Here is a 288358-nt window from a genome sequence, read left to right as displayed (position 1 = left end):
CTGGAAAAATAAATTACACAGGTTCTAAAATTACATTTAACAAGATAGTTCTGTGCATTGGATTAGTTGAGACTGCTCCCAATGCCAGGAATGGATATCATTCCTTGATTTCCTTCTTAATTGCAAGTAACATTTGCACCACACAAGTGTCAGGCAACTGCTGTCTCCAATGAGAAGGCGTCGAATCACCTGCCACTGGCATTTAACGTAGATCGGCCTGACCAGAAATGGAACTGGACGAGTCACACAAGAGCAGGTGTCCTTGATACACCCCCGTAAACAGTCCCTCCCTCTGTCACTGGCGCGCAGTGTGTACCGTGTACAAAACGCACCGCAGTTCCTCACCCAGGCTACTCCACTCCAAGATGGCCAAGGGCAGCAGACGCAGTGAAACCCCACCCTCCAAACCCGTGACCTCTGCCACCAATCAGGCCAAGAGCAGCAGGTGCAGGGGAACACCACCACCTGCAGGTTCCCCTCCCACTCACTCACCATCCTGACTTGGAAGTATCTCGCCGTTCTTTCATTATCAGTAGGTCTAAATCCCGGAACTCCCTCCCCAACAGCACCGTGGGAGCACCTTCACCAGAAGGATGGCAGCGATTTCAGAAGGCAGCTCACCCCCACCTTCTCAAAGGGCAGTTAGGGATGGGCAATAAATGCTGGCCTTGCCGGGACGCCCAGATCCTGAAACATAATTGAATAATAAATCTCTGCCTTCATTTGGAAAGGTGGGAATGAACTCAGGGCACTGTGGGCAAACTGAGATCTTTGATGCTGTTGCCTGGCTCTCCACCTGTCGGTGAGGCTGAATTTAGAGCATTGTGTGCAGTTCTGGTCACCTACCTACAGGAAAGATATCAATAAGCTTGAAAGAGCGCAGAGAAAATTTACACGGATGTTGCCGGGACTTGAGGACCTGAGTTATAGAGAGAGGTTGAATAGGTTGGGACTTATTCCCTGGAAGTGCAGGGAGAATGAGGGGAGATGTTATAGAGGTATACAAAATTATGAGGGGTATAGATAGGGTGAATGCATGCAGGCTTTTTCCCCTCAGGTTGGGTGAGACTAAAACTAGAGGTCATAGGTTTAGGGTGAAAGGTGAAATGTTTAAGGGGAATCTGAGGGGGAACTTCTTCACTCAGAGGGTGGTGCAAGTGTGGATAAGATAAGATAAGATTTCTTTATTAGTCACATGTGCATCGAAACACACAGTGAAATATATCTTTTGCATAGAGTGTGCTGGGAGCAGCCCACAAAAGTGTCGCCACGCTTCCGGCGCCGGCGCCAACATAGCATGCCCATAACTTCCTAACCCGTACGTCTTTAGAATGTGGGAGGAAACCAGAGCACCCGGAGGAAACCCACACAGACACGGGGAGAACGTACAAACTCCTTACAGACAGCGGCGGGAATTGAACCCAGGTCGCTGAGCGCCATCAAAGGCCCCAGTTGAAAGGACACTGACCTGAACTGTTAATTCTGTTTCTCTCTCCACAGATGCTGCCTGACCTGCTGGGTATCCCAGCATTCTCTGTTCTTATTACATATTTCAAACACTGACAGCAAAGAGTTCCCTTGACGTGCCATCCAACCTTTCTCCCTCAGCCAAGTCAAAGTCGAGTTTATTGTCGGTACGCACAAGTCCCACGTGTGCACAGGTGCAATGAAAAACTTCCTTGTAGCAGCATCACAGCACATAGTATCAGATAAGCAGCATTCACAAGTAAAACATAAACAGAAATCGTACACAATTTTTACAAGAAAGAATACAATTCGAACAAAATAAACAAGTCCATTTTAGTACAAAGTGGTCCCGGTGTTGCAGTACTGAGGTGGGGTTAGGGTTGTGCAGGTTGGTTCAAATACCGAATGATTGAAGGGAAGTAACTGTTCCTGAACCTGGTGGTGTGGGACTTCAGGCTTCTGTACCTCCTGCCCGATGGTAGCTGCGAGAAGAGGGCACGGCCCGGATGGTGGGGATCTTTGATGATGGATGCTGCCTTCTCGAGGCAGCGCCTCCTGTAGATACTCCCGATGGTGGGGAGGGGTGTGCCCGTGATGTATTGGGCTGAGTCCACTACTCTCTGCAGCTTCTTACATTCCTGTGCATTTGAATTGCCGTACCAGACTGTGATGCAACCAGTCAGGACTCTTCCAACAGCACATCTGTAGAAGTTTGTCAGAGTGCTCAGTGACAAGCCGAGCCTCCTTCACCTTCTAAGAAAGTAAAGACACCGGCGCGCCTTCCTTGTGATTGTATCTGTGTGCTGGGCCCGAGACGGGTCATCCAATATTGGTGGCATTGGTGCCGATGCTACCAGTTTGCTCTGTGTGATCTCTTGCTGTGCACAGTTAGCATTGGGCCATACAATAGGGAGGGCACTTCCAGTGTAAAGTTCCTGTGTGCAGGGGCACACTGGGACACCCTGACGGTGTGACAGGGCACTGCATAACATGGACATCCATCATTCTGACTTCTGTCGCCTCCCCCTTAGATCCAGAAACTGAAGTCACTCTTTCAGAAGAAGCAGAAGGAAACCAGCAAAGAGGAGATCCTCCCGCAACAGCCGAATGGCGAGATTGTGAACACAGGAGGAGGGGTGGTCTATTATTACTACGAGGATGAGGATGAGGAGGAGGAGGAAGAGGAGAAAGAAGAGCTCCCCCAAGCAGAACCCCCCAAGCCCATTAATGACAAGCCCCACAAGTTCAAAGACCACTACTTCAAGAAGCCAAAGTTCTGTGATGTGTGCGCACGGATGATTGTCCGTAAGTGGGGAATCTCTCTGTTACGCCTGGGGGAATTGGTAATTGGTTTATTATTGTCACGTGTCCCATGATACAGTGAAAAGCTTTTGCTTGCGTGCCATCCAGACAGATCATTCCGTACATAATTACATCAAGGTAGTGAAAAGGAAAACAGGATGCAGAATATAGTGTTACAGTCACAGAGAAAGTGCAGGGCAAGTTAACAAATACAGTGCAAGGGCCAAGACGAGGTAGATGGGGAGATCAACTCTTAATGGGGAGATCAAGAGTTCATCTGTATCGTACAAGAGGTCCATTCAAGAGTCTGACAACAGCAGCATAGAAGCTGTCCTTGAGCCAGGTGGTACGTGGTCTTAAGCTTTTGTATCTTCTGCCCGATGGGAGGGAGGAGAAGAGAGAATGTCCGGGGTGGGAGGGGTCCTTGATTATGTTGGCTGCTTTACCGAGGCAGCGGGAGGTGTAGACAGAGTCCATGGAGCGGAGGCTGGTTTCCGTGACGCGCTGAGCTGTGTCCACAACTCCCTGCAGTTTCTTGCGGTCACGGGCAGAGCAGTTGCCATTCCAAGTCGTGATGCATCCAGATGGGATGCTTTCCCATGGAGTAGAGGAGGGTCGTGTGGGCTGATGATGCAAACTGGGCTGAGTCTCGAGCCCTGTGCCTTGTTAGTGCATCCAAGGTTCAGCCAGAAGGCGCACGGTGAAGACTCACATCATCTCTCGCGTGTTCCTGACTTGTGCCTTCACCAACGTGTGCAAAATACGTTCCATCCTATCAATGAGTCGTAGAGTGGTACAGCAGGGAAACAGGCCCTTCAGCCCATCGAGTTGGTGCCAACCATCCCACACCCGTTTACACCAATCCTACACCAATCCAATTTCATTCTCCCCACATTTCCATCAACTCCCCCCAGACTCTACCCCTCACCCACACACTGGGGACAATCTACAGCGGCCAATTAACCCACCGACCCGCACATCTTTGGGATGTGGGAGGAAACCGGAGCACCCGGGGGAAACCCACGCAGTCACAGGGAGAACGTGCAAACTCCACACAGACAGCGCCGGAGGTTGGGATCGAACCCGGGTCTCTGGAGCTGTGAGGCAGCGGCTCTACCCGCTGTGCCACTGGGCCACCCATAAACAGACCACGATGTGATCTGCTTGTAACCTGAAATAATCTTCTTCAATATGCAGCTTTTCCTGATTTTTCAGATAAATTCCAGGATCTTAAAATGATTCCCAATCAGCCCTGACTGTTTCTCACCTGGACTGGCAGCACTCCAAGGCTTCCCCGTACGTGTGCTTGTTCTGCTTGGAGATCTCTTGTGGAGATTGTGGAGTGTGTCACTTCCTCTGCACTCTCCTGGGAAACACAAGCTTCTTGGTCAAACCCATTGCAGGGGCAGTAGGCTTCAAGCGGACTCCGTGTGCGAAGAAATGGAAATCAGTGCAAGTTACTAACTGGCTGGTGAATCCAGGTCTCCTGCTGATCTCCCAGCAAAGTTACGGAAAGCGATTTAGAAAATCCTCGAGGAAATTCCTGGCACTCATTTCCAAATAGAGGTTCCACTGTCTAAGTCCCAATCAATGGGGGAATGGAGGTCATAATCCCATGGCAGTTTTGAGCCAATCGTCACTCCCGCGTGGTCTCCCCACATCACTAGGAGAGACAGTTGGCTCACAAGTCTTCCTCTACCTCCACCCATTTTCCTCTGGTTTGTCTCCCATTTGTCCCACCTTCTACTTCCTGATCCCTTACTCCATCCCTATTAAAACATTGACCACCCAATGTCCTCTCCACATTGCTGGTTGGCATTGTGAGACATTCCTTTGCCTTAGGGACGGTCGCCACCCCTCCCTCCCTTTCATCTCTTGGATTTCCTGGTGACTTTCCCTTGACAGCTTGACCTTGAAAACAACTGCCCGTCATTTCTAACCTCCTGTTTGTCTGTATGTTCTCTCTTCTCAAATCCACCTTCCTTGCAAGTGAGGCTTGTGGTGACGGAGAATCATGGTGATAGAAAGCAACAGAGTTGAGAGACCCGCCCCTTTATCCCCACGAGGTGTTTAAGCATGTGTTGGATTTGCACGTTAACTAAATTGATTGCAGAAGGTTTGGCAACCATTCTGTTCCTGCTGCAATCATTGTGAATAACTGCCCAATCGATCGCTCTGTTTCAGAAAGGAATCAATTTAAACTTCTGCATGTAGTGTGCTATTCTTAAAGATGGAGGTGTTGTGGATAGTGTGGAGGGCTGTCAGAGGTTACAGCGGGACATAGATAGGATGCAAAGCTGGGCTGAGAAGTGGCAGATGGAGTTCAACCCAGACAGGTGTGAAGTGGTTCATTTTGGTAGGTCAAATATGATGGCAGAATATAGTATTAATGGTAGGACTCTTGGCAATGTGGAGGATCAGAGGGATCTTGGGGGCCGAGTCCATAGGACGCTCAAAGCGGCTGCACAGGTTGACTCTGTGGTTAAGAAGGCATATGGTGTATTGTCCTTCATCAATTGTGGAATTGAATTTAGGAGCCGGGAGGTATTGTTGCAGCTATATAGGTCCCTGGTCAGACCCCACGGAGTACTGTGCTCGGTTCTGGTCGCCTCACTACAGGAAGGATGTGGAAGCCATAGAGAGAGTGCAGAGGAGATTTACAAGGATGCTGCCAGGATTGGGGAGCATGCCTTATGAAAACAGGTTGAGTGAACTCGGCCTTTTCTCCTTGGAGCGACGGAGGATGAGGGGGGACCTGATAGAGGTGTATAAGATGATGAGAGGCATTGATCGTGTGGATAGTCAGAGACTTTTTCCCAGGGCTGAAATGGTTGCCACAAGAGGACACAGATTTAAGGTGCTGGGGAGTAGGTACAGAGGAGATGTCAGCGGTAAGTTTTTTACTCAGAGAGTGGTGAGTGCGTGGAATAGGCTGCTGGCAACGGTGGTGGAGGTGGATACGATAGGGTCTTTTAAGAGACTTTTGGATAGGTACATGGAGCTTAGAAAAGTAGAGGGCTATGAGTAAGTCTAGTAATGTCTAAGGTAGGGACATGTTCGGCACAGCTTTGTGGGCCGAAGGGCCTGTTCCTGTGCTGTAATGTTCTATGTTCTATGTTCTTTGGGGAAGTTGCTTCTGAATTCCTAACTGGACTTGTTGGTGACTCTCCTATACTGATGGCCTCTGCTTCTGCTCTTCCCCACAAGTGGAAGCGTCCCCTCTGTGTCCACGCTACCAAAACCCTTTACAATTCTCGACAAGGTGACTCCTCGACCTCCTTCCTTCCAGAGAAAGAGCCCCAGTCTGTTCATCCTTTCCTGATCTGTATCCCATCGCATTCCCAGTATCATCCTCGTCAAACATTTCAAATCCAATAGTTTTTCCAACTTTTGAATTTCTTTTCTTTTTCTCTCAATAATTTTTTTTTCTTTCCCTTCTATTGTTTTTCCTCCGCGCCTCGTTTGATTCTAATTTCTTTCCCAATCCTTAAATCTTGCTGGTGATGGAAGGACCCAGTTGTTACCTCACTCCCTTCACTGAGCCATTGTCACCTCACACTCCCAGCAAGTGTTCCAGCAAACTGTCTTAGTAGTGGAGATGCAGGGAAGCTCTAGCCATTGGCACACACTGTAGGAGGTTCCACTCAGTGTATCCCTGTTCATCGTTCTCCACTCCACTGCAGTCTTTGATGGTTGACCACCTCTCCTCCATCGCATGATCTTGCTGGGGTCCCCACCACCTCGCTGAGCATTCCTCCTGGTTTACAAGGCACCAGGTCTCTCACTTGCAGAGATCAGAGAGACCTGTCTCTGATGGACTCTACGCAGGCTGCCGTGACAACCACTCTGGTTGGGGATAGGGCCTCCGCATAACAGGCTCCATCCAAGATGTGTCCTAATTGTTCAGCTGCACAACTCAGGCTTGACATCAACAAAAATATCCAGCAAAAAAATTAGTTGATGGCATTTGTGTGAGATTGCCTACATTTCATGTGCAGGATGAAATGGTCTCAGGTTTGTCTGACAAACGTTTGATGTTTCTTTAAACTCTAAAGCCCAGTTTCAGGCCCCTGTGTTAATCGTTGATTCATTTGTATCTTGCAGTGAATAACAAGTTTGGCTTGAGATGCAAAAATTGCAAAACCAACATCCATCATCACTGTCAGTCTTACGTGGAGTTCCAGAGATGCTTCGGCAAGATCGTAAGTCTTCTCCTCTCCTTGGTATCTGACCTCTAAAGAGGGGATAGTCCTCTTAACAATTGGCAAGGGACAACAGTGTGCAAGCAGCACTAGTGTACAATGAGCGTTGGTGCACAATGGGAAATCGTGTGCAGGGGCAATAGTGTGCAAGACATAATGTTGTGCCAAGGAAAATTGTGTCCAGTGTGCAATTGTGTGCAATGGGAGCTGTGTGCAATTAGCTGCTGGTTATACTGATGGAAAAAGAAACACGGTTTGAAGGGTGTTTGACTTGAAACGTTAACTCTGCTCCTCTCTCCACAGATGCTGCCTGACCTCCTGAGTATTTCCAGCATTTTTTGTATTTATTCAAGGATACTTGATACTTTGGGCGGCCAGGCAGCATGGGAGAGAAGTTCTGATGTCAAAGGATGATGCTGAGACGTGATCTTGGCTCAGAAGATCAGGAAGTGAAAAGGTTTGGTATGGTAATAGTAATAATCATGAAATGGTGGAAATGAGGGATCAATAAATAGTCAATCTGCCTAGTTTCAGGAAGGGAAGGATAATGAATTTATCAGTGGGCTGTGTGAGTCCACTAACGCTTTGGTAACTGGCTTCATGACTTCAGATTCCTTTTACATCCAGCCCCCTGGTTTCCGCCGAGCATACAGCTCTCCCCTCTACAGCAACCAGCAGTTCGCCTGTATCAAGGAGCTTCTCCCCTTTTGTAAGTGAAAATCGGACTTGTGAGTGTGTTGTGTGTCTGCTTGAGGGACCTCCGAAACAGATGCATTTATTACAGTGGATGATATCTGGATTAAGCAGCCCAAACAGATTGTCATAGCAGTTTACAAGAGGAAATTATGTACCATCAAACCCACCAAGTCTATTCTGTAGTATTACTTAGGAGTGGCCTGGAAATGTAGACACACAGAGTTCATGAAAGGCTGTAAACAATTCAAGTGATTCTCTGGAAGGATTAGCAGATGACAGTCATGTGGGGAATGTGTATTCATCCACTTTGACAGGAAGAATAGAAAAGCAGATTATTTAAATTATTTAGGCCATTAAATATTGGTGCTCAGAGAGATCTGGGTAGCCCTATACAAAAGCACACACAGTTTGCATGTGGGTAGAGAAGTAATTAGATGGAGCAGGTGGAAGGTTGGCCCCAGAAACTTTGCGCCAACACAATAGAATTTTAGACCCTTGTATCTTCACGTTGTGAAAGGGAGACAGAGGCATTGAAGGTGGAGCAACAATGTACAAGGACGACCCCAGAACTGGGAAAATCCAGCTCGGAAGCTCCGACCAGGAAAGTCCAAGCTGATTGGGACATTCTCCTCGGGAACACAGGAGGTGGAGGGGTGATTCAAAAAAGGTCTGCGGGATTAGGAAAAGGTGCAACAAGCAGAATTGAGAGTAAAGGTTCCAGCGGTGGGGACTTCGACAGACAATGATCTGACGTGGAATTCAAATGAAGTGGGAAGAATATGGAAGTACCTCCTTCAAGGCTGAGGCCTAGGAACTTAACAAGATGGACTTGAGGACCATGGGGGGTGATGGATGTGCAGGGCTTTGTTGGTGAGGGTGGGCGGGGGCTTGCCAGGGGGATAAACATGGCCAGCTGCCCTGCTGTAAATTCAGCGGCTCAGTGTCAGGAGGGTGTGTTTAATTTCCTGTTCCTTCTGCCTCAGCTGTTGCAAACCGGTCGGACCCCGTTTACGAGACCCTCAGGACAGGAGTAGTGATGGCAAACCGCGAGAGGAAGAAGAACTCGGAGGACAAAAAGAACGTGAGTGTCAAACGCCGTGAAGGAGGCGGTGGGGTCAGGGCAGGGGGCGGTGGGGGGCTGAAATTGTGCTCCCCTGTACCGGCAGCACAGGTGTGTGCTGGGGGTTGAGGGAGCTGAAAACTGGAGCCCTGTGTTTTCGAAGGATGAACAGGCGGGAAGAGACGCAAGCGAGGCTTCTTCTGGTCTAAGATTCCGGCTCTTGCAAACTGCGCAATGTCAACTGGAGGCCCTCCCCCGAGCAGTGACGGGGAACAGCCTTCTCTTTGTATCCGAGCTGGAGCTTGTTGGCCGCTCTCTGTTTTGCCCTTTGACCATCTGTGTCCCTTGGTGTGAAGTATCCATTTGTTAACCCCTGTGTTCGAGCTGCCCACCATCCCCGCAGTACAGGCACCTCTTTGGGTGGTCCGTGCCTTCAAGCTGTAACCACGGAGGTGCCTTTGCCTCACTGGAAGGTGGCAGAATCCTTGGGCCTACCCTCACCAATTTTTACAGATGCACCACAGAGAGCATCCTATCCGGACGCATCACGGCTTGGTATGGCAACTGCTCTGCCCAGGACCACAAGAAACTGCAGAGAGTTGTGGACACAGCTCAACACATCGCAGAAACCAGCCTCCCCTCCATGGACTCTGTCCACACTTCCCAATCCCTTGGGAAAGCAGCCAACATAATCAAAGACCCCGCCCACCCCGGTCATTCTCTCTTCTCTGCCCTCCCATTGGGCAGAAGATACAAAAGCTTGAGAACACGTACCACCAGGCTCAAGGACAGCTTCTATCCTGCTGTTAGCAGACTCTTGAATGGACTTCTTGTACAATAAAGATGAACTCTTGATCTCCCAATCTACCTCGTTGTGGCCCTTGCACCTTATTGTCTGCCTGCACTGCACTTTCTCTGTAACTGTAGCACCTTATTCTGCATCAACACACACACAATGCTGGAGGAGCTCGGCAGGTCAGGCAGCATCTGTGGAGGGAAATAAACTTTCACTGCTCCCTCTCTGTGATCTCTACTGCTTCTGCTGACTTCCTCCAGCATTGTGTGTGTGTTGCTCCAGATTCCAGTGTCTGCAGAATCTCTTGTGTCTGACTATATTCTGCACTCTGTTTTCTTTTTGTACGACCTCCATGTACTCATGTACGGAATGATCTGTCTGGATGGCACGCAAACAAAAGCTTGTCACTGTACTTCGGCACATGTGACAATAATAAACCAGTTACCAATTACCCCAAGCTCTTGGGCAATGAGCACTGGGGGAGCACAAAGTCTGGGGCTCGCCAACACGCACGTTGTCTGCTCTGCCATGTCACCTGCAGACTGGCACTGCCCTGCCTGAAGTGGTGAAGTCTGCCGCCACCTTCAATTCCCATTCTGTGCCCCTGTAGACACCGCTTCCAACGGCAAGAGAGGGAAGAGCTGCTCCAGCAGCGGAGAACTCTCCCAGCTGCAAGGTGGCAGGCTCACTGGCTCCATCACTACCACCCGTGGGCTTCCTCGGGTCCACTCAGATGGCAATCCATCTTGTGGGTCGGTGCCAGCCAGAACTTGGCTTTGCTCAGGGAATGTCTTCCTGAGATCCCTGCACCATAGCCCTGTTCTCTAAATCCTTCACACAGGATCAAGCAGCAAACCATTCAGATGCACAGCTTCCAGACTTGCAGGTGAGGCCAAACTTGGAGTCACAGTGAGCTGCGAGGAAGACAGTGACGGAGACACAGACGGGCTGGTGGGATGGGCAGGGATGTGGCGGATGGAGTTTAATGCTGAGAAATGTGAAGGGTTACATTTTGGACAGGAGAGTAAGGAGACAAAATAAGTGGTAGGGTCCAATTCTGAAAGCGGACAAGAACAGAGAGGTCCGGGGTGTATGTGAATAGTTAAGTGTGCAGGACGTGCTGAGGAAGTGGTTAATCAAGCACAAGGGATCCAAGGGTTTACAAACAGAGAGACAGAGTACAAGAACCAGAAGTTATGGTCAACCTTTATAAAACATCTGGTTGGTCCACAGCTGGAGTACTGTGTCCAGGTCTGGGCACCACACTTTAGGACAGATGTAAAGGCTTGGGTGAGGGTGCAGAAGGGATTTACTGACGGGATTCCAGGGATGAAGGACTTTAGTTCTGTGAACAGACTGGGAAAGATGGTGTTCTCTTCCTTGGAACAGGGGAGGTTGTGAGGGGATCCGACAGAGGGATTTAAAACCATATAGACAGAATGGACAGAGAGAAGCTGTTCCCAGCAGCAGAAGGTGAGACAGGGTGATTGGCAAAAGAACCAAAAGTGCCGCCAGGATAAACTCTTTGGCTTAGCGAGTGGTCGAGGTGTGGAATTCACTGCCAGGGCAGTGGTGGGGGGAAGATTCAATCGTTCAGAGGGAGCTGGGTAAGTATCTGAAAGGGTAGAGTTCACAGGGCTGTGGGAGAGGGTGGGGGAGTGGGACTGGCTGGATTGGCTCTTATAGAGAGCCAGTACAAACTAGATGGGCTAAATGGCCTCCTTTCCTGCTGTAACCTTTCTGTGATCCTATGAAACAATCCCTGTTGACAATCCAGAGTCAAACGCATATTGATGGCTGCAGCAGCAAGACCATTCACTGGGTCCCCTCCACCATCAAGCACAGCTCGAGACTCGACCGCTGGACAATAGTGACCCAACATATGCTTGGAATCCTGTCGCTCTGGGTGAGATGGGTCTCAGGAACGTTCGGAAAAGGAGTCAGGACAAGTGGCACAGCACGCGGACACGGCATCCACTCCATCGTCGATCGTGAGGCATTTTAGTTGAAAGCCTCTTTCCGGGAGGACCTTCCACTAGATGTGACACCCTGGGGCAGACCCCTGCTGCACCTCATCCACCGTCATTGCCCAGCCAGGTACACATGGCAGTACTGGCCTGTGTAGGAAACACCAGCTCCTCCCTCCCAAACAGGCCCATTTCACGGTGCTCTGCCTTTGCTTTGCCTGAAGTTTCCTCTTGGTGACGTCGAACCTGATAACGTGTCCTGGACACATGGCCATTTGCTGGTTGGCTTTAGATTTTGGACGGCACAGTGGCGCAGCGGGTAAAGCTGCTTCCTCACAGCTCCAGAGACCCGGGTTCGATCCTGACCTCGGGCGCTGTCTGTATGGAGTTTGCACATTCCCCCTGTGATGGTGTGGGTTTCCCCCTGGGTGCTCCAGTTTCCTCCCACATCCCAACAACGTGTGGGTCGGTGGGTTAATTAGCCACTATAAGTTGCCCCCAGTGCGTGGGTGAGGGGTAGAATCTGGGGGGAATGTGGGGAGAATAAAATGGGATTGGTGTAAATGGGTGGTTGGTAGACAGCACGGACTCAGTGGGCCGAAGGGCCTGTTTGACTCTATGACTGTGCCAATGGGGCAGCTCCTGTGGCAGCAGGAATCAGACGTCCGCACGCCTGTGGGCACACGACTAGAACAAAAGTGATGAAAGTGGTCATAGTGTTGCTGTACTGAGGTAGTGATTAGGGTTGTGCTGGTTGGTTTAAGAACCGAATGGTTAAAGGGAAGTAGCTGTTCCTGAACCTGGTGGTGTGGGACTTCAGGCTTCTGTACATCCTGCCCGATGGGAGCTGAGAGAAGGTGGCACAGCCCAGATGGTGGGGATCTTTGATGATGGATTTTGCCTTCTTGAGGCAGCCACTTACCCACACACTAGGGGACAATTTACAGTGGCCGATTAACCCACCGACCCGCACGTCGTTGGGATGTGGGAGGAAACTGGAGCACCCGGGGGGAAACTCACACGGTCACAGGGAGAACATGCAAACTCCACACAGAGAAACAGCGCCGGAGGTCGGGATTGAACCTGGGTCTCTGGAGCTGTGAGGCAGTGGCTCTACCCGCTGCGCCACCCACACTCTGGAGCTGGACCGGAGACACAGTTGGGAAAAACCAGATAAAGTCAGCGGATGTCCTTCCCCAGTGAACATTAGTGGGCCAGTTTGTCTTTCAAACAATTCAACAGCTGCGTAATAACTTCCTCAGGTTGCCTCATGGGGCACACAGTGACTTGTGGGACTCTCTGTGGTGTGTGCCGTGGGATACTGACAGCAGCTTTTCAAGTGTTGAAAGCTGCGTTGGGCATTTGATCTCTCGATGATCTGAACTCTGGATAGCAAGTCCAGTGACATAACTACTACTACATTAACATCCCAGTGTGAGATCTTGGGAGACATGCGCACTGTGCTGTCCAGAGCAAACACCAGCATAGTGAACCCCCAGCAACAGATTTAGGGAGCTGGTCTTCCACGTTGGTCCCCAAAGGCTTCCTTCCCCCTAGTGTGTGCTCACACTTGCCCTTGCACTGGTCAGGGCATTGCGCACGGAGGTTCAGTGAGCCAAGAAGATTTGAAGGTCGGCATGGACACGCTGGGCCAAAGGGCCTGTTTCTGTATGACCCTATGACTCTTTGACACTCGTGGATCAGATTTACTAGGCAGCTCCTCGGGGGCCCTGCCTCTGCTATCTCGCACTTGCAGGTGGTCTAAGCGTTGACCTTTCGGTTGTACCTGCACCTCCTCACCAGCTGTGGATCTTTCGGAATATGGGAACAGGAGGAAACCACTCAGTCCCGCATCTCTCTCCACAAGGCTGGTAGGCCAATACGTTCTGGTGGTGTGTCCAGAGTGTCGGTACCTCTCCTCATCCTCTCCCTCCCACTGGGCCTGTAACTTAGGGAAGAACTGTGCTTCCCCCAGGCCCATCTGGAGAAGGGCATTGACCGCAGTCCTTGCCTTAACAGAAGTGCAAGAGCAGGATGGACACAGGGACCCCGGAGGACCCTTTGCTGGGCCCACGACAATTAGTGACAGGGTTTTGGGAAGGGGCAAGGAGAGGGGCTAGAGTGCTGTAAAGGTCAGAAAACGTCCCACAAAAGGCATCAATGCTGTTTAAGGTGGAGGCTTTTGAACATACAGAGTCATAGAACATAGAACAGAACAACACAGGAACAGGCCTTTCGGCCCACAATGTTGTGCTGAACTAATTAAGCTAATGACACCTAATCCCTTCTGCCTGCACATGGTCCATATCCCTCCATCCTCTGCGTATTCAGGTGCTTTTCTAAGAGCCTCTTAAACACCTCTATTGTATCTGCCTCCACCCCCACACCTGGCAGCACATTCCAGGCACCCACCACTCTCTGTGTAAAAAATCCCCCTCTCACCTTAAATGCATGTCCTCCAGTATTAGGCATTTCAACCCTGGGGAAAAGATACCGGCTGTCTACTCTATCTGTGCCTTGCATAACTTTATAAACTTCTATCAGGTCTCCCCTCAGCCTCCGCTGCTCCACAGTGTCATACAGCACAGAAACAGGCCCTTCAGCCCAATTCATCTCATCCATTCCCACCAAGATGCCTACCTGAGCTAGTCCCATCTGCCTGCATTTGGCCCACATCCCTCTAGACCTTTCCTACCCATCTACCTGTCCAAGTGTCCATTAACCGCTGTAATTGTACCTGCCTCTACCACTTCTTCTGGCAATTCATTCCGTATACACACCACCCTCTGTGTGGCAAACTTGCCCCTCATTGCATATACGCCATCGCAGGGAGATGAGCGTAGAGGGAGTAGGGAATCGTCGGAGTGTTGCTGGATTTTCTGGAGACTTTGCAACAACTCCCAGAGCCAGACAAAAAGGGAGCCCTTTCCCCAGAGCTGGGAGAAGGCAGACAGGTCTCTGTGTTTCTTGAACTCCGAGCTAGGACCCCCCCAACGCCCGCTGCACCGCGCAAGGTGACATGAAAGCCCCCTCCCCACCCCCCTCTCCCGAACTCGGGGAGGGCCCCCGCCATTTGCTATCAGCAGAGACTCCAAAGTGCAAAGTGCTGGCCATCGCTGCGGGAGCGCAATTTCAGCCCTGGGGTGTGCAAGTTAGTGCACTGAACGTCCTGGGTAACTCTGTAACTCTTTCCTGTGCTTTGCAGCCTGCGCAAATGGTTGATGAAGAACTTGATAGTTCCAAGCCCGGGGAGGAGCACGGGTCCGGAGGTAGGTGTTAGGGCAGCAGCCTCTTGCCATTCAGTGTGAAAAGTTTTCAATCAAACGAGTCTCTGCCTGGGCTCGAGGGTCACCTGCTTCAGCCGTTGCCGCAATATCTGCCCCCAGGACAGGGCCACTGACTAATCACCTGCGGCCTTCCCATCGGAGAGTACAGACTCCATCTCCCCATGCAAACAGCCGCAAAATTCAACTCAGCCGGCTGGGGTGGAGGGGTGCAGAGCAGGCAATATCTAATCATTCACCCCCACCCCTCCTCCCCTAGTGTGCCCCAGCTCTTAACAATGCAGCCCCAATATCCCTATCTGTTCTTCACCCCGTCGGTCCCCACCCGCCCAACAATTCCCAATTCTCAACTCCCAAATGTTTGTGAAATCCATGTGGGGAGAAGGAGGGGAGATTCCATTGGCCCGGACAAGAATCCTCCACGCAACTACCCCCTACACTGCCTGCCCTACAGTGTGGTCGCACCTCTTGCCCCGATGTGGCTGGATATTACAGGCAACTGCTGGATTCGGGGCTGTAACTAACCTTCAAATAATTACCACCAACAGGAAGTGGTGAAGGCATTCAAGAGAGAGGCAAAAGTGGAAGAAGTGAGCGAGACAGAGAGACGGCGCGTCAGCAAGGACACTGAGGGGTCTGGGTGCTGTGCGCTGGCCTCACCGAGCCAGGCACTGGTGGGAACATCAGGGGCTGCGTGAGGCCAATCTTATGCCCCCACAGTGTCATCCAGACATCCGATGCTTCCAAACCCCAACTGATGGAAAGGAAGGCACAATTCCCATCCAGTGGAATGTTTTATCCATTCAGTGGTGCTGGGACTGTTTCAGAGAGCAAGTTCAGTCTAGTAGTTTCGGGTCGTCTCATTCTTCCACCACCTGCAGATTGGAAACGATTGCTGTCATTGAACGGGTCAGGTCCCGTGGACCACAGTTCTGGTGTCGGTGGGAGGCTCCTTCTGGTGAGGTGGGCTTTTGCTGGTGATATGAACCACCTTGGCAGTAACAGGGGGTTTTTTTTGGTCTTCGCAGGTGGTGAGGCACCAGACAAAAAGGACAAGAATAATCCAGATGAAGCAAAGGTAAGTCCGGACTCGGACACGTCGGTGAGGTCAGTGTGGGCATCCTCACGGATTGAAAGAGGTTGACCAAGTCTTCCTGGATTACACAGGGGGAAGTAGTCAAAGGAGTGGCACTTCTCTCCTCCTCTCTCAACGTTGCTGAGTAGCCGAGCTAAACATTGGTCAATCTCCCAGTGCCAGAGACCAGAGTTTGACCCCGACCTCCGGCGCTGTCTGTGTGGAGTTTGCACGTTCTCCCTGAGACCACGTGGATTTCCCCCCGGGTGCTCCCGGTCCCCTCCCACATCCCAAAGACGTGCCGTTGATGCTTTCGATGTTTCCATGCTTCACTCAATCTCCCCCTTTGTCCAAGCATTTCAATCAGTCCATTACTATTTTACTTGAGTGCACTCACATATTTAAGTTTGTTGGTGGGTTAACTAGCCGCTGTAAATTGTCCCCAGTGTGTGGGTGAGGGGTAGAATGTGGTGGGGAGTTGATGAGAGTGTGGGGGGAATGAAATGGGATAAGTTAAGAGGCATTTAGACAGACACATGAACAGGCAGGGAATAGAGGGATATGGACCATCTGCGAGCAGATGTGCAGTTTAAATTGGTATGATGGTCGGCACAGACATCGTGGGCCGAAGGGCCTATTCCTGTGCTATGCTGTTCTATGTAGTATAAAAGGGGTTTGATGGTGAGCATGGATTCAGTGGGCTGAATTCCCTGTTGCCGTGTTGTGTGACTCCGACCCACAAATCTCTGGCTGGAGGTCTGGTATGGAGCAACACACACAAAGTGCTGGAGGAACTCAGCAGGTCAGGCAGCAACCATGGAGGGAAATAAACAGTCGACGTTTTGGGCCGAGACCCTTCCTCGGGACTGGAAGGGAAGAGGGCAGAATAAGAAGGTGGGGGGAGGGGGAGGAGCACACGCAGGCAGGGGAGAGGTGAGTCCAGGTGAGGGGGGAAGGTAGGTGGGTGGGGGAGGGGGGATGAAAGGGAGTGAACTTTCCCCCTCTCACCTTAAATGAATGACCTCTCGTATTAGACATTTCAACCCTGGGAAAATGATACCGGCTGTCTACTCTGTCTGTGCCTCTCATAATCTTATAAACTTCTGTCAGGTCTCCCCTCAGCCTCCGCCGCTCCAGAGAAAACAACCCAAGTTTGTCCAACCTCTCCTTATAGCACATGCCCTCTAATCCAGGCAGCATCCTGGTGAGCCTCTCCTGCACCCTCTCCAAAGCCCCCACATCCTTCCTGTAACGGGGGCGACCCGAATTGAATGCAATACTCCAGATGCGGCCTAACCAGAGTTTTATAAAGCTGCAACAGAACTTCCTAACTCTTGAACTCAGTGCCTCGACTAATGAAGTCAAGCGTGCCGTACGCCTTCTTTACCACCTTATCAACCTGTGTGGCCACATTCAGGGAACTATGGACTTGGACACTAAGATCCCTATAAATGCCATAAAATTAGCATTTTGCAGCAGCACAGTACATTACAAGAAAGGGATGGGTGACTGACGCAGGGTTTCGATCTGAAACGTCGACAATACCCTTCCCACCACAGACGCTGCTCGACCTGCTGAGTTCCTCCAGCAGATTGTTGTTACTGCTGGGGTTGACTCCTTTTTGACTGCGAGGTCTTTTGTGCGAACCCAAGTGAGCAGGCAGGTCACCAGTTTAACCTTCCGTCCAAGAGCCAGCTCCCTCAGTGACAACTGGAGAGGGAGCCTGGTTAATGGGCCTGCTGTTGGATCCGCAGCCTTCTGACTCAGAGAGGTGGGAACAAAACCACAGGCAACACCCAGAAGAAGATGATAACAGCATCTGTGGATAGAAAGAAAACAGGGTTATCATTTCAGGTCTGAGACACATTGCAAAATGACGAAAGGTCTTCAACCTGAAACATTAACTCTGTTTCTCTCCACAGATGCTGCCTGACCTGCTAAGTGTTCCCAGCATTTTCTCTTTTTATCTCAGATTTCCAGCATCTGCAGTGTTTTGATTTTCATTCCCCTGGAAAAAGGTGTCCTGATTCCAAGGTCCTGGAGTGGGAATCTAGACCCTGGAGCATAGTTGGAGGGTGAAGGGCTGCTCATTTCAGGCAGGGATGGGAAGGAATCTCTTCTTTCAGAGGGCAGCGAATCTTTGGAACTTCCCAGTGCAGAGAGTGTGGCGGCCAAGTCACTGAATATATTTAAGACCAAGATAAATATTTGCTCTGTGGGGAACAGGCAGGAAAGTGAGGCCGAGATGAGACTGGTAGAATGGGCTTGAGGGGCCAAATGGCCTGCTCCTGCTCCCATTTCTTATTACAGGCCGTCTCTGGGTAACAAACGGGTTCTGTTTTACAGACGTCCATGAGTCGATTTTGTCTATAAATTGGAAAAGACATAAAAATCACTCGGTACAGTAGCCACCCCTCCACAGTGTTATAATGAATGGCATCAAAAGCACATTATATTGATAAGAAACAACAATTACTAAAAGTGGAGAGAGAGAGAGAGAGAGAGAGGAAACTCATTCTGCCATTCGCAGGAACGAATGTATGTACGTACGTTGGACTTTTGAATTTAATAATGTTATGGGAGCGTGTTTGTATGTAGGGATACCCATAGGTTGGGTGTTTGTAACGTGGACACAGCCTGTAAAAGGCATTCTCGTGCAAATATTTGGTCCACTGATGGTGCTAATGTACTGAAGCAAACGTTTTGACCATCGCTTTCTCTTTGGACAGAACAAAAAGCCACAGCCCGGAATGCGAGGAGGTTTCTCTCAGACTCACTACTTTGTGGCATTGTACAGATACAAAGCCCAGGAGAAGGATGACCTCGATTTCCAGTAAGTCACACCCTGGCTCATCATCTATTTGAGAGGAGATAGAGAGGGAGATGGATGAGTGACCCACTGCGTTTACTTCCATTCATGCATGCAAAACACAGATTAGGTGGGAAAAAGAGATCTGGATTTTGGTATTGGTATTGGAATTGGTTTATTATTGTCACTTGTACTGAGGTACAGTGAAAAACTTGTCTTGCATACTGATTGTACAGATTGTACATTTTTTTAAAGAATGTAAACACGAAGTCCGAAATGAAAGCAGTTAATGCTGGAAACACTCAGAAGTTTGGGCAGCATCCACGGAGAAAGAAACAGTCAAAGTTTCAGGTCCTTTCGACAAAATGACCATGTGTCCCATGCTTACCAGAGGCTTTGCTCTGCTTCTCAAACCTAAGTGCTCTGTTTGTGTGTCATATCATGGCTTTCCATTGAAACTGCTGAGGTTTAAGTTCATGTTTTCGACCTGAAGTGTACACCCTATTTCTCTCTCCACGGATGCTGTCTGATCTGCTGAGTGTTTCCAGCGTTCTCTGTTTTTATTTCAGGTTGACGGCATCTGCAGTATTTTGTATTTCGATTCAGTATGGAGTGTGTTTGTGTTCTGTCTCTGGGCTCTCACCATCTGTGTGTTCATTGGCTGAAGACTGAATTAATCCACAGCTTCTTCCTGCTGACTGACAGTCCAGGTTCCACAGGAGTTTGCATGTTTCCAGGAATACCCTGTGAGTCCAGGAATCCAGGGTTGGTTTTCTACGAGCAAGTTTCAGGAGGATCCTACAGGGGTGTTTGGATTCTTCCATTCCCTTTCAGCACTGTTTCCCAGTCCCTGAAAAAATGGTGATACTTGTTATTTGTTTTTACACAGAAGGAGGCCATTCAATCCATCAGGTCAATACTAGCTCCCAGGGGATCAATCCCACTCGTCCCACCCCCTTTCCTTATTTCCCTGTAGCCCTGCAACTTATTTACTCCCCCATTAACCCTCTTTTTGTCTCTCACCTACACACTAGGGGCAATTTACAGCGGCCAGTTAACCTAGCCACATGTCGTTGGGATGTGGGGGGAAACCAGAGCACCCGGGGGAAACCCACGGGGTCACAGGGAGAACATGCAAATTCCACACAGACAGTGCCCAAGGTCAGGATCGAAGCTAGGTCTTCTGGAGCTGTGAGGCAGCGGCTCTACCCGCTGCGCCACCGTATCACCCATACAGAATAAAGGACTGTTTGACCAGGTGGCCTGGTTGAAGATGGGAGGTCTTGAAGTAAAACTTCTAAAAAAGCCCCATCTGGAGCCGGCACTCCTGGGCACACAGAGGTGGTCGAGCAGGCACTTAGAAACATAGAAACATAGAAAACCTACAGCACAATTCAGACCCTTCGGCCCACAAAGCTGTGCCGAACATGTCCCTACCTTAGAAATTACTAGGCTTACCCACAGCCCTCTAATTTTCCCAGTTCCATGTACCTATCCAGAAGTCCCTTAAAAGACCCTATCATATCCGCCTCCACCACCGTTTCCAGCAGCCCATTCCCCACACTCACCACTCTCTGAGTAAAAAACTTACCCCTGACATCTCCTCTGTACCTGCTCCCCAGCACCTTAAACCTGTGTCCTCTTGTGGCAACCATTTCAGCCCTGGGAAAAAGTCTCTGACTATCCACACGATCAATGCCTCTCATCATCTTATACACCTCTATCGGGTTCCCCCCTCATCTTCCATTGTTCCAAGGAGAAAAGGCCGAGTTCCCTCAACCTGTTTTCATAAGGCATGCTCCCCAATCCTGGCAGCATCCTTGTAAATCTCCTCTGCACCCTCTCTATGGCTTCCACATCCTTCCTGTAGTGAGGCAACCAGAACTGAGCACAGTACTCCAAGTGGGGTCTGACCAGGGTCCTATATAGCTGTAACATTACCTCTCGGCTCCTAAATTCAATTCCACGGTTGATGAAGGACAATACACCATATGCCTTCTTAACCACAGAGTCAACCTGGTAAACACTTGGTTTAATTGTATTGGTATTGGTATTGGTATTAGTTTATTATTGTCACTTGTACTGAGGTACAGTGAAAAGCTTGTCTTACAAACCGATCGTACAGGTCAATTAATTACACAGTGCAGTTACATTGAGTCAGTACAGAGTGCATTGATGTAGTAAACAGGTAAACAATAACAGTACAGAGTAAAGTGTCACAGCTACAGAGAAAGTGCAGGGCAATAAGGTGCAAGGTCACAACAAGGTAGATCGTGAGGTCATAGTCTATCTTATTGTATAAGGGAACTGTTCAATAGTCTTATCACAGTGGGGTAGAAGCTGTCCTTTAAAGGCACGTGTTAGAGAATGGTTCGTGTCAACCCTAATTCTCCGCTGATTAGGTCAGCATGGCTTTGTGCATGGAAAGTCATGCTTGACGAACCTTTTACAGTTTTTTGAAGAGGTAACCAAGAAGGTAGATGAGGGTAGGGCAGTGGATGTTGTCCATTTGGACTTTAGCAAGGCTTTCAACAAGGTCCCACATGGTAGGCTGGTCTGGAAGGTGAGGTCCCATGGAATCCAGGGAGAGCTTGTTAGGTGGATTCAAAATTGACTCGGAGTTAGGAAGCAGAGGGTGGTGGTTGGAGGTTGTTTCTCGGAATGGAGGCCGGTGACTAGTGTGTCGCAGGGGTCGGTGTTGGGACCCTTGTTATTCGTTATTTATATAAATGATTTGGATGTGAATGCACAAGACTTGATCAGTAAATTTGCAGATTATTGATAGTGAAGAAGGTTACCGTAGATTACAGGGGGATCTTGATCAGTTAGGGAAGTGGGCTGAGGAGTTGCAAATGGACTTCAATACAGATAAGTGTGAGGTGATGCATTTTGGAAAGTCAAACCAGCGCAGGACTTGTACTATGAATGGTAGGGCACTAGGGAGTGTAATGGAACAGAGGGACCTAGGAGTACAAGTGCACGGTTTGTTGAAAGCAGCGTCACAGGTAGACAGGGTGGTGAAAAAGGTGCTTAGCACACTGGCCTTCATCAATCAGGGCATCAAGTACAGGAGTTGGGACATCATGTTGCAGTTGTACAAGTCGTTGGTGAGGCCGCACTTGGAGCACTGTGTGCAGTTTTGGTCACCTTGTTATAAGAAAGACATGGTTAAACTGGAAAGGGTGCAGAGAGGATTTACGAGGACGTTGCCAGGACTAGAGGGCGTGAGTTATAGGGAGAGGTTGGCCAGGCTAGCTCTTTATTCCATGGAACGTAGGAGAATGAGGGGCGACCTTATAGAAGTGTTTAAAATTATGAGAGGCAGAGATAAGGTGGACGGTAACAGTCTTTTCCCCAGGGTAGGGGAGTCCAAAACTAGGGGGCATAGGTTTAGGGTAAGAGGGGAAAGATTTAAAAGGGACCTGAGGGGCAACTTCTTCACACAGAGGGTGGAGAGTGTACGGAACGAGCTGCCAGAGGACATGGGTGAGGCAGGTACAACAGGACCATTTAAGAAGCACTCGGATAGGTACATGGAGGGGAGGGGCTTGGAGGGATACGGGCCAAACGCAGGAAATTGGGACTAGCTGGGTGGGCACCATGGTCGGCATGGACTGGTTGGGCCGAAGGGCCTGTATCCGTGCTGTATTGCTCTCTGACTCTATGGTTCAGTAACACAGACTTCTGCCTTTTTGTTACAGTGCAGGTGACAGGGTGACTGTCTTTGATGACTCCAATGAGGAATGGTGGAAGGTGAGTGGTGTGGCGGGGTTGTAGAGCGAGTCGTGGTTACTTCTGCACCACCTACAACCCATCTGAATGTCCGTCACATCCCTGAACTGAACTAGTGTTGCACAGTTTTAGCAACGAATACATTGAGGCCTTTGTGCAAAATTCCAATGCCTGGGACTTAAAACTATCCACCCTGGAACTCTCCCCTTAATTCCACGGGCTATACTTTTGCGAATAATTCTCTGTGAAACTTTATCGAATGCCTTTTGAAAGTCATTGTACACGATCTCCATCATTTGTTAAATTTAATTTTCTTCAACAAATCTGTCACTTCCTAAGCATATGTTTCCAAGAGCCAATTAATTTGGTCTCAGACTTTAGCCCCTAAATATTCTCACAACCTTTCTATAGTGATCCCAAGCTCTCTTTATCTCTGTTTAACCTCTCTCCTGCCCCCCCTTTAACATTCCCTTTCACAATGAGGCAACCTCAGCCTTGCCCCCTTGCCTCCGCAAGAAAACCTTGTGGTCCCCAACCTGCCCAGTCTTTCCTGTGACTACCCTTTCACTATTATATTCAGAAATGACTCAGTTAGTACTGGTGTTGGTGTTGGTTTATTAATGTCACTTGTACCGAGGTATAGTGAAAAACTTGTCTTGCATACCGATCGTACAGATCAATTCATTACACAGTGCATTGAGGTAGTACAGGGTAAAAGCAATAACAGTACAGAGTAAAGTGTCACAGCTACAGGGAAGTGCAGTGCAGGTAGGCAATAAGGTGCAAGGTCACAACAAGGTCATAAGTCTCTTCTCGTGCACATTCTTTGTCCCTCTTATTCCCTTTTTCAATTCACCTCTGTACGTACAGAGACTTGGGGTCCTTGTACTTGGATCAGGTACATTAGGTCAGGTGTGGTAATGAAGTGCTGTCCTCTGTATCCAGACAACTGGCATACAAAGGGGTCGACGTTGTTCGGTCCTTTGCAAGCCTTGGTTAGACTGGACTTGGAGCACTGTAAGTAGCTCAGGGCACCATCCCTTAGCGAGGATGTACTGGTCTTGCAGGGAGAATATACTGTTCTTGCTGGGATTGTAGTGTGGATTAACTGATTGATACCTGCTCTCTTGTTCCTAACTCAGACACCCTTCCGTTTCAGGGTAAAATCGGAGAGAAGTCGGGCTACTTCCCGGCAAACTACATCATAAGAGTGCGTGCGGGAGAGCGCGTTCACAAGGTCATCCGGTCATTTGTTGGCAACAAGGAGATGGGTCAGATTACCCTGAAGAAGGATCAGGTGCGTTAAATGGGGAATGTGTCAGTTCTGATGCCCTTCATCGCCTGTGTCTGTGCCCAGTGCAAAGGGGACACTCTCTGGCTACACTCTACACTGAGCACAAACCCAAACATGGCCCCACGGCCAAAGTTACCTCGCAAGTTAACAGTGCTCTTGCTTAGCTCAACCAGTAAATAGGACCCTCATTCTCCCTGGGGCCCAGAAATTGTTGCCCGTCATTGTTTTGGCATTAACTCAGCATTGTGGGTCACTGCGACACTCTGTGTGTTGGGCTGCAAGAACGCGGATTGTGAACGTCTCCTCTCCTTGAGTGTTGGGCTTGGGTGACTGCAGTGAACTGTGAGATCAGCGGCAACAACTTGGAGTGGTCCTGAGGCCGGGAAGCTGGAAGTGACCCTGACCCTGAACTTCACGGGTAACACAGCCCCGGCAAGTGTGAGAGGTTACTGGAGGTCACCGCTCTCAGTGAGGGCAAAGGATGCAGTCTGTGTGTTACACGGCACGGTGTCTGGGGAAACAGTGAATGAGGCCGAGTGGTTCTGAGGGGAAATAAGGACTGTCATCTTTCAGACCAATGAGGCTGGAATCCTCATTGCAGACAAAATGTACATGTTGCACTGATGTTGATGTCATTTGGGGGAAAAAACTACAAGATGCTGGAGGAACTCAGCGGGCCAGGCAGCATCCGTGGAGAAAAGCAGGCGGTCAATGTTTTGGGTCAGGACTGAAGATAGGAAAAGGGGAAGCCCAATATATAGGAGGCAAAAGCAGAGCAGTGATAGGTGGACAAGAGAGGGGAGGCGGGGTGGGCACAGGGCGGTGATAGGTAGATGCAGGTGAGAGATGGTGATGGGCAGGTGTGGGGGAGCAGGGGAGAGCAGACCCACCAGGGGATGGGTCACAGGTAAGGAAGCAGGCAGCATGGGGGGAGGGGAGGAGAGGTAAAGGAGAGAGAGAAAAAAAACAGCAAGGAGGAGGAGAGAGATAGGCTGGAAAAGGGAACAAAAGAAGAGGAATGGTGGTGGGGGGGTGGTTTGGGTTACTTAAAATAACGACAAGATGCTGGAGGAAATTTGGGGGAGTATTGTGGCAGAAAAAAATGCCAGTGAGAAGGAAAATCTCATCAAAAATGAGGGATGACACAGTGGTGCCGCGGGTAGAGCCGCTGCCTCCCAGTTCCAGAGACCCGGGTTCGATCCTGACCTCCGGCGCTGTCTGTGTGGAGTTTGCACGTTCTCCCTGTGACCGCATGGGTTTCCCCCCGGGTGCTCCGGTTTCCTCCCACATCCAGTGTGGGGGGTGGGAGGGGCCGCTGTAAATTGCCCCCAGTGGGTGGGTGAGGGGTAGAATCTGGGGGGAGTTGATGGGAGTGTGGGGAGAATACAATGGGATCGTTGTGAATGGGTGGTTGATGGTCGGCACGGACTCGGTGGACCGAAGGGCCTGTTTCTGTGCTGTGTTTCTCTTTGAGACGAATTTCCCCACAGGTGTTACGGCACACTGAAGTGCATGAAATGTTGTTAAACTGCTTGTTAACCTGAATTTCAACAGCACACTTGTTTTAAGCTGTCTGAACCAATCTCTTCATTAGATGGCAAATAAACAGGCTGCTTTTCTAGTGCTTTAAGCTACACGTCAGATTTGGTATAAGATCAATTTAAATAGAAGCTCCATTAAACAGCAGGCTTTACCTCTTCAAGAAACAAGGAAATTATAGAACTTCCCAAGCAAGAAGTTGATAGGAGAAAAAATTCTCAGTGTGGTGGGGAAAAGGGGAGGGAATTAAAACGCTGGAAATGCCCAACAGGTCAGACAGCATCTGTGGAGAGAGAAACACAGTTAACATTTCAGGTCTGGGATCCTTCATCAGAACTGGGAAAGAGAGAAAATGAGTTGATGTGAGACCAAATGACTTAAAGTGACTGTTATGCAGCAGATTATGTGCAATGTGTTGCTAATGGTAATGTTCTGAGACATAATCTGATTCTAACTGCCACGTTATGCCATCCAGTCTCACCCTATCAGAGATATTTCCTTTGTTCTACTCATCACTCCCTGACCTCCTCTGTTACCTAAACTAATTTCCACTCACCATTAACAACACAATACACGGAGCAAGAAGCTTACTGTGCTGGTAACCGTCCCCATTGAGCCATTTCAACTCACCCTATCACAGACATTCCCTTTGTCCTACATGTCCCTCACCCACCTTCCCTCCCATCGAAAACTAACTTGCATCATTCTCTTTCCCAGTTCTGATGAGGTGTCACAGACCTGAAACATTTACTCTGTTTCTCTCTCCACAGACGCTGCCTGACCTGCTGAGTGTTTCCAGCATTTTCTGGTTTTGTGTCAGATTTCCAGCACCTGCATTTTTTGATTTTCATTTAAATTATGTTGATTAAAAAAAATGCAAGCTGCAGAGGTTGCTGCAAACCATAAATAAAAGCAGGAAATTGTCAGCAGGCTAGGCAGCATCTGTCAAGAGAGAAATGTTTCAACCTGATGGACCTTTCCCTGCTAATTAAGTCATTTGGAATAAAAGCTAGTATCAGTAAAGATAACTGGTGAAGCTATAACTGAAAAATCATCCAGTTCACTAACATGAGCAAATCTCCCATCCAGGTTTGGCCTGGGAATGGATTTTTAAAAATCCTTCATGATTTGGCACACCCCCATTGAGTCTCCCTTTAGCCTTGTCTGTTCTGGGAGGAAGAGTCCCTGCTTCCCCAGCATCTTTTATATATTTGTATATTTTATACTTTAATATATTTCCCCAGCATCTTTTATATATCAGCAATTTTTACAGATGCACCACAGAAAGCATCCTATCTGGATGCATCACGGCTTGGTACGGCAACTGCTCTGCCCGAGACCTGCCTCAGTAAAGCAGCCAACATAATCAAAGACCCCACCCACACTGAACATTCTCTCTTCTCCCCCACCCATCGGGCAGAAGTTACAAAAGCCTGAGAGCACGTACCACCAGGCTCAAGGACAGCTTCTATCCCACTGTTATAAGACCATTGGACGGTTCCCTAGTACAATAAGATGGACTCTTGACCTCACAATCTACCTTGTCGTGGCCCTTGCACTTTATTGTCTGCCTGCTCTGCACTTTCTCTGTAACTGTAACACTTTATTCTGCATTCTGTTATTGTTTTCCCTTGTACTGCCTCAATGTACTGATGTGATAAAATAATCTGTATGGATGGCATGCAGAACAAAGCTTTTCACTGTACCTCAGTACATGTCACAATAATAAACCAATTACCGATTTCCCAGTCTCCATGTAACTGAAGTCTTCCATTCCCTGAACCCAGTCCATCTCCTCAGCCCTCCTTCCAAAGCTGATTATCTCTGCTTTAAAGAGATCCTTGCTTACAGGAGCCCTCGTCAGATGAAACTGGCTTAGAGATTGAGTACTGTCTAACAGTGTTGACTGTTGTGATTACAAGTGCCATTGACTCACCCAGCTTGCCAGCCTCCTGGAGTGGGTGATCTGACTCCCAGATCCACCGGTGAGACTTGTTCTGAGGGGTTCAGGATGAACAAACGGGCAAACTGCGCACTGACGGTTCAAGGGATTGGGAATGAGGAAGTTAGGAGTGTGTGGGGAAATGACACGGAGCCTTTCCCATCCAAGGGGTGGTTAAAGCAGCAAATGCCATTGCAATGGATTCAAGGGGTCAATTAGTTCAGTTCTGGAAGGAGAAGGGATTGAGGGGAATTATGTATGGAGAGGGATAGGCTTAATGTACATAACAGCAGTTCCTATTTCCAAAGCTGCTTTATGCATAATAGAGCATCAACAAAATGGTGCACAGCACATATCCCTTTCCCCACCTTATATTGGCTTCCTCTGTCTAAACCCCGGGCGTTGGACAGGAGGTTGGGGCATGCAGCAAATGCCCAAGTGCCAAGCTCACACTCGCTGCCATGCCATGGGAGGTCAAGGGCACCTGACACGTGAGGGGGAGGGGGTGGGGCTGGGACTGCTCCCATTCACTGCACGGGTGACTGGGCCTGCCTAACCCATCTGTCCTTCAACCTGTGACAGATTGTCGTGCAGAAGGGAGAAGAGGTCAACGGCTACATCAAGGTATTCACAGGCCGGAAGGTGGGAATGTTCCCCGTTGACTTCCTGGAGGAAATCTGAGCACGTGCAAAAACCAGGAGAAAAAGCCTGGAGATGGCTGTACCAAGTCCACACAAGTGCCCAACCTCTCCGCGTGTGAAGAAACTGTCTCCACCTCGTCCGTGTGGAGGAAACGTATTTCATGGTTGTGTCTGAGCCAGTGGGAGTGAATCTTCTAGACAAAAATGGAGGACTGTTGCTACGGAGATCTAAGCATACCTCAGTGTGTTAAGGAAACTTTATTTTGAAGATAAAAGGATAGCTGATTTTATTTGTGTACTTAGGATAGCACAAATTTGCCATCTTGTGTGAGACTTCAGTGCTAATTTATGCTTCTATTTGCAGGAATTTTGATGAAAATATTTATGAGGCAAGTGGTGACTGTAAATTTGCATAATCCATGCCCGTAACTTGAAGGGTTTCTGGAATGCATTCATCATTGTTACGAAATGACAAGATGATGGATTTTTCAAATCGGGCTTATTGACGAGGCCAGCGAGGGTGATTAAACTAAGAAGTGCAATGACAGGGCCCCAAGCCAGAGTTAAGACTGGAATGAGGGTGAGAAGCTGAGTCTGTAGCCTTTACTGCCAATGTAAGCTCTTGAAACTCTGCTGGGGCTTTCTCTACCCAAAGAGTTTCATTTCCACTTAGACAATCCTAATGACTGATGTGTAATGGATTTTTCCCCTTACCCCACGAATATGTTTCCCAAAAGAAAATGAGGAGAGAGCTGCTGTAATTATTGCTTTGACAGCAATAGTACTCTATTATCTGGGTGGGGTACTTATCTGCAGCCACTGGTCAGTTGTGGGGACCTCAATGAGTCCATTTTGTAGCCTTTAGTACAAGCCATTGATCGAATGACACATTGAAGTAAATGGATACTAAGGTATGACTAGCCTAAGCATATTTCATTGTGAGCTATTTCTGTGAAGGAGTAGATAGGGAACTGGAGACAGGTCAGGAATATAGTGAGGGAGGAGTGTGACTATTCAGAACTCTCTGTTGATTTTTCGCGTGTGTGTGAGGGTGAGTGTGTGCGTGTGTGATCCTTGAACACATTTACTGTCATTAACTACCAACAATGACGCTTCATTATTTTACTGCTATTTTTTTGTCAGTTCTGTTGGCTGTGATACCTTTTGAAGCTAAAATGTTTCACTTTTGCTGTGATAGAAGATTTATTTTTAGCTGCATCCAATTTAAATCCACGTCCTCTATCCCTACAGGGTTCGACACAGCTCTTTCTGTTTACGTTCATTTTACAGGGTGTGGCTGTCACTGGCAATGCCAGCATTTGTCATCCATCCCTAACTGCCCCTGAACTGAGGGGGGGTTAACCACGCGAGGTGGGTCTGGAGTCACATATGGGCCAGACCGGGTAAGAGTGTCAAATTTCCTTGCCTGAAGATGGCTAGTGGGTTTTAACAACAATCTGGTGGTTTCATAGTTACTGTTACGAGATATTTTTTTAATTCCAGATATATTGAGTTACTTGAATTTAAATTCTCTAGGTGCTGTGTTGGGATTTGAACCTGTGCCTCAAGATCAACAAGCCAGAATTCTGGCTGTTAGACGGGTAATTTAACTGCTACACTACCACACCCCTTGAAGTAATATTGACTTTATCGATCCCATTTTATACCTCAGTGATGCCCATGTTCTTCCCAAAGGGACTTTCCTAACCTTCCTCATAGTCCAATCCCCTTACACACCAGGCTATTCTTTTTGCTTCTCCCTATGCCCCCGCCCATATCCCCCTGTGCGAATGGATCAACCAAACTGCACACAGTTCTATAGCTGGGCGAGCTCTGCCCAGTGTACAGAGAGCTACAAAGAAGGAGCAGAAGTGGTGGCAGTAGTTGGTTAGCTCTTTCAAGGAGATAGCATGTATTTGATGGGTCAAGTGGCCTCCTTGAGATCTTTTTGATTGAGTGGTTCAATATTGAAAGTGATGGCTCCATGGTCCAATGCTGTGTCTCTCTCTGTGTTAAGTCCATCATTCATTCTGTCTATTTGGGTTATATATTTCTTCCCAATGTGTAACACCATACATTTGTTCGTGTTATGTTTCAGAACCAGCAGTGACCCACATCTTGAAATGCTCCCACGTTACATACTGGGCTACATTTCAAAATTACTTATTGGATAAGTACATGGATAGGAAAGGTTTAAAGGGATATGAGCCAAACACAAGCAAATGAGACTAGCTTAGATGGGAATCTGGGTCGGCATGGACCAGTTGGGCTGAAGGGCCTGTTTCTGTGCTGTATGACTATTGGCTGCTCTCCTCTAAAGTCACAGTAATGCTGCCCTAATCTATCACTCCAGGAGCCGTGAGACCTTTGGCTCGTTTGAGCGAGAAAATCCCTGCAACAAGAAACAATGGCAAAACATCTGAAGTGGAGGGGTGTGAGGAGAGGATGGGGCAGGGGCATCAGTTCTGGATTGGTCCAAGGAGGAACTGGCATGAACATGATGGCATGAATGTCTCCTGCAGTGTAAGGCTCAGTGGTTTCTATCTGGAATTTTATGGGCGCCTCACAGCGCCAAGATTGATTAAGGATCATACCTTGTCCACTCAGCAATTTCTGTCCTGCTCACAGTCTACAAGTGCCTCTTGCTCTTACATCCAGCGTGTACTAGCTGCCAACAGTATTACCGCGAGCTGCCCAGGTTCAAACCCTGTCATTCTCCCTTCACACAATCCCAACTGTGCCCTCTGACGTCACCTCAGCCTCATTATCTGGAAATGTAGTTAACTAGTAACGAGATATGATTCCTCATCGTTTCTTTACACCAGGATCCCAACAGCTGGGGCTTTCTGTGTTGATGCCATTGTGTCAGTCTCACTGGTAAAACCAAGGGTTTCTGGAGAACTCATCGAAAGAAGGTTTCAACCTTAAAGCTGCTGGAAACACTCAGCAGGTCAGGCAGCATCTGTGGAGAGAGAAACAGGCCAATGACCCTTCATCAGAACACACTCTTCTTCTAGATGCCGGTTGATTTATTATCTAATTCCGGGATTTGACAGCTTCCCATTTTAGTTGGGTGCACAGAAGAAAATAGGATCAGACCCTTCAGTGTAGGTTGAGATTTTCACAGCAAGTTCCCCCGATCTCCTGCCATTTGTTTGGTTGGAGACTGATGGAAACCCAAGTGAAATGGTGCAAAGGGGAGAGCTGATAGAAGTTTATAAAACTGTGAGAGGCAGAATTAGAGTAGACAGCCGGTATCTAGGTGATGGGTTTATTATTGTCACATATACCGAGATACAGTGAGAAAACTTTGTTTTGCATGCCATCCATACAGATCATTTCATCACATTGAGGTAGTACAAGGGAAAACAATAACAGAATGCAGAATATAGTCTTACAGTTACAGAGAAAGTGCAGTGCAGGCAGACAATAAGGTGCAATATCTTTTTCCCAGGGTGGAAATGTCCAGTACTAGAGGGCGTGCATTTAAGGTGAGAGGGGGAAAGTTTAAAGGAGATGCATGGGACAAGTTTTTTTTACACAGAGGGTGGTGGGTGCCTGGTATGCCAGGGGTGGTGGTGGAGGCAGATATGATAGAAGGGTTTAAGAGGTTCTTAGATAGACATGTGAATGGGCAGAGAATGGAGGGAGATGGACCATGTGCAGGCAGAAGGGATTAGTTTCATTAGGTGCCATTTGCTTAATTAGTTTGGCACAGACATGGTGGGCCGAAGAGCCTGTTCCTGTGCTGGACTGTTCTGTGTTCTGTGTTCTAATCAAGAAACTGCAGATGCTGGAAATCTGAAATAAAATCCGAAAATGCTGAAAACACTCCGCCGGTCAGGCAGCGTCTGTGGAGAGAGAAATGGGTGATGTTTCACGTTGGGGATCCATTGGGTGTTTCCAGCATTTAGATGCCTGTTTCCCTGGGAAACCAGCAGAGGCCGTGGGAGTGGGGGTGGGGCTGGAAACCCCGAGGAGGGGCATGATTCTCATCAGCCAGAGACTTGGGGGGGGGGGGGGGTTGTAGGCTGTCGCTGCAGAGCTGGGCTGCAGCCCCTGGAGCTGCCTGAATAACTAGCCCACTCAGAGAGCGGCCACCAGACTCAGAGGTACGGGGGCTGTCGGAGTCACCAGTGGGAGCTGTTTGTTTGCGGAGATGGCGGGAGGTGGCTGGCGGTGAGGAAACGGGGAGGAAGAGACTGGCCTCACCGGCCTGGTTGGTACAGGGTAGCACTGCAGACATGTGAATAGGCAGGAAGGGATAGGTTTCCAGAGAGTCTTCCCCTTCTTTTGCCCCCCCCCTCCCACCCCTCCCTCTCCATTATGCTCTCTCTCTCTCTCTCTCTGCTTCCCCTTCCCCTCCTCCCTCTCCCGTCCCTCCCACTTTCCGCTCTTCTCTCCCCTTCCCCCTCTCTCTCCTTCCCCTCCCCCTTCTCCCTCTCCCTTCCCTCCCCATTTCCTCTTCTCCTTCCCCCCTCCTCTACGTCTCCCTTCCCTCCCCTCCCACCTTTTTCCTTTCCCCTCTCCCCCCCTTTCCTTCCCCTTCCATCCACCCCCCCCCCCCTATTGACCAGTAACCAATGAAATTACCACAACACAACATGACCCTTTCGTTCAGCAGCCCGTGTTGGACACAAGAGGCGTCGAGCAGGCAGGTTTCTGCAGTGTCCTCCCCATCTGTTGCCTCCACTTTCCCCACACCCCCTCTGCCATGTCTATCTCATCGTCCTGCCCTCTCCCTCTCGCGCCCCCCCCCCCCGTACCCCTCTCTCGTCCCCTCTTTTATTTTGTCCTGCTTTCTTCTCCGTACTCTCTTTCGAGCCCCCTTCTCTCGTCCCCCCTCATCCCTCTCCCATCCTTCCCGCCCCCCACCCCATCTCACCCCAACTCCTGCTACTCTCGTGTCCTCCCCCCTCTCGCCCCCCACCATTGCTAACACCTAGACAAGAGAGTACTGAGCCCAGTGGGCTGGATCTGCGGGGTGGGGGCTGACTCTGGACAGCTTGGAGACTCTGCCTCATGAAACCAGAGCCGTTGGCTTTGATCGGGCCCCCAACTGATGCGGCCCGCTAGGGGTGGAATAACAACCGCTACAGGTGTGCCTGTCACTCAGCCGTGTTTGTTTAAATCATTCTCTGCAGCCTTTGCTAAATCCTGGAACCACAAACACGCCAATGTTCCGAAGTTTCATCCTCTGAGCCGCTGTGTCCACAGAAAGGCTTTCTCGGCAACAGGGTCGAGGCTGGTTGTGGCAACCGCTCAGGAGACTCACAGATTGGTGAACCTGCAGCTGAGGTGGAGAGTGTAGTCTCTGGTACAGGAGTAACACAGGCAATGGGGACCAGAGGGGCAGTTAGAACATACAACATACAACACGGTACAGTACAGCACAGGAACAGACCCTTCAGCCCACTATGTCCGTACCGAACACGATGCTGAATTAAACTAAATCCCTTCTGCCTGCACGTGATCCACATCCCTCCACTCTCTGCATATTCATGTGTCTAACAGCCTCTTAAACCCCTCTATCGTATCTGCCTCCACCACCACCCCTGGCAGCACATTCCAGGCACCCACCACTCTCTGTGTAAAAACTTGCCCCGCACACCTCCCTTAAACTTTCCCCCTCTCGCCTTAAATGCATGTCCTCCAGTACTTGACATTTCTACCCTGGGAAAAACATTCTGCACGTCTCTATCTCTGCCTCTCTCTATCTGGTCTCCCCTCAGCTTCTGATGCTCCAGAGAAAACAACCCAAGTTTGTCCAACCTTCCCTTGTAGGTAATACAGTTGGCTCCACACTTAGGATGTAAGGAGTGGGGGTGGGTCATTCAGCCCTTTGAACCTGCTCTACCATTCAATTAGATCTTGATTCCCCTGTAGACCTGACGTGCAGCCTTGCATACATGCTATGGGAATGGTAGTTTGAGCAATGTGTGGCACAGACACTAAGAGGTTGAACGAGGATAAAGAGACAAAAGTCTGTCAGTGAGAGGAGCGGTTCTTGGAGTCATAGAGTCATACAGCACGGAAACAGGCCCTTCGGCCCAACTTGTCTTTGCTGACCAAGGTGCCCATTTAAGCTATGCCCCATTTGCCCATGTTTGGCCCATAACCTTCTAAACCTTTCCTATCCATGTACCTACTCAACTGTCTTTTAAATATTGTTAATGTGCCTGCCTCAACCACTTCCTCTGGCAGCTCGCTCCATATACGAACCACACTCTGTGTAAAAAAAGTTGCCCTCAGGTTCCTATTAAATCTCTCCCCTCTCACTTTAAACCTACACCCTCTAGTTCTTAATTCCCCAACCCTGGGAAAAAGATTGTGTGCATTCACCCTATCGATGCCCCTCACGATTTTATACACCTCTAGATAAGGTCACCCCTCAGTCTCCTACGCTTTAAGAAATAAAGTCCAAGCCTGCCCAACCTCTCCCTATAACTCAGGCCCTCAAGTCCTGGCAACATCCTTGTAAATCTTTTGAGCACTCTTCCCAGTTTAATAACATCGTTCCTACAGCAGGGCAACCAAAACTGAACACAGCACTGCAAGTGTGGCCTCACCAACGTCCTGTCCAACTGCAACATAACCTCCCAATTTCTATACTTCATGGTTGGCTGTCCTGGAAGAGATGTTGCTGGGAATGCAACGGTATTGAAACTCAAAATAACCAACAGGTGCTATGAAGCTGAAAGAAAAAAAAAGAATAAAAAACAAACAGCTGGAGGAACCCGAGGTCAGGCAGCATCTGTGGAGGCAGAGGGATGGTCAATGTTTCAGGTCGAGACCCTGCACCAGGACATGTTTGTCTTTTGCAGGTTGTGTGTTGCTCCAGGTTCCAGCATCTGCAGTCTCGTGTGTCTTGAAAGAAAGGAGGATGCTGGAAATCCTTGCAGCTTCGGCAGCATCTGTGGAGAAAAACAGAGGTAATATTTCAGGGGGCGTAACCTTTTATTGCTTCTCTGTCTATAGGTGCTGCCTGACCTGCTGAGGACTTGCAGCATTCTCTGTGGTTACACAGCATATTAGGGACAGTGAATTGAGCAGACCAGACACAGTTATATATAAGCCCCAGAGTCCACAGTGCACACTGTACCGAATGGGCAATAAACTCACACAGAGCACGCAGTGCACATTATCATTTGCAAGCTTCGTTCTGCTTATAATTCCCAGCACCCTATATCTGGGTGTCTGTTTACTGGATGCTGAGTTCATTGTCTGTCCTGGTGAAATAGATATTTCCCCAAGGGACCCATCCAGCACCTCCCGCATCATTTGCACCATGACGTCAAAGCCGACACGCTGACCAACTGGCTAAATACAGACGAAAGCAGCTGCGTGCTTTTCTCAAGCAGCACCTGTCGGTCCTTGGGCTATTCTAGCTGGATGAGATCAGATGTCCCATTGCCAGATTAAGTCTGTGACACGACTGAGGATTAATGGGCCATTTTACCACAGACTGACACACAGTTGCTGTCGGTACATCACGCCCAATTTCCAAAGGCAATTTCCAAAATAGTTCATATACTGCCCAGGGCCATGTTTCAGAAGGGCTGTTGGAACTTGTCAATATATTCAGAAACACGCTGCATTATGGATTAACGCACCACTGATGAGTGAGGCTAATGCGAAAGCAGTTTCCCAAAAAACATCTTGTTGTTTACAACAACAGCTTGCATTTATACGGTGCCTCTGAAGTAAGCAAGTGTCGCAAGGCGCCTTGGCAGGAGCTCGTGGAACAGGTAGCTGATACCTTGGTCCGTGCAGCAGGTATTAAAGGAGGAACGAGAGGGAGAGAGAGAGGGGGGTGGGGAGCAGAGAGGTTTAGGGAGAGAATTTTTCCCTTAGCACATAGTCTTTTTCCCAGGGAGGGGGGGCTAAAAACAAGAGGGCAGAGGTTCAAGACCGGAGGTGAGAGATTTAAAAGGGACATCAGGGGCAGCTTCTTCATGCAAAGAGTGGTGCGTATTTGGAATGAGCTGCCAGGAATAGTGGTTGAGGCGGGCACATTAGCAACATTTAAAAGCCATCTAGATAAGTCCATGGATAGGAGAGGTTTAGAGGGCTCTGGGCCAAATGCAGGCAGATGGGACTAGCTCGCTGGGCAACAAGGTCGGCATGGACGAGTTGGGCCGAAGGGCCTGTTTCCGTGCTGTATGACTCTGTGACTCTAATTCCAGAGCTCAGGTCTCGGGAAGCTGAAGGCATGGCCGGAAGCTGAAATCAGGAATGATCGAGGGTCCCAACTTTGTTTATTTGTTAAACTTGTTGATCATAGTTATCCTGGGGCATAACTTCACAGTTGTGGGGGGAGTGCCCCTGCCAGGGCTGTCCATTGACCTCAGCAGGGTCTGTGTGGGTTAGTAAGGTGGCACTACATCTGTGTGGGGTATTCCTAAGGGCACTTTGTGGGCCATAGGTCCCATTGCTTGCCAGCTCTCTGAGGTGTGGATGATTTGTCATGCTACAGAGTACTTAATGAGTACACTATAGCATAACAACTCATCCACACCATAAACTATAAACTGCTATAGTTTATCCCCTGCCCTCAGCCTCTCCGCTCTGTGTTATTAAAGGGCCATGAATAAGCAGAATCAGATTGTCGGTATCCCGGCCAAGCTGTGAGGGGACCCAGACCCTTCACGTCTGCTTTACTTTGTCGAGCATGAAATGGTACGAGGGCCCTTTGCATCAAGGTCACCTCCCAGTTACCCCAGCAACTCTCCACCGCTGGTCACTGCTCTATTCGACGTCAGGGAAGCATAACAATTGAGGTGTCCCTTGCTGTGGGTCTGCTGGTGGGTTTGGGACAGAGAGAACAATTCTGAAGTCTGCCGGTAATGCAAACCATGGCAAAGTAGTAAATGGTGAGCAGGGTGGTTGGAGGATACTGGCAGACAGACAGATGCAATCGAGCAGATTACAGTTATAGAGTCACACAGCAGGGAAGGAGGCCCTTCGGCCCACTGAGTCCATGCCGACCATCAAACACCCGTTTACCAGTCCTACCCTAACCCATTTTATTCTCCCCAGATTTCCATCAACCCCCAGCTTCTACCCCTCGCCCACACACCAGGGACAATTTACAGCAACCAATTAACCCACCGACCCGCACACGTCTTTGGGATGTTGGAGGAAACCAGAACTCCCGGGGGAATCCTACGCAGTCACAGGGAGAACTTCCCCCAATTTTGTACTTTGCCCCAAGGTCCAGACTTATCCTTATCCATAACTACATTGAAACTTAAGGAGCTGTGATCACTGTTCCCAAAATGTTCTCCCACTGAAACCCCAATCCCCCGACCAGGCTCATTTCCCAGTACAAGGCCCAGTGCGGCCTCTCCTGTAACTGGACTATCTACATCCTGCATGTCATTGCCCCATGAGCCAATGGCTGTGTCCACTTCCCTGGGAACTCGGCTCACAACCCCACAACTGATTGGCTGATAAAATTCTCCACAACCTCTCTTCTCGCTCCAAACAAACACTCATTTAAATTCTGATTGAAGAACATCTCCTCGTTCATCAGTGACTGCTACAGAGACTCAGCCCTCTCTATTCCTGGTCATAAATTCATGGATTCAAACAGGCCCTTCAGCCCACCGAGTCTGTGCCGACCAACAGCCACCCACTTACACCTATCCCGTTTCATTCTCCCCACATCCCCGTCAACTGCCCCCTAGGTTCGACCACTCACATAAACACTAGCGGCCAATTTAACCCACCGACCCCGCACATTGTTGGGATGTGGGAGAGAACTGGAGCACCTGGGGGAAACCCACATGGTCTCAGGGAGAACGTGCAAACTCCACACAGACAGCGCCAAGGTCAGGATCAAACCCGGGTCTCTGGAGCTGTGAGGCAGCAGCTCTACCCACTGCAACAAGGGAGATTGAGCCTGTGAATGCCCATGACCGAACATTCAATGCAGCAATGAGATATCACTTCTGAGTGACATGTTGTCGGACTGATAATCACCAAGAGCCCAGTTTGAAATCCCAGGCAGTTTGAGGATTTGAATTTAGATCTGTAAATTAAAAATATGGAATAAGTAAAAGTGACATGAAGCTGTCAGATTATTGTAAATATCCAGCTAATCCAGTAACAGCCTGAAATCTGCCATTCTCACTGACCTGGCATGTTCATCTCTTATAGACTGTGGGGGGACCCAGCAAACTGTTCAGTCAAACCCAGTCAGGTAACGTGCTGTGATAGTCACACCCTGACAACAGGGATTGCTGTCAAACTCCCCCCTTTGCCGTGTATTGTAGATGACCTACCACTGATGTAAGTTATCCAAATGAACAATGTCAAGTCTCAAAATCATTGTTCCAGGAGTCAGTCCTTCTCTGCCGCAATGATCAATTGATACTGGACCACTGTGGGGTTGAGTTTAGATAAAAGTGTAAGAAACACAGCACTTGTGTTTGATGCATGAAATCTGTGGGAGTCTTGAGGAACCTTTACTTCTCTTCTTGAAATATGATTGAGATTAAATTATTAAAATGTTAATTTCAAAGTTTCGATTGATGCACACGCAGCCCAGAGACATATGTCAACATTCTAGAAGTTATAAATCTGAATATGGAGAAACTTTTCCCAATGGCAACAGGGTCAGTAAGTAGAGGACATGGGCCTGTGGTGTCCAGAGGGGAACTGAGGGCAACCTTCAGCTTTCGGTGGTGAGTTAGCTCTGATCTGGGGAGTGCTGCTTGAACGGGTAGTGGAGGCGGAATTGTTAGTGAAGAATTGGATGAATTCTTGACAAGGAATATAATGTGTGTGGCTGTGGGGGAAGAGGGAGGGAGGGAGCCTAACTGCCTAACTACAGAGCTGACATGGATGCAATTAATCAAGTGGACTCTTACGCACTGCGATTCTATCAGAGCTGAGAACTGAATGGAGCCAGATGGTACCAGTGGTTCGATGGATTGCAGCCCTGTCTGCTGCACCCTCTGGGTGTTAGCTGGTGTCGGGCCCATTTCACAGACAGAACATCATTACTGGCCTAGGCTACTCTCACAGTACCTCCAAACCCGCGACCAAGGGTAGTTCCCCTCCAAGTCACACACCCTCCTGATGTGGAGATATATCACCGTCATCGGGTCTAAATCCTGGGACTCCCTCCCCAACAGCACCGTGGGAGCACCTTCACCAGAGGGACTGTGGTGGTTCAAGGAGGCAGCTCACCCCCACCTTCTCAAGGGGCAGTTAGGGATGGGCAATAAGTGTTGGGCTTGCCAATGGTGCCCAAGTAACTCTTTGCTACAGAAGATATTTTGAGAACAATTACTTACGAGGACGTTGCCAGGACTCGAGGGCCTGAGTTATAGGGAGAGGTTGGACAGGCTGGGACTTTATTCCTTGGAAGGTAGGGGAATGAGGGGTGACCTCATACCGGTGTATAACATATGTGCCCCTCATAACATGAGGGGCACAGATATGGTGAACGCACACGGTCTTTCTCCTGGGGAAGAGGAACTAAAATCTAGAGGGCATAGGTTTAAGGTGAGAAGTGAAATGTTTAAGAGGGACCTGAGGGGCAACTTCTTCGCCCAGAGGGTGGTCCGTATATGGAACGAGCTGCCAGAGGAAATGGTTGAGGCAGGTACATTAACAACATTTCAAAGATGTTTGGATAAGTACGTGGATAGGAAAGGTTTAGAGGGATATGGGCGAAATGGAGGCAAATGGGACGAGAGATGGGAATCTTGGTCGGCATGGATGAGTCGGGCTGAAGGGCCTGCTTCCGTGCTGTATTATTCTGTGACCCTATAACAATCCTTTAAGTCCAAGAGGTGCTTTACCAGCAGGTGAGAATTTATCTCTCAACACTGCAAGGTGACTCAACTGCAACCCAACTATGCAGAGCGACCAGTGGCACAGTGGGTAGAGCTGCTGCCTCACAGCTCCAGAGGACTGGGTTTGATCCTGGCTGCTGTAAGCTGCCCCTAATGTGTAAGTGGCTGGCAAAAGAGTCAAAGGGGAGTCGATGGGCAGGTGAGAGAGAATAAGTACAGGGCAATGGGACTAATGGGATTGAAGTGCTGGGAGCTGCCACGGACTTGATGGGCTAAATAGCCTCCATCTACTTTATGATGAGTAAGCATCTCTCCCACACCCAGTGCCTGAATGGTGTGTGGGGGAGATTCTGAAGTGAGGGTGTGGTGCAGACAATGGACTCTTGCTTGCCACTGTGAAGAAGCGTCTTCGAAATCTTCAGCAAGTGCATTCTGATGTGTCTCGACCCCACTAATCTGCATTGGTGCCACCTCACTTGTTGTGAGAACACAGAACACAGAACAGTACAGCACAGGAACAGGCCCTCCAGCCCAACTCATCCATGCCGACCCTTATGCCTGCACACGGTCCATATTCCTCCATTCCCTGCTTGTTCATGTGTCTGTCTAAATGCCTCTTAAATGTTGCTGCTGTATCTGCCTCCACCACCACCCCTGGCAGTCCGTTCCAGGCACCCACCACTCCCTGTGTGTAAAGAAAACTTGCCCCACACATCTCTCTTAAACTTTCCCCCTCTCACCTTAAACCTCTGCCCTCTAATATTCAACATTTCTACCCTGGGATAAAGATTCTGACCGTCTACTCTATCTGTCCCTCTCATAATATTATAAACTTCTATGAGGTCTCCCCTCAGCCTCTGATGTTCCAGTGAAAACATCCCAAGTTTATCTAACCTCTCTTTATACTCTCCTCGTACCCTCCAGTCCAGGCAGCTTCCTGGTAAACCTCTCCTGCAGCCTCCAAAACCTCCACACCCTTCCTGTAACGGGGAGACCAGAACTGCACGCAATACTCCGAGTGTGGCCTGGCTAAAGTATTATACAGCTGCAACATGCCTTCCTGACTCTTATATGCAATGGCCAGATCAATGAAGGCAAGCATGCCGTACGCCTTCTTTACCACCCTAACTATTTGTGTTCCCACTTTCAGGGAGTTATAGACTTGGACCCTGAAATCCCTCTGTACATTGATGCTCCTAAGGGTCCTGCTATTAACTGTGTACTTTCCCCCTTACATTTGACCTCTCAAGGTGCAACGCCTCACAGTTACCCAGAGTAAACGCCATCTGCCATTTTTCCGCCCACATCTGGAACTGGTCTATCTTCTGTTGAATCCTTTGACAACCTCCTCACTCTCTACAACTCTGCCAATTTGTGTGTCATCTGCAAACTTACTAATCAGCCCACCTACAGTTTCATCCAAATCATTTATATACATCACAAACAAGAGGACCCAGCACTGATCCCTGTGGAACACCACTGGTCACAGACCTCCAGTCAGAATAACAGACCTCCACCACTACCCTCTGTCTTCTATGGTAAAGCCATTTTGAGTCAGTCCACCAAGTCGCCATGGATCCATACATCCTAATCATCTGGACCAGTCTACCATCCGGGGCCTTGTCAAATACCTCACTAAAGTCCATGTAGGCAACATCCACTGCCCTACCCTCATCAATCATCTTCGTCACCTCCTCAAAAATCTCAATCAAGTTTGTAAAACAGGACCTCCCCTGCACAAACTCATGCTGATTGTCCGTAATAAGCCCATGCTTTTCCAAATGTGAGTAAATCCTATCCCTAAGAATCGTCTCCAACAGCTTCCCTATTGTGAGGTTCAGCGGCCTAAAGTTTCCTGGATTATCCCTACTGCCCTTCTTAAACAAAAGAACAACATTGGCTGCTCTCCAGTCCTCAGGGACCTCGCTCTGTGGCCAGAGAAGATACAGAGATCTCTGTCAAGGCCCCAGCAACCTCATCTCTTGCCTCTCTCAATAACCTAGGACATGCTGGGTAAGTGGGTACGTCCTTCTCTCCCCCACAGATGTCGAGGGGTTCATCTGACCCAACTGCCTGCTCCTCTTCTGAGGTTACACTTGTGCCCAGGTACCCTTGGAGAGGGAGCACATGGTGCTCCTTGAACCATTGGGCACCACAGGGGTAGAGTGCATTCTGCACACGGAGGGGACCATCGTAATGTCAGTGTGTTGTTGGTGTTGTAAATAAAGTTCCTTTATTTTCAGGCCCTGGGGACTTATCCACCTTATTTTGATATGAACATGCCCCAGATTATTACAGTCCACACTGATCCTGCTATCCCCCATGGCCTTCTCCTTGGTGAATACCGACATGAAGTACTCATTTAGTACCTCACCCACTTCTTCTGGCTCCAGGCATAAATTCCCTCCTTTATCCATGAGTGGACGTACTCTCTCCCTGGTTACCCTCTTGTTTTTAACATATGTACAATATGCCTTTGGAGTTCCCTTAATCCTACTCGCCAAGGACATTTCATGGCCCCTTTTGACCCTCCTTTCTTGGTTTTTTTGGTTTATTGCCTGTGCCGCTGTAATGTCATTATTTGGTCGCCTATATACAACTTCCACCAGTTATTTTTTCCCTTTACTATTCCTAAGGGCAGGTACAGTAGCGTAGTGGTTAGCGTAACACTATTACAGCGCCAGCGACTCGGGTTCAATTCCGGCCGCCGTCTGTAAGGAGTTTGTACGTTCTCCCCGTGTCTGCGTGGGTTTCCTCCGGGTGCTCCGGTTTCCTCCCACATTCCAAAGACGTACAGATTAGGAAGTTGTGGGCATGCTATGTTGGTGCCGGAAGCGTGACGACACTTGCGGGCTGCCCCCAGAACACTCTACGCAAAAGATGCATTTCCCTGTGTGTTGCGATGTACATGTGACTAATAAAGAGATCTTGTCCTAATCCCCTGCTTGAGTTTGCTCCTTCTTTCTTTATATTCCTCAGAGGCCCAGTCTGAGTTCAGCTTCCTAAACTTTACTTTTCTCCCTTTTCCTTTTTGACTAAATTTACAACATCTCTTGTCATCCATAGTTTCCGAACCCTGCCATCCTTGTCCTTTCTCCTTACTGGAACCTGCCAAACCTGAATTCTGATCAGCTGGTCTTTGAACAACTCCCACAGGTCAGATGTGGACTTGCCCAATAACAGCTGCTCCCAATCTGCTCTCCCCAGCTCCTGCCCAATAATGTTGTAATTTGCCTTCCCCCAGTGCAGTACTTTCCCCCCAAGGTCCAGACTTATCCTTGTCTATAACTATATTAAAACCCACACGGTCACAGGGAGAACATGCAGACTCCATGCAGGGTGCACCGGAGGTCGGGATTGAACCTGGGTCTTGAGAGGACTAGAATATAAAAGCAAGGATGTACTGCTGAGACTTTATAAGGTGTTGGTCAGACTGCATTTGGAATATTGTGAGCAGTTTTGGGCCCCATATCTGAGGAAAGATGTGCTGGCCCTGGAGAGGGTCCAGAGGAGGTTCACAAGAATGATCCTGGGAATAAAAGGGTTAACTTATGAGGAGCATTTGATGTCTCTGGGCCTGTACTCACCGGAGCTCAGAAAGATGAGGGGGGAATCTCATTGAAACCTCCCAAATACTGAAGGGCCTGGATAGAGTGGACGTGGAGAGGATGTTTCCATCAGTGGGAGAGTCCAGGATCCGAGGGCACAGCCTCAGAATAAAGGGACGTCCCTTTAGACCAGAGATGAGGAGGAATTTCTTCAGCCAGAGGGTGGTGAATCTGTGGAATTCATTGCCACAGACGGCTGTGGAGGCCAAGTCACTGGGTGTATTTAAGGCAGAGATTGATGGGTTCTTGATTGGTAAGGAGGGGTCAAGGGTTACAGGGAGAAGGCAGGAGAATGGGGTTGGAAAAAGATCAGCCATGACTGAATGGTGGAGCAGACTCAATTGGCTGAATGGCCTAATTCTTTTCCTATATCATGGTCTCTGGAGCTGTGAGGAAGCAATTCTACTCACTGTGCTGGCCTGACTGGGATACGAGAGATAATTCCCCTTCAACCTTAGAAAAATCAAACTTTAAGGCACCAGCTTGTTTAGAGTTTCCAGCTCTCCCACTTTTTTTTTGATTAAAGGAACTTTATCTACAACACCAACAACGCTAACATTACGATGGTCCCCTCCGTGTGCAGAATGCTCTCCATCCCTGCGGTGCCCAATGGTTCAAGAAGCACCATGTGTTCCCTCTCCAGGGTCACCTGGGCATGGACGTAACCGAGTAAGTTCGCAGACAATACAAAGATTGGTGGTGTTGTGGATAGTGTAGAAGATTGCCAAAGGATACAGCAGGATATAGATCAGCTGCAGATATGGGCAGAGAAATGGCTGATGGAGTTTAATCCGGGCAAGTGTGAGGTGTTGCACTTTGGGAGGTCAAATGTAAAGGGACAGTACACAGTTCATGGCAGGACCCTTAACAATGCTGATGTACAGAGGGATCTTGGGGTCCAAGTCCATAGCTCCCTGAAAGTGGCTGCACAGGTTGATAGGGTGGTAAAGAAGGCGTACGGCACGCTTGCCTTTATTAGTCGTGGCAATGAGTTCAAGAGTCATGAAGTTATGTTGCAGCTTCATAAAACTCTGGTTAGGCCGCATCTGGAGTATTGCATTCAATTCTGGTCACCCCATTACAGGAAGGATGTGGAGGCTTTGGAGAGGGTGCAGAGGAGGTTCACCAGGATGCTGCCTGAATTAGAGGGTATGTGCTACAAGGAGAGGTTGGATAAATTTGGGTTGTTTTCTCCAGAGCGGGAGAGGCTGAGGGGAGACCTGATGGAAGTTTATAAAATTATGAGAGGCGTAGATAGAGTAGACAGCCGGTATCTTTCTTCCCAGGGTTGAAATATCTAATACTGAAGGACATGCATTTAAGATGAGAGGGGGAAAGTTCAAAGGAGATGTGTGGGGCAAGTTTTTTACACAGAGAGCGGTGGGTGCCTGGAATGCGCTGCCAGGGGTGGGGGTGGAGGCAGATACGATACAGGCGTTTAAGAGGCTCTTAGATAGGCACATGGATGTGCAGAGAATGGAGGGAGATGGACCGTGCGTTAGGCAAGTTAAGCGTAGACCTGACGCAGATTGGGTGACCACTTCATCGAGCACCTTCACTCCATCCACTGCAACAGGCAGGACCTCCCGGTGGCCAGCCACTTAATTCCAGTTCCCATTCCCACACTGACATGTCTGTCCACGGCCTCCTCTACTGCCACGTTGAGGCCAGACGCAGGTTGGAGGAGCAACGCCTCGTATTCCGCTTTGGTAGTCTCCAACCTGACAGCCTCAACATAGATTTTGTTAACTTCGGGTAACCCCTCCCCTCTGTCTTCCTTCCCACCCCACCTCCCCTTGTTTTCCCTTTTCCTGTGGCCCCCCCTCCCTTTTTCTTTCCCCTCCCTGGTCCTCACCACCTGCCCATGGCCTCCCTCTGGTTCCCCACCTCCTTCCCTTTATTCCATGGTCTACTGTCCTCTCCTATCGAATTTCTTCTTCTTCAGCCCTTTGCCTCTTCCACCTATCACCTTCCAGCTTCTCACATCACTCCCTTTTACCCCCCACCTACCTATCTTCCCCCTCTCACCTGGACTCACCTATCACCGGCCAGCTCGTGCTCCTCCCCCTCGCTCTCCCCCCACCTTCTTATGCTGCCTTCTGCCATCTTCCTTTCCAGTCCTGATGAAGGGTCTCGGCCTGAAACATCGACTCTTCATTTCCCCCCATAGATGCTGCCTGAGCTGCTGAGTTCCTCCAGCATTTTAACTGTGTAGGCGTTTAATTACTAGTTTAATTAGTTTGGCACAATATGGTGTGCTGTACTGTTCCACATTCTGAGAGAGGCAGGCAGTCAGCTCAGGTGAAACCCTTGACTGCCCGCCGCCTGGACCCGTGAATGGCCACCTTGGCCAGGCACAGGACCGAACCCATCAGGAGACCCCCCCGACCCACGCCTCTCCGCACTGGGTGACCAAAGGTCAGGGGAGTGGGGCTGAAGCGGCCCCCCTGTATCACTCATGCTTGACTTGGATCACTGCTGCCCTCTGCTGGTTTCCATATGAAACATGTCGCAGGGATGGACACACAGACTACTACTGACTGCCCGATGGAGTCGTGTGGCACAGTAAGAGATCTGGGCAGACACTTGTCCCAGCAGGACCTCACCTGTAGGTGGCACTTTATGTCCAGGAGAAACCCTCAAATCAGACTTTACAATTAATTAATTCTTCAACTCCAGACATACTTCACAGGTACTTTAAGAACAAGGTGCATTCTTTGCTATATGATACTTTGAGAACAATTCTTTAACTCCAGAAGGTGCTTCACCAGCAGGTGAAAATTCACCCCTCAACACTGTGCATAGCAACACAGTGGTGCAGCTAATAGAGTCGTTGCCTCACAGCTCCAGTGACACAGGTTCGACCTCGGGCGCTGTGTGTGTGGAGTTTGCACGTTCTCCCTGTGACCGCGTGGGTTTTCCCCCGGGTGCTCCGGTTTCCTCCCACATCCCAAAGACTTGCAGTTTGGCTGCTGTATAATTACCCCTGGTAGATGGTAGAATCAAACTTTAAGGCACGAGCCAGAGGTGGTGGTACATGTCGGTGCCAATGATGTCAGTAGAAGGGATGAGGTCCTGCAATGTGAGTGTAGGGAGGTAGGTAGCAGTTTAAAGAGTGGGACCTGAAAGGTCGTAATCTCTGGATTGCTTCCTGTGCCACGAGCTTGTGAGTACAGGGATAGAAGGAGAGGTCAGAGGAATGTGTGGCTGAAGGAATGGTGCAGGGGGATGGGCTTTAGGTTCCTGGATCACTGGGACCATTTCTGGGGAAGGTGGGACCCATACAAATGGGACAGGTTGCACCTAAAGTGGAGCAGTGCCAACACCCTTGTGGGAGATTTGCTAGCGCTGGTGGGGAAAGTTTAAACTGAGTTGGCAGGGGATGGGAACTCGGAGTAGATGGAATCATACAGTCATGCAGCACGGAAACAGGATCTTTGGCCCAACTGGTCCATGCCGACCAAGGTTCCCATCTAAGCTCGTCCCATTTGCCCCTGTTTGGCTCATATCCCTCTAAACCCTTCCTATCCATATACCTGCCCCTATCCAAGTACCTTTGAAATGTTGTTAATGCACCTGCCTCAACCACTTCCTCTGGCAGCTCGTTCCACATACAGACCACCCTCTGGGTGAAAAAGTTGCCCCTCAGGTCCCTGTTAACTCTCTCCCCTCTCACCTTAAACTTGTGCCCTCTAGTTCTTGATCGCCCAACCCTGGGAAAAAGACTGTGTGCATTCCCCCTATCTATGCCCCTCATGATTTTATACATCTCTATAAGATCACCCCTCAGTCTCCTGCGCTCCAATGAAAAAAGCCCAACCTCTCTCTATAGCTCAGTCCCTCGAGTCCCGGCAACATCCTCGTAAATCTCCTCTGCACTCTTTCCAGCTTAATGGCATCTTTCCTATGGCAGGGTGACCAAAACTGAACACAATATTCCAAATGCGGCCTCACCAATATCTTGTACAAATGCAACATAACGTCCCAACATCTATACTCAATGCCCTGACCGATGAAGGCCAGCGTGCCAAAAGCCTTCTTCACCACCTTGTCTACCCACGATGGCACTTTAGGGAACCATGGGTCCCTAGGTCCCTCTGTTCTACAACACTCACCAGGGCCCTACCGTTCACTGTGAAAGTCCTACCCTCATTTGTCTTCCTAAAATGCAACACTTCGCATCAATCCAAATTAAACTGCATTTGCCCTCCCTCGGCCCACCGACCCAGCCGATCAGGATACCTCTGTAAATCCTGATAACCACCTTCACTGTCAACAACATCTTTTTTTGTGTCATCTGCAAACTTACTAACCAAGGTATTCAGATGGGGAGGTATCTGAGAAGAAAAAGTTACCAAGTCCAGTAGGCAGACCAGGTGGGTAAATGCACATCAAGGAAATACAAAGCTAAATTGTATCTATTTTAATGCAAGGAGTCTAAAATAGATGAACTCAAAGCTTTAATTAGCATGTGGGACTACGATATTGTTGCCATCACTGAGACATGGTTGAAAGATGGGCAGGACTCACAACACAGTATCCCGGGGTGCAGAAATTTCAGGTGAGACAGGAAGGGGAGTAAACAAGGAGATGATGGTGCACTATTTATCAAGGAATTATTTAGGGGCGTCACGGTAGTGTAGCGGTTAGCACAACGCTATTACAGCGACAGCGATTGGGGTTCAATTCCCGTCGCTGTCTGTAAGGAGTTTGTACGTTCTCCCCGTGTCTGCGTGGGTTTCCTCCGGGTGCTCCGGTTTCTTCCCACATTGCAAAGACGTACGGGTAGGTTACTTTGGGCTTAAAATGGGTGGCGAGGACTCGTTGGGCCAGAAGGGCCTGTAACCACACTGTAAATAAAAAAACATTTTTTTAAATTAAAAAGATTAAAAATTGAATGCATTACTATTTCAATTTCCAGAATATTAACTGGGATTGACTTTGTGTCAAAGAGGGAGGTGGACTTCTGGTGGTGTGTCGAGGAGGGCTTTTTGACACGGTCTGTAGATAGACCGAGGTAAGGAGCATTACTGGACATTCTCTCGGGGAATGCAGGCAGTCAGGTGCAGGGAGTGTCAGAGGGGAAGCGTTTTGAAGATAGTGACCATAACTCTGTATATTTCAAAGTTGTTATGGAGAAAGATATGGTCTGTTTCCATGCTGTATGACTCTATGAACCTGGGGGGTGTTGATGGGAATGTGGGGAAAATCAAATGGGATTAGTAGGGGATCAGTGTAAATGGGTGCTTGATGGCCAGCACGGACTCGGTGGGCCAAAGGGCCTTCTTCCATGCTGTACAGAGAGCTCTGATTCTCTCTGAAGTGAGAGAATTTGCTCTGTGCTACTAATGCCAACCCTTTCGCTTCTGTGGAATTAACATGCAGCCAATCCCTGTCGGGTTCCAACCTCCCCCCTTGCAATAATATTTATTTATTTTGTAATTTATAGTAATTTTATGTCTTGCACTGTACTGCTGCCGCAAAACAACACATTTCACGTCAAATAAGTCAGTGATAATAAACCTGATTCTGAGGTTGGTGAAACTAGATAATTGCCATACGTTCAGACAGAGCCTCTGACAGCGTACATGCCAGCGCACTGCTGTGGAGGGTTCATCAGACAAACGTTAATGCCAACCCACAAGTATTGGTCAAAGACGAAAGCAGAAATTGCTGGAAATACTCACCAGGCCAGGCAGCATCTGCAGAGGAAAAGATCAAATGACAAAGGAAGAGGGCTGGAGATGGAGATCTGAGGGAAGGAACCCCAGAGATCGACCAAGGGTGGGGCTGTGCAATGGGTGGACGACCTCCGTCAGGTGGGAGCAGACCCAAAGTATTAACTCTGGTTCTCTTCCCACAGGTGGTTGGGAGGGTCCTTAGCTTCTGTAAGTTACCCCTAGTGTAGGTGGGTGACAGGAGGATGGGGTGGAGGAGTGGGGGGAGGTACATTGGAACGTGAGAATTAGATACAGTCGGTGGGGAGGAGAGGGAAATGATGGGCTGACTGGCCTCCCATGAGGTAAAATATGAGGAGAGCTGGGGGGTGGTAAATGGGAGGGGGGTTTACGAGTGGGGGTGCTGGCATTTCCACACATTTGACATGCACGAGCACACGTGTCCATGCACGCCTGCCGTCATGGAACGGGCATTAAGAGTTGGGATGTCCCGTTACAGCCGTACATGACGTTGGTGAGACCGCACTTGGAGTACCGTGTGCAGTTCTGGTCACCAAGCTGCAGGAAGGATGTGATTAAGCTGGAGAGGGTGCAGAGAAGATTCACAAGGATGTTACCAGGACTGGAGGGCTTGAGTTATAAGGGGAGACTGGATAGGCTGGGACTGTTTTCCCTGGAGCGAATGAGGTTGAGGGGTAACCTTGTAGAGCTTTATAAAATCACAAGGGGTGTAGATCAGGTGAATGGTCAGTCTTTTCCCCAGGATAGGGGAGTCTAAAACCAGAGGGCATAGGTTTAAGGTGAGAGGGGAAAGATTTAAAGGGGACCTGAGGGGCAACTTTTTCACACAGAGGGTGGTGGGTGTGTGGAACGAGCTGCCAGAGGAAGTGGCAGAGACGGGTACAATTACAATGTTTGAAAGGCACCTGGACAGGTACGTGGACAGGAAAGGTTTAAGAAGGATATGAGCCAAACGCAGGCAAATGGGATGAGCTCAGGAAGGCACCTTGGTTGGCATGGACGAGTTGGGCCGAAGGGCCTGTTTCCGTGCTGTACAACTTTATGCACAAACACACGTGTCTGTGCACACACTGTGCACATCCTGCCGAAAACAACAGCTCTGCTCATTGGACAGCTTTGGTCGCGGGCACAAAAGTCGGAGTTGACTTAAAGCCTTGCTCCTCAGTGAGGAGGAGCACTACCTCCTGAGCTGTGAGATGGTGACTCACTTCATCCCGCAGGTTGTGGAGTAACCGTCGAGCCACCCGACTCCCACAGCGGGAGCTGTGGGTCTACCTGACCAGCCCCACTGTCCTCCCCCAAAGCCCCGGCATCGCCCCTTGATTTATCCCCTTCCTTGTTGCTCCTGTTGAACCTACTTCATCTGTGCCCTCTGGACCACCACTACTCACTGCGGAGGAACAAAATACCCCACCCTGCCTCTCTTGCTCTTTACTGTGAGCCAGTGAGGTCGAGGGCATCACTGCAGTGGGAACACCTTTGTCACATTTAAGTCCCAGTGCACCTTGATTTAAACTCCCCCTCACCCCCTCCGCAACCTGTCCTGGGCGGTCTTTGCTCTACCTGTTCAGGTGCAGTTGGTGCCGTGGCAACTTGTTGGGCAACCCCCCAGCTGGTGACGCAGTGGGGCAAGGATGGGGTTGGCAGAAGCTGGCATTGGTAAGAGAAGGATAAACAACAAATCAACTGGCAACCTGAAGCTTTTATTTCTCTTATATTTACAAAATATTTAAAGGTGTGCACATCTATACAACTCCATCATCCACATACCTCAATATACAGATACAAAAATACATTAAGCTTCTTACCTGTACCTCTACCATTTACCCGCAAGTGAGCTAGCCATTGTTGGGGAATCGGACTTGTACCAAGGTGGTCAGGAGTCGCCAGGTGCTGTCACTGGACCGAATCATCTGGAGGAATCCAGTTAATGTCTCCGGTGGAAGGGTCTTCGACCTGAAACATTAACTCTGCTCCTCTCTCCACAGATGCTGCCTGACCTGCTGAGTGTTCCCAGCATGGTCTGTTTTTATCTCAGATTTCTGGCATCTGCAGTTCTGGAGGAATACTCTGTTGTCCCTCCTGCCTTTTCATTGTGTCTTCACTTGCCCTTTCCTCTTGTATCTAAGATTTAAAACCTGTGCAACTTCTTCCCCTGCTTACAAAGAGAACCAGGCAGAAAGGAATGTTAAGAAATGCAGACCCTTGTTGTAATTAGAAGACCCTTAATGTTATTTTATTCTTGGGCCCCTGAGAGGTTCAGGGGCCCCAACTGATCCAGGCAAGGGTAAATTGGATCCCTTCAATGAACTAGGTTGGGTTTAATCCTATTAACTCTATCACCGAACAAAGCTGTAATTGAAGCACAGACTCGAAATGGTTCCATTTTATTCCCAGCACGTAGGATACCAGTGAACCAAACTCCTCCCTGTTCCCTCCTGTGCAATCCAGTGAACTCAATCACTGCTACTCTTGTGTGGATCTACAACATTTCTCAATGATCATACTGACAGGGCTAATCACCTTCATTGCCATTATGAAGTATTCAGTTGAGCAAATTGCATGGTGTTCACTGTCACGTGGAGTAATTCACAGAGCTTGCATGCTGCGAATACAGTATTTAACTGAAAGCATTAAATGCAGCCAATTACTTTCACTACCTGTATTTGATACCATCTGTCCAGAATACTTCAGGCTAACTCTCCACAGATACAGTATATATGATCACATTAATACATCACATTGTCAAATAGTAAAGGCTTTAATTTAGACCTGGTTGCAGAAGCTTGAGTGTGGTGTGATATAAACATTACAGGTGAGGCATCTGCAATGAACAGTGTCGAGAAATTCTCCAATGGTCATTGGAATTCTCAGTGGAGTTACATGTTCATTAGGTGACACTTCTGATAGATCTATCACTTCAATTATGATTAAATAGCTTTATGTTCAGTTGTCTGGCCAGTGTTTATCTTCTGTTGTGGAAAGGCTAAAGTAGGTTCTCCTAGGATGACATACTTGTAAAATACCACTGCCTCTCAGTTAAATAGAAACTTTCAACGACTGTACAATTAGTTAGCACCTGTAAATTGCATGCAAAATACTGTTCATTCCTAGAATATACTCCAGATATTTGTCAATGTCAGTCAAAGTATTACAGGGTAGTGTCAGAGCAAAGAAAAATGCGCCATAATATTTCAACAGAATCAGTGAGTGTGAGGCGCTACACTCACATGCTAAAGGACACATTGAACTGGAGTGTCTGATCAACAAAGGGAGTGAAAGGATGCAACAGATCGAGGGGCTTGTGCTAAACTAAAGAATCTAGGGCTAAAGGCTCTGACAAAGCGAAGGGTCTAATAGAATTTGGAATCGTGTAATATAGAGTCCAAAGGGTTAAAGATTCCAATCAATCTAAGAGCTCCGTAGTTTGAAAGGATCTGTTGATTGAAGCGTCTGCCTTGGCTGGTTTACTTCTTGGATCCAGATGACTTTGCGGAGGGACCCATCAACATTGGCGACTGGTTTTTATGAGTTATCTTAATCTGGAGGAGTCACACAAAAGAGGGCTGTTAGCAAGTTAAACTTGGTGAACGATTTGATGACTTCACCGCACCTGACCATTCATGACAACCTTATCGTTCATGAGGGCTTGGAACCATACAGCACAGCACAAAACAGGCCCTTCGGCCCACCATAACAGGCCCTTCGGCCCACCAAGGGCTTATGTCTCCTGGTTACTTTATAAGAAACAACCACTCTGCCACCATGGATCAATTCCAACCAGTGTGAGACCACCCAAAGCCATTCCATACGGGACCCCTGTGATCACCAGGCCAAGGGGGTCAATGGACAGCAGGGTGGGTTTTGGAGCGACTATCACCTCTGGTGGTGGTTGGATGAAGTGAGACTGTTGTCTAAAATGGGAACTGTTTCTGTCATTGTTGCAGGGTTGAGTTTCTGGGGTTTTTGCAGACCTTCCACAGAGCTTCACTGGTTTGGATGTTGATTGGGAGCAGATGGTTGTGAGTGGGGTTCGAGGGCCCAAGGGGAAAGTTAATGCTCCTTCGCTCCCCGTGAATGTTGATAACCAGCCTTGCCTTGTATTTGGATGGGCTGCAGCGATCCACTGCTTGGGACCACTTCACATCCAGACCATGGGAGGCAGAACCTGTACCCTCTCCATTGGTATCTGAGAGTTTTGTTTTCCCTTTTCCAAAGGAGGTTTATTCAGTGATTACAGCATCACATCATTACAATACTACAGTATTCCACGATTCACACTATTTACAGTTTCAAATTATAACACTGTCATCGCTATCCAGAATGCATTTGAGCCCCTGTGGCACCCACCAGTCCCGGAAATCCCCCCAGTGTACCCGTGGTGCTTCTTCTCCAGGGACACCCGGGCATGGACATAACCCCAGAGTTGGGGCAGGCAATCGGCTCGGGCAGAACCCTCGAATGCCCGCCGCCTGGACCTGTGAATGGTCACCTTGGCCAGGCCCAGGAGCAAACTGACCAGGAGGTCCCCCGAGCAACCCAAACCCCCCACCCCCCCACCCCTCCACACTGGGTGACTGAAGATCAGGAGCGTGGGGCTGAGGTGCAGCCCCTTCAGATACTCAAAAAGAGGATGCAGCCTCTCACACTCCGTCTATACACAATACACCAACTCCTCCCGGCCACAGAAATGGCAAGTGGCTGGGGGTAGCTGGGACAGAGAGTGGGAGGGGAGGAGGTGTCCCACAGACATGCTGCTTGGTAGGTTGATTGTCTGCAGTACATTGCCCCTGGTGTAGGTGGGTGACAGCAGAACCTCAGGGAGTTGTAAACTGGAGACACACGCCACTGTAGATGCTGGAATCTGGAGCAAAAAACAAACTGCTGGAGGAACTCGGTGAGACCGGACGCAGACCGGGCGACCGCTTCACCGAGCACCTGCGCTCCGTCCGCCGTGGCCGTCTGCAGCTCCCGGTGGCAGCCATTTTAGTTCCCCTCCCCATTCCCACCCCGACCTGCCTGTCCTCGGCCTCCTCCACTGCCAGGGTGAGGCCAAACACAGACTAGAGGAACAGCCCCTCATACTCCCCCTGGGGAGTCTACACCCCGACGGCATGGACACTGAATTCTCCAACTTCAGGTAACCTGCTCCCCCTCTGTCCCTTTCCTCTCTCCTCCTGATCTCCCCAGTTCCTCCCACACCCACCCCAGCCCCCACCACCCTGTCTCTTCCCCCTCCCCCACCCACTCCATCCGCCCACCACCCACACACCCCTCCCACTGGGTCCCCTCCCCCCCACTGTTCCCACCTGCCCTCCCCACCTCCCTTATTTGGTTCCAGGCCCCACCTTCCTCTCCTGTCAGATCCCACCATCTGCAGCCCTCTGTCACCTCCACCTCTCACCTCCCAGCCTCTGTCACTGTCTCCACTCCCCTCCTCCATCTGTCCATCCCCCTCCTCACCTGGATCCACCCATCACCTCCCAGCTCATGCCCCACCCCTTCCCCCCACCTCTTTATACCGGCTATCACCCCTCTATCTTCCAATACAGGTGAGGGGTCTTGATTTGAAACATCAACTGTCCATTTCCCTCCACAGATGCTGCCTGACCCGCTGAGTTCCTCCAGCGGTTTGTTTTTGCCCTTGGGGAGTTGATGGGCGTGTGAGAGAGAGTAGGCTGCAGGGAGGTAAGTGGGCCAATGGGAATGACGGGATTGCTTTGAGAGCTGGTATAGGCTGAATGGGCTGAATGGCCTCCTGCTGCGTCTTCAAGTAAAGTATGAGTGAGGGGGAAGGAAAACCCAATATCATTCAACACAATGTAGGTGCAAATCCCCTCACATAACTCAGGCTGGCACTTCCCATGCAGTCCCAGGGGAGTGAAACAGTGCCCGTCATCCTGCACCCGATCTGTGCCAACCATCTGCCAGTGTTGTTGGTACCACTGTGGTGCGGGCTGAGCTTTGGCTACCACAGGGTCTGTCACCTGCAAGGCGGGTCAGTCACTCAGTCAGACGGGGGGGGGGGGGGGGGGGGAATGCAATGTCAGATGGTGGGAGCTGTGACTTACGGTGCATGGAGGCTGTACCCAGGGCTCACCGTCGATCTGCATTGGCAGCAGACGCTTGGTCCTGAAGGGGAAGCAAAAGTAAGTCAAAACCAGGCAAGGTGCAGCACCAAAAGCTCGTGGAGAAAGTTGGCCCGGTGGAGTTCAGCCGGAGCCAGATCGTTCGCGTTCTGTTACCTGATGGTGACCTCAGTGCACTGAGCCAATCGCTTGCCTGCGCTCTTCAGGCCTGCGTAGATCTGCCCCATTTCAATCACCCCTTCCAGTCCCACCACTTCCAGCAGCTGGTCGCTCACCTCTGCAAAGGAGAAACATTGCGATGAGTCCCTTCTGCACCGTCAATTCTTGTGCATCAAACTGGAGCCTGTACAAGCCGCGGCGGGCAATATGGCGGTGCGCTGCAGGGGGGCTGCCATTTCTGGTGGGAGGCCTTCAGGGAGGATTGATCACATGACATGGTGAGCATGTGACATCTGGTCACAACGGGGCCACTGAACATCAGGTCGCTTGTGATGCCTGACTACATGATGTCTGGCAGTGTTTGTGCATTCACCTTACGGACAGTGGGCTCGGAACATCCATGGCTGTGGTCCTTGGGAGGGCACCCATTGGCAGAGGAAGTGGGGACTCTGAAGGTGAAAAAGGCAGCAGGGGAGGGAAATCCAAAGGAAGGAGGAGCTTGCATTACATGAGGATGCATCACAGCTTGGTACAGCAACTGCTTTGCCCAAGACCGCAAGAAACCATAGAGAGTTGTGGACACAGCTCAGCACATCACGGAAAACAGCCTCCCCTCCATAGACTCTGTCTACACTTCTCGCTACCTTGGTGAAGCAGCCAACATAATCAAAGACCCCACCCACCCCGGACATTTTCTCTTCTCCCTCCTTCCATCGGGCAGAAGATACAAAAGCCTGAAAGCACGTACCACCAGGCTCAAGGACAGCTTCTATCCCACTGTTATAAGACCATTGAATGGGCCTCTTGTATGATAAAGATGAACTCTTGACCTCACAATCTACCTCGTTGTGACCTTGCACCTTATTGTCTACCTGCACTGCACTTTCTCTGTAGCTGTAACACTTTATTTTGCATTCTGTTACTGTTTTTCTCCTGTACTCCCTCAATGTGATGAAATGATCTGTATGGATGGCATGCAAAACAAAGTTTTTCACTGTACCTCAGTACGTGTGACAATAATAAACCAATTACCAATTACTAATTACACTCAGATTCACACAGCTGTTGGTTCAATGCTCCCTCCAAGTCCATAGCCCCCTGAAAGTGGCAACACAGGTAGATAGGGTGGTAAAGAAGGTGTACGGCATGCTTGCCTTCATCGTTAGGGGCATTGAGTATAAGAGTTAGGAAGTCATGTTGCAGCTGTATAAAACTTTGGTTAGGCTGCACTTGGAGTGTTGTGTGCAGTTCTGGCCGCCCCATTACAGGAAGGATGTGGAGGCTTTGGAGAGGGTGCAGAAGAGGTTCACCAGGATGCTGCCTGGATTAGAGGGCATGAGCTATAAAGAGAGGTTGGACAGACTTGGGTTGTTTTCTCTGGAGCATCGGAGGCTGAGGGGAGACCTCATTGAAGTTTATCAAATTATGAGAGGCATAGATAGAAATGTTTTCCTAGCATAGAAATGTCTAATACCAGAGGGCATGCATTTAAGGTGAGAAGGGGAAAGTTCAAGGGAGATGTGTGGGACAAGTTTTTTCACACAGAGAGTGGTGGGTGCCTGGAATGCACTGCTAGGGGTGGGGGTGGAGGCAGATACGATAGAGGTGTTTAAGAGGCTCTTAGACAGATGCACAAACATGCAGGGAATGGAGGGATATGGATCATGTGCAGGGTAGATTAGGTTAATTTGGCATTGTGTTCGTCACAGACATGGTGGGCCAAAGGGCCTGTTCCTGTGCTGTACTGTTCTGTTTTCTACATGAGCTAAGATGGTGTGCATGCAGTCCTTGGGTGTGCAGTATTGTCAGAGGTGACGCTTATAGTAGAGGTGAGAAAATTGTGGATTGCATCCATCTCCCTCGGTGGCTCAGGTTAGAGTGCCAACGAGCTTGCTGAAGAGCAGCATGGAGGTCCCTCCTCTCTAGGTGTTGGCCGACTGCCCTAACACCAGATTTAGCATCCATTCAAATCAATGATCTTTGGACAATATTGCTCATTCGTAACACACCAGGCACTGTCCTTCAAAGTAACTTGGAGGACGGTAATAAGGAGATAAGAAACTGAATCAGGAGTAGGCCATTCGGCCCCTCATGCCTGCTCTGCCATTCAGTAAGAATGTGGCTTATCTTTTACCTCAGTGACATTTTCCTGCACTACCTCCATATTCCTCCATTCACTTAATATTCAATCCATGTATTCAATATATCGCTCTGTCTTGAATACACTCAGTGACTGAGCCTCTTGGGAAGAGAATTCCAAAGATTCACCAGCTCTGGATGAAGAACTCTCTCCTCATCTCAGCCCTGAATGGCTGACCCCTTATTCTGAGACTGCGAGCCCTGGTTCGAGACTGTCAATCCAGGGGAAACATCATCTCTGCATCCACCCTGCTTTGTTTCTGTGAGAGCAAAGTGGTGTGTGTAAACACAAGTCTTTCATTGTGAAACTGAAAGTATCACCTAGTAATTGTAAATCAGAAAAAGCAGAAAGTAAGGTTTGAGTTGACTTGACTTACACGGAGCTGTTTACTTCAGCGTTATGCATCTAAGTACTGGTTAATGGTGGAGCCATTAATGAGGTCCCATCAAAGGTTCTTTTCCTTCCACTCATAGTCTTTCTCTGGCTTTCCACAGCACCCCACTGTCACCCTCACCCCCCTCCTACAGTGCCAGACCGTAGCCAACACTGCCTCTCAGTGACCCCCTGATCTCCAGACCACCCCCACCTGCCAGCCAAGGTTTCAGTCTCTGCTCACCCCCTCCCGCACCACCTCACCCTCCCCTGACCCAACGACAACCTCTCCAGCACCTTCTCCACACTTCCCTTCAACCCCACAAATCACTGTTTTCTCTGGGAGACGGTCTCGGACTCCCAATCACTGTGTGCGGTGATTTTTCTCCAAAACATCCAAGCTCTTAAAAAACATTTGGATAGTCACATGGATAGGAAAGGTTTAGAGGGATACTGGCCAAATGCTGGCAGATGGGACTGGCTTGGATGGGGCATCTTGGTCAGCATGGACCAGCTGGGCCAGAGGGCCTGTTTCTGTGCTGTATGACTCTGTGACTCCCAATTTAGGATTAGGTCCCTGATCCCCAGGCCACAGACGACAGTACCAGGTTTATTGGATCCCTTGAACCTTTTAAACAAAGCCGGACACCTGCCTTCCTTTGTTTATTGCACCTTGGCGCCATGATTACTCACCTTGCACACACGACTTCAAAGCCTCAGGGTCTGTTATGGCTGCGTAGGTTTTGTTTGGCGCGGGCTTACTTTCTCCTTTCTTGTTCTCGCCCCACAGGTTTGAGCCCCCATGCATGCTGGGAATGTTGAGGATGGCGATCCCCTCCAACGAGAGGTTGCTCAAGTCTAAAAGGGTCCCACAGCACTGCGGAGGAAAGAGGGGACACTGTTCAGGATGTCTAAAGGAACACTGCAATCAAGCGGGGAGGAAGGTGACGTCCAAATACAAGGCTTTGGGAGGTCCCATCAATGGACCATGCCCAACGCAGGCGTGCAGACAGGGGAGAGGCCTCCTGTCCTAAACTGGTGGGAGGCTTCCTGACCATCCAACAAGTAAGGAACACTAGCTTGGGAGATTAACTGCCACCCAAATGCCATTCCTTGAAGGAATCACTAGGGATCAGGTCTAAAGCTACTTAGGAAGCTCTGAGCATTTTTATTTTGTGTGTAGGAGGGTTGTTCATGGATCCCACCCACCCTGACTACCAAACAATATACTCTGGCCCTGCGCATGCCCCTTGCCAGGATAGAGTAATGTGACAGACGCACTGTGACTTACATACGATCCTACAAACTAGGGGCAGGCGTAGACCACTCGGTCCCTCAAGCCTGCCCCGCCATCGTAAGATCGATGTTGATCTGATTGTCACCCCTGGCAACACGTTCACCCTCTTGCCTAGCGAGAATCTACCTGCCTCTGCCTTAAAACTATTCAAAAATATTCACCGCCTTTCGAGGAAAAGAGTTCCAAAGACTCACAACTGTCCGAGAGAAAACATTTTGCCTAATCTGCATCTTGAATGGTCACTCACTATTTTTAAACAGTGACCTTTAGTTCTGGGTTCTCCCACATGAGGAAGCATCCTAGCCTGACCAACCTCACTCCCCAGAAGACAAACTGTCCATTCCTGGTATCTTTTGTTTTATTCATTCAAGGGATGTGGGCTGAGCCAGCATCTATTGCCCATCCCTAGTTACCTTTGAGATGACCTTCTTGAACCACCGCAGTCCTTGAGGTGTGGGTGTACCCACAATGCTGTTAAGGAGGGATTTCCAGGATTTTGACCCAGTGACGGTGAAGGAACGGCGATATATTTCGTAGTCAGGATGGTGTGTGGCTCGGAGGGCAACTTCCAGGGGGTGGTGTTCCTTGTGCTTCTGCTGCCCTTGTCCGAGCTGGCAGAGGTGGTGGGTTTGGAAGGTGCTGTCTGAGGAATCTTGGTGAGTTGCTGCAGTGCATCCTGTAGATGGTACAACCTGTGTGTCGGTGGTGGAGTGGGTGAATGGTTGTGGATGGGGTGCCCATCATGTGGGCTGCTACATCCTGTACGGTGTCGAGCTTCCTGAGTGTTGTTGAAGCTGCCCTCATCCAGGCGAGTGGAGCGTGTTCCGTCACACTCCTGACTTGAGCTTTGTAGATGGTGGACAGGCTTTGGGGAGTCAGGAGGTGAGTTACTTGCCGCAGGATTCTAGCCTCTGACGTGGTCTTGTAGCCACACTGTGTATAAGGCTACTCCAGTTCCATCTCTGGTCAATGATAACCCCAGGATACTGATAGTGGGGGATTCAGTGATGGTGATGCCATTGAGTGTCGGGGGGTGAGAGCTGGATTTTCTCTTGTTGTATATCATCACCGCCTGGCACTTGTGTGATGTGAATGTTCTGCCCCCTATCAGCCCTGGCCTGGGTATTGCCCAGGTATTGTTACATTTGGATGTGGACTGTTTCACTATTAGTCCAGCAAACCTTCTCTGAACTTCCAATGCACGAATGATCCTGATGTGGTCTCACCAATGCATAACCTCCCTACTTTTGTCATCATTCCCTCAAATAACCACGAACATTCTGTTAGCTTTCCTAATTACTTGCTGTACTGTCATACTAGCCTTCTGTGAATCATACACTGAGACCACGATCCCTCTGTACCTCAGAACTTACATTCTCTCACCCCTTAGATATTCGCTTCTTTTTACTTTTTCCTGACAAAATGAACCATGTCACATTTCCCACATTATGATCCACTTTCCATATCTTTGCCCACTCACTTAACCTTTCTGTATCGCTTTGCGTCCTTTACGTCCTCTTCACAACTTACTTTCCTACCTCTCTCTGGGTCATCAGCAGATTTGGCAATGACACCTTCTGCCACAGCATCTTGCCAACCAGAAAAGACCATTTATACCCACTCTCTGTTTCCAGCCAATCTTCCCTCCACACGAATATGTTACCTCCTACACCACCAGCTTTTATTTTCTGCCTTCTGGAAATATAAGTATAGTACATCTACCAGTTCCCCTCTATCCACAGCATGTGTTACTTCTTCAGTAAATTGGACCAATGAACCTTATAAATATATGCAGTGACTCTTGCTAAGCCAACATTAAGCTGAGTTGGATACAAAGTAACTCACTTCTATCTCCAGAACCTCCTGCAGATTCTTGCATGTGGCGGAGACCGTTTCGGAGGTTGCAAACTCAAAATACCACAGCTTATTCTTCATCCTATCAATGAAGGAAATATCAGTTTGGAACTAATTGAGGTTTGCAGGGTAACTTTAATCAGTACACACAGTATATGCTGGAGTCTTTTTAACTGAGGTTGCCGACATTTACAAGAGCGACGTGCTCATTACTATGTGTCTCTCACCTTACAGATCCCGAGTTCACAATCAGAACATACTAAATGCTAACTGAGAAAGGGTCAGGGATCTACTAGTTCATCCCTGGTAGCCACATGGCCCAATGAGTCACTGAGGTCACATTTCAATTCTCCGTTCAACAACACAGGGGTGCATCTCGGCCCACAGAGCAATCCTATCCCCCACTCATTTTCCTTGTTACCCATTCTCCCCACATCCCCATCCACTCCCCCCAGATTCTACCCCTCACCCACAGACTAGGGACAACTTACAGCAGCCAATTAACCCACCGACCCGCACGTCTTTGGGATGAGGGAGGAAACCGGAGCACCCTGGGGAAACCCACACAGTCACGGGGAGGACGTGCAAACTCCACACAGACAGTGCCAGAGGTCAGGATCGAACCCGGGTCTCTGGAGCTGTGAGGCAGCGGCTTTACCCGCTGTGCCACTGCACCGCCCATTAGGAACAGTTATCGATTAGTCTTCAACAATCCAAGCACGAGGTGATGAACAGGCCCAGGGGTGGAGAACCTCTTGCCCAAGGTCACCTGTTCTCCGTGCATGCCGCACCCACTGTACGCCCAGGGAGCTTTGAGCGTGTTCTCCCTGACATCTGCCTAGTCACCGCACAGTCTGAGGAGGGGCGTTGACGTGTATCGCCGCAGTCGTTGATGCATCTGTAGCCCACGCTTATATTGCAGGCACAACAGGCCCACAGGCTGTATATGACTGCTCACTGACTCACCTGCTGTTGAATTTTTCTGGATATTTCTCCCTCATCACATGGAACCGATGAGCAATCGAAGCATCCTTTAAAGAAAGAAAAGACACCCGCAGTCAGATCACACCAGTGCCCCAGGTGCTTCTGTTTTAACCACAAGGATCATAACACTCAAAGGGGGTGGATTCCTCACAACCCCTTAAGTCTCATCTGTCCATCGTTTCACTCTCTCTATTGTCGTGTGTCGGTCTGGTTCAGTATTAACGTCCTCATCTCTGGGTCACAAGGTCATGAGTTCAAAGTCTATTCCCAAACTTACCTACAGTCTGGTCGAAGACTCCATTGCTTTAAATGACGGCTTTGGCCAAAATACACTCAGCCCTCACCCAAGAATTGCTTCGCCCAAGACTGATCTCACAGCTGTTCAAGGGATCATGCTGTTTTCTAATTGGCCGTTACATTTCCCTGGACAACATTGGTGACTACCCTTTGTCACTTGCAAAACACTTTGGGAGGCTCTGGGGTTGCCGTTAAATCAAAGTCGAGTTTATTGTCACAAGCACAAGTACATGTCTGCACAGGTGCAATGAAAAACTTACTTGCAGCAGTATCACAGGCACATAGCATCAGAGACACAACATTCACAAGAAAAACATAAATTATCCACGATTTTTACAAAAAACACACAATTAGAACAAAAAAAAGCAAAGTCCATTGCAATGCAAAGTGATCATAGTGTTGCTATACTGAGGTAGTGATTGGGGTTGTGCCGGTTGGTTCAAGAACCGAATGGTTGAAGGGAAGTAACTTTTCCTGAACCTGGTGGTGTGGGACCAGGCTTCTGTACCTCCTGCCCGATGGTAGCTGCGAGAAGATGGCATGGCCCGGATGGTGGGGGTCTTTGATGATAGATGCTGCCTTCTTGCAGAAGTCCTTCTTGGAAATACTTCCAAGATGCTGGTATATGAATGGAGGAGGGAACCTGCCCTTCTTGCCTGCTGTGGCCTATGTATGAAGGCAGTCCGATACCGATGTGTGGAATATTCAACTGAAGTTGGTTGACCCCCCCAGTCCGTTGGGTAAAGGGTAACCTACGAGGGCCAACAAAGGCCAGGCCTTGCTCCCCACACCCACGACCCATGAATGAATACAAAGAAATGAAGAATATAAAATAGATATTGATATATCTTTGAGGACTTACCACCCCAATTGAGAAGTAGTTGTTAATGATGTTGTAAGGGACAGGATCTCCTTTCCCTGGACCAGATTCGGTCACCTCAAAGCTCCATCGATCCAGCAACGTTGGAATACCCACCTCGATGTCTTTCAGGATCTTTGTTAACTTCTCACCCTCGTATCCTTTGAAATACAGACAGATGTTACCCTCCTTGTTCGATACCTAGCAACAACAGATTAAACCTCCCCCCGACCTCTCAATGACAGTGAGATGTGATGGTGATACGAGAGGTGGTAGAAGTTAGAGTCAAAGAGCCATAGTTAGAGTCGGTGCAATCTAAACTGGCTACTGCGCATGGAAGTCATGGCTTTAAAATGGTCTTACTGTAAGAATTGTTTGAGATGTTTAGCTCTTGGGAGATCCCGCCTCAGTAGGTCAGTTGCTAGGCAGCCATATTGGCAGCTTTGGGCTGTAGACTATCAGGGAACCACGAAATGCCACAAACATGTAAAAGTATCAGCTACATAACTTTGTTACACAATAGCCCCAGATCTAATTGTTGTCTGCTGGCTGCTGAAACTTCCAGGACACTCTCCAATACTCTGTAATATTCACTGGGTCTGGAGTCCCCAGAATGTGATACTAAATAGGCTTTCCCAGTAGCTGCCTAGAGACGGGTATGGAAGTTAATTCCAAGGAATTCATTGTATGAAAAGCCCGTTAATAGTTCAGTGGTGGACAATCAAACCATGACCTACAGATCCCATACTGTTACCTCTACACCATCCAAGTGGCAGTGTTGAAACCAGCACCTTAACAATAGCAATTTACATTTATATAGCATCTCCATTGTAAAACCATCCTAAGGCATTTCACATGAATAAAACCAAACAAAAATTGAGACTGGGCTGAATAAGATAATAGAAACAAAACATAAAAATGCTGGAGTCCTGATGAAGGGTCTCAACCCCAAACGTCGACTGTTCATTTCCCGCCATGGATGCTGCCTGACCTGCTGAGTTCCTCCAGCATTGTGTGTGTGTTGCTCCAGATTCCAGCATCTGCAGAATCTCTTGTGTCTACAAAATGCTGGAAACACTCAGTAGAGCAGGTTGCATCTGCACAGAGAGAGAGAAACAGTTAACGTTTCAGGTCGATGATAAACATGTCTCTCCCTCTGCAGATTCTGGATGGCTGTGCAGGTGCTTCTTGTTATTCTCTTGCCTTAATTTCAGATTTCCAGTATTTTGCTTTTGCGAGGGGAGGTAACAGAACTGGTCGAAACAGGAGGGCAGTGCAAAGGTCGGAGAGAGGCAGAGGTTTAAAGAGGAAATTCCAGAGCTCAAGTCTCTTGTGAAATTCATAGTTAAGTATAAAGTCAGCAAGCTCAGACAGTGAGTCACTGTCAGTAAAGAGCTGGGCACATTATCTCCTCCGCCACCTCCCCAGCTGATCATTGTTCTTGATTTGAAGTGAAAACAACAGTGAACACGTCGACCAGTTCAAATTCAGTTAGCTGTCAGTTTAACAACAGCACGAGCAGTTTAATATAAACAAGTAAACCCATTTGCGAAGAATCTTATAACAAGATATTAAGGACTGCGTCTGTGACATCATGCGGGAGCAGACGCTACACAAGTTTGTTGGGCATGTCTTCAGACTTCCTTGAGGTGCTGCCCTCTGCCTGTTAGCAGAGTCCAGAGGGCGGTACAGTGGCGCAGCGGGTAGAGCTGCTGCCTCACAGCTCCAGAGACCCGGGTTCGATCCCGACCTCCAGCGCTGTCTGTGTGGAGTTTGCATGTTCTCCCTGGAACCCTGTGGGTTTCCCCCAGGTGCTTCTCCCACACCCCAAATGGCATAGATACGGCAAATAGTTAAGAGTTGTTTTCCCAGGGTGGAAATGTCAAATACTAGAGGGCATAGGTTTAAGGTGAGAGGGGAAGGTTTAAAGGAGATTTATGAAGCAAGTTTTTACACACAGAGCGGTGGGTGCCTGGAATGTGCTGCCAGGGGTGGGGGTGGAAGCAGATACGATAGTAACATTTAAGAGGCATTTAGACAGACACATGAACATGCAGGGAATGGGAGGATATAGACCATGTGTAGGCAGATGCGGGTTGGTTGGATAATTGGACATTGCAACCTGCCCCTGGGGGGATTTGATGGGAATTTGGGGAGAATGAAATGGGATCAGTGTAAATGAGTAGTTGGTGGTCGGCATGGACTCAGTGGGCTGAAGGGCCTGCTTCTGCGCAGGGTGACTCTCTGACTGGAGCTAGTTCTTACCTCCTCCCCATCGCAGGCAGCGCGCCAAGTCATTTCCCGTTCCAAGCGGGAGAATGGCGACGGGGGGCTTCACGGGAAAGTGCATCTTGTCTGAAAGCAAAGGGAAAAGGTGACTGTAACACGAGCTCCGTGAACGGCCGGAGTTAAGCACAAGTACGTTACGGTACCACATACAGGCACAACGAACCTACAGGCAAGTCTAACCAACCACTTCAGGACAAACTAACCGACAACACTAAAAGGAAGCAGGACTAAGTTGGGGACAGGCAGAGGAACATCGCCGAGGTGCCTGCAGACCCCTCCCCTGTCAAGGGTAAATCCCTCTCACGCAGAGATGCAGAGTTGAGTTCAGTGAGTGCCAATTGCTGGCCCCTTCTCCCTCAAAGTCAGGCCCGCAAGTGCTGTTGTGCAACTGTGCAGCCAATCAGCTTGCAGTTCTTGGCACTGCTGCCTTGTCCGTCAACAAGTCAAACAGGCTTGTGCCCAGAGGAGTGAAATACAGCTCAGCCCCACAGATGAGGCCCCACTGGCCATTGGTGACTGCATGAGGGGGTGCTAGAACAGGTTGGAGGGGCCAAATGCCAAGTTAACAAGAGGATGCGACAGGCAGGACAGGCGGGTGCTGCGGAAGGTCGGCATGGAGCTCAGCGTCATGAGGCAAGGATGTGGGGAAGATCCAGCAATGTGCGGGAGTGCCACTTCTTGGCCATGGCCGTGGGGGGCAGGTACCTGCATCACCGTTGCCCTCTGGCCAAGTGTCCACTGACTTTGCTGCTGTCATACTTGCTTTTTTGTTGGACGTGCCAGTGTTCAGCGCAATGCACATTGATGCATCTTGGAGAGGGCAGCTGGAGGCGGGGGAACTGAGTTTTAGCTGGACGTGGTGATGTTTCTTGTTGGTGATTGGAAGGGCCAAGCACTGCTCAAATGGTGGTGAGTCTCCTTCCTACTGACAGTTCCAGTGGAGGTCTGCACAGACACACACACACGCACGCACGCACGCATGCACGCATACACAGACACACGCACACAGACACACACAGACAGACAGACACACACCACACACACAGACATACAGACACATGAAGGCATACACACACAGACACGCACATGCACACACAGATACACACACAGATACACACGCACACAGAGACACACACATGCGCACACACAAACACACAAAGACACATACACAGACACACAAAGACACACGCACACACACACACACGCGCACACAGAGATACACACGTGTACACACAGACACACACACACAGACACACACATACACACACACGTGTACACACACCTTGAAGTTACCCAGGTAGTTTCCTCCTCCTCAGTGTCCTTACATTTGCCAGTCTATGAACTCCCTCCGACTGCGCTCTCCTCCCTCCCTCCCTCCCTCCCTCCCTCCCTCCGTGCCTCTAGACAGCTGCTCCTGGCTCCATCCCGCTTCGAGCACGGACAATTAGCGCAACGTGCGGATGAGGCTGCAGCAAAGCCCCGCTTGCCTTGGTTTGGTGGGTAGGGAGGTCGGAAGCAGTGAAGGAAGCCCTCAGACCACAGTCTGGGGACCAGGTCCATCCTGGGTGTGAGCTGCAGAGTGCGGTGACACAGTGCCTGCTCTCCGGTGCAGATTCACTGCGCAAATTCACTGCGCAACAACAATGCCTGGTTAGCGGCGCTCTCTCCAAAGCTCAGAGGCAATTAAACCCCTGAAACACATCTGGAACAGAATGAGCAACACTAGACTAATGGAAAGAAGGAAGAGATCCACAGGCTCAAGTTAATGTCTTGAACCTGAGCCATTTGACCAAGCCTTGACTCCGGACACCTCATGAGCAGAAGCTTCACGTGGCCATTTGCCTCCCATGCAAAATGAGCAGCTCCAATCCAGTTCCTGGTAAGCAAGAGCTGACAACACAAAGTTTCCTCCATCTCAGTATCAGTTCTCAGTCTGAGTCAAAGCTACCGAGAGGGCTGATGATACATGGAAAAAAGTCATACACTAATGCAGGAAACAACAGCGGAACTGAGGAGTTGAATGTCAAGGGAGCTTCACTCTGCACATTGGTATTGGTCACTTGTATGAAGGTACTCGTGCCCTGGGAGTGTGTGACAGGACAGTGTAAAGGGAGCTTCACTCTGTGTTTAACTCGTGTCCTGGGAGTGTGTGATGGGACAGTGTGGAGGGAACTTGACTCTGTGTTTACCTCGTGCCCTGGGAGTGTGTGACAGGACAGTGTAAAGGGAGCTTCACTCTGTGTTTAACTCGTGCCCTGGGAGTGTGTGACAGGACAGTGTGGAGGGAACTTGACTCTGTGTTTAACTCGTGCCCTGGGAGTGTGTGACAGGACAGTGTAAAGGGAGCTTCACTCTGTGTTTAACTCGTGCCCTGGGACTGTGTGATGGGACAGTGTGGAAGGAACTTGACTCTGTGTTTAACTCGTGCCCTGGGAGTGTGTGACAGGACAGTGTAAAGGGAGCTTCACTCTGTGTTTAACTCGTGCCCTGGGACTGTGTGATGGGACAATGTGGAGGGAACTTCACTGTGTCTAACTAATGTTGTCTGTGCCCTGGGAGATTTATGCCAACACTGTTCCCCTCAAATCAAAAGCACTCCTTTTACCACTGAGCCTCCCCCATTTCAAATCAGCAGAAAAGCCTTGTGTGTGACTTTCAAAAATGTACCCTTCATAAATTTCCTCTTGTTGGCACAGACTTATAATAAAAATATCATTGCATTTTTAAAGCGCCTTTTATTGTTGGAAGGTCTTTAAAGCATACAATACCAATGGAGTCTAGAATCCATCCCACAGTGCCATCGCCTCCACACACCAAGACACGGATATTCGGAACGTCATGAAAGAATTTCAGCCTGCAAGAGAGGGAAGCAGGGCAGCATTACCAAGACTCGAAACTGAGCAACAGGCACCTCCTGCAGAAATCCAACCTCTCAGTTGGCGGAACGACTTGGGGAGAGCTTAGTTTGGGATCTTCTGCAGATCTCAAACGGAAAGGGTGATTGGGGCTGGATCCTGGACTGCTGGGTGGCCCACTCCCTGGGAAGTCTAGCTCAGTCCCATTCTCTGGGTAAGGTGGGGCAGGGCGAATTCTCCCACTTGCACTAGTTTTGTGTTTCACACGCTGACACTATCTTTCCCTCTGGCACCTCGAGTAATAATGGCGATGGCGTGAGAGGTTGGAGTTAGACATCCAAATGGTTCTCCACACAATATGGTGGATAGAGGCTACTCACAATGGGATGAAGCTAAATTAGAGTGAAAGGGAGACACAGGAGACTGCAGACACTGGAATCTGGAGCAACAAACAATCTGCTGGAGGAACTCAGCGGGTCGAGCAGCTGCTGCTTGACCCTCTGAGTTCCCCCAGGAGATTGTTTGTTGCTCCAGAGCGAAAGGAAACCTGGAGAGACTGGGGAAGCAGAGACAAAAGGCACAAGGGAGAGGAGCAGATCCCAGCTCGTCCCCAAGGGAGAAAGTGTCTGGGGATTGACAGACATGCCAAGGGCGAGATACCACTGACGCTAAGGGTACCAGTCTCACTTGAGAAAGCAGCTTTGAAGAGGAGTGTTACACTGCCCTAGGAATAGGCTAGAGTTGGATTGTGAGTGACTGTGGTTAACACAGTTACCAAACGGGTTGCTTGGACCCACCAAGTTGGCTGTTGGGCAGATCTCTCTTAATAACAGATTGATTTTATGTCCATGTTTCAATCTTCAACAGACAACAGCCATTCAGAATCAAGGGCCCAGCAAGGATCTCTGAAGGCAGGAGACATTTACCCAGAATAAGGTGTCTGAAAATGGATGCAGGAGGTGACTGTTGCTGCCTGTGTGGCAGTAAAGATAAATTTACTGCCAACGTATTAATCACGGTGAGCCTTCTGCTGCTTTGAGAGTTTTTTTGTTTGGGGTGACTGTGGAATCGTACATTAATACCCGAGCATCAGTACAGTGTACGTGAAGAGAATTGTCCCGAGGTCCACAAATCCACTTGACCTTCATTACTGCCGCTGATAGTGGGAAGGGAGATGGAACAACCAATCAGAAATCCTGGTTTAAAGGTTAAAGAACTGACACTCATTGGTCCCCTTTATAAGGGGAAGCGGTTTAAAAAATGCTGCAGGCCCTATTTTTGGTGGGGCGGGGGGGGGGGGGGGGGGGTGGTGGTATCTACCAGGTCATGATCCTGGCATGTGTGTGGCCTGGAATTCACGCTCAGTATGTGAGGCGGGGGCAGATTCAATGGTATCTTTCAACTGGAAGGGAAAGGGGTGAGAGTGATGAAGCGGCTCCTTCTAAGGGACAGCACAGGAAGGACAGGCAGGATGTCTGAATGGTCTCATATTGGTCCTCATGGTTTAAAGACTCATATTTAACCTCATGATAGACGAAAGGTTACCGTGGGTAGGCAGGAGATTACAATAAGATCAGATCAGATCAGATCTTATTAAGTGACAGAGTGGCTGACCCCTGCTCCTAACACACCTGTCATTTGTTCAAACAGCAAAACCGAGTCACAGACCTGTGAACAGTGTGTAACGTAACGACACAAAGTTCTAACCTGTACTCTTCCATTTTGGAAGTTCTTATAAAGTTCTCCAAATGACTGAATAAGATTTGTTGTAAAAAGACACAGAACTGCTGTTATCTGTTTGACATCACGTATTACTTGCTTGCTTCATCCCTTTTCTCAGCAGGATCATCAGATACTGTGGCTGAGAACTCCCATATCCAGCGCCCTCCACTTTAAGGGCATGCGTGTAAAAGCAAACATCGTGTGAAGAGTTAACTCACCAGCTTCAGGGGTCAGGAGGCGTGTTTCAGGAGTGGTTGATCTGCAAGGGAAACAGGGGCTTTCTCGCTGGCTGCGAGGTTTCAATTGCAAATAGCAGCAGGCTCTATCTTTAAAGGGCCAGAGGATTTGCAGGGCCTTCTGGGCAGTCCGCCAAAGCCGTTCAGCACAAAGGCCACAAGTGTTGCGCCGCCTGGCAGCGTGTGAAGTGTCGCTGTTTTCAGCCCGTTAAAGTGCCTCGCTGACAGTTCGACCAGAACCACCGCAGCAACGGTGCAGCCACGGGACCACTGCCCGTCCTGTTGTGCGTCCAGTTGAGCGCATTCAGACTCCCGAGACCCACAGAGTAAAATTGCGCATTGCAGAGCGCAAGTTCAGACACCCCATCCACCCCCCTAAACACTCCCTCCCTCCACCACCCTAAACACTCCCTCCCTCCACCACCAGCGCACGGTTGGCTGCAGTGTGTACAACCTGCAAAATGCACTGCAGTTACTCACCCAGGCTACTCCGACAGCACCTCCCAAACCCATCACCAAGAGGACAAGGGCAGTGGATGCAGGGGAACTCCCCCACCTGCAGGTTCCCCTCCAAGACACACATCATCGTGACTTGGAAATTTAATCTCTGTTCCTTCACCGTCACTGGGTCTAAATCCCAGAACTCCCTCCCCAACGGCACTGCGGGAGCACCTTCACCAGAAGGGCTGCAGTGGTTCAAGAAGGAAGCTCACCCCCACCTTCTCAAGGAGTAAATAGGGATGGGCAATAAATGCTGGTCTTGCCAACAGGATGAATTTTAAAAAATAAAGCTGTGTTTACCAAGAATTGATGCACAGAGTAACCACACCTCACAAAACCAAACAAGAATTTGATAAAGGTGATACAACACAGGAGGAATTACTGAATGCTGAGAGCTCTAATAACCCTGTCCACATGCTTTAGCGCTGAGATCTAATTGGGATTGCAGCGTGTTCACAGGCTCTGGGAATTATTGCACTGAATTGTGGCGCAGTACATTATGCAATGCGTAAGTACAAGTGGCAATTGTCAGCGGTTTCCTGCCGTGAGTCACTATCAATCATTTTGAGGGCGTTGGCTCAATCAAATGTTGCCAATAATGTGATGAGATCATCAAGCTCTGAAGCTCACAGTTACATAGAACACAGAACAGTACAGCGCAGGAACAGGCCCTTCGGCCCACCATGTCTGTGCTGAACACGGTGCCAAATTAAACTAAGTCTCTCTTGCCTGCACATGATCCATATCCTTCCATTCCCTGCACACTCATGTGTCTGTCTAACAGCCTCTTAAACACCACTATCGTATCTGCCTCCACCACCACCCCTGGCAGCCCATTCCAGGCACTCACCACTCTCTCTGTGTAAAAGAACTTGCCCCGCACATCTCCTTTGAACTTACCCCCTCTCACCTTAAATGCATGTCCTCTAGTACTTGACATTTCTACCCTGGGATAAAGATTCTGACTGTCTACTCTATCTGTGCCTCTCATGATCTTATAAACTTCTATCAGGTCTCCCCTCAGCCTCTGACGCTCCTGAGAAAACAACCTGAGTTTGTCCAATCTCTCCTTATAGCTCATAACCTCTAATCCAGGCAACATCTTGGTAAACTTTTTCTGCATCCTCTCCAAAGCCTCCACATCCTTCCTGTAACAGGGCAACCAGAACTGCACACAATACTCCAAGTGCGGCCTAACCAAAGTTTTATACAGCTGTAACTTGACTTCCTGACTCTTATACTCAGCACCCCGAGTGAAGGCAAGCATGCCATACGCCTTCTGCACCACCCTACCTACCTGTGTGGCCACTTTCAGGGAGCTATGGTCCTGCCATTAACTGTATACTTTCCCCCTTACATTTGATCTCCCAAAGTGCAACACCTCACAGTAACCCGGATTAAACTCCAGCTGCCATGTCTCTGCCCATATCTGTAACTGATCTATATTCTGTTGTATCCCTTGACAACCTTCTACACTGTCTACAACTCCACCAATCTTTGTGTCATCTGCAAACTTACTAACCCACCCATCTATATTTACATCCAGGTCATATATCACAAACAACAGAGGTCCCGGCACCAATCCCTACGGAACGCCACTGGTCACAGACCTCCAGCCAAAATAATACCCCTCCACTACTACCCTCTGTCTTCCATGGTCTGAATCCAAACTACCAAGTCACTGTGGATCCCATGCATCTTAACCTTCTGGATCAGCCTACCATGAGGGACCTGGTCAAACACCTTACGAAATTTAAACCGAGCCCAAACTCTGTTCAGACCACTATGTGCACTGGCTGCACATTGTACTTTGAAACATAATGGAGCATTTGCTCTGCTATTGTCCAGCCCTCCATATGACTGTTGAAGCTCGTATCTGTTTAAGGCTGGCCCCGATCTTGCTGGAAGTTTGGAAAGTCCAGCGAGCCATGAGCTGGTGGCACAAGCCTCTCATTTCTCTGTCTACAAAGAAAGAGCAACCATGGAGTTATCGGCAACTGCATGAGCAAGAGCACTGATGCGACCAACAGAATGCCCCAGTAGTGGGTCTGGCATGGCTTGTCACCCTCTCTTGGACACCAATTATCCACGTGAAGAATGGGCAGGGCGCTAGGGGATGAGCGATGCCTGGGGAGATGTTCTCGCCATTTGAAGTCAGCATCTTTAAAAGAAAATTCTGAAGATACAGAACACTTGTGATGAAATAATCCTTCAATTCATTGATCGAGCTTCTTCTCCGAGCACTTCCTCCCATTTAATTTCCTGATGGAATATGCAACTAAGCACCACAGACTCCAAAATGCAATTAAGCAAAATGTCACTGCCACCAATCCTTACATCTCCCGTTGTTCAAATGTCACTGGCTGCTTCTTCAGGCAGCAACCCCTTGATTCGTTAACACCTAAAAAGTTTTTGGTGTTTGTTTAGCTCCATTTGAGGTTCTCCCGCAGGAGCTCAGTTAAACACCCTCTGAGAAATGGCACCCAAATTTACAGCAGAGGATCACAGACGATCTCTCCGGAAATGCCCACAACCAGATAGTTACCCTTCTCTTCTTCCTTTGAGTGTGTTACGCAGCACCCCATTGGACTGCCTCACTGGGATATCCCATCATTATCCCTTGAGGCTTCACTTTGTGACAAACCTGACTTAGATCAAAGCCACATACACAACACAGTAAAACGACGCTTCAAATTAGGGAGAGATTATCTCCCTGCATGCCAAAATAAAACAAGATGTCTGCTGAGAATCTCAGCCATTAGCATTATACTCATTGCAGTTTATAAGAGACAGGAAAATATTCACTGAATACTCAGTGTTTTACTAGAATTAAAAGACATTCCCGCGCAGTGACTGCATTGTAATTAAATCTGATCAGTGGTTTCAAAGTTCACTCAGCCTTACCCTGGTTTTGGTCCATCTTTGGCGAGATTGAAGACTTGTCTTGGGTTTAAGAGGTACTGGAACTTTCTTAAGACTCTGCAAACACACAGTGACAGATAATTAGCAGCCTCTCAGTACCTCAGCAATGGGCTTCAATAACACTTTTAGCTAATCTGATCACCATTGACTGAAAGGGTCTTGCCTGGGGGTCTTTTTCTGGTGGATTCCCTGTTTCTCTGAAGCATTGAGCATGTGGCATCCCTGAAATGAGATGGGATGAAATTCTGCATGCTCGCTCAGTTATTACTATTTTCTTGCTGTTTCTTGTCCCCATATCCCACAATTCCCTTAACATGCAGAAACCCATTGATCTCTGTGTTGAATGAACACAGCGACGGAGCCTCCACAGCCCTATGGGGTTGAGAATTCCAGGGATTCGCTGCCTAAGTGAAGAAATTTCTCCTCACCTCTGTCTTAAATGGCCGACATCTTATTCTGAGACTGTGACCCTCGTTCTAGATTCCTCAGCCAGGGGAATTATCCACCCTACATCTGCTCTGTTAAGCCTGCAAGAATTTTGTAAACTTCAATGAGACCACCTCTCATTCTTGTAACCTCCAGCAAATAGAAGCTCAGCCTACTGAATCTACCTTCATATGACAGACTCACCATCCCTGGAACCTGTCTGGGAAAACTTCACTGTGCCCCTCTCTATAACAAGTATAGAGGTTAAAAAAAAACTGTACACAATATTACAGGTGGTGTTTCACCAAGGCCCAATGATTGTAGTAAGATACCTTGACCCATGCCCTCTACCAATAAAGGCCACCATACCATCTGCCTGCTTCACCTGTATGTTGGCATTCAGAAACTGGTGTAGAAGGACATTCATGTCTCTTTGTATGTCAACATTTCCCAACCTCTCACCATTTAATAAATACTGAGCACTCCTGTGGATTGTATAAAATAAACAAGTCAAAGATTCATGCTTCATGCTGGCAACCAAGTCACGATTCTAACCAACAAGTCCAAAACAGAGCCAACCTCAGTGAAGACCAGTGTCAAGCAAGGTGTGTAAGCGCCCTGACACGTTCTTCAATCTTTCTTGTTGTAGCACTGTGCCTCGTCTCCAGCAAGCTTCCAGCTGGGGTAGAACAAATCTCCAGGACTAATCGGAAACTGTTCAACCTTCAGCATATCCGCCCCAGAACCAAGTTCACCCCAAAGGCATGCACATTAAATGGAAGCATCCAAGAGTCATACAGCACAAAAACAAACCCTTTGGCCCACCATGTCCATGCTGACATTAATTTTCTCATTAAATTATAGTAGCTGCATCAACAGCACACACTGACCAGGATGAGATGGTGTGCACACGTCAAACATGCGAGACTGCAGATGCTGGAATCTGGAGCAATAAACAATCTGCTGGAGGAACTCAGCGGGTCGAGCAGCGTCTGTGGGGGGGGGGGGGGGGAGGGAATTGTCCTGAGGCAGGGTTTCGACCCGAAACATCGACAATTCCTTTCCCCCAACAGATGCTGCCCGACCCGCTGAGTTCCTCCCGCAGCTTGTTTGTTGTCTCATTAATCCTGTGCTAATGTAAAATATAGATCCACACATTCAGGGGTTCTGAGATTAGGCTGCAGTGTGGCGGTTATTAACCCAGTTCAGTAAGAGCTCACAGGAAGGGATAAAGACTACAATAACTGTACAGAAAAGCATTCAAGAATAAAGAGGGCAGGCAGTGGACATGAAGGACAAAGATAAAATGGACACTTACATCATAACGAGAAATAGGAGCAGGAACAGGCCATTCGGACCTTTGTGTTTGTTTCACCATTCATCAAGATCATGACTGATCTTCTACCTAAACATCTTCCTGCTCTAACCTCATATCCCTCAATTCCTCTAACAGAAATTTATCGACTGCAGTTTCGAATCAATGACTCAGCCTCCACAGCCCTGCAGTGTAGAGAACACCCAAGATTCATCATCCTGTGTGAGCAGAAATCACGCCTTACTTCAGCCCCAAATGTCCCATCCCTTATTTTGTACCGTTGATCTGACACTGGGCAGTGAGCAGTGCAGGTTGTGGGGACTGTCCATCCATCTCGTCTTGCTGAAAGCAGTCAAGCTTTTCACATCTTGAGAGAGTCCGTGAGGCAATAATAGCTTCAACTCCAACTTAATGGCTTGGGTTTTATTGGCTCATTGAGTTTACCAGCCCAGACAGTTCAATGTTCCCTGGTATGCTAATATTCTGCAATACCTCTATACACCTCTATCATTTCTATTTGAGGTGAACCCAGTGGGTGCATGGTAAATCAGGGGTCTGGTTTACACTGCTTCTGATACTCTGTTCCAACAGACACAGTGTAAACCCAGTCATGGATTCGCCATGGGCCTGTTTCACACAGCTGACAAAGACCAGTTTTGTCTTCATGGTTTCCCAATGACTTTGAGCAGGGGGATGGAGGACATTGAAACAAGGTTTTGGTGCCACAGGGCAGTCACTCAACAGACAGAAGGGATAGAGTACGAGGCTAATTTTAATTCCATACACAGACCAGTGGAAGTTGAAATCCCATGGCTCTATGTAACGGTTAGCGTAACGCTATTACAGCACCAGTGACCCGGGTTAATTCCAGCCGCTGTCTGTAAGGAGTTTGTACGTTCTCCCCGTGTCTGCGTGGGTTTCCTCTGGGTGCTCCGGTTTCCTCCCACATTCCAAAGATGTACAGGTTAGGAAGTTGTGGGCATGTTATGTTGGCGCCGGAAGTGTGGTGACACTTGTGGGCTGCCCCCAGAACACTCTATGCAAATGATGTATTTCACTGTGTGTCTCGATGTACGTGTGACTAATAAAGGTATCTTAAAATCTTTATCCCACTTCAATTATGATGCAAACCTCAGGCGATAACATTAGCCACAGGACTCTGTAATGTCTGTGTAATCAAAGTCGGAGCCAGAGGGCAATTAAACGACCTGCAGGCCTTGAGCACTTCCAGTGGCCAGTGGAACACACTGACTGATCACCTGGAGGGTGTCTGTGTCCAGGAATGTGCCTACGCTCTGTGACAGGTCATCCACTCTGCCTGTGCAGGATGGTAGGGCGGTGGCTGAGGGAGGAGGGGGCGGTGATGGGGTGGGTAACAGTCAACCTCTTGAAGTCTACAAGAGACATCCTCTTCCTCCTGACCCCATGGAGATAGAGACCCTCTGGGCCTTGCTTCAGATGGCGATGGTTTAGCCGACCATCCTGCCCAGTTAAAGTGGCAATCTTATCCCCAGTGAAGAACTCGTCGTTGACAGGGAGGGAAGGGGTAGGTCAATCTCCACCACCTTCAGGGGCACTCTGACCTCATTACTGCCGAGTAGGAGATTGTAAAAACCTCTGGATGTGTGGTTCAGGTCACAAAAGGCAAAGGACCAGGTATAGGCAGGATTAGCTTAATTTGGTGTCATGCTCGGCACAGACATAGTGGGCCGAAGGGCCTGTTCTCGTGCTGTACTGTGCTGTGTTCTCAACGGTTCCTCATAATCTGGGGCTGTGGGCAGCCTCCTCAGCACCAGGCCTGTGAGTGAGCTCCAGCCATTAAGCTCAGTGCAAGGCAGATCCAAGCAGCTTTCTCCCCACTCTACCACCAGGGGTCTGGGGTAACTACGTGGGTGCTTTCCTTACCTCTCACCCTGCTTCCCTCCGCTTTTCGGGTTGACGAACACCAGCAAGGGATGAGTATGAGGCACCGGGATAATCTGTCAGTGAGCAGGAGAACAGGCAGCAATCAGTTTAAAGAGCAAAATGCTTTCACTTACAGCTTCCATTAGCATTCACTCAAGCCCACAAAGGCTCCCTTTATCAATAACAACTTGCGTTTATACAGCACCTTGAGCTTATTGAGCAGGACAGTTTAGCAAAACTATGATCACTTTGATCACTTTGCACTAAAATGGACTTTTTTCATTCTAATTGTGTTCTTTCTTGTAAAAACTGTGTTTAATTTATGTTTAATTTCTTGTGAATGCTCCTTATTGGTATTGGTTTATTATTGTCACTTGTACCGAGGTACAGTGAAAAACTTGTCTTGCATACCGATCCATTATGCCACTGCAAGTAAGCTTTTCATTGTACCTATGCGTACATGTACTTGTGCATATGACAATAAACTCGACTTTGATTCCACTTTGACTTTGAGCAGAACAAAGTATACTTTATATGGACATAATCGGAAAAAAAAAGTTACACCGAGCCACATATCAGGGCAGGTAACCAGAAGCCTAGGTTTGAAGGAGAATCTAAAAGGGGATGGAGAGGTGGAGAGGTTCAGGGAGGGAATTCTGGAGCTTAGCGCAGTTTCTAGCTGCCAGCGATGAAGCAATTAAAACTGAGGATGCTCGAGAGGCCTGCATCAGAGGAGCGTAGAGAGCCCAGAGTTCTCCAGGGCTGAAGGAGTCCACAGAGAGAAGGAGAGGCAAGGCCATGGGAGGACCTGAAGAGAAGGAAGAGGGATCAACACTGTCAACACTCCCTCCAACTCGGTGTGTTCCGAAGGCTGGGAAGTACTTTGCACTGGAGACACTGGAGACTGCAGATGCTGGAATCTGGAGCAACACACAAAAAGCTGGAAGAACTCAGCGGGTCGGGCAGCATCTGTGTGGGGAGAGGAACCGTCGAACCCAAAATGTTGACAATTCCTCCCCCCCACCCCCACCCACAGATGCTGCTTGACCCGCTGAATTCCTCCAGAAGATTGTTGCTCAAGCAATTGGTCAGTGATGGGAAGCTGCCAAGCCCTTGAGGAGATACTGGGAGAGAGTCAACACACCATCACATTCAGATCAGTGCCATGTGGTATCTGAGTCAGAGGGTAAGCCTTTGCAGACATCTTGTGAGGAGAGTGGTGGGGAATGGGAGGAGAAGGGGATTACCATTCTGGAGTAAGCTCCAGAAGTATCACTGTGCTAGGACTTTGATTATCTACATTGAGGCAATCAGTCCCTTTCATGTCAATCTGGAGACAACATTCAGGGCCACGTGTAGTGCAGATGTGCCACAGCTGGTGTGAGTATGACATTCCCTTGCCACAGTTTGGATCTTAATACCATCAGCCTGCCTCACACCCCACTGACCTTAATTGGGCCATCATACATGGGCTACCCAATGTGAGCTCTACCATGTATTTCCTGGAGCCCAATAGGGGAAAACTATGAATAACTAATAGAACAACTATGTGAAGGTGAGAGCAATTGTGTGGGCTGTCGTGATATACCACAGGGTTGGAAGGGCAAAAGGGTGAGAAACTGAGCAGCTCTCTGAAGAACTGCTGCCTCACAGCTCCAGAGACCTGGGTTCGATCCCGACCTCCGGTGCTGTCTGTGTGAAGTTTGCACATTCTCCCTGTGACCGTGTGGGTTTCCCCCGGGTGCTCTGATTTCCTCCCACATCCCAATGATGTGCAGCTCAGTGGGTTAATTGGCTGCTGTAAATTGTGCAGGTGAGTGGGAGAATTGATGCAAATATGAGAAGGATAGGAAAATTAGTGAGGGACTGGGACTGTTCTGTGAGCTGGAATACACTCGGTGGGCTGAATGGCCTCCTCCCATGTCATAAGGAGAAACAAAAATATGGAAAAACATAAAACCCTCCCGTGTGGCTGGAATGTCGGGTACATGCCAAGGGATGGTCTTGGTGGAACTCCCTGGTGTGATGCTCGGTGAATACCTACAGTACCTGGAGAACTTTCCCATCCACCGTTGTGATGGGATGCTCCCCATCAATTGATGAGTTGTCCTCTTCTTTCTTCTTCAGGCTGTTCTGCCTGTCCTTTATATCAAAAAGGAAAACAAAGTCTGGTGTAAGACAAGAGTTCATTATGTGCAAGAGAGTCATCTACCCCCTCCCAAATATGTCCTTGCGACTCTTCACACACCACCCAACCTCCCAGCCCCCTCTATAGGAGGATGTTGTCTGCTCTCCACTGGGCTCTCTCTGCAGTGAAGGACTGGATTTTGTGTTCAAAGGATGACGCCCACCGCTGACCCTAAAGAAAGCTGCCCGGCCATCCCTATCGCATGGATTTCTGTGTCAGCTGCTGCCAGCGGTCAGTTCGAGAGGATCCCTGGTGCCTAGTGACCATGATGTCAATGCGCTGGCCGAACACCCAATCACAGGGAAGAACTCTCGCAGAGCAGCAAATCAGGAAGGAAAAAAACATCAATTATAGCGAACTTAAATATTTGACAGAGCACATAATAAGGGTTGGAATGTAGAGAGAAGTAATGTGGAAATATCATAAATAAATTTTCTAAAATTTAAGTAATATTTAAAATCAATTGACTTTTGAAATATTTATTTGTGGGAGTGACAATCCACGCATTTTCAACTTGTTATTTTAAAATCTCAGTGATTGTGAGGTAGCAATTTCTGTTAGTTATATTAAAGCTCATGTGAACTCATGCAACAAAGCATAGCATCCGCATGGAATCTTACAGTGGGAACAGTTCACTGATTTCATTGATTATAGGATATCTTTATCTTTATTAGTCACACGTACATCGAAACACACAGTGAAATGCATCTTTTGTGTAGAGTGTTCTGGGGGCAGCCCGCAAGTGTCACCACGCTTCCGGTGCCAACACAGCATGCCCATAACTTCCTAACCCGTACGCCTTTGGAATGTGGGAGGAAACCGGAGCACCCGGAGGAAACCCACGCAGACACGGGAAGAACGTACAAACTCCTTACAAGCAGGGGTGGGAATTGAACTCGGGTCTCTGGCGCTGTAATAGTGTTACGCTAACCACTACACTACCGTGCCTGCCTGACTGTAAGGGAGTTGGCAAAACAGCAGAACCTGTGGAGGAACCGGCAGAGGCTTCTGGGTTTCCATGTTTAGGTGCGCAGAGAGGCACTCCAGAAGTTGCTGTCAATTTTGTGGTGTCATGATAGTGACTGCTGTAGCGTCACAACTGCGAAATACAGACCAATATGCCTAAGGTTGGTGAGTGATTAAAACAAGGACTGTAACACCATCAATGGCTGCCCATTTCTGTAGCGCCTTTGATGCTATCAGGGGTGGTGAGAATAAAGCTGGTCAAAGAGGTAAGTTTTATAAAGAGTCTTAAAGCAGGAAAGGGTAATAAAGAGAAGGGATTTCTGGAACTTTGGGTTCAGTGGCTGAAAACACTCAAACCAATGGTGGGCCGATGGGAGTTGGGGGGAAGTCTAAAAGCTGGAATTGGAAGGATACAGAGTTCTTCGAGAGGGTTGTAGGACGGGAGATTACAGCGATAGGGATGGACACAAGCTTGTACCACACTAAACTGCAGGGTATTGCAATAAGCTGCACTGTCTCTCTGCTTTTGTTGGATCCTAATGAAGTGTACAAGGCTCTAACCCAGATCATGGCTGTGACACTGCACGCTGGGAGCTCACTCTGACATGAAGGCCTAAGGCTGAGGTTAACAGGCACCATCCAAAGGCAAATCTGTCTTGGAGGACAGGACTGAAGGGAGCTTTGTTGAGGAGGAGAGTTATGGCGGAGGGGCTACCTGAGACAGCCATTCACGGCACAGCTCGAGGGAAGAGTTGGACTGAGAAGTCCAGGATTCCCTACATTTACACTGCAAGGAGCAGCTTTCCCCTCACTTCTTCCAACCAACTTCCCATAACCACTGAATTCCGTGTCTAAGGAAGCCCAGGTGGGACATTCTTTGTGCCTGGCTCCTCTCCCAATTCTCCAGCACCGTGACAACAAGGTGCCATTTGGTTATCCCTCAGAAGCCAAATACAATGAATGTGAGGTAAATATTTACCAGAACCACAGGATATATGGCAGAGGGTGGAAGCACGTGATCCTTAAGTGATCCACAGTCACATTCCTCCTTCTCCTGAGGCATACATTCGTTGTGGAGCTGTCGGTACAAGAGAGATGGTGTTACTGAGCTGTTCGCAACGGTGAGAAACCCAGGTGATTCAGGACTGTCCTATTGTCAAAAAAGCGACGCGGTCAATGGACAACTTAGAAACGCGACAAAAGATGAATTCAATGCCTTGCAGTGAACAACTGGAAGGTAGTTAACCAGAAAATAGCACCACGTTTAACGTAAAGTTCACGGTTCTCTCACAGGGCATTTGTTTCCATTGTCAGGGGTGGCTTCACAACCCCCCCCCCCCGCCGTCTTCGCGGTTCAAGGGCTCCCGAGCTCTCAAATCAGTAAGTGGGCAAAGCAGAGCGACAAGGAACTCTGGGAGCAGGTGAGGATTCAGAGAGCAGGATTACTGGAAATCCTCAGGATTGCGAAGGGTTCTGTGGCGCAGACATTGGAAAAAGAAAGGAGGCTTCTGTGGAGCATAAACACCTGTATGGATCTAATGGGACACATAGCTGAGGGGTGTGTTGTAAATATCACAGAACTCTATACAACATATCACAGAGTAAATCAGCACTGCATTAGAACGGGAGGTGGTGGAGTGTTCCTGCATTCTACTTACATAGAACAGCAACAGGTCACCCTGCCCCACAGGTCCATGCTAATGATTGTGCTCCATACAGGGTTCCTCCAGCCCATTCCATCAGCACACCCTTTTATTCCTTTCTCCCTCAGTTACTTGTCCACCCTCCCCTTAAATGGAGCAACAAACAATTTACTGGAGGAACTTAGCGGGTCAGGCAGCATCTGCAGGGGGGAAAGGAATTGTTGACGTTTAGGGTCGAAACCCTGCGTCAGCACCTGATGCAGGGTTTTGACCCGAATCGTTGACAAATCCTCTCTCCCCTCCACAGATGCTGCTCGACCCACTGACTTCCTCCAGCAGGCCATGTGTTGCTCCAGATTCCAGCATCTGCAGTCCCTTAAATGTACTGTATTTGTGCTTTTGCCTCAACCACTGCCAGTGATGCCACATTCTCACCACTCTGGCTCCTGAAATCCCTGCTGAACTTATTCATGACTGTTTTCTTTTAAAGTCCCTCAGTTATGAACTCTCCCTCAAGTGAAATCTTCTTCCTTTTCAAGCCCTTTTCTAATCAGGTCACCCCTTCAATCTACATCAAAACAAAACTGCAGATGCTGGAAACCTAAAATAAAAACAGAGGACGCTGGAAACACTCAGCAGGTCAGGCCGCATCTGTGGAGAGAGAAACTGAGTTAACGGTTCAGGTTGAAGACTCGTCCGTCAGTCTCCTCTTTTCTGGAGGCAAGAACCCCAGGCTGTTTGGTCTTTGCCAACTGATATAAACTCTCCATCTGGGTTCATGCTTGTTAATCTTCTTTGGATCATCTCCAGTGTCATGATATCCTTATAATATGGAGGCCAGCACTCCAAATCTGGTCTAATCAAGGTTCAATGAAAGTTTAACACAAGTGTTGCTTTTCAATTCCATTCATATTACTAAATGAACTGGGATTACTAAAACTGTAATAAAGTTGCTTGTTTTTATCAAAGTTTGTTGACTTTACCAAAGTTGTTAAACTGATTAGGAATACAGTGCAACATTAATTGATATGACCATAAAATTACAAATCCTACAAAAGTTATTGCTATGATTAATTAGCACCATGACTATAATTACAAATTCCTATTATATCACCAATAAGTGCTTGTATTACAGCAATTGCTAAAGTGATTTTTATTCCTAAGAGCTGCTGACTTTACTGTGTGTTAAACAATGACTGATCTCACAAAGAGGGACTCACGGTGTTGTGGCACCAGACACAGTGGACACCCGTCAGCCGTTGGAAACTCTTTATGGTTTTCTGGCAACTTCCGCAAGTAATGTTACAGTTCCCTTCAACCCACATGTGCTTCATGACCTGAACCGAGAAATGCAAAACACTTGAATAAAATTGAATCATTAGATGAATAATCCAGAATTAATATTGATGCAGTAACAGTGTCATCCTGGGATCAACCCAGACACTCTAACTCTCTGGATAGGCAAGGACAGTTAAGTCCCAACACCTCTCCCTCTGGAACCAACTCCTTACCAGAGAGAGTGGGCCTGATCTTTCTCTGGACTTAAAGAGAGGCTCGGAAGTGTGCTGTGACTTCCTGGGCTTCAACACGTCAAGGTGCAGTGGCCCTGCTCTTTTACACGGTCCAGTCACATCCTCAGTACAGACCTGTCTTGACCCATCACCAGATGGGCAATGGTCATGGGCAAGGTACATCAGCCACAGTAGGAGGCCAGAGAGTCTGCAGTGACAGCCGGCATGGACGGGGCCTTCTGACTACTGTCCAGAAAAGGAACAAAACCATTCACTGTGTTTGGATCAGGAGATCAAGTGTAATACATCCAGGTTTGCCGATGATACAAAGCTGAGTGGGAGTGGGAGTTGCAAGGAGGATGCAGAGAGGCTTCAGGGAGAGGAAGGAGACACAAGAGACTGCAGACACTGGAATCTGGAACCTCTCCTCTTCAGGGAGAGGGTTAAGTGAATGGGCGAGGACACAGCACTTGGAATATAAAGTGGAAAAGTGTGAGGGAGCAACACACAAAGCGGTGGAGGAACTCAGTGAGTCAGGCAGCGTCTATGGAGGGAAATGGAGAATTGATGTTTCAGGTTGAGACCCTTCATCTAGAGGTTCCTCCTGGAGGTCTGAGGCTGTCCACTTTGGTAGAAGAAATAGAAAGGTGTTTTGTTTTAAACGGTGTGAGATTGAAGGGTACTGGTGTTCAGAGGGACCTGGTTGTCCTTGTACACCAACCACCCACAGGCAATTGGGAACTCGAACGGTACGTTGGCCTTTAGTGCCCGAGGATTTGAGTGCAAGAGTAGAGACGTCTAGCTTCAATTATATTCTTCCTAGGCAGTCCCACGGGGTCGAGGAGGACTTGCTTCACCTCCAGTTCTGTGGGTCCTGAGGTGACTGGTGAGACCAAAGTGGGACCCACAGACTGTTCCACAGACGGGACAGGGGGTGTGTGAGGGGGTGGGTGGGTAGTTTGTGAGGTGGGCACTCCTTCCACCACTTACACAGGGTCTCCGTGTGCTCCCGATGCACGGACTCAAGGTTCCCAATCCCGTCCCGAATACACCTTCTCCACGTGGAGTGGTCATGGGCCAGAGATTCCCAGGAGCCAGTGGGGATGTTGCAGTTCTACAAGGAGACTTTGAGCTCATCCCTGAATCTTTTCCTCTGTCTACCTGGTGATCTCGTCCTGTGATGGAGCTCAGGATAGAGGGTCTGCTTCAGGATTCTGATGTTGAGCCTGTGAACCAACACAGTCAAATGAGTGTGACTGGACCCTCAGTCCTGGGACGGTGGCCTGGAAGAGGACACTGATGTTGGTTCACTGACCCTTCCAGTGACTTTGGAAGATTCTGTGGAGACAGTGTTAGTGGATCTCTCCAGTGCCTTGAGATGCCTTCGGTGGGTAGTCCAGGTCTCAGAAACATGGATCACTATGGCCCAGCAGACCAGGAGTTTTGTGCCAGGTCTGAGGTCTTGATCTTCAAATATCCTTTTCCTCGGTTGACCATAACTGTGCTAGTATATTGATGGCACTGGGGAATTTCATTGCTCATCTTCTCAGAGGTGGCTCCTGAGATATGGTTTTCCATGGTCTCACTGTGAATCTTTATTGAGAGGTTCAGCAGGGGCAGGTTAGGACCTTTAACATGTAAACATTGAATTAAGTCCCATCTTCTTGTACGCGTCGGTGAACAAGTCAATGCTGACTTGGAGCTCGGCCTCTGAGCACATGCAAACACACACATCATTGCAAACTGCAGTTTGACTACACTGAGGGTGACCTTGGCTCTGGAGTTCAGTGAGTACAAATTGATCAATTTCCCATTCGTTCTATAGATTAGTTCCTCTCCCACAGGATGTTTGTTGGAGGTGACGTGAAAGATTAAAACAGGAAAGATTGAGAAAAGTGTTGGGGCAATAATGCAGCTCTGTTTGACACCAGTCTTTACGAAGGTTAGTTCTGCTGTGGACTCTTTGGTTATGATCATGGCTTACATGTCATCACAGAGCAAACGTAAGATGGAGACAAATTTCTATCCACAGTCAAATTGTAGAAGGGTATTCCACAGTACCTCCTGACTGATGGAGTCAAAGGTTTCAGTGAGGTCAAAGAAGGTCACATATAATGGCTGCTGCTGCGCCCTGCATTTCTCTAGGAGTTGTCGTGCAGGGAAGATCATGTGTCTTTGGGTAGACAGAATCCACACTGTGACTTGGGGAGCAGCTCTTTGGCCATTGGGTGGAGGTGGTTGAGGAGGACCCTGCTGATGACTTTCCCTGCAGCAAACAGCAGGGAGACCCTCTGTAGTTACCACAATTGGATGTCTATTCTTGTAGGTGGCTGTGATTACGGCATTTCTGATTTCCCCTGGTATGCTCTTCTCTTCCCAGTTGTGGGCGATGAGATTGTGGATTCTTGACTGAAGCTCTTCACCTGAAGCTTTAGAATTTCAGTGGGGATACTATCTACTCCTGAGGCCTTGTTATTTTTCCATTTAGGATCTTGTTTTCCCAACTTATCAGTCAGGGGTGGCAACAAGGATGGCCCGAATAGGCTGCTGTGGGATGGAGAATAGGGTGCTCGTGTTAAGGAAAGAGTCACAGTTGAGGAAATCTTCGAAGTATTCCTTCCAGCAGATGTTGAATGCCTCTCTGTCTGACGGATTCCCTACCATTCTTGGTTCTCAGGGGGGTGGGGCGCTGGGGCCAGAGGTGGCCTGTACAGCGCTGAAGAAAGCCACACATATCATGGCGTCAGTTGAAATGGCTTTGCCCTCTCCATCCACCAGTTATTCTTTAGTTCCTGGTAAGACTGCATCTGGAGTATTCTGCATTGCTCTGATCTCCCTACCTAATGAAGGACAGACTTGCAACAGAGAGAGCGCAGCGAAAGTTCACTGGATCAATCCCCGGGACGGCAACTTGGTCACGTCAGGAGGGATTAAGCAGACTGATATGCTCTGAGCTTCGGAAGAATGGGAGGTGATCGCATCAAAGGCTACAAAATTCATACTGGGTCTGATAGGGTGGTTGCAGGGAGGGTGCTTCCCCCGGCTGAGGAGTCCAGAGCCAGGGGTCACAGTCTCTGAATAAGGGAGTCACAAGAGACTACAGATGGTGGGATCTGGAGCAACAAACAGAATGCTGGAGGAACTCAGCGGGTCAGGCAGTATCCGTGGAGGGAAATGAACAGTTGACGTATCGGGTCAAGACCCTTCAGCTGGACTCAAAGATAGAGGGGAGATGGTCAGTGTAAAGAGGTGGGGGGAAGGGGTGGGGCAAGAGCTGGCAGGTGATGGGTGGATCCAGGTGAGGAGGGGTGATAGGCAGATGGAGGAGGGGAGAGTGGGAATAGGTGACAGAGGGCTGCAGATGGTGGGATCTGACAGGAGAGGAAGGTGGGGCATGGAACCAAATAAGGGAGGTGGGGAGGGCAGGTGGGAACAGTGGGGGGAGGGGACCCAGTGGGAGGGGTGTGTGGGTGATGGGGGCTGGGGTGGGTGTGGGAGGAACTGGGGAGATCAGGAGGAGAGAGGAAAGGGACAGAGGGGGAGCAGGTTACCTGAAGTTGGAGAATTCAGTGTCCATGCCATCGGGGTGTAGACTCCCCAGGGGGAATATGAGGGACTGTTCCCCTAGTCTGTGTTTGGCCTCACCCTGGCAGTGGAGGAGGCCGAGGACAGGCAGGTCGGGGTGGGAATGGGGAGGGGAACTAAAATGGCTGCCACCGGGAGCTGCAGACGGCCACGGCGGACGGAGCGCAGGTGCTCGGTGAAGCAGTCACCCAGTCTGTTTCCGGTCTCACCGACGTAGGGGAGATCACATCGGGAGCACCAGATGCAATAAGTAACACTGGGGACATGTATGTGAATGACTTCCTCACCTGGAAGGGCTGTTTCAGGCCCTTTCATTGGTTTTCATTAGTTCTTTCTGACCAATTTGCACTTTGAGTTCATGAATCACTGGAAGGTGAGATGCCCTGCAGCCAGAAACCACCAAAGAGGGCAAAAGAAGCCGAGGGCTCGTGTTGAACGGGGCATTGCTTACCGGACCTAAGGAGAATGGGAAAGGTTGAGGGGGGTGGGGAGATCTTGATCATCAGGGTGGGGGCTGGGCAATCCCTCTCAGCTCCGTGTAGGGATGCCAGTGGGGTTGGTATCCTACACAAATTGGCCCTTCCATAAGATCAAGGCCTTTTACCTCAGCACCACTTTCCTCCACTAAGACTATATCCCAAGGTTGCCAAGGGAACCTTCTCCGTGACATTAATGGTTTGAGAAGCTGGGATATGTTTGCCTCAGGTATATAATCTGAAACTCCATAATCTGCAGCCCAATGCCCCAACCTCCTGGGAGTTCCCTCGGACTGTCCGTCTCTCTGTTCATCTCTTCGGATTTCCGGTTGGAGACGAGGAAGGGACCTGCCTGAGATGGAGGCAGCTCCGCTTCAGTTGCCCGCTTTGAAAACTTGCTCCGGCAAGGCCTGGCACTGTTGTCCCACGCGGGAAGTGAGGTGCTCCGGAGAGGAAGGCTGCAAGCAGGTGTGACGAGCCCCTCACACTTGGGGTGGCGCTGACCCCTGGAGGTGGCGGAAGGAACTGCCCACCGTGTCCAAACACCGGACAGGGTAGGGGCCAGATTGTTTCCTTGGTGATGATTCATTCAAAAGCTTCTGGTGGGCCAAATGTGGATGCTGGATGGGTGACATGCAAACGGGACAAGGGAACCTCGGAGAGGCCGCACCGCTGAATTGGGACACTCCTCCCAAGGGCAGCTGGTGCTGAGTGGCCATGGAGCGGAGAGGTTGGAAGGAAGGAGAGAGCGTAATGGAGTAAGGTTGGAGAGAAGAAAGGCAAAGTCTTACGCTTGTGTCCTTGATGGATTTTGCATAGGTTCTGATGCAGGATGAAGGAGCTTTCGAGGCGCATCTCTCGTGCACGGTGTACTTACAAACTGCAAACAAACAGCAAAGCATTCAGTTGCCTCAAAACCTGCTCTCAACTGGAACACCCCCCCAAAGGCAAGTCCCATTCTAATCTGGGCCTCCCTTCCCATCCCACTGGTACTTCCCATCTGCCAATTCCACCCCTTTAACCCCTCCTGCCCTCAAATGCTTCTGTCTCCGATGACCACTCCCAATCCCCTCTGGCCCCCATCGCACCTCCCATCTGGTCTCAAGCACACTCCCCCTGCCCCCTCACCCCCTCAGCCCAACTCCACAGCCTCAACCCCACCTTGCCCATCACACCCAGCCCTGACATTGTCCTTCCCAGCCCACACCCCTCCTCCACTGATCGTTTCCAGCCCCTGACTCCCCGCTTGAAGCCCCCAGAGCACCTTGGATTGCCATTCCCTGAATTTCCTGCCCACTGACTCCTCAACCACTTGAACTCCCCGCTGGGGTCTCTGCTCTGCATTCCGCCAACCCCAAACATGGCGCCCACTCCAGCCAGGCGAACAATGTCAGGGTCCTAACTGGGCCTCTCACTGCTGACCACCAACCCCCAACCCCACAACGCCCCCTCAACCAAACCTCAGTTGGCAACCAGCCCAACCCCAGAGCAAGCTTCTGCATCCCACGGTGCATAAAGGGAAGGGTGAAGCCACCGGAATAGTCTCCGGGTCAAGTCTTCATAAGAGAAGTGGGAAACGGGAGCCAAACACTCTTGTGTTAAGTTGATATTTTAAACACAACCAACATGCATTTATATAGCACCTTTCACATTCTAAAATGCCCCAGTGTGCTTCACAGGAAAATTGTTCAACAAACATTTGACACCAAGCCACCTAGATAGACATCAGCACAGGGGCTAAAGGCTCATTGAAGGAGGAGGGTTTGAGGGAATGTCAGAGGAGCAGAGAGAGGCAGAGATGTCAGGAGGGGAAGAGAGGCAGAGGAGGGGTGGGGCTCAGGGAGAGAATTGCAGAGCTAAACACTTACATGTGCAACATAATCCCTGTTTTCTGATTCCCAGGAGAATGTTTTGGCACATATTACAGAACACTGGTCGGCTAAAGTGCTTCAGCCGCCAGATATGTTGGCCATCGTCCTTCAAACTCTGCAGAGAGAAGCAGAACAAAGATATTGTGTTGAGGAACTGAGTAATTATCAATGTCGTCTCCCGGCAGCGATCAAATGGATGCTGATTCTGCAAGTCCAGAAAGGAGCAGCAATTCATTGCATCCGATGGCTCCGGAGGGAGCGCACGAGAGTGTCAGTGAATGTGTGAGAGAGAAGGTGTGTGAGGGTGTCAGCATGGGTGAGAAAGAGTGTGTGTGTCAGTGTGACAGACAGTGGGATGGGTGCATGAGAGAGTGTGTGTAAGAGTGTGTGTGTTTGATAGTGGGAGAGGGTGTGAGAAGATGAGAGTGTGTGTGAGAGGGTGAGAGGACATGAGAGCGAGTGTGAGGGAGTGTGTGAGGGAGAGTGTGAGGGAGTGTGTGAGGGAGAGTGTGAGGGAGAGTCTGTGTGAGGGAGAGTGTGAGGGAGAGTGTGAGGGAGTGTGAGGGAGTGTGTGAGGGAGAGTGTGAGGGGGGAGTGTGTGAGGGAGGGAATGTGTGAGGAAGTGTGTGTGCAGGAGTAAAAGAGCGAAAGTGTGAGTGTGAGAATGTGTGTGAGTGTGAGAGGATGTGTGTACATGTATGCCTGTACAAGCACATGTACGTGCATGCATTCGGATGTATTTGTGCATGCGTGTGCATGTGCGTGGGTGTGTAAATGTGTGTGTATTTGTGCATGTGTGTGTGTGCATTTTTGTGAATGCATGTATGTTTGCATGTATGTGCATGTGTATGTGTGTGTCTCTGTGTGTCTGTGTTTGTATATGTGTGTCTGTGCATAGAGGTGTGTGTCTCTGAGGATGTATGTAAATGTGTGTGTAGATATACATGTCAGTGTGTGCATATCTGTGTCTTTGCATGTCTCAGTTGTTCATATGTGCACATGTGCATCTGTGTGCATATGTGTGTGAGTGTGTGTCTGTGTCTGTGCATTGTGTGTGTGGGTGTCTGTACCTGTGTATGCATGTGTGTGTGTCTGCGTCTCTGTGTGTGTATGTCTGTGTGCATCTGTGTCTGTATGTATGTGTGTGTGTGTGTCCATGTGTGTGGCTACGTGTGTTTGTGTCTATGTATGTGTGTGTGTGTGGATGTGTGTACCTCTGTCTGTGCGTCTGTGTCTGTGTATGCGTGTATGTGTGTGTCTGTGTATGTCTATGTGTGTGGCTGTGTGTGTAAGTGTATGCATGTGTGTGTGTGGTGTATGTGTAGGTGTGTGTATATGTGTGAGTGCGTGGTGTTTGTGAGTGCGTATGTGTCTGTGCATGTGTTTGTGTGTGTATGCGTGTGTCTGTGGTGTGTGTCTGTGTGTCTCTGTATGCCTGTGTGTTTGCATGTGTCTGTCAGTGTGTGTGTCTATGTGCATGTGTGCGTGTCTGTATGTGTCTGTGTGTGCATCTGTGTATGTGTGTGTTTATGTGTGTGAATATGTGTGTGTATGTGACTGTGTGCGTGTGTGTGCCTGTGTCTGTGTATGTGTGTGGTGTGTGTATGTGTGTGTAGTGTGTGGTGTGTGTGTCTGTGTATGTGTGTGTGTCTGTGTGTGGTGTGTGTGTCTGTGTGTGTGTCTGTGTGTGTGTGTGTGTGTGGTGTGTGTGTGGTATGGTGTGTGTGTAGTGTGTGTCTGTGCGCGTGTGTGGTGTGAGGTGTGTGTGTGTGTGTGTTGCCTCCTCTGCCCACTGGCCCCTTCAGTGGTGAGTACTGAGCTGTGCTTTGCTCATCCAACCACTCACAATCGCCTGACTTCTCTTCACTTGTTAAGGCTCGCAGACAGAAACCAGCTTATCAGGAGACACACAACCCCATTATGTGATGGGAATGTGAAAACCGACCTTCTAGCAAAGCAGTTTCCAGCACACCTTGTCCGCATCTAATGTACCTCCCAAGTAGCCAAGGCTTACTCACAGCTTCCAGCCCGAGAAGAACCAATAACGGAGCTGTTGTCATCCCTCCTTTGATCCACTCGTCCAATGAAACTGTACCATTCCTGTCATAATCAATCTCATTCATCATATCCTTTAAAATCTAAATGGTGTGAGAAGAGTTTGAAGATTAGATGAATGTGACTGAGGAGATTCAAAGTATTGGTCATCTTATCTGCACAAGAGCTGGTGCTGGGGCACTGAGTGGGAGGCCTCAGAACAGAGAGAATGAACAGATTGTGGGGTAGGAGGGAGGAGGGAGAGGAGGGGAGACGTTGTTCCAAATCAAATGAACTCATACTTTTGCCATGATTGATGATTAAACAGGAGTCTATATTAACTCGTTTGATATGGGTTAACACATTTATTCCTTGTGGGACACAGAAATGTTAGACAGGTCGACGAAGGGTGTTGTTATAATCTGTGGATGTGTGATTTTAGGGTTAAGCATACAGAAGACTCACAGGTTTAAGTTCTGTCACATCCCAGTCCAAATACTTTGCCACATGCATCATCTGGGCAATGATACGATCCACCTCCTGAAGAAAGAAGGAGCCACAGATCAGACCACCCGTTGGTAATGAAGCACACAGAGCTGCAGTATATCTGGGGGCTCAGTGGGAGTGCAGTGTCACAGGTGCCATCACTGTGGCTGAACTGTGACAGCAGATCCATTTGTCTTCTAGCCAGATTGTCTCACACACACACACACACACGCACACGCACACACACTCACATACATGCACAGACACACACACACACACACAGGCACACTCACACATGCACACACACAGACACACAGACATGCACACACACACACACACACACACACAGACCCGCACACACAGACATGGACACACAGACACGCACACACACACACACACAGGCACACACTCACACACACAGACACACACCCACACACACACACTCACACACAGACACACACACACACACTCACACACAGACACACACACACACACACACACACACACACACACACACACAGTAACCCTAAGTCCCATCCCTCATTCTACCATTACTATCAGCAGTCCAGGAGACCAATTAATTCCTCCGATATGGGGACTGCTATCAAGGCTAATTGCCCTTGAGAAGGCAGTGGTGAGTACAGAGGGAGCAGAAGCAGGTGGACATGAAAATGGAGTGCCAACCTGGAGAAACAGCAACATGCAGAGTAAGCAGCAAACGCAGCATGCAACGGGCATTGCACGAGCAATGAACGAGATCAAAGCTTCGCAGTCCGACAACCTCCAGTGATGAACGGTGGTGGACGGACTCAGAGGGTGATGAGTATATGGAACGAGCTGCCACAGGAAGTGGTACAGGCAGGTACAGTTACAGCGTTTAAGGGACACTTGGACAGGTACATGGACGAGAAAGGTTTAGAGGGATACGGGCCAAACACAGGCAAATGGGACTGACTTAGGGAGGCAACTTGGTCGGTATGGACGAGTTAGGGCAAAGGGCCTGTTTCTGTGCTGTATGACTGGAGGGGGAAGCTCCAAGAACACCCCCGTCCTCAGTGACGGTGGGGCCCAGTGTGTGGGTGCTGGGGACAGGGCGGAGGGATTCACACCCGTGTTCAGTCAGAAGTGGCGAGTGGACGATCCGTCTCAGCTCCCTCCTGAGATCCCCACCGTCACAGAAACCAGTCTCCAGACAATTCGATTCACTCCAGGTGATATTAAGAAATGGCTGGATACAGCAAAGGCTATGGCACCAGAGAAGATCCTAGCTGTTGTACCAAGACCTATGCTCCAGAACTGGTCACGCCTCTAACCACTGGTGGCATTATCGACCGAATCCCCAGCGTCAGCAGCCTGGGACCAGATTCCCAGCACAGCTGCCAGATGTGGCCACAAGAGTGGGTCGAATGACTCACCCCCTGATACCCCAAGGCCTTTCCACCCTCTGCAAGGCATCCAGAGCAGGAGCTAAATGAGGGTAGAGGTGCGGTAGGATAGTGCTTCCAGAGGGCACCCGAGACTGGGACTGAGAGCTGAACCAGAGGAAGGGCGAAGACAGAAAGACATCAGAGGGGAGCCAAGAACAGAAGGAACCAAGATAAGTACTTAGGACAAGCACTGAGGTAAGGCGGGGATCTCAGATAAAGAACTATTGGAGTATTGCATTCAATTCTGGTCACCACCCATGAAAGAGGGTGCAGAAGAGGTTCATCAGGATGCTGCCTGGATTAGAGAGCAGGTGCTCTAAGGAGAGGTTAGACAAACTTGGGTTGTTTTCTCTGGAGCGGTGGAGGCTGAGGGGAGACCTGATAGAAGTTTATAAGATTATGAGAGGCATAGATGGAGTAGACAGCCAGTATCTTTTCACCAGGGTTGAAATGTCTAATATTAGAGGGCATGCATTTAAGGTGAGGGGGGAAAGTTCAAAGAAGATGTGCGGGGGCAAGTTTTTTTACACAGAGTGGTGGGTGCCTGGAATGTGCTGCCAGGGGTGGGGGTGGAGGCAGATACGATAGAGGCGTTTAAGAGGCTCTTAGATAGGCACATGGATATGCAGGGAATGGGAAGATATGGACCATATGCAGGCAGAAGAGAATGGGTGTCATTAGTTTAATCAATTCAGCACAGCATTGTGAGCTGAAAGGCCTGTTCCTGTGTTGTTCTGTTCCATGTTCTAACTAAAATTAATCAATGAGGTAAAACTCCTGCCTGGTCGTATAAATAAATAAGGGAGGAGAGTGGGGCTGAAAAATTTATCACAGCCATAACAGGTCATCCCAGTCCTGATAAACAGATGTCCTGTGCCACGATGGAGCTCTAGGGTGCTTCTTGGAGGGCAGTGGTTCAACACCACCTTCTCAGGGGCAAATAAGGATGGGCAATAAATGCAGCCCTTCCACTGTCAGTGGTATCCCTAGGACTGTTGGCTTAATTGAGCATTTGTTCGCATTTGCTGACAACAACTGTTGTCACCAGTTCCCACGTGGTCTGGACCCAGTTACTTGGCATGGGGAAGTCTTTTCTCAAAGCACAGATTCTGAGTTTGGTGCTGTGCACTGTGTACGGCGAGACGGCCCTGCATTGTGGCTTGCTCACTACGATTTCCCAATGGGAGGCAGCTCACCAGTGGTGGGGAGGCGATGCTGGTGTGCAGGAGGAGGTGGAAGTTTTCTATGTTGCCCGGCAACACTCATGACATGGTGTGTTTGTGTTGCCCATAATCCTGCTGGTTGCTAAGAGATGTGATTCCCAAATAAGGTGCATGCAACATATCTCCCAGAAAAAGCAAACAGTCCACATGAAGTGCATTGGTATACGCAGCAAAACTTACAGAGCTGTCCAGGAGTCCGTTTGCATCAGTGTCATACAACTTAAATGTGACTGTTAGGGGGAAGAAAAGGACATGAATATTAGATAAACCTTCAGCTTTTTATATAAAAGGCATCAGCACTTTAAGCAGATGACCTGCCTCAGCTAAATCATTAACTCACAGGTGTAGTTTGTAACTGTTAGTCAAATAGACCAACCAGTTTTCATTCAGTACTGAGCCAATTAGACACAACTGGGTGCTCAGTGATCAGGGATGTGTATCCTGGTCAGCAGTGAACAGCAGATTGCAGGTGCCCTTGTGTGTCGGGTGGAGGGAACTCCCTGACAAGTTTCACACATGAGCAGGTGACCACTGGGGCAAGGCATGGGAGGGTAAACAACAGCACTGACACTGCACCTCGACAGGAAAAATTTCTGCCAGTGGGAGAGAGATTGGAAGGGAAAAAGTGAAAACAAAATAAGAACCAGCTCATAGGGAAAACAACAGAGCTGACAGAAAACAAATTCACAAGACACCTCTTTTGTCTCCTTTCCATTCTGACGAAGGGTCTCTGACCTGAAATGTTAACTCTGTTTCTCTTCCCACAGACGTGGCCTGACCTACTGAGTGTTTCCAGCATTTTCTGCTTTTGCGTCACTGATACAGTCAGCCATGAGATCACCAGCACTATCTGGCTACACAGCAATCGAGTTAACTAGCACCATTGACCATCAGCAGGTAGGTGCCATCGACAGTGCTATTAAGCAGCCTGTGCTCACCGTTAACCTGCTCACCACTGGGTTTCACCAGGACCACTGGTCTCCAGACCTCATTACAGCATTGGTCCAAACTTGGGCCAAGGAGCTGAATTCTCGAGGTGATCTGAGAGTGACGGCCCTCAACGTCAAGGCAGCGTTTGACTAAGTGTGACATCAAAGAGCCCTGGTAAAACTGAAGACAATGGGCATCAAGGAGAAAACACTCCAGTGGTTGGAGTCACCTTACACAAAGGATGGTGGTTGTGGATGCTGGAGGTCAGTCATCCCAGCCCCAGGACGTCACTGCAGGGGTTCCTTGCGGCAGTGTCCTGGGCCCAACCACCTTCAGCTGCTTCATCAATGACGGAACACTCTCCACTTACCTCGATGAGTGTGGCTCCAACTACTTCCGAGAAGCTTGACACCGTCTAGGACAAAGCAGCCTACTTGATTGGCACCCCACCCATCACCCGAAACACTCCCTCCCTCCACCACCGGCGCACAGTGGCTGCAGTGTGTACCGTCTACACAATGCACTGTGGGTACTCATCCATCATAAGGTCAGAAGTGGGAACGTTCACTGATGATCGCACGGCGTTCAGTTCCATTCACAACTCCTCAGCAAACGAAGCAGCCCACGCCTGCCTGCGGCAAGACATTCAGGCACAGGCTGATAAGTGATAGATAACATCCATGCCACAGAAGTGCCAGGCAATGACCACCTCCAACACAAGAGAGTGTAACCGCCTACGCTTGTCATTCACTGGTGAATCCCCCGCCACCAGCATCCTGGGGGTCACCGTTGACCAGAAATTCAAACGGCCAGACACACAAATACCAGGGCTACAAGAGCAGGTCAGAGGGTGGGTATCCTGTGGTGAGTGACTCACCTCCTGACTCCCCAAAAGCCTTTCCCCCATCTACAAGGCACAAGTCAGGAGTGTGACAGAACGCTCTCCACTGGCCTGGGTGTGTGCAGCTCCAATTATATCCAAGAAGCTCAACTCCATCCAGGACAAAGCAGACCACTTGATCGGCACCCCATCCACTCCCCTAAACACTCCCTTCCTCCAGCCCTGGCACACAGTGGCTGCAGTGTGCACCGTCTACCCAATGCTCTGCAGTTACTCGCCCGGGCTGCTCCGACAGCACCTCCCAAACCTGTGACCTCTACCAGAGAGTACAAGGGCAGCAGGCGCATGGGAACACCACCATCTACAGGTTTCCCTGCAAGTCGCAAACTGTCCTGACTTGGAAATGTATCACTGGGTCTAAATCCCAGAACTCCCTCCCCAGCAGCACTGTGGGAGCACCTTCACCAGAAGGACTGCAGCAGCTCAAGGAGACAGCTCACCCCCACCTTCTCATGGGGACAATTTGGGTGGGCAATAAACGCTGGGCTTGACTCAATGCACAGGTCCTGAAAAAATGAATGAACAATGAAAACAAAACCTGTGGAGACTTCTTCCCCACTGTCTGGCTCTGGAGGTCGATGCCCTGCTTTGTTTTTATCACTGTGAAGTGTAAAACAAGCTGAACAGTTGGTGGGAGCAGATTCAGCGGGAACCTTCAAAATGTAATTGGATACATACTTGGAAATGGAGAGCTGCAGGGAAGAACAGGAGTGGCGGCAGTAGTTGAAGGCACGCCAGCAGCTCTACTTCGTTAAGAGTTTGAGGAGGTTCCATGTGTCACCAAAGACTCTTGCAAATTTCTACAGGTGTACGGTGGAGAGCATTCTGACTGGCTACATCACTGCCTGGTATGGAGGCTCCAATGTGCGGGATCACAAGAGGCTGCAGAGGGTTGTAGACTCAGCCAGCTCCATCCCTCCCCACCATCAAGGACATCTTCAAGAGGCGGTGCCTCAAGAAGGCGGCATCCATCACTAAGGACCCTCACCATCTGGGACATGCCCTCTTCTCGTTACTGCCACCGGGGAGGAGGTACAGGAGCCTGAAGGCTCACAGTCAACGATTCAGGAACAGCTTCTTCCCCTCCGCCATCAGATTTCTGAACGGTCCATGAACCCATGAACACTACCTCATTATTCCTCTTTTTCACTATTTATTTATTTTTGTAACTTATAGTAATTTTTATATCTTGCACTGTACTGGTGCCGCAGAACAACAAATTTCTTGTCATATGTCAGTGATAATAAACCTGATTCAGATTCGCTTAGCTCTTTCAAAGAGCTGGCACATGTTTGATGGGTGAAGTGGCCTCCTTGAGTACTTTTTGACTGAGTGGTTCAATATTGAAAGTGATGGCTCCATGGTCCAATGCTGTGTCTCTCTCTGTGTTAAGTCCATCATTCATTCTGTCTACTTGGGTTATATATTTCTTCCCAATGTGTAACACCATACATTTGTTCGTGTTATGTTTCAGAACCAGCAGTGACCCCACCTTGAAATGCTCCCACGTTACATACTGGCTACAACTTATTCCTCAACTTCAATCTTGGAACGTAATGGTTGAAGCGTCAATACATTCAGACACCAAGGACTTTGCCTCTCCTGCTGACTGTATCACAGAGAGTATCTCTTGCCATTCCCGATCTCACAGTTTTCTCTGATTATGAACTGAGCTCCTGCAGCTTCATTTCCAAAGAGATCGTGAGTATCTCCATTCCACCTGCTTTGCCAAATATTTCTTTCCCTCTGCCGTCTGTGAAGGTGCAAGATTCAAAGAGTATGGAGACAGACTACAAATGGTTGCTCAGGGCAAGCTATCTCTTTCTGACCAATCCTTCCCACAAACAGCACCCTTCACACATGCAAAGAGTGAATCAGAACCAGCCATTATTTCTATTTATACGAAGATCGCAAGCATCTGTCAAACCTGCAGGTGACCTTTCACACTTGGCTTTGGTATCCTAACAAAGGAAAATTAGGCATGAGAAGCTGTCGGCCACCCACACACAGGTGGGTAATTTAATGTCCATTTTAAGTGCACTCGATGCCCAAATGTGGTAGTGGGATTGCTTCTTGAACCATCATGGCAGGTTGGTTGAGGGCACTTTGGAGAGAAGTTAAGAGACAAACACATTGAAGAGGGCCTAGAGTCACATGTAGGCCAAAGCAGGTAAAGAGTGTGCTCGTAGAACATTCGTAAGCCAGTTGCGTTTCTGCAATAGTTTTCCCTTCACATTCAAAAGACGAGCTGCTGGAGGAACTCAGTAGGTCAAGCAATGTCTGTGGAGGCAAAGGGATAGTCGATGTTTCAGATGCATCGGGACTTGTGCAGGGTCCCAACCTGAAGCATCACCCGTCCCTTTCCCTCCACAGACGCCACCTGAACCTCTGAGTTCCTCCTGCAACTCGTCTTTTTGCTCCAGATTCCAGTGTCCTCAGTCTCTTGTGTCCCCTTCATGTTCACTTTTCAACTGATAAGTTGTTTCTTCAGCATTCCCAAATGATTTAAATTCTCTAACGAGCAATGGAGGATGGAAGAACGTGAGAATTAGGAGCAGGAAGAGGCCATTTGGCCCTTCAAGCCTGCTCTGCTGTTCGTTAAGATCATGACTGATCTTCCACCTCAGCACCACTTCCCTGCACTACCCCCGATCCCCTGAATATCCAGAAACCTACCGATCTCTGTTTTAAATGAATTGAGAGAATGAGCCTCCACAGTCCTCTTGCATAGAGAGTTCCAGAGATTCACCACCTCTGGGTGAAGAAATTCCTCCTCATCTCAGTCCTGCATGGCTGACACCTTATTCTGAGGCTGTGCCCCTGGTCCCAGACACCAGCAGAAACATCCTCCCCATATCCAACCTGTCAAACCCTGTGGATTACCACCACAGTCATTAGCCACGCCCTAAACAAGCTCTGGATACATCACAGCTTGGTACGGCAACTGCTCTGCCTGTGACTGCAAGAAACTGCAGAGAGTTGTGGACACAGCTCAGCACATCACAGAAACCAGCCTCCCCTCCATGGACTCTGTCTATACCTCCTGCTGCCTCGGTAAAGCAGCCAACATAATCAAAGACCCCACCCACCCCAGACATTCTCTCTTCTCCCCCCTCCCATTGGACAGGAGATACAAAAGCCTGAAAGCACGTACCACCAGGCTCAAGGAGAGCTTCTATCCCGCTGTGATAAGACTATTGAACGGTTCCCTAGTACGATAAATTGGACTCTTGACCTCACAATCTACCTCGTCATGGCCCTTGCACCTTATTGTCTGCCTGCACTGCACTTTCTCTGTAACTGTAACACTTTGTTCTGCATTCTGTTATTGTTTTCCCTTGTACTACCTCAATGCACTGATGTGATGAAATGATCTGTATGGACGGCATGCAAAACAAAGTTTTTCACTGTACCTCGGTACATGGGACAATAATAAACCAATTCACCACGTACAACTACATCCCACTCAGTTTAGATGTGTGCTTCGCTACTGAGCTCATATTTTGTATAAGATCCCAAAGAATTTTGTTTGATCACAAAACTCACATTTGAGTTTGTCCTCAGGCTGTCCACCCTCCAGAAAGGATAAATAACAGACAACATCCTTCACACAGACCACTTCTTGCCCAGTTGCATCATCTGGTTTGGAGCTGTGACTGTCTACAGAAGGAGCAAAACAAAACGACCGGTCAGAGATCACATTCAAGGAGAGTTACAGTTCCAATAGGACGGTGCAAAGCCACAGCAGAAAGGGGAGTGGGGAGAGAATGGACGTGGTGAACATTGACCAGGAGGACGTGTTACAAAGGCCGGCAAAGCCTGAAGTGAATAAACCACCTGGACTGGGTGGGATGCCTCCTGGGTTGTTGAGGAGGTGGGGGTGGAGGTCGCAGAAGAACTTGCCCTGATCTTCCAGTCCTCCTTCCGGACAAGGGAGGTGCCAGGAAGCTGGAAAATGGCAAATATCAGACAAAGGAGTGCAGGACATGTTGGCAACTGCGGAGCAGTCAGTGTGACCTCGACGGTGCAGAAACTGTAATCGGGGGAAAGAATTATGGGCACTTGGAGAAGTTTGAGTTAATGAAGTGCCAGCACAGAATATTTTCAAGGCAAATAGTGTTTGACTGACCAGATTGAATTTTTTGATGAGGTCAGAGGGAAGGTTGATGAAGGGACTACAGTAGATATTTTTGGGATCTTCAGAAGGTGTTTGATAAAGTCCCACAGGGAGGCAATCAGGGCTTCAAGGGGGAATTGGAAAAGTGCTTGAGGGGGAATAATCTGAAGGGCTGTGGGAAAGAAGCAGAGAAATAGAACTGATGGGACTTAATAGGTTGAATGGCCTTCTGTGTTGTAACAATCCTATGTTTCTATGAGGGTGAAAGAGAGTGAGAGATAGTGAGCATTAGAGAGAGATTGTGAGAGGGAGAGAGAGTGAGAGGGAGAGAGTGTGAGAGAGAATGTGTGAGAGAAAGGGAGAGAGAGAGTGTCTGTGTGAGAGACAGTGTGTGTGTGTGTGTGTGTGTGTGCGTGTGTGTGAGAGAGAGAGAGAGAATGAGGGAGTTTGAGCAGAGTGTGAATTTGGGCTGGTATTTGACTAGACTGTCAGTGTCACTCTGCAAAGATAGAAAATGTAAGACAAAAGTCAGCCACAGAAGACGGTGATGATCAAGTCTAAAGGTAGAGCTGCCAAACACTGAATTAGGTGTACTCAATAGAAACGTGGCCTTTCTGTGTGGCTGTGAGTCCTGAACATGGAGACCTATTGCAGCCCTGGTCTGTAGGTGTTGGGGACTGACTTGATTTTGGACCAGCAAGCAGCCATCACTCCAACATTGAGCACCTCACCTTTCTCGCTTGGCCTCGTCTGAAAGGACCAGAAGAGGTGCTGACAAAACTGATTGGGAATGTCTTCCACATCTAGGTAGATCTTCATGAGCGTTCGAAAGCCTTCGAAGTCTATGTTCTGCAAATACAAAGGAGAGGTATAGACGCCAATGGGAAAGAGACGCGCACTGCCACAGCATCTCCTCCCAGCTCCACAGGGGCCACTCTTACCATTGCTACCCTTCAACTTCTTTTTCATTGCCTTTCCTTTCTGTTGAAGCTTCTGCATTGTTTTACTGAGGGGCAGCTGGGTGGCACAGTGACACAGCTGACAGAGCTGCTACCTCGCAGCGCCAGTGACCCAGGTCTGATCCTGACCTCCAGAGCTGTCTGTGTGGAGTTTGCACAACCGGTTTCCAACAGGGAGCCAGAGCGTGGCGACTCTTTGCACGATAGATTGAACAGATCTTTTCATTACATTCATCATAATCATTCAATTCTATTAAACCTTAATTCTAAGACTGCTCTGCCCATGACCGCAAGAAACTGCAGAGAGTTGTGGACACAGCTCAGCACATCAAGGAAACCAGTCTCCCCTCCATGGACTCTGTCTACACTTCCCACTGCCTCAGGAAAGCAGCCAACATAATCAAAGACCCCACCCACCCATTCTCTCTTCTCCCCCCTCCCACCCATTCTCTCTTCTCCCCCCTCCCATCGGGCAGAAGGCACGTACCACCAGGCTCAAGGACAGCTTCTATCTCACTGTTATCAGACCATTGAACGGACCCCTTATATGATAAAGGTGAACTCTTGACCTCACAATCTACCTTGTTATGACCTTGCACCTTATTGTCTGCCTGCACTGCACTTTCTCTGTAACTGTAACACTATATTCTGCATTCACATCACTGATTTTCCCTGTACTATCTCGACGTACTTATCTACGGAATGATCTGTCTGGATGGCACGCAGACAAAAGCTTTTCACTGTATCTCAGTACATGTGACAATAATCAACCAATTCCAATTACGTTCTCCCTGTGACCGAGCAGGTTTCCCCCGGGTGCTCCGGTTTCCTCCCACATCCCAAAGACATGCAGGTTGGTGGGTTAATTTGCCACTGTAAATTGCCCCCATTGTGTAGGTGAAGGGTGGAATCTGGGGGGAGTTGATGGGAATGTGTGGAGAATGAAACGGGATCAGTGTAAGTGGGTGGTTGATGGTCGGCATGGACTCAATGGGCCGAAGGGCCTGTTTCCCGGCTCTGTGACTCTCTGGATTTACTAAAGGACATGCTTCCCATGAGGTGCTAAAGACCGGTGTGTGGCTCTGCTCCCGCTGGCTTGGTGGGTGAACCCACACAGTGAGCCGAGTCGGCAGGCTATTCAACTGTGCAGGCATCAGACTGTGAGAAGTTGACCTCCTTTGGTGCCATGAGACAGAAAGGCGATTCGCTGGTGGGATGGAACACGAAGTGGCGGTGTTTTCTGCTGGATCACCCAGCTCAGGAAACTCGGCTGGAAACTTCTGGCATGTTTGTCATGCTGAAGCAGGATTTTGCAGCACACCATTCAACCCTTCTCTTGATGTTAGCAAAACAAGTGAACTGCTCATTGACTTCAGGAAGTGGGGTGGAGCACACGCCCTTGTCTGTATCAGTGGTGCTGAGGTGGAGGTGGTTGAGAGCTTCAAGTTCCTCGGTGGAAATATCACCAATAGCTCATCCTGGTCCAACCACATAGACGCTACAGCCAAAGAAAACACACCAATGCCAAAGAAGACAGGACATTTGGCATGTCTCCGATGACCCTCACCAATTTTTACAGATGCACCACAGAAAGCATCCTATCCGGATGCATCACGGCTTGGTACGGCAACTGCTCTGCCCATGACTGCAAGAAACTGCAGAGTTGTGGACACAGCTCAGCACATCACTCAAACCAGCCTCCCTCCATTGACTCTATCTACGCTTCCCGTTGCCTTGGTAAAGCAGCCAACATAATCAAAGACCCTACCCACCCTGGACATTCTCTCTTCTCCCCCTCCCGTCAGGTAGAAGATACAAAAGTTTGGGAGCACATACCACCAGTCTCAAGGACAGCTTCTAACCTACTGTTATAAGATTATTGAATGGACCTCTCATATCGGAATCAGAATCAGGTTCATTATCACTGACATATGTCTGGTCCCTTGATTTCCCCACTACTCTCCAGAGGAGGTCTCAGACCCCTCCCTCCTCTGCACAACTCACCATCAGGAGCCTCAGTCTTTGCCTGAGGGTATCCAGCAGCAAAAGGAGGAGGAAGGAGGAAGGGAGAGGAGGGAGGAGGAGGAGGAACAACTGGGTCAAGCTGATTGGCCACAGATTCCCTTGAGGACCCTCCTCCATGGGCTCTGTGCACAGGCAGGGAGGTTCGGAAATCAGTAAATGACAGGCTGCACACTTAACACCAAGCTCTGCTATTCAGACCTGATGGCCCGAGGTAATTGTTCCACTCTGCACTTCAACTGCTGCAGGCCTCACATACAAGTGTTCCTGTTGGATCTTCTCTTGTCTGCAGTGAAAGGTACAGAGAGCTCACGCAAGGCTGACCATGACCACTGGCCAGTTTGTGTTGTGGCCACCGGATCTCTCATCAGCCTGAGCAATGGTAATGGTAAACTGTGTGTGTATGTGTGTGTGTGTGTGGTGTGTGTGATATGTGTGTCTGTATGGTGTGTGTGTGTGTATCTGCTGTATGTAATGTCTGTGTGTGCTTGTGTGGTGTGTGTGGTGTGTGCCCGTGTGTTTATGTTTGTTTCTGTATGTGTGTTTGAGTGGTGTGTGTGTCTGTGTGGTGTGTGTGTGTGTAATGTGTGTGTGTGGTGTGTGTAATGCATGTGCATGTCTGTGTGTGTGTCTGTGGTGTGTGTAATGTGTCTGTCTGTGTGTGTGTGTGTGGTGTGTGTGTGTGTGTGTGGTGTGTGTCTGTGTGTCTGTTGGTGTGTGTATGTGTGGTGTGTGTGTGGTGTGTGTGTGCGTGTGTGTGGTGTGTGTGTGTGCATGTGGTGTGTGTGTGTGTGGTGTGTGTGTGTGGTGTGTGTGCGTGTGGTGTGTGTGTGTGTGTGTGTGTGTGTGTGTGTGCTGTGTGTGTGTGTGGTGTATGTGTGGGGGGGCCCTGGAGTGAGTTGGTGGGGTCAGGGGTTGGGGTGTGGATGTTCCATGACACTCTCCGTCCTGTCCTGAACCCCCTACCACTGCACACTTGCCATCAGTGGCCCAGTCCCCATGCAGGGCTGTGGTTTTGTGCAGTGTACCCTCCAAGGACTGGACCCTGCACCTCCTTCAGCACCGGAATGAACTGTGTAAGGTCCAGACAGCGAAGAGCCATTTAAGGAGACATCAAGCAGTGTGAACACATCTGCACATCTTCAGAATGATCCTGCGCAAAGCCTCGGGCTCCAGCGACGTGACAAGGCCACCTGTTAACTGCACAGCTCTGCTCCCATTTAGGAGAGGAGGGGTGACTGGGTACCCCTTGCCTGCAAATGGACTGATGGCAGGGAGAGTTCCCACACTTCTCCAGTTAACACCTCGGGTGACCTGTCCCGGACCCAGCACAAGGATACAACCACAAGGAAGGTGCGCGAGAGCCTTTACTTTCTAAGATGGTTCAGGAGGCTCGGCTTGTCACCGAACACTCTAACAAACTTCTACAGTTGAAAGTGTCCTGACTGGTTGTATCATGGTCTGGTACGGCAATTCAAATGCACAGGAACGTAAGAAGCTGCAGAGATTAGTGGACTCAGCCCAATACATCACAGGCACATCCCTCCCCACCATTGGGAGTACCTACAGGAGGCGCTGCCTCAAGAAGGCAACATCCATCATCAAAGATCCCCATCATCCGGGCCGTGCCCTCTTCTCGCTGCTACCATCGGGCAGGAGGTACAGAAGCCTGAAGTCCCACACCACCAGGTTCAGGAACAGCTACTTCCCTTCAACCATTTGGTTCTTGAACCAACCTGCACAACCCTAATCACTGCCTCAGTACAGCAACACTGGGACCACTTTGCATGACAGTGGACTTTGTTTTGTTTGTTCTTTCTTGTAAAAATTGTGCATAATAAATGTTTGATTCATGTTTTTCTTGTGAATGCGGCTTATCTGATACGATGTGCCTGTGATGCTGCTGCAAGTGAAGTTTTTCATTGCACCTGTGCACACATGGACTTGTGTGTCTGACAATAAACTCGACTTTGACTTTGAGGACATTTACACCGGGGGTAGGGTTTGTTATAGGCCCAGTCAATGCCGCGAAAGCGAGGGGGGAACAGGCTCCTCATTCCAGAGCAGATCAACAATCATCGGATATCAAAATCCTCCAGTGGGAGCTGCAGTGACCAGCAATCCTGTGCCCGGGGGCACCCTTCTTTGGCACAGTGACATGGCACCTCTAAAGCTTCCCTCATGGCAACGGGGGCAACTGTTGAGTACGAGTGAGGCACACGCGCATGGATTGTGCGATGTCTGGTGTGATGCTGGCTGCAACCCTCACCTGTTCCGTGCTGTACTTGGACAGTCGGCCATTTCCGTCGAATTCGCCCAGGACATCCTTCACCTTCTTTGTGGAATCTGCAAAAAGAAGTGACATTGTTTCCAGTTGGAAGTGAAAGTTTTTGTCAGGTCAGGGGCTGGGAGAGAAGCAGGAATGCTTTTATTTGAGACAATGATGCTTAAGCCTACTTACTTATTACGCCATTCGGCCTATCGGGTCAATGCTGGCTCCCAGCAGAGCCATCCCGTCAGTATCATTCCCCCTGGCCAACCAATGTTGTGCTTGAGCACAGTTTTAGTCAGTTATGCAGCATAAAAGCAGGACCTTCGGCCCAACTTGTCCATGCTGACCGAAGCCAGTCCCATTTGCTTGTGTTTGGCCCGTATCCCTCTAAACCTTTCCTGTCCATGTACCTGTCCAAATGTCTTTTAAACACTGTAATTGTACCCACCTCTACCACTTCCTCTGGCAGCTCATTCCATATACCCACCACCCTCTGTGTGAAAAGGTTGCCCCTCAGGTCCCCTTTAAATATTTCCCCTCTCACCTTAAACCTGTGCCCTCAAATTGAGATGGAGCGATAGGTTGGGGTGTTCTGGAGAGGGAGGTGCCAACAGTACACACATGGTAGACGTGTACACGTGCAGAACAACTGAAGTGACGGTGACGAAGAATCCCCTCCAAGCCCCAAGAGCTGCTAGTGACTAATTCTGTGCTTACAGACAGGTGGAATGTGTAACGTCCAGTATAGAAGCACATAAGCAAAACCGGAAAATGCCAGAGATACTCAGCAGTTCAGGCAGCATCTGTGGAGAAAGAAACAGTTAACGTCTTAGGTTGATGACCCTTCTTCGACCTGAAACATTAACTCACTCTACAGACGTTGCCTGACCTGCTGAGTATTTCCAGCGTTTTCTGGTTTTGCAGCTTTTTTGGACTTTCAGTTGGATGCACAGAGCCGTGTTTACCTTCCTGCAGAAGGATGAGAGGTGATCTCACCGAAACCTACAAAATTCACGCCAGGTTTGAATGGGCACTTGTAGGGAGGGTGTTTCCCCTGGCTGGGGTGTCTGAACTCAGGGGTCACAGTCTCAGAATAAGTGGTTAATCATTCAGGGCAGATATAAGGACAAATCCATTTAAATGGACGGTGATGAATCTTTAGAATTCTCTGTAGAACATAGAAAAGTACAGCACAGGAACAGGCCCTTTGGCCCCACCATGTCTGCTGCCAAACATGATGCCAAATTAAACTAAGTCCCTTCTGCCTGCACATGATCCATATCCCTCTATTTTCTGCATATTCATGTGTCTATTTAACAACATCTTAAACCCCTCTATCGTATCCGCCCCCACCACCACCCCTGGCAGCCTGTTCCAGGTACCCACCGCTCTCTGTGTAAAAAAACTTGCCCCGCACATCTCCTTTAAACTTTCCCCCTCTCACCTTAAACCTATGCCCTCTAGTACTTGACATTTCTATCCCAGAGGTCTGTGGAGGCTCAATCACTGAGTATATTCAGGAGAATGGTCAATAGATTTCAGGATCTTGAGGGAATTGAGCGAAGGAAGACGCCATTGAGGTAAAAGATCAGCCATGGTCGTATTGAATGGTGGATAAGGCAAGAGGGGTCCCAAGGCCTATTGCTGCTTCTATTTCCTCTGCTCCTGTGTTCCTATTGCTGAAGAAGTTTTGGTACATTACTTTGGTATATTAATGTAACTTGTGCACATGACAATAAACTCGACTTGACTTGGAAAAAAAAGGTTGGACAGGCTCTGCTTGCATCCACTGGAGTTTAAAAAAGTGAGGGGGGACTTGATTGAAATGTACATAATCCTGAGGGGTCTCGACAGGGTGGGTGTGTCCAGATTCTTGTGGGAGAATCTGGAACGAGGGGTCACTGTTTAGAGTCAAGGGGTCACCCATTTAAAACAGGAGAAGGCACCGTTTATTTTTCTCAGAAAGCTGTGAGTCTTTGGAACTCTCTTCCTCAAAGGGCAGTGGAAGCAGGGTCTTTGAGGCAGAGGGAGATAGGTTCCTGATAAGCAAGGGGTTGAAAGGTTACTGTGAGTAGACAGGAATGCAGAGTTGAGGTTAGCGATGGATCAGCCACAAGCATGTTAAATGGAGGAGCAGTCTGGAGAGAATGTTGTTCCTAAACTGTTCTATTAGATACAGAACTCCAGATGAGGTTGTAAGAGACGACAGCAAATTGAGCTGCAGGTGAGCTTGTAAAGATTGGAGACAAGTAGGAATTTACAACATCATCTCGAGAACAGTGTAAAGTGAACAAGGTTTGCACAGAGGCAGTCCCCAGTCTCGGGGTTTACTGAAAGACTTCCAGCACAGTCCACAGACTGATGAACAACTTGCAAGGCTGCTGGAATCTGCAATTCCAGTTAGAATAAGCAGGCAGAGGCAGAGAGAGAAGGATGACAAGCTTCCTACAAAAACAGGATAGCGAAGGAAACTTCACCCACTAAACCAGGCGACCTGGTGTGAAAATCAAAAAAAACCCGCAGGTGCTGGAAATCTTGAAATAAAAACGGAAAATGTTGGAAACACTCAGCAGGTCAGGCAGTGTCTGTGGAAAGAGAAACTGTTAATGTATCAGGTCTGAAGTCCTCTGCCAGAAGCGGGGAAAGAGGAAAATGCCTGGATGAATTCCAACCACAAGAGGTGGCAGAAAGCTCAAGTCACGAGGTGGATCCTGTGAGGTGGGGAGCAGGAAGAGGAGACTGAAACCGCAGACCTCGGAGCAGGTTCGGGAGACTGAAGCTGATGACGAGGTAACAGCGGAGGCATTGTAACAGAAACAATGTGGCTCAACCAGACCACAGTGAACGGTAACCAGGGACAACCAGATCTGGAGAACCGTTGGCCGACCAAAGCACCTCATGGACTCTGTGCTGGGGGAGATTATGTGTAAATGCTGGACTGGAATCCTATGTTAAAATTTCATACTGAAAGCACAGCAGTTTATGATAACATCTGGCTTAAACTGCATGAAAACTAATGCACATAAATTTATTTGGGTTTATTGGAACACATTGGATGTAATGTTGAAATCAGAACACTTAAACAAATATAAGAGGAAGCACGTAGGAAATTAGTATATTGGTAAATTGGTTTATTATTGTCACATGTACCGAGGTACAGTGAAAATCTTTGTTTTGCATGCCATCCATACAGATCATTTCATTACACAGTGCATTGAGGTAGTACAAGGGAAAACAATAACAGGATGCAGAACAAAGTGTTACAGTTACAGAGAAAGTGCAGTGCAGGCAGACAATAAGGTGCAAGGGCCACGACAAGGTAGATTGTGAGGTCAAGAGTCCATCTTATTGTACTAGGGAACCTTTCAACGGCCTTATAACGGTGGGATAGAAGCTGTCCTTGAGCCTGGTGGTAGGTGCTTTCAGGCTTTTTTATCTTCTACCCAATGGGAGGGGGAAGGGAGAATGTCCGGGGTGAGTGGTTAGGATTAGGGTTAGTGTCTAGAGACATCTCTTGGTAATAAGCTATTGATAGCAACAAGCACTTGAAGGCTGAAGGTCATCCACTTTCATTAATTCACCCTCTTTCCTTCCCCCCCCCCCGTACAGTCAGAGCACAGAAACAGGCCCTCCGGCCCACCACGTCCATGCTGACCTTTTTGCCCACCTACACTAATCCCATTTGCCTGCATTAGGGCTGCATCCTTCTGTGCCTTGCTGATTAAAGTGCCTGTCTAAATGCCTATCAAACGTAATGATTGCATCTGACTCCACCACCTCCTCTGGCACACTCTGTGTAAAAAAAAACTTTACCCTCTGATCCCCTCTAAACCTCCTCCCTCTAACCTATGATTTTGATACCCCTACCATGGGAAAAAGATTCTGAGCATCTGCCCGATCTCTGCCTCTCATAATCTAATACACTTGTATCAGGTCACCCCTCAGCCTCCTTCGCTCCAGGGAAGACAAGCCCAGCCTGTCCGATCTCTCCTCATAATTAAAGTCCTCCAATCCAGGCAACATCCTGGTGAATCTCCTTTGCACTCTCTCCAATGCAACCACATGCTTCCTACAGTGTGGGGACCAGAACTGCATGCAGTGATCCAAGTGTGGCCTAACCAGTGTTCTGTAAAGTTGCAACATAATATCTCAACTTTTATATTCTAACCCTGACCTATGAAGGTAAGCATGCCACATGCTGCCTTCACCACCCTATCGATCTGTGCTGCCATTTTCCGGGAACAATGGACTTGAACCCCTTGGTCTCTCTGTTTTTCAACACTCTTTCGTGCCTTAACCATTTACTGTATATGACCTACCCCTATCTGACTTCCAAAGCGCACGTACCACCAGGCTCAAGGACAGCTTCTATCCCGCTGTTATAAGACAATTAAACGGTCCCCTAGTGTGATAAGATGGACTCTTGACCTCACAATCTACCTCGTGATGACCTTGCACCTTATTGTCTGCCTGCACTGCATTTTCTCTGTAACTTTTAACACTTTATTCTGTATTCTGTTATTGTTTTCCCTTGTACTACCTCAATGCACTGATGTGACGAAACGATCTGTATGGATGGCATGCAGAACAAAGTTTTGCACTGTACCTCGGTACATGTGACAATAATAAACCAATTTACCGATTCACTTGTTGGGATTAAATTCTATCTGCCAACACTCCACCCAACTTTCCATCTGATCTATGTCCTGCTGCAGCCTGAGGCAAATTTCCTTGCTATCCACAGTACCATCAATTTTTGTGTTATCTGCAAACTTACCAATTACACCTCCCGCATTCACATTCAAGTTGTTAATATATATCACAAACAACAAGGGTCCCAGCACTGGTCACGGAACTTCCAATCAGAAAAAACACCCCTCCACCACCACCCTCTGCCTCCTATCACCAAGACAATTTTGGACCCATTTAGCCAGCTTGCCTTGGATCCCATGCACCTTAACCTTCTGAACCAGACTCGCTCCCGTCCTGTTGACCCTACCTGTCATATGCTTCAATATCCTTTGTCATCCAAGGTTCCCTAATCTTTCCCTTTCACCCTTACTGGAATGTGCTGGCCCTGAACTCTCACTAAAAGACTACCATTTGTCAGATGTCGTTTCCCCCCCCCCCCAAACTCATTAGTTCACCCTCTTCTCTTGCTTTGGCCGTTCACCCCCTCCCCACCCCCCCACCGTTTAATTCACCCCATTCTTCCCTTATTAGTTTGCCCTCTCCCCTCCCTCATGAGTTTGTCCTGATGCTTGTAACAGGCTCCTGCCTCTGCGCGTTCTGTTGCAACGTTTGCTCATGAGGTTCGTGCTCTCCTTTGGGATAACAGTCAGTGAATGTCGGGACTGCTCCCAAGCACGGTGGGTTTGTGCAGTGGGAGACAGCATCGCGGTAGTGTAGCAGTTAGCGTAACGCTATTACAGCGCCAGCGACTCGGGTTCAATTCCAGCCGCTGTCTGCAAGGAGTTTGTACATTCTCCCCGTGACTGCGTGGGTTTCCTCTGGGTGCTCCGGTTTCCTCCCACATTCCAAAGACGTACGGGTTAGGAAGTTGTGGGCATGCTATGTTGGCGCCGGAAGCGTGGCGACACTTGTGGGCTGCCCCCAGAACATTCTACGCAAAAGATGTATTTCACTGTGTGTTTCGATGTACATGTGACTGAAAAAAATCTATATCTAGTTTGGAATCGGAATATTTCCCTTTCACGTGTATCCAAATGACACAAGCACTTGTGATTGGGGCTTGATACCAAGTTGTGGTTCCCGGACCGAACTGCGCTTAAACAGTCTGGCCCAAGACAGCTTGAGACAGAGCAGTGACTCCAAGCAAGTGAGTGAACAGTGGGCGTGCATCTATATTGTTACATGGTGATCAAGGACATTAAACCCTGAACAGAAGCTGGAGATTGAAGGAAGCTTGAAGCGGGCACCAGGGGAAGTGGGAGTTGGGTTCATTATTTGAACGAAGCACTGGGTTCGTGGGACTGAAGTTTGAAGGGTCGTGTACAGAGACTGGGTAATTACAGACTCTGTGGCAACAACGGCTCCTATCCTGTAGGTACCATGGCAACATCATCCATTTAACAGAGTCTTGCACAGTTGAGTGCTCACAAGGCCCGAAGTTGCTGCTCAGGTCATTTTCAACTGAGCTGTTAGTAGGACAACACAGAAGATCTGACCATGCCCATGCTCTCAACAGTAACTAACGTACACACACACACACACACACACACACACACACACACACACACACACACATGCAACAGGCACACACATGTACAAGTGCTTAACACCATCTGAAAGTACACTCAAAATGCACACATACACACATGCATCACACATGTGCACCACATGCAACCATCTATAACACTCATACACATGCAGCTTACATAGTACATGTGTAATACCAGCACACACAAAAACACATATTCACACACATTGAGGCACACACACACACACACACACACACAGTCACAAACACACACACAGGCACACATACAGACACGCACACACATCACACACACACACAGACACACACACAGACACAGACACACACACACACGTATGCATACACACACACACCTTCACCTGTCAGTACCGAGGACATACACTGTTACACTGACCCCATCACCACCTGTCTGCAGCTCCCAGGCTGGAGGTATGCCGGGTGAACAGACTTTGGCCGTAGTGGTGCCCCTGACCGTGCCCCAGCCTGGCATCAGTGCCCATGCAGATCAGAAGACCACGGGCACTTTGTCTCTGATGTGATCGGTATAGGGGGGCAGGGGATGAGCAAGGTGGACCGGGTTTGGGGTGACTGAGGCGGTGTGGGGAGTCCCGCTTGCTCTCCCCTGCCCCACCCCTCCTCCTCCCCCAGCACCCCACGCCACCTACACCGGCCCATTGAGAAGCCAGGGCTGTGGTCACCAGACCCATGGTCCTACTCACACTCGATGTACTTGTGAAGCTGAGCGAACTCGTCGGGGCTGAGGGTGGTCCACGCTCCTCCATCCATCGGTGCTTCCTCAGGGGGTGTAGCTTCAGGAGGGAACACCTACAGAGGGAGGAGGGAGGGGAGGGAGGGAGGGAGAGAGGGGAGAGAGAGAGCTCAGCCAACAGTCTCATGCCTCTAACCCACTATCAGCAGCACTGAGTTGTGGCGGAGCTATTTACTGATGCCAGCTCGCTTGGTGAGGGGAGATGGGCAGGGCGGTCCTCTCCACCCCTCCCTTTCCTCCACACCGAGTGTGCCCACAACATTGCCCCCTTCTCCCCCAAAACCCCACAGCACCCTGTAACTTACTGCCTGCCCAGGAGCCCCCTCCTTCTTGGGGAGCTGGAAGAGCGTTTGGCTGAGGTTGGACAGACCCCGCCCCTGGGTGACGGGGCTTTGGTGGGGTGGGGGGGGGGGGGGGGGGGTTGCAAGTGGCTTCTGGTCCCTGGCCAACGTGACAAGCTCGGTGGATTCATCGGGGGGCGGGGGCGAGGGGAGGGTGTGGGGGGGCAGGATTCCCCTCCGACAGCTGGTCCCAGGAACCGCTGTGGTTCCACGCTGTGGGAAACGGCTGCCACTTCAGGAGTGGGAAGGTCGGAGGCTCCTGCGTTGCGTTACGCAGAATCCACAGCACAGAAAGTGGGGTAGGCTGTGGGATCTTCTCCCACATCCCCTTCCTCTCCCCCCTAGAACACTGCCCTCCATTCCTTCCACTCTACGCTTCACCCTCCCACTAATCCAGATCTGTAGCACCACTCCCCCCTAGCAAGGAAATGTTTCCTGAATTCCTCACTGGATTTATCCATGGCTGCCTCTGCTTTGGGAATCCTCCACACATGGAAACCTGGTTCTGTGCATCCAGCCACGTAGACACCAGGAAATTCGATATGTCCTCGATGACCCTCACCAATGTTTACAGATGCACCGTAGAAAACATCCTATCCAGATGCATTCCATCTTGGTACGGCAACTGCTCTGCCCGTGACCGCAAGAAACTGCAGGGAGTTGTGAACTCAGCCCAGTCTATCATGTAAACCAGCCTCCCCTCCATGGACTGTCTACACTTCCCGCTGCCTCGGGAAAGCAGCCAACATAATCAAAGACCCTACCCACCCCGGGCATTCTCTCTTCTCCCCCCTCCTATCGGGCAGAAGATACTAAATCTTGAGAGCACATACCACCAGGCTCAAGGATAGCTTCTATCCCACTGTTATAAGACTCTTGAATGGACCTCTCACACACTAAAAGATGAACTCTTGACCTCACAATCTACCTTGTCATGGCCCTTGCACCTTATTGTCTGCCTGCACTGCACTTTCTCTGTAACTGTAACACTTTATTCTGCATTCTGTTTTCTTTATACTACCTTGATTTACTTCTGTATGGAATGATCTGTCTGGATGGCACGCAAAATAGCGTTTCACTGCACCTCAGTGCAGTAGTGTAGTGGTTAGCGTAACGCTATTACAGTGCCAGCGACCCGGGTTCAATTCCTGCCGCTGTCTGTAAGGAGTTTGTACGTTCTCCCCGTGACTGCATGAGTTTCCTCCGGGTGCTCCGGTTTCCTCCCACATTCCAAAGACGTACAGGTTAGGAAGTTGTGGGCATGCTATGTTGGTGCCGGAAGCGTGGCGACACTTGCGGGCTGCCCCCAGAACACTCTACACAAAAGATGCATTTCACTGTGTGTTTCGATGTACATGTGACTAATAAAGATATTTTATCTTACATGTGACAATAATAAACCAATTACCAATACCCTATCAACCCCTATCAACCCCAGCCAGGAGAAAAGAGCCCTGGCTTATCCTGACAGCTGTACCCCAGGGGGTACAGTGACACAGAGTTTCTGTCCATGGTCAAGAGATGCCAAGGCCCAGACCAATCACAGGGAGCAGTGAGTTCAATCCCACTACGGCAACTCCTGAATTCAGATCCAGTTAAAGAAAGAATTTGGAATTAAAGCTCGTCCCAGCAACAGCGAGCAGGAAACTGCCAGGTTGTTCTGAAAACCCATCAAGTTGACCAATGTCCTTCAGGGAAGGAAAACTTCCCTCCTTCCCTGAGCTGGTCCTTAATGCAGTTGTGCTGCTGATCATGGGGACGGAAAAAGAATCGGGATGAGTTGTGATGCCCACCCTGGCCAAATAGTCTACTGTTGTGAAGTCAGGACTTGAAGAGCAGGGCAGACACCTTAAGCTACCTCTGAATGAAGTGTCAGAGTCCGGCTGAGGGACCGGATGGTATCACTGCTGATCACGTTTGGGCAGAAGCCGCAGAAGGGAGAGTTGGCATTTAAGGAATTTATTGCAAGAAAACCACATTGAGATATTTCACAGAGGCGAGATCACAATGCAACTCAGTCCTTCTTTATCAGGAACTCACATTCTCAGCCTCCGCAACAGAATAAAGAGAGGCTGGGTTTCTATTTTAAAAGACAAGAGTGCTGGGATTGGGAGGTTCTAGCAGACCGAACTGTCTGGTTTCTAAACACATCGTCCAGACATAAAGTCGGGGAAATCCACCAAAGAGCAGCTCTCAATTCAAACCACAGCTCCTGCAAAGTGACGGGACTGCAGGCAGACACCAGCTCTGTGGAACATCTGCAGTAGCGGCAGGCAGCTCTCTCGCTCCCTCTCTCTCAGACTGGCTGATCGTTTAACCAACTGCAGTCCGGGCTCAACCGCAAGGTCCTGTCGCAGGCTTCCCATTGCCTGTGAAAATCATCCCGCGTGCATGCTCCCTCCGCGAGACGCAACTCGGCTCGTGTTGCCCCCTTCCCCTCAGCGGCCGTGCCGTGCGTGATGCTCCTCCCGATCCCTCACCTCACTGACAGGCAGCGAAAGCCCTACCCTAGCCTCCTCACCACCACCACCAACCCGCACACTCACCTCCAGCACTCTGAGTGTCTGGATCCGGGTCTTGCTTCACGCTGCAGTGCAGCATCTACAAGCCAGCTTCAGCAGGAGGAGTCACTGCACAGTTCAAAGAAATCCAGGCAAGCAACCTTCTGCAGCTCGAGTACTGCCGAGCTGCCTGTTTGCAGCAGAGAGCAGAGGACTTTAGTGTGTGAAACAGGTCAGGGAAATAACCCCAACCTTATGTGTTCAGTTCTGACCACAAGAAGGAAGGCCACTGGCAGGTTAAATAATCAATCGAGTCCAGGGGAGGGTGGGGGAGGTAAGGGGAGGGGAGGGCACACAGAGATATGGTGCACCGTGCAGTAATATCGAGCATCGCCAGTGGAAAAATAGATTCAGACAACACTCAAAGCATTGCTTCCTTTTGCTGCAGGTTTATGTACAACCTGGCACCAGGAAAATAAAAGAACAACAGTGACTCACACCTCTGTCCTACAGACTTCCTGTTAGTGATATTGTCACAGGGGTTGCAACTTGCACCCTCTGCACCCAGAAATTCCTGTTGCTGCAGCCTGTCAGGTCCGGCTGCTCGACTGCATGCGGCTGAGGGCTCAGGGCGGGATGAAGCAGCAACGCTCGAGCGCCGGGCCAGCCGGACACTCCGCTCTCCGTGACAATCGGACACGTTCTAACCTGCGCGGCGAAATCGGCCCGCTGCCTCAGAGGTTGAGAAGTGGATGCGTTTCGCCGGTGGCTGTCCCTTTAAGAGCATGCCATGGAAGCTGGGGGCTTTTCGCTCACTGGGTTGTTTACAGGGTGCTCCCACTGCCCCGGCTCACACCTTCAGCTGGACAATACCTCAGTGAAGACGGCTTCCCATGCCAAAGCCCCTTTAAAGCTTCGAGCTTTGCACACAGACTACCCATAATGCCCATCACTTAACACTGGCTATTGGAGCATAAAAGGAGATTCCCAAAAGACCAGTAGGGAATCAGACACTGAGCTGATGGTCCTGCAAATTACATCAGGAAATGCTCTTGGCGTTCCTTTCAATAACAAGTTGCTTTTCCCATGCCACTGACTGACTCTCGCTGTCTCCTCTCATTGTCGTCTGCCTCTCTGCTCCCCTCCTTCACTCTTTCACTCCCCCCTCTGTCTCCTGAGGCCCCCAGTCTTTGCTTTGAAACATAATATTCCTTCTTGAGTGTATTCGCTGAATTTTCACTGTATCTCTCCCCATTTACTTTTTTCAAACTTTCTGTTATTGTTCATATGTTTGAACATGTACGAATGATACACATGATTATATTATTCCATCTTCTTCAGCCTTTTGTCACTTCCACCTATCACCTCCCAGCTTCTGACATCACTCCCACTCTCCCCCTCCCCCACCTGCCTATCACTCCCCCCACCTCCTCACCTGGATCCACCTATCACCTGCCAGCTCTTGCTCCACCCCTTCCCCCCCACCCTTTTATACCACCTACCTCCCCTCTTCCTTTCCAGTCCTGATGAAGGGTCTCGACCTGAAATGTCTACTGTCCATTTCCCTCCACAGATGCTGCCTGACCCGCTGAGTTCCTCCAGCATTTTGTGTTGCTGCAGATTTTCAGTATCTGCAGAATCTCTTGTGTCTCCATGTTTAGATTATACATGTTTATCTATTATCACACCCTCTAACAAATCCTGACTCTGAACCCATCTCAATAGCATTTCTCAATTACTTTGACTCAATACAAGATTTACTTTCTTATACATCACAGAAAATCAATTTATAACATATTAATAGCAAGTGTCTCTTCCCTCTCTCTCCTTTCTCTCTACACTGAATCTCTTGGAGATGTCTCTTTACTCTCTCTCTCCCTCTCTGAATGTCTCTCACTCCTCCCTCTCCTCCTCACTCTGCCTGGCGGCGGCCACTGGTAACACAAATGAGCTGCACTTCACGACCTCGGGACACCCCAGGGTGCTTTACATCCAGGGAAGAGCAGTCACTGCTGCAATGCAGCAGACATGCAGGTGAATTTGCACACAGCAAGCTCCCACAAAAGGCAGCGCAATGGTGGTGCCAGAGACTGTTTTAGTGCTGGGGTTGATGGTACTCCATAAAGCCCTCTCCCCTGTCATGTACGATAGATGGACTCCTGACCTCACAATCTACCTTGTTATGACCTTGCACCTTAGCTGTCTGCCTGCACTGCATTTCCTCTGTAACTGTAACACTTTATTCTGCATCCTGTTATTGTTTCCCTCGATGTACTGATGTTGTGAAATGACCTGTATGGATGGCATGCAAAGCAAAATTTTTCACTGTACCTTGTTACATATCACAATAATAAACCAATTACCAACTACCATCTCTCTCAACCTCGATGTACTTATGTACGGAATGATCTGTCTGGATGGCACGCAAACACAAGCTCTTCACTGTGTCTCCCGCCTCCATCCCATAATGCACATTTCCTTTTGTTCTCTCCACCCCTCCTTCCACCCCCATCCCCTTATTTTCTCTGCAACTTTAAATTTGTTTTACCTCCAACTGATAGAAATTTATAAAATTATGAGAGACACAGACAGGGTAGACAGTCAGAATCTTTTTCCCAGGGTAGAAATGTCAAGTACTAGAGGGCATAGGTTTAAGGTGAGAGGGGGGAAGTTTAAAGGGGATGTGTGGGGCAAGTATTTTACACAGAGAGTGGTGGGTGCCTGGAACGGGCTGCCAGGGGTGGGGGTGGAAACAGATACGATGGAGGTGTGTAAGAGGCTGTTAGATCGACATGGAGGGACGGGACATGCAGGGAACAGAGGGATATGGATCATGTGCATGCAGAAGGGATTTAGTTTAATTTGGGGTCATGTTCAGCACAGACATGGTGGGCTGAAGGGCCTGTTCCTGTGCTGTACTGTTCGATGTTCTATGTTGAAGGATACTTGCTGATGTGCCCTATCCTGCAACGCTACAGCTCCGGGTCTACAATGTGGGATTAGGCTGGGTGGCTCTTACTTGCTCAGCACAGACCAGTGGACCATATTGCCTGCCGTGCCATACATATCAAGGCTTCCACAAACGTCTCCACGTCTCTCTTTTAAGCCACATGTTGGATCATCTCCCCACATGGCTCTTTGTGAAGTGACAGGCATGTCTGTTCCCTCGAAGGCACTGTGTGGTTACGTGTGGTTGGAATGGTTCACATCTACCTGCAGAGGCGGATGTGTCCGTGGTTCACCAGTTCAACGGAAAGTTGACACCTCTGGGAGTGCAGCGCCCTCTCGGTGCTGCCAACCTGAATCAGGCGTCAGATGCCTGGAACTCAAAAAAAAATTTGCAAATGCTGGGAATCTGAAATAAAAATTCCGATGCTGAAAACATTCAGCAGGTCAGGCGTTGGCAGCACGTTACGCAGAGAGAGAAGGTGAATCTGATCTTAACTGCCCCTTACCTGCCACACTATTTCAAGTTATAGGTCCTCCCCGACTTACAAAGGCCCGACATACAGTCCGCACATACGGACGAACGTTTGGGAGAGGGGAGACTGAGGGAGGAGGGGCTTGGGGGAAAACGAAAGGTTGAGACCACATGATGCCGGAAGCAAATGAGGAGAGGGCAGGCAAGGGGATATGAGCAAGTGGCTCTTCATTCGAACGACTGAGTGAGGGGGAAGAAACAGGAGGGGATTAGAGGCTTTGTTTCTGGTTCGTCCCACCAGCAAGGTAGTAACTGTTACAGGCAGATCAATGTGACGTTTCGGAATATACAGACAAATAAAACACCTTACAGAAGGTTGATTGACAGGCTGCAAAACGGTTCAAAAAACTGATAGGCAGATAACTCATTGTGGCCCTTGCACCTTATTGTCTACCTGCACTGCACTTTCTCTGTAGCTGTAACACTTTATCCTGCATTTTGTTTTTCCTTTTACTACCTCGATGTACTTATGTACAGAATGATCTGCTTGGATAGCTAGCAAAGCTTTTCACTGTATCTTGTTACATACAGAAACCAATAACAATGCCAATTCCAACCCGAAAGCAAAGGGTCCTCTTCCCTGAAGTTGAAAATGAGCAGGAAATCTTGCACCCATATATTGCTTTTCACAGCTCCGTTTAGGACACCGCAAAGCACTTCTTAGCTAAAGAACTTCTGAATTTTAGTCATTTTATACAGTCACAGCAGCCAATTTGCCCATAACAAACAGTGTGGAGGGACAGAGGGATCCTGGAGCACATGATCATAGATCTCTGAAGGCAGCGGGACAGGTAGATGAGGTGATTAAAACAAACACAGGAGACTTGCCTTTACAGGTGGAGCCACACAACTTAAGACAAAGGCATCCCCACAAACAGCAAATGCACTAACAACCAGATAATCTCTTTTATTGTCATGGACCAGACAACAGACTCATTTGTGCCCCTTCAAAATAGTATTGGGACCTTCTGCATCCCCCTGAGGGATCCGGAAAGGCTGGCTCTAATGTATCGTCCATTAGACAGCTCCCTCAGCTAAGAGGTTTGTGTTCAGAACATGAGAGTGGAACTCACCCACAAACTCCTGACTTGGAGACAAGAGTTATGGCAACTGAGCTACAGTTGACCTTTGATGGGTAAAGAAAAAAGAAAGTAGAAAATTGCACCAAAGAAGGTTTGAATCAAAGCAAAAATATTCTTAGCTATCTATTTCAAACCAGCTTGGTGAGGTTTGCCCTTTGAACGGCGTGTTGCCTCAAATAATTTTTCAGAGGTTTAACTGGAGCCTTTCCTGTTGGGTTTCCTGTTACCGTCCAAAGCCTGGATCCTATTAACTGAAGGCAGACTGAGCAGTCTGAGCACGCGCAGTGTGTACACTTCACTACCATACAGCAGTGGCATCTTGTCCAAAGGCTGCAGGGTTTCTCCTCTGTGCCTGAGGCCACTCGGTTTTGCTCAATTATTTGAAAAGAGGCTGGAAGCTTTATACAGGTAGACTTCATCCCATGGTGGACACACACACAGACACAGCCACACACACAGACACACACACATTCTCTCTCACACAGGCACAGACACACACACGTTCACACACACACATACACAGACACACACACGTTCACACACACACATACACAGAAACGCACATACACACATATACGCACTGACAAACACACAAACACTCAGACACAGAAACACACACATTCACATACACACAAAGAAACACACATACAGACATAAACACACACACATACAGGTGCACACACAGTGACACACTCACACAAGCAGTGAGACACACACAGTGACACACACAATCAATGACACACACAGGTGCACACACACACACACAAAGACTCACACTCATGTACACAGATACACACACAAATAGACACACACAGAGACAGACATGCACAGACATATACACACACAGACATACACACACACAAAGGCACACACACACAGGTACAAACACAGACAAACACACACACAGACACACATACACAGATACACAAACACACGTGCGTGTGCACGCAACTCACAGATTGACACACACACGCTCACACAAGTCACAGAGACAGATACACACACACATCAGAGACAGACACACACACAATAGATAGACAGACAGACAGACACACAAGTTACAGACACACACATCAGAGACAGACACACACACACAATAGATAGACAGACACACACACAAGTTACAGACACACACATACATCTCACACACACACACACACAGTTATATACATCTTATGTGGCATTGCTTACAGTGAGTCATAGGTTCAGTGAAAGGCTGCAGGATGTTAGAACAGACACATCTCTGATGAAAGCTTTGGAAAGAAGTCTGTAAGTGTTCTCCTCAAAGACAGGAATGAAAGTATTTTGGTACGACTCTTGCAAAATTAATCAATCATTTTTCCATACGCACTCCAGATAGATATGCATTCAGACAAGTAACAAAGTTATCAGTAAATGATTATCTTCATGTAATATGTAGCAACAGGACTTCTGGTGTTCTTCTGTTTATGGCATTATAGTAACAGCCAAGGAAAGATTGTAGAAATACTAAATTAATCTCCACAGCAGTATTTTATGTTGCAAAAAGGATCTGCTTAAATTAACGTTTAAATTGAAGACTTTTCCTTAGAATCTCCTCGTCAGCTTCTATCATGAGAACATAACATTAGAAATAGAAACAGAAGGCCATTCAGCCCCTTGAGCCTGTTCTGCCATTCATTAACACTGCAGCTGATTTATTACCTCAGTGCCACTTTCCTGCACTAACCACTTACCTATTGAGTCCCTTAATATTAATAAGAATGCAAGGTTAATTTTCCTGAACAGAAATTACTTATTTATGAATGCTGGATATAGCAAAAAGTTAAAAGCAACACAGCTGATGCAACCATCCTACTAAGTGTAAGGATTCACAGAGAAAATAATGCCCCAGAAATTATGATTGACAGTAAAACTTCTGTAGACTGACCCAGGCTTCGCTCTTTAGAACACCCACCCGCTCCTGCGAGGAATGAACTTGCAGGGAAACCATCTTTAGGAAAGTGAACAGGAGTAGTTTTTTTGTGGTAATGCCCTTGCCATCTGATCTCAGCCATTTGCTGATATCTTGCAGCAAGGCAACAGAACACAGACTCTCTCTGGGGGTGGTGCAGCGGTTAAGCTACTGCACTCAGTAACCCGGAGATCCGGACTGACAATCCACAGACCCTGGTTCAAATTCCACCATGGCATTTGTGGAATTTAAATTCCGTTAAAAATCTGGAATTTGGCAAAAACAAAACTAGCCTTAGTAACAATGACAATGAAATCCATCCAGATGGTTGTAAACATCCAAGTGGTTCACTAATGCCCTGCAAGGAGGGAAATCTGCCGTCCTTACCCGGTGTGGCCGAGATGCGACTCCAGACCCACCCAATATGGTTGACTCTTACGTACTCCCTGAAATGGCCCAGACAAATCAGCCAGTTGTACCATCGCTGCTCTGTTCTAACAGAGAAGGGATAAAACCGGACATCGACCGAGGCTCTGAATTCAGACAAGGCAAAGTCACTCCCACCCAGTCCCCCTCACGTACACCTGGGGACTGGTGTCTAAGTGGGGAGAGCCGTCCCACAGACTGGTCAAGCAGCAGCCCGGCACAGTCGTACTCACAGAACCAGACCTGACAGGCACTGTGCCGGACTCCTCCTTCCCAATCCCTCTCCCACTGGCAGGACAGAAGCACCAGTGGGAGAGGGATTGGGAAGGCACAGTGGTGTACAGGCAGAGGAGAGTGGTCCTTGGAATCCTCAACATTGAATCCAGACCCCAGGGAGTCCCACAACACCAGGTCAAACATGGGCAAGGAAACCTCCCTCCTGGTCACCACCTCCCGTCCTCCCCCAGCTGATGAACCTGCTCCTCCACATTGAACAACACTTGGGAGAAGCACTGTGAGTGGCAAGGGAACAGAATGTGATCTCTGGGGGACTTCAATGTCCATCACCGAGAGTGGTTCGGTGGCACCCCCACTGATCGAACTGGCCAAGTCCCGAAGGACGGAGCTGCCTGACCGGGTCTGTGTCAGGTAGTTGGTGAACCGACACCTCGTCCTCACCTGCAGCAGATATGTCTGTCTGCACCGGCATTGGGAAGAGTGATCACCACACAGCCCTCGTGGAGACAGAGTCTTCCCTTCACACCAACGGCACCCTGTGTGGCACTGCAGTCGTGCTGAATGAGACAAACTCAGAGCACCCCCATCTGCAGCTTCCCTTCCGAGATGCACACAATTCTGACAGAGAAATACATTGTCACTGGGTCTAAATCCTGGAACTCCCTCCCCAACAACACTGCGGGAGCACCTTCACCAGAAGGACTGCAGCGGTTCAAGAAGGCAGCTCACCCCCACCTTCTCAAGGGCAATAAATGCTGGCCTTGAAGAGGTGCCTTCTATCAGAGAAGATGTTCAACTGAGACCATGTTAGTCCTTTCAAATGACCAAAAGAAATATTCTCCTGTGACAACATGAAGATCAGGGAAGTTCTCCCAGTCTCTTGGGCAATGAATATTTCTCAATCAATGTCACAAAAATATTTCATTTGCTTATTTACCTGATCACTCTTTGTGGAATCTTGCTCTGTGCAAATTGGACACCAGGTGTGTCTGCAAAAACAAGAGAACATTGAGACCGATGTATTTGTTAGAAATGCAAATGAACACAGCCACATAAACACAAGGCAGACAACGGGGCTGCAATAGCTGACAGTGAGACAATATTGACTCCAGATTGGGAGGATTAGTTCAACATTTGAGCAGTCGATAGGGTGAATCATGCTTACAGCAAACTTGTATTTGTACAGATACATCCTTATGAAGCTGCACACTAACCCCAACACAGCAATCAATTGTTTTTATTCGTAACGTGGTCACCAATGTACAGTAGAGTAATAGAGCAGTTAATTTACCTACAATGTTCCCTTTTAAATGACTATAAGGTAACATTGTGTGCAAACAAAAGGGCTAAATATTAATTTGCTTAACCTACCCTCATTTGTTGGTATCAATCGAAATTAGTCCCTTAATCAGATGTTCTGGCCCATATTTTTGATCAATCAACATCACTGAACATGATTATTTGGTTATTGTCACAATGCTGTCAGTAGGAGTTTGTTTTTGTCCAAATTGGTTGCTATGTTTCTTACAATAAAACAGCATCTACACTGCAAGATGTACTTAATCATTTGCAAAATGTGTTGGGCTCTTCTGGGGTCATTAAGGGCACTGTACAAACGTGAGTCCTTCTGTGCCTTGTGTCGATTTGTTAAACGGAGTTTAGAAGCACATATTTGGTAGAACTGCTCCCATTTCCAAGGTCCACACAGCAGTGTAAAGGTGGTGTTGCTGCTGCACAGCTCCAAGCACCTGGTGCTGCCGGTGTGGAGCTGTGCTCTGGTTTCCTCCCACATCTGAAAGACGTGTGGGATTGCAGGTTCACTGGCCACTGTAAACAACCCCAAGTGGGTCGATGAGTGGCAGGAGAATCTGGGGAAGCTGACGGCAGAGTAGGTTACAGGGAAATTAGTGGGGGAATGGGACTGATGGGGATGAGAGCCAATATAGACACAATAGGCCAAATAGCCTCCTTTTATGGCTTAGGAAAATATAAGAAATATGAACATGTTCATCTCAAGCACTATAAGGCTGGAAGAAACACCAATAAAATAAAGAGCTTTAATTTATATAGCGCCCTTTCTCATGTCCTGGAATATCCCACAGCATTTCATGGCAAATGAACTGTTTTTCACTTTTGTGTGCATCATTATGTAACAGACAACTCAACAGCCATTAATTGAAATGCAAGGTCCCAGAAGCAGCAGTGAGGTTCAGGTGAGTCAACTTATATTTAGTGGCAGCAATAGAGGAAGGAACGTTGGCCAAGGTAACAACGGAACTTCCTGCTCTTCCTCCAATGGTGTCACAGGATCTTTTCTAAACCACTGGGAGGACAGACAGGGGCTTTTGTTTGACATCTTACCTGAAGGACAACACCTCCGATGGTTCAGCACTCCCTCCGTACAGCTTGGATGATGGGATCAAACTCTGCAGTGTGTCTTGAACCTGTGAAATATCACAACAATAAAACCATTCAAAGATCACTAGCAATCTTATTATCGTGAGGCAGAGGCAGAAATAGACAGGAGATTCAGGGAGATAGTCACCCCTAAAAGTCATGAGGCAGGTAGCTGGGTGACTGTCAGGAAAGGGAAGGGGTATAGACAGAAAGAGCAGTGCACCCCTGTTCCCATCAGCAACAAGTATACCGTTTTGGATACTGCTGGTGGGGACGACCTACCAGGGACAAGTTGTAGTGGTCGCGTCTCTGGCACTGAGACGGGACCCTTGACTCAGAAAGGAAGGAGGGAAAAGAGGAGAGAAGTAGTGATAGGGGATTTGATCGTTATGGGGGCAGATAGGAGGTTCTGTGGGAGAGATCGAGAATCCCGGATGGTCTGTTGCCTCCCTGGTGCCAGGGTCTGCGATATCTCGGATCGAGTTCTCGATATTCTCAGGAGGGAGGGTGAGCAGCCAGATGTCGTGGTCCATGTCGGGACCAATGACATGGATAGGAAGGGGGAGGAGGTCCTGCAAAGAGAGTTTAGAGAATTAGGTGCAAAGTTGAAGGAAGGACGTCCAAGATTGCAGTCTCAGGATTGCTACCCGTGCCACATGCTAATAAGGCTAGAAAGAGGAAGATGATGCAGCTAAATACGTGGCTAAGGAGGGAGGGCTTTATGTTTCTTCACAATTGGGTTTTGTTCCAGGGAAGGTGGGACCTGTTCTGACAGGACGGTTTGCACCTGAACTTGAGGGGGACGAACATACTTGCGGGTAGGTTTGCTAGTGCTGCTCCAGGGGGGTTTAAACTGGATTTGCAGGGGGAGGGGAACCAGAGTGTTGGAGCAGATCGTGAGGTGGAGGAGGATAAGGGTCATGCGAGGACTACAGGTATTGACAGAAATCAAAGGTTTGTACATGATAGAAATGTTCTCAGGTGCATCTATTTCAATGCAAGGAGTATTGTAGGTAAGGCAGATGAGTTTAGGGCGTGGATTGGCACATGGGATTACGACATTATTGCTATTAGTGAGACTTGGTTGCAGGAGGGGCAGGACTGGCAGCTGAATGTTCCGGGGTTCCGTTGTTTCAGACGTGATAGAGGGGGAGGGGTGAAAGGGGGAGGCGTGGCATTACTAGTCAGGGAAAATATCACAGCTGTGCGTAGACAGGACAGCCCGGACGGCTCATCTACAGAGGACATATGGGTGGAGCTGAGGAACAGGAAAGGTGTGACCACACTAATAGGGTTGTATTATAGACCGCCCAATAGTCAGAGAGAATTGGAGGAACAAGTCCGTAGAGAGATAGCAGACCGACGTAAGAAACAAAGTTGTAATAGTGGGGATTTTAACTTTCCACATATTGACTGGGACTCCCACACTGTGAAAGGGCTGGATGGCTTGGAGTTTGTCAAATGTGTTCAGGAAAGTTTTCTAAATCAATACATAGAGGTACCAATGAGAGAAAATGCAATACTTGATCTCCTATTAGGGAACCAGACAGGTCAGGTGACAGAAGTATGTATAGGTGAACATTTTGGGTCCAGTGACCATAATAAGATATCTTTATTAGTCACATGTACATCGAAACACACAGTGAAATGCATCTTTTTGCGTTGAGTATTCTGGGGGCAGCCCGCAAGTGTCGCCACACTTCCGGCGCCATCATAGCATGCCCGTACGTCTTTGGAATGTGGGAGGAAACCGGAGCACCTGGAGGAAACCCACACAGACACTGGGAGAATGTCATTAGTTTCAAGTTAATTATGGATAAGGATAGGTCTGGTCCTCAAGTTGAGGTTCCAAATTGGAGAAAGGCCAATTTTGTGAAAATAAGAAAAGATCTAGGAAGAGTGGATTGGGATAAATTGTTTTCTGGCAAGGATGTGTTCAGTAAGTGGAATGCCTTCAAAGGCGAAATTTTGAGAGTGCAGAGTTTGCATGTTCCTGCCAGGATTAAAGGCAAAGTTAACGAGCATAGGGAACCTTGGTTTTCAAGGGATATTGGCAATCTGGTTAAGAAAGAGGTGTATAGCAGGTATAGGCAACTAGGAACAAATGAGGTACTTGAAGAGTATAGAAAATGTAAGAAAATACTAAAGAAGGAAATCAGGAAGACAAAGACATGAGGTTGCTTTAGCAGATAATGTGAAAGTAAACCCAAAGGGTTTCTACAAGTATATTAAGGGTAAAAGGACAGTAAGGGACAAAATTGGTCCCCCAGAAGATCAGAGTGTTCATCTATGTGTGGAGCCTCAGGAGATGGGGGAGATCTTGAACAGTTTTTTTGCATCAGTATTTACTCAGGAAACTGGCATAGTGGGTATGGAAGGAAGGGAAACGAGCAATAGTGTCATGGAACATATAGAGGTTAAAGAGGAGGAGGTGCTTGCTGCCTTACAGCGAATAAAGGTAGATAAATCCCCGGGCCTGACAAGATATTTCCTCAGACCTTGAGAGAGACTGGTGTACAAATTGCAGGGGCCCTGGCAGATATACTGTATTTAAAATGTCCTTAGCCACGGGTGCGGTGCCGGAGGACTGGAGGGTAGCTCATGTTGTTCTGTTGTTTAAAAAAGGCTCTAAAAGTAAACCAGGTAATTACAGGCCGGTGAGCCTGACATCAGTAGTCAGTAAATTATTGGAAGGTGTTCTGAGAGATCGGATATGTAAGTATTTGGACAACCAAGGGCTGATTAAGGATAGTCAGCACAGCTTTGTGCATGGTAGATCGTGTTTAATGAATCTTGTAGAGTTTTTCGAGGAGGTTACCTAGAAAGTAGATGAACGAAAGGCTGTGGATGTTGTCTACATGGACTTTAGTAAGGCCTTTGACAAGGTCCCACATGGGAGGTTAGTTCAGAAGGTTCAGACACTAGGTATCCATGGAAAGGTTGTAAACTGGATTCGAAATTGGCTGCGTGGGAGAAGACAGAGAGTGGTAGTGGATGATTATTTCTCAGACTGGAAGCCTGTGACTAGTGGTGTGCCTCAGGGATCTGTGCTGGGACCATTGTTTTGTTGTCTATATCAATGATCTAGATGATAATGTGGTAAATTGGATCAGCAAGTTTGCTGATGACACTAAGAATGGAGGCGTTGTGGACAGCGAGGAAGGCTTTCAAAGCTTGCAGAGGGATCTGGACCAACTGGAAAAATGGGCCAGAAAATGGCAGATGGAATTTAATGCAGACAAGTGTGAGGTGTTGCATTTTGGAAGGACAAATCAATATAGGACATACACAGTAAATGGTAGGGCAACTGAGGAGTGTGGAGGGACAAAGGGATCTGGGAGTTCAGATATATAATTCCCTGAAAGTGGCGTCACAGGTAGACAGAGTTGTAAAGAAGGCTTTTGGCATCCTGGCATTCATAAATCAAAGTATTGAGTATAGGAGTTGGGATGTTATGGTGAGGTTGTGTAAGACATTGGTGAGGCCAAGTTTGGAGTATTGTGTGCAGTTCTGGTCACCTAACTATAGGAAGGATATCAGTAAGATTGAAAGAGTGCAGAGGAGATTTACTAGAATGTTTCCGGGTCTTCAGGAGTTGAGTTACAGGGAAAGATTGAACAGTTTAGGACTTTATTCCTTGGAGCGTCGAAGAATGAGGGGAGATTTGATAGAGGTTTACAAAATTATGAGGGGCATAGACAGAGTAAATGCGAGTAGGCTCTTTCCACCTAGATTAGGAGAGATAAGTACGAGAGGACATGGCTTTAGGGTGAAAGGGGAAAGGTTTAGGGGGAACATTAAGGAGAACTTCTTCACTCAGAGGGTGGCGGGAGTGTGGAACGAGCTGCCATCTGACGTGGTAAATGTGAGCTCACTCTTGAGTTTTAAGAATAAATTGGATAGATACATGGATGGGAGAGGTCTGGAGGGTTATGGACTGGGTGCAGGTCAATGGGACTAGCGGAATAAAGTTTCGGCACAGACTGGAAGGGCCAAATGGCCTGTTTTCTGTGCTGTAGTGTTCTATAGTTCTATTACACAATATCAATGCTAAGGACCAAAGTACAATGATAAAAGACATTTAATTCGAGTAGGACTTGTCAGATTCCTACTTACTTTTGTTCCTGTTTACTCTTTCTCTATCTAATTTTAACTTTTAGCTGAATCTAACTTTTCTTCCTACTTAGAAACAAACTGCTGGAGGAACTTAGTGGGTCAGGCAGCATCTGTGGAGAGAAATGGACTGGTCCTGATGAAGGGTCTCGACCCAAAACGTCCACTGTCCATTTTCCCCCACAGATGCTGTTTGACCCACTGAGTTCCTCCAGCAGTTTGTTTGTTGCTCCAGATTTCAGCATCTGCAGTCTCCTGTGTCTCCTTTTCTCTTACCTTGTCTCCCTGGCATTTCTGAACCTTTCCCCCAAAATGGTGAAGTTTAAATTCTTATCTTCTATTCTGTTCCTTGCTCCAACCATCTGTTTTGGAAATTGGAGCAAGCTTCAAAACTAACTTGACTCTTACTGAGAGAAAAGCCCATCCCTAAAGGGGTTAATAGAGTCTTAGAGCAATCCAATAGGGACACAAGCCCTTCGGCCCAACCAGTCCATGCCGACCACAGTGCCCACCCAGCTAGTCCCAATTTCCTGCATTCGGCCCATATCCCTCCAAGCCCCGCCCCTCCCTGTACCTATCCAAGTGCTTCTTAGATGATCCTATTGTACCTGCCTCACCCACTTCGTTCCATGTACTCACCACCCTCTGCGTGAAAAAGTTGCCCCTCAGGTCCCTTTTAAATATTTCCCCTCTCACCCTGAACCCATGCCCCCTAGTTTTGGACTCCCTTACCCTGGGGAAAAGACTGTTACTGTCCACCTTATCTACGCCTCTCATAATTTTAAACATTTCTATAAGGTTTCCCCTCATTCTCCTACGTTCCAGGGAATAAAGACCTAGCCTGGCCAACCTCTCCCTATAACTCACACCCTCTAGTCCTGGCAACATCCTTGTAAATCTTTTCTGCACCCTTTCCAGTTTAACCACGTCTTTCCTATAACGGGGTGACCAAAACTACACACAGTGCTCCAAGTGCGGCCTCACCAACGACTTGTACAACTGCAACATAATGTCCCAACCCTTGTACTCACTGCCCTAAATATTATGTGGTGTTTAAACAGCCTGCCCTTGGAAAAGGGTGTAGATTTGTTGCCAAAATCTCTAAGACATTGCAGATGGTCTCCTGGGAGCTGGTGCTCAACGTGACAGAACAAGAGCCCACCTGGCTTAAGCTGAATTTGCCTGCAGTGTCTGGTGGGTCAATTCAGTCATCTCACACTAGGGGGCAAGCCAGAGTAAGGAACAGTCCCGACTCACAGGCAAGTGTGTGCCCAGAGGTAGCCAAGTGCTTCATCACAAAGCAGCAGAGGAGATAAACTTTGTCCTATTAGCAAATAGCTACTGTAGGTACTAATGCCTCTTGTTAATAGAAATCAAACTGTTCAGAGATGCTGTGCACACTTCACAGTTGAGCGCACTGTTTATTTTTGTCCCCATGATGCTTTTTTTTAAAACTGTGAATGTGGATGGTGCGATGAGGAGAAGCAGAAGCTTTAGGAAGCAAAAATACAAGAGCAGAAAACTAAAGCAAAGCCAGGAATTGTTGGAAAGGCACAGTGGGTGAGCCAGCATCTACAAAAAGACAAGTTCACACCTCAGGCATTATACTTTCAGCTTCTCCTTTGTCTTCAGCAGTCCCTTGGGATTGAGGATGTCTTGTTTCCACACTGAACTGTGGGTCCCAAGGCAGCTGAAGAGTCCCCCTGTGGGATCCGCAAACTCTGCCAGTGGTGCTTGAGGGGATGTGTTGCTCAGGAGGTGATGCGCTCCTTCTGCTGTTTCGTCTTGGCCTGAGTACATTCCTCTTGCAAAGGCCTGTTTTCTACCTTCCTGGCATTCTCCTCATCCATTTTGAACCATCACGGGCTAAGCATTCCCACAAGTCTGTGAGGAAGTTCTGTTTTTGTTGTCCTCCTGTAAATTTCTTGCTGTGATAGAGCGCCGAGCAGATTGCCCAGTTCAGCGTCGAGCACGTGGATGACATGGAGCTGGTTGTGCGTGATCCAGCCTTGATGGTGTGGACATTGGCCTGGGGGAGATCGTTGATGTCAGTTCACTTATCCTGTTGATGGATTTGGAGGATTTTGTGGAGACAGGATTGGGGTCACCTCTCCAGCGCCTTGAGATGCTTGCTGTAGGTGGCCCAGGTCTCAGAAGCAATTACTGCTGCCTGGTAGACCATGAACTCTACGCCACAGTTGAGGTCTTGATCTTCAAACACTCTTTCCATCTGTCAGCCAAAGGCTGTGCAGGAGCACGGAAGGAAATACTGAATTTTATTGTTGACATCAGCCTTCACTGTCTGTGGATCACTGACCAAAAAGAACCTTCTTTGTTGGTCCTTAATACTGGGGCATTGATTTTTCTCTGGCAGTGTTACTCTTGCTGTTGTCATTTAGGGACCAGGTGATGGAGTTGGCTGAACGAGTTTGGTGGTGGTCTGCACATCAGCCACTGACACCCACCAAGGCCCGGATGAGCAACCCCTGGTCCGAGTTCCAATAGAAGACGCAAGTAGGAAAGGAAGGTGCAATTGGCAAGGAGGGAGTCAGGAAAGAATGAGTTATTCATAATTGGTTTATTATTGTCACATGTACCGAGATACAGTCAAAAGTTTTGGTTTTGCGCGCCATCCAGACAGATCATTTCAGAGATAAGTACATCGAGGTAGTACAGAAGGAAAACAGAATGCGGAATATAGTGTTACAGTTACAGAGAAAGTGCAGTACAGGTAGATAAGTAAGGTGCAAGGGCCACATCAAGGTAGATTGGGAGATCAAGAGTTCATCTTTTAGCATATGAGAGGTCCATTCAAGAGTCTGATAACAGTGGGATTGAAGCTGTCCTTGAGCTGGGTGGTACGTGCTCTCAAGGTTTTGTATCTTCTACCCGATGGGAGGGGGGAGAAGAGAGAATGACGAGGTGCATGGGGTCTTTGATTATGCTGGCTGCTTTCCCCAGGCAGTGGAAGGTGTAGACAGAGTCCATGGAGGGGAGGCTGGTTTGTGTGATGGACTGGGCTGTGTTTACAACTCTCTGCAGTTTCTTGTGGTCTTGGGCAGAACAGCTGCCGTACCAAGCTGTGATGCATCCGGATAGGATGTTCCCTGTGGTACATCTGTAAAAATAACTTCAACGGAAAGCTAGCTTCAACAGAGTCCTCCTCTTGAGAAATGGCTTAGAAAATGGATTTTTTACAACCAACACACTGCTTCATCAGGAGGGCGCATGCAAAGCTCCCATCCAAGCACTGGCATCTGCTTGATCATCTGGGCACAAGAGGGCAGTCTGTGTCAGACCTTTCAGTAGAGCTCCAACAGAGGCCCAGCTGGTCCTGAAGAAGCCCCCATTATTCTTCCCCTTTTCAGATGCTGGACGGCTTTCAAATTATTCCTGGGTTCACCTGAGGCAGGTAAGATGCAGGGTTAGAGGAAAAGAGGAAGAGGGAGCATGGCTCTGATGGGCCAAATGGCCTCCTTCTCTGTCACTTGTAAGTAAGTATAAGGTCAGTTGTGAAATTCTGCCCATCTCCAACCTGATCTTCTGGCTGAAACCAGCCAACTGAATGAAAGCCAGCGACTGAACCTCCACTCATCTTGTGTTTCTGTAGGGACATGGCTTGGTTTCTTAGGATCCATGGATCTAGGGATCTACCATCCTGTGGTTGTATGGTTCAATGGGTCTGTTGTTTTATGGGGTTAGTGTTCCAGTGGTCTATCGCACAATCATTCTGTGGGCCTGCATTTTTATGGGTTTAGAGTTATCATAGTCTACAGATCTATAAGAACATGGGTCTTGGTGTCTATGGTTCAAAGGATCTATAACTCTGCAAGTTTATCAGTCCAGTACTATGGTCAATGGATCTAAAATTCTATAGTCCTATAGTCAATGTTGCTATGGTCTATAATTCTGTGGTCCTATTGGTCTATGAATCGATGCCTCTATCATTGTCTAATTCTATTTGTCTATGGTTCTAACGGTGTGGGTGTTCAGATCTATGGGTTTTTATTGGAAATACCATTTTATGATTGTATAAATCTATGTGTCTATGCATAGTTCTACGGATCTATAGGTTTATGTGTCAATGGGTCTATGGATGAATGAATACTTTTCTGTGGGAGTAAGAGTCTCTATTTCTACAGATTCATCCATCTGTGTCCACAGTTCTTTGGGACGATAAGTCTATAGTTGTATGGTTCCCCAGGTCTATGGCTCTAAGAATCTATGGGTCCTTTGTTCTATAGTCCAAGGGCCAACGGGTCTCTGAGTTTGCAGGCAGGCATCAAAGTAAGCCATTACAGGCTGGAATGTCTACTGATAATAAAGTGTCTGACAAAATTAGTACAATTAACACCAATGTTAGTGATTTGACCATTCTGGAAAGAAATGTAAGTTAGTTTCACCCTTGTCTATGGGTTTATAAATTGATTGTTCCGGGGAATCGTTGGTTGATTAGGACTGGGGATCATTGGCTCTTTGGGTCTCTGCACCTTTGAGTCGATTAGTCCACAGGACTATGAATATATGGTTCTCTGTGACCACTGGTCTATAGCTTGAAGGGTCTATGATTATGTTGGTCCGAGATGCTACGACACATTCATTCTGCAGGATTATGGTTTCACTGGTCTAAGGATCTATTGTTCTGTGGTTCTATGGTTTCACAGGCTGTGGGTTTACAAATCTGTGGTTATGGTTTGAAGGTTACGACACCTATGGGCCTATGATTCAATGGATACATGGCTCTGTGTGATTCTGGTTCCATAGGTTTATGTATCCATGTGTCTAAGAATCGATGGGTCTCTGAGTCCAATACTTTGTATCTATTTTTCTGGTCGTACAGGTCTGTGGATATATGGCTCCATTGATCTATGTGTGTCTGGGTCTATAGATCTATGGTTCTATTGGTTTACAAACCTGTGAGCCTACAGATTGATCTTTCTGTGGTTCTATGGGTCTTTCAAGAAATGGTCTGTAAATCTATCTGTCTGTAGGTCTAATAATGTACATGGGTCGATGGTTCTTTGGATCTATTCATTCATGTGCGAGTGGGCCTATGGATGCATGGGTCGTTCGTTCTATGGATCTACCAGTCTATAGGTTTGTGGTTCAGTGATGATACTGTGTGTTTGTGGTTGTGTGTGTCAACCATCCTTAAGTGCTTGGGGTTCTCTAGGTCTGCCCATGGTTATATCAGAACATCAATCTACGAGTTTCTGGTTTTATGGTTCTGTGGGGATATGTTTCAATATATATCTGATTCAATGAGTTTATGAATCTATGATACGATGGGTCTTTGTTTCTGTGCTTCTGTGTGTCAATAGATCTATGGTTCCATTAATCTATGGTTTAATGATCACAGGAGCCTAGATTCTAACGGGTCTACAGTCTATTGGACCATGCTCCAATGGGTCTAAGGATACAAGGGTCTGTAGTCTATGGGTCCAATGGACTACGAATTTATCCATCGGTCAGGTCTATGTTTCTTTTTTGTTATGGGTCTGTGGACCTTTGGGTCACTAGATTATGGGTTGCTAGGTCAATAGGTTGTTGGGTCACAGGGTACATGCTTCTGTGGGTCTATTGATACATGGGACTAAATATTTATGGTTCTAAGAGTCTAGGAGTCCTTGGGTATGTGGGATCATGGATAAATGAATTAGTTGGTCCATGATTCTATGGGCCAATGAATCTGTGGTTCTATGGGTCTTTGGACTATGGGTCTATCATCGATAGTCTGTGGACCATGGATCCATAGTCTACGGGTCTCTAGCCTATGGACTATTAATCTATTGTTCTTTGGGTTTATAGTCTATGGGTCTAGATCTATGGTCTATAGAACACGTCTTTGGTTCTATAGGTCTATTGTCTGTGGGTCCACAGACTTTGGACCGAGTTTATAATCTGTAGGTCTATATTCTTTGGACTTTGAGTATTTAGTCTATGTATCTATAGTCTATTGTTCTATAGGTCTGCAGCATGTGCCCTATGGACCAGGGATCTATGGTTCTATCTCTCTATGGATCACAGGTCTTTGGTTCCATAAGTCAATAGCCTATGAATCTGTAGTCAATGGATACATGGCCGACACCAAACTCCTGAAACAGATGCTCTATTTGGGGTTTGTTCTTATGAGGCAGACAGAGGAAAAGGTTCAAGGATGTGCACAAGGCTTCCTTGAAGAAGTGCAATGTCCCCACTGACACCTGGGAATCTCTGACCGATGGCCACTCGGACTGGAGAAGATGCATTCGGGATGGTGTTCAGTACCTCGTGTCCGTGCATCGGGAGCACACAGAGGCCCTGTGTAAGTGGCAGAAGGAGCGCACCACCTCACAAACTAGCCACCCCACCACCTTGTAAGGCACCTCGCACCCCATCTGTGGAAGAGTCTGCGGTTCTAGCTGCAGTTACCAGGTCTCTGGCACTGGGACTGGTACTGCTGCTCAGAAGGGAAGGGTGGGAAAGAGACATGCGGTAGTGATAGGGGACTTGATAGTCAGGGAAACAGATAGGAGGTTCTGTGGCAGTGAGCATGAATCCCAGATGGTATGTTGCCTCCCAGGTGCCAGGGTCCGGGATGTCACTGATCGGGTCCACAGGATTCTTGAGCGGGAGGGAGAGCAGCCAGAAGTTGTGGTCCATGTTGGCACCAACGACATAGGTAGGAAGGGGGATGAGGTCCTGAAGAGTGAGTTCAGGGAGTTAGGCAGAAAATTGAGGAACAGGACCTCAAGGGTAGCAATCTCGGGATTGCTGCCGGTGCCACGCGATAGTGAAGGCAGGAATAGGAGGAGGTGGCAGATAAATGTGTGGCTGAGAAGCTGGTGCAGGAGGGAGGGTTTTAGATTTCTGGATCATTGGGATCTCTTCTCGGGAAGGTGGGACCTGTACAGAGAGGACGGGTTACACCCGAACCAGAAGGGGGCCAATATCCTTGCGGCGAGATTTGCTAGGGTGGTTCGGGAGGGTTTAAACTAGTTTGTGAGGGGGAAGGGAACCGGAGGAGTAGGTCAGAGGAAGAAGGGGATGGGGAAATGTTAGATCAAACAGGTAGAGAGGCTTTGGGGAAGGAGAAGCAGAATACAGGCTATAAAAGTAGTAAGGTAGATGGACTGAAGTGTGTTTACTTAAATGCAAGAAGTGTCAGGAATAAGGGGGATGAACTGAGGGCTTGGATAAGTATGGGGGACTATGATATCGTGGCTATTACTGAGACGTGGCTGATGTCAGGAGAGGAGTGGATATTGAATATTCCTGGTTTTTGGTGTTTTAAGAGGGATAGGGAGGGGGGGAGAAGAGGAGGAGGGGTGGCGATACTGGTCAGGGACACTGTTACGGCTGTGGAAAAAATGGATGTTGTAGAAGGATCATCTCTAGAGTCCGTATGGGTGGAATTAAGGAACAAGAAAGGAGCAGTTACTCTACTAGGAGTATTCTATAGGCCCCCTGGTAGCAGTAGAGATATAGAGGAGCAGATTGGCAGGCAGTGTTTGGAGAGAAGCAAAAATAACAGGGTTGTTATAATGGGAGACTTCAACTTCCCAAATATAGACTGGAACCTGCTTAGTGCCAAAGGTTTAGATGGGACGGAATTTGTTAAATGTGTCCAGGAGGGATTCCTGACGCAGTATGTTGACAGGCCGACTAGAGGGAATGCCATGTTAGATCTAGTTTTAGGAAATGAACCGGGACAGGTGAAGGATCTATTGGTGGGTGAGCATTTGGGGGACAGTGACCATTGCTCCATAACCTTTAAAATTGTCATGGACAGGGACAGGTGCAGAGAGGACAAGAGGATTTTCAATTGGGGAAGGGTGAACTATGAGGCTATAAGGAGAGAACTTGGGAGTGTAAATTGGGATGTCCTTTTTGAAGGAAAATGTACCATGGAGATGTGGTCGATGTTCAGGGATCTTATGCAGGATGTTAGGGATAAATATGTCCCGGTGAGGCAGAGAAGGAATGGCAGGGTGAAGGAACCGTGGGTGACGAGAGAGGTGGAACGACTTGTTAGGGAGAAGAAGGTAGCGTACGTGAGGTATAAGCAGCAAGGTTCAGACAGGGCCCGTGAGGAATATAGGGTAGCGAGGAAGGAACTTAAGAAAGGGCTGAGGAGAGCTAGAAGGGGACATGAAAAGGCTTTGGCTAGTAGGGTTAAGGAAAATCCCAAGGCCTTTTTCAAGTACGTGAAGGGTAGGGTAAAGGTAGGTCCGATTAAGGACAAAGGTGGGAGAATTTGCCTGGAGGCGGCGGAAGTGGGAGAAGTTCTCAATGAGTACTTCTCTTCGGTATTCACCAGGGAGAGGGGTCTTGATGATGTGGAAGGGAGTGCTGGTAGGGGTAATGTTCTCGAGGTTGTAGATATCAAGAGAGAGGATGTGTTGAAGTTGTTAAATAATATTAAGACAGATAAATCTCCGGGACCTGATGGGATTTTCCCCAGGCTGCTTCGAGAGGCTAGGGAGGAGATTGCTGAACCGCTGGTAAGGATCTTTGAGTCCTCGTTGTCCACGGGGATGGTGCCGGAGGATTGGAGGGTTGCGAATGTTGTCCCCTTGTTCAAAAAAGGTAACAGGGATAGGCCAGGGAATTATAGACCAGTGAGCCTTACGTCTGTGGTGGGTAAGCTGTTAGAAAGGATTCTAAGGGATAGGATTTATGAACACCTAGAGAATCATGGACTGATTAGGGACAGCCAGCATGGCTTTGTGAAGGGAAGATCTTGCCTCACAAGCCTGATAGAGTTCTTTGAGGAGGTGACCAGGAAGATTGATGAGGGCAGTGCGGTGGATGTGGTTTACATGGATTTTAGTAAGGCGTTTGATAAGGTTCCTCATGGTAGGCTTCTTCAGAAGGTCAGAGGCCAAGGGATCCAAGGAAGCTTGGCTGTGTGGATTAGGAATTGGCTTGCATGTAGAAAGCAGAGGGTTGTGGTGGAAGGAGTGCCCTCGGATTGGAAGGCAGTGACTAGTGGTGTCCCGCAGGGATCGGTTCTGGGACCTCTACTTTTTGTGATATTTATAGATGACTTAGATGAGGGGGTGGAGGGCTGGGTTAGTAAGTTTGCAGACGACACTGAGATAGGCGGTGTTGTGGATAGTGTGGAGGGCTGTTGGAGCTTACAGAGGGATATTGATAGGATGCAGAGCTGGGCTGACAAGTGGCAGATGAAGTTCAATCCAGAGAAGTGTGAGGTGGTACACTTTGGAAGGACAAACTCCAGGGCAGAGTACTGGGTAAATGACAAGGTACTTGGCAGTGTGGAGGAGCAGAGGGATCTGGGGGTTCATATTCACAGTTCATTGAAAGTTGCCTCACAGGTGGAAAGAGCAGTTAAGAAGGCCAATGGGATGTTGGCTTTCATAAGTCGTGGGATTGAGTTTAAGAGCCGCGAGATGATGATGCAGCTTTACAAAACTCTAGTTAGGCCACACTTAGAGTACTGTGTTCAGTTCTGGTCACCTCATTATAGGAAGGATGTGGAGGCATTGGAGAGGGTGCAGAGGAGATTTACCAGGATGCTGCCTGGATTAGAGTATTGAATATGAGGAGAGGCTTAAGGTGCTAGGGCTTTATTCACTGGAAAGGAGGAGGATGAGAAGAGACATGACAGAGGTATATAAAATACTGAGAGGAATAGAGTAGACAGTCAGAGCCTCCTTCTCATGGCACCAATGCTCAAGACGAGAGGGCATGGCTTTAAGGTTATGGGTGGGAGGTTCAGGGGAGATGTCAGGGGGAGGTTTTTCACCCAGAGAGTGGTTGGTGCATGGAATGCACTGCCTGGGGTGGTGGTGGAGGCAGATACATTGGACAGGTTCAAGAGCTTGTTGGATAGGCATATGGAGGAGTGTGGGATGGGGGGATATGCGGGAGGTAGGGGTTAGGTAGTGTGAGGGTGGTTTGATGGACGGCACAACATGGTGGGCCGAAGGGCCTGTTTTGTGCTGTATGGTTCTATGGTTCCCACATTGGACCCATCAACCACCTCAGAACCCACAGAATTGGAGTGGAAGCAGGTCATCCTCGATCCTGAAGGACTGCCTGATAAGAAGACCATGGGCCTATAATTCTACAGGTCTATCGTGTTATGGACCATGAGTCTAATTGTGGATCCATAACTTCTGGATCCTGGCTCTATAGTCTACAGTCTACGGGTCTATTGGTCTATAGTCTGTGACTATGGATCTACAGTCTTCTTTTAATATTTATTTATTAGTCACATGTACATTGAAACACACAGTGAAATGCATCTTTTTGCATTAACAACCAACACAGTCTGAGAATGTGCTGGGGGCAGCCCGCAAGTGTCACCACGTTTCCAGCGCCAACATAGCATGCCCACAACTTCCTAACCTGTACGTCTTTGGAACGTGGGAGGAAACCGGAGCACCCGAAGGAAACCCACGCAGACATGGGGAGAACGTACAAACTCCTTACGGAGAGCGACGGAATTGAACCCGGGTCACTGGCGCCGTAATAGCGTTACACTAACCGCTACACTACCGTGGTAGTCTATAACTCCATGTACCATGATTCAATAGTCTATTGGTCTAGAGTCTATGAAACATGAGTCTGTTGCTGTATAGGTCTGTAGTCTATAGGTCTATGTGTCTAGGGTTGTGTGGATTTACACTTCCATGGGTCTATAATTCTATATTTTTGTGTGTCCATGAATGTATGTTTCCGTGAGTCTGTCAGTCTATGATCCTGTAGATCTTTGGGTCACTGTGTGTATGGTTCTATGGGTTCATGATTGTTTATATTGGTCTATGGTTCTCTATATGGGTCTGAGCCACCGACTTTCTGGTTCTACGCATCTATGGTTCTATAGGCTGTTGTCTATGGTTCTGTAGCCCTGTGGATCTAGGTGCCTTTGATCCTATGAGAATATGGCTCTATGGTTCTCCAGGGTACTGGGTCCACGGTTCCACTGACTATCACATTATGGGGTTATAGTTCCAAGGATCTCCGATTTTACAGTTTTATAGTTCTGTGGTTGCATAGTTCTATGGGTCACCAGGTACATGGTTCTATGGGTCTATTTCTGTACATCTGTGTGTCTTTGGATCTTCAGCTTGTTTGGTCAATGGTCATGGGGCTGCGGTTCAATGGGTCTATGATCCTGTGTGTCTGTGGGTTGGAGGTTCCTGAGTTCTATGGGTTAATGGGTCACTTGGTCTGTAATTCTTTGGGTCTATAGATTGGTGGTCAATGGTTCCATGGGTCTACTGTTCTATGGTCTATAGTTCCATGGATTTATGTGTCTACAGATCCATAAGTTTATGATTCTATGGTTTGAAGGTCTGTAGTCCTACAAGTCATCAAGTTTATGGTCCTGTGGCCCATGGGTCTATGGGACTAGGGGATCATTGGATATATGGGTCTACTGCCTATGGCTCACTGGGTCTTTGGGTCTACAGGTCACTGAGTCTGTGGCTCCATGGGTCCCTGAGGCTATGCATCATTGGAGTTATGGGTCTATGGTTCTCTCTGTCTAAGGGGTTATGGTTCTATTGCTCTCTGGGCTGTGGGTCTATGGCTCTGTAAGGCTGCAGTCCCATGGTCTTAGTTCTCTGGGTCTGTGATTCAATGCTCCTTTGTCTCTGAGAGCTTTATTTTTTTTCAGATCACTAGGTCCTGTATAAGGTATAAGGGTCCTGTCATTTAAAAGTGAGGTGGGTAGGAATTTCTTCTTGTAGAGGGTGGTGAATCTCTGGAATTCTCTTCCCCAGAGGGTTGTTGAGGCTGGATCACTGGAGGTACTTAAACAGATAAATGTCTCAAGGAGCAGGGAACTGGAGAGTGTGCATAACTGGTACAGAAGAGGAGCCAAGGCCAGAAACACACCAGCCATGATCACAGTGAATGTCAGGGCAGGCTTCAGGGGTTGAGTGACCTACTCCTGCTCCTGTTTTCTTGTGTTCATGTTCTTGTCTATGGATCCCTACTCTGTGTTGATGTAATGTGTGGTTGTGCAACTACTGCTCTATGGGTCCAAGGCCTCTATGTCCATGGTTCTGTGGGTCAAAAGTTGCCAGATCTATGCATCTATACCTCCATGGATCTATGAGCTACTGGAAAATGGTTCTTGGTATTGCTGGGTCTGCAGTTCCATAGCTATTGGCTCTATAGACCTACAAGTGTACAATTCTAGGAGTTTGTGATCCTATTATTTGATGGTTCCATGGTCCTGCAGGTCTATGATTCTATAGGTCATTAGGTCTTTGTTTCTATGGGACACTGGGTCTAATGGTTCTATGGGTCACGGGTCTAATGGTTCTATGGGTCACTGGATCTAATGGTTCTGTGGGTCACTGGGTCTAATGGATCTATGGGTTACTGGGTCTAATGGTTCTATGGGATACTGGGTTTAATGGTTCTGTGGGATACTGGGTCTAATGGTTCTGTGGGACACTGGGTCTAATGGTTCTATGGGATACTGGGTTAATGGTTCTGTGGGACACTGGGTCTAATGGTTCCATGGGTCACTGGGTTTAATAGTTCTGTGGGACATTGGGTCTAACGGTTCCATGGGTCACTGGGTTTAATGGTTCTATGGGATACTGGGTTTAATGGTTCTGTGGGACACTGGGTTTGATGGTTCTGTGGGTCACTGGGTTTAATGGTTCTATGGGATACTGGGTTTAATGGTTCTGTGGGACACTGGGTCTGATGGTTCTATGGGTCACTGGGTTTAATGGTTCTATGGGATACTGGGTTTAATGGTTCTGTGGGACACTGGGTCTGATGGTTTTGTGGGACACTGGGTCTAATGGTTCTATGGGTCGCTTGGTCTACAGCTATATAATGCCATGTTTCTGTGGATCTGCAACAGCCACAATACTGTGCATTTATATAGCACACTGTTTCTGTCTGTATTGTTGAAAACTTCCCAAAGTCATGAGCCAAATTTATACTAAGCTACAGAAGGTCAGGTGGTCAAAAGCTTCATTAACATTGAAGGATTTAATGAATGCCTTAAATGAAGAAAGGGAGTTTGAGAGGTTTAGAGAAAGAATTCCAGGCCTTCCTAATGGAAGGTTTCTCCCACCGCAGATGCTGCCTGACCTGCTGTTAAGTCCAAGAATTCCCCATTTTTATTTCAGAATTCCAGACCTTAGGGCTTCAGCAGCAGAATGCACTGTCCCCAGTCGGTATCTGGAATTGGAGGAGCACAGTTCTCTTGAATGGCACAGGATTGGAGGAGATCAGAGATAGAGAGGTGAGACTTAATAACAAAATGAGAACTTTAAAATCAAGACATTGTTTAACCAGGGCCGATGTGCATCAGTGTGCAAGACAGTACAAGTTAGCAACTGAGTAATAGAGCAATGGATGGCCTACAGTTTATGGAGGGTAAACTGGGCGAGACCAGCCAGGAGAACATTGGAATAGTCGTCTAGAGATGACAAAGGTATGAATGAGAGTTTCAGCATGAATAAGCTGACAGAGTAGTGGGCACCAAAAACTGGCTTCATTCTTGTCAATATTTAATTTGTGAAAACTTCCATTGCTCCAGAAATGCATGTCAATTTAGGGATCTATTGACTCTGTAGCTCTAATGGTTTGTGGGTCTGTAGGTGCATCTCGAGCAGGGATCTGTGTTCTATCATTACAGGTGCAGCTTTGCAGCAATTGTCAGTGACCTCATTTGCAACGACTGCAATGTTGATTGCAAGTGAAGCTCCTGACAAGATGTCGGTCATGGTGCCTGGGACTGTGCAGGTTGGCGAAAGATGTAAGCAGATTCATTGGTTTGGTTTGTGAGAAAACATCGCTCATATCAAGAAGATCTCACCTGACAAGAAAAGCTTGTCTGTGTTGTGATATTATCATTGTTGCTTCACCAGAGAAAAATTTGAGGTTAGTCACAAAACGATGCTATCAGGCAGGCCTTGTTTTCAGACTGACATATCTTTCACTGACCTATTTATAAGAATCTCGCCCTTTCTGGAAGTTGTTTTTGGTGCATAAGTTTCCAACTTGTAGAAAGGTGGCAGGAAGCACTTAACATCACAAAAGCTGGTTAGGATCTGGTCACTTACCAGTACATCCTTTAAGGTGTTGGAATATTGTTCATTAAGTATATATGTATGAAATATGAAATCCTGAAAACAGGCCCCAGAATAGACACAGCAAATTTTGTTTTCTTTACTGGCTATGTCTCCTCTGTTGGACTCAATTTTCCCGTGCTATTCCACGGTTTCTGTTATAGCCCTGTACTGGTATCCATCCCCTCAGGAAACTTTTTCCTCATCTGCTATGCCTGTCCTGACTCCATAGCTCCTTACTCTCCTTCCCTCCAGTTACATATTCTTAATTGCGGACACACATTCTTCCATCCACAGCCAGTTCTGGTCACCCCATTACAGGAAGGATGTGCAGGCTTTGGAAAGGGTACAGAAGAGGTTCACCAGGATGCTGCCTGGATCAGAGGGTATGAGCTATAAGGAGAGGCTGGACACACTTATGTTGTTTTCTATGAAGTGTCAGAGGCTGAGGGGAGACCTGATGGGAGTTTATAGACTTCTGGAGGCACAGACAGGGTAAAACAGTCAGAAGCTTTATCCTGGGGTAGAAATATTAAGTACTAGAGGACTTGCGTTTAAGGTGAAAGGGGGAAAGTTCAAAGGAGATGTGCGGGGCATGTTTTTTTACACAGAGAGTGGTGGGTGCCTGGAACAGGCTGCCAGGGGTGGTGGTGGAAGCAGATACAATAGAGGTGTTTAAGGTGCTTTTAGACAGACACATGAACATGCGGGGAATGGAGGGATATGGATCATGTGCAGGCAGGAGAGATTTAGTTTAATTTAGCTTTGTGTTCGGCACAGACATGGTGGGACGAAGGGCTGATCCTGGTACTGTTCTGTGTTCTATGTTCTAAATTGCCTGTCTCCTCCCTTAAGGTCTGGTCTGATACGGAGTAATTCACCTGCAAACTTTTTCACCACTGAAGGACTTTGTAGCTCAACAAAGTGGATACAAGCACTCCTGATATGCTTGGCATGTGGGTTGTGCCTTCCTGCCTTGGTGGAGTGAAGTGGCAAGTATTCATTTAGCCTGCAAGTTATCTGCAACAAACTCCAGGCCCTGTTCTGAGGATTTTACTGGGGTTGTCCACTTGCCTGCCTTCCCAGCAGCATGCCAGTATTGAGAGACTCCTCAGTGGGAAATTAGGAATGTACAGGAATGCACACTGCCAGACTGTGTAGCACCAGCTTTGGATGGACAAATTTCAAGTCTGCTTCACGGTTCTGCTTCTTAATTAAGGGAAATGAAAAAAGGTTGCGAGACTGAAATCTAAGCTTAAACCTCACAGCAGGTTTGACAGAATCAGTGGTGAGAGAAGGCAGTTTAATAAAAACAAAAAATGCTGGGAACACTCAGCAGGTCAGGCACCATCTGTGGAGAGAGAAACAGAGTTAACGTTTCAGGTCCAGTCCCTTTGTCAGAGCTCTCTCTAGGGGTGGGGGTGGTCTCTGACCTGAAACGTTAACTGTGTTTCTCTCTCTACAGATGCTGCTTGACCTGCTGAATGTTCCCAGTCTTTTCTGTTTCGATTTCAGACATATGCAGTGTTTTTGATTTTCAAGGCAGTTTAATGTTTTTATTCATTTTTTTGTGATCTGCGCATCACTGGCAAGACCAGTATTTATTGCCCATCTCTAACTGCCCCTTGAGAAGGTGGGGGTGAGCTGCCTTCTGTAACCACTGCAGTCCTTCTGGTGAAGGCACTCCCACGGTGCTGTTGGGGAGGGGGTTTGGGATTTAGACCCAGTGACGATGAAGGACCGGTGATATATTTCCAAGTCAGGATGGTGTGTGACTTGGAGGGGAACCTGCAGGTGGTGGTGTTCCCCTGCGCCTGCTGCCCTTGGCCTGATTGGTAGAGGTCACGGGTTTGGCGGGGTGGGCTGTCGCAGTATGATTACAGGTCCAACACCTTCACCTCTCCCAAACTCTGCACATGATGGGTGGATGCAGCCAGCAGCATCAGGCCTCAAGTCTGCTCCCACCATTTTCTGATCTTAGTACCTTTATAAGATATTTATAAGATAAGATATTTATTTATTAGTCACATGTACATTGAAACACAGTGAAATGCATCTTTTTGTGTTACTAAGAATGTGCTGGGGGAGGCCCGCAAGCATGGCCACTCTTCCGGCGCCAACACAGCATGCCCACAGCTCCTAACCCGTACGTCTTTGCAATGTGGGAGGAAACTGAAGCACCTGGAGGAAACCCACGCAGACACGGGAGAACATACAAGCTCCTTACAGATAGCGGCGGGAATTGAACCCGGGTCGCTGGCACTGTAATAGCATTACGCTAACTGCTACACTGTATTAACGCTTCACACCTTAATATGGTCCTGGTCAGCAAGCCACACCCCCCGACATGCCTCACCCACTGTTCTTTATTCCTCAAAGGCTGGCACAGTGGCGCAGCGGGTAGAGCCGCTGCCTCACGGCACCAGAGACCCGGGTTCGATCCTGACCTCCAGCGCTGTCTGTGTGGAGTTTGCACATTCCTCCTGTGACCGTGTGGGTTTCCCAAGGGTGCTCCGGTTTCCTTTCACATCCCAAAGGCGTGCGGGTTGGTTAAATGACCACTGTAAATTGCCCCTTTGTGTAGGTAGGTGGCAAAAGAGTTAATGGCCATGTGAGAGGGAATAAGTTCCAGGGCTACAGGGAAACGTGGGTGGGGGGGGGTGGAATGGGATTGATGGGATTGCTTTGCTGGGAGTGGGTATGGAGCAGATGGCACGAATGGCCTGCGTTGGTGTTGCAGTAAATGACTTAGGCAGTATCTCCTGAAGTTCTCCCCAGCCAGGTCCGGAGGCCTTTAAGTCAACTCACTTACTATATTTCTTTCCCCTCTGCTCAATCCTGTCCACCTCAAACCCAGGGATAAGTCACAATGACTACCCCAAAACTAGACTCTTTGGTCCAAAAGAGACACCAGACACTGCAGGTGCTGGAATCTGGAGCAACAAACAGTGTCCTGGAAAAACTCAGCAGGTCGAGCAGCATCTGCGGGGGGGGAAAGAATTGTTGACGTTTCAGGTTTTTTTATTTCTGATGCAGAGTTTCAACCCGAAACTTTGACAATTCCTTCTCCCCCACAGATGCTGCCTGACCCGCTGAGTTCCTCCAGCAGTTTGCTTGTCGCTCTTTGGTCCAAAGCTCCTGTACCCACTGTTAAACCTGATAGACCACTCCAAGACTAGATAGTCCAACTTGAGGAATTGTCGACTGCTAGGAAGTGGTTTGGTCAAAAATCAGTCCAGGCAACTGAAAAACAAGTAGGTGCCTCAAAGGTGCCATCTCTGGGCATTGCTGTGAAGAAGTGCGAAAGGATCATGTTTTGGAACTGAGTTAACCAAATGTCTAGCTCAATAGCTTGATACGGCAACTGCTCTGTCCAGAACCGCAAGAAACTGCAGAGAGTTGTGGACACAGCCCAGCGCATCACGGAAACCAGCCTCCCCTCCATGGACTCTGTCTTTACCCCTCGCTGTCTTGGTGAAGCAGCCAGCATAATCAAAGACCCCGCCCACCCGGGACATTCTCTCTTCTCCCCTCTCCCATCAGGCAGAAGATACAGGAGCCTGAGGGCACATACCACCAGGCTTAAGGACAGCTTCTATCCCACGGTGATAAGACTATTGAATGGTTCCCTCATAAAATGAGATGAACTCTTGACCTCACAATCTACCTTGTTGTGACCTTGCACCTTATTGTCTACCTGCAATGCACTTCCCTGTAGCTGTGACACTTTACTCTGTACTGTTATTGTTTTTACCAGTACTACATCAATGCACTCTGTACTAACTCAATGTATCTGCACTGTGTAATGAATTGATCTGTACGAACGGTCTGCAGGACAAGTTTTTCACTGTACCTCGGTACAAGTGACAATAATAAAACAATACCAATGGTCATCTCTGCATATTTTTTAACCACACTGTGAGTCAGCATGGAGCCTACAGAACATTCTTTGGGATGCCTGAGGGGTGGGGGGGTTGTCCTGGAGTAATTTCAGCCAAAACACTGGAGAAACAGCTGGAGAGCGAGAGAAAATCCCTCAAATGTTCCCCAGCAATTGAAAATCACAAAACTGAAATAGACACAGAAAATATTGGAGACACTCAGCAGGTCAGGGAGCTTCTGTGGAGAGAGAAACAGAGTTAATGTTTCAGGTTGAAGACCCTTCAACAGAACCTTATGATGTTTACCTTCTCACCAGTGCACCAGGGAGTGAAAGCAAGGCTTCACAGTTCTCCAACCTGTGCAATCGTTTTTAAATTCCTTAATGTTTTCTGAAATGTAACTCCATTTCTCTTTTCATGGAAAAAAGTCTTCAACTTGAATCGTTGACTGTTTCTCTCTCCACAGATGCTGTTCCAGGAGGAGAGTAGAACAAAGTGGCTGATCCTAATGCTGCTGACAAAGCATTTATTTCTACCCCTGCTCCCAATGACTCGCTTATCATTCCGTTCATCAACGTGGGCGCCACAGGGTTACTGGATGGCAAAGTTTTGATGAACAATAAATCAGAATCAAAATCAGGATTATTTACTACAGCAACCATCTGGACCAGGGCAGGACTGACACAGTGAACGGCAGGGCCCTGGGGAGTGTTGTTGAACTAAGAAACCTTAGGGTATAAGTACATACTTCCCTGTAAGTGGAAACACTTGCTTTCATCGGCCAAGGCATTGAGTACCAGAGTTTGGACGTCATGTTACAGTTGTACAAAATGTTGGTTAAGCCTCACTTGAAGTACTGAACATAGAACATTACAGCACAATACCGGCCCTTCAGCCCACAATGTTGTGCCGACATTTTATCCTGCTCTAAGATCTATCTAACCCTTCCCTCCCACATAGCTCCCTATTCCTCTATCATTCATGTAGCTATCTAAGAGTCTCTTAAATGTCCCTAATGTACCTGCCCCCACAACCTCTGCCGGCAGTGCGTTCCATGCACCCACCACTCTCTGTGTAAAAAAACTTACCTCTGACATCCCCATTATACCTTCTTCCAATCATCTTAAAATTATGTCCCCTCGTGTTAGCCATTGTCGCCCTGGGAAAAAAGTCTCTGTCTGTGTACAATGGGTGCAGAAAAGATTCACGAGAATTTGTTGCCCAGACTGGAGGGCTTGAGTTATCAGAAGAGAATGAATAGGCTGGGTCTTTGTTCCCTGGAGCGAAGGAGGCTGAGGGGTGACTTGATAGAAGTGTATAAAATTATGAGAGGCATAGATAGTGTAGGTAGCCAGTGTCTGTTTCCCATGGTAGGGGGTGTCTAAAACTGGAGGGTATAGGTTTAAGGTGAGAGGGAGGAGGTTTAAAGGGGTACATCTGAGGGGTACATTTTTCACACAGAGTAGTTGGTATCTGGAATGAGCTGCGAGAGGAAATGGTGGAGGCAGGAACAGGAACATTTAAGAGGCACCTGGACAGGTACTTGAATGAGCAGGGCACAGAGGGATATGGAATTAATGCAGGCAGGTGGGATCAGTATAGATAGGCACGATGGTCAGCATGGACGCAGTGGGCCAAAGGGCCTGTTTCTATGCTGTACAACTCAATGACTTCAAACAGCCACAAAATAACTTTCAGAACAGGCAGCAAAAGTGGCACCATTCCACAACCGCAGTGGGAGGTGTGACTCTGAATGGAGATTATGTGCTCCATATCGGTTTATTTCTCAGCTTGGTAATTGTGCTGAGGGGTTTCTGTGTGTGCGTCAAAGGCCCAGCTGACTATCTATGCACTGCCAAAGTAAAGTTCTGCTCTCTACACTGCTGTGTGGGCCAATGCCATATTGACCACACACAACACAAGAAGGCAACTTTGCATTATGGAACTGGAGTCTTTGCTGAAAGAACTTTTGTATCCTCTCCTCAAAAGGCCTGACTCATCCAGGGGACAAGCCACATCTGAGCCTGATCCAGCCCACATCTTGCACCCAGCCCTCAGCATGGGTCACATTATTGGCAATGTTCCTGAGTCCAGAGCCGCATATTGCGGCAGCAAAATGACTCCCAAGCTGAGATCAACTGATTCTGCTCAAACCATGCAGAATATTCCACTGTCACACTGGCTGATGTCTTTATTCACTGGGCCAGGAGCACACATGCTAAACCTTTATTATTAACATTATTATTAAGCATGGGCAGTTTTAACTATGTTCTAGAATCTGCCCTCAGAAGCCCAGGATGAAGAAAGAAGTGATACTAGAGAAACAAAGGACTGCAGATGCCGGAATCTAGATGAAAAACACTACAATGCTGGAGGAGTTCAGCAGGCCAGGCAGCATCCGTGGAGAAAAGCAGGCGGTCAACATTTTGGGCTTCCCCTTTTCCTACCTTCAGTCCTGAAGAAGGGTACTTACCCAAAACATTGACCGCCTGCTTTTCTCCACGGATGCTGCCTGGCCTGCTGAGTTCCTCCAGTATCAGAGTGTTTTTCATGAAGGAAGAAGTGTTTTGTCTGTCAACTACAAGAGTCTCCTGTGAAGTGATTCTGTCTTAATGGCCCTCTGATAGGTGTGGTTAAATTCTATTGAGCAGTTATTGGTTCACTGAGGTGTGGTGTTGGAGGAATGGAAGACGGCTCTTATTTTAAAAAAGGAGAAAGGAATAGACTGAGTAATCACTGACCAGTCATCATTGGTGGGCGGATGATTGGAAAAAAATCTGAGCAATAACATAAATCAGCACTTTGAGAGGTACATGTTAACCACAGACAGTCAGCATGGATTTGTTAAGGGAAGGTCATGCCTGACTAATTGAATTTTTTGAGGAGGTATCTCAGAGGGTTGATGAGGTTGGAACATTTGGTGTAATCTACATGGATTTTAGCAAGGCATTTGATTAAACTCCCACATGGCAGATACCCCACAGGATCCAAGGGAAAGTGGCCAGTTGGATTTTTATTGGGTCAGTGGGAGAAAGTGAAGGGTTGTGATCAAAGGGAGTTTTAGTAATTGCAGGCAAGTATGCAGTGGAGTACCTGAGGGCTCAGTCCCTTGCTTTTCGTGGTAAACATCAGTGACTTGAGCTTAAATCTAGAGCCATGTTTATGAAATGTGAGGTTCTACATTTTTGAGGGCAAACAAGCCAAGTCAAGTCGAGTTTATTGTCATGTGCACAAGTACAGTGAGGTACAGGTACAGTGAAAAACTTGCTTGCAGCAGCATCACAGGCATGTAGGTACAGACAGCACACAGAACGTAAATACAAAAGTTATACCACAGTGAAGAACTGTCCAAAACAAGACATTAGTGCAAAAAAAACAGAGACAAGTCCACGGCAGTGCAAGAGGTGGTCTGTAGTTTTCTGTTGCTGAGGTAGGGTTAGGGTTGTGCAGGTCAGTTCAAGAACCTGATGGTTGAAGGGAAGTAGCTGTTCCTGAACCTGGTGGTGTAGGACTTCAGGCTTCTGTACCTCCTGCCTGATGGTACCAAGGGATAAATAAACAGTGTAGAGGATCTTGTGCACATCCCTGAAGGTAGTAGGACAGGGAATAAGGTGGTTAAGAAAGCACATGGATATTTATGGGGTGATGCTAGAACTGCATTAATCACTAGTTAGACCACAGTTTGTGTACTGTGTACAGTTCTGGTCACCACACTATAGGAAGGGTGTGAAAGGTTGAGCAAGGGGGCAGAGAAGATCCATGAGGATGTTGCCAAGGCTGGAGAATACTGGCTATGAGAAGAGATTGGGGAGGCTGGGATGGCTTTCCATGCACAATGGAGACTGGAGACAGATTTAATTGAGGAATAAAATTCTGAAAGGCCCAATGCAAAGAGCTGATTTCTGGAGGTCAGGTGGGAGTGAAGCAGCCCTTGATATCAGGGCAGCATTTGACAGGGAGCTCTGGTAAATCTGAAGTCAATGGACATCAAAGGGACAAACATCCCAAAGGGTGCAGAAAGGAAGGTGGTTGAGGTTGTTGGAGATCAATCCTCCCAGCCCCAGGGCAGTAACCTAGACCCAACCATCTTCAGTTGCTTCATCAATGACTTTCCTTCCATCATAAGGTCACAACATTCACAATTCACAACCCCTCAGCAAATGAGCCAGCCCATGCCGGCATGCAAGCAAGACCAGTAACAAAAAAGTAGCCAGTAACAAAATGCCAGGCAATGACCAAATCCATCTCTAATCAACTCCTCTTGATATTCAGTGAGATTAGAGTCCCCCAGCATCAACATCCTGGGGGTCACTGTTGACCAGAAACTCAACTAGATCTGCCACATAGCATGGCTGCAATGCTGGGTGGCAACATCTTGGAGGGCCTATCCTGGGCCCAGCACATAGCTGCAACCACGAAGAAGGCACGCCAGCATCTTTACTTTCTTCGAAGTTTAAGGAGTTTTGGCATGTCATCGAAGACTCTGACAAACTTTGATCGATGTACAGTGGGAAGCATTCTGACTGGCTGCATCACAACCTGGTACGGAAGCACCAATGCACAGGGTCACAAGAGGCTACAGAGAGTGGTGGCACTCAGCCAGTTCCACCACGGGTACAGCTCTCCCCACCATCGAGGAACATCTACAAGAGGTGAGGTCACAGGAAGGCGACATCCATCATCAGGGACCTCCACCATCCGGGCCGTGCCCTCTTCTCGATGCTGCCATCAGGCAGGAGGTACAGGAGCCTGAAGACCCGCACCTCAAGGTTCAACAACAGCTTGAACCACTGCCGTCTGCTGTCACAACCACTGCCATCAGGTTCTTGAACCAGCCTGAAAAACCCTAACACTGCCTTTGACTATTTTTGTTTCTGTCTCTCTCAGTCTTGTACTAATGTTGTTTATTATTTTGTTGCTTATTTTTGTGCATGTGTAAGTTTTGTATAATTTATGTTAATTTATATTAACTTACGTTTGTCCTCATTTTGTAACACACTGTGCTGCTGCTGCAAAAAGCTAATTTCATGGTATTTATACCGTGTAAATGTATGCCTATGATAATAAACTTGAACTTGAGGTCAGAGGCTGGGTATCCTGCAGCAAGTGACTCACCTCCTGACACCCCAAAAACCTTTCCACCATCTATAACGCATTAGTCAGGAGTGTGATGGAACACTCTCTACTGCCTGGGTGAGTGCGGCTCCAGCAACTCTCAAGAAGCTCGACACCATCCAGGACAAAGCAGCCGCTTCATTGGCACCCCACCCACCACCTAAAGATTCATTTCCTTCAGCACTGACGCCCAGTGGCTGCAGTGTGCACCGTCTACAAAATGCACTGTCGTTGCTCACCCAGACTACTCCAACAGCACCTCCAAATACCGTGACCTCCACCACTAAGAAGGACACAGGTAGCAGGTGCAGGGGAACACCACCACCTGCAGATTCCCCTCCCAGTCACACACTGTCCTGACTTGGAGATATATATCATTAGACTTTCATCGTCACTGGGTCTAAATTATGGAGCTTCATCCCCAGCAGCTCACTACTGCCTTCTCCAGGGTAAAAATCAACAAGTTTAAAGAAAAAGTGGAGTTTAAATGAGATTGTCTGGGCTTCCTGTGGACACTCCCCAGATCACTTCAACATCCTGCCTGAGGCATAATTCCCCCTTTACTGACCAAGGTTAAAATATTGCTCATTTCTCGTTATCATCAGTACAAAGAGAAAAAGCACCGAAAAATATATGGTTGGCATTAAAAAGTCCCACCTTACCTCCTGTTTGTACCATTCATGTGACTGGTGTGAATGTTAGAAAAGGTTACTCATAGCTCCAGAATGGGAAACTGCTTCTCTACACCTTGAACTAAGGTTCCACAGTGTGGGCTGTTCACACCCCCGATATAAATGTGCTTTGACAGTTAGTCACAAACTCAGTTGGAGCGTTTTTCTGTGTGACTCAGTGGGGAGCTTGAAGAAACGGTTACAAGGTGGATTGGAAGTTTCAGTACTGAAGTCAAATCAGTGTCTTCATTGCACTGACGCCAAGGCTGATCCCAACCCTGCCTCAGTGTAAAGCAGCAGGCCCATTCTACATTCTCCAGGGTTTGCTTTCATTCCTTTAACATAGGACAGAGCATTGGCTTTGATTGACACCTCATCCACCACCCTAAAGATTCACTCCCTCTGTCACCAATGCAGACTGAACCATCTACAAAATGCACTGCAGTTACTCACCTAGGCGACTGTGACAGCTCTTCCCAAACCCACAACCTCTACCAGCAAGAAGGACCAGGGCAGCAGGTGCATGGGATTACTGCCATCTGCAGGTTCCCCTCACTGTCCCAACGTGGGGATATGTGGCCGTTCCTTCATAGTCACTGGGTCTAAACCCTGGAACTCCCTCCCCAACAGCACCGTGGGAGCACCTTCACCAGAAGGACGGCAGCAGTTCAAGGGGGCGGCTCACCCCCACGGGCAGTAAATGCTGGCCTTGCAAGTGTTGCACAGATCCCGTAAAAGGAAAAAAACAATAAGACTGGTTGGGATGTAATACGGGCTCTCTGCAACAAATGTCATCAGCAACAAATTTCACGACATATGTCAGTGATAATAAAGCTGATTCTGATTCTACCATTTTCCACTGTTGTTGAAAATCAAAATTGATCCGGCTGCATCTAGTAATAAGCCAAAACAGTGGGATGTGTGTAGGGGTTTCCTTGCATCTACACTTGGGAGACAAGACTGCAAAACAGAAGCATGCATGGAGAAGACATTTCCATCTAAAATCCTGGCTGCAAAATCTTCAGGAAGATGTATAGTGAGATGAGGTGGGCTTATTGTCAAGGACATGGTTTCTTCAAGTGAATGAACACTTTTTATTAAAGGACTGTGCACAGAGTCTGTGTTGAGTCTAAGTTCAGTTTAGTGAGCAATGAGTTGAGTTTCTCAGGGATCTGTGACCACATTGAGAGTCACTTATAGCTGACTGAATTGTGGAAAAGGATTTGCGGAGGGAGGTTGTGTAGAGAGAGCTCCTGTTGTGGCAGCGGTTTAATAACGGGCAATTTGGACTTCTCCAGTTTCCCATTTTGTTGAATCTTCCTGTAATTATGTTCTTCTGATGATCACATTTAAAGATTCAAAATTATGTGCTAATAAGAGGGGAAGACAGAGAACAGACATTCTCAATCTGTTTTCATACTTCAAAGCTCCAATATGAACTCCCTAACATTACCGTCACTGAATCCCCCACCACCAACATTCTAGCAGGTCACTGATCAAAACTTAACCAGACCAGCTGCTTAAACAGCAAGCCTACAAAAGCATGACAGAGGCTGAGTATCCTGTGGTGAGTGACTCACCTCCTGACACACCGAGGCCTTTCCACCATCTACAACACACAAGTCAAGAGTGTGATGGAACACCCTCCACTGGCCTGGGTGAGTGCGGCTCCAACTCTTGAGAAGCTTGACACCATCCAGGACAAAGCAGCCCGCTTCATTGGCACCCCACCCACCACCTGAAGATTCATTTCCACCAGCGCTGTAGTTACTTGTCTAGGCTCCTCTCACAAGCATCTCCCAAACCCGTGACTTTGACCACCAAGAGGAAAAAGGCAGGAGGAATATAGAAAGAACACCATCCACCACACCTCATGCTGACTTGGTTTCTGTTCGTTCATCATCACTGGCTTGAAATCTGGGAACTCCCTCCCCAACAACAATGTGAGAGCAGTTTGTGGGTGTTCAAGAAGGTGACTCACTACCATCTTCTGAAGAGCAATGAAGAATGAACCATAAATATTGGCCTTACTAGTGACAGCCATATGCCACATGCAAATAAAAAAAATGCTCATTTTCCTCAAACACTTGGGAACACCTTTTATTCTCCCTACACTCCCATCAACTCCCCCCAGATTCTACCCCTCACCCACACACTGGGGGCAATTTACAGCAGCCAATTAGCCTACTGACCCACACGTCTTTGGGATGTGGGGGGAAACCGGAGCACCCAGGGGAACGGGCAAACTCCCCACAGACAACATTCGAGGTCAGGATCGAACCAGGGTCTCTGCTGCTGTGAGGCAGTGGTTCTACTGGCTGCGCCACTGTGCCGCCCACAACTGTGTTCCCAGCTGACAAGGCTCCCTGCTGGGTCAGAGAGTGTGCGTCCAGCTTTCTCTTCCATCCCCTGAAGGCACTGCATCTGGCTGAGTACCGGGCAGGTACGGTAGTGTAGCGGTTAGCGTAACACTAGTACAGCGCCAGCGACCTGGGTTTAATTCTGGCCGCTGTCTGTAAGGAGTTTGCATGTTCTCCCCGTGTGTCTGCGCGGGTTGCCTCCGGGTGCTCCGGTTTCCTCCCACATTCCAAAGACGTACGGGTTAGGAAGTTGTGGGCATGTTATGTTGGCGCCGGAAGCATGGTGACACTTGCGGGCTGCCCCCAGAACACTCTGCGCAAAAGGTGCATTTCACTGTGTGTTTTGATGTACATGTGACTAATAAAGATATCTTGTCTTGTCTTATCTTATAAAATTCCACTCACTCTCCATTATCTCAGTGAGACCCTTGAGGTAGGAATCCTAGCAGGGAGTTCCAGATGGATATTTTACTGGAGAATTGGAAATGGGGGAAGAGGCAGTGGGGTTTGGGTCTCATAGCCAAGTCTTGCAATGTCCTCAGTCAGAACCCCCACTGGGAACCTCCATAACATTCACAAGAAAAACATAAATTAAACATAAATTATACACAATTTTTACAAGAAAGAACACAATTAGAACAAAAAAAAACAAAGTCCATTGTAGTGCAAAGTGGTCCCAGTGTTGCCATACTGAGGCAGTGATTAGGGTTGTGCCGGTTGGCTCAAGAACCAAATGGTTGAAGGGAAGTAGCTGTTCTTGAACCTGGTGGTGTGGGGACTTCAGGCTTCTGTACCTCCTGCCCGACGGGACCTGCGAGATGGCATGGCCTGGATGGTGGAGCTCTTTGATGATGGATGTTGCCTTCTTGAGGCAGTGCCTCCTGTAGATACTACTGATGGTGGGGAGGGATGTGCCCGTGATATATTGGGCTGGGTCCACTATTCTCTGCAGCCTCTTACACTCCTGCACATTTGAATTGTGGTACTAGACCATGATGTAACCTGTCAGGATACTTTCAACAGTAGAAGTTTGCTAGAGTGTTCGGTGACAAGCTGAACCTCCTGAACCTTCTAGGGAAGTAAAGACGCTGGCACACCTTCCTTGTGGTTGCATCTATGTGCTGGGCCCAGGACAGGTCATCCGATATGTTAACACCCAGGGATTTAAAGCTGCTGGCACAATTCGACAAGTGTTTGGTGCTTTCCAGAGTCATTCCTAGTGATCTACAGGGAGCAGGGGGACAGGGAGAGAAGGACTTTGCTTTAACATGACTGGGAGAATGAATGCAACATGACTGGGAGATGGAGCAGAGGACCTGCAGAAAGGACTAGCTGCTAGCAGAGCAGGCAGGAGGAAGAAGATGAGGGCTGTCTGCAGGCCATAACCACTCAGTATGTTCAGGGCACCAGGATGAGGGTTATTTGCATTTTCACAGCATTCCTCAGATCATCCCAAAACACCTTACAGCTAAAGAATCTCTTTTGAAATACAGTCTCAGGTGAGGTGAGGGAAGCCCAGCAACCAAACTGGGGTGAGGAATGGGTGGAGGGGTTTGGCTCTGATATCCTGTGCAAAGGCAGCACCTCCAACAGTATTCAACAGGAAACTCAGTCTGGATTTTTCCACTCAAGTGTCTGGATTATAATTTGAACCAAGAACCTTCTGGCACTGAGAGGGAAGTACTGGGAGGGTTGGAGCCGCTCCAACCGTGGCCAGGATGTGCAGGCACAACCACCTCCTGCCGTTTAGCGAGCGTTACCTCAGGTTATTCACTGTTGGGTCCTGTATGTGAGAGGGAAGCATGCTGTGCTCCGTGTTTGGGTGATGTGGCTCTCAGTTGAATAGCTGCCCTTGTCTACAAGATGGGTGGGGTGGGAATGAGTCTTGAGCAAGAACCAGGTTCGGTGACCTCCCAGGGGTTGTCTTGTCTGCTCTCTCAGTGCCAGTTGTGTGAGGGTGAGTGAAGCACTAATTGTTCGCTCACAAATCTGACTGATAAAGTTGAATGCTGGCAGTGCGGTACATTGAAATTCTTGCATCCTCAGGCTTAAAAGTCTGGACCTCACTGCCTACTGACCTGGTCTCTTGATTCCCTTTGGATACAGGACATTACTCCTCCTCCTCCTCACAGAACACAGAACAGTACAGCAAAGGAACAGGCCCTTCAGCCCACAATGTTGTGCCGAACTAATTAAACTAATAATTAAATGCCTAACTAAACTAAATCCCTTCTGCCTACACAATGTCCATATCCCTCTACTCTCTGCACATTCATGTGCCTGTCTAACAGCCTCTTAAACACCTCTATTGTATCTGCCTCCACCACCACCCCTGGCAGCACATTCCAGGCACCCACCACTCTCTGTGTAAAAAACTTGCCCCACACATCTCCTTTAAACTTTCCCCCTCTCACCTTAAGTGCACGTCCTCTCATATTAGACATTTCGACCCTGGGAAACAGACTCTGACTGTCTACTCCATCTATGCCTCTCATAATTTTATAAACTTCTATCAGGTCTCCCCTCAGCCTCCGCTGCTCCAGAGAAAACAACCCAAGTTTGTCTAACCTCTCCTTATAGCTCATGCTCTCTAATCCAGGCAGCATCCTGGTGAACCTCTTCTGCACCCTCTCCAAAGCCTCCACACCCTTCCTGTAATGGGGGGGGGCACCATATTATCCTCCTCCTCCCCACCTTCTCCAAGGCAGCATCTCAAAACCTCGGAGTCTGTTCCCTCCTGCGTTGGGTCGGTCTTTGCTGTTCCACAGGTCAGATTTACCTCTGCTACAGTCAGCATCACTTGTCCAGGGTTAATGCACCTCCCTTTGAGAGGTGCATACTGGCTTTAACGGGACTTGGCCACTCATCATTTTTGATTCTTTGCTGCTGTCTCCAGCCAATGAGCAGTCAGTGCTGTCAGGACATTGATATCTTTGAAGTTACCTGTCAGCAGATAGTTGGTGTGTTGCCTGTACTGCAGTCAACAGGCACAGGATAATCATACATGAACAACCTGTGAAAATTTTTGCTGCCCTGCTCTGTTTTGCTGCTGTGGGAATCTCTACACAAACACATCTTCCTTCACAAGCCATGAGAGACTCAACTACGATAAGAAGCTTCCCGTATTTATCACCCTTGGCACATCCCACATCTCGCCCACTGCCACAGTGTCCCAAGGCTAACCAGTGGGGTAGCAAACTCAACTTCGAACAGGACCACCCTGCCTGTTGTCCCACCACCCAGTACAGTGAGGTACTCCCTCCACAGCCCAGTGAACTTCTTGGCATCTGCCTTCTCGGCCTTGAGTTTCCATTGGGGGAGATCTTTCTGAACCCCCCACTCCGATGTTGATAGAAGGTGATTAGGTACAGCGGGAGACCTGCAGAACACCAAACCTCATACTGCAGTTACCAATCAGTTGCCTGCAGGTTCATAAGCTAACAGTGGGGTTGCCATAGGAACAGGAGGCCACTTAGACCCTGGAGCCTCTTCCTGTCATTCAATAATTGTGGCTGATCTGTGACCAAACTCCAATTAAATAAGTATGATGTGTGATCAGCATTAAATATAAGAAGCGCAGAAGACAATCTACACACAATAACCTCCCACAAACTGCACTGTGATAATAACCAAATAATCTGCTACCAGTGAAGTTGAGAGAGGTATAAATATAGGACAGCGGGAACAACTCCCCTCATCTTCTTCTGAATAGTGCCACAAGTTTCAGTAACAGCCTCAGTTTAATGTCTCACATTCAATGGTGTAGTGCTCCCTTTGTACAGCACCAGAGTGTCAGCCTAGAGTTTTGTGTTTAGATTTCTGAAATGGGATTTAAACCCACAGCCTCTGACTCAGAGGCATGTTTGCATAGGGAAATCCCAGCACTCAAAATACATTCTGCCATCTATGTTAATCATGATGTTGGTGTGAGTAAGAGGAAGCAAATGACAGAAAGATATTATTGGATCCAAGATTATAAATATACAGGACACCTTCTTGAAACCAGTCTTACTCCAATAAAAGGTGGAAGGAGCAGTCCTGTTAAATCAATCATCTGGACCCTGGACTGTGGATCCAACATTTATACCAGATTCTTTGTCTTCTAATGATAAGTAGAATGAGCTGCCAGAGGAAGTGATAGAGGCGGGTACAATAACAACGTTTAAAAGGCATTTAGACAGACACATGGATAGGAAGGGTTAAGAGGGATAGGGGCCAATTGGAGGCAAATGGGACTAGTTCAGGTAGGCAACCTGTTTGGCATGGACCAGTTGGGCCGAAGGGCCTGTTTCTGTGCTGTATGACTCTATGACAGGTCCCGAAACGTTGACTGTCCATTTCCCACCACAGATGCTGCCCGACCCACTGAGTTCCTCCAGCGTTTTGTGTGTCGCTCTGGATTCCAGTGTCTGCAGTCTCCTGTGTCGCCTGAGCAGAGATTGAGCCTGCTGATGCCTCAAGCTACGAGGCCCGCAGCAATAAAAGGGACAAGATTTCACAACCTAGAATGTGCTGCTTATTGTTCAGGCCTGTTAACTAACCACACACAGCTGTCACTTGTACTGTGATACTCACATCAGGGGAAGTGTGTGTAAGACCATGGGTTCAAGGTTACAACAATATTCATACACAACCTCTCCGGCTCACCTCAGCAAACTCACTGACTTTCCCGCACCTGGTCTAGGACACACGGCATCATCTGGTGCACTGCCTTCAGGCCACGAGCGCCTCCCTCCCCAGTTTTATCATATTACCAGCACCCACATGATCAAATCCTCCAGCTTATCTTTCCCTTTCTCTGGTTCAGAGATTTAACATTTTTCTTGCTCATTTGCAGGATCTGTGCATAGTTGGCTATCCCAGCATTTATTGCCCATCCCTAACTGTCTGTGAAAAGGTGGGGATGAGACACCACCTTGAACCACTGCGGTCCTCCCACAGTGCTGTTGGGGAGGGAGTCCCAGGATTTGGACCCAGTGACGATGAAGGAACGGTGGTATGTTTCCGAGTCAGGACAGTGTGTGACTGGGAGGGGAACCTGCAGGTGGTGGTGTTCCCCTGCGCCTGTTGCCCTCATTCTTCTTGGTGGTAGAGGTCGTGGGTTTGGGAGGTGCGGTCGGAGTAGCCTGGGCAAGTAACTGCAGTGCATTTTGAAGACGGTGCTCACTGCAGCCACTGTGTGCCAGTGGTGGAGGGAGGGAGTGTTTGGAGAGGTGGACGCTCGACAGGACTGCTTTGTTCTGGATGGTGCGGAGCTTTTTGAGAGGTGTTGGAGTTGCACTCTTCCACGCATGTGGAGAGCGTTCCATCACACTCCTGACCTGTGGCTTGTCAATGGTGAAAAGGCTTTGAGGTGTCAGGAGGTGAGTCACTCACCACAGGATACCCAGCCTCTGACCTGCTCTTGTAGCCACAGTGTTTATGTGACTGGTCCTGTTGAGTTTCAGGTCAATGGTGACTCCCAGGATGTTTGTGGTGGGGGACTTGGTGATGATAATGTCATTGAATGTCAAAGGTGGGTGGTTACACTCTCGCGTGTTGGAGATGGTCATTGCCTGTCAATTCTGTGGTATGAATGTTATTTATCACTTATCAGCCTGTGCCTGAATGCTGTCCAGGTTTTGCTGCTTCATTTAGAGTCATAGAGCACTACAGCACAGAAACAGGCCATTCGGCCCATCCAGTCCATGCCGACCTGATCTTCTGCTAGTCCCATCTACCTGCACCCGGACCATATCCCTCCAAACCCCTCCCATCCATGTACCTATCCAAACCTCTCTTAAATGTTACAATTGAACCCGCATCCACCACTTCTGCTGGCAGCTCGTTCCACACTCGCACCACCCTCTGAGTGAAGTAGCCCTCCTCAGATTCCTCTTAAATAGAACCATAGAACACTACAGCACAGAAAACAGGCCATTTGGCCCTTCTAGTCTGTGCCGAAACTTTATTCCGCTAGTCCTATTTACCTGCACCCAGTCCATAACCCTCCAGACCTCTCCCGTCCATGTACCTATCCAATTTATTCTTAAAACTTAAGAGTGAGCCCACATTTACCACATCAGATGGCAGCTCGTTCCACACTCCCACCACTCTCTGAGTGAAGAAGTTCCCCCTAATGTTCCTCTTTCAATCTACCTGTGATGCCACTAAAATTTTAGATCTGAGACTGATAGATTTCACCTTTCACCCTAAACCGATATCCTGTAGTTCTAGTCTCACCCAACCTGAGGGGAAAGAGCCTGCATGCATTCAACCTATCTATACCCCTCGTAGTTTTGTACACCTCTATTAGATCTCCCCTCATTCACCTGCACTCCAGGGAATTTTTCCCAGGGCGAAAATAGCTAACACGAGGGGGCATAATTTTAAGGTGATTGGAGGAAGGTATAAGGGGGATGTCAGGGGTAAGTTTTTTACACAGAAACGCACTGCCTGCAGAGGTTGTGGGAGCAGATACATTAGGGACATTTAAAAGGCTCTTAGATAGACACATGAATGACAGAAAAATGGAGGGCTATGTAGGAGGGAAGGGTTAGATAGATCTTAGAGCAGGATAAAATGTTGACACAACATCGTGGGCCGAAGGGCCTGTACTGTGCTGTAATGTTCTATGTATATGTTCTATTCAACATTTCCCTTTAACCCAGGTCCTCAAGTCCCAGCAACATCCTTGTAAATTTTCTCTGCACTCTTTCAAGCTTATTGATATCTTTCCTGTAGGTAGGTGACCAGAACTGCACACAATACTCCAAATTCGGCCTCACCAACGTCTTGTACAACTTCAACATAACATCTCAACTCCTGCACTCAGTGCACTGATTTATGAAGGCCAAAGTGCAAAAAGCTCTCTTTACGACCCTATCTACCTGTGACGCCACTTTCAAGGAACTATGGATCTGTATTCCCAGGCCCCTTTGTTCTACCGCACACCTCAGAGCCCCACCATTCACTGTGTAAGTCTTACCCTGGTTTGTCCTCCCAAAGTGCAACACCTCACACTTGTCTGCATTAAATTCCAGCTGCCATTTTTCAGCCCATTTTCCTAGCTGGTCAAGATCACACCGCAAGGAGTTGTGAATGGAATCAAACACTGCAGTAATGTCCTGGGGCCAGGATGACTGACGTCAAATTATGTTTGGGCAACAAGCGCGATAGGAGGTTGAAGAACTTGGCCAAAACCCTGCGTCAAACCCATGTTGTGGCAAGTTAACTTGCTTTAATTGGATAAAAGGGAATAGAAGGGTGGAGGTAAGATGAAGGTTTGTAAAGAACTCTGAGGTCTACCCAAACGAATGGGTATTTGACGTGCATTGTTAAATGCAGAGCTGGAGGACACAGTTTTAGAATGAGCTGATCCTAGAAGAGAGCACAGGAACAATAATCCAGCAACACCACTGATGACGGATAGGTCCAAGTGGGAGTGGGATGAGGAATTAAAAGGCAACAGGAAACTCAGGATCACTCCTGTGGACTGAGCCCAGGCGCTCCGCAAAGTGATCACCCAATCTGCAAGTGGTTTCAACACTGAATTCAGGGCACTGGATTGGAAGAAGTGCAAGTGAATGGCTGCTTCACCTGGAAAGACCGTTTGGGTCGCTGGAAGATGGGAAAGGAGTGGGTGATAGAACAGGAGTTGCTTCCACTCCAGTTGCAAGCAAAGTTGAGTTGTAGGTGGGGACGGAAGAGTGGACCAGGGACCGGTCCCTTTGAACTGCTGAAAGGGGAGGGGAGTATGTGTTTGGTGGTGGGATCTTGTTGGAGAAAGCAAGTTGGTGAAAGAGGCAGAGATGGTAGGGAGGGCAGTGGGTGGAACAGAGGGAATTTCTCTCACAACATGAAATGATGTGGCTGTTAAGGGGGAGTTAAGCACCTTTGTGGAATGTGTTGCTGGTATAGTGACGTTTGGGTGATGTTGTATAGTCTGGCCTACTGGCATCTGCTGCGCAGGTCACAATACATAAATGAATGAAAAAAAGAGGGGGATAAGAATGGCAGCACAAGTGGGAGTCTTGATACAAACAGGGAGAAAGAGGGAGTTATCTGAAGTTGTGGAATTCGATATTTACTCTTGTTGGCTGCAACATGCCCAGACAGAAGATGAGCTATTGTTACTTGGGCTTGTGTTGGGCCTCGTTGTCACACTCCAGGAGGCCACAGACAGAGAGGTGCAAGGGGGATGGGGAATTAAAGTGGCAGGGAGTCAGAACTCAGGGTCACTCCACCAGCTCCAACACCAGTTCCGAAAGGGCCGTTGATCTGAAATGTTAACTCTCTCCACAGATGCTGCCTGACCTGCTGAGTGTTTCCAGCATTTTCTGTTTTTATTTCAGATTTCCAGCATCTGCAGTTTTTGTTTGATTTTCGCTCTATGGCTTCTGTTGCTTGGAGCTTACCGGGTTGTCTGTGAGGTGCTGTCTGAGAACGCCTATTGATGCGGGGTCCTCGAGACATTTATAGAACATAGAACACAGAACATAGAACAGCACAGCACAGGAACAGACCCTTCGGCCCACCATGTCTGTGCTGAACACGACGCTGAATTAAACAAAACCCCTTCTGCCTGCACATGGTCCATCTCCCTCCATTCCCTGCGTATTCACGTGTCTATCTAACAGCTTCTTACACACCACTATTGTATCTACCTCCACCATCACCCCTGGCAGCACATTTCAGACACCCACCACGCGGTGTAAATAACTTGCCTTGCACATCTCCTTTGAATTTACCCCCTCTCACCTTAAATGCATGTCCTCTAGTATTCGACATTTCAACCCTGGAGAAAAAGACTGTGACTGTCTATTTATGCCTCTCATAATTTTATAAACCTCTATCAGGTCTCCCCGCAGCCTCCACCGCTCCAGAGAAAACAACCCAAGTTTGTCCAACCTCTCCTTATAGCTCATGCCCTCTAATCCAGGCAGCATCCTGGTGAACCTCTTCTGTACCCTTTCCAAAGCCCCCACACCCTTCCTGTAAAGGGGCGACCTGAACTACACACAATACTCCAAGTGCAGCCTAACCAAAGTTTTATTCAGCAGCAACACTACTTTTTTTGCAACAACGTTTCTGTTACTGCTGTTGTCTTCGGGTCAGACTGATGGAAGTAACGGAGCAGGTTAGGCAGTGGTCAGTCCATTTATTGGCACCTGCCATGACACAGGTGACGCAGACACCCTCGTGGTCTTCTGCTCAGGCAACGCCATAACCTGGCAGGTGTTGCCATCATGTCTACAGCTTGTCTCTCCGATAAAACGGTCCTGGTTTTAACAACACTGTGCTCCAAGCATTTTCTCAGCAGGACGGCTCCACTGGAGTAGCCTTCCCTACTCCCTCCTTGCTGCTGACACTTTCCCAGAGGATTCCGCAATAAATAGCACAAGGCCACCCGGATGTACAAGGAGTCTCTAATGAGATGTTAAGAGTTATTCTAATTATGGCCAGTCGCTTCTGAAGAAACACGACCCACACAGTCAGAATAACCTCCCTTGCCTGTACTTTGCTGATGTGTGACCTTTGATGTGGAATTCTGTCCAGAGATTTTGTGAGTCTCACCATCTGAGACAGCATTCCCAGAAAATAATTAAAGTCACTTAACTTTAAATTACACACTTGGCCCTGCCTTTAAAGAACAGCTTATTCTGTCCTGTAATTTCTGTCCTGTAATTTCTGTCCAGGCTTAAACCACTCGATCCAATAGCCATATTTCATGCTGTGAGTTTAGAAAATGAAAGGGCTGATTGAACTTGTGACAATGAGTGATTAAGTTACACACCTGGGAGCTGCTGTCAAAGGTCCAGCCAGTTTTCACTGTAATTCCAGAATGTGGGGCTGATGCGTGAAGGGTGGGGTTGAACTAAAAGCCAGAGGCAGTGTAAGAGAGGGGTGAGGATAGCAGTGGCAGGGTTAGAGGAGCTCGCAGAGGTGAGGAGGAGGCAACAGCATGACCTACACACAGGGGAGCTTTAAACATGAGGCATTGGAGGACCAGGTGCCGACACCAGAGTGATGGGAGAACAGGAATTGGCGCAGGAGAAGGTTACAGACAGCTGATGAGCTGCAGTTGTGTGAGCTGTTTCTTGGTGAGCAGCCCTCTCACCTCTGGGCTCAGGTGTTGTGGGTTTGAGTCCAACTCTGGGGACTTGTGCACCAAATATCTGTGCCTGTGCTGAGGGAGTGCGACACAGGTTGGTGCACTCTTTTTCTACATAAGGCCCCATCTGCTCTCTAAAGGTAAAAGATCACACAGCATTATTTTGGAAAAGAACTGGGAAAACTATCCCTTGTCTAGGACCACATTTATCACTCAAATACAGATTATCTGGGTGTTATTAGATTGCATTCTGTGGAATCTTGCTGTCTGGGGTACTTCTTAAATCACAATCGTGACAACAACTCCAGAAGTGTTTAATTGGCTTTGGGATGTCCTGAGGAAGTGAAATGAGCTCGAAAGATGCACCTTCTTATCCTGGATGGCAGTCACACTGCACTGGCCCAGCAATGGTGCCAGCTCTCACCTCCTACCACTGAGTCACTGACTCATTGAAGATGCCATGGGATTCGAGCACAGCGGGAAGAGGCAGCAGGAGATGCTGGAGTACACAAGAGATTCTGCAGATGCTGGAAATCTGGAGCAACACACACACAATGCTGGAGGAATTCAGCAGGTCAGGCAGCATCTATGGAGGGAAATGGACAGTTGATATTGGCCTGCCGCTGAGAGAGGGGTGCAGGAGGATGAGTGGTCACATCACTCTGGGCCAAGTGTGGATCACCTGGTGGGATGCAGCTGTGCAGAGCATTACAGAAAGTTCATTAAATCAGTAAAGATTTCCCAGGATATTACCAGCAATGCAGAACCACGGTTATATCACAAGAGTTCAGATACCAGAACTGTTTCTTTTGGAGTAGAGAGGTTTGAGGAGATATGGGATGTCACCAAAGACTCTTGCAAATTTCTACAGATGTGCGGTGGAGAGCATTCTGACTGGTTGCATCACCGCCTGGTATGGAGGCTCCAATGCACAGGATCGAAAGAGGCTGCAGAGGGTTGTAGACTCAGCCAGCTCCATCACGGGCACAACCCTCCACACCGTCGAGGACATCTTCAAGAGGCGGTGCCTCAAGAAGGTGGCATCCATCATTCAGGACCCTCACCACCCGGGACATGCCCTCTTCACGTTACTACCATCGCAGAGGAGGTACAGGAGCCTGAAGACCCACACTCAACAATTCAGGAACAGCTTCTTCCCCTCCGCCATCAGATTTCTGAATGGTCCATGAACCCATGAACTCTACCTTGTTATTCCTCTTTTGCACTATTTATTTATTTTTGCAACTTATAGTAATTTCTATGTCTTGCACTGTACTGCTGCCGCAAAACAACAGATTTCACAACATGTCAGTGATGATAAACCTGATTTTGATTCTGAGGCTTACAAGGGGCTTTTTAAAAGCTGGTTTTATTCTCAGTGGGGTCAAATGCCTTTAAGTGGAAGGTTGTGGGAGCTCGCTACGCTTCGACAGAGTGTAACTGAAGCAGAGGCCATTGTATATTTTAAAGACAACATGGATGAGTATTGCGCTGCAGAGGAAGGTGCAGGGAGAGAGCAGGGGATTGAGACTGCTCTTGACAAAGCAGCAGCACAATGAGCACAAGCCAAGTGGCCTCCTTATGAGCAGCGAATGTCTATGGCTCCAGCTGAGGCACTACCTAAGCCATGTTTATCGGAACAGGTGCACGGATGTGGTTGTAAGACTCGCCCTTCTTTGCAAATGTGAATGTAGGACAAGTGACTGCTGTGCATGTCAGCAGCTCACCTTCACCTTTGCAGGCCTTAAATCATTGGAACTTTGCATTTTAGTCAAACCCACTCATTGTAGAATGCAAAGGTGTTCTCGTCCACCACCCAGCTGAGGTGCCCACCGACCGCCATGCCCCCCCCCACCCCTCCTGACTGAAGGGTTCCGTCAGACTCCATTCCCAGTGCAGTGTCTCCCTCAAAGGGATCTACCTCCTTCTGTCCCTCAGCTTCATCCACTGGGAATGGGCATTCCATGAGTGGAGAGTGGGCGAAGCTATTCGATTGTGGGAGGCATCTCACAAAAGGGCCCAATCACTAGCTCCCAGGCCATTTGGGATTGATGTCGGTTCACAAGCTGCCGCTCTAGCAGAGACTGGCTAACTCAGCATAGGGCAGGAATCAAAGGCGAGAGCAGGGATTTCATGGGATAAAGCAGCAGGCTCAATGGTTGACTTCAGTTCCTGTGTTTCCCTTTGTACTAGTTTCCCCGACACAATCTAAAGCTTCAGGCCTCCTGAGATCAATTGGTTCTGACACCTAACGTCAGAAGAACAGACAGGCCTGGCCTAAACCAATCGAGTAATGAAGTCATTCCTTTGTACTTCCTCATGTCACCTCTTCGTAGCAAAGTACAGATAACAGTAAAACTCAACCAGTAAAAATAATTAGAATGCATGGAAAGAGCAAACAGTAAATGAGTAATTATTGTGACCCAGATGCTTTGCAAATACTACACTAGCACTGGCTAGTGATACCATTTCCAGTGCTCCAGTTAACGAAGTCTTGCCAAATTCCTGCCTCACTCATTGAAACAAGTTAATGATTTGGTTGAAACAAAAACAGAAAATGGTGGAAGAACTCAACCAGTCGGGCAGTGTCTGTGGGAAGAGAGACCAGTTAACGCTTCGGTTCGGCAACCCTTCCTCAGAGCTGGCGCAAGAGTGGAGCTGACCCAAAGCGTTAACTGGTACCTCTTCCCACAGATGCTGCTGGACTGGCTGAGTTCTTCCAGCATTTCAGCTTTTGTTTTGGATTCCGGCAGCTGCAGTTTTATTTGGTTTTCGGTGATTTGCTCAAATTGTTGTGAATGGGATTAACATAATCCATCGGTGAAAGTTAACAACCCTCTCCTGTCAATAGCACTGTATAGAAAGAAATCATCAACAAACAGTTCACTTCTGATCAGATTTAGCCGCTTAGGTGGGATCCCAAGATATGAGGGCTGAAGGCTGTGTTTCTGTGCTGTATGACTCTATGGAGACAATGGACAAATGGCTTCCTTCTGTGCTGTAACATAATCTCATATCTCATATTCTTGGGATCCTAAGCAGCAGCTCTACCCACTGCGCCACCGTGCCACCCCTCTCTTTCAGCACTGTTGGCTGAAAGGTAAATATTGACCAGGATTTAAGGGAGGGCTACTTTACGTTTAAATCCACCTGAGAGGGCGGTGAACATCTCGGTTTAAAATCTCATCCAAACATCGCCACTGACAGGGCAGCACCATGTCAGAGGACCAGCCTAGACTTTGCATTCAAGTCTCTGCAGAGGGACTTGAACCCGTGACCCAACTCGGAGACAGAAGTGGGACCCACCAATCAGCAGTTACTATGCCAGTTGTATAATGTGTGCTGGAAACAGTGGGAGATAGTCACAGAGTCATACAGCACGGAAACAGGCCCTTTGGCCCAACTGGTCCATGCCAACCAAGATACTTATCTAAGCTAGTCTATGTGCCCGTGTTTGGCCCATATCCTCTGAACCTTTCCTATTCATGTACCTGTCCAAGTGTCTTTTAGATGTTGTTATTGTACGTGCCTCAACCACTTCCTCTGGCAGCTCGTTCCATATACTCAGTGTGAAGAAGTTGTCCTTCAGGTCCCTTTTAAATCTTTCCCCTCTCACCTTAAACCTCCGCCCTTTAGCTTTTGATTCCCTTTCCCTGGGGAAAAAAAACCATGTGCATTCACCCTATCTATGCCCCTCATGTTTTTATACACCTCTATAAGGTCACCCCTCTGTCTCCGATGCTCCAGGGAATAAAGACCTAGCCTGCCCAACCTCTCCCTTGTAAATCTTCTCTGCACTTTTTCCAGCTTAATGACGTCCTTCCTATAACAGGGTAATTAAACTGTACACAGTACACTAGGTGTGGCCTCACCAACATCTTGTACAACTGCAACATAACTCAAACTTCTCTAAGTGCCCATAATTCTTTCCCCCGATTACAGTCTCTGCACCGTCGAGGTCACACTGACTGCTCCGCAGTTGCCAACATGTCCTGCACTCCTTTGTCTGATATTTGCCATTTTCCAGCTTCCTGGCACCTCCCTTGTCCGGAAGGAGGACTGGAAGATCAGGGCAAGTTCTTATGCGACCTCCACCCCCACCTCCTCAACAACCCAGGAGGCATCCCACCGAGTCCAGGTGGTTTATTCACTTCAGGCTTTGCCGGCCTTTGTAACACGTCCTCCTGGTCAATGTTCACCACATCCATTCTCTCCCCACTCCCCTTTCTGCTGTGGCTTTGCACCGTCCTCTCCCTTGGTAAAGGGTGTATAAAAGTACTCTTCTAGCATTGCATCATAAGCATTCATCACCCTCTTGATCGCGACATGATCCCAGCCCTTATCCAACTGCTTATTTACTATTACAGACTCATAAAAGAGTTTAGGGTTCCCCTTTAAGTCATTGACCATTCGATTCTCATGTTTGGCCTTTGTCCATCTTATTTCCTTTTCACTTCTCTTTCAGCTTAATATACTCAGGACAGTTCTCACTGAAACAATCTCTCCTACTGTTCCATTAGATTTACCAATATTTGTTTCTGCTTTTTGTTTTGCACAGATCCCTCTCGATACCATTAAAGTTGACCCTCCTCTACTTAAGAGGTTCTACTTCAGATTTCTACTTGCCCTTCTCCATTGCCAAATAAACTCTCACTATGCACTGATCACTACTCCCCCAGGTGCTCCCCAGTAACTTGTCCACCTCCACCCTACTGTCCAGATTGACCAATGCCTCATTCTTTGGTTGGCTGAAAACACATTGGTCCACACTGGAAAAAGATCATGGGAGCAGAATTAGGCCATTCGGCCCATCGAGTCTGATCTGCCATTCAATCATGGCTGATTTCTTTCAACCCCATTCTCCTGCCTTCTCCACGTACCTTAACCCCTTTACCAATCAAGAACCTATCAATTTCTGTCACCTATCAATGACTTGGCCCCTACAGCCCTCTGTGGCAACAAATTCCACAGATTCACCACACACTGGCTGAAGAAATTCCTCCTCATCTCAGTTCTGAAGGGACGCCCTTCTATTATGAGGCTGTGCCCTCTGGTCCTAGACTCTCCTTCTGATGGAAACATCCTCTCCACGTCCACTCTATCCAGGCCTTTCAGTATCCGGTAGGTTTCAATGAGATCCCCCCTCATCCTTCTGAACTCCATTGAGCACGGGCCCAGAGATATCACACGCTCCTCAAATGTTAAGATTTTCATTCCTGGGATCATTCTTGTGAACCTTCTCTGGACCCTTTATATTTTTGGCCAGTTTACCCTCGTATTTCACCTTCTCCTCCCTTATAGCTTTCTTAGATGTCCTCTGTTGGCTTTCAAAGGCTTCCCAATCCTCTGGCTTCCCACTAACCTTTTCCATATTGTATGCTTTCTCTTTCACTTTTATGCTATCCCTGACTTCCCTTGTCAGCCATGGTTGGCTCGCCCTCCCCTTAAGTGTGCTGCTTCTTCCTTGGGATGAAATTCTGCTGTGTCTCCTGAATTACTCCCAGAAATTCCTGCCATTGCTGCTCCACCGTCTTCCCTGCTAGGGTCCCCTTCCAATCATGTCTCTATAGTTACCCTTACTCAACTGTAAAACTGTTACATCTGACTTCAGCTTCTCCCTCTCAAACTGCAGGGTGAATTCTATCATTATGGTCACTGCCTCCGAAGGATTCTTTCACCTCAAGCTCCCTGATCAAGTCTGCCTCATTGCACAACACCAAATCCAGAATTGCCTGTTCCCCAGTGGGCTCTGCCACAAGCTGCTCTAAAAAGCCATCTTGTAGACATTCCACAAATTCCTTCTCTTGCAGTCCACTACCACCTGATTTTCCCAGTTTACCTGCATAATGAACTCACCCATGATCACTGTGACATTGCCTTTCTCAGATGCCTTTTCTATCTACTGGTGTAATTAGTACCACACATCCTGGCCAGTATTCGGAGGCCTGTACATAACTCCCATGAGGGTCTCTTTACATTTGTGGTTCCTCAATTCCACCCACAAAGGGAATACTACTGAAATTCTACTCCTCCTTTGCCGGATAACATTGGACCAGTTAAGATTAGGATGTACAAGTTCCATCAATATCACAACACTACAATTTTTGAATGTCCTTGCAACGTCCCAATGACTTCATTCTGCCTCTGACCCTGTCACAAGTTGATGATCTGCAGAATACCCCAAACAGCACGGACGGTCCCTTAAAGCTTCTCAATTCTAACCAAATTAAATCCATAATTGATCCCACAAAGACAATGGGATTCTGTAATCTCCTGTGTATCAATGACAGTAACCATGGGATTCTGTAATCTCCTGTGTATCAATGACAGTAAACATGGGATTCTGTAATCTCCTGTGTATCAATGACAGTAAACATGGGATTCTGTAATCTCCTGTGTATCAATGACAGTAAACATGGGATTCTGTAATCTCCTGTGTATCAATGACAATAAATATGGGATTCTGTAATCTCCCAGTGTATCATTGACAGCAAACATGGGATTCTGTACAAACATGGGATTCTGTAATCAGTGTATCATTGAGAATACACACAATCTCCCCATGTATAATTTACTGCAATCATTGGTTGATTATCTGTTTATCATAATCTGAAGAATGGATTTGTTTTACTATCTCTGTTGAAGGCCAGTGTTTCACAGGGTACTTCAAATTTTGTTCAGGCTCGAGGATCAGCCTCAGGATCCTCCTTGGTAAATTGTCATCTGCTGATTTCAGGCAGTTGACAGACCCCTGAAGACATCAGTTACCATTTGGTGTGTGGATGAGGATTAGCGAGCCACACATCAATATGTACCAGACAATGAAAGCAAACCATTTTCTTCCTCACTGTGACCACATCACTCGTGCCGAGTGCAGCCCTGCTTGAAGCACCTGTGGGTCAGTCACTCCCACCAGCAAACAGTCGCAGTCCAACCCACAGAAGGCAAGTGTGTTTGCACAGTGCATTCTGCTGAGATTGAGAATGCTAACATATGGTCAACGGGAAAGCAAGACCCCATGCTTAAATCACTTACACCAAGTCGGAATCACTCATTAACAAGCATTTAACGTGGTATAATGAAGCCAGTGTCCCTAGAAAGATATTAATATCCTTGGTCACTATAGGGGAATAATTAGCTACCTCATTATTATGCAACTGAAACTTTATGACAATATAACAAGCTGGAACGTCAGAAGTTAATATTTAACATAAAATCTGTCACAGTGAAGTCTGCATAATACTTTAGGCCTGAATTAATAATTCATAACATGGGACAGACATCAATTATTGAAAAGGACAAGAGCTGTGCTTTGACTTGCTTTTAAAAATATGAGAAAGAAAGTTTGAGCAGTTAAGATATTGAAGCACAGACCTTGGCCTGTACCGAGCTGTGCTGTGGCTCACTCACACAGTTCAGACTCCAACTCAGTCTCTCAGATCGTGAACAGCTTTAGACAGTGCTCATGTTCTCCAATTATTAGGAAGAGGAAGACACGCGCTGAGTACTGCATTTGTTCTTACCCTGAAAAACCGGCCCTGGACTGTGAAGGAACTCTCGTCATCAAATGTCAAAGTGGTAGAAATTTACCAAAAAAGAAAGCAGACAAATCACAGATCAGTCTGCAAACTGAATTCTGTTTTGTTTCTTGCTGTACCCAGAACTGGAAGGCAGCCCAATGGAAGCAAGACACACCTACACCCAGTGAGGAGCAACCCTCTGACATCAGCAGGATGTTAAAACAACAGCAGAGTTTCCCTCCTTAATGATCATCTTATCACGGATCTGAAGTGGCCTCTCTCGTGTGTGAAAAGAGGAAGGATTTTGTAGAATGCAGACAATGGTGTGCCGATGTAATCACACTTTGCAAAGTCTGACAGCCCAACCCTCTCCACCCACCCAACTTTTCAGCAAGTGCACTCCCTCCGTCAGCAATGAGAAGTGTGCTTTTTAAAATGAAACTGCAACTAACCAGTTAACCCCTTGTTGTCCAAACTTGTTTGGGAGCTTCCTGTACTGCAGACCCACTCACACTGAGACACCACAGTGACCTGTTTTTAAAACCTGACAGAAACAAAAGCACTGTGTAGGTACTCTTAACGTCAGAAGGCCCGTTCTGCGGACAGAGTCCATAATCAGGCTGACATTCAGGCAGCCTTCTTCTGCACACTTAAGTTTCTGAGGGGGGGTTGACAAGGTGGATGTTGAGAGGATGTTTACAGCAGCCAGCATAATCAAAGACCCCACCCACCCATTCTCTCTTCTCCTCCCTCCGATCGGGCAGAAGATACAAAAGCCTGAAAGCACGTACCACCAGGCTCAAGGAGAGCATCTATCCCGCTGCTATAAGACTATTGAATGGACCTCTTGTACAATAAGGTGGACTCTTGACCTCACAATCTACCTCGTTATGGCCTTGCGCCTTATTATCTGCCTGCACTGCACTTTCTCTGTAACAGTCCACAGCCTCTGCCACGGGAGGGGCAGGTGGTGATGATGGGTAGGTGGGTGGGTCCCACTCTTTCTGCTGCTTGCACTTGTCCTCTGTGCACTCCCATGGGGGAGATCTTCTGTGCTCTGTGCCTTCCCGGTATTCCTTGTCCATTTTGAGCGGTCATAGATCCAGGTACTTCCACAAGCCTGTGGGAATGTTACATTTTTCAAGGAGGCTTTGAGAACATCCTTGAACCTTTTCCTCTATTCACTTGGTAATCTCTTCCCATGGCTGAGCTCGGAATAGAGTGTCTGTTCTGGGCGTCTGGTGTCGGCCATTGGAGCTGACTGTGTGTAATTAAGGCTTGAGTGCTGGGGATGTTGGCCTTTGGGAAGGTCACTGACATTGATCCATCCAATGGATTTGGAGGAGTTGGTGGAGGCACAATTGGCAGTGGGAGACTCCTGCTGTCGTTACCACAATAGGACTCGTCTCCTTTGTTGAAGATGTACACTTATGGTGTTTCTGAGATGTGCTCAACACGTCACGGAAACCAGCCTCCCCTCCATTGTCTCTGTCTACACTTCCCACTGCCTCGGTAAAGCAGCCAACATAAGCAAGGACCCCCCCCACCCAAGTCATTCTCTCTTCTCCCCCCTCCCGTCAGGCAGAAGATACAAAGTGCATACCACCAAGCTCAAGGACAGCTTCTATCCCGCTGTTATAAGACTATTGAACGGTTCCCTAGTACAATAAAATGGACTCTTGACCTCACAATCTACCTTGTTGTGGCCCTTGCACCTTATTATCTGCCTGCACTGCACTTTCTCTGAGACTGTAACACTTTATTCTGCATTCTGTTATTGCTTTTTCCTTCTATTACCTTGATGCACTGATGTGACGAAACGATCTGTATGGATGGCATGCAAAACAAAGTTTTTCACTGTACCTCAGTACATGTGACAATAATAAACCAATTTACCACTGGTAGGGTCTCCTGAAGTCATGGATACAAGTCGGAAGTATTTCTTCACCATGGTTACTACTTTAGAAGGGATTCTAGAGAAACAAAGGACTGAAGATGCTAGAATCCCCTGTTCCTATCTTCAGTCCTGAAGAAGGGTCCTGACCCGTAACGTTGACCACCTGCTTTTCTCCATGGATGCTGCCTGGCCTGCTGAGTTCCTCCAGCATCATTGTGTTTTTCATCTAGATTCCAGCATCTGCAGTCCTTTGTTTCTCTAGAAGTCCTGAAGAAGGGTCCTTCGGGACTGGAGAAATCCTGAAGAAGGGTCCTGATCTGAAATGTTGACCACCTGCTTTTCTCCACGGATGCTGCCTAGCCTGCTGAGTTCCTTCAGCATCATCGTGTTAGAAGGGATTCTGTCTGTTCCAGAGACCTGTTGCTTTCAGCTGTTGGATGGCCTTTATAACCCCTTGCCGCACTGGGGGTAGGGTCAAGTTGTCCGTAGGATGGTCAAGGACAGACGTCACACATGTTCTCGGTCCAGGAGTTCTTCAAAGTGTTGACTATGGGGCGGGCGGTCTATGGGGCACAGACCAAGTAGAACTTCCACTGGGGGTAGGTGAGACCTTGGATGTTGATTTTCCTCTGGCCGTGTTACTATTGCCACCGCAGTTTTGGACTCAGATTGATAGAGTTAACAGAGTAGAGGAGTGAGCCCATCAGTCATGGCGCAGGTGACATATAATGTTTGCAGCATCAAGCAGGTGCTAGTTCATGGACCTGTGTGTTCACACGAGGTCTTGTCTTTGTCTCTCCGGTGAAGCCAGCACTTTGCAAGGAGGACAACTCCACTGGAGTTAATCTTCCCAACTTCCGTCCTGCCAATCGCACCTTGCCAGAGGTTTGTCTCCTTTCTGACTCTGGCACTAAAGTTACCAGGGAGGGGGGGATTCCGCTGGGATTCTGGCCAGGGATTGCTCAAGGTGGGAAATGCCCTCCTTGATCTTATCCATAGCTTCCAAGGTCATGGTGTGTGTGCTGATGGCCATCGCGTGTTAGTTCTATTTTGAAGTGAACTGGGGGGGGGGGTCCCAAGATGTTCACTTATCCCACAAGGGAGTTGTTGTGTTACTAGAATAGCTGGTTCTTGACAGCAAATCCATCCCCATGGAGAAGATGTTCCTCTTCAGGTTCGCTGTTCCAGAAGATGTAGCCACCACTTGTTCTTTGAGCTGGCCATTACTTGCCTGTTGTATCTCTCATCAATGAAGTGGATTTCAAAGTGTCTAAGCTCCTGGGTTGTGATTGGGCAGTGTTGTTCAGGTCTGTCAGTTGTGGGATTAACCATGAGGGTCCTGATATTCCAGATCCTGAACTTCATGTTGAGGAGCAGAATTTGCCTGTGTGTGGTTTCTGTTAATGTGGGATGGCTGTTGTACACCAGCTACCTCACGAACTGGATAGAGTGAGGTCTTGATCCAATGGTAAGGGAGTCCAAGGTGACTGGGGCCAGGCTCATGAACACACACACACACACACACACACACACACACACACACCTACACACACACAGACATACAGATGCACACACACAGACATACAGACACACAGGCATACAGTCACACACACAGACACACATAGTGCTGCAGAGAGTTGTGGACACAGCCCAGCGCATCACGGACACCAGCCTCCCCTCCTTGGACTCTGTCTTTACCTCTCGTTGTCTTGGTGTAGCAGCCAGCATCATCAAAGACCCCACCCACCCGGGACATTCTCTCTTCTCTCCTCTTCCATCGGGTAGAAGATACAGGAGCCTGAGGGCACGTACTACCAGACTTAAGGACAGCTTCTACCCCACTGTGATAAGACTATTGAACGGTTCCCTTATACAGTGAGATGGACTATGACCTCACAACCTACCTTGTTGTGACCTTGCACCTTATTGCACTGCACTTTCTCTGTAGCTGTGACACTTTACTCTGTACTGTTATTGTTTTTACCTGTACTACTTCAATGCACTCTGTACTAACTCAATGTAACTGCACTGTGTAAATGAATTGACCTGTACGATCGGTTTGTAAGACAAACTTTTCACTGTACCTCAGTACAAGTGACAATAATAAACCAATACCAATACCAATACATACAGACACACACAGAGACACACACACATATCCACATACGCAGACACACAGACACAGACACACAAACACACACAGACGCAGACAAACACACACGCACACAGACACACACACAGACACTGACACATACAGACACAAACACGCAAACACATCCACACACATTGACACACAAACTCACACATGCACATACACACATCCACACATGCAGACACACACAGACACACACGCACACACACAGACACACACGCACACACAGAGGCGTTCTCCCCAGTGCCCTGGGCAGTATTAATCCAACCAACATTAGTGAATAAACAGAATTCCTTGAGGTTAAACATATTGCTTTATGTGGGATCTTGCTGTGCATGACTTGGCTGCTACATTTCCTCCATTACAACAACGACCACCAACAAAGTGAAAGGTACCAGACATAAGGAAGTAGGAAACAGAGGCAGGAGTCAGCCATTCGTTCCTGCTCCATCACTCACTTAGACCATGGCTGATCTTCTACCTCAGTACCACTTTCCTGCACTTACCCCATGTCCTCGACTCCTTTAATATCCAACAATATATCAATCTCTGTCTTGAATGTACTCAGTGACCCAGCCTCCACAGTACACTTGGGTCGAGAATTCCAAAGATTCATCACCCTCCAGGTGAAGAAACCTTTTTTCATTTGTCCTGAATGGCCAGTCCCTTAGTTTGAGATTGTTTCCACCCCCCCTCCACCCACCCCCAGTTCTGGACATCCCAGCCAGGGGAAGAATCAACTCCACATCTACCCAGTAAAGCTCCAGAAGAACTTTGTACATTTCAACGATATCACCTCTCATTCCAAAGACGTACGGGTTAGGAAGTTGTGGGCATGCTATGTTGGTGCCGGAAGCGTGGTGACACTTGCGGGCTGCCCCCAGAACACTCTACGCAAAAGATGTATTTCACTGTGTGTTTCGATGTACATGTGACTAATAAGGAGATCTTATCTTATCTTATTCTCCAAAACTCAAGGGAGTACAGGCCCAGGCTGCTTAAACTCTCTTCATTTGACAAACCTGTCATCCCAGGAATCAATCTGGTGAACTTTCACAATCACAAGTATATCCTTCCTTAGGTTGGAGGACCAGAATTGTACACAATGCTCCAGGTCTTATGTTTGCAGTAAGATGTCTCCTGTACTCAAATCCTCTTGCAATACAGGCTAATGTACTACCTGCCTTCCTAATTGCTTGCTGTACCTGTATGTTAACTTTCAGTGATTTGTGTACGACACCTCTCACCATTTAAAAAATACTCCATCTGAAGTTAATGACCTGACAAGTTCCGTCTGCCATGTCCTTGTCCTTTCACTTAGCCTGTCTATATCTCAGCGAAGCCTCTCTGCATTCTCTTCACAACTCACATTGGTACTCTGCTTTATATCATCGGCAAACTTGGATATATTACACTTGATCCTCTCATCCATGTCATTGATGTAGATTGCAAACAGCTGGGACCTCAGCACCAATCCCCACGGTTACCCAACCCAAAAATGACTGGTTTATTCCTACACTCTGTTTTCTGTCTGTTAACCAATCCTCAATCTGTACCAAGATAAAACCCCCACCAATGTGTGCTCTAATTTGGCTTAATAATCTCTTGGGTGGCACCTTTCTTAAAGTTCAAAAGCACCACATCAACTTATTCACCGTTATCTATTGTTAGTTACAACCTTAAAAAACTCACACAGAATTGTTAAACGTGACTTCTCTTTCATAAATCCACATGGCTCTGCCCAGTCCTATTATTATTTTCTAACTGCCTTGTTATCATTGCTTTAATAATAGATTCCAACCACTACTGATGTCAGGCTAACTGGTCTTTAGCTCTTGTTTGTTCCTGTGTTTCCACATGAGGCACACTGCAGGGACAATTCAACAGAAAAGTAAACTAGAAGCAGAATTATCCTGTCAGTAATCACACAAATGCTTGGGCATTTTTTTCCATATGTAAACCTGCCACCCATGACAAGCTAAGTCATCAAACAAAGGCGTGGTTTCAACAGCCATGATAATCAGCTTAACCCATCCATAATGGCTACTCTGCATTTTTGTGGGATTTGGCACACAATGATAGGCAGCCAGGAAAAATGCCAAGACTGCACTTCCCAGAGTTGGAGATGGAGCATTCTAGCTTTCTGCTGTTAGTCACTTAAGATTCAGCTGCTGCTCCCCTGAAACAACTTGCCATCTTCAGCCTTCAACGGTCAGCACTGGCTTGACTTGGGTGGACCAGGACAGTCACGGTGCACATTGGGAAGAGAGCCTGCACTGCTAACACAAACCTGCAGCAATATGTCTGCATTTCAAATTAACTAACAATACACATCTCTCAGATCAAGAACTAGAGGGCATAGGCTTAAGGTGAGAGGGAGAAGATTCAATAGGAACTTGAGGGGCCACTTTTTCATACAGAAGGTGGTCAGTATGTGAAACGAGCTACCAGATGAAGTGGTTGAGGAAGGTACATTAACAACATTTGAAAGATATTTACACAGACACAGGGATAGGAAAGGTTGAGAGGGATATGGGCCAAACATGGGCAAATGGGACAGGATTATATGGGCATGTTGGTCGGCATGGACCAGTTGGGCCGAAGGGCCTGTTTCCGTGCTGTATGACTCTGTGACTATCTCCCACTGTTTCCAGCACACATTATACAACTGGCATAGTAACTGCTGATTGGTGGGTCCCACTTCTGTCTCCGAGTTGGGTCATGGGTTCAAGTCCCTCTGCAGAGACTTGAATGCAAAGTCTAGGCTGGTCCTCTGACATGGTGCTGCCCTGTCAGTGGCGATGTTTGGATGAGATTTTAAACTGAGATGCTCATCACCCTCTCAGGTGGATCTAAACGCAAAGTAGCCCTCCCTTAAATCCTGGTCAATATTTACCTCTCAGTCAACAGTGCTGAAAGAGAGAGGTGGCACGGTGGCGCAGTTGGTAGAGCTGCTGCCTTGCAGCTCCCGAGACCCAGGTTCAATCCTGACCTCCAGTGCTGTCTGTGTGGCGTTTGCACGTTCTCCCTGTGACTGTGTGGGTTTCAACCAGGTTCTCCGGTTTCCTCCCACATCCCGAAGGTGTGTGAGTTGGTAGGTTAGTCGGCCACTGTAAATTGCCCCTAGTGTGCAGGTGGGTGGAAAGATCTGGGGTGGAGTTGATAGGAATGTGGGGAGAATAAAATGATGTCAGTGTTATTGGGTGGTTATGGTCAGCATAGACTTGGTGGGCTGAAGGGCCTGCTTCTGTGCTGTATCACTTTATGGGACTCTATGATCAGCTGATTACCACATTGCTGTCTATGAGAGTTTGCTGGGTGCAAATTGGCTGCCTACAATCCCTTGTTAACACCAATGATTACACGTCATTAACTGTAAGCAATAAAGCATGACCTGAAAGGTGCAATGAAAATACAATTCTTTCTCTTTCATTCCAGGATACCTTAGCATGCAATAATCATTCCTTTCAAATGAGACTCAAAGTGAAACAGGTCGTTCCGCCCAATAGGTCTATGTTGGTGTTTGTTCCCTACACGAGCGGGTAAACCTAATCCCACATGCCTGTCCTGTAGCCACATCTTGACTGTTAGACAGTGAACAGTGCATTCAGGAGTTGGCCAAAAATTTTCTCTGAAAGATTCATGCTTCAGCTCAACATTGCTGAGTGACCTCAGTGTGAACTGGAGCAAAGGTAACTTGGCTGTGATCAAGCAGCCCACAAGCCTGAAACCCAGGGCATCATTGAGTGTGTGTGAGCATAGCCATTCATCCAACTGTTGGTGGTTCAGGGCGATTCAAGCTCCCGCTGCTTCTTCAGTACACAACTCAAAACCTTGTCTATCGACACATTGCAAGGAAAGAAGGAACTGAATTAATATAGCCCCTTTCACAACCGCAGAATTTCTCACGGGGCTTTCGAGATAATGCAGAACCTTTAAGATGCAGGCAGCATTACAAGGACAAAACGCTGGAAACCCTCAGCAAGTCAGGCAGCATCTGTGGTAAGGGAAACAGTTTCAGGTTTGAAGACAAAAGAGACTGCAGATGCCAGAATCTGGAACAAAAAACAGAACGCTGGACCCTGCATCACCTTTTGCCTCCACAGATGCTGATTGACCCGCTGAGTTCTTCTAGTGCTCTGTTTTTTGATCTTCAGGTTTGAGATCCTTCGTCAGAACCACTTTTATTTCAGATTTCCAGCATCTGTGTATTTTGTTGATTTTCATTGTAAATCAGGGAGTATACAAGATTCAGTTTCAGGGTCACAGATTCAAGCCCCAATGCCCTGAACATCTGCTCTTCCATCCATTCACTACAGATCCAGGTCACAAAGGAAAACAAACACACCCCCATCCATCAGAGGCTCCAGCATCAGAGATGTGTGGGTTCTTCTGGACTTTGAGCAACATCGAATCATAGAGTAACACAGCACGGAAACCAGCCCTTCGGCCCAACTGGTCCATGCTGACCAAGATGTCCATCTAAGCTCAGCCCATTTGCCTGCATTTGGCCCATATCCCTCTTAAATGTCTTTTAAACACTGTAGTTGTACCTGCCTCTACCACTTCCTCTGGCAGCTCGTTCAATATACCCACCACCCTCTGTGTGAAAAGCTTGCCCCTCAGGTCCCCTTAAAATCTTTCCCCTCTCACCTTAAACCTATGTCCTCTATAAAGGAATTGTCAACGTTTCGGATTTAAACCCTGCATCAGGACTGATGCAGGATGTTGACCCAAAATGTTGACAATTCCTCTCTCTCCACAGATGCTGCTTGACCTGCTGAGTTCCTCCAGCAGATTGTTTGTTGCTAAAGCTTGGAAGGTAATTGGGCTTCACAAAAAGTTCCCAAACAAACATCAGTGCAGAGAATCCCTGGCTTTCATCTTCCATGGCTCTCTTGGACAAAGCCCAAACTCTGTTCAAGAAGGCGGCTCACCATCACCTTAAAGGCAATTAGAAATGGGCAATAAATGCTGGTCTTGCTAGCAATGTCCACATTACTGAATAATGGGAGACACAGGCAAATGGAAAATTAAAAGCTTATGTTGCCTATCTAATTTCCAGGTGTGAAGGAGGCTTCTCAGCGAAACACTGTACTACCCCAACTGTCAGTCAACCACAGTACAAAGGGTTCCTGTTCTACATCTAGAAGAAGGGAAGAGAGGCATCAGAGGAAAACTGAGGCAGACGTGTTTGAGTATTTTGAGGGTGAACGGAGTCGAGAGGTTTGGCCCTTCAGATAAAAGGTTATCTAGGACATCCGTGGATGGTGGAACCTTGAGTAAAGAAGGTCACCACCTCCTCACTGTGCCAGGGCTGGAGATGAGTGCGCTCTCCCATCTCTTGCTCTCTGCAGATCTCTAAGTGGCACGCCCTCTTCTCGTTACTACCATCAGGGAGGAGGTACAAGAGCCTGAAGACCCACACTCAACGATTCAGGAACAGCTTCTTCCCCTCCACCGTCAGATTTCTGAACGGTCCATGAACCCATGAACACTCCTTCGTTATTCCTCTTTTGCACCATTTTAATTTTTTTTTGGTAACTTACAATGATTTTTATGTCTTGCACTGTACTGCTACTGCAAAACAACAAATTTCACGACATATGCCAGTGATAATAAACCTGATTCTGATGTTGGTCATCAACTCATCAGCTGGTGCCCAGTGTGAGTGGGTTTGTGTAACAGACAGTAAGACCATTGTATTCAGTGTGATGGCACAGAGATGTTGGCACATAAATCAGGAAGAGTCTGAAATTGGATCTTCCAGCTGCCAGCACCTCCCCCCTCGATTTGATCTGCCATTGTCTCCACGGTAATGTCGTCCTGCATTTTGTGTACAAAGGTCATCAGAAAATTTACAGTGTACTGGTTCCTTCAGGACCAGTGGGGACCCTGGTTTTAAATTTCCACTCTGCTCTGAAAACAGCAGGAATACATTTTGCTAGCATTATCTGTTCAGCAGAATCTGACATTAGGTAATGTTCTTGCACTTCTGTGTCTGCATTTGAAATTCTTAATTGCTTATTTATTTCATAATCTGTTCTTAAGGGGTCCCTGCTGGCTTTTTCTGATCCCTTCCCAGAATCTGGGCATTGCTGGCAAGACCAGCATTTATTGCCCATCCCTCATTACCCATTGAGAAGGCAGGGGCGAGCTGCCTTTCTGAACTACTGCAGTCCTTCTGGTGAAGGTTAGAGTTAGTTGCTGTTGGGGAGGGAGTTCCAGTTTTTAGACCCAGTGTGAAGGGCCGGTGATGTATTTCCAAGCCAGGAAGGTGCGGCAATTGGATGGGAACCTACAAGAAGTGGTGCCTCCCCACACCTGCTTGGCAGTAGAGGTCGTAGGTCTGGGAGGTGCCATCCGAGTAGCCCGGGTGACTGCAGGGCATTTTGTCGGTGGTGCACACTGCGGCCACTGTACACTGTGGTGTAGGGAGGGAGTGTTTAAAGTGGTGGATGGGTGGATGTGGGAGGAAACCAGAGCACCGGGGGGAAACCCACATGGTCAATAGGGAGAATGTGCAAACCCCACACACAGACAGCACCCGAGGTCGAACCCACATTGCTGGGGACAGCAGCTCTACTAGCTGTGCCACCGTGTGCAGCCCCATGACCTTGCCATGACCCAGGCCCAATTTCCTGGCTTGGTGGTCATTTAGTGTTTATGTTGGGCTCCGAGCAAACTTACCAACAACAGCCATGACATCACCAGCTGATTCCGGGATTGATACCCTTCCCTGTTGATATAAATTGTGGGATTTGGATCATGGCCCACATAGGTTCCCCGTATAACTTCAGAGGTAGTCAAAGTTTAACATCCAATCTGACTGGCTGCCCTTCCCTCTGTAGAAGCAATATGGCTGCTTCCCTCAATGAACATCACAGCTATCACTCGCAACAGCATATCGGGGCAGAAGATACAAAAGCCTGAAAGCACGTACCACCAGGCTCAAGGACAGCTTCTATCCTGCTGTTATAAGACTACTGAACAGTCCCCTAGTACGATAAGATGGACTCTCAACCTCACAATCTACCTCGTTGTGATCTTGCACCTCATTGTCTGCCTGCACTGTAACTGTGACACTTTACTCTGTATTCTGTTATTGTTTTTACCCTGTACTAACTCAATGCACTGTGTAATGAATTGATCTGTGTGAATGGTATGCAAGACAAGTTTTTCACTGTACCTCGGTACTAATGACAAGAATAAACCAATTCCAATTCCACTTGTTTAACAGAGAGGTGAAATCCAGATTGGCTTCCCTTGCTCGTAGTGGCTTGCAAAGGCCTATTTCCACAGTAAGTGGCTCAGGGAAGTGCTGACCCAGAACTTGAGGCAGTCAGCAGCAAATGCTCAGCTCCGTCCCTGCTGCTGTGGAGATGTGGAACCTGTGAATGGACACCAGTCCCACTCAACATGACAGGTGGGTTCCCAACCTTCCAACATTGGTGCCATCTGCCAGGGCCAAATGTTGGCTTTGAGCAAAAAGCTACCACTGTAGAGGTGAAACAGCACACAGGGTGGTCAAAGCTGAGAAAGCCGCTGTCAAAGCAATACATGTATTGCCGCAACATCCATTCTTTAAGGATCCCTGCAATGCCAACCAGGGATAATGTGCTGGCAACGGTTCCCTGTCTAAGCTTCTGAAATTCAGCACAAGGTCTCATTTGCCTCAATGGATTATTTAAAGGAAGCATTTTGTTTGCTTCAGAAATATACAAGAGAAATACAGCGTTGCTCTCCATTTGATACGAAGACAATAAAAATATGATTGAGCAGAGTCAACATGGATTTATGAAAGAGAAATCAAGTTTGACTCATCTACTGGAGTTCTTTGAGGATGTACCTTACAGTACCAATGAGACAGACCAGTACATGTGGTGTGATTGGATTCTCAGAAGGTTTTCGATAAAATCCCACTCAGGAGATTGGTGAACGAGGTTAGAGCACGTGGAATTGGGGGTGATGTACTAATGTGGAACATCCATCATCAAAGATCCCCACCATCCAAGCCATGCCATCTTCTTGCAGCTACCATCAGGCAGGAGGTACAGAAGCCTAAAGTCCCACACCACCAGGTTCAGGAACAGCCACTTCCCTCCAACCATTCGGTCTTGAACCAACCAGCACAACCCTAATCACTACAGTGTAGCAACACTATGACCACTTTGCACTAAAATGGACTTTGATTTTTTTTTGTTCTACTTGTGTTCTTTCTTGTAAAACTTGTGTATAATTTATGTTTTCTTCTGAATGCTGCTTATATAATATTATGTGCCTGTGATGCTGCTGCAAGTAAGTTTTTCATTGCACCTGTGCACACATGGACTTGTGTATCTGACAATAAACTTGACTTTGACTTTGAATGAGAGCAGGTTAAATATAGAAAACAAAGAGTGGGAATAAATGGACCCTTCTTGAGTTGGCAGGCTATCACCAGTGGGGTACCACATTGATTGGTGCTTGGGCCCCAACTATTCACAATCAAGATCAACGATTTGGCTGAGAGGTCCAAATGTAACATTTCCAAGTTAGTTGATGATATAAAACTAAGTGGGAATTTGAGTCATGATAAGAATGCAAAGAGGCTTTTTTCTCTCCTTACCTTTGACCCATCCCCCAGTGGATCTGTTCTCCCCTCCTCCACCATACCTGCCAATCACTATCTCTTACTGCCTCCCCTCTTTTGTCCACCTATCACTGCTCTGTTTTTCCCTCCTATATACTGGGCTTCCCCCTTTTCCTATCTTCAGTCCTGAAGAAGGGTCCTGAGCTGAAACGTTGACCGCCTGCTTTTCTCCACAGATGCTGCCTGGCCTGCTGAGTTCTTCCAGCATCATCGTGTTTTTCATCTAGATTCCAGCATCTGCAGTCCTTTGTTTCTCAAGAGAGTAAAGATGTCTTACTGCGATTACCTAAAGCCTTGATGAGACCACACCTGGAGGACTGTGTAGTTTTTGTCTCCTTACCTAAAAAGGAATATACTTGCTATTGAGGGGATGCAGCAAAGATTCACCAGACTGGTCCCTGGGGTGGCAGGTCCATCACTGAGACATGCAAAGCTCCTAGAGAGATTGAGCAGGTAGATATGGGAGGATGTTCCTTTGGCTGAGGAGTTCAGAACCAGGGTCACAGTCTCAGAATACGGGGCTGGCTGTTTAGGGCTGAAGTGAAGAGACATTGTGTGGTGAATCTTTGGAATTCTTTACCTCAGAAAGCTGAAGAGGCTCAGTCACTGAGTTCACTCAACGCAGAGATCAATAGATTTCTGGATATTAATGGAAGTGTGGGATTCGTGGATAAGACAGGAGAATGGCACTGAGTTAAGAGATCAGCCACTATCTTTTTGAATGATGGAGCAGGCTTGAGGGGAAATGGCCTTTTTCTTATGTCCTATGTCCTTACGTCACCCCAAAAAGTGGGTGCAAGAGGGTGGGGCCTGCTTTTTTGAGCCATGTCCATTGTTGCCAAGGCTGTACCGAACTGGCGAAACCATGATAAAGAAACACTGCTAAAGAGTTAGTGTGTGTGCGTGCGTGTGTGAGAGAGAGAGAGAGCCCTACATTTCTCCAGTACTTCAACAACCGACGATGTTGCCGGGACTCAAGGGACTGAGTTACTGAGAGAGGTTGAGCAGGACTTTTTTCATTGGAGTGGAGGAGAATGAGGTAGTAGGTTATCTTATAGAGGTGTATAAAATCATGAGGGGCATAGATAGGGTGAATACGCACATTCTTTTTCTCAGAGTTGGGGAATCAAGAACCAGAGGACTTATGCTTAAGGTGAGGGGGGGAGATTTAATAGGAAACTGAGGGGCAACTTTTTCACCCAGAGGGTGGTCGGTACATGCAACGAGCTGCCAGAAGAAGTGGGTGAGGCAGGTGCAATAACAACATTTAAAAGACACTTGGACAGGTACATGGATAGGAAAGGTTCAGAGGGATATGGGCCAAACGCGGGCAGATGGGACAAGCTAAAATGGGAATCTTGGTCGGCATGGACCAGTTGGGCCAAAGGGCCTGTTTCTGTGCTGTATGGCTCTATGACTTCCTCAGGATTTCTTTAAGCACTTCCCAGCCATTTAAGCATTTTTAAAGTTTTTGATTTGCTGATTTGTTCTGCAGAACCTGAAGGACAAGATTTGCACCACCCTAAAATGCGAGCCACACCTACATTTCAAACTTACACCACAGCAGTAACTACACTTCAAAGATGCTTAAGTCAGCTGGAATGTGCTTCAAGACTGTGCTTCAAGTGATGAGTATATGGAACGAGCTGCCAGAGGAAGTGGTTGAGGCAGGTACAACAGTATCATTTAAGAAGCATTTGGATAGGTACTTGGAGGGGAGGGGCTTGGAGGGATATGGGCCAAATGCAGGAAGTTGGGACTAGATGGGTGGGCACCGTGGTTGGCATGGACCCATTGGGCCAAAGGGCCTGTATTGCTCTAAGACATCCTGAAGGAGTGAAAGGCACTAGAGAAATGCAGGACTTTCTCCCTCTTTCTGTCTCTGTCTCTCCCCTTCTGCCTGCCTCTGTGTTCCCCTCTGTCCCTGGGCACTGCTGACAGCACTCTGAGTGGGTGCGAACTCCTTTGTGCTTTGTCTCATCCCATCAATTCAAATGAAAGCAAATGTGATAAATGCTCCATGCTCTGTCGTTGCCAAAGAGCACTTTGAGCTGTTGTTAAGTGATATGGGAGGGCGCTGAGGGATTCACTGATAGTGGCACCATTGTGTACAGTTGCTTTCCACAATGCCGCCTGCTGAAAGCACTTTTAAAGTTTTATTAAATTGGTGTTTATAATTCTGAAGCCAATCAAGCACTTCAATATGTGACATTTGATAGCTGTGCAGTTTATTCCAATAAAGCTGTGTGAAATCAGCCTTGTTTGGCTGAATTACTTTGCAGTCTGAGCCTAAACATAAGGAATCCAGACAGCTCTTACCTTCATATTTCAGAATCAGATTTACTATCACTGACTTATATGTTGTGAAATTTGTTGTTTTGTGGCAGCAGTACAGTGCAAAGACATAAAACAAGAAATTTCGAAGGTCTCTGCGTGCTTCCGAGTGACAGGTAGCTCAGCTGGGCAGCTGGTTTTGCCAGCAAATATGGAAGGATGTGGAAGGAGAGTGTGCAACCCTGGGGAAGCAGAGTCGGCACGAATGTGTTTCCCAAGAGGATGTACATTAGCAGGTCTGTCCATTTGTGGTTGCAAGGGTAAGTGCAGGCAGAGGTGACAACATGCTCTCAACCATCCGATGGTCGTGCTTCCGTTGTGGCTGGGAGGACTGGAGTAAAAGCAGATGTAAAAGCTCTGGAGAAGCCATTCCAGGAGCACTGTGAGCAGTTCTGGGCACCAAGTCACCAAGTTTATTGTCACGTGCACAAGTACATGTGTGTACAGGTGCAATGAAAAACTTACTTGCAGCAACATCGCAGGCACATAGCATTAGAGACACAACATTCAGAAGGAAAAAACATAAATTATGCAAGAATTGCATGAGAAAGAACACAATTAGAATGAAAAAATAAACAAAGTCCATCGTAGTGCAAAGTGGTCCCAGTGTTGCTGTACTGAGGCAGTGATTAGGGTTGTGCCGGTTGGTTCAAGAACCAAATGGTTGAAGGGAAGTAGCTGTTCCTGAATCTGGTGGTGTGGGGACTTCAGGCTTCTGTACCTCCTGCCCGATGGCAGCTGCGAGAAGATGGCATGGCCCGGATGGTGGGGATCTTTGATGATGGATGGTGCTTTTCTGAGGCAGCACCTCATGTAGATACTACCAATGGTGGGGAGGGATGCGTCCGTGATGTATTGGGCAGAGTCCACTACTCTCTGCAGCTTTTTAACGTCCCTGCACATTCGAATTGCCATACCAGACCGTGATGCAACCAGTCAGGATACTTTCAACAGTACATCTGTAGGAGTTTGTTATAAGTAAAACACAACTTATGGAGGAGAAATTGGCCTTGTTACACTGAACTTGACACTTCCAACATGCAACACATAAACTACTGGAGGAACTCAGTGGGTCAGGCAGCATCTGTGGAGGGAAATGGACAGTGGACGCTTCGGGTCGAGACCCTTCACCTGCACTTAGAGTGTAAAGGGGAGACAGTGAGTATAAAGCAGTGAGGGGGAGAGGTGAGGAAAGAGCTGGCAGGCGATAGGTGGTCTCAGAGAGGACAGGTTGATTGGCAGATGGAGTTTGGCGGGGAGGGATAGGTGGAGAGAACAACTAAGGTTGGGAGCTGATGATTAGCTTTCCTCATGCTTGGGCATCCAGAACACTGCTGCTCGTGTGCTAACTGGCCAAGTCCCTGATTTTGATCACTGATCCACACTAGCTCCTCTTCCAAAGCTTTGATTATAAAATTCCCTTCCTTGTTTACAGATCCCTCTGTAGCCTCACCCTCCCTATTTCAGGAAGCACCACCAACTCTGAGACCGCCAACGTATCAATGCTCCTCCAGTCCCGGACACTGGAGCATCTTTGACTTTAATTTCTTCTCCATTGGAGCTACACCTTCAGCTGCCAACCTCCTTATGTAGTTCAAGATCAAATTTGGTTTGATAATGCTCCTGTGAGGTGCCTTGGGATATTTTGCTACACAAATGCAAGTTGTTGTTGCTGGATGCATTTCATACATTGACTCAGACAAACGCAGACAGTTTCAGAGACCCATATAGCCCCCCCTCGATCTCAAAAGTGGGTAATTGTCATGTGTACCGAGGTACAGTGAAAGGCTTTTGTTTTGCCTGCCTTCCATACAGATCATTCCATACACAAGTACATCGAGGTAAAAAAGGGGAAAACAGAATGCAGAATACGGTGTTACAGTCAGAGAGAAAGTGCAGTGCAGGCAGACAATAAGGTACAAGGGCTATGACGAGGTAGGTTGGGAGACCAAGAGTCCATTTTTATCGTACAAGAGGTCTGTTCAATAGTCTTATAACAGCAGGATAGAAGCTGTCCCTGAGCCTGGTGGTATGTGTTCTCAAACTTTTGTATCTTCTGCCTGACGGGAGGGGGGAGAAGAGAGAATGACCAGGGTGGGAGGGTCTTTGATTACATTGGCTGCTTTACCGAGGCAGAGAGAAGTGTAGACAGAGTCCATGGAGGGGAGGCTGGTTTCCGTGACGCACTGGGCTGTGTCCATAACTCTCTGCAGTTTCTTGCAGTCCTGGGCAGAGCAGTTGCCGTACCAAGTCGTGATGCATCCAGATAGGATGCTTTCTACAGTGCATCAATAAAAATTGATGAGTATCATTGGGGACATGCCGAATTTCTTTAGCCACCTGAGGAAGTAAGAGGCCCTGGTGATATTTCTTGGCCGTAAAGGAGGCTAACTTGAGGGAGCGGACTCCTTCCTGGTTGCAGATTATTTCCAAGCATGTGTTTTCCCTGGCACCACTGGGAATTCCGCAATCTTCACAAAGCAGCAGGTTCACCCCACTGACTGCTCTCAGTCAAAAGAGAAGGGAGTGTAGCAAGTGTTCTTGGAACAGAGGGTTTCTGTGAACTCCCTTCTGCACAGCGGATGGCAGGGTGTGCAATGCTGCAAATATCTCCAATCCTGGTCTGCAAGGAGCTGGAGGTGTGAAAGTTCATTGCTGTGATGATCGGGTGTAGCAGTGTTTCCTCTGGTCTGAAGCTGATTTGCAGCCAGAACAAGTGAAAGTTTCAGCAAGAAGTCACTACTGAATATCAGATTTTTTTTGCATTATTTCAGATTTACACTACAGTCTTTTCACCACCCTGCTGTTCTGCGCCCGTCGTATTTATTGCTGTATTCATTATTACCACGTACATTGTTTACTCTGTGAGCTTCACGCGAGCAAGGAATTTCATTGCACCCTGGTGTATGTGACAATAAACTAAACTGAATCTGAATTGGGTGTATTTAAGGCAGAGGTTGATAGGGCCTTGATTGGTGAGGGGGTTGAGGGTTACAGGGAGAAGGCGGGAGAATGGGGGTTGGAAAAAAAACAGCCATGATTGAATGGTGGAGCAGACTCGATGGGCCGAATGGCCTAATTCTGCTCCTATATTTTATGGAATCTGACACCTCACACCTTGTTCTTCATGGCAGCTCACATTTGAGAGATGTTCCTGGCACACCATGTGTCCTGCTGGAATCTCAATCCCCACCCTTCTTCCCTCCTCCTGCCCCATTCCCCCACACCTTCCCACAGTTTGTCCTGCCTTGCTCATCCTCTGTCTCATCCTCCTCAGAGACGGCCCACTTTTGGGAGCAACTGGTTTGTGCAGAAGCTTTTATGTACTCCAGCTTCGGACACAGCACTCCCTCTAGATTTTCAGCAATTTAAAGAAATGTGGAGAGCAACGAACCGACAATCAAAACAACGGGCTGTCGAAGTCAGTCAGCAAACTGGTTGATGAACCCCTTAATCAGCTGTGGTGGCTGGCGCTTCCTGTCACTGAACCATGAAGGCTAAACACACAGCATTAACTGGGGCCTTGAGCTTTTGTGTTAAAATCGCATACTTGCTTATTGTTGTCACAACCTAATTATTCTGCATACTTGCACACCACGCGTGTTAACACCTTTCCCAATCTGGGGGGCCAGGCAAGACCCACATTATGAATGTCCGTATGCCTAACAATCCCCAAACTGGAATCGCTTTGGTCCCCGAACCACAGACTGGATTTTGCAGCAATATCCAAATGCAGGCAAATGGGACAAGCTCAGTTAGGCCACTTGATCAGCACGGATGAGTTGGGCCGAAGGGCCTTTTTCCGTGCTGTATAACTTTACAACTCTCTCTGAGTGTTGTGCCAGGGCTGGAACTGAAGGAGCATGGATACGTTGGATGTTTCAGGGCTGGGGGTGTTTCTAGAAACAGGGAGGGTGAGGCTAAGGAGGGATCTGAAGACATGATGGGAATTTTAAAAAATCGACTGAAGGATGCAGTGTAAAGCAGTGTACCATGCTCTGATGTGACTCAGTGTGCTGTATGCCTGCATGATATGGTGAGCATTTTTGTATATGTACAGTGTACCTCTATGCTGCAGTATACAGCAATCCCATGAGATTCAGTGTGCCTCTATACAGTAACAGCATACCCATAGGCTACAGCATACAACGTTCTCCTATCCTGCAGGATACAGCATGCCCATAGGATTCAGTTCACAGTGTGTCTCAATACTTCAATATACAGCATTCCCTTAGGATACAGTGTACAGTGTTCCTCTATTCTGCAGTATATGGCATTCCCACGATATTCAGCCTATTCAACGATAGAACCATGCACTTCCATAGATCTCCATTGCTCTGTCTCAGCAATCCCAGTGGGAGTGCGGAAGGAGAAGTGAAGACCTTGTTTAAACCCCCGGCACTTTGTTCAGGACATCTATTGGGAAGCTCCTGGGTCTGATCCCCTGAACTGCAGGAAACCTATGAATACAAGATGCTTGCACCATTGCTTTAGTATTTGGACATTTTCCCAGACAGCTTGTTCCAAGGACTGAACATCAGGCAAGTAGCCATGCAGCCAGGGAACTGTAGCGTCCACTGTGAAAGCTGTTTTTGGATTCAAGCCCAGCTGAGGAACCAAATGCACTGAGCCCCACATTGCTGATGCTTGCATATCCTGAAGTAATTTGTATGCAGGAGGCATTGAATCCATTTTCAGGCAATAAAGGCTGACGTTCACTGCCTGAGGAATCACTTAGATTAAAACCAAATAAGAGAAGTGGTGCTCTGAGTCTACCTGGCAGGGCTGGAAATGAGTTCAGTTGTTTTGCTCCGAGTGATGCCTTGCATTCCTGGTGTGAGCTCAGCTGGTGCAGGCTGGAGTGAACATGCAAGGATAAATTCACCACCACCCACGCATCTCGCTTAGTAATTCAGGATATGCAAATGACATCAGCATGCTGGGTTAGCACATTAGGTCCCTCAACCCAGGCTTGATTCCAATGAACAATCAGCAGAGCCTGACCTGAAATGCTACAGTGTGTGCTGGACAAGAACAGCTCGGTCTTCTCCCACTCTTTGTGTGTTTCAGTTGAAACCCTCCCCCCCAGGAGTTTGATTGCAGGGTGGGGGCCTCGAGCCAACCAGCTTTTCATCAATGACTTGCCCTCTGTTGTAATGGTGGAAATGAGGTTGCTTGCTGATGCTTGCGTAACATTCAAGCTTCTTCACAATACAGGCAGTCCCCAGGTTACAGAAGGGTCAGTTCCTGAGAACTGTCCGTGAGTCAATTTCTCTTTAAGTCAGAAACGTCCGTGTTTTACAGCTACCATATCGTATTGCTCTACATACACTGGCTATAATTTTTTCATTGATATTCACCCTTACATTATCCTTAATTAAAGTAATGGAATATTTACTGTATCCAGCCATTAATGAATACTGTGAAACATGTTATTATTATTACCATCTTGAAATATACTTTAAAAATATATGGGAGGATTTGTGGAAAGTTGGATTTGATGTGAGGTACAGGGAAAACTTGTCTTGCATACCGATCGTATAGATCAATTCATTACACAGTGCATTGAGGTAGTACAGGGTAAAACAATAACATAATCAATAATAAAGTGTCACAGCTACAGAGAAAGTGCAGTGCAGGCAGACAATAAGGTGCAAGATCATAATTAGGTAGATTGTGAGGTCAAGAGTCCATCTTATTGTACTAGGGGACCATCAATAGCCTTATAACAGTGGGATAGAAGCTGTCCTTGAGCCTGGTGGTACGTGCTTTCAGGCTTTTATATCTTCTGCCCGATGGGATGGGGGAGAAGAGAGAATGTCTGGGGTGGGTGGGGTCTTTGATTATGTTGGCTGCTTTACCGAGGCAGTGAGAGGTACAGACAGAGTCCATGGAGGGGAGGCTGGTTTCCGTGCTGTGCTGAGCTGTGTCCACAACTCTCTGCAGTTTCTTGCGGTCACGGGCAGAGCAGTTGCTGTACCAAGCCGTGATGCATCCGGATAGGATGCTTTCTATGGTGCATCAATAAAAATTGGCGAGGGTCGACAGGGACATGCCAAGTTTCCCTCGCCTCCTGAGGAAGTATTTCTCAGTTTGGAAAACCACAAGTCTGGTGCAAAAATAGGTGTGATCTTACTGCACATTGAGTTCAGAAGGAGCTGGTCGAAACTCAGTGCAAGCTACTGGTTAGAGTCGTAGAGTCAAACGGCACAGAAACAGACCCTTCGGCCTACCAAGTCCATTCTGTCCATCAACCACCATTTACATTCTCCCTATATTCCCATCAATTCCCCCCAGATTCTACCACTCCTGCAGTGCAATTGAGTAGGGAATTCCAGGATATAGACCCATCAACGATATATTTCCAAGTCAGGATGGTGTGCGGCTTGGAGAGGAACCTGCAGATGGTAGTGGTCCAAGTGTCACCCATTCAGCACGAATGCAGTGGCACAGGACACGATGGAGATTGTCCTCTGTGTGAGGTGGCACTTTACCTCCACAGGGACTATGCAGTGGTCACTTCCACCAGTGCTGCCATGGAGAGATGTACCTTCCACAGGTAGATTGGTGAGGACGAGATCGTGAGTTGGTTCACTCACTACCTGCCGCAGACCTAACCTAGCAGCTGTGTCCTTCAGGACAGGGAGGGTCCTACCAAGCCACTCTTGGTGATGGACATCGAACCCCACCCCCCAACCCAGAGATCACATTCTGTACCCTTGCTACTTTCAGTGCTTCATCCACGTGTTATTCAACATGGAAGAGCCCCAATTAAACAGCTGAGGGAGGACAAGAGGTGGGAATCAGGGGGAGGCCTCCTTGCCTATAACATAAGAATTATGAACAGGAGTAAACCATTTGGTCCTTGAGCCTGCTCCACTATTCATGAACACCATGGCTGATCTTTGACCTCAGCATTTTCTTGCACTGTCCCCATATCCCTTGGTTCCCAATGTTTGAGTGGATGCCAAGAGAGTTCATGGGGTCCGGAGTCGGTGATGAGTTGTCAGAAGGCTGCTCCCTCCCACCTGTAGATCACTGTGCCGCCTCTTCTATCAGGTCTGTCCTGTCGGTGAGACAGGAGCTATTTAAGGTAGGTAATTTTTTTGAAAGATTAGGGAACTGAGGGCTGTGGGGAACTGGCTCAGAGGAGGCCTGGGGCAGAGCAGCCATGGACATATCAAATGGCAGGGCAAGCTTGAGGGGCTGAGTGGCCTCCTCCTGCTCCTATTTTGTTGTGTTCTTGTGTACCCAGGGATAGGGGAAAAGGAGTCTGGCTCAGTGTCTGAATCTGTGAGTACGACTGTGCCAGACTGTTGCTGATGGAGTGTGTGGGACATCTCTGCCATTTTAGACATTCCCCAGCTGTTTGTGGAAAGGGCTCTGCTGGGAGAGAATCTGCCACGTCCAAATTTAGTGCCTAGATTGATGCTGGGTGGTCCGTCCAGTAGTAATGGTACAACTGATTGCACTGGGCCACTTCAGGGTAAACAACATTGGCTGGTCTTAGTCAGTTATAAGGTAAGAATGGCAAAGGTTCTCTCCTGTGATTATCGTCACTAATGACTAGATTGTTTTACATTCCAGACTATTAACTGAATTTAAATTCCACAGGTGCCAAGGTGGGAGCTGAACTCATGTCTTCGGATTGTTAGCCCAGGCCTCTGGATTACTAGTGCCGTAGATTAACTCCTGCGTCACCACCACACCCATCTCTGATCCTGAGGTTCTGAGACCCCAGGCCTCTAATCTGGCTCCAGATCTCTGCTCTGGCCTCTAAACCCTGAGTTTGACCTTCCCTTTGCAATGCCCCCCACCTCTACCACTCACTTTCTCCTCCACTCATCTGGCCATGATATGCACTGCCTTTGGACCCTAATCCTTCTCCTCCACCCACGTTTGTCTTTCAGCCCTGGAGCAGGCGGCCCTTCCCCCACCCCTCCGTGACAGCCAACCATCCCCTCAATCAGAGAGAAGCTGCAGTTGAAAACAGAGACAAAAAAACATGTTAATCGGCTCCTGCAGTTCAGCAGAACCTTAGGAAAACTGGTTTTCCCTCCTGGAAGCGCACCCTGCAGTTTCCTCCCAGCCTCCAAGCAGAGTTTAAGTAGGAGGTTGTGCAATGAGCCCTGAACAAGAAAGAAGAAAGCTCTCTATCACTCAACCCTGATCAGGACAATCTTACACATTAGTCACAGATCACAGACCCATTGTAGGTTCAAGGTCAGCGATTCCAACCACAGCTGCCTCCAGAATGCAGACATGGGTGAATTCTATCATCCCAATATGATTACATCATTGGGTATTGGTCTTCCAAAAAAAATGCTATACGGATGCTTTATCCAGGCAGCGGGAACATAGACTTTATCCTTGAGCTAGTGGATGATTTTCCAGTTACAGCTGAAGAAGTTGCTGAGACAGCACAGAAATATAAACTTCTGAAGCAAGTCTAGGAGCACCTATCAAAGGGTGGGCCAATTCAAATAAGGCTCCAGATGTGGATATACAACCACTTTACAACAGAAGATTTGAATTGTTCACTGATCAAGGATGTCTGAAGCGGTGACGCAGAATGAGAAGATTGATCCTAGATGAATTGTACTCAAAAAATGAACCTTATTGTCAGAAGCTTCATGTACTGGCTGGCTGTTGACAGAGAGCTGGAAAACCCAGTGTTAAATGTAAGTTTGTCAACAGTGCAGAGCTGGACCGCCAACGACACACCCACACCCCTGGAGATGGCCAACCCAACCATTCCAGAGAACCCACAGCAATTCTTGTCAGAAAGGCAACAACGATTCACTGATTCTTATCCATGCTCCTTCTATGCTGAAGTTCAACAATGCGGGATCGTACGTAACAGCAGAACGTACATCCAGGAGCTGAGATTGAGCTCAGAGAGTGAGAGTTGGTGTCAGACAACAGAGCTCACTTCAGGTTATATCTGTTTGAAAGCTACATGAGATGCAGTGGCATTAAGCACTCAATAATTTCCCCATGCCATGCAACCTCTGACCATGCAGCCTAGTTTCTGAACGCATTCTCAAGGAAACATCAAAGAGACAAGTTTTCCAAGATTGTTCAAGTCCAACCAGGAATCATTGTTCAGCTTTCTTCCTACTCAAGTGTCGTATAAGGCCATATTCCACCACAGGATGCACCCCTGCCTGTTGTTGGGACATTGCAGACATCAAACACAGTCGAGTTCACTGCAGCCCAACTTGGTGGAGAGTACAGAGGGAGTTGAACCAAAAGCAATATCATGATTCACAGCCAAACAACTTATTGGGAAGAAGTATCTCAAGCAACACGGGAAAGTGAGGGTACCGAGACCAATGAGTCAGTCCGACACCAAATAGGATATTGGTGAGGTGGCACAACCCTGCAGTATTGAACAATATCTCGTTTGAATTGGAGCAAGTCAGAAAGGTCAACATTGACCAAGTGATTGATGGAAGTGACATATGAGATGACAATGGGGAAAGATGCGATGACAACATTTATTCTGGAAGTGGATATAGAGCCAGCCACTGAAGAGGAGGCCAAAGTCAACTTGAGTGGAGATGTCACACATTCTTCAGATCAAACAATAACTGCAAGGTCAGAGACAGTTGAGAAAAACCACATGGCTAAGAAAGCCAGTCAACAGACTGAATTGGTGCACATGTGTGAAACACACTTTCAAAGAAGGAAAGTAGTGGGGTGTATTCGGAGGTAAATGTGTAATAAGTCACATTTGCACATGACAAAATTATGTCATCACATGTGGGATGTAGATGCATGCACTGGTTGTTCGAAGTCTTTAATAAAGAGTCAACACACGTTGTGAAGCTCCTAATGTCCCTAAGGGATTATTATAGATGGTATTTATTACAGACCACCTCCAAACACAAAATGCACATCAATAGAGATGTGGTTTAGGGATTCCAGATCTTAGAGCCTTGGCAGCTGAAGGCATGGCCACCAGTGGAGGAGGGATTACACTTGTGGATGCCCTGGAGGCAAGAATTAGAGGAACAGAGATCTCAGGGAGTTCTGCAGCTGGAAGATTAGGGAGCAAAGCAGAGTTGGACAAATGACTAGAGATGGTAGGTTGGTAGAAGACACTTACCCAGGCCTCTTGGGCCTGCTCCAAACTGTAAGATTAGCAACGTGACATTCTGCAATTGCAGTTTCATTTCTAAAGGCAACTTAATGCTGATTTAATTTTAGACATCCCATATTAACCACTTGTCAGGGAAAGGTAATGATGAGCTGTAAGCTTCTATACCCCTGGAGTGAATGACTTGGAATTGGTTTCAGATGCAGCAGCATACTCTGCACAGCAGGTGCCACAGGACCAAGGGACACAATTTGAGTTTTCTTCACTGAAGAGATGGCTTCCAATTCCACTCTGTCCCTGTAAGCAAAGCTAATTTAAGCTGCTGTTACAGGACGAGGCTCAGAAACTGCAAGTGGAGCCAGCCCAAAGCAAAGTTTCAGGATGATTCCATTTTATTTAGTTTCAGTAAATATCATGCCGACACAAGCAAAACACACAAACATGCACAGGCACAGACAGACACACACACACAGACACATACACACAGACACATACACACCACACACACATACACTCACACACTGACATACACAGACCACACACAAAGAGAGAGACACACACACCACAGTCACGCAGAGACACATGACACACACACAGACACACCACACACACACACTCACACACACACACAGACACACACACACCACAGACACATACACCACACATACACATACAGACACCCCGCACACACAGACACACACACAGCACCCACACACACACAGACACATACACACCACACACACAGACACACACATAAAACACACAACACACACAGCACCCACACACACACACTCACACACAGACACACACACACACCACAGACACATACACCACACATACACATACAGACACCCGCACACACAGACACACACACAGCACCCACACACACACAGACACATACATAAAACACACAACACACACAGCACCCACACACACACACACACAGAGACACATACATAAAACACACAACACACACAGCACCCACACACACACACACACACAAAAGACAGACACACACACTCACACACCAGAAAGTGATCAGTTTGACTACATCAGGCCTGTTCTCCCCTTCCTTCAGTCATTGCCAGCCAGAGGGAAGGATCAGTCTGCCTCCACCAAGCCGCTCCATCTTATCCTCTGCCCAGCTGATGAGACTGGTCGATTGTAGCATCCTGTGCCTACTGTTCCCCCTGCCGATAGGTGTCTGGGTGCCTGACTGGCTCCATGACACTGCAGGTGATGCTGGGGAAATTTTGTCCAGTTTTTCCCTCACAGTTCGAGTCTGTCCATGGGTGGTCATAAGTCAATAGAATTGTTCCAGTTGGGGCCCACTACGATTAGCCTGAACTCTGCCAGTATGGTTGAAGATTTTTCCAGGGCTCACTGGCCAGCGATAGTGGGTGAGGGAGAGCTGTGCTGGGTGGAGGTGAGTAGGGTTATTGTACATAGCTATACCGTTAATACATAATAAACACCGCGCTCTGTGGCTTCATCAACTCCCTCCACACAGCCCTAACTCGTGTCATCTTGGCAGGTCTGTTCTGTAGCTTTGGCTGTAACCAATGTACTGCCTGAGATGGGCTAACACCCCACAGGTCAGAGGCTCCACCTTCACTCTGGTGCCAACAGGACTGTAACAACCTCAGGACGAAGCCTGACACGTAACACTATTAACACTGGCGATGAAGCAGGCATCAGTTTTCACTGGGGCCAACCTCCGGCTGTCCACAACAGCCACCTGTTTCGGGCAACTGAGCCCCTTTTGGTACGTGAGTCAATGCCCTGGAACCAAAATGGGATCCAGGATGCCTTTTGGGTCAGGACCGGCTGGCGTTTGCAGGGAGCTCACTCCCAGCGACTCCGCAGGGAATGGAAGAGACGAGCCCAGCCACAAGTAGGTGGTTAACTCTCTGCAGCTGTGCAGTTCTCCTGATGAATTTAGGCCATAAAGTATAGGAACAGAATTAGGCGATTCGGCCCATCAAGTCTGCTCCACCATTCAACCATGGCTGATTTTTTTCTTTCAACCCCATTAACTCCCTTACCTATCAAGAACCCGTCAATCTCTGCCCTTAAATACACCCAATGACATTGGCCTCCACAGCCGTCTGTGGCAACGATTCCACAGATTCACCACCCTCCGGCTGAAGAAATTCCTCCTCATCTCAGTTCTAAAGGGGACGTCCCTTTATTCTGAGGCTGTGCCCTTGGATTCTGGACTCTCCCACTGATGGAAACATCCTCTCCATGTCCACTCTGTCCTGGCCTTTCAGTATCCGGTAGGTTTTAAATTATCCTAATCCTTCTGAACTCCATTGAGTACAGGCTCAGAGCCATCAAATGCTCCTCATATGTTAAACAAGGCTGCGACCTCAAAAGGGTGAGAGGGACCTCTCCGTTGCCTGACTGGGAGGTCCAACCAACACAAAGTCTAACATTAGTCTGTTCACTGAATACAGTGGGCCATTGGCTACTCATTATGTTGCTATAAATGCACATATGGAATGGCTTAGCAAATTAAAGATTTCCTTATAAAAGCCTTGCTTTTTAATCGTTGCCCTGTTATTAACATCCCTCAAGGGTAAAGGCTGTAAACTGTAAGGATCATGTGAGGATAAGTCAGTGAAATGTTGTCCAATCGGGTATCATGTGAAAAGTCAGGTGGCACTGGCTTTGCTGTGATTGGGCACATGCCCCTGACTCCACTTCCAAAATTCAGATCCATCAAGCATTTATGTGTGAGCACTTTGTGCCTTGGTGTCACTGGTCCAAGGAGGAGTAGGAAAGCCGCGTCAGATCACAGAACAGCAAATCTTGTTGGAAAACCGCATGCAAGTGAAATGCAAGCATGGATTTTAGACAGCTTCAGGATAAACTGTGATGCACTCCCTGGTTAAATGGCCCGTTAGCATTCATTGGTGAGGTCCCCAGGTGGATGATGTAGGTGGTAAGTCACCAGACGCTTTGGAATGGGAACTCCAGGGATGGTCAACACCTTAGTTAATTAGTTTAGTTCATTGTCATGTACACCAGGGTGCAATGAAATTCCTTGCTTGCATGAAGCTCACAGAGTAAACAGTGTACGTGGTAATAATAAGTACAATAATAAATACAGCAACGAGCACAAAACTTGCAGTGCAAAGACTGCAGTGCAAACTGAGGTCATGCAAAAAGAAATACTAAAGTGACAAGAATTAATAACACAGATAGAATTAAGGGTCCGTGAACATGACAGCACCACCGGGAAGGAGATGTGAAAGAGGTGATTGGTTCAGAGGTCTGATAGCAGTGGGGAAGAAGCTGTTCCCAGATCTGGGGATGCTGAGGTGGACGGTTGGACGTGGGAGTTAGTCCTTTACATGCATTGGCCCTGAATTTCCCAGGATGATGCTGCCCTGCCCTGTGCAGTGTGTGGTTGGCAGGAGCCTCAGAGACCTGGTATAAAAGGTCAACGTTCCAGCAAGACATCGAGAGAAAGTGAGGGCCAGATTTCTCAGATAAAAGGCAGCTACAGTGGAGCTGGTACATTGACAGTCCAGTCCAATAGGATGAGGGATTCAGACAAATTCGACAGTAAGAAAGAGCTTCCATTGACAGGCAGACCTGTAGCCAGATGAACTGGAGGGGAGATGAGGATTCTTTTTATGCAGTGAGTCTGAACTGGAGGCAGATTCAACAGGAACTGTCAAAAGGGAACTGGACAAATACTTATGAAGGAAAAGTGCTCAGGGCTGTGGGGAGAGGCTGGGGGAAAGGGACTAAATGGAGAGTGCTTTCAGCAAGGTGCTACAGAGACAATGGGCCAAATGTCATCCTGTGTCGTATCACTGCCCAATATTCCATGACTCCAACCAATGAATAATAAAAGTTAGATGTGTATGAATAATAAAGAAGAGGATCTGGGAATATTAAGGGCCAATGAATAAGCTTCCAATGTCTAGAAAGAACCTCAGAGCTTTCAGAACAATACAAGAGAGCCTGGTACAAATACGCACTGTTACACCCACTACTACATGTACTGTTGCACGCAACATTATACGTACCATTGCACATACATTTCATCCAGCATTGTTTGCATCATTAAAACCACCATTTTTACATGTATTGTTTGTTACACATACCAATAGGTGAGCTATCATACAAGCCACAACGGGTACCATTAAATGCACAATTATGCAATGTATAACCAGCGATATTAAGAAACAACTGAGAGCACTAGATACAGCAAAGGCTTTGGGACCAGTCAACATCCCAGCTGTAGTACTGAAGACCTGCACACCAGAACTAGGTGCACCTCGAACCAAGTAGCTCCAGTACAGCTGCAACACTGGCATCCACTCGACAATGTGGAACATTGCCCAGGCATGTCCTGTTCATAAAAGCAGGACAAATCCAATGTGGCTAATTAACACCCAGTCTACTTCAAGGCACAAAATGACAGAAGCATTGTTGATAGTGCTATCAAGCAGCACTTACTCGCCATTAACCTGTGCAAGGATGCCCATCTGGGATTCACTAGGACCACTTGGCTCCAGACCTCATCACAGCCTTGGTCCACACATGGACCAAGGAGCTGAATTCCAGAGGTGAGGGTGATGGCCCTTGACATCAAAGCAGCACTTGACCGAGTGTGACATCAAGGTGCCTTGGTAAAACTGGTCAATGGGTATCAAGAGGAAATGGTTGGATGCACCTCACACTAAGGAAGGTGGGTGTGGTTGTTGGAGGTCAATCATCCCAGCACCAGGACATCGCAAGAAACTGCAGAGAGTTGTGGACACAGCCCAGCACATCATGGAAACCAGCCTCCCCTGCATGGACTCTGTCTATACCTCTCGCTGCCTTGGTGAAGCAGCCAGCATAATCAAAGACCCCACCCACCTGGGTCATTCTCTCTTCTCCCCCCTCCCATCAGGCAGAAGATACAGGAGCCTGAGGGCACATACCACCAGGCTCAAGGACAGCTTCTATCCCACTGTTATAAGACCATTGAATGGTTCCCTTATACGATGAGATGGACTCTTGATCTCACGATCTACCTTGTTGTGACCTTGCACCTTATTGTCTACCTGCACTGCACTTTCTCTGTAGCTGTGATACTTTACTCTGTATTCTGTTATTGTTTTTACCCTGTACCACCTCAATGCACTGTGGAATGAATTGATCTGTACGAATAGTATGTAAGACCCAGACAAAATTCAGGCAAAGGCTGGTAAGTGGCAAGTAACACTGTGCCACAAAAGTGCCAGCCAATGAATGACCACCTCCAACAAGAGAGAGTCTAATGACCTTCCCATGAATTGTATTGCCATTGCTGAGTCCCTCATCATCAACATCCCGAGGTCACCATTGACCAGAGATTTATCTGGACCAGTCATATAAATACCGTGGCTACAAGTACAGTTCAGAGGCTGGAGATGCTCTGGATTTGGCTGAGAAGGGCTTTTCTCAGGTTACCAAGGAAACACACAGGTCAAGTTACAGCAAATAGGAAAATCAAAAAACTGCAGATGCTGGAAATCTGAAATAAAAACCACAAAATGCTGGAAACACTCAGCAGGTCAGGATGCACCTGTGGAGAGAGAAACAGAGCTAATGTTTCAGGTTGAAGACACTTCATCAGAACTGAGAAAAGTAAGAAAACAAGCATAATTTAAGTTGCAAGAGAGGGGTGGGTGGGGGAGAGGCACAAAGAACAAAGGCATGTGTGTGACAAAGGTGGAGACCTAGACAGACTGAATGATGCTGGCGGTGGTGGTGTTGACAGACAGGGTGGTGAGGGCTTATTAATCAAAACTCTGTCATGGGATCTTTTACATATAATAACTCCTAGTGTCCTTGCAGTGCTGTACCGAACATTTATTACAGAAGTTTCTCAGAGTTTAGAAAATACTTCAATCTACCTTTCTTAGACTTCATCATATTGAAATCATTTGCCTCAGTTTTGCCCACTCACTTGGTCCATGAATGTACCTTTATACCATAAAGACCTTCCTGACTTATACTAGCACCAGATTTGGATGTATAACTGTTTATCCCTTCGTCCAAGTTAATTATATATAAGGTGAAATGTTAAGACTCCAGAATAGATCTCAGGGCAAGATCACATGTCACATTCTGCAAATCAGCATACCTATCTTTTTTACACATACCATATGATGTACTATCGTGCATTTTTATTGTAAAACGCAACCAATTTTCAAAGCTAGTCACAAGGCCACCTCCAAATCAATGCCTCTTCATTTTCAACAATCAGCTTTTGAACAAGAACTTACTAAAAAAACACCTGGTTTGTTAATGATATCATCAACAAAGTCACGATTTCACTTTTAACAAAGCAGTGCTGCCTCTGTCTGGTCAGCTTGTATTGGTTCAGGTACTCAGTCACTCTATCCTTAAAGATAAGTTGCTCCAAGTTTGACATTAAGCTGACAGGCCTGCAAGCCTGCCTGGCCGTTCCCTTTTCTCTCTCCTACCTTCTGGGAGAAGATACAGGAGCTTGAAAGCCCGGACGTCCAGACTCAGGAACAGCTTCTTCCCCACTGCTATCGGACCTCTGGACCAATCCCCTCTCTCACATCCCCTTCCCGGTGGGGCTGCCACGTTCTCGGACTCTGAACTGCACCTCCTCCGTTATTGTCACTGTAGCATTTCTTTCTGCACCACCTCAGATTGCCTCAGACTACCTACAAACTTTGCACCATTCTGTTGTTTTGCACCCATCGCTGTATTTATTGCTGTATTTATTATTACCACGAACACTGTTTACTCTGTGAGTTTCACGCGAGCAAGGAATTTCATTGCACCCTGGTGTATGTGACAATAAACTCATCCAAATCTGAATGTGAATCTCTTTCCCACCTTTATTATACAACAGAGTGACACTTGCAAACTTCCAGTTTAATGGCACAATCAGAAATGGAAAGTGCTTTGAAAAATTATGGCTTACATAACTGCAATTTACTTACCTTGAACCCCATGAGATTGAAACAGTCTGGTCTTGGAGGTTGAACCACCACAGGTCCCGTTAATTTCTCTGTTACCAGTTTCCTTTACTGTAAATTAAATCCAGTAAATTCCTTCCATGGATTTATGTCCATATTCCGGCTCCATGCTCTCTCCCTGTGTCCATGCCAACATCCTATGGATGAGGGGGTCTAATTGTCCTGGTAAAGTGAGATCTAGCAGGGGCTCAGTGGTGACAAGGTCTCAAGCCCCCTGTCACTGAGGCTCTGCCCCCAGGACCCCCTGACAGACTTTGACAGTGGACAACCTGGCGACCGGTGAAGTCTCCTCTTCACCTAGATCTGGGAACCTGCGTGCAGTGACCTTGAAGTTCTGCATCTTTTACCACTTCAATCTGAACACCCAGAGCTCTGCTGCAGAGGAACCAACCTCAATCCTGGATTCTTGGAGGTAGGGTGTAGAGAAGCCCTTCCCACTCCCAGAATCTTGAAGCTCTGGTGTGGAGAAGCCTTCCCCCATCCCAGAATCCCAGAGCTGGGGTGTGGAGGAGCCTACCCTGCTTCTGGCTGAGGCCAGGCTGGGACAGAGTAGCTGACTGTTGTGTTGTGACTTTGGGCCTTATACTTGCAAAACAATGCGACATGCAAAGTGTGAAAATCACTGCGCAATGTCAAAGTCAAAGTTGAATTTATTGTCACATGCAGAGGTGCAATGAAAAACTTGCAGCAGCATCACAGGCACATAGCATCAGATAAGTAGCATTCACAAGAAAAACATAAATTAAACACAATTTTTACAAGAAAGGACACAATTAGAACAAAAAAGCAAAGTACATTTTAGTGCAAAGTGGTCCCAGTGTTGCTATACTGAGGTAGTGATTAGGGTTGTGCTGGTTGGTTCAAGAACCGAATGGTTGAAGGGAAGTAGCTGTTCCTGAACCTGGTGGTGTGGGACTTCAGGCTTCTGTACCTCCTGCCCGATCTTGGGATACCTCACCAAGGTCAAGGCTGATGTGCTGTTATTGCAGGAATGTGCTTACTGCACCCTGCAACTATTGGCTGAGGTTGCGATGGAGGTCCCATGAGGAGGGAATAACAATTGCTGCGCCTCTGCCTCAGTATTCTGCTGCAGGGAGGCAACTTCATCACTGAAGTCAGGGAGGTGGCTGGTGGGCATCTCCTTGTGGCAGATGTAATGTGCCCAAACACTCTGACTAATCAATGTGTACTCCCCGCCCCTGCAGAACAAAGGGCTGGCCGTCCTCCAGCAGCTCCCACCACTGCTGGTGAACCCAGGTCGATTCTTCTGGCCGGTGACTTCAACTGCATCTCGACGTGGTTGGACGACACATGGCAGGGCTGTCAGCAAACTGGACGTCACCTCCAGCGTCCTGATGGAAGCAGTAAAAAGCATCGAGCCGTGTGATGTTGTCAGCAACCCTGTAGATGGAGCACTGCAGACGTTCACCTGATGGAGACCAGACAGCTCAGTCTGGTCCTGGATAGACTTCCTCTTTGTGCCCCAAGCACTCACCGACTGATCCACCGAGGTCACAACGGTGGTCTCCTCTGACCAGTGTCTTCTGCTGACTGTCACCAACAGGAAGACCAGAAGGCTGGCAGGGGGCATGGAAGATGAACATCACACTGCTGACCACAGAAACCATTGAGGAACCAAAGAGGGATTACACAGGTTGGAGAACTGTGAGGTCTCTCTTTGACTCCCTGGTGCACTGGTGGGAAGCAATCAAGGCGAACGCCATAAAGTTCTGACAAAGGGTCTTCGACCTGAAACATTAACTCTGTTTCTTTAACCACCAATGCTGCCCGACTTGCTGAGTGTTTCCAGCATTTTCTGTTCTTATATCATGAAGTTCTTCATCCTTAAAGTGGGTTCAGAAAGCTAGACAGAGTCAGAGGGAATAATGTAAACTCCAGAAAAGCACTCAGGATCTGCTCCTGCTGATATGGGTGGACGTGGAGGAGGAGCTCCGAGAGGTGAAGAGCTGGCAAGCCTCGCTCTTTGCCTCGGAATCCTCCAAGACCTCATTGAAACCTACTGAATACTGAAAGGCCTGGATAGAGTGGACATGGAGAGGATGTTTCCATCAGTCGGAGAGTCCAGGATCTGAGGGCACAGTCTCAGAGTAAAGGGATGTCCCTTTAGAACTGAGATGAGGAGGAATTTCTTCAGCCAGACGGTGGTGAATCTGTGGAATCTGTTGCCACAGACGGCTGTGGAGGCCAAGTCATTGGGTGTACTTAAGGCAGAGATTTATAGGTTCTAGATTGGTCAGGGGGTTAAGGGTTATGGGGAGAAGGTGGGAAAATGGGGTTGAAAAAAAATCAGCCAGGATTGAATGGTAGAGCAGACTTGATGGGCCGAATGGCCTAATTCTGCTCCTATATCTTGTGGTCTTATGATCCAGAGTCCGCTCTGTGAAGCAGGATGAGACATGTTCACGTTGCTTTTTCTAGATAGTTTGCAGGGGGAGCTCTGCGATCCACAACCTTAAAGCAGAGGACGGCTCAGTAACATCCTTCCAGCTGGACATAATGAGCATCCTTTTATACTAGTCTGTACAGTAAAAAGGCCAGAGACAGCGCGCCCTCCGGGAACTTCCTGTCCTCCATTTTGGAGGTTTTAGATGACAGCAAGCGGGTGAGTGTGGACCAGTACTAAGGCTGGACCAGGTCTATCTATTCCTTTGCGATGAATAAAACTCCTGGAAACAATGAGTCAGCTCTGTGGGACTGGATGGGCCCAGACTTGCTGGAAGTGTACAACACCGTGCTTCTGGCTGACAGCATGTTGGAATCCATGAGGAAGGGCATCATCACCCTCATCTACAAGCAGAAGGGGGAGAAGGAGAAGATCAGAAATTGGTGACCCATCTCACTGGTTAATCGGGGTGACAAGATTCTGTTCAAGGTCACTGCCAATTGAGTTGAGTCTGCTCTGGGGCAGCGAATCCATCCAGACCAGACCTGCACTGCACCCGATAGGAAAATCTCTGACCTGGGCACTGCTCAGGGATACCATCGGCTATGTGCGAGATGGAGGTTAGAAGTTGCTTGGTCAGCTTGGACCAGAAGAAGGCCTTCGATGGGATATCACACACGTACATGATGGACATGCTCTCCAAAACGAGCCTTTTGCTGAATCCATCAGGAAGGATGCAGGCATAAGAGGGGTAATGATCTCAGCAGTGGGGGCACTCAGACCAAAGTCTGCCTGTGCATGGACAGCGTCACCATCTTTTGTTTGGATCCTGGTCCACCCAATACTTTGTTCCCTTCACTGTCAGATCCAAGTACCTGAAGGTGCCAGGAGTCTGGTTCGGAGGAGCCAGACATGTAGCAAGAACTGGCTGGAGCAGAGAGGCAAGGTGGTGGGCAATCTCTGTCATCAGGTGCAAGGTGCTCCTGGTGTTGCTATACGTGGTGTAGGTGTGGCCCGTGCCCAAGCCAGCTTCCATTTCATCTGCAGATGCAAAATAGATTGTGTCCACGTGTGCATGATGTACAGGTCCTCAGAGACAATGGGGGAGCAACATACCTAATGTAGCCCTCATCCTGATGGCCACCCGTGTGGGTGCCTGCATCAAGCTGTGCATAGAGCATGGGTATAGAAACAGCAGGTGTCATGCTGGGGTCTTACCTGTCCCCGGTGTTGTGAAGAATGGGCCTGGCCATTCGCCAATGACACCACTGTTGTTGGAGGAACCACAGGTGGCGATGAGTCAGCATACAGGAGTGAGATCAGACACCTGGGTGAGTGGTGCCACAACAACAACCTCTCGCTCAATGTCAGTAAAACTAAAGAGCTGACTGCTGACTTCAGGAAGGGGAAGGAGGGTGAACGTGTGCCAGTCTACATTGGGGGAATCGGCGGTGGAGAGAGTCAGCAGCTTTAAATCCCTGGGCGTTAACATATCGGATGACCTGTCCTGGGCCCAGCACATAGATGCAATCACAAGGAAGGTGCGCCAGCGTCTTTACTTCCTTAGGAGGGTAAGGAGGTTCGGCTTGTCACTGGACACTCTAACAAACTTCTACAGACGTACTGTTGAAAGTATCTGGCCTAGTTACATCATGGTCTGGTACGGCAATTCGAATGCGCAGGAATGTAGGAAGCTGCAGAGAGTAGTGGACTCAGCCCAATACATCACAGGCACATCCCTCCCCACCATCGGTAGTATCTACAGGAGGCGCTGAAGACAACATGAAGACAACATCCATCATCAACAATCCCCACCATGCAGCTACCATCGGGCAGGAGGTACAGAAGCCTGAAGTCCCACACCACCAGGTTCAAGAATAGCTACTTCTTGAACCAACTGGCAGAATCCTAATCAAGTGCAAGGGAGAGAGAGAGAGAGAGAGAGAGAGAGAGAGAGAGAGAGAGAGAGAGAGAGAGAGAGGGAGAGGGAGAGGGAGAGAGAGAGAGGGAGGGAGAGAGAGAGAGGGAGAGAGAGAGAGAGGGGAAGAGAGAGAGAGGAAGAGAGAGAAAGAGAGAGGGGGAGAGAGAGAGAGAGAGAGAGAGAGAGAGAGAGAGAGAGAGAGAGAGGGAACTATGTGCACAATGACATTCAATGTCATTATCATTGAGACCCCACTATCAATATTGTTAGAGTCACCACGGACCAGAAACCCAACTGGCCCACCACTTAAATACCAGGGCTACAAGAACAGGTCAGAGTGTGGGTATCCTGTGGTGAGCCACTCACCTCCTGACTCCCCAAGGCCTTTCCCCCATCTACAGGCACAAGTCAGGAGTGTGGTAGAACACTCTCCACTGGCCTGGATAAGTGTAATTCCAACAACACTCAAGAACCTCAACACCATGCAGGACAAAGCAGTCGCTTTATCGGGACCCCATCCACCCCCCCAAACACTCACACCTTCTGCCAATGGTGCATAATGACTGCAGTGGGCACCATCTACAAAATACACTGGTTATTCACCCAGGCTACTCCAACAGCAGCTCCCAAACCCATAACCTCTAGCACAAAGGACAAGGGCAGCAGGTGCAAGGGAACACCACCACCTGCAGATTCCCCTGAAAGTGGCATGGTATCCTGACTTGGAAATCTATCACCATTCCAGGATGGACGCGGCCCTGGCACTCAGTCGCCAGGAGATGGGGCGTGGGGGCAGTGATGGTGGGGGGTAAATTCTGCCTTACCCCTGGTGAGATGATGATGCAAGAGAGGGGGCAGTTCTGAGAAGGTTCCAGTCTTTTCTCACATCAGCCAACATTACAGGAAAAGTGTACTTTACAAAAATTTCAAGTACTTTAAATCAGACCAGCCAGCAAATTGGTTGAGTGACATCACACAGCACAGGATATATATCGTTCCTGCTTCTATTCCTTATGTTCTTGTGTTCGCTAAGCAGCTTCACCATGTCTGATAGATGAAGGAGAAACATACTCAAATGCTGGGCAAGTCCCAATGAACACTGCATCCCTGCTACACCTCTCAGTGCTGCCATCTCCAAACCTGCTTCAACTTTGGCTGAATCTGTACAAAGTCCTTGGCTCAAAGCAACATATCCACACTGGCCATCTCCCCTCTCCACTCTCAGTCCTGATGCAGGCTTTCGACCCAAAACGTCAACAATTCCTTCCCCCCCACCCTCCCCCCCTCCCACAGATGCTGCTCGACCTGCTGAGTTCCTCCCGCAGATTCTTTGTATATCCAGTTAAAGCTGGGTGTTTACCATGGTTCCAAATTGCTTCTTCCAGCTTTTCTCCAAAACCTGCAGCTACAGAGTCATTAGCAATCACTTCTATTTCCTGAAGTCCTTCCACCAACTCACACATTTTCCTTTGGAAAACCTTGAGTCGCAGAACTGATCCCAAATGGCAGTACTTCTTGAAGGTGCATGGAAAGAGGTTAAATATGCTGACTATTCACCAGAGCTTACATGCCAAAACCCATTCAGCTCACTGTTATATGTAGCACCAGATCTATTGTCTCAGCCTGCCCGAATCAGTGTGCTCCTTTAAGTCAACCAATCAAACACTCGAGGATATTTCTGCAGTAAACGTTCTTTGATTACTGACACAGTCATCTTTTGCTTAGAACATGACCCCAGTGGATGCTGTTCTATGAATAACATCTCCGTCACTACACTTGAGAACATCTATGCTCAAACATGTCTCACTGCCAGAGGAGGTCATAGTCTTGCGATCCACAAGCACACGGTGAAGCCACCCATTTATAGTCACTGAGCCAGCAGCTGTGGCTGCCTTCAAACAGGATGACCACTCTCCCATAAGCTCCAATCACAGGTGAAGTGATTCTGATTTTGCAAGATTTTTGTTGCTTTCTTGTACAAGTGAAATGGAATTCCATTCCATCCGGCTCCTGTGTCTATTGAAATCGCAGGCAGTTGCCTGACTTGCAGCGTAACACATTCCTCATCTCCCAAATCAAAAGCACTGACCTGCCTGACAATGAAATCTGTTGTCCCTGGTTCCTCATCAATTGTCCTGTCTGTCTACGTGGAGGTGATTCTTTTCCCATGGCACTTCTCTGCAAAATGATTTCTCTTTCTGCATCATTTTCCCAAAAGCAGGACACAATTCCCTTCTGTGGAATTTGTGCTTCCTGCCAACATTTCCAACACCCTGTAGCTGTAGCTTGCAGCTTTTTTTTCTCACCCCAAGAGTTTTCTGTGCACTTACACACTGCACTCGGGTTCTCTCTTTAAGCTGCTTTAAGTTGAGCCTCCATGCTGTCTTCCACATAGTTTACTTCACCTGGTTTCTCTAAGCTCGGGTTGATTTCTTGCAGCAACCTTACTCATACCTTCAACCCTAAAATTCAAAACCCAACTCTGCCTCTAAACATTTCTTCCAGAGTAATTGCATGGAACTCACACCTATTGCTGAGTTTTTACAGTGCTGTTCTACATTGATCATATGACTCACCAGCTTCCTTCCTTCTCCTGTTAAATTTGTATATCTCAAAAGGGATATTTTTGCACAGTTGGCAGTACCAAGAAAACTGCCTCCGCAATATGTACTATCTTAAACTCACCCTTCTATTGGGCCTGGGCTGTCCAGGTGGAGTAAACTTTCAGCTCTATCATGGTAAGAAGTATCGTTTCTCGGACTCGCTGTGAATTCTGCTCCAGGTCCATCCCCGCAGAGTAGTTTTGCAACATTAGCTCAAATACCTTCCACTTTCCTATGATTCCACTGTGCATTTCCAGAGCCTGTGGTGACAGCTGAGAACTTCATGAAGCCATCCTGCCACCAGTGTAATCAGTGAGCATACCCAGGGTTTATTCCAAAGGGAAAACAACTTTGATTTAAAGTAAACTAAAGTAACTACATAACACTTGGGGCATAGCCATGTCCAGAAAGTTTTGTTTGCTGCCTCAGAGAGGCACACCCAAGAGCTCTCTGGGACAATGTAGATCCAGCATGTCCTACTGCTTCACCATTTACAACAGATTAGGCAGACACATAAATTTAATGTGCTGGTAACTGTCCCTAGTAATCTACTTGGTCTCACCCTATCACAGATATTCCCTTTGTTTTACCCATCCCTCCCCCACCTTTTCTGTACTGAAAACTACCTTGTTCTCTCTTTCTCAGCTTTGATGAAGAGTCCCTGACCTGAAACATTAATTGTTTCCCTCCCCATAAATGCTGCCTGACCTGCTGAATGTTTCCAGCATTTTTTGTTTTTATTTCACATTTCCAGTTTTTTGATTTTCTCTTAATGTAAATCGCAGGCTCGACTTTGTGACTTTGCCAGTGTTCACTCAGTGATATTCCCATTACGGGAATGAAGCAAAACCACCACCAAGTAACCCTTGACAGGACAGGTATAGAGGGATGCTTGATGGTCAGTTTCTGTGTTGTTTACCCTCTGTGACTATGATAATTCTCCACTGCTCTCTCTCCAGTGCTGTCACATCCTTCCTGAAGTGTGGTGATCAGAAGTCTACACAATGCTCTCACTGTGGCCAAACCTATGTTATAGAGTCACAGAGAGAACAGGCCCTTCAGCCCACTGAGTCCATGCTGACCATCAACCACCCACTTACACTGATCCTACACACATCCCATTTTGTTCTCCCCACATTCCCCTCAGATTTTACCTCTCATCCACACACTAGGGGCAATTTACAGCAGTCAATTAAGCTACCAACCTGCACATCTCTGGGATGCAGTTTGCTGTATTTATAAGGAGAGTTAGAATAGGTTGTGTTTATTCTTACCGGAACATACAAAGCTGAGGGGTGACCTTACAGTAGTTTATACAATTATGAGGGCACAGATAAGGTAGAGAGTCAGAGCTTGTTTCCCAGGGTAGGGGAGTCAAGAACGAGAGGGCACAGGTTTAAAGCAAGAGGGGAGAAATTTAAAGGGGATATGAGGGTTAAGTGTTTCACACAGAGGGTGGTGTCTGGAACGAGCTGCCAGAGGAAGTGGTGGAGGCAGGTACAATTGCAATGTTTAAAAGGCATTTAGACAGGTACTTAGATAGAACACAGAACAGTACAACACAGGAATAGGTCATTCGGCCCACAATGTCTGTGCCGACCATGATGCCAAGTTAATCTGCACATCTGTTTGCACATGGTCCATATCCCTCCAGCCCCTGCTTGGTCGTGTGTCTGTTATAATGCATCACAAACAATACTATTGTATCTGCCTCCACCACCTCCTCTGATAGCCCGTTCCAGGCACCCACCACTCTCTGTATAAAAAACCTGCCTTGTAAATCTCTTTTACACTTTTCCCCTCTCACTGTAAAGCTATGCCCTCTAGTAGTTAATATCTCAACCCTAGGAAAAAGACTCTGTCTACTCTATCTATGCCTCTCATAATTTTATAAACCTCTATCAGGTCTCCCCTCAGCCTCCGCCGCTCCAGAGAAAACAACCCAAGTTTGCCCAACCTCTCCTTATAGCTAATACTCTCTAATCCAGGCAACATCCTGGTGAACCTCTTCTGCACCCTCTCCAAGGCCTCCACATCCTTCCTGTAACGGGGCGACCAGAACGGCACACAATACTCCAAGTGCAGCCTAACCAAAGATAGGAAAGGTGTCGAGGGATACGGGCCTAATGCAGGCAAATGGGATTTGTGTACAGAGGCATCACGATCGGTATGAATGAGCTGGGGCGAAAGGGCCTGTTTATGTGCTGTACAATTCTATGATTCTATAAAACTGGAGCACCAGGAGGAAACCCATGCGGTCACAGGGAAAACGTGCAAACTCCACACAAACAGCACCAGAGATCAGAATTGAACCTGGGTTGCTGGAGCGGTGAGGCAACAGCTTTACCAGCTGTGCCACAGTTCTAACACGACTTTCTTAACCTCCTTGTGTTGCTCCACAGACTGCAGATACTGGAACCTGGAGCAACACACAAACTGCTGGAGGAACTCAACGGGTCGAGCAGCATCCATGGGGGGGGAAGGAAATCCTGATGCAGGGCTTTGATCCCAAACGTCGACAGCTCCTTTCCTCCCACAGATGCTGCTCGACCCGCTGAGTTCCTCCAGCAGATTGTTGCTTCTTAACCTCCTTACCTACTTGCCCCATTGGCTCAGGGGAATTCCAAGATCTCTCTGTTCCTCTACACTGTTCAGTAACCTACCACTTCACCATGTACTCCCTTTGCCTTGTCTGCAGGAGTGGGTCTGTTCTGGCTCGTAGGTCTCGTGGGTATGAGGCTGAGGAGGCAGTGCAGTGGATGGAACCGAGGCAGTGGGTGAGGTCCATGACTTGAGGGGGCAGAAGCTCTGGAAACCTTGTTATTGCGACAGCAGAGTTAGCGGAGCAGAAGATAACTGAAAGACAAATATGACTCACCGATATATTTGTGTCATGGAGAAAGCACTAAACTGGCAGCAAAGGTGTGATGGGGGCGGTGAGAGTGCCTAAGTCTGGAGGGATGACTTCGCCTCCCTTTTGCCCTTTCAGTGAACTGCCAGAGGGCATGGGGTGAGGAGTCCCAAAGAGGCAGCCCCACCATGCACACAAACTCTCGTCTCCCTCCTGCACTGGGAGTAAGCTCAGAGGGAGTGTTGGTGCGGAGGGAGTGGAGAAGGGGTGAGGTTGGAAGGGGTGAGGGGGGCAGAAAAGTCAAGACAGCTGACGTCGCACCGACAGTTGACTATGAACAGGTCCAGCGAAGGTAACAGGCCCAGTTAAGATTAGGTACTGATTAGGGGAACAACACCTGTCTTGGGAGTCTCCATCCTGACAGTGTTAACATCGATTTCTCTAACTTCCAGTAACCACTCCCCTCCCCCCCTTTTTCCCTTATCCCCACCGGCTCCCATCACCCCATCTCTTTCCCCTCCCCTCCCTCTTCATCTGCCCGTCACCCACACACTCCTCCCTCCGGTTCCCCTCCCCACCTCCGTCCCTTTATTCCATGGTCCACTGTCCTCTCCTATCAGATTCCTTCTTCAGCCCTTTGCCTCTTCCACCCATCACCTCCCAGCTTCTCACATCACTCCCACTTCCCTCCCCTCACCTGGATCCACCTATCACCTGCCAGCTCTTGTTCCACTCCTTCCCCCCCCACCCTTTTATACCGGCTGTCTCCGCTCTTCCTTTCCAGTCCTGAGGAAGAGTCTCGACCCAAAACGTCAACTGTCCACTTCCCCCCACAGATGCTGCCTGACCTGCTGAGTTCCTCCAGCATTTTGTTTGTTGCTCCAGATTCCAGCGCCTTGTGTCGACATAAAGACAATAAGCTGAGCACATGGTCACAGTGAATGTGAAGGCGGTGGCTGGAGGATTTGTCTACTGGCCTACTACCAAAGATATAGATGTACAGCATTCAGTACAACCTCCTAAAGCACCGCTCCCTGTGTTCCAGTCCATTCTCTCTGCAATGGCCATGGTTGGTGGTTGATAACCCACAGAGCAGGCAGACTCTACAATCCCCAATGGCCTGGAGTATGCCAACTATGACAGACTACAGCTGCTGTCATTCTCAATGTAATGGGCATGACTGGCATCTCCTGCCCAGTCTTGAATACAACCTTAGAGTGAGCCACATGCTGAGGGATATGAGTCACATTAAGGCTGAAGCTGGTAATCACAGCATGTTTAGGATCACAGGACCAGGAGGAGAACATTTAGCCCCTCAAGCCTGTTCAGTCTGTGAGTTACATCGTGGCTGCTCTATACCATAGCTCGCCCTGGGGGGGGGGGGGGGGGGGGGGGGGGGGGGGAGTATTCAATTCACTCCTGGCTTTATGGGCAAGGGATTCCATGCATCCTGACTCACCTCTCGCTTAACTCAAACCCCCACCCACATGCACCCTGTCTCATTCATTCACCCATGCCCACAGCCACTCACCCACAGCCCCATCCCGTCCAACCCCTCCCCCACCCACTCACTCACTCATGGCCCCACCCACTTCTCCAGCCACACCCATTCACACCTGCCACCCCCACCCAGCACTGTGCCCCTTGTATGTGCCTCTGCCCGAAGGACACCAGCACCCATCTCTCCTCAGCCACAATTGGGCTGAAGGGTCCCCCAGCTTAATGTGGATTCATGTCTCCCCCTGGTGGCTCAGTGAGTTGGTGCAGATTTGCTAAACCTGCAGTGCTGTCTGTGCTGCAATGCCAGAAACACTGCTGATAGTTTACACACAGCTAAGCAGATTAGTAATAGAGATGAATCTGTGTTGGTGTTTGAGAGATAAATATTGCCCAGGACACTGTGTATAACTCCCCTACTCTTCCTTGAAGTACTGACATTTGACCTTTTACATTCAACCGAAAGGATAGACAGAGGGGGTGTCTGCAGGTGGGACTTGTCTTCCCCTTGATGAATACGGTTTGAGGCCAGCAGTAGGCCAGTGAACAGGTAATGAAACCTTTTCAAGACAACAGCTTGCAGTGAATGTCCCTCTTCAACCTGTTGCACTCTGTAAGTAACCCACTGTAGAGACGTCAAGTTTGGAGAAAGGTGTTGACTTTATGTGAGAAACCCCTTAAAATGAAAAGATGAAAATAATCTTGTGGACTTGGGAAAAGATCCCACAGTCCCATCTTTAACCGATGGACCATAAAGCTCTGAACTTCGCTCTTGCTGAACTGACTGAAAAAGGGTATCACTGCCACCATGTGGCAGAACAGAACCATTGCAATCAGCCCCTTCAATCTCCGTGGGATGGATTCTCGTGGGAATTCTTTGGGTCCTTCTCCTCAACTCCTGCAGAGAGCTTTGGGAAGTCCCAGAAAAATAGAGGTTGTGACGCAGGATCAAGAGGAAATCAGATGGAATTTTCCTTTGTTTACATCAATGTTCTGGTTTAAAGATAATGCACAAAGCGTGCAGTCAGGCAAACATTGAAAATAAGAAACAATTATCAAATCTGCTTTTCACTTATGGATGTAGGTATTACTGGATATCCCAGCATTTATTGCCCATCCCTAACTGCCCCTTGAGAAGGTGGGGGTGAGCCACCTTCTTGAACCGCTGCAGTCCTTCTGGTGAAGGTGCTCCCGCAGTGCTGTTGGGGAGGGAGTTCTGGGATTTGGAGCCGGTGCCTCCTGCTGCTGCCGCAGCCGCCGCCACCCTTGTCCTTCTTGGAGTTTGAGGTCATAGATTTGGGAGGTGCTGTCGGAGCAGCCTGGGTGAGTGACTGCAGTGCATTTTGTAGACGGTACACACTGGTAGCACAGCCATTTGGTCCATTCTATGAAAGGGCTATCCAACAATCCCCACTCTCCCGGTCTTTTCCCTGCAACTAAGGCCAAGTATATATCAAATTCCCCTTCGCGTGTTCCTAGTGTGGCTGCTTCCCAAGCCCTTTCAGTTAGTCCCCTCTTGGGTAGACAGCCTCCATCACCTCCCTAATGGAGCGACACATCACAATGGAAGACTGTCAGTGCCCAGCAGCAGCCTGGAGGGACCCAGAGGACCAGTGCCGTCTGCGTAGGCAGGAGCAGAGCAGTCCACGCGCAGCACTGCAGCTACACCAGGCGGCGTGTCGGGATCCCGACAGAAGTAGGGTCACCCAGGTCTAGCTCCTCACGTGAGGGAACCATTCCCCAAAGCATCCTCCCCTTTTCCCTCTTCCCTGCTCTGTGGCCCTTCTCCTGGCCCTTCCTAAAAGAACATAAGAAACAGGTGTGGGCCACTCAACCACTCGAGCCTGATCAACCATTGAATAAGATCATGGCTGATCCAGTCTCGGCCCCAATCCCCCTGGCTCCCTTGGAGTTCAAAGGTCTGTCTGTCTCCATCTTGAAAATATGCAATGACTCCACCTCCACGCTCTCTGAGTTAGAGAATTGTGAAGATTCACAGCCCTCTGAAAGAAAAATAAATCCCTCCTCATCTCCGAGTTAAACAGGCAACCCTTACTCCTGAAAGTATGCCCCCTAGTCCTAGACACCCCAACCAGGAGAAGCATCCTCTCAGTGTCCACCATGTCAAGCTCGCTCAGAATTTTATTTGATTCAATAATGTCACCTCTCATTCTTCTGAACTCCAATGAGTCCAGGCCCAACCTCTGCGACCTCTCTTCATACGTCAACCTGAGAATTGACCCACCTCCAATGCAAGCATGGGTGGTGAGGTAGGAGCAGGGAGTAAAGGGACAGACAATCTTGGACAGGGAGGCTTCTTGTTGCCTCTGCACCACAATGGGAAGCCCCATCAAGTTGAGCAGTGGCGCTTGGTGCTATACAGTAGTTTTCTCTCTGTTTCCCCTTCTTTCACAAAGCAATGCCGTCATCCCATATATAGGATGTGGCCAAGTCTATGCTTGTGGCTAACCTATTCCTCTGACTCCAGTCCAATGAACCAGGTTGGGTCTGTCAGATGATATGTATTTTCTGTGCCAAATATGTGTGGCAAAGAAGCTGCCATCAGGACCTGCCCAGACAGGGCACAACCGAACTGCAGCTGCCACATGGAATACAATCACCGCAGTGCACTTTCTTTGAGGAATGCTGCTCAGCTTTAATATGAAGAATGCTTCCAAGAAAATCTGCTCCCTGGCATGAGTCCATTTCACAGCCCGCCGACAGCCTCTGCCACCAGCTAAGGTCCAAGATGTGGCAGTTTCTGCCCTCAGTGCCAGCCTCAGCCCCCCACTTGTTGGGCCACAGCCCAAAGCTCCATTCAGACACATGAAGTGTGACCCTGCCCAGAGAGAGTGCCAAATCAGGCACATTCAGCCTGTTGAGCTGCTAAACTCGATTAGCGCAAATGCAGCCCATATCGGTTGAGACCTACAACTAGCGAAAAGTGATTGGTTTTTGGAAATTTCTGCAGTGTTGAGATCTGATGTCCTAAAAACTGCTCATAATTCAGTTCATTTGGGAGTCATAGAGTCACACAGCACAGAAACAGGCCCTTCAGCCCATTGAGTACGTGCCGACCATCAACTACCCATTTACACCAGTCCTACACTGATCCCATTGTATTCTCCCCACATTCCCATCAACTCCCCCCAGATTCTACCCCTCACCCACAAACCGGGGGTAATTTACAGTGGCCAATTAATCTGTCAATTTGCATGTAATTCGGATGTGGGAGGAAACCAGAGCACCCGGGGGAAACCCACATGGTCACAGTGAAAACGTGCAAACTCCACACAGACAGCACTGGAGGTCAGGATCGAACCTGGGTTTCTACTAGCTGTGCCACTGTGCGCCCATCAATCTTACAGCCTTCAATCCCAGAATCTGGCTGGTTCTGGAACTCAGCCAAGAGGAAGGACACTTTTCCTCTTTCGTAACCTACTTCCTGACGGCACTGACACAACAGGGAGTATGGCTGGTGGTACAGCTGGTAGGGGTGGGGATGAACTGAGTGAGTCGGAAAACGGTGCAGAATCCCATCTTACAACCAACTCACCCTCCTGAGAGAGGCAGGACAGACCAGTCACTGCACTCCCTGAGAGTGATTGATCCAATAATTGCAGGAATGGGACTGATGGGATTTCTCTGACAGCCAGCAGACACGTGATGGGCTGAATGGACTCCATCTATGCCATATGAATTATGATATAACCCATCTGTGTTTGTGATGTTATTGTCCGCATCTCAAGTTTAGGAGCCTGCTTTTTTGTCTCAGATTTCCGTAAGCTGTTCAGCCAATGTTTCTGTGAAAGGGGGTTACCCAGGGAGCTTCATCTCTCCCAGTCCAACCTGAAAAAAAAAGTTCCTGGTCCAAGTCTTGGATTCTAACAGATCAAGTCACTTCTCCTGCACTCACTCCCAATTTATACAGTTCCTATCAGTCTGCACTTCTTTAATTCTTGGAATTGAATGGATTCAAACCCTCCTGTCGTTACTTCAGCACTAATCCTCTCTGATGGATGGTAACAGCTTCCATCGAGAAGTAATTTAAATTTGGAAGGGTTGATTGAATGTGCAGAGAAACAAAGCTTCCTAAATTTCAGGCAGTCTTACATGGATGTCTTGACGTGAGTGCAATATCTAACAGCGCTGAACAAACAGGCCATTTGTTTCTGAGGATTTTAAGGCATTCCCAAATGCTCTTAGCCAGACTGGATAGACATCAGCTTGGGAAATAACTCTTTTAAGGACAAGGAATTGATTGTCAAAGAGTACCTCCTTTTGCATGCTGCTTCCTTTGCTGTTCAATGTCATGGGGTGACAGATGCCAAGTTACAATCCAGGTTCCCCATCCCACACCACAACCTCCCACCATTGTTATCCTGTCGGAGTGTCCATTTCCTTGTGTTGGACACTGGCCATTGGGTGCCTGTATCAATTTGACTATGGGGTGCACTCCACACACGCAATAGAGCAAGTTATCCTAACTTAATTGCTGCAACACAGAAAGAGACCATTTAGCCTACTGTCCATGCTCGCTCCCAGAGCAGCAATCCCATCAGTCTCACTATCCTGTACCCCTGCATCTTACCATGTGCTCATCAACTCCGCTGTGACTCTTATGTAATTTATATCGATTAAACTCACCAGCTGCACGTCCTTGGGATGTGGGAGGAAGTCAGGTTGGACTGGGGGTAAGATGGGGCAGGATAGAAACTTAGCTTGGGTGTAAGATTGGACATGATGTGTAAGACAGCATGGTTGTAAGATTGAACGGGATGTAAAACTGGTCATGGTACAATATTGTGCTTGTTGTAAAGCTGGGCAGCCTTAAAATAGGTCGGGTTCTTTGATTTGGCAAGGTGAAATGTTTGGTTTTCTTGTAAATTTGAACGTGGCGAAAGGTTTAGTTGGATTTACGACTGGGCATTTGCAATCTGGATGCGGTGGAGAATTAGGTGTAAAGCCAAGCAGGGTTAAGGCTACTGTGTAGGATTGGATGGGATGTAGGATTTAGCACAGGGCAGGATTTTCAGAGTGTGGGATGTGTCGGGTTGTAGGATGGGGTGTGTGCAAGAGTGGGCAAATGCAGGATGTGACGGAGTGTAGGGAGGTATAGGAGGCATGTTGGATTAGATGGGGTATAGGATAGGGTGGGGTGTCATATGGGATGAGGTGTGGGCTTCAGTGTGGTTCATGATTCGGAGCAAGGTATAGGATTGGGCTGTGTGTAGGATTGGGGATGTAGGACTGGGCAGGGTGTATGGGGTCCGATCAGATGTGGCCAGGTGTGGGATCGGACTGGTGTAGGATGGGACCAGAGACTGGGGAAGGAAGCAGGATAAGAATCACTATTGGCCCGTCTGTTACACGTGACTCGGCACCTCAATGACTGATCACTCAGAGGGCCCCTCATGGCAGTTACCCCTACCCAAAGCTAACTTCTTGCTCCTGTTCCTGCACTCAGCAAGTTATTCAACCACTTTGCTGTTGCCAGATTATGTGCTTGAATTGGGCTGCAGTCTGTGTTGAGTGCCAATTCTGTCTGTGGCATTGTAGGGTTACTGTTCTTTTACCACTAATCTAATAAAGGAGAGACATTAAATACTTCTTGGCACATGTTATAGTTTGGAAAATGACCCATGAGCATTGAAAGCTGGAAGAATTCTTAGCAAAGGAATTTCTCCCTGATACTTCACTTGAATGCTAAAACTCATTCTGGAGAGTTAAATACAGCCCTCCAGGCATTGGAACAGAAATATTGCAGCCAGTTAATATTGGCTGGAGGATCTCTCAGAGTGAAGATTCCCAAAGAACCATGGTGCACCGACCCACTGTAACGATGCAGTGTGAAGCAAAGGCGAAGGCCAATTCATTAGGCTTAGTTGTGGCCATTTAATAAGGAGGTAAGCATTGAGATGTTAGCACTCACTTCAAACACCATCTTGTGAAGGTTATGTTCACACCTAACACTTGCGAGCAGCTCGTAAAGATACGAACACACAGCACCCCACCTCACCAGTGCTACTTAAAAGATCATGAGCTACGGGCAGGTTCGTTGCTGAATTATTTCTTCTGGCTGCTGGTGCAATTGTTTGAACAGCTGGAGAGTTCCTGTATTTGGCTGAAGGTTGACATGTCTACAGAGAGTGGACTGGATCACACAAAAGGACTTTGCAGGGGGTTTAAAGGCTTGTGCTGAAATAAGTTGCCTCAGGCATGGTGGGATGGTAGGATTTCCTCTGGGAATTGGACGTGAAGAGAGGCCAAGCAGTGGGATGTGCTGCTGGAGTTGGGGGAGGAACAGCTCTCAGCTGGAAGCCTTATCTGTCCAGGATGCTTAAGGAGAAATCCTCTTACCTCGGCTTCAAAAGACCAATACTACAGAGGTAACAATCTGCTGGAGGAACGCAGTGGGTTGAGTAACATCTGTGGGGGGGGGGGAGGAATTGTTGATGTTTCAGGTTGAGACCCTGCTTCAGGATCATAAGGCCAAGAAATCTGCTGATGTCTTAGAGTTATACAGTGCCAAAACAGGCCCTTCAGCCCTACTCGTCCATGCTGACCAAGTTCTCCAACTGAACTAGTCCCATTTGTCTGCGTTTGGCCCATATCCCTCTAAACCATCTGTTCAAACATCTTATTGCAATTGAACCCACCTCTACCACTTCCTCTGGCAGCTTGTTTCCATACACTCACCACCTTCTGTGTGAAGAAGTTGCCCCTTAGGTCCCCTTTAAATCTTTCCCCTCTCACCTTAAACCAACGCCCTCTAGGTTTAGACACCCCTACCCTATCCCAGCCCTCATCATTTTCCAGTGGCCCCTACCGCATGCTGGTCAGGGACTGAGAAGTTCTCCTTGCCACTATGCCCTTGCCACTCTCCGTCACACTGCTGGATGGCTGGCACCAACTGATGCAACTGACAGAGACCCGGGTGAGGGACCAGAGGACCAGAGCCACTGCCACCTCCCTGGCACAGAGGAAAGGGATGTGCTGTGTCTCTTTGGCCTGTTCTGTAAATTGAGCTTACGACAGGGAAACAGGTGCTTGGCCCACCCATTCATCCTCCATTCAAACAATAATCAAGATCCAGTCTGCTCAACCTGGCACCCCATCCCTTTATTCCTTTCCCCTTCAACCTCCTGTCTGAATAAATTCTCAGTAACCTTTGCCCCTCCTTTGCTGGACCTGGTTGGAGTGGTCACCATTCATGCTTGAACCAGGGTAGCAAGTGTCCGCAGCCTCCTCAGTCATGGTGGCTATCACAGCCTCTGTACGTACTTGATCCCAGACACACGATCTTTGAGAAGAGGTAATGATTGAGAACTGGAACCCTAGCTGATTTTGCATTTCTTGACAACAAAAAGTAGAGACAGGGGAGGCCATTTGGCCCATCAGGTTCACTTTGTCCTACAGAAACAAACAATCCCCTATCTGAACATCTGTCTTAGTGTGTGTGTGTCTCTCTCTCTCCCTCTCTTATTCACTCAGTAAGGTACTGATAGCAGGTAATTTGAGTTAACGAACAAAGGTATTTTACTTATAAGGGAACCTACAAAGTAGCATTTCTCACTGTGTGCTCAGTAACACATAGGCAGAGTGGTTCCTCCCCAGAAGTGGGTCTCTGAGAGCCTCTACACTGAAAGAATGCATCAGTAACACACCCTTCTTTTCAGGCAGCCCCTTAGTGTCGAGGGTAACCTGCTTCCACTTCAGTACTGAGGAGAGGAAGATGCCTGTGCGTGAAGTGGCCATTGAACATCAGCTACCCCACGTTCCAGCTATCCGCCACTCACCTGCCCTCTCGCTCGCTCTCTTCCAGGGTGGTGCCATCCTGGATAGCTTCCCAATTATTGATTGCCTTCTCCTCCACACTCTCGATTCCAGCAGCCCAGACCCTCAGAAGCCCTCCAGGAAACCTCGGACAACATACAGAGAACAGCTGGTCACGTGCCACAATTATTACAGTGGTAATGACCAATATTAAATATGTTACAATACCTGACTGTCTCTTCCAGTTGGCTGCTCCCTGGTCCAGAGCGCATTGCAAGGATTCCCGACATCAGTCCAAACCTTGCCCCTGGGTCTTGCCCTTTATTGATTTGGATCACTCTCTCCCTTCTCAGGAGTTGTGTTGAGGGTTGATCTTCTCGAAACATTCACCTCCTAAGCCTGATCAGTTCAAGTTTCCTCATCCTCTCCTCGCACTTGAGTTCCCTGACTCGAGTGACCCCAGACCTCGTGGGCTCCACCTCTGCACTGCTTTCCAAGTCTAAAGATGAGAAGAGCAGTTTATTTGCTTCAGCTTCAGTTTATTACTTGATGTTCTCTTGGCCATCAGTGAGCTGGGACCAATCACTGCCTTTTCCCTGCATTCTCTATTTATTGATCAGACTTCAGTGACCTGTCCATTGAGCTCATTTATGTAGATCAAACACTGGCAGGGCCCCAAGACACATGAGTAAGGCACAGCTCTCAGCAGGTCTCCCCAGTTCCCTATCAATCCTCCAATTATGGCCATTCCCCTATTGTTTTCTTCATACAAGGGAGCTGGGCATCACCGGCTATCCCAGCATTTATTGCCTATCCCTAACTGCCCTAGAGAAGATGGTGGTGAGCTGCCTTCTTGAACAACAGCAGTCCTTCTGGTGAAGGTGCTCCCGCAGGTGCTGTTGGGGAGGGAGCTCTGGGATTTAGACCCAGTGACAAGATATTTTTTGGTCAGGACAATGTGCGACTTGGAGGGGAACCTGCAGGCGGTGGTGTCCCCCTGCGTCTGCTGCCCTTGTCCTTCTTGCCGGTAGAGGTCAGGGGTTTGGGAGGTGCTGTCAGAGTAACTGCAGTGCATTTTGTGGACGGTGCACACTGCAGTCACTGTGCGCCGGTGGTGGAGGGAGGGAGTGTTTAGGGTGGTGGATGGGGTGCCGATCCAGTGGGCTGCTTTGTCCTGGACGGTGTGAAAGTTCTTGAGCATTGTTGGAGCCGCACTCACCCAGGCACGTGGAGGGTGTCCCAGCAGATTCATGACTTGTGCTTTGAAGATCACGGAAAGGCTTTGGGGTGTCATGAGGTGAGTCACTCACCACAGGATACCCAGCCTCTGGCCTGCTCCTGTAGCCTTATTTATATGTGGCTTGTCAGTTGAGGTTTTGGTCAATGGTGGTTCCCCAGAATGTTGATGGTGTGGGACTCGGCAATGGTGACGCCATTGAATGTAAAACATACTGTAGGTGGTTAGACTCTCTCTTGTTGGAGACAGTCATTACCTGGCACTCGTAGGGCATGAATGTTACTGACCACTTATCAGCCCGTGCCTGAATGTTATCCAGGTCTTCCTGCAGACAGGCGTGGGCTGCTTCATTTACTGAGGAGCTGTGAATGGTATTGAACATTGTGCAATCATCAGTGAATGTCCCCACTTCTGATCTTGTGATGGAAGGAAGGTCATTGATGAAGCAGCTGAAGATGGTTGGGTCCAGGGCGTTGTCCTGAGGAACTCCTGCAGTGATGTCCTGGGGCTGGAATAATTGACTCCAACAACCACAACCATCTTCCCTTCTGAGATATCATTCCAACCATCAGAGCATTTACCTCTTGATGCCCATTGACTTCACTTTTATCAGGGTCCCTGCTCTCTCAATGTCGAGGCAGGGCTGAAGCATTCACAACCACAATGTGCCAAGTGGATGATCCACCTGATCAGCCTCTCACCTCACCTCTGGAATTCAGCTCTGGTTGTCTAAATCAAGGCTACAGTGAAGTCTGGAGTTGTTTGGTTCTTTGCAAGTAAGAACGTTTGAAGAGATTATGAGAAAGGACATTGACCTGAAACGAACTCTGTTTTTTCTCTCTCTCCACGGATGGTGCCTGACCTGATGTATAGTTTTGATTTTCTGTTTATATTTCAGATCTCCAGCATCTGCAGTATTGTATCAGTGTCACTTGATAATACTGTTCACAGCACCTTCCATCACTCTACTGATGATTGAGAACAGACCGATACGGTGGTAATTAGCCAGATTGGATTTATCTTGCTTTTTGTGAATGGAACATACCTGGGCAATTTTCCACATTGTCAGGTAGATGCCAGTGTTGTAACTGCACTGGAACAGCTTGTCCAGAGACCCAGCCAGTTCTGGAGCACAGATCTTCAGTACTACAGCTGGGATGGTGTCTGGTCCTGTGGCCTTTACAGTATTCAGGGCTGTCAGCTGTTTCTTGATATCACCTGGAGTGAATCAAATTGTCTGGAGACTGGTTTCTGTGTCGGTGGGGATCTCAGGAGGGAGCTGAGATGGATCATCCACTCGTCACTTCTGACTGAACACAAGTGCGAATCCCTCCGCCCTGTCCCCAGCACCCACACACTGGGTCCCACCGTCACTGAGGACGGGGATGTTCTTGGATCCTCCTCCTCCTCCCGTTTAATTGTCCACCACTGTTCACGACTGGACGTGGTGTGATCTGATCCTCCAGTTGTGGGGTCGCTTGGCTCCGTGTACTGAGGGCTTTTACCGTTCAGCCTGCACACGGACTGTGTCGCATCTTCACTAGACTGGGACCTCACTGTGTTTAGGTTTATCTGCTGCTGCTCCCAGCATGTCCTTCTGCACTGCTCGCTGGACCGGGGGGATCTGGCAGTAATGGTGGAGGGAGGGATGTGCCGTGAGGTTACGGATTGTGAGGGTGGACAGTTCTGCAGCTGATGGTCCACAGCTCCTCATGGACCCCCAGGTCTGAGCAGTTTGCAGGGGGTGATCTTGGTCTGAAGATACAACTTTGTCTCCACAAGGACTGTGCATTGGTCAGTGAGGTCTCAGTTTATCCCCGGTGTTGGTTCAGCTGATGCAGACCCAGTCCTTCAGGAGTTGGCCAGTTTGGTCAGTGGTAGTGCTGCCAAACCACTCGGTGATGGACATTGAACCACTGCCCATCCAGAGTGATGGTCATTGAATTCCCCCAGAGATCACATTCTTGCTACTTTTAGTGCTTCTTCCAAGTGTTGTTCAATGTGGAGGAGCCCCGATTAAACAGCTGAGGGAGGATGGGAAGTTGGAATCAGGGGGAGTTTCTTGAACCATTTATGACCCGATCCCACTTGACATTATGAGGTGTGGAATCAATGTTGAGACTCCCAGGTCTGTTTCGTACCTGTATACCACTGTTCATCCCCCTCTGGTGGGTCTGTGCTGCTGGTGGGACAGGCTATACCTAGGTATCCAACTGGATGTTCACCATAGGCACAGAATCATACCTTTCAGCCGTGTCTGGCTATTGCTTGCCTAACCTGTAGGAGAGCATTCACGAGTCCCCAAGTGTTACATGGAGGACTTGACGGCACCTTCTGGGCTAGCTATACCTTTATAATATTTGAATCTGATGCCTCTTCATAGACTCAAAGAGATGTACAGCAGGGAAACAGGCCATTCGGCCCACCATGTCCATGCCAACCATTGGGTACCCATCCACGTTAGTCCTATCTCCCAGCACCTGGCCCAACCCCTTTTATGCTTAAGCGATTCAAGTGCTCATCTACAGCTCCATCTGATTTTATTATTGTGGTTAAATGCAGAGGTTTGATACAACTGAAAGGCTTGCTGGCCCATTTCAGAGGGCAGCCATGAGTCAATCACATTGCTCTGGGCCTGGAGTCACACATCAGCCAGAATGACATAAGGGAGGCAGATTTCTTTGCCTTAAGGGCATTAAGTAAACCAGATGAGTCACTTTTGTAACCATTGTCAAGATTTTCCCAGGTAACCAATGCCTTAAGCTTGTTTTACTATTTTTCATGTGAAACTTTGTAAAGGCTTTGTGGATTCTTGGGTATGTGGCATTATTGTACTTTCACATGGGATGTCACTTCCTCACAAAGAGCAAGTAGGTTGCTCAGGTAGGATTTGGATCTTTAAAATCATGTTCTTCAACTTTGTCCCAATCGATCGACTCCAATCGTCAATAGTTGCCAACACAGGGATTAAGGCTTTTGTCATTACTCAGGTTTGGTTCATCACCATTCTTAAAACCGGTCCCACCTTTGGTTGTCCGAATCCAATCCAACCTGCGTTCATTGACTCGCTCGGGATGGGTGTCAGCACTTCATGAAGTCAACATGTGCCAGTTTGCATTGGGGGATCAGCAGTGGAGAGGGTCAGCAGCTTTAAATTCCTGAACGTTAACATATCAGATGATCTGTCCTGGGCCCAGCACATAGATGTAATCATAAGGAAGGCGCGCCAGCATCTTTCTTAGGAGGTTAAGGAAGTTCAGCTTGTCACCGGACACTCTAACAAACTTCTACAGATGTACTGTTGAAAGTATCCTGACTGGTTGCATCATGGTCTGGTACGGCAATTCGAATGCACAGGAACTTAAGAAGCTGCAGAGAGTAGTGGACTCAGCCCAATATATCACGGGCACATCCCTCCCCACCATCAGTAGTATCTACAGGAGGTGCTGCCTCAAGAAGGCAACATCTATCATCAAAGATCCCCACCATCCGGGCCGTGCCATCTTCTCGCAGCTCCCATCGGGCAGGAGGTACAGAAGCCTGAAGTCCCACACCACCAGGTTTGAGAACAGCTACTTCCCTTTGTTTGATTCTTGAATCAACTTAATCACCACAGTATAGCAACACTATGACCACTTTGCACTGCAATGAACTTTGTTTTTGTTCTTGTATTCTTTCTTGTAAAAATTGTGCCTAATTTATGTTTAATTTACATTTTTCTTGTGAATGCTGCTTATCTGATGCTGTGTGCCTGTGATGCTGCTACAAGTTTTTCATTGCACCTGTGCACACATGTACTTGTGCATGTGACAATAAACACGACTTTGATACTTTGAATTGTCCCAAGGTACATACAGTCCCTGAGATTTTCTTGTCCTCTGGTCTTTCTTGGATTTCCTTCTCATTTATTTCAAAGTCATTAATTCCAGTTGGTGTATCTCTATTTTGAATGACAAGGGCCTGTTCAATCTTATCCAGAGTATTAATCCAGTACAGTTTTCACATTAAACCTGTCTCATGATAGTAATCAGAAGTTTGAACCCTGGCTAATTTTCTGCTCCATAACCTTATGGCACTGAAGCAAATGAAAGCAGCTCAAATTGATTTTGGCCAACAGGGAAGAGAAGCTGTGATCTCCCAGTCTGAACATGTTCCCTTTACCAAGTGAAGCATCAAGGAAGATAATTAGAATCTGGAAGCAATTTTCGTTTGAAGGCTTGCCAGCTATCAGTTTAGTCTTGCCTGCCTCATATCTTGCACTCTTATATTTTTCTGACTGTTGGCAATCCCATCTCTCTGGCCTGCTGCTTTAACAGACAAGTGTGTCCAGCCTTCCACTCCCAATTTTCATTAGTCTCAGGAACAGTTGGATTAAAATGGGTAAGTGGGTTTCTTTCAGTAACCCAGTCACCCAAACTTAGAACTGCCAGCTCTAGTTGGATGTGTTCCTGGAGGTTTCATCACATGATCTGTCTCCAACTGCCCCACCCTCCGGCTGTCACTGGTCTTTGGACAAGTCCATCATCACGGTTCCTTCCCACACCACTTATGAACAAAACTTTCATGGCCAAACGAACTCTTTGAGTATTGCTGATATTTTTATAACTAATAAACAAGTTATTGCCTCAAATTCTGGCCACCTCACTCTGAGAAGGATGTGAAGGTCCCGGAGAGGGTAAGGGAGAGACTTACCAGAATGGTTCCAGGGATGAGGGATGTCAGCTCCAGGGTTAGTTTGGAGACAACTTAAAAAGGCACAATTCTTAATTGACGTATCTGTGATTTTTCTTCTGGGTTATTTGCAGCATTATCCTGAGGACTAATTTTCATGTCGAGGCAAATCCTGTTCAGGACCATTGTCCTTGGTACACGGTATTGGAAAGTAGAACAAGGTACACGGTACTGGAAAGTAGAACAAGGAACACAGAAGGCCAGTCAGGAGGGAAGACAGTGATCAATAGTGAGAGCACATAGCCCTATATCAGAACTTAAGGAAAGAGGGCTCGGCAGGAATGAGAAGGTCAGCTCAGTAAAATGGCACTGTTCTGGAGAGTGTTAATGAACAGAGGTCCCTGGGTGTATATGTGCACAAGTACTTGAGGCTGCCTGGGCATGTTAAGGGGGCAGTTAGTAAAGCAAATGGGATCCTGGATTTATAAATGAAGACACAAGAGTACAAAAGCAGGGAGGTTATGTTGACCCTGTGTAAAACATTGGTTAGGCTGCAGCTGGAGTATTGCCTCAAATTCTGGTCACCTCACTTTGAGAAGGATGTGAAGGTCCTGGAGAGGGAGAGATTTACCAGAATGATTCCATGGATGAGGGATGTCAGCTCCAGGGTTAGTCTGGAGAAGCTAGGCTTGTTCTCCCTGAAGCAAAGGAGGTTGAGAGGGGATTTGATTGAGATGGACAGGATCATAATCAGTTTAGAGAGGGGGAACAGAAGGAAGATGTTCCCATTGGCAGATGGTTCAAGGACCGGGGCACAGATTCAAAGTGGTGGGCAAATGATACAATGGGGATGGAAGGAGAAACAATTTTACACAGAGAATGGCGATGATCTGGAACTCATTGCCTATAGGAGGTGTGGCGGTTAGGGGTGGAAACAGTCAATTTGGGTTTCAAAAGGGAATTGGAAAGGTCTATAGAGGGAATAATTTACAGGCTGTGGGGAAGGAGAAGGGGAAGGGGACCAGAAAGAATCTGTTACTAGGAGCCAGCAGGGACTTGATAGGGTGAACAGTCTTCCTATGTGCTGCAGCAATTCAATGATTCTACTAAATGACCTGTGAGTTGCTTAGAAGTTTTACAGGATTGAAATATGGCTCAGATAATCTTTGTATCAGATGATGGGGAGAAACGATATATGGAGGGCTAAAGTAGCAAGAGGCAACCTACATGTTCCAGTGGTTTTATCACTCACCTTTCACCTCTTGTAACTCCACTTTCAAGTCACGATTCTGCAGATGTAACAAGTCTCTTTCCTCTGCTCACTACAATCCTAAGTGAGAGAGACTTTAGTTAGTCTTGGCACTGTGCTCAGGGTATAACAGGCTATCGTGATTTAGATGCACCATCTGGAGCACTCTGCAGCACTCCTCTTAACCTGTCCAGGCAAAGTATCCACAAAGCGTCTCGACTGTCCTCTCCAGGACCACCGTAGTTGAGGCACATGCTTTCTTGTAGCTCTCTTTGAAACACAGCAACCAATCTTTGCAAGTGAGATCCCATGTGATAAGCGCATGCCCAGGACATCGATGGGAACCCCATTCTGTCTTTCTTTGAAGAGTGCCGCAGGATTTTTATGTCCACCCGGGAGAACCATGTCCTCAGTTTAATGCCTCACCTTAAGGATTAGTGCAGTGGGCAGGGAAATGGCCTGCTTGGTAAGGAGCATGTTTCTAGTTAGATGGCCCCTGAAGTCACATGTGAAGATAATTGGAAATGTGATGATGTTGGTCTGGGGGAGGTTTCTGCTTGTACCTCAAACGAAAAATAAATCAGTGACATGACCATGATGGTGACTCACTGGAAGGCTGGAAGGGGCACAATTATACAATGACATTTACAGGCAACACTGTGCCTGTGAGGCACAATGGGGCCTTGCAAAGCCTCAGGACCTGCTACATCAAACAAATACAAGGAGCCACCCAGTTAAGCCTACATGAATTAAAAGCGCACTTTCAGCAGAGCACAAGGCTACAGAATTAGATGCAAAATCACTGGTCAGAATGTTGACCTATACCAGAATGGGAAAGCTAAAACCGGGCATTGCTCCCGTGGAAAAGAAAGGCTCCTGTGTTAAAGCACTTTGACTTGGCATTTGGAATTAATGAGATGCATGTGATTTTCATAGAGTGGGAAAGCTCACTGTCATCAGGGCGAGGTGCAGAGCATACATACCATATGTTGCAAGCGGAAACTGCTGCTTGTTCAAGAGTTTTCGAGTTTCTTCCTTCAGTCCACCTGTTCTTTAATTGGCTTGTTTCACCATTTCTAGTCATGCTTCATATGTGGGCTGAGATAGCAAGTGGTGGTGGGATATTCAACTGATTCAGCCCTCACCTGATATCCAGCTGCATGCACTTTCCAGCATGACCAAAAGGGGGAGCCCTGGGTAACTTTCCCTCCTTGACCCAGTGGCATTAAGATTAAATGGAAAGTCAGCCCTGGCTGAAGTCAGTTCACAGCACAGGTTAGGGATTGAACCTAGGATCTTCCTGGTCTGTATACCTCAGTTCCCACACCAAGGATTTGCATTGCTCCAGTACCTTTCGAAATCTAGAGTATTTTATGAGTGGTGCCCTCCCCAGATTGAAGGGGCACATGGTGCTGCATCCTGCCCAGGTTACTGAGTGCTATCCTCTTTGGTCCAAAGGGATTGCACTGTGAAACTTTGGGTTACACAAGAAAATAGGAGCAGGAGGAGGCCACTTGGCCACTCAAGCCTGCCTCACCATTTAATATGACCATGACTGATCTATGCTGCCTTCAACCTCTTCTGTTCCAGTTTCCCATCACCCTCAATTCCTCGATCCTTCAAATATTTATCTATCTCCACCTTAAATGCATCTAATGATCCGGCCTCCACCATCCTCAGGGCAGAGAATTCCAGAGATTCACCACCCTATGAGAGAAGACATTTCTACACACCTTAGTTTTAAATGACTGGCCCCCTATTTTGTAACTATGTCCCCCTGTTTATGACTCTCCCACTCGTGAAAACTTCTCAACAGCCCCCTCAAGACCCTATATGCTTGAATAAGGTCACCTGTCATTCTTCTAAACTCCAGGGAGTATTGGAATTGGATTATTATTGTCACTTGTACCGAGTTACAGTGAAAAACTTGTCTTGCAAACCGATCATACAGGTCAATTCATTACACAGTGCATTGAGGTAGTACAGGGTAAAAACAATTCAGAATGCACAATAAAGTGTTACATTTACAGAGAAAGTGCAGTGCAAGCAGACAATAAGGTGCAAGGTCATCATGAGGTAGATTGTGAGGTCAAGAGCCCATCTTATCACACTAGGGAACCGTTCAATAGTCTTATCACAGCAGGGCAGAAGCTGTCCTTGAGCCTGGTGGTACGTGCTCTCAGGCTTTTGTATCTTCTGCCCAATGGGAGGGGGGAGAAGAGAGAATGTCTGGGGTGGGTGGGGTCTTTGATTGATTCAATCCATATTGGCTGCTTTATCGAGGCAACGGGAAGTGTGGACAGAGTCCATGGATGGGAGGCTGGTTTCCATGATGTGCTGAGCTGTGTCCACAGCTCTCTGCAGTTTCTTATGGTCATGGAATACAGACCCAAACTGCTCAACCTCACTTGATAGGACAACCCTCTCATCCTAAGAATTACCCTGGTGAATCTCCTTTGGACCATCTTCAATGCTTCTCTATCCCTTTTTAGGCAAGGGGACCTAAACCATGCACAGTATTCTAGGCATGACCTCACCAACACCCTGTACAACTGGAACAACACCTCCCTGTTCTTAAACTCCAGCCCCTTTGCATAAAGACCAACATCTGTTTCCCTTCGTAACTACTTGTTGAACCCGCCTGCTAATTTTTAGTGATTCATGCACTAGATCCCTCTGAACTTCACTCACTTGCAGTCTCTCTGCATTTCGATAATAACCCACCATGTGATTCCCCTTACCGAAGTGCATGACCTCACACTTCCCCACATTCAACCCCATTTGCCAGGTTTTCACCCAATCACTCGATCTATCTGTATCGCGTTGCAGAACCACAATGTCCCATCACAATGTGCCCTTCCACCCATTGCCAAACTTGGAAATATTAATTTTGTTTCCTCTTCCAGGTTATTAATGTAAATAGTAAAGAAATGAGGGCCAAGAATAATCTCTGGTTATATCCCTCCAGCCTGTAAAGGACCCACTTATTCCATCTCTTGGTTTTCTATGCTGTGATGATGCAACCTGTGGTTGAAGAGCCCTGGCAATCTCTCCATAGGATCATGCATGAAGAATTGCAAGACAGGATGATGCACGACTTCAGGAAGGACCAACACCAGCTACAGATCCAAGAGGTGCTCATTAACGTTGCTAAGTGTTGTGAACTTTAACTAATGCAAGCTTCCTCTCACAGCCGGGGTCGGTCAACAAATAGCACAACGAGTGTGTACAACCGGTGCAGTCAGGGAGAAGAACTCCAAGGAATTGAGCTCTGGGACCAAAGGTCATCTGTAATTAATTTCCATCACAATGCTCTTTAACTACACTGCTCTCTGCCAGATGGCCTGACACCTGCCCTTGTGATTCAGAGGAATTTTATTAAAGAACCTCCCGCCTACAATCAGGGTAACAGGTTGTTGAGCTGCCATTTCTCGAACACTTGTCGAGAAGGTAATGTTCCAGGGACTGGATAATTAACTTCCCTGCGAGGCACTTGTCCAATTTTGTTAGCTAAGAAGCTGGCCATAAATCTCCACCTCATTAAAGATTATTGCATAAAGGTGAAAGTTGGCTTTCAAATAAATTCCAGAACAGGGGCAATGAGCAAAACTACAGGAATTTGAATTGTTTGTAGCATCCTTAAAGGACTGATCTGGTTTAAAGTCTTTTATTGATTCATCTGAGACAGAAGTAAATCCTGAAAGGCTTGTGCCCTCATTGAAGTTAGAACTGGAAGTCTGTACTGAAGGCCTTCCATTTAGACCTGGAGATAACACCCTCCTAACCTCCCATTGTATCTTCACCAGAACATGCATTTCACAATGGCCCTGGAAAAAGCTCATCAAGGGTAGTTTGCACCATTTCTCCAGGTTATGGCGGGAGATCAACAAAACTCTCATTGAAGTGATTAGTGCTGGTGACTAAGTAAAAATTCTTTGGTAGCAGTGGTCTAATGTTTCCAACCTGGGTGCATTTTTATATCTCACTGGGATTGGCGGCTTTGATTGTTGTCCAATGGGTGATCATTGAACTTCCAGCCAACTCATTTGACTTGGAGACACAAGAGACCGCAGATGATGGAATCTGGACAATCTGTTGGAGGAACCCAGCGGGTCAGGCAGCATTTATGGAGGGAAACGGACAGTCGACGTTTCGGGTCGAGACCCTTCATGGGGACTGGATCTGGACTCTTTTGACTTCTCTGCCAATGTTATTGCAGGATTGGTGACATGAAGCAAAGTGTGCAGCTTCCACCCAGATTTCAGGACTAACTTATTGGTATGGAATGAATGACTATGGGATAGAAAGCCACGTATCCAAGTTTGCCAATGACACAAATACAAGAGGTATGTAAGCAGCGTGAATGGCTACATTAAATTAAAACTCAGCAGCAAATTTTGTCAACATTGGAGGGGACTACAAGGTATAGTTCAGGGAGACGGGAGTCAGCAGGTAAGTGTTCCAAAGACCTGTTTGATAGTTGCTGAGAAAGTTGTGGGGAAGGTGCCCCTCTGTACATCTCCAGAACCCCTGGTGCAGAACACCTTTAAGGAGCTATAGACAACCTTCAGGTCACAACTGAGTGTTCCTGTCATTGAAAGTGCTTATCCACTGCTGTGTGGTGGCTACATTTATCCTCGAAGTTGAGGTCTCAGAAGCATATAGGAGGCAGGGATCATAGCTGCCTAGTAAACAATGAGTTTTGTGCCAGATCTTGAGATACCCTTTTCAGTAATCGACTAAAGGTTGTGCTGGTGCATTAAAGGCTGTGGTGTATTTCATCACCGGTGTCTGCCTTCGCCCAGGAATGACTCCCAAGGTGTGGGAAGTGGTGTTCATTTTCCAGGGACTCATCATGAACTTTTATCGTCAGTGGTTGGTGAGGTATGGCAGGGGCAGGACCTTGGCCTTGCGGACGTTAAGCGTAAGGTGAGGCTCCAGTTACACCTTTGGCTCCACTGGACAGGCCATGCCTTTCACATGTGTGACATCAGACTCCCTAAACAGACATACGATTCCAAGCTCTGTCACAGGAAGGGATCATCAGGTGGACAGAGGAAAAGATTCAGTGATGTGCTCAAAGCCTCCTCGGAAAAATGTAACATCCCCACTGACTCCTGGGAACCTCTGGCCTATGAACAAAGTGGAGAAGGAGCATTCGGGATGTTACTGAGAATCTCAAAGCTGTGCATCAGGAGCACAAAGAAGCCCAGCATAACAGAGGCACAAGAGATTCTGCAGATACTGGAATCTGGAGCAACACACACAAAGTGCCGGAGGAACTCAGCAGGTCAGGCAGCATCTATGGAGGGAAATGAAGAGTCGACGTTTCGGTCCGAGACCCTTCATCAGGACTGGAAAGGAAGAGGGCAGAAGCCAGGGGAGGAGAACAAGCTGGCAGGTGATAGGTGAGGGTGGGAAGGTAGGTGGGTGGGGGAGGGGGGATGTAAAAGGGAGTGATGTGAGAAGCTGGGAGGTGATAGGTGGAAGAGGCAAAGGGCTGAAGAAGAAGAAATTCGATAGGAGAGGACAGTAGACCATGGAATAAAGGGAACGAGGTGGGGAACCAGAGGGAGGCCATGGGCAGGTCATGAGGGGGAAAAACAGAGGGGAGTGGTTACCAGGAGTTAGAGAAATCGATGTTGAGGCCATCAGGTTGGAGACTCCCAAGGTGGATATGAGGTGTTGTTCCTCCAACCTGTGTCTAGCCTCAATGGCAGTATAGGAGGCCGTGGACAGACATGTCAGTGTGGGAATGGGAAGTGGAATTAAGTGGCTGGCCACTGGGTGATCCTGCCTGTTGCAGCGGACATTAAACGGCAGAAGGAGCGCATCACTTTTCAATCTACTCATCAGCTACCTCAGAACCCAGAGAACTGAAGTGGAAGCAAGTCATCCCCAATCCCGAGGGCCTGCCTTAGAAGAAGCAATAGAGAGAAGAGCCTCTACAGCTACTCCTCTGCTGACCCAGACCCTGTGTAGATGGATCTCCACGTGTGTTGCCTGGTGGTTATATCAGGGCCTACAGTTATTACCTTGGTGAGTGTGATCAATCAGTTTACACTGGCTCTTGATCACCACAGCTTGTCTTCATTCACATAATGCCACTAGGCAGAAACTGGGCTGAATTCTTAAAGCTGTCTTGTCCCAGCTTCTCCGGAAACAGGGCAGGCCTATGCTTGAAGATCAAACTTCCTAATTTCCCTGTGTGATTCATCCTCAAAACTGAATCTGACGTGACCCAACAGCAAATGATTTTTAAAAGCAGCTTTAGAATGGTGCAAAAAAGCACAAAGAGCTGATTGCAACACAGCACGCTGCTGATTGGACTGGTCTCCAGCCTATCCTTTGTTCCGTGTGAGACTTCTATCTCCCTGCTATAATGAAACAGGCAAAGAAAAGCTGCTGCTATTTAAGCCAGGCTAGCAAGAGGCCATTCAACCGTTGTGGTGGCGGGGAGTGGGAAGCAGTGTGGGTGCCTTCACGCCAAACTCAGTTTTGATTACATCCTCCAGTAGGTGTGAGTGATCAGAAAAGTGGGAGGAGGAGGTGGTCGCGGCTGCTTTTCCACCTACAGTGATGGTGCTGAGAGCAGCTGTGAGGTCTGTAACCTCAGCAAACCTGGAGTTTGGGAGATCCTGGTCCAGCCAAATCAGGGAGGCACCTTTCCATGGTTCTATTCCATTTCTTTTCAGGAGAGGTTTCACACCATCACTGTCACTTACTCTCACCCCTCCCCCCCACCCCCCACCCCCCACAGCTAACAACCTCTGCTCCTGGTGCCAAAGCATCAAAATTTAACCAACCATCCATCTCCCACAAGGCAGTAATCTGGATAATTCATACGCTCTCCTCTTCCCTTAATGCCCAGCTTCCCTTCCGATCAACTCACCTTGATGAGGTCAAGTAAAGTTCATCCCAATCTTTAAATTAAAAGTAGGATGATTTTCCTGGAATAAGGATAGTGCTGCTACTCGGAGCAGCTCCGCACACAACATCTGGTGTGGAATGCCTGAAATACTGAAATATTACCTCTGAACATCTGGCTTTCCCGACAGCATATCCAAAAATAATACATCAGCAGGATTTTTACATTATTCTCAGACTCAACTAAAAGCCAAGGACCTTTTCACTCCATTCCCTGTTTTTATTATCAAATCAAAGGCTGAGCCATTTTTTTTTCCTGCTGCAGACGAATTGAAATATGTCAAAAAAAAGCCTTTCAACTTGGTCTCTGAAAAATTGCCAATTCTGCAGTGACAGCTGGGGAAACCAAGAAAATCCTGCATTACTTGAGCACCTCTCACACCTCAGGACATCTCAAAGTGCTTCGTGTCCAATAATGGTCTTGTCTGTCACTGTTGTGATGTAGGAAGCACAACAGCTATTTTGTTTTCACAGCAAGTTCCAAAGGCAGCCATCAAATAAACCATGACATAATCTTGAGCGAATGTTCACTGAGCTAAAAATATTGATGAGGATACAAAGAGGACACCCTGGGCTTTTTCAAAATAGTTCCATGGGAATGAGAGAGCAAACTCGGCCTCAAGTGAATGATACTACTATTGACAGTTCAGCACTCCCTCGGCATGAATATTGAATTCTCCCACTTTAGGTAATCCCCACCCCATTTCCCACAACCCACCCCCCCCCCCACCATGCTTCTTCTCTTCGCATCCCCTGCCTGCGTGTGCTCCTCCCCCTCCCTCCACCTTCTTATTCTGGCTTCTGCCCTCTTCCTTTCCAGTCCCGATGAAGGGTCTCGGCCTGAAACGTCGACTGATTATTTCCCTCCATAGATGCTGCCTGACCTGCTGAGTTCCTCTGGCACTTTGTGTAATGCTTCTTCTGTTCTTCCCTTTCCTAGCCTTTTTCCCTCTCTCCCCTTACCTTTGACCCATCCCCCGGTGGATCTGCTCTCCCCTCCTCCCCCGCACCTGCCTATCACTATCTCTTACCTGCATCTATCTATTACCACCCTGTGCCCACCCCGCCTCCCCTCTTTTGTCCACCTATCACTGCTCTGCTCTTTCCCCCTATATATCAGGCTTCACTTTTTCCTATCTTCAGTCCCAGAAGAAGGGTCCTGACCTGAAACGTCGACTGCCTGCTTTTCTCCACTGAAGCTGCCTGGCCTGCTGAGTTCCTCCAGCATCATTGTGTTTTTCACTGCACTGAAACGTTTGTTGAATTATGCGTTCAAATCTCTGGAGGGGGATTTGTGCCCATGATCTTCATGCAGATGTGATGTCAAATCTCCGTCTCATTTGCCCCCTCAGGTGAGATTCCCACAGTTTTAAAGACGAAAAGGGAAGTTCTTCCTGGTGTCCTGGCAACGTTCCTCCCTCAATCAACATCACTAAAACAGATGACCTGATCATGATCATATTGCAGCTCATGGGATCTTGCTGTGTGCAAAATGTCTGCTGTATTTTCTATATGACCACACTTCATTGACTGTGAAATGTTTTGACATGTTCTGAAGCTGTGAAAGATGCTACAGAATTACAAGTCCTTCTCACTTCCTGCCCCAGGCATAAGACCACTTCCTCTAAGCCACCCTGGCACCTAATGTCATCAGCAAGTTCACCCTGCAACCTGCCAGCTTTGTAGCTCAGCTATCTTCTGACATGATGATCCTGTACTATCCAGTGGTAGCTCAGTGGCACTGCACAAACTGCACGCAGACTGTGAGCAGCAGCAGTTAGCAGTTAACCTGCACCGTAAGAACATCTCATACCAAAAGTACATACATACACGGAATTACATACAATCTCTTTTTTAAAATATTCATTTATGGGATAGGGACATGCCAAAAATGCCAGCATTTATTGCCTATTCCTAATTGCCCTGAACTGGTGAGGCAGTTAAGAGTCAACTGGTGTTCTGGTGTCACATAAAGGCCAGACTGGGTAAGGACAGCATTGCAATTGGTTTATTACTATCACGTACTGAGATACAGTGAAAAGCTTTTGTTTGTGTGCCATCCAAGCAGATCATTCCAAACGTAAGTACATCAAGGTAGTAAAAAGGAAAACAGAATGCAGAATATAGTGTTACGGTTATAGAGAGAGTGCAGTGCAGGTAGACAAATAAAGTGCATTTTCCTTCCCTAAGATCATTTGTGAACCAGGTGGGGTTTTAAGAAAATCTCTTAGTTTCATGTTTATGAGTAATATTGTATTAATTTCGGATTTAAAATCATTAATTGAACTTGCTGTCATTTGTAATCTGAGGTTAATATACTTTTGCTATCCCAGGGTATTGAGAGAAATGGAGAAAAGTCAGATATATGGGGTCAGATCAGCCATAACTTCATCAAATGGTAGAACTGGTTCAAGGCGATGAAAGGCCTCCTCCTCTTCCTGCGTCACTTACATGGATTAGTGCTCTCTGCTTCATCCAGCTGGTTTACATTCTCACCACTCCCTGGATAAAGAAATTCTTCCTACATTCCAGGATGCCGGAGTTTGATTAACCACTTTCTGTTCATGTACAGTTTAACATGATGTTTTAAGTACTTTTCTTCTTCAAGCCACATTCCCAATACAATTCTCACAGCAGATAATCCCAAAAAATGATTAATATTGTCACTCAATACAACAAAGTTGAATATAACCTCAGCAGAATCTGAATAAAGGATGATAAAAGGGTTTCTGATAATACAAAGTTTCCTGGGAGTTCAGGGAACAACAAAGTGTCAAACAGGATTAGTGTAGACAGGCATCACAGTCAGCATGGATGAGGTGGGCTGAAAGTGCCTGTTTATGTGCTGGATGATTCTATGATTCAAAGTTCTGTGGAGATCACTAATTCAAGTTAAAATTATTCTCATTGGCTTTCTGTAGGGATTCTTGTGAGGTCTCGATCTTCTTGGTTATAGTGAAGATGCTGGGAGATTGGCTGACAGAAGTCAAACTATACATGCAGACCATGTCTCAACCCAAAACATTGACCATCCCTCTGCCTCCACCAGTGCTGCTTGGCTCGCTGAGTTCCTCCAGCAGTTTGTGTGTTGCTCCAGATTCCACCATCTGCAGTCCCTCGTGTCTCCAGCAATAACCTTGCTGTTACATACCTTCTAACCCTTCTATAATCTGGACTCTCGATGAACTCTTGAACTCACAATCTACCTCGTTGTGACCTTGCATCTTATTGTCTGCCTGCACTGCACTTTCTCTGTAACTGTAACACTTTATTCTGCGTTCTGTTATTGCTTTTACCTTATACTACCTCAATGCACTGTAATGAATTGATCTGTATGGACATTATGCAAGACAAGTTTTTCACTGTACCTCGGTACAAGTGACAATAATAAACCAATTTACCTCAACAATGTCCACCAATCTTTTGTTTCCTGTCAGCAAACCAACATTCCATTTACGATGCCACATTCCTTGTACCATATCCCAGAATTTTTCTAAGAAGTATCTTATGTCACACATTTACTGAATTACTTTAATCTATTCAGTCACTTTTTTTCATAAAAAATGTTTATCACACATGAAGATACAGAGAGTAGTGTCCATCACGGGCACAGCCCTCCTCAACACTGACAGCATCTACATGAGGCACTGCATCAAGAAGGCAGCATCTATCATCGAGGATCCCCACAATCTGGGCCATGCCTACTTCTCGCTGCTACCATTGGGCAGGAGATACAGAGGCCTGAAGTCCCACACCACCAGGTTCAGGAACAGCTACTTTCCTACAACTATCAGGTTCTTGAACCGACCTGCACAACCCTAACCCTACCTCAGCAACGGGACACTACAGACCACCTCTTGCACTGCCGTGGACTTGTCTCTGTGTCTTTTTTTGCACTGATGTCTTGTTTCGCACAGTGTTTTTCTTCACTGTCTGGTATAATTTATATTCTCTGTGTTGTCTGTACCTACGTGCCTGTGATGCTGCTGCAAGCAAGTTTTTCACTGTACCTGTACCTCACCGTACTTGTGCACATTGCAATAAACTCGACTTGACTTGACTTTGATGCTGGAACTGATCTCCTTTCAACAGTGTAGGGTAAGGGGAGGTGTTACAGATACACAAAAGTACACAGCGTTTTGACAGAGTAAATATGGAGATCCAGTTTCCACGAGCTGGAAAGCTGGTAACCAGGGGCCATAGATTTAAAATAATTAGGAAATGAAGAGAATTCTTTAAGCAATGATCTGATTTGCTTGGTGGTAGAAGCATATTCAACAGTAATGTTCAAAAGGGGAAAGGCCAGCAGAGTGATTGAGTAGCTATTCCAAGAGCTGGTAGAGGCATGATGGGCCAAATGGCCTTCTTTTGTGCAGTTTCATTCTCTGAGAAGGGTCAACCATTGAAGTTGTCAGTAGATGTGAAGGGTCTATGGTAGATAATTGCCTTTCTAGCTGCCAGATGGAATGTAACACTATTGATGGACATCTGGACATAACAAAGCCCAGTTGAAAGGCTGTAACATGTTTCATCTTAGAAACCATCTGTGGTTAGAACATCATTGTTAGTTGCCAAGGGAACGAAAAGGTAAATGCCGAATCCTTTAGAACTCAAACTAGTGGTATGATCTACGCACACAGTTAAATGTTGAACCAATATTGATTCCCAAGACCAAACTTGCACTAGTGTATTCTCAAACAGTACTCAGCATAGGAGAAGCTGTTGTATCACCTCTCTGGTAAAGGGCTGGCTGGAGTGCATTGAAGACCAGATCAGCCTTTTGTTACCTTGAATAGTTACAAATGTACACTAGGCACATCAGTTGGGGAACAAGCCTCTGGTTTTCCCAAGACTTTGCTATTTCTACCTTTTCAACCATTATAGCCCTGTAAAACTACATGTCAGGCATAGAACACAGACCAGTACAGCACAGGAACAGGCCCTTTGGCCCACCATGTTGTGCCGAACTAATTAAACTAGTAATTAAATGCCTAACTAAATGAATCCCTTCTGCCTACACAATGTCCGTATCCCTCCATTCTCTGCACATTCATGTGCCTGTCTGAGAGCCTCGATTGTATCTGCCTCCACCACCATCCCTGACAGTGCACTCCAGGCACCCACCACTCTTTGTGTAAAAAATCTGCCCTGCACATCTCCCCGGAACTTACCCCTCTCACCTTAAATGCATACCTTCTAGTATTAGGTATTGCGACTCAATAGGCCACATTAAGGGAAATTTTTTTGGCCTCAGAAACCCAACCTTCTCATAAATTCAAGCTCCTAACACAGATCAGCTTCTTGACTTTACCCAGCATTAGGAACGTATGAACAGGAAGAGGCCATTCAGCCCCCTGAGCCTGTTCTACCAATGCAATGTGATCATGGCTAATTTGCATCTTAACATTGCCTCCAAGACCTTTGTATTTCCCTTGTATCTTGTGATCAGAACCGGGGAGAGTATTCAAGGTACAGGCTAGGTAGAACCTATGGTTCAGACATAACTTCCATTAACTTACACCAACTATGATGTAGTTCAGCTTTGGTGATTGTTACTCTGTGCAGCTTGGGTGTATTGAAGGGCTAGTTTACTTACACTCCTAGTCTTTTCCAACTTCACCTTTGAATCCAGACTTAAGGGGGAAGCTGTCTGTTTCCCACCCATTGATTTGGACTGCGCTACTGATGTCTGTGTAGAGCAGTTGGATCCAATTCCTGATTCCCTCCCCAAAGCCCATTTTGGAGAGCACGTCCAACATGTACGTGTGTGATATCCTGTCGAAGGCCTTCTCCTGGTCCAAGCTGATCAGACAGGTCATTCCATTTCATTGGCCCTCCTGGTTCATCACCATTGGTGAAATTTGATTAATTTGCATTCCTTTGCCTTCAGAACATAACAGAGGCACTGAGCCAAGCTCTTGTATCCTTTCAGCTTTCATAGAAGCACCTGTCGGTCTAGAGTCTTAAAGACAGGGTGACGTGGGAATACCACCCACTCCATTGAGGCTACTGGGTCACAGAGATAGTTCTCAGGTGGCCTATATCTAAGCATTGACTTTGGGTTGGAAGTAAATAGGCTGAGTGGACTTCCCGCTGTACTGTTCTGGGTGCAACACCATCACTTTCCTCCAAATGTGCCAAGAGAGCTCCACAAGTCTCCTTGCCGACTGACGTTCTTACTCATCAAAATATGTCCAGATGCCATTTGGCAAAATGTCTCATCAACAGAACTCTCGATGGGGTGCCAACCTGAGGCAAGGGTGGCAAGAAATGTTCTCCTGGCTGCCAGGAGCCTCAGCGCCACACGTGCTGCCCTCGCTCCTGTTCATCTCTCGTTCTGCGGTGACCAGGGCACTGTCCTTCAAATGAGACCTCAAGCAGATGGATGTGAAAGATTCCAGAACGCAAAAGCACAAAACTTATCCCTGGTGTCCTAGCCAAACAACATTACTACAATGGATTAACAAGTCATTATCACTGTGCTGTTTTGGGAGCTTGCTGTGTAGAAATTGGCTGCTGTTTCTTCTACATTACAGCAGTGACAACAGTTCAAAGGTATTTGGTTGGCTGCAAAGTGCTTTGGGACGCACTGAAGGTTCATGTAATGACTGCAAGATGTCATCTCCTGATGATTTTTTGGAGTCACCTTGTTTTATTTATTCTGGAATGTTTTTGTGTTCACATTATGCTTTCCTCAGTTTCCGGCGATCATTGAGGATGAGATCACAGAGTGTGGCCACCCACCAGTTCAGGGAGATGGGGCAAGCCCAGGACCCACTGGAAAACAGCAGTGCTGGATATACAGCTGTACCAGATGTCCCAAGCGGCTCGTAAGAAGAGTGATTGGCTCTGGGACCCCCAACAAAGTGCGCTGCAGGTACTGATGCATTGACCTTCCTCTAACATTTGACCTCTCAGACAGGTGTGGGGTGTTGTCCTTTGGGAGCTCAAATGTCAGAGAGAAGTATATACAGTCATAGGGCAATACAGCACGGATACCGGTCCTTCAGTCCAACCAGTCCATATAGTAAATGGTTGGACCCTTAGGAGCACTGATGTGCAAAAGGATCTCTGAAAGTGGCAACACAAATAGATAGGGTGGTAAAGAAGGCATATGGCAATACTTGCCTTATCATTTGGGGCACTGAGTATAAAAGTTGGCAAGTCCTGTTGCAGCTGTATAAAACTTTGGTGAGGCCACATTTGGAGTATTGTGTGCAGTTCTGGTCACCCCATTACAGGAAGGATGTGGGGGATTTGGAGAGGTTGCAGAAGAGGTTCACCAGGATGCTGCCTGGATTAGAGAGTATCGGTTATAAGGAGAGGTTGGACAAACTTGGGTTGTCTTCTCTGGAGTGTCAGAGGCTGAGGGGAGACCTGATAGAAGTTTATAAGATTATGAGAGGCATAAATAGGGTAGACAGTCAGAATCTTTTTCCCAGGGTAGAAATGTCATGTACTAGAGGACATGTATTTTAAGGTGAGAGGAGGAAAGTTTAAAGGAGATGTGCAGGGTAAGTTTTTTTTTACACAAGGAGTGGTGGGTGCCTTGAACGGACTGCCAGGGGTGGTGGTGGAGGCAGATACAATGGCAACATTTAAGAGGCATTTAGAGAGGCACAGGTACAGGCAGGGGATAGAGGGATATGGACCGTGTGCAGGCAGTTGGTATTCATTTAAATAGACTTAATGGTCGGCACAGACATGGTGGGCCGAAGGTCCTGCTCCTGTGCTGTACTGTTCTATGCTCTAATGACTTGGGGTCCTGAGGCACTTTAAGCTGTGGGATGAGTGACCTGGTGCACCAGTGCTGCTCAGAGCCACAAGACCTGGCCCAAGCGAGAAGGGTTTCAATCTTCTTGTGGTCGCGCTCTCCTTTATCCTGATTTTGTGTGATGACCCACAGCAGATGGAGGCAGCCCCCAGAAACACACACTGACCCAGCCCTCACTCTCAGCCAGACAGCCTGTCTAAATTCTGGGGATCCGGCAAAATTGGACAAGTGCCTCAAAAAGGAAGGATATAAGTGGATTCATGGAGCTGCACTGGGAGCAGACTGCTCCAGCTGGAAAGCTGGCACAGGCTGAGTGGCCTCTCGACCCGTGCTGTGCTGGGGACCCCATGTGGAGAATCTTCAAAGAACTTACAGCAGAGAGAGAAAAGCCCCAGCCAGCATACAGCAGTAAACCTTCCCAATCCATGTGGCTGTGAGCTCTATCACAGCATTCTCCCCTCTGCACCTCAGAACATCGGGTCTTCCTGGGTTTGATTTCCTGGATTCTGGGCATGTCTAAGGCTATGATGTGAGCATTACCATACGATTTAACCATGAAGTTTCACAGCCAAACCCCTCTGGTCCTCATCTTATATCTTGCCCATGCAGAGGAAGGAAGGGGGAGGGGATACTCACTGAGTTCAGGATCAGGAGCGGGAGACGAGACTAACTTTTTCCTTCTCTTTAAAGGGGGATTGAAGACAATTACAGTCTCACTCTATTACCTCTCTGTCTTCAGTCAGACAATCCAGCACACACCTATGATGGAAACTGGACCCCCTTGGTTTATTAGGTTCAGTGTCATATTTTTACCCATCTCGTCTTTACATTCAACAGATCAACCCCTTTGAGGTGTATCTGAGATTAGAAGTGGTAGGAAGAAGACCTGGGTGAGTAGCCCAAAGTGTTAATTAGCTTTCACATTCTTGAACTGCTGGGACGAGGTAAATGTCACATCATTTAAAGCAACTCTTTCTCGGATTGTAAAGCTGATATGAAGAAGTTGGGTCACTGAGCTCTGACTGTATTTACTTTCTTGTTCAATGTGTACACCATGATCTCAGCTCACCATGAACACTAGGTGGTGATAGATCCTTCTTTCAATTACTGGAAACAAGAGAAGCATTTTGTAAATTTGTTTTCTTTTTTTTCCCCAGCCCAGAAGGATATGTGGGAAGGAAGGGGAGGCCTGGCAGGTGATGACTGGAGGGAAGGGATTATGGGCAGGTTTGGGAGGGGCTAAGGAAGAGCCAGGAGATCCAGGAATGCAGATTAGGTGGGTCCAGGAGGGAAGAGCAGTCAGACCTGGATAGGAGGGCTTTGGTGAAGAAGGGATGAAATATTAAGAAAACAATCTGCTGGAGGAACTCAGCGGGTCAAGCAGCATCTGTGTCGACCCAAAACGTCGACTATCCCTTTTCCTCCACAGAGTTCCTCGAGCAGTTTGTTCCTTGCTCCAGATTCCAGCGTCTGCAGTCTCTTGTGTCTCCATTAAGAATTAAGATCCTGTCTGCCGGTTCAGAGAGGTGTTAGAGTTAAACTGGGGTGATGGTTGGACCAGTGTACAGGAGGGACGAGATCGGAGAACCAGAACCTTTTCTGAGGTGTCTGCCATTCAAATGCAGCTGCCCTCAGTGCCTCAGTTTTGCTGGTTCTCAGGCAGTCCACCAGAGCGAGCACTTTGCTTGGGCCTATCAGGAGCCTTCCATCCCAGGTGTGAGAAACAGCAACCTGATTAAAGGCTGGTTTGGGTAGCGAGCAGTGGAACCACAAAAACTAGGCAAGCCACAGGTCCAAAGCTCTTCCTGTGCATTGTTAAGTGACTTCAGTTAAGCCCTCTGCATTATATTTACCCTCTGCAGAATGAGAGGGAGGGCAAAATCAGCCAGATTTCTGGCAATGACTCTTGTGGGAAATGCAGGCAAGAAGGGGACTATGCCAGTCTTGATGCCCAATAATTAAAACACTTGCCAACTTGAAGTTCAAGTTCAAGTTTCATGGCCACTTGAGGGCACCCAGTGCTTAAGCAACCATACTTCGACGAAAATCAATGCCTTCAGAGGCTAAAAAGTTGTGTCAGTCACAGTGGGCTGGAGGAGGCAGCCAGGGGGCCCTTGATTTATTTTATTTTCTCTTTTATCATTAGGGGATTTTCAGGCAGATTGCAGTTTGTGATGTGACACTCTCCTCAGGTTCCTGGAGACACAGAACGATCACACCACCATTGCTCTTTGGCATCAGCTGCTGGCCAGTGTGGAAGCACTGCAAGCAGACACTGCACGTTGCCTTTCAATGGGACAAAACAGAGCTTTGAAATATCAAACACTGATGAATTGTTTGCCTTTAATCCATGTGTAAATGTATAAGTTGGGTCAATGCACAGAACACAGAATACGAGCAGGAAGAGGCCATTTGGCCCCTTGTGCCTGCTCCACCATTCAGTCATGGCTGATCTTTTGCCCGAGTGCTATGTTCCTGCACTAACTCCACATCTCTTGCTTCCCTTAAGATCGGAAGATCTCTACCTTGAATATATTTGGTGATTGTGCATCCACAGCCCTCCTGCATAGAGAATTTCAAAGATCTAGAATCCTCTGGGTGAAAAAATGTCTTCTAATTTCAGTCCAAACTGGCTGACCTGTGGTTCTGGACCCTCCAGCCAGGGGAAACGTTATCCCTGCACCCCTACCCTATCAAACGCTGCAAGAATTTTGTGCCTTTTAATTAGACTACCTCACATTCTTCAAAACTCTAGGGAGTATAGACCCAGTCTGCTTAGTTTCTCCTCATGCGATTAAACCCCACCCGCCCCCCTACACATCCCAGAATCAATCTGGTGAATCTGCATTGTACTCCCACTATTGTCCTGGAAGATTGTGTCCTTAGGTAGGGAGATATTCCAGCTGCAGTCTTACCAGGGACCTACGTTATTCCAGTCAGACATCTCTACTGTTGTACTCAAATCTTCTTGCAATAATGGCCAGCATACAATTTGCCTTCCTACTTACTTGCACTACTTGCAACATCCATCATCAAAGATTCCCACCATCTGGGCCGTGCCATCTTCTCGCACCTACCATCGGGCAGGAGGTACAGAAGCCTGAAGTCCCCACACCACCAGGTTCAAGAATAGCTACTTCCCTTCAACCATTCAGTTCTTGAACCAACCTGCACAACCCTAATCACTACAGTTCAGCAACACTATGACCATTTTCATCACTTTGCACTTTGTTCTAATTGTGTTCTTTCTTGTAAAAACTGTGTATAATTCATGTTAATATACAGTGTGTTTTTCTTGTGAATGATGCTTATCTGATGCTGTGTGCCTGTGATGCTGCTGCAAGTTTTTCATTGCACCTGTGCTTGTGCATGTGGCAATAAACTCGATTTTGACTTTCAGTGATTCCTGTACAAGGCCACCTGGGTCCCCCTGAATACCAAAATCTTTGACTCTCACCATTTAAAAAAATAGACCATCTTTCTACTTTTTTACTTTCTACTATCACAGTGGATGACCTCACATTTCTCGATATTTCATTCCACCTGCCATGTCCTTGCCCATTCACTAAGCTTGTCTATATTCCTTAGAAGCCTCTCTGGATCCTCCTCACAGCCCACACAGTCACCTGGCATTGTATCATCAGTATCCTGGATATATTACACTTGATTCCCTCATCCAAAGCATTGATATAGTCTGTGAATACCTGGGGCCCCTGCACCAATCCCTGCAGCACCCCACTGGTCATAACCTCCCAACCTGAAAATGCCCAGTCTATTCCTAGTCTCTATTTTCTGTTCATTACCCTTGGGTTCCTACAGGTGGTGTCGTTGGCAGTGAAGATGGTTATCAAAAATTACAGCGGGATCTTGATCAGCTGGAGTCAGCTGGGTAAGTGGGTTGAGGAATGACAAATGGAGTTTAATTCGGATAAGTGTAGCGTGTTACATTTTAGGAAGACAAATGAGTGTTGGACTTCCACAGTGAACAGTAGGGCCCTGCGGAGTGTTGTAGAAGAGAGGGACCTGGAAGTACAGGTACATTGTTCCCTGAAAGTGGTGTCACAGGTAGACAGGGTGGTGAAGAAGGCTTCTGGTACGCTGGCCTTCATCAGTCAGGACACTGAGTATAGAAGTCGGGATGTTATGTTGCAGTTGTACAAGACGTTGGTGAGGCCGCACTTGGAATATTGTGTTCAGTTTTGGTCACCCTGCTGTAGCAAAGATGCCATTAAGCTGGGAAAAGTGCAGAAGAGATTCAGGAGGATGTTGCCAGGACTCGAGGGACTGAGTTATAGGGAAAAGTTGGGCAGTCTAGTACTTTATTGATTGGAGCGTAGGAGAATGAGGGTGATCTTATAGAGGTGTATAAAATCATGAGGGGCATAGATAGGGTGAATGCGCACAGTCTTTTTCCTGGGGTTGGGGAATCAAGAACTAAAGGACATAGGTTTAGGGTGAGAGGGGAGAGATTTAATAAGAACCTGAGGGGCAACTTTTTCACACAGAGGGTGGTGCATATATGGAACAAGCTGCCAGAGGAAGTGGTTGAGGCAGGTACAGTAACAATATGTAAAAGGCATTTGGACAGGTACATGGAGAGGAAGGGTTTAGACAGATATGGGGCAATCGCGGGCAAATGGGACTAGCTTAGATGAGCATCTTGATTGGCATGGATGAGTTGGGCCAAAGGGCCTGTTTCCGTCTGTATGACTCTATGACGCAATCCTTGATTCATGCTAGTATATAACCCCTAATCCCATGTATTCTAATTTTGTTTAGTAACCTCCTGTGTGGCACCTTATTGAAGGCCTTCTGAAAGTCCAAATATTGCACATCAACTGGTTCTCCCTCATCTATTCTGCTCATTACAATCTCAAAAATCCCTAATATTTATCAAACACTATATTCCTTTCATGTCGACTCTGCTCAATCCTATTATTGATTTCTAAGTTCCCTGTTACCACTCCCTTAATAATCTCATGCTACAACTGGTAGTCCATCAAACAAAGACATAGGATAAGGCCAAGCATCACATAGAAAGTAATCAAATGGAAGAGGCCAGAGTTCTGTGGATCCAAGCTACTGTTTAAGGCAGAGAAAGAGCTTTGATTTTTATAGCACCTCTCATAACAGCCAAAGACACCTTAAAACCAATGAAGCATTTCTGAAGTGTATTCACTGTTTGTCATGCAAGAAACGCAACAGCTGATTTTATCCAGAATACTTACAGCAGTTCACTCCCTCAATGTCACACTGGACTGTCAGCTTAGATTTTGTGCCCATATGTAAAGTATGATGTGACCCATAGGCAACAACTGACACCAGCAAAGAAAGGGGAGCCGTTTCTCATGGCTCAGTAGGTTGTTTTCCTGCCTCTGAGTCAGAAGATTGTGTCATCAAGTCCCACTGCACAGAGAAGTATAAAGTTCTTGGAAGGAGCATACACTGTGCTCCTTCCCCACGGAGCCTTAGCATTGGCTGCACCCAGCTTCAGTGCATCCCTCAGCACGTACTCCTGCTGCCGGGACTGTGCCAGTCTGCAGCACTCCCTTACGGACATCTCGCTGTGCTGGAAGACCAACAGGTTTTGGGCAGACCAAAGGGCGTCCTTCACCGAGTTGATGACCTTCCAGCAGCACTTGATGTGTGTCTCAGTGAGTGTCCCCGGGAACAGCCCATGGATCAGAGAGTCCTCTGTCACGCAGCTGCTGGGGATGAACCGGGACACAGACCCGTGCATCTGTCTCCACACCCTCTGAGCAAATCCATAGTCTGCAAAGAGGTGGGTGACCATCTCCTCCCCACCGCAGCCGTCCTGAGGACTACGCACATCGGGGGGTGGTGTCGTCTGTACAGGAAGGATCTGACTGTGAGGGCCCCTCTCACCACCAGCCAGTCAAGGTCTTGGTGCTTGTTGGTGAGTTCTGGTGATGAGGCATTCTGCTGGATGAGTTGGACAGTCTGCTCAGGGAACTACCCCACCATATCCATTGAATCTCTGTCCCACAGTGTCTGCAGGACATTCCGTGCTGACCACTGCCTGATGGACTTGTGGTCAAAGATGTTTACTTGGAAGAACACTTCCACACAGGACAGGTAGTGTGGCAACATCCAGCTGACTGGGACGTTGCGCGGCAACGGGGCCAGATCTATCCTCCACAACACCGGGGACAGGTAAAACCTCAGCACGTAGTGACACTTGGTGCCCATGTACTTTGGAGGGACTGAGTCGGGTGGGGAAGCCCCTCAAACAATGAAAGGGTGTATCACCCCGCGGGCCACATGAGGTGTAACGGTGGTATGGTTTGAAAGAAACATTAACACTACTGAATGTATTGACCATGAATGTAAAATGTTTTGCATTGTGTTTATTCTTTTGTATATGTATTTTTTTATGAATAAAGTGTACTTTTAAAATAAAAAAACGTATGGAGTTCTAGGCTGACAAACCAGTATAGTACCAAGGGAGTGCTACACTACCAAAGGGACTTTGTCCACCGGGCACCCTGACTGACTACTGCACTGCTGATCAACTTCAATCAGACCCAAAACAGTTACAGGTCGGTCTCTTCCACCTGTACAATCAGTCATACTGTGAATAAAAAGCGAAACAACTGGAAAAGCATTCATCTCCCTCACTTCACAAACCCAGTTTACTTCAGAGTAACCCTGGACCCTACGTACTCTTACAAAAGCCACATTGGTAAAGTGGAGACACAAGAGATTCTGCAGACGCTGGAACCTGGAGCAACACACACAAAGTGCTGGAGGAACTCAGCAGGTCAGGCAGCACTTATGGAGGGAAATAAACAGTCGACATTTTGGGCCGAGACCCTTCATCAGGACTGGAAAGGATGAGGGCAGAAGCCAGAATAAAAGGGTGGGGGGGAGGGGGAGGAGCACAGGCTGACGGGTGATAGGTGGATCCAGGTGAGAGGGGGAAGGTAGGTGGGTGAGAGAGGGGGGGAAGTGGGAATGATGTGAGAAGCTGGGAGGTGATAGGTGGAAGAGGCAAAGAGCTGAAGAAGAAGGAATCTGATAGGAGAGGACAGTGGACCATGGAATAAAGGGAAGGAGGTGGGGAATCAGAGGGAGGAAGGTGTGAATGATGGGCAGGTCGTGATGGTGGGGGAGGGGAAAGAGAAGGGGTTGAGGGGCCAGAGGGATAAGAGCAAAGAAAAGGTGTGGGGTGGGGGGAGGAACAGAGGAAGTGGTTACCGGAAGTTAGAGAAATTGATTTATCACATTGGTAAAGGCAGTGCAGGATGTCAGAAGCTGGGAGGTGATAGGTGGATTCCATGCTCCACTTTCCTCTCCTATCAGATTCCACCATCTGCAGTCCTCTGTCACCTCCACCTATCACCTGCCAGCTTCTGACATCACTCCCACTCTCTCCCTCCTTCACCTGCCTATCACCCCCCTCACCTGCGTCCACCTATCACCCGCCAGCTCTTGCTCCACTCCTTCCCCCTACCCTATCATACCAGCTATCTCCTCTCTTTCTTTCCAGTCCTGATGAAGGGTCTCGACCCAAAACATCGACTGTCCATTTCCCTCCATAGATGCTGCCTGACCCAAAAAAAATCAACATGGTGCTGACCAACGGCTGTGGAATCATCTCTGGCTACCTTAAGCCAACCAACATCAGTCACTTGGACATCGTCTCTGGAATAGCCCCACCTGACATGAGGAGAGCTGTGGTCAGCCAAGGAGAGAGGAAACTGCAAACAGAGTATGCCATCGACACAGTCACACTGCTGCAAAAGTACCTGGAGACAACGATCCTGCTGTGCCCACTCTCCTGTGCTGTGGCAGGCACTTGAAGACCCTGACAGTGGGGTCAGTGTCAGCATGAGGGCAACTGAGTAGCTTCCTGTAGGGCCAGAGTTCTGAACCTTGAGGAACATCAGTGGTGCAGTTAGTAGAGATGCAGCCTCACAGCTCCAGTGACCGAGGTTCAATCCTGACCTCCGATACTGTCTATCTGGAGTTTGCACGTTCTCCCTATGATCATGTGGGCTTCTTCAGGTTTCTTCCCAGATCCCAAACACGTGCAGGTAGGTAGGTTAATTGGCTGCTGTAAATTGCCCCCAGTGTGTGGGTGAGTGTTAGAATCTGGGGGGAGTTGATGGGAATGTGGGGAGAATAAAATGGGTTTGGGTAGGATTAGTGTAAATGGGTGGTTGATGGTCAGCATCGACTTGGTGGGCCGAAGGGCCTGTTTATGCGCTGTATCCTTCTATGGTTCTATAACTACGCCCAATATCTGGTCCTACTCTGAGAAAGAGCCACAACACTGTTTTCTATTGTTTAACTGATTTTGTGTTCATGTTGCTAATGCCAGTTTTATCAATTTTTATTCATTTTTGCTAACAAGCCAAATACATCAAGCATTCAAGCATGATGGAATGCTCTCCACATGCCTGCACAGTGAGGGGAGGCATGTGGAGAGCACAGCTCTAACATGCTTGATAGCATCCAGGACAAAGCAACCCACTGGATCGGCACCCCATCCACCAGCCTAAACCCTCCCTCCTTCCACCACTGGTGCACAGTGACTGTAGTGTGTACTGTCTACAAAATGCACTGCAGTTACTCACAGCTCTCTTTTGTGGCTCCCTACTTGTCCAAGTAGATGTTAGTTTTCCTCCTGATTATGGTTTCTGAAACGTCCTCCACCACCGACATTATGCTGATCTATAATTGAAGGTCTCTTACTCTCTTTTTTCCAGATTTTTGGAAGGTTGTGGCCAGTATCTCCACAACATCTATCTTTACTGCAGCAACAAACAATCTGCTGGAGGAACTCAGTGGGTCGAGCAGCATCTGTGGGGAGGGAAAGGAATTGTCAACGTTTTGGATCAAAACCCTGCATCAGGACTGTCTCCATCTGTCCTTACTTCCCCCACGAGCCAAAGGATGCATCCCATCCTCAGCTGGTGACTTATCAACTTTAAGGACTGCCAGTCCTTCTAGTAGCCTTTTCTTATCCATGATCTTCTCATTGTTTATCATGGTATGGCAACGTCCTCATCCTTGATAAACACCAATGCAAAATATGTTAGTACCTCAGTCATGCCTTCTGCCTCCACTAGCAGTTCTCTAATTTGACTTCTAATTGGTGAAGGACCCCTTTTACTATTAACATCCCTAAAGAAAACTTCTGATTCCCTTCTATGTCAGCATTAAGTTATTCTTGTGGTTGTAGTTAGCTTGAGAACTGCGCACAGTTCAGGTCACACCTGACAGGAAATATGTGGAGACACAAGAGGTTCCGCAGATATTGGAATCTGGAGCAACACACACAAAATGCTGGAGGAACTCAGCAGGTCAGGCAGCATCTATGAAGAAAAATAAACAGTCGACGTTTCGGGTTGAGACCCTTCATCAGGAAAGATGTGATTGGACTGAAGAGGGTGCAGAGGAGATTTACAAGGATGTTACCAGGAATAGAGAATTCAAACTATTAGTAAAAATTAGATGGGCTAGGGTTGGAGACATGGGAACTGCAGATGCTGGAATCTGGAGTAACACACAAAGCACTGGAGGAACTCAGCAGGTCAGACAGCATCTGTGGAGGGAAATGGAGAGTCAACGTTTCGGATCAAGACCCTTCATCTGGACTGGAAAGAAAGGGGGAGATAGCCTAAGGCTAGGGATGTTTTCTTTGGAGCACAGGAGGCTGAGGGAAGACTTAATTGAGGAGTAAAAAATTATGAAGGATCTTGTAGAGTAAATAGAAAGGAGCTATTCCCTTAGCTGAAAGGGTCAATAACCAGGGGTTGGGGGTCAAGTAATTAGTAGAAGGATTAGAGAGGAGCAAATAATGTTTCTCCCAGAGGGTGACGGGGAGCTGAGCTCATTGTCTGAAAGGATGGTGGAGGCAGAAACCCTCACCACACTTAGTGTGTGGAAATAAAAAACAACTGCAGGTGCTGGAAACAGAAAATGCTGGAACAACTCAGCAAGTCAGGCAGCATCTGTGGAAGGAGAAGCAGTTAATGTTTCAGATGAAGGATCCTTCATCAGATCTGAGAAAGAGAGAAATAAATCAGTCTGGGTAGCAGTGAAACCAAGGGGGTTTCTCTGATAAACTGAAGGCAAGTGGCATTTGGGATAAGGTGGCATTGTTGTGTAATGTGTTGCTGACGTGGTTCTGGCATACTGGGACATGTTCAGCAGGACAGACTACACACGGAGAGGAAAAGGGAAAAGGATGGCAGGCAGAAATGGTTCTTATATATACACAAAGAGAAAGCATGTTACCTAAGTTAGAGAATTCAATATTGAGTCCAGACGGCTGGAACTGACCAAATGGAAAATGAGGTCTTGTTCATCGGGCTTGTGTCGGGTCTCAATGTAAGAGCATAGGAAGTGACAGAGAGATCAGAGTGGGAGTGAGATGGGGAACTCAAAGAGCAGGCCACTGGAAGTTCTGGATCACTCCTGCAGACTGAATGCAGGTGCTCCACAAAGCGATCGCCCAGTCTGTGTTTGGTTTCTCCAATGTACAGGAGGCCACACTGTGAACACTGAGTGCAGAATATTAGCATTACACAACCATAGTACCAAATCCCATCTGCCATGTGTCTTCACTCGATCAGAGAAATTCCCACATTCCAGACTAACCTGTTTTTTCCTCTTTCTCAGTTCTGATGAAGGGTCCCTCATCAAAAACATTAACTGTTTTCATAGATGCTGACTGACCGGTTTAGTTTTTCCAGCATTTTTCTTTTTCTGTATTTTTATCAGTTTTCCTTGTCATATGTCCAGCCTGCGCACCACCTCACCATTAACATTACACAGACCAAGAAGCTTACTGTGCTGGTAACTGTCCCCACTCAGCCATTTCAATTCATCCTATCACAGACATTCCCTTTGCTCTACACATCTCTCCCCCACTTTCTTTCCACTGAAAACTAACTTGCATCTCTCCTTTTCCCAGGTCTGATGACAGGTCGCAGACCCAAAATGTTGACTCTGTTCCTCTCTCCACAGATGCTGCCTGACCTGCTGAGTGTTTCCAGCATTTTCTGTTTTTGTACTCAGTACATGGATATGTACTTGAAAAGGCATGATCTGCAGACCTAGTGCTGGAAGGTGGGATTAGGTTTAGCATGTTTGACGGAGAGTATTGTATAGAACTCTTATTTAATACCTCCAATAACCTCAGAATATCACAAAGCAACTAACAGCCAATGAACTAGTTTTTGTAGTGCATTATTGTTTTAATGATGGAAAAACAGCAGCTAATTTGTTTGCAGCCAGCTCCCACAAATCAAAATGTGATAAGTTTAAACACTGTTTTCGAGAAATTAGCTGAATGATACCAAGAAACCGGAATGAAGTCTCCTGCTCTTCCTCAAAATAGAGCCAGGAGATCTTTCAAGTCACTCAGATGCAATGACTCTTGTGAAAGTCCCTTGGACACTGCGGCACTCTGTCAGTGCTCCATTGGGAGACTTAGCTTGGATGATGTCCTCAAATCTCTGGAGTGGGACTTCAGTGTAGCTCTCTGAGTCAAAATCCAGAGTGTAGTCATGAACCCCAGTGATACCATAAGCCTCTCCCTCTGCTCACCCACTCAACCAGAAGCAATCTTCTGAGACCATTGGAAGCAAGGTTTTTGTTCCCTCTCTTTTGTCCCCTTCTTCATTCCACGACTAGCTGGCAATGTTCACCACAGTGACAATCGGGAACCATGGACACCCTCCCTACCCCAGGGGCAACTGCTTGCTTCACAGCTCTAAACCTGCCTTCCCTCAGTTGCCAGGTCTGCCTGATAGCACCTCCGGTCCAGGAGGGGAGGAGATTGAAACAGTTCCCCTTTCTCCTCAAACGCCAGCCTGTTTAGTTTGCGTTCAGAGAGAGAGAGAAAAAATGCAACCAAGTTTCTTTGAAGGCCTTGTTCCCTATGAAATGGCATGCGCGGTGATATGAAGCCCACAGTTTGATGTAGGTGTCTGCTCCGGGGGCTATATATAAGGAGAGGAAGCGGCAGATTTCCTGTATTAGTGCTGGCACTGAACGGGCCGAGTGTAAACAGAGTCTCTGTGAGGTGTGTGTGTGAACCCACAGAACAGGCCACCTATTCACCAGGGTACAGAGGGCTCACTCGCACACTCCAGACTCCCCACCCCAGTGCGAAACAGAGTGTCCTGTGTGGGCAAGGGAGCGCAGGAAGTGCTGTCTGGGTCTCTCGGTAGTCTGCGATCGAGATACAGCTGTGGTAAATTCCCATTCCATCATCGCCAAATATTTTCCACACTCTGCTCAAATTTTTCTGCTCTGTGTTCATTCACCGTTTCCATTCACACAGGCGCGTAAATGCGTTTCTTTATAACTTTCACTTCTGTCGCTGAAGCAGTCTGGCTCAAGGAACCCAGCCGGCAGTGTTTATTTTAGTTCAATTCAGTCAAGCGGCAGGAAAGGTTTTCTTTAATTCGTTGCATTTTTTTCTTAACTTGTGGAAATCACGCCTCTCAAGGAGACTGTTCCCCGTTCCCCTTAATCGTCTGCGAAGCTGCTTTCTGCTTGGTTCCCCTCGTGGCAGTTCCGCAGGCTCCAGTCGGGATGGCGCTCAAGGGGCCATTCTTCAATAGAAACACACTGGGCTATTTGGCGTCACGGGTATGCCCAGCAGGGGTCACTGGATAGCCTGTCAGGAGAACGGGAACGCTGGCTGATTTGTGCGGGGGATAGCGGACCTTCTTCGGTGGCGAGTCATTGCAACAGGGTCTGCAGAAAATGCAATGGCAATAGCATCGCTCGTGTTGCATCACCTTTGAATTTTAAAAAAATCGTAAGGATGAATTTGGGGGGAAAATATAGAGGTACCAATCCAGTTTGAACCTAGAACTGAAGTGTCGCGTTGGTGTCCATTTGAAAAGAGATCTCCCTTTGAAGGTTTGGGTGCAGGGGGCTTCGCCGAGCTCACAGGATGCAGTTGTGGGCACGAACTCCCCTCGTCCACCGGCACAGACAGCGCAGGAGGCAAAGAAGCCCAGGCAGCAAATCCGCCCTGGTTAGAAAATGCAACCACAGCAGAGAAAATAAATGAACCTTATAAACATTTCGAGCTATTCCCCGAACAAACAGTGAGCTGTCCTCGGTGGATATTCAGGAGGTTCTGGGTTACCACGTGGACATGACAACCACAACCTTTAACCTCAATGACCACTGTGTCCTCAGCAACCCTGTCATCCTCCCACGTATTCAGCTCCTCAGCCTCCTTTTGGTCCTTTTATTATAACCTTAACGTTCTCCTTCAGCTGCTTCTTTGATCTTGGTCTTTTTTTTCAGCCCTTTTTACAATGCCTCCGTTTTCAGCCTTTTCAGTGTTCCTCTTTCCTCTGAGCTACCTGGCTCCATAACAGAAATGTACAGACTCCCTCATATGCTGCATGATTTGGCTCTCCTGGTGCTCATTGGGTAACTGCACCACTGAGCCAGCGAAACCAAAAGGACCCTAGTTGACTATTGATTTGGGTTGGATTAACATATCTCATCTGGGATTGATATTGGCTTTAGCATACCTGAATTAGCAAAGAAAAAAAAATCATCCAGGGCACCCATTCCTGACCAGTGATCCCTACAGGCAGGCTAGAGAGAACCCCACAATAGCCCATTTTGTATTGTTCAGGACTGCACTAGAAGAAATGGCACTTGGGTGAATTGCTAGGGGACCACTGGTGCTGATGGATTTGTATTCCAGCAGGATTTAGGGCCTTCGGGAGACGAGGGAGTTAATGGAGGGGAACAGTCATTACCAAAGTTGGTGTGACTGTACCTTGGCTTCACAGGATCAGGTGTACACAAGTGAAATTCCCCTGATATGAAACTGCAGCTGGCTAGCTTCACATTAGAATTGTGGAATCTTGATCACACAGGAAGAGGTTTGGTCAATAAATGATTGCAACAGCAGAACTGAGAGGTTACAACTATCAGGAGAGGTGGAACAGGAGGGGCTCTTTTCTCCAGAAAGGAAAAGGTTGACAAGTGATAGAGCGCCTTAAGATTAAGAAGAGTTTTGATAGGAAAGGCAGAGAGAATGATGTTTCCATGGGGGAGAGTCCAAAAAACGTGGGGTATGAATATAAGAAGGTCCCAAATAAATTGAGCAGAATGTTACGGTGGAGATTTTTTTTCTTCAGAGGATGCTTAAAATGTTTAACATTGCTGTGTGGAATGGTTGAGGACAATAGCACAGATGTATTTAAGAGGAACTTGACAAACACATGAGGGAGGGAAAAATTGGAGTGCTGATTGGATGAGATGAAGTAGAGTGGCTGGAGGCTCGTGTGGAGCATAAGTACCGGCATGGATCTGTTGACCAGAATGATCCACCATGAACGGAAGTAGTAGGAACAGGAGCAGACCAATCAGCCCCTCAAGCCTGCTTCACTATTCAGTAAGATCTTGGCTGATCTAATCTTGGCCTCAGTTCCACTTTTCTGTCTGCTCCCCAGTCTAAAACTCTATCTCTGCTTTGAATACAATGCTCTGGGGTAGAGAATTTCAGATTCATGATCCCCTGAGGGAAGAAATTCCTTCCCATCCCTGTCTGAAATAGATGACCTCTTATTCCTACCCTAACTAAAGCGATCAAAACTGTACACGGTACTCCAAAAGTAAGGAAGTCTTGTTACAACAGTGCAGGGTTTCACCAAAGCCCTGCACTGTCGTAACAAGACTTCCTTACTTTTGTGATCCACCCCCTTGCAATGAAGGACAACTCCTAGATACCTTCCAAGTTACCTGCTGTATTTTTTGTATGATCTCTCTGAGTACCAGCAATCAATAGTCTCACTCTAATTAATATTCTACTTTCCTATTTCTCCACATTATATATTCACCTGCCATAGTTTTGCCCACTCGCTTAATCTGTGTATATTATCTTGTGCAGAAATCTTTCATTAGCACCTCATCAAATTCCTTTTGGAAATCCAAATACACTGGCTTCCCTTTATTCACCCTGCTAGTTACACTCCCAAACAATTTGACCAAGTTTGACAAACACAATTTCCTTTGCACAAAACAATATTGACTCTAACGAATCATATGATGATTTTCTGTGTATAGTGTTACTACTTAATAATAGATTCCAGCATTTTCTCAATGTACAGATATCAGGCTAACTGGCCTGTTGGAGACACAAGAGACTGCAGATGCTGGAAATCTGGAGCAACAGACAAAGTGCTGGAGGAACTCAGCAGGTCGGGCAGCATCTGTGGAGGGAAGTGAACGGTGGATGTTTCAGGTGATCCTTCCTTTGTATTCTAGTACCAGTCGTCATGCTTTATTCTGTGGCTGTCTGCTGTGCCATCTGTATTCAACCCACCAGGGCAAACCAAAGGGAGGCTGCTGGGTGAAGTGGGCATTCCACTGTCCACAGGGCCCTTGAATCGACATGAAGGCCACATGCATAAATCAAATGCCTTGCTGCCACCCCATCTGATAGAACAGACCACAGGAGTGCTCAAACATTTCTCTTGCTTATATCACTCTGGAGGAGCCCTGTAGTGCTCAGCAGAGCAAGTCTGAAGATTCACCGTGGTCTGTTGTACACTTCACAAGCTCACCATCAGGAGGGCTCAGGCTTTAGCATTAACTAAGCTGAAAGTTGGTGCAGAGCAGGAGGAGGAGGAAAAGGGGAAGGAGGAAGGTCAACTTAGATAGTTTCTTTCTTACTGTGCTGTTTATGACCAACTCACCAGTCTGAGTTACCCAAAAGCATAATCTCAATTCCCCATTCAACAGCAGTTCCCATCTTTCTGTGGGATCTGCTTGACCACAATGCTAAACTAAACGCAAACACAAAACCAATGTCCTACACCAAACATAGAAATCAAAACAAACCAAATGCTATAAAAAGACCAATTAATTTCCTTAGTTCATTCCCTTCGAGTCTGCCTTCCATATGCTTTTTCCCAGCCTTTGCTTCTACATCATGCCACTCTGGAGTCTGCAGCATGGTCAGTGGAAGGCTGCTGATATTTAGTAAAGGGGGGTGCGAATGACCTTTAATGGAAACCTTGAACAACTCTGTGTCTAGAAAGCCAAGCTGTGGACTGCACGTTCTCAGCATGAGTACCAGTCACTTGGAATAGCTGGCAACAACAAAAGTATTGGATGAATTGCATTGGTGAGATCATGAATGGTGTGACCCTTAAAAAGGTCAGCAGATTCATACTGTATGGAAACGGTGTCACCATATCCAGGGCAGAGGTTGGAATCTGTTGGAGGAGGGATTGCTGGAGTACGGTGATATCAGTCCTCCAGCAATCTTTGGAATCTAGAACCATGATGGCAGCAGTCTAAGCTTGCACGACAGCAAGTTGAGCCTGTATGTCAGAACTCTGAACTTGTACTCTAACACTCACGCACTGAGTGGATTCTGTTTGTGCTGTACAATGATTCCACCACTTGTTGCAGCCACAATTCACCACTCCTTTGTGCAGAATGGCTTTAGCCAATGCAGGCATGCTTGCACTGGTGATACTCATGAATACGGTGACTTCCTGATGCAAAAGGGTAATCATCAGCATAGCTAACACTGGCTGGACGGTGAAAGGTTGCAATCAGCAGGCAATGGGAATTTCATGCATTCCCCGTGGCTGGTGAAATGGCCACGAGTTAATCTTCATCCCATTCCCTGCCTGTTTTCCTGCAATATCCATTTTAGTCCCCAGTGCATTTTTCCCATTTCCTTTGAAAACTGTCAATCCTCGTCATAGAAATACTGGATAATGGAAAAAGTCAAGAATCATCCACGCATGAGGGGTTAAATCATTTTCCAATTGGAAAGGGAAGATGAGATATGACAAAGATGGATATGTCAGGTGACCAATGGTAAGAGGGTGTGGAGTTGGGGGTGGGAGGATGGTCAGAGTGGCTTGAGATATGTGGGAATGTGATGAAACATCTATAAATCTGTCTAGTAAGAGCTGCGTGGGTTTCCTCCGGGTGCTCCAGTTTCCTCCCACATTCCAAAGACGTACGGGTTAGGAAGTTGTGGGCATGCTGTGTTGGCGCCGGAAGCGTGGCGACACTTGCGGGCTGCCCCCAGAACACTCTATGCAAAAGATGCATTTCACTGTGTGTTTCGATGTACGTGTGACTAATAAAGAAATCTTATCTTAAGTAGTAGGACTAAAGATATCAGCTAGGTTTTCTGCTTCTGCATTCCAGCTGATGCAGCCGAAGATCATGAACCAACTTGGATCACAGAGGGTTCATGGGAACAATGACACCTCCAAGTTGCATTCCTAGTCACTGTTCCATCTTGGGGGAATGTATCATCATTTGGTCAAGAGATAGAGGGTAATCAATGTGTGTGGAACCAATATCCCATTTAGTATTAGCCTCTGGGGAATCTGGAACCCAGTGAGAGACATCGACTGTGGGGCCTTTACTCCAGTGGGACTATACACTAATGAGAGGCAGTGTGTGTGGGCCCCCTATTCCAGTGAGAATTAGTGTGTGTGGGATCCATCCACTAGTGAGAATCAGCAGCTGTGGGACCTTCTTTTGGATCAGGAGGAAGCCCTTAGCTCCAAAATTCCATCCATTGTTTAGGGCATAACCCATCTAAATTAAGTGATTCCAGAAACAGAAGGCTTTGCTTCCATTGTAAGGGTGGTTTAATGAGCCCTGTAACGTTTCTGGAATCTTTCTTGGATCTGCCATTGTGGCATGTGGCAGTATCGCTCTCTCATGTCCCCTCATATCCTTCAATCAATTCTCAGTCCAGGCTTGTTCCATTTGCAAGTGCACAATATGGCTTCTGAGCACCATTTAATCTCCTGGCAATATTACTGACTGAACACTCTAGTCTACCAGTCTAACATTCTTCTCTCTTTAACAGATTCAGTAACATACCATGTTATACCTCCATCAAAACAGCAAATTGGCCAGATTAAACCAACTAGGTTGCCAACTGCAATTTCTAACCTTACTGTTGCAGACAAGATCTGGGTACATCACTCAATGGGATATGTCCAAGGCCAGAATTAGCTGGCTTGCCATCTTAAAGGGAATTCTATCTCTCAGATTTCTCAGAGAATGGCAAAGAAGTATAGCTCAGAGAATCGCAGCACTGAACCCATAATTTTATGGAAATAATCACTAATGCTCTCGAGTTACATCCCAATTCCCAACTGCTTTTGCTGTTAATAGTTTAACAGAGAATTACCTTAGTTAACTGTAACTGTCACCTGTAATTAATCTTCCTTTTATGCCCTTGTTAATGCAGTCTGTTGGTAAAACGGTGCATAGTCCTGCACATTATTGGGAGAGCAGCGTTCAATTTTACACCTCTACAAAGGCTATTGCCATACCTGATGCATTTTTTGAGAAGCTGATAGATGTAGCAATGGTGAAATGCAATGAATCTAATGTACATAGGCTTTTGGAGAGTCCTTGACAACATTCTACACAGGAACTGGAGAAGTTTGGGGATATAGAATAAAGGGAATAGTAGCTAATTGGATTGCAAACTGGTTAGAAAGGATTAAGGCTGTTCCTTTGTGTTATTGAAAATAGGTAGGAGTGTTGTACAGGGTTCTGTTCTGGCAACACTTCTGATCACCACAGGTACCAATGATTTGAATATGGGGTCTGGAGTGTCTGATGTGTATATATGCAGATAATCTTGAAATAGGGGAAATAACAAATAACTGAGGATCAAAATAAAACTGTGAAGGATTATTGATAAGAGTGGAATGGGAAGAACTATGATGTGGAAGAGCAGAGGGATACGGGGTTTCAAGGAATTGATAACATCACATTAAGTGGATAAAACATCTCAGGAAAAAGCTAACAGAACAGAGATTTATGGTAGGAAGCATATAACAAAATCAATACAGTTTTTTTTCATTTGGACAACACTACACTATGCAATTCTGGACCACATTAAAGGAACAATGTTTAAGCAACAGAGGTTACAACCAAGATTCACGAGGACGTTGTTTGGTATGGCAAATTACAGGTAAAATGATGATAAAATTGGGATTGTTTTCATGAGGAAACTGCAGGATTATTTAATTGAGGTGTTTGAAATAATAAACACAATAAAATTTATTGGTTGAGGGGTCTAGAATGACGGAAGATAGAAATAAGACTAAATATCAGTGAATTCGGATAGATAACAGGGTAAGAATTCCAAGCCTATGGCGTGATCATTGGAGTTAATGACTGAAGCAAAGACATGACAGTATTGATTGAACAAAATAGGAATAAAGGGAGGTTGAGAGAGGGCAGGCACATCAGATTAGGAAAACTGTTTTCCACGTTGTAATTTCTATATTGTCCACTCCAACATATTAACTCTTAGTTCATTAGAAATGAATCTCTGCAACACTGAATCTCACTGACTGCTCTTGCTATCCATGTTAGTCTTCTTTCTCACCTTCCTGTCATTTTTTTTCTTGCTGAGCAGTATGCCCTCATCCCTTGATGGCATACCCACAGTTTTTAGCAAGCAGTGTCAATGTCTACCTTCAGAGGACAAAAATCTTTGTGTCCACAAATATCCACCACCTGAACACAAGCACCATCTGTGAAAGTCTCCATAACTAGGATCCTGCCACTGAACTAATGCACTTCAATGACAGCATTGGATAAATATTAATATCAATACAGAAATGTACGAGAAACAGGATGTATACCAGGGGCTGAATATGATTTTCTTTTCTTTCTCAAAAGATAAATAGATTAAGGAAACTTGGGATTTTCACTGGTTCTGTCAGATAATTGGTTTGGCCCGACCTTGTGCAGTCACATGCTCCCAGAAAGCACCCTTAGTCAACTTAACACACTAAACAGCAAATTCTATTCTCTTCTTTCTGAATGTATTAGTGTTCATCTGCTCAAGGATTCCAAACATAATATTATTGTGGTCAGTCAAATTCCTCAGCAGTTGAAGAGTCTTCAAAGATAAACTCCTTTCAACATTTTCTGATGTGGTACTACTTCTCCCTTTGATAAATCTACTTCTTGAGTTTTAAAAAAATCTTAAGAAAGAGCCTCTCTCATCTCCTTCTGTGTCCAATTACAGTTTAGATCCTTTCAAAATTCAGAGACTGGCTTCTTGTGGTTCATCATCTATATTTGTTCCTGATACCTTTCATACCCATTGATGATCCCGTCTGAATAGGAGGATATGGGAGCAGCAATGACTGAGAGGCCTAGAAGTATCTATTCCCTCCATTGTAATCTTAAGGATTATGAAATAACAATACAAGATACTCAGAGAAGGGAACTCCCATCCTTTTTGATAGAACTCAATTCTACCTTTCCTTTTTTAAACAATGCCTCAAATTTTAACTCAAGTCATCTTATATTTGAAACCTTCACTACAGTGAACAATATTAGCTGGATTAATTTTGTCAAGTTCCTTCAGAAAAGTTACAATCAATCAGAAATCTTTCCAATATTAAATTTTAAACATCTCTGGGTGATTAGCAACAAACAATCTGCTGGAGGAACTCAGCAGGTCAAGCAGCACCTGTGGGGAGAAAGGAATTGTCGATGTTTCGAGTCGAAACCCTTCATCAAGAGTCCTAAGGAGTGGGGAGGGCTGAGACAGGGGGCAGAAGGTGATAGGTGGATCGAGGAGGGGTGAAGGATGACGGGCTGGGAGTGAATCTGAAAGGGCCACAAAATTATTTAGTATTTTGAGTAGGCATTCCAAGAAACACAATTCCCACTGGCAAGTAAGGCAGTAATTAGTAGGCAGAAGATCATCACCAAAAGAATACAGGGATAGGTTAGGAGAGAGCATCTATGGCATGGAATACTCATCACTGTAACAGAAGTGGAATCCACAACAGGTTTTCAAAAGGATAAATACTTGAAAAATGAAAATAAAAATCAAATGCAGAGATAAAAAAAACAGGGATGGAGCTAAATATAGTGATCTTTCAGAGAGAGAGAGAGGGAGAGAGAGAGAAGGCATGGAAAGGGATAAAGTCAGTGAGAAAGAGACAGAGAAAGTGAGAGGTACAGAGGGAGAGAGAGAGAGGTACAGAGGGAGAGAGAGAGAGGTAGAGAGAGAAAGGTACAGAGAGCGCGCACATAGGTTTAAGGGACCTCATGAGGAGGGATGATCTTGCATTCCTCATGCCTTTGTGTTGATCTCAGAATGTCTGAAAGCGAGACAGGCTGTCCTTGGGTTACGAATGCCCAGACACCCCCTATATACAAATGAGCACCCATAATATTATTAAATTCAAAAGCCCGATGTAGGTATAGATGTTCACTCCTATGAATGGCAGAACTAGTTTTCTCTCTCTCCACTTTTAGTAATTGTTCTTTATCAGTCTGATGTGTTTTTGATGCCATTTATTACAGTACTGTGGAGGTGTGGTTACCATATCAAGTGATTTTTGTGTCTTTTCCGACTTATGGACAAAATCGACTTTAGGACATTGATAAAAATGAAACCCATGTCTTATCCAGGGATGGCTTGTAATGAATCAAGCATCTTGTGAAGTGAAATCACTGTTGTGAAGTAGGCAAGACAACAGCCAACTGTACATAATAGGCTCCCACAAACAGCAATGCCGCAATGACTATATAATTTGTTTTAATTATGTCAATTGAGGGATAAAATTTGTCCAGGGCATCAAGGAGAATTCCTGGGCTCTTCTTCAAAATAGTGCTTTCCCAGCCACCTGAAGGGGAAGGAAGGGCCATTGTTTAACATCTCAGTTGAAAGATGGCACCTCCAAAAGGGCCACAGTCCCTCAGCATTCCACCAAAGTGTCAATTTGGATTCTGTGCTCAAATCTTAGAAGAGGTGCTTGAAGGACTGAGCTTAAGGAGACAACTCTTTCAAAGAGAGGGCACATACATGAAGAGTTGAACTGCTACTTTTTTTCCTTGCATGCTGTGTGCCCCAGCGATCCTATTATGTTTTATGTATGAGGGGACTTCATGATTTTTATGAAAAGAAATTGCTACAGATCATCAGGGGAACGCCAGTGAAAATTCAACCCAACAACCTCAGTGTGATAGGGAACAATCTTAAGGTTTCAGTTGAGAAAGCTGCATCTTGAAGCTTTAGGCCAAGGTGATTAGTAAAAGACTAGAGTGAGTTTCTGTACCACACCTTTGCAGAAGTGGGTATTAAAGCTAAGTGTCCTCAATCAGGATTAGATATTGCCAAGCTCAACAAGCTTTCCCATTAGGGAACTTAGAGATTCAGGGTGTTAATTCACTCAACTATCTAACTGACAGGGCTGCTGCTCGGAGCTATTGATCTAGCAGTTATATTAGAGTGCTGGCCTGCCAGTCAGATAGTCTCCAGGACTTTATACCACTTGAAGTGGTAGCAATTTTCTTCACTTCTTAGCAGTCCCTTGGGGTCAAGCATCACCTGCTTCTGTGAGTTCTGAGGTGGCTAATGCTACCAATGTGGGACCTGTAGACTCTGCCATAAGTGGGGCAGGAGCCGCTTGTCAGGGCCGGTGCGTGGGTAACATGGGAGGTGGTGTGCTTCTATCACTGTTTTCACTGGGCTTCCGTGTTCTTGAGGTTCCTAACAGGAATTCTTATGAAGTGGCAAGGAAATTACAGCTTTTTCCAAGGAGGCTTTGAAGCTTTTCCTCTGTCCTCCTGGTAATCTCTTTTCGTGACAGAGCTCAGACTAGAATGCTGGTTTTGAGAGTGTGGTGTTAGGCATGTGAACAATGTGGCTCACTTATTGAAGCTGGCTGAGTGTAATTAAAGTCTCGATGCTGGGGATGTTGGTCTGTAAGCGGATGCTGACCTCAGTCTGAATGTCATGGATTAAGTTCCCACTCAAGAGATTTGTGCATGTAATCCAGGCTGACATACCTGTGCAGTTCTGAAGGAGTGAGCCCTGCACTGCCCAAGATGCTGTCTTTCCGATAGACCATTAAACTGAGGACCTGCTTTCCTTCCTCAGTGGATCTTAATAAGTCTGTAGTATTGTAGGTATCTTTTCAATGTCTTGACCAACATTACATCTACCAAGAGCAACTGAAGTGCCTACTAGATTACAGAAGCTGCACTCAAAGTAATTCATTCCACATAATGCTCTTTAGGAACTAATAGACTTTATGTGCAATTTCTCTCCACTCTGCTGTCTCTCTCATTAGAGCTAATAATCCACCTAAATGAGAGCCTAAGTGCATTAGAATTCTGTTTTTCATTGTGCCATCATAATTATGCTTCATTGTCAGTTCCAATTCTGTTACTGTTTGTTCAGAGTGTACACTAAATCAGTTTACATTATGAATTAAAATTCAATGAATATTTTGTCTTTTCACAGACTGGGATCTCTTCCCTTGTTCCTAAGCAGGAAAGGAAAGGAGGGGCCTGTGCAGCTAAAATAACAGCCACTGGATCGCCCTTGCAATTCAACATCCTCTTCACAGAGAGGTGAGTGTGAAAGCTATGATTATTCAGAGAAAAGTCAGGCTATCCAAGTCTTTACAAATAAAAGAACTTGAAATGTGTCTCACTTGAGTAAGGATATGAAGAGGGCCTAACAGGACCACAAGGGCACAGGAGAGCAATTCTATGTTACACAGAAGTGTATGAGCAGACATTCTGCACTCACACAACACAACTGCTTATACATTTTTAGAATTATATTTTAATGAATGGCTAGGCATCTTAATACAATTCCTTAGATTGGAACTGTGACCGACTTCAAAAGTACTGCTCAGACAGTAAAGTATTTGGGACATCCTGAGGTGATGAAAGGTGTTATATGCAACACACAGTCTTCTTACCTTCATGTCTGAGAAACTGTGCAGCTGGAATAATTAAACACCAGTCCCATCAATCAGATAAGATGCAAAAACAAAACAAATATGGAGGGAAAGGCAGACACCCACTCAAAGCAGCGGGCAAATATTCCTCCTAATGAATGAGAACTCAATGTCAACCTTAACCATTATGGCCCATTTAATTTTGTCTGCTCTTATCTCCAATAAAACAGAGTTCAACAAATTCCTTCAGCTTGGGAGGTCAGGCCTCCATTAACCTGTCTCCTCCATCGAGGGAGGCTGCTTAATTAGATGGTGATACATCTTTATATGAATCCAGGTTTGGAATAGCTTATCCGAGATTCCTGCTCCTGCTTTACATCACAAGGTGAGATACCTCAGCAATGGCACAACTTACATAGAACATAGAACAGTACAGCATGGGAACAGACCCTTTGGCCCATCATGTCTGCACCAACTATGATGTCAATTTAACTAATCTCTTCTGCCTGCACATGGTCCATATTCCTCCATTCCCTGCCTATTCATGTGTCTCTCTAAATGCCTCTTAGACATTGCTACTGTATCTGTTTCCACCACCTCCCCTGGCAGTGTGTTCCAGGCACCCACCACTCCCTGTGTGTAAAAAAAACTTCCCACACAAATCTCCTTTGATCCTTCGCCCTCTCACCTTAAAGCTGTGGCCTCTAGTATTTGACATTTCCACCCTGGGAAAAAGACTGACTATCCACCCTATCTGCCCCTCTCATAATTTTATGTACTTCTATCCGGTCTCCCCTCAGCCTCGGATGCTCCAGAGAAAACAACCCAAGTTTGTCCAACTGCTCCTTATAATTAATATACTCCAATCCAGACAGCATCCTGGTGAATGTCCTCAATAGCCTCTCCAAAGCCTCCACATCCTTCCTATAGTGTTGTGACTAAAACTGCACCCACCATCTGGGCCATGCCATCTTCATGCAGCTACCATCAGGCAGGAAGTACAGAAGTCTGAAGACTCACACCACCAGGTTCAAGAACAGCCACTTCCCTTCAACCATTCTTTTCTTGAACCAGCCGACACAACCCTAATCACTACAGTTTAGCAACACTTTAATCACTTGCACTAAAATGGACTTTTTAAAAATTCTATTTATGTTCTTTCCTGTAAAAATTGTGTATAATTAATGTTTTTCTTGTGAATGGTGCTTATGTGATGCTATGTGCCTGTGATGCTGCTGCAAGTAAGTTTTTCATTGCAGCTGTGCACACATGCACTTGTGCATCTGACAATAAACTCAACTTTGACTTTGAACATTCCAAATGTGTAAGATGACTTCCCAACTTTTATACTCAATGTTCCGACCAATGCAGGCAAGTATGCTGTACACCTTCTTTACCACCCTATTCACTTGTGCTGCCACTTTCAGGAAGCTATGGACTTGTACCCCATGATCCCTCTGTATGTCAATGCTCTTATGGGTGCTGCCATTTACTGTATACTTTCCTCTTGCATTTGACCTCCCAAAATAGAACACCTCACACTTGACCAAATTAAACTCCATCTGCCATTTCTCTGCCCAAATTTCCAACTGATCTACATTCTGCTGTATCATTTGACAACCTTCCTCACTACCTACAACTTACTAATCAGACCACCCACATTTTCATTCAGATCATTTACACACATCACAAACAACAGAGGTCCCAGCACTGATCCTTGCGGGACACTTGTACTGCATACTTTTCTCTTGCATTTGACCTCCGGTTAGAGAATCACCCCTCCACCACCATTGTCTGTCTTCTATAACCAAGCCAATTTTGTATTCAACTTACCAACTCACCGTGGACACCATGTGACTTAATTTTCTGGATCAGCCTACCACGAGAGACCTTGTCAAAAGCTTTACTACCGTCCATGTAGACAACATCCACTACCCTACCCTCATCAATCACCTTCGTCACCTCCTCAAAAAACTCAATCAAATTTGAGAGACATGACCTCCCCTGAACAAAGCCATGCTGACTATCCCTAATTCTACAGTCTTCTGGCACCTCACTTGTGGCTAAAGAGGATACAAAGATAAGGGTTGAAGAAATTAACTATCCACGTGACCGTCATTAAGTAAAATACAATGGTCAGTTTGAATCATCAAATGCAACGTAAGGGAACCAAAACAAGGTAAAGAAGATGAAATTCTGGATGCAGAAAGATTGATGAACTTGGGAAAAGGCAGAATTCATCCACCAAACAAACATTGGGGCTCAGGGGCACCACTGTCTTTGACTTTTACTGAAAATTCTTTTATCATTGCTGTTTTTTTCATCATTATAAATGGCCTCCCCAAATTCACTGGTGTAAGAGAATGATCACATAGAATTATAGAATTGTTGTGGCTCAAGAGGACAATCAGTGCACTGTGTTCATGCTGCTCGTTATAGAGTAATCCAGTCAATCTGGATCAGTTGCAAAGATCCCTCAGGTCATTACAGCCTGTCTATCAGCTCCATATCTTGAACTTAACTTTTCATTAACTTGAAACTGGTCATATCCATTAGAGTTAGTTACAGACCAGTAGATTATCTATTTTAGAAACTTTAAGGAATAAATACTGCCAGGCATACCAGGGATAACTCGGTGCTGTGCTTCAAAATAGCATCATAGGATCTTTGGTGTCCATTTGAGAAATCAGACAGGTAAATGTTCCATATTTTCTTATGACATAAAGGAGACCATTTGGCCCATTGAGTCTATGCCAGCTCACAGAGCGATCCAATCCCCCCACTAATTGTCCCTGTAACCCATTCTCCCCATATTCCCATCAACTCCCCCCAGATTCTAACACACACCCACACACTGCAGGGAAATTTACAGCAGACAATTAACCCACCATCCACACATCTTTGGGATGTGGGAGGAAACTGGAGCACCTGGGGGAACGTGCAAACTTCACACAGACAGCACTTAAGGTCAGGATTGAACCTGAGTCTCTGGAGCTGCGAGGCAGCAGCTCTGCGCACTGTGCAATGGTATCACTATTAAATAAATTATCATTCCATTTGTGGCGACTCACCGTCTAGTCGGGCGAACCGGCTCGGCAGTCGGGTTGCGCGGCGTCGGAGCGACGAGGCCCAAGATGGTGGTGGGCCTCGTCTTTCCGAGCGACGGGGAGAACCCGCGCGCGGGAAAGTCCTGATGACGTAGGACTTACGTCATTGCCGGTTGTTTTGGGCGGGAACATTCTCCCTTAAAGGGCCCACGCAAGGCAGGAAAATAAACCAGTTCTGTTTGGCAATCCTCCGAGTAGAGTCTTGTTTTATTCCGCGGTAGCAACCGCTACACATTCAAAATATGGTATTTCTTGACAAAGAGGCACTCCCTCTCAGTACTGCTTTGCTGTGTTGGTCTAGATTTTCTGCTCAAGTCTCTGGGTTGGAACTTGAACCAACAACTCATTCATTTATTAGTCACATGTACATCGAAACACACAGTAAAATGCGTCTTTTTGCGTTAACAACCAACACAGTCTGAGAACGTGCTGGGGGCAGCCCGCAAGTTCGCCACACTTCCGGCGCCAACATAGCATGCCCACAACTTCCTAACCCGTATGTCATTAGAATGTGGGGGGAAACTGGAGCACCCGGAGGAAACCCACGCAGACATGGGGAGAACGTACAAACTCCTTACAGACAGCGGCCGGAATTGAACCCAGGTCGTTGGCTCTGTAATAGCGTTACGCTAACCGCTACACTACCGTGCCACCACTGGCAAATGGCACTGTTGATACAAAAAGAAAGTCCAGCATACTAAAAGGCAATTCCACAAGCAATGTACTAGATCTGTTTTAAAAGTGGTTTTGCTTTTGACACACTTTACTCTTTAAAAATGTTCTAATTTACCCAAATGTAATCAAAGATGGAAGTAAAAATCATGCAATTTCATATACAGTGGCCGATCCATGGTTTGGGCTTTGTGTCTGAAGGGAGAAGAAATTTTCAACCTGAAATGTTAACTCTGTTTCTCTTTCCAAAGATGCTGTCTGACCTACTGAGTGTTTCCAGCATTTTCTGCATTCTTTTAGTTAAAACTTTGTCAGTTATAATGGCGATGTGAATGTCACTTCATAAGATATGTGTAGCAGTTGGCGTAATGCTATTACAGCGCCAGCGACCCGGGTTCAATTCCGGCCGCTGTCTGTAAGGAGTTTGTACATTCTCCCCGTGTCTGTGTGGGTTTCCTCCGGGTGCTCCAGTTTCCTCCCACATTCCAAGGACGTACAGGTTAGGAGCTGTGGGCATGCTATGTTAGCGTCGGAAACGTGGCGACACTTGCGGGCTGCCGCCAGAACACTACGCAAAAGATGCATTTCACTGTGTGTTTCGATGTACAGGTGACCAATAAAGAAATCTTATCTCATAAGTAAAGGCAGGCCATTCAGCCCCTCACACTTGGACACAACCCCAAGGTCACAACCCCATCCCCTCTGTCCACTGCTATCCTGTCTCTGCTTTCACCAAAACATGATTAAGAAGAGAATGCTGCTTCATTGTTCCCCGTTCTCCACTTTATTCCCGTTATCTTCCAAATACGCTGTCGCTTCAATGACTGTCTCTCACTCTTGGCAAATACTTCTGAACAGCAAACACAGGAACCTTTGAGGTTTTCCCACAGTGACTTTGCCATCTGTGTCACCATAGTTCTGCTTTTGATTGCTTGTGGCTCCAAGACAGCAGTAGCTGTTCACAGCCCATTTTCTCTCTCCCTCTCGCTCTCTGTCACACCCATTCAGCAGTAGCTCTTTTGTCTGCTTAAACATTCCTTGGCACAGAGAGACAAGCTGTTCTTTCACTCAACCGCAGCCTTCGGCTAAAAAACAGACAGGCCTCTCGAGGAACAGTGTGCTTGGAGCTGAACGTCCCCAGCCATGTGAAGGACCAAGTTATTTAGCAGATGAAATCCAGAGGCCACCCCCTTCCCCACTTTGAGTCTGTGGCTGACTTTCGTAATTAAGCAAAATAAAAGATTTGCATTTTTCTAATGACTTTCACATCCCTTTCAGCCAATGAAGTACTTTTGACCTGCTGCTACAGTTCTGTAGTTACTGTAAAAAAAGCCAATTTGCACTTAGCAAACTTCCACAATGAACAATATAATAATATCCATCTGTGTGATATTGATTGAGGGAAAAACTATTGGCTAAGTCACCACCTATAACTCCCCTGCTGCTCTTTGAAACATGTCATGAGATCTTTTATATCCACCTGAGAAAGCAAGTAGGGGCACAGGGCCTCAGTTTAACATCTTATCCAAAGGGCACTACCTCCAACTGTGTAGCGTTCAGTACCGGATTTTTCTGCTCAAGTCTCTGGAGTGGGACTTGAATCCACAACCTTCTGACCCAGAGGTGAGTGTGCTGCCCACTGTGCTGCAGCTGGCACTCATAGGTCTTATTTCTCTGACTACAGCCATCATTAAAACTAATATAAGTAGAATAAACATACATAGAGCCAGCATGGACTTAATGAGCTGAATGGACTCCTTCGATCTTGTAATCACTCTGTGATTCTGTGCACTGTTATTGATGGAAGGCAATTCTGAGTGTTCTGGTTTACATGTTATAAGCAATTGCAGCCTCAGATGCAACTTTAAGCACCAGTCCAAGTTCTTTTTGGACTTTTCAATTTTATGCCCTTGTCTCTGGAACACTAAGGCTACTTCTGAACATGTTTCCATGAGCACCCACAGCCCTCCAGTAGCACACTGTGTGTGTGTGTGTGTGTGTGTGTGTGTGTGTGTGTGTGTGTGTGTGTGTGTGTGTGTGTGTGTGTGTGTGTGTGTGTGTGTGTGTCCCATACATTAATTCACAGCAGCAATTACTCAAGGGAAGATGGAAAAACTTAAAATAAAAACAATCAACGCTGAAAATACACAGCAGGTCAGGCAGCACCTGTGAGAAAGAAATAGCGGCAACATTTCAGGAGGATGAACATTCATCAGATCTGAAATATTGACGCTGTTTCTCTCTCCATAGACATCGGCTGATCTCCCTAACATTTCCAGCATTTACTGTTTTTATTTCAGTGTCCACCACCTGCAGTATTCTGCTTTGTAGTACTTAACAGCAAGCTGGAACTCCAGCCATTCTTTCTGCTTCTTAGCAGAGGGGCACTGATGCTTATTACAGGAGGTCAAGGATCATCCTGACTGAAGTCAGCTGCTTCAGCAAAGATTTGTGAAGGGAACTAGAGCCTTTCTGGGCTGCTGTGTCCCAGTATCATACCCAGTCCAGCACTGAGCTACCAGGGATGACCTTATCTACTGAAGTACTGCCTGCACTTATTGTAGCTACAAAACACCATTAGGGTAGTGGTATTAATAGATACTCCATTAGAACTGGCAATCCAGGGAACTTACACACATTCATGCACAAGCCGTGTAGTAAGACTTACCTCTAAATTCTTTCACCATATTGGAAAGACGGACAGGGTTGGTTGATTGGATTTGTACATTCTCTTAATCTCTGTGTTTGTCAGAGTTAAACTGAGCCTATGGCCCTTTTTTCAGCTGGGCACAATGATAAAATGAACACAAAAACTCAATGTAGTTTAAACACTGTTGGCACCTAACCTTCCACTGACTGACTTGAACCTGCTCCTACTCTGTTCTGCAGTCCCCTCCCTCACCTCATCATTATGAAAGATGAGTCCCAGCTACCAGTGTGATTAATTTACAGGGACTAAAGGATGCACACCACTCCATTGTTCTCATATTTTTCTATATATTTGCAACTTATTCTACGTTCTAGAACATAGAACACCACAGCACAGTACAGGCCCTTCAGCCCACAATGTTGTGCCAACATTTTATCCTGCTCTAAGATCTTTCTAACCCTTCCCACGTAGCCCTCCATTTCTCTATCATTCATGTGTCTATCTAAGAGTCTCTTAAGTGTCCCTAATTTATCTGCCCCCACAACCTCTGCAGGCAGTGCGTTCCACGCACCCACCACTCTGTGTAAAAACCTTACTTCTGACATCCCCCTTATATCTTCCTCCAATCACCTTAAAATTATGCCCCCTCATGTTAGCCATTGTCGCCCTGTGAAAAAGTCCCTGACTGTCCTCTCGATCAATGCCTCTTATCATCTTGTACACCTCTATCAAGTCACATCTCATCTTCTCCTCTGCACCCTCTCTAAAGCTTCCACATCCTTCCTACAATGAGGCAACCAGAACTGAACACAATACTCCAAGTGTGGTCTAACCAGAGTTCTATAGAGCTGCAACATTACTTTGTGGCTCTTGAACTCAATACCTCGACTAATGAAGGCCAACACACCATACGCCTTCTTAACAACCCTAATGACCTGCGCAGCAACCTTGAGGGATCTATGAACGTGGACCCCAAGATCCCGCTGTTCCTCCACACTGCTAAGAGTCCTGCCATTAACCTTGTATTCTGCCTTCAAATTTGATCTCCCAAAGTGCATCACTTCACACTTATCCGGGTTGAACTCCATCTGCCACTTCTCAGCCCAGGTCTGCATTTTATAGATAGTGTAGAGGGTTGTAATCTACAGCAACCCTCTACACTATCCACAACACCACTAACCTTTGTATCATCAGCAAACTTACTAACCCACCCTTCCACATCCTCATCCAAGTCATTTATAAAAATCACAAAGAGCAGGGGTCCCAGAACAGATCCCTGCGGAACACCACTGGTCACCGACCTCCAGGCAGAATACGCTCCATCTACCACCACCCTCTGTCTTCTTCTGAGAGGGTACATGAAGAGTGCAAAAGTGTCGCCCCAACAACTTCCATTCCTAGCCAGTTTTTTAGTTGTATGCAGAGCTGTGATTTGCTGCTCCAGAAATGGGCTAAGGTCTGGCCTGTTTGAACAACGGGGCCTTGCTTAAATCCAGCCAGAAAGTTGGGTGCAGAGAAGCATCCGCTCCTGCCAGTTGCAGAACATAAGACTTTTAGGGTTTTTAGATGTCTCAGGTCCCGATCTATTTCCTCATTGGATTGGCCTTGTGTGGAAACTTTAATGCTGTTTCATTCTCAGATTGCTAATGGTAAATTTATAATCAAGTCCCATTAATATCAGCAAGGGCCACCTTCCATGTATTAAAAAAATTCCTACACTCTCCGGGCAGGTTAAACTCCCAAGAACTCAGCTCTCACTGGCTCCAAGGCAGATCAGTGACCTGGATGAGGGTTATCAAACCTCTTGAGGGTGGTGTGCAACAGAGACAGTGTAATAATGGTCTTATACATTGTCCCATATCTCCCTGTCTGTACATAAACTCCCATTTCCATTTATATGCATATCCCCATCCATATATATCCATAATTGTCTGTTCCCATGCACACCCATCCATTATTTTCTTTGGCTTCTCATTCTGCAGGTTTGTGCACATACTTTGCATCCACTTCTTTTGTTACCCCTGTCTATTTCATTACCTAATCATATTTTGTTGCCTTTTACTTTTCCAGGCAGTAGCAAACAGTTTACCTTGTGGTAACTCATTATACTGAGGCTTCTAACTTCCGGGGCTAATTGAAGGACCCTGTCACAGGTCCTTTGTGTCTGGCTGGTTTTCGATCTCTGTCTGTATTCAAAGCTCAAACATATTTTGTCATCTTACATCACAGAAGCTTTATTTTTCATATCCAATGCAGTGCTTGAGGCCACATATAAGGTTCAAGAGTTTCTGCTAATTACATTTTCAGCACAGTTCACCCAAAATTAGCCAAATCAGTGCAAGAGATTGAAAAAAAAATATTCAAGTACAAATTCAATATAAATGGGGAGATAGTCTTGATGGGGTTGCTCTGACAGTCAGCATAGACTCAATGGGCCAAATGGCCTTCTTCTGTAAGGATATATGAGATATATTCAGCTTGGGTGTAAGAGAAATTATTATAACAGAGGCTTATAGTGAGGATGGGGTGCAACAAGGAAGTCATATTGAGCTAGGTGTGTAACAGAGAGAATGTTATATAACATTTACTAGAGGTGTAGTGTAACAGAGTTTTCATAACAAAGTCTGAGAAGGAGTGAGTTTGCAGTAGGGAGTGTGTTATAACAGTGTCATATAATGAGCATGGCTGTAAAAGTGCTATAATGGAGAGGGACTTGTAATTGGTAGAGCTTTAAAAAGGAAATGCCATCATAGAAAATACTGATGGTGGAATGTAAAAGAGAATGTAATAATGAAGTGTAACATTGGAATTGGTTTATTATTGTCACATGTATCGAAGTGCAGTGAAAAACTTGTCTTGCATACCATCCATACAGATCAATTCATTACACAGTGCATTGATGTAGTACAAGGGAAAATAATGAGAGCATGGTGTGTAACAGTGCTACAATAGAGATATACTTGGGGCAGGGCAGAGAGATTTATAACAGACTAATACTGAGAGCAGGGTGCAACAGCAAGTTTAGAGTCTTATATTCAGTGTGTGTGTAACAGAGAAAGTGTGACAAGAGAGTCTAACATTGAGTGTGGGTGTAACAAAGTGATCGTTATAACAGTCTTACACTGAGTGTGTGTGTAACAGAGAGAGTGTTAGAACAGAGTCTTACACTGAGTGTGTGTGTAACAGAGAGAGTGTTAGAACAGAGTCTTACACTGAGTGTGTGTGTAACAGAGAGAGTGTTAGAACAGAGTCTTACACTGAGTGTGTGTGTGTAAGAGAGAGTTATAACAGAGTGTTACACTGAGTGTGTGTAACAGAGTGTTACAACAGTCTTACACTGAGTGTGTGTGTAACAGAGAGAGTGTTAGAACAGAGTCTTACACTGAGTGTGTGTGTAACAGAGTTTTAGAACAGAGTTTTACACTGAGTGTGTGTGTAACAGAGAGAGAGTTATAAGAGTGTTACACTGAGTGTGTGTAACAGAGTTACAACAGTCTTACACTGAGTGTGGGTGTAACAAAGTGATTGTTATAACAGTCTTACACTGAGGGTGTGTGTGTAACAGAGAGAGTGTTAGAACAGAGCCTTACACTGAGTGTGTGTGTAAGAGAGAGAGTTAGAACAGAGCCTTACACTGAGTATGTGTGTAACAGAGAGTGTTAGAACAGAGCCTTACACTGAGTGTGTGTAACAGTGAGAGTGTTAGAACAGAGTCTTACACTGAGTGTGTGTATCAGAATGTTATAACAGAGTCTAACACTGAGTGTGTGTGTAACAGAGAGAGTGTTAGAACAGTCTTACACTGAGTGTGTGTGTAACAGAGAGAGTGTTAGAACAGAGTCTTACACTGAGTGTGTGAGTAACAGAGAGTGTTATAACAGTCTTACACTGTGTGTGTAACAGAGTGTTAGAACAGAGTCTTACACTGAGTGTGTGTGTAACAGAGAGAGTGTTAGAACAGTCTTACACTGAGTGTGTGTGTAACAAAGAGTGTCATAACAGTATCATATTTTGAGCATGAAACATAACAGAGAGAGTGTTATAAGAGGGTTGGATGTAACAGAGTAGATTATATTATATTGTGTGGGGATGTAACAGAGTGTACTGACAGTGTTAGATTGAACACATGAAACCGAGGGAGTGTCACAATAACCATATTTTGAGCATGAGATGTAACAAAGATAGTATTAGATCTGAATCTTTTACTGATAGTGGTAGCAGAGAGAATGTTATAACTGAATTTTAAATTGAGTTCAGGGTATAACAGAGAGATTGTTCTAATCTAGTGTTAAATTAAGTCTGGTGTGCAACTGAAGGAGTGTTATAACTGTCTAATAGTGAGGGTGGACTGTAACAGAGAATGTGCTAAAACATTCTTATATTGAAGGTGGATATAACAGTGTTTTAACAGAGTTTTATACAGTGTTGGGTGTGACAGAGAAGGCATTATAATTTATACTGAGCATAGGGTGCAAAAGTTAAAGTGTTATGACACTTGTACAGAGAGTTGTGTGTAGCTGAAGGGGTGTTCTATGTTTTATACTGAGGGTGGGATTTAACAGAGAAAGTGTGATAAGAGCATTTTATACTAAACTTGGGGAATAACAGAAAGAATAACATACTGAGGGTAGGATTGAACAAAGAGAGTGTTTTAAAACAGTCTTAAATTAAGAGTGACAGAGTTGTTACAGAGACAACTGAGGGTGGGCTGTAAGAGTGAGGGTTTGAAAAGTATCTTGAAATGAGCTTGGAATGTAACAGAGAGAGTGTCAATAACATTTTCCAATACCAAGCATGGTGTGTAACAGACAGAGTGTTATAACAGACTCCTTTTTTGAGTGTGGGGTGTAACAGAAAGAATATTATAACAAAGCTTTATATTCAAAGTGAAGTGTAACAAAGTAATTCTCCCAGAGGAGAGCTGCCTGGTGATACTAATGTAAGTGCTATGACGCTGGTCTCTTTGACTGCAATTGACAGAGCTGGAATGTGTTACTGTGACCACTCAGCACATCTGTTCTTTCAATTATTTGTTCCCCTGTAAAATACAATAAACATTTTGCATCTATATGACTAAGTGGGCCTCAACATCGCAGCAAACACTAACACACAAGTGAACTCAACATTGAACAAATGAAATAATAACCTCTTCTTTTAACACTTTCTTGGACAGGCATGCCTCAAACCCACTGTGCATATCGGACACATGTGCATAACTCCAGCCACCCAATTACTGATTGGACTGTCCTGAGAGGGAACAGAGGGGACAACAAAAATAATTGGAGCTATCAGGAAGATGTTGTGAGCAGCACAGTGCCAGAAACCCGGGTTCAACCCTGACTTCTGGTGCTGTCTGTGTGGAGTTTGCACGTTCTCCCTGTGACCGCGTGGGTTTCCCCCGGGTGCTCCGGTTTCCTCCCACATCCCAAAGACGTGTGGGGAGGTATGTTAATTAGCTGCAGTAAATTGCCCCTGGTGTGTAGATGAGTGGCAGAGGAATCGGGGTTGGGGGGGAAGTAGATCGGGATGTGAGATGAAAAGTAGTGGACCGAAGGGCCTGGTGCCATACTTTGTGAGTAAGTTACAAGGAGATGTTAAGAAATTTGGGTTTGCGTTTTTGGAAAGTGAAGCATGCAAGTTGACCTCATTGAATATTTTAGGATAATGGAGGTAACTGATCAAATCAATCTAGGGAAGTACTCCTGTGGGGAGGAGTTAATTTCCAAGGAGGGCCAAATTTAAACATAGGTTAGGAGTAAGAGGGAATTTGGAAATTTGCTCATCCAATAAGTGAAGTAATGATTATGTCCTTAGGGGAAGGACAGTAAACCAGACAGCACAACTGGTTTGAATGATGTACTTCAAGAGAAAGGGTAGATTGAGTCCTCCAAGTAGAGAAACAGGTTTAAAGGGTATATGTAAAATTTAGCCTGACAGTGTTTAAATGCTGTCTTCCACCTATGTTCCTTTGGGGTATGCCATGCCCCTATACTTGGGGACATGGAGGATCATCAGTGAACTTATCTGATGTTGAGAAAGCAGGCAGTTATGACTGACGGAAAAGAGAGATGCTTGGATGGTCTGATGGTCATTCTCCTCCCAGTCACAGTTGTTCTAGTGGGGCAGGATTTCCATTTGCCTCTCATACACTGTTGCAATCTTGGACCAGTAACTTGGGTCGGAATTCATCAGTTGGCCCCAGATGCCATTCCTGCCATTGAAAGGGAGCCTACCATCGTCTGGTTGCAATATCCCACCAATGTGGCAATTTTAGTCAGAACTGCCTTGAAGATCTTGAAAACCTAAGCAGAGCCGGAAGTCTACAAATGAGGAAAGTATGAACAGAATAGAGGGGGAGTAGTAGGCATTCGGGTCACAGTCACTGCAGTAGTCCTTGTTGTTGAATTATCCATCGTTTTCTGCCATTCAGGCTGATTTGAGGCAGGATGTTTGAGGTGGTCATAGAGTTGAACAGCAAGAAACAGGTCCTTGCCAACCGTCTATTCTAATGCTGTTTACCCTGATTAGGTCCATAGCCTTGTGTACCTTGGTGATTCAAGTGCTTGTCTAGATACTTCTTAAATGCTGTGAGAGTCTCTGCCTCCACCACCTGTTCAGGAAGAGAAGTCCAGATTCCAACCACTGTCTGGGTGAAAACATTCCCCCCTCTGATCCCCTCTAAACCTCCAATATCTCACGTTAAAACAATGCCTTCTTGTCTAGACACCCCCACTATGGAAAAAGATTCTATTTACTCCTCAATAATTTCATACACCTCTATCAGGGCCCCCTTCAGCCCCCTCTACCTCAGGGCATACAATGCCCATCTATCCAATTTCTCCTTATAACTGAAATGCTGCAATCTAGGCAACATTCTGGTGAATCTCCTCTGCACCCTCTTGAGCACACACGTCCTTAAATTTTTGTATCAATGAGTTTTTTGTATGTTAATAATCATTGTCCCAAAGTAAAATCCCAGTGTAGGAAGGAGTCATAGTCACAGAGTCGCACAGTCACACTGCACAAAACCAGGCCCTTCACCCCACCAGGTCTGCGCCAGCCATCAAGTACCCATTACACTAATCTTACACTAATCCCAAAATCCCACCAAATCCCAAATTCTACCACACACCCATGCATCAGGGGCAATTTACAGTGACCAGTTAACCTACCAATTTGCATGTCTTTGGGACGTGGGAGGAAACCAGAGCACCTGGAGGAAACCCACGTGGTCGCAGGGAGAATGTGCAAACTCCACACAGACACCACCAGAGATGAGGATTAAACCAGGGTCACTAGAGCTGTGGGACAGCAGCTCTACTAGCTGTGGCACTATGTCCCCCATGGATTCACCTTTCTTAATGGCCTGTGAGGTGGATTGAAGCATTTTAATCAGTGTCATTTTCAGCCTGTCATCTGTCTTGTTGGAAATTGGATCAATGCACACAGGAAAACAGAGAAAGGTGCCAGAATGTGGGGTCCACAGGGTCAACACAATACTGTGAGGTGATCTTCCACTTGATGGAAACCAGGAGATGGATACACTGTGGTGCCAGGGAAACTTACCCCTGATATCCTGGGTGCACAGCCAGGCACATACATTGATCAACCCTGGCAGGAAGCTTATCTCTCCTGCACCCACTCAGGGTCCAGTATGGGGAAGGAGCAAAAGAAAAATGGACTTAATGTGACAAAGAAAAATGAGGCAACATTAAACAGCTTAATTAAATGATAAAAATATCAGCTTGCCTTTGAGAAGAACGTTCACTGCTAAAAGTTGAGTTGAATGTTAATTCCAACGTGGAACTATTACTATAACACCAAATGTTCAACACTATCATTCTTTTCCCCCTGCTTCATGCCTGATTTGCTCCTTCTTCTGTCTATAATGCTCCATTCAATCAGGTTACAGAACCACATCCGCCCTTCCTGCGCAATTTCTGCCAGAAATGTATTTTTAAGCACATTGTTTATTATTTAACATTTCCCACAGCAAAAGAGCTTCTCATTTTTATTTCTCTACATATTTAGTTTGTGTCAGTTCCTCATGTCCCAAATTTGAACAAACATGCATTCACTTCAAATCCTGGTCCAGAGAGGTTGGACATTTCTCCTTCCTCAACATCCTACCCAGCCCCCTCCAAACACTGCCCTACCTCCTGTCACCAGCTGCCACAGGTGACTGTGAACTAAAGACTCACATATCGGAGACAGGAGTATGGTGGTGGTGATGGTCGGGAGAGGGGAAATTCAGGGGGTGGTGAGTGAAGGCAACAAAAATGAAAATATTTCAAAAGTGAAGTGGAGGATTTGGAGAAGGTGCAGAAGAGGTTCACCAGGATGCTGCCAAGATTAGAGGGTATGAGCTATAAGGAGAGGTTGGACAAACTTGGGTTGTTTTCTGTGGAGTGATGGAGGCTGAGGGGAGACCTGATAGAAGTTTATAAAATTATAAGAGCCATAGATCATGTAGACAGACAGAATCTTTTTCCCAGGGTAGAAATGTCAAGTACTGGAACACATTCATTTAAGGTGAGAGGGGGAAAGTTTAAAGGAGATGTGCGGGGCAAGTTTTTTTTACACAGACAGCGGTGGGTGCCTGGCATGCGCTGCCAGGGAGATGGTGGAAGCAGGTATGATAGAGGGGTTTAAGAGGCTGTTAGACAGGTACATGAATATGCAGGGAATGGAGGGATATGGATCACGTACAGGCAGAAGGGGTTTAGTTTAATTCGGCATCGTGTTCGGCACAGACCTCGTGGGCCGAAGGGCCTGTTCCTGTGCTGTGTTCTATAAGTATATGCAATCATTTTGAGAAAGGCTGGTGAAAGTGGGCATTTGCTCAGGCCTGTCACCCTCAGTGAAAAGTTGAGCTAAAACCCATCAGCTCACCTGAGCTAAATTTATTGAGGTTGTTAACTCTCTGCAAGTGTGCAAAGGTTGCATTTTTCCCTGCACGCCTGCTTTTCTCATTTGCTTCTTTGGCCTCTTTTGGTTCCTATATTTGTTCTATATTTCTGTCCTTCAGTGACACAAACAGGCACATATTTGTTCAACACACTGCAGTGCTTTCAGAAATAAAACATCCTTCCTTGCCAGGTCACTGACTCCAGCCGCTGCCCCCCTGCCTGGTCTCCTTCAATGCTGACGGAAGGCCTGGACTGTCAGGAGCTCACTCAAAGGGAGTTTTGTTTCTGCTGGCTCTTTCCTTTCACTAGCCTGACATTACTGCTCTGTCAGATCTCATACCTGTCATACCTCTGGTCTTCTGAGTGTGAGCAGCATCCAAGATTACTGGCACCAGCACTGAGCTCACAGAAGCAGCAATTCAACACAAAGTACAGAGAGCACACTTTGAACATGTCACTGTGGATGGCCTTCGAATACATAGCAGGAGCACCAGAGTTTTGGTGATCATTTTTGTCCTGATGCAGAGGTTGCCTTCCCTCCATGATTACCCTGGAGTCTCCAGGAACTGGAAATTAATCACCAGGACATGGCTCGGAGCCACAGTAAAACCGTAGGGGCCTTAAAATAATTATTTTCATTGAAAACATTTATTTGTTATGCTAAAATACATGACAGTTATTTTTGTAGCAATCATGATGGGAAAGAAGAGGCTGTTTGACAGATAAGAATCAGGCAATATTCACTTTGCAGCTGGCTGGAAAGGCATCATCTGGAGTTTGGGAACAGGATTTATGGTAGGTCGATAAATGATCAAATACTCCTGGCAAGAATGGGACAGATAATGCCCATGTTGTTGCTCCATACGAAAGGAACAGCAAATGAACCAACATGACACAACAATCCATACAGATTCCTAACACTCAGCATTGAGAAGAGCTCCTTGGAACAGGTCAGGAGAGGTAGGAGGCCATTTGGCCCATCAAGTCTATGACAGCTCTCAGAGCAATCCCATCAGTCCCAATCCCCCACACTTCCCTGAAGCTTATTCTCTCTCACGTGCCTATCAACTTCCCCGATTATCCTATCACCTATCTACATTATGGGCAACTTACAGTGACCATTTAACCTACTTACCTGCACATCTTTGGAATGTGGGAGAAAATAGGAGCATCCGGAGGAAACCCATAGTGTAACAGGGAGAATGTACAAACTCCACACAGACAGCACCAGAGGTCAGGATTGAACGAGGATGGTAAAGTAGCAGCTTATAGAATCATGCAGAAGACTGCAGTCATCATTCGTTATCTCTGGGAGAGAGTAAAACTGCAACAGCATTGTTTGTCAGAGACTTGAATATGGTCAGTAACAGTCCACAACAAAAGATGGAGTGTGACAACTGCAGAAAAATGTGATAGATTATGCCACCCATTGTTGGAGCTGGATGTCAAATCAAAATGACACAATAGAATAAACCGATTCCCAACACCCATCACTGTGAAACATGGCACAGAGGTCACCAGGACCACTAAGTGTGCATCACGGCACATGGATTACTAAACTATCACTGGAAACCACTGTGCATAGATCACCAACACCCCTCACTGGTAAACACTGCACAGGGCTTCCCAAAACCCCTCACTGGAAAACACTGTACACAGATTCCCAATATCCCTCACCGGACATCACTGTACATACAGATTCCCACAACCCCTCAGATGAAGCACTGTGCAAAGATTCCCCACAGCCTTCAAGAGGAATCACTGTACATAGCTTTCCAACTCCCTCACCGTGAAACACTGTGTACAGATTCCCAAAACCCATCACTGGGAACAATTGTGCACTCATTCCCAACTCCCCTCACCTTGAAATGCAGTACACATATTCCCAAAGGCCAGTACTGGGAAACACTGTTGCTACATTCTGAATATCCCTTACAGGGAAACACTGTACTCACATTCTCAACATTCCTCACTGAGAATCACCACACACAGATTCCCCAAAAAAACCCTCACTGGAAAGCACTGTATACAGATTCCCAACAGCCTTCACTGGAAAATATGGTACATAGATTCCCACCCTGCACTGGGAAACACCGTATGGAGATTCCCAACAACCCTCATTGGGAAACAGTGTACAAAGGTTTTCAACAGCCTCTGCTGGGAATTACCGTACATAGCTTCCCAAACGCCCCTCACTGGGAAATGCTGTACACTCATTCCCAACACCCTTGCTGCAACATGGGTCAACCAGCCAGGGGAAGATGATTATCATCTCTACTAAGATCTGTACTCATTAGTTCCATGGTAGTTGCTACTTTTATCTTTAATTCCTTAATGGTCTTGCGACAAAATCTTTTATATTTTATAGTCTTGTATCCACTCTTGGTGAAACGAGAGAAAAATGTCTTGTGATTGATCTGTAACCTGGAATTTACACATGGTACAATCACTGTCTATGATCCAAGTTAGGAGCAAAACTTCATTAACCACAGGCCCAGTTTACCTGCAAGCAAGAGCAGTAGATTCACTCAAAATGAAAAAGATACAATGCAAAGTGGTAGAATGCTTGGGTACTAGATCTAGGAGCCCCTCATCCTGACTCTTCCTCCACTACTGAACTGGATGGCACAGTGCCATACCACGTGGTGCATTCATTCACACATTGGCATGGCTCATTTGGACTAGAATCAGCTGTGATTCTGCAGTAATTGACAAAGTCTATCCAAGTGGATAAAAGGATTACCAATATGGTATTTACTGTCTCATTACTGTGAGTTTAACCGTCTAGTTATGCTAATTGCCCTGGGCTTAATCACCATTGCCTTTAAATTCTGCTTCACAGTTGATTAATCAAAGTTAACCCCCATAGCATCTTGGTGTAACATTCTGCACCCCTGTTGTTTCCAGCTATCTCGGTTTACAATAAGCATTTCTGCTTCTTTCACTTGCCTTATTTGTCTCTGATTAATGAATGATCTTTACAAATGATTCATTAGCTCTTGCACCTTGCTGGCTCCCCTGATGGAATGTCTAAAAGCTAAAGCAGGTCACCAGCTGATTCCCTCAGGAGCAATGGCTGCCCCGTGGATCTAAAGGATAATCATTCTGATTTGCAACAACTCTCTTTGCACAGGTCTATTCATGTTCAACAATCAGCATCACAAGTAAACTTTTATGAAACTGGGTGAGGATTTTATCACAGCACTATTTGTTAGTGCTTGTCTAAAGATTAAGAGATCTAAAAAAAGGCCATTATTTTAACTCTTACCCCTCTCTTGTAACA

General features: G+C 47.4%; 2 protein-coding genes across 2 annotated transcripts; one reads left to right on the top strand and one right to left on the bottom strand.

Annotated features, from left to right (window-relative positions):
- The first annotated feature begins 2504 nt into the window (after positions 1–2504).
- Positions 2505–28935, top strand: stac3 (SH3 and cysteine rich domain 3). The gene is made up of 10 exons (XM_052009649.1): positions 2505–2772; positions 6874–6971; positions 7599–7680; positions 8651–8748; positions 14696–14759; positions 15803–15852; positions 18579–18682; positions 22360–22411; positions 23550–23687; positions 27748–28935. Exons 1-10 carry the CDS (start codon positions 2763–2765, stop codon positions 27844–27846), a joined length of 795 nt encoding a protein of 264 aa, XP_051865609.1. The 5' UTR covers positions 2505–2762; the 3' UTR covers positions 27847–28935.
- A 21684-nt stretch (positions 28936–50619) lies between these two features.
- On the bottom strand, positions 50620–173269 carry LOC127566951 (diacylglycerol kinase beta-like). The gene is made up of 26 exons (XM_052009513.1): positions 172969–173269; positions 125123–125205; positions 123699–123750; positions 112711–112816; positions 105751–105827; positions 101232–101349; positions 99930–100043; positions 94733–94782; positions 91882–91956; positions 91401–91520; positions 89380–89497; positions 88303–88391; positions 83160–83276; positions 81276–81374; positions 79192–79284; positions 77143–77216; positions 73479–73553; positions 68029–68114; positions 65237–65326; positions 62975–63132; positions 61798–61862; positions 60823–60913; positions 58374–58557; positions 55166–55286; positions 54992–55052; positions 50620–52462 (listed from the first exon to the last, which is right to left on the bottom strand). The coding sequence occupies exons 4-26, from the start codon at positions 112775–112777 to the stop codon at positions 52388–52390; spliced, it is 2217 nt and encodes a 738-aa protein (XP_051865473.1). The 5' UTR covers positions 112778–112816; positions 123699–123750; positions 125123–125205; positions 172969–173269; the 3' UTR covers positions 50620–52387.
- Between the last annotated feature and the right edge of the window lie 115089 nt (positions 173270–288358).

This window comes from Pristis pectinata, chromosome X (genome assembly GCF_009764475.1).
Source record: "Pristis pectinata isolate sPriPec2 chromosome X, sPriPec2.1.pri, whole genome shotgun sequence".
In the NCBI taxonomy this organism is placed as follows: Eukaryota; Metazoa; Chordata; class Chondrichthyes; order Rhinopristiformes; family Pristidae; genus Pristis; species Pristis pectinata.
The sequence above is the reverse complement of the archived record's forward strand: the minus strand, read 5'-3'. Positions and strand labels throughout refer to the sequence as shown.

Coding starts and splice junctions, on each gene's coding strand:
- stac3 (XM_052009649.1), top strand. Junction 6,972..7,598: donor AGAGATGCTTCGGCAAGATC/GTAAGTCTTCTC, acceptor TTTTACATCCAG/CCCCCTGGTTTCCGCCGAGC. Junction 18,683..22,359: donor AAGGATGACCTCGATTTCCA/GTAAGTCACACC, acceptor TTTTTGTTACAG/TGCAGGTGACAGGGTGACTG.
- LOC127566951 (XM_052009513.1), bottom strand. CDS start 112,777: ATGGATGGAGGAGCGTGGACCACCCTCAGCCCCGACGAGTTCGCTCAG. Junction 94,783..99,929: donor GCCTGAGGACAAACTCAAAT/GTGAGTTTTGTG, acceptor TCCCCCTAACAG/TCACATTTAAGTTGTATGAC. Junction 60,914..61,797: donor CCAGAAAAATTCAACAGCAG/GTGAGTCAGTGA, acceptor CTTCATTGATAG/GATGAAGAATAAGCTGTGGT.